Source organism: Pseudophryne corroboree, chromosome 2 (genome assembly GCF_028390025.1).
Source record: "Pseudophryne corroboree isolate aPseCor3 chromosome 2, aPseCor3.hap2, whole genome shotgun sequence".
NCBI lineage: Eukaryota > Metazoa > Chordata > Amphibia > Anura > Myobatrachidae > Pseudophryne > Pseudophryne corroboree.
This window is the reverse complement of record NC_086445.1, coordinates 872,629,783-872,918,140: the sequence shown is the minus strand read 5'-3', so window position 1 is coordinate 872,918,140 and position 288,358 is coordinate 872,629,783. Positions and strand designations below refer to the sequence as shown.

Here is a 288,358-nt window from a genome sequence, read left to right as displayed (position 1 = left end):
ATGGTCATCCCAGAGGGGAAGTCGTAAGCCCACTTGTACTACTTCCAGTAAGCAATTGACTGTCCAACAGTCCTTTGCGAGGAAGATGAAATATCACAGCAGTCATCCTGCTGCAAAGCGGATAACTGAGGCCTTGACAACTATGTTGGTGTTAGACGTGCGTCCGGTATCCGCCGTTAGTTCACAGGGAACTAGACAATTTATTGAGGCAGTGTGCCCCCGTTACCAAATACCATCTAGGTTCCACTTCTCTAGGCAGGCGATACCGAGAATGTACACGGACGTCAGAAAAAGACTCACCAGTGTCCTAAAAAATGCAGTTGTACCCAATGTCCACTTAACCACGGACATGTGGACAAGTGGAGCAGGGCAGGGTCAGGACTATATGACTGTGACAGCCCACTGGGTAGATGTATGGACTCCCGCCGCAAGAACAGCAGCGGCGGCACCAGTAGCAGCATCTCGCAAACGCCAACTCTTTCCTAGGCAGGCTACGCTTTGTATCACCGCTTTCCAGAATACGCACACAGCTGAAAACCTCTTACGGCAACTGAGGAAGATCATCGCGGAATGGCTTACCCCAATTGGACTCTCCTGTGGATTTGTGGCATCGGACAACGCCAGCAATATTGTGTGTGCATTAAATATGGGCAAATTCCAGCACGTCCCATGTTTTGCACATACCTTGAATTTGGTGGTGCAGAATTTTTTAAAAAACGACAGGGGCGTGCAAGAGATGCTGTCGGTGGCCAGAAGAATTGCGGGACACTTTCGGCGTACAGGCACCACGTACAGAAGACTGGAGCACCACCAAAAACTACTGAACCTGCCCTTCCATCATCTGAAGCAAGAAGTGGTAACGAGGTGGAATTCAACCCTCTATATGCTTCAGAGGTTGGAGGAGCAGCAAAAGGCCATTCAAGCCTATACAATTGAGCACGATATAGGAGGTGGAATGCACCTGTCTCAAGTGCAGTGGAGAATGATTTCAACGTTGTGCAAGGTTCTGATGCCCTTTGAACTTGCCACACGTGATGTCAGTTCAGACACTGCCAGCCTGAGTCAGGTCATTCCCCTCATCAGGCTTTTGCAGAAGAAGCTGGAGACATTGAAGGAGGAGCTAACACGGAGCGATTCCGCTAGGCATGTGGGACTTGTGGATGGAGCCCTTAATTCGCTTAACAAGGATTCACGGGTGGTCAATCTGTTGAAATCAGAGCACTACATTTTGGCCACCGTGCTCGATCCTAGATTTAAAACCTACCTTGGATCTCTCTTTCCGGCAGACACAAGTCTGCTGGGGTTGAAAGACCTGCTGGTGAGAAAATTGTCAAGTCAAGCGGAACGCGACCTGTCAACATCTCCTCCTTCACATTCTCCCGCAACTGGGGGTGCGAGGAAAAGGCTCAGAATTCCGAGCCCACCCGCTGGCGGTGATGCAGGGCAGTCTGGAGCGACTGCTGATGCTGACATCTGGTCCGGACTGAAGGACCTGACAACGATTACGGACATGTCGTCTACTGTCACTGCATATGATTCTCTCAACATTGAAAGAATGGTGGAGGATTATATGAGTGACCGCATCCAAGTAGGCACGTCACACAGTCCGTACTTATACTGGCAGGAAAAAGAGGCAATTTGGAGGCCCTTGCACAAACTGGCTTTATTCTACCTAAGTTGCCCTCCCACAAGTGTGTACTCCGAAAGAGTGTTTAGTGCCGCCGCTCACCTTGTCAGCAATCGGCGTACGAGGTTACATCCAGAAAATGTGGAGAAGATGATGTTCATTAAAATGAATTATAATCAATTCCTCCGTGGAGACATTGACCAGCAGCAATTGCCTCCACAAAGTACACAGGGAGCTGAGATGGTGGATTCCAGTGGGGACGAATTGATAATCTGTGAGGAGGGGGATGTACACGGTGATATATCGGAGGATGATGATGAGGTGGACATCTTGCCTCTGTAGAGCCAGTTTGTGCAAGGAGAGATTAATTGCTTCTTTTTTGGGGGGGGTCCAAACCAACCCGTCATATCAGTCACAGTCGTGTGGCAGACCCTGTCACTGAAATGATGGGTTGGTTAAAGTGTGCATGTCCTGTTTATACAACATAAGGGTGGGTGGGAGGGCCCAAGGACAATTCCATCTTGCACCTCTTTTTTCTTTTATTTTTCTTTGCGTCATGTGCTGTTTGGGGAGGGTTTTTTGGAAGGGCCATCCTGCGTGACACTGCAGTGCCACTCCTAGATGGGCCCGGTGTTTGTGTCGGCCACTAGGGTCGCTTATCTTACCCACACAGTCAGCTACCTCATTGCGCCTCTTTTTTTCTTTGCGTCATGTGCTGTTTGGGGAGGGTTTTTTGGAAGGGACATCCTGCGTGACACTGCAGTGCCACTCCTAGATGGGCCCGGTGTTTGTGTCGGCCACTAGGGTCGCTTATCTTACTCACACAGTCAGCTACCTCATTGCGCCTCTTTTTTTCTTTGCGTCATGTGCTGTTTGGGGAGGGTTTTTTGGAAGGGCCATCCTGCGTGACACTGCAGTGCCACTCCTAGATGGGCCCGGTGTTTGTGACGGCCACTAGGGTCGCTTATCTTACTCACACAGTCAGCTACCTCATTGCGCCTCTTTTTTTCTTTGCGTCATGTGCTGTTTGGGGAGGGTTTTTTGGAAGGGCCATCCTGCGTGACACTGCAGTGCCACTCCTAGATGGGCCCGGTGTTTGTGTCGGCCACTAGGGTCGCTTATCTTACTCACACAGTCAGCTATCTCATTGCGCCTCTTTTTTTCTTTGCGTCATGTGCTGTTTGGGGAGGGTTTTTTGGAAGGGCCATCCTGCGTGACACTGCAGTGCCACTCCTAGATGGGCCCGGTGTTTGTGTCGGCCACTAGGGTCGCTTATCTTACTCACACAGTCAGCTACCTCATTGCGCCTCTTTTTTTCTTTGCGTCATGTGCTGTTTGGGGAGGGTTTTTTGGAAGGGACATCCTGCGTGACACTGCAGTGCCACTCCTAGATGGGCCCGGTGTTTGTGTCGGCCACTAGGGTCGCTTATCTTACTCACACAGTCAGCTACCTCATTGCGCCTCTTTTTTTCTTTGCGTCATGTGCTGTTTGGGGAGGGTTTTTTGGAAGGGACATCCTGCGTGACACTGCAGTGCCACTCCTAGATGGGCCTGGTGTTTGTGTCGGCCACTAGGGTCGCTTATCTTACTCACACAGTCAGCTACCTCATTGCGCCTCTTTTTTTCTTTGCGTCATGTGCTGTTTGGGGAGGGTTTTTTGGAAGGGACATCCTGCGTGACACTGCAGTGCCACTCCTAGATGGGCCCGGTGTTTGTGTCGGCCACTAGGGTCGCTTATCTTACTCACACAGTCAGCTACCTCATTGCGCCTCTTTTTTTCTTTGCGTCATGTGCTGTTTGGGGAGGGTTTTTTGGAAGGGCCATCCTGCGTGACACTGCAGTGCCACTCCTAGATGGGCCCGGTGTTTGTGTCGGCCACTAGGGTCGCTTATCTTACTCACACAGTCAGCTACCTCATTGCGCCTCTTTTTTTCTTTGCGTCATGTGCTGTTTGGGGAGGGTTTTTTGGAAGGGACATCCTGCGTGACACTGCAGTGCCACTCCTAGATGGGCCCGGTGTTTGTGTCGGCCACTAGGGTCGCTTATCTTACTCACACAGCGACCTCGGTGCAAATTTTAGGACTAAAAATAATATTGTGAGGTGTGAGGTATTCAGAATAGACTGAAAATGAGTGTAAATTATGGTTTTTGAGGTTAATAATACTTTGGGATCAAAATGACCCCCAAATTCTATGATTTAAGCTGTTTTTTAGGGTTTCTTGAAAAAAACACCCGAATCCAAAACACACCCGAATCCGACAAAAAAAAATCGGTGAGGTTTTGCCAAAACGCGGTCGAACCCAAAACACGGCCGCGGAACCGAACCCAAAACCAAAACACAAAACCCGAAAAATTTCCGGCGCTCATCTCTAGTAAATACCCTCGGTGCCGTGGAGAGTCCAAACGGCAGCGTCTGGAATTGGTAATGGCAATCCTGTACCACAAATCTGAGGTACTCCTGGTGAGGATGGTAAATGGGGACATGCAGGTAAGCATCCTTGATGTCCAGGGATACCATGTAATCGCCCTCGTCCAGGCTTGCAATAACCGCCCTGAGCGATTCCATCTTGAACTTGAATTTTTTTATGTATGTGTTCAAGGATTTCAAATTTAAAATGGGTCTCACCGAACCGTCCGGTTTCGGCACCACAATAGTGTGGAATAGTAACCCCGGCCTTGTTGAAGTAGGGGTACCCTGATTATCACCTGCTGGGAATACAGCTTGTGAATCGCTGCTAGCACTGCCTCCCTGTCTGAGGGAGCAATCGGCAAGGCAGATTTTAGGAACCGGTGGGGTGGAGCCGCCTCGAATTCCAGCTTGTATCCCTGAGATACTATTTGAAGGATCCAGGGATCCACCTGTGAGTGAGCCCACTGATCGCTGAAATTCATGAGGCGGGCCCCCACCGTACCTGGCTCCGCCTGTGGAGCCCCACCGTCATGCGGCGGACTTGGAAGAGGAAGCTGGGGAGGACTTTTGTTCCTGGGAACCTGCTGTTTGCTGCAGCCTTTTTCCCCTACCTCTGCCTCTAGACAGAAAAGACCCTCCTTTTCCCCGCTTGTTTTTCTGGGTCCGAAAGGACTGAACCTGATAAAATGGCGCCTTCTTAGGCTGTGAGGGGACATGGGGTAAAAATGCTGACTTCCCAGACGTTGCTGTGGAAACTAGGTCGGAGAGACCATCCCCAAATAATTCCTCCCCTTTATAAGGCAAAACTTCCATGTGCCTTTTGGAATCTGCATCTCCAGTCCACTGGCGAGTCCATAAGCATCTCCTAGCAGAGATGGATAATGCACTTACTTTAGATGCCAGCCGGCAGATTTCCCTCTGTGCATCTCTCATGTATAAGACTGAGTCTTTGATATGGTCAATTGTTAGCAGAATCGTGTCTCTGTCTAATGTGTCAATATTTTCTGACAGTTTATCTGACCACGCAGCGGCAGCACTGCACATCCATGCTGACGCAATAGCTGGTCTAAGTATAATGCCTGAGTGTGTATATACAGACTTCAGGATCGCCTCCTGCTTTCTATCAGCAGGTTCCTTAAGGGCGGCCGTATCCTGGGACGGTAGTGCCACCTTTTTAGACAAACGTGTGAGCGCTTTATCCACCCTAGGGGGTGTTTCCCAACGTAACCTATCCTCTGGCGGGAAAGGGAACGCCATTAGTATCTTCTTAGGAATTACCAATTTCTTATCAGGGGAAGCCCACGCTTCTTCACACACTTCATTTAATTCATCTGACGGGGGAAAAACTACAGGTAGTTTTTTCTCCCCAAACATAATACCCTTTTTTGTGGTACCTGGATGTAAATCAGAAATATTTAACACCTCTTTCATTGCCTCAATCATGCAGTGAATGGCCTTAACGGGCATTAAATTTGACTCATCGTCGTCGACACTGGTGTCAGTATCCGTGTCGACATCTACTTGTGCCATCTGAGATAGCGGGCGTTTCAGAGCCCCTGATGACTTTTGAGACACCTGGACAGGCACGAGCTGAAGACTCGGCTGTCCCACAGTCGGCATGTCGTCAAATTTTTTATGTAAGGAGTCTATACGTGCACTCATTTCCTGCCATAAACTCATCCACTCAGGTGTCTGCCCCCCAGGGGGTGACATCCCTGCTAAAGGCATCTGCTCCCCCTCCACGTCATTATCCTCCTCAAACATGTCGACACAGCCGTACCGACACACTCCACACACACAGGGAATGCTCAAACAGAGGACAGGACCCACAAAAAGCCCTTTGGGGGGACAGAGTAAGAGTATGCCAGCACACACCAGAGCGCTATATATATACAGGGACTAACTGAGTTATGTCCCTAATAGCTGCTTTTCAATAAAATATATATACTGCCAAATTTAATGCCCCCCCTCTCTTTTCCCTCTTACTGGTACTGTAGATTGCAGGGAAGAGCCAGGGAGCTTCCTTCCAGCAGGAGCTGTGAGGGAAAAATGGCGCCAGTGTGCTGAGGAGATAGGCTCCGCCCCTTTTTCGCGGCCTATTCTCCCGCTTTTTATGGAATTCTGGCAGGGGTATTTACCTCATATATAGCCCCTGGGGCTATATATTGAGGTATTTTAGCCAGCCAAGGTGTTTTTATTGCTGCCTCAGGGCGCCCCCCCCCCCCCCCCCCCCCAGCGCCCTGCACCCTCAGTGACCGGAGTGTGAAGTGTGTGAGAGGAGCAATGGCGCACAGCTGCAGTGCTGTGCGCTACCTTGGTGAAGACAGAGTCTTCATGCCGCCGATTTTCCGGACCATCTTCTTGCTTCTGGCTCTGTAAGGGGGACGGCGGCGCGGCTCCGGGACCGAACATCAAGGCTGGGCCTGCGGTCGATCCCTCTGGAGCTAATGGTGTCCAGTAGCCTAAGAAGCCCAATCCGGCTGCAAGCAGGCGAGTTCGCTTCTTCTCCCCTTAGTCCCTCGCTGCAGTGAGCCTGTTGCCAGCAGGTCTCACTGAAAATAAAAAAATCTAAGACTATTACTTTCTAAGAGCTCAGGAGAGCCCCTAGTGTGCATCCAACCTCGGCCGGGCACGAAATCTAACTGAGGCTTGGAGGAGGGTCATTGTGGGAGGAGCCAGTGCACACCAGGTAGTCTAAGATCTTTCTAGAGTGCCCAGCCTCCTTCGGAGCCCGCTATTCCCCATGGTCCTTACGGAGTTCCCAGCATCCACTAGGACGTCAGAGAAAAAGGTGTGAGCTCAACAAAGGGAGTATTTCCACCGTCTGGATCACTGACTAATGGCTATATATATATATATATATATATATATATGTATATATAGATAGATATAGATATATATATATATATATATATATAGATAGATATATATATATAGATATATATATATATATATATATATATATATATATATGGGACACTGACGCACTTAGCCCCTCAGGGTACAGAATACTGTGATAGCAATATCTGGCATAAATATGTATGAGTATAGATATAACAATGCACAGTAGATACTGTATGTATATCACAGAATAATTGTCCTAAATATTCAGATAACAGTACACTTGTTCTTAACTAACACTGTCTAAAATGACATGTAGAATAGTTAACTGCCTGTAAATGCACAGCGCTGATGAGGCAGGCGGCTTTACAGAGGAGACAGAGATCAGATTAGCTATGTGAAGATGGCACCAAAATCTCTGTCAGGGAGTAAGGGAGAGTGAAATGCAGCTCCAGGGCTGGAACACCAGCAGTAGATGGCGCCCGGAGCTGGGGGAGGGGCTACAGGTAAGCGCCTTATCCCCTATGCTGGTTCTCACCACCGGGTACTGTGGAGCCTATATAAAACGGATTTTAGTAAATCCGACCTGTGCTCCCTTGCCCTGGTGGATATAGTGGGGTCCCTGTGCAGTACAGTGTCCACACCAGTGGCGCGGTCCATCTCCTGGGACTGTGATTAACCGGCGGGTCCCACCTGGGGGACCCTCTTACCTTCTTCCATGATGTGCAGCCACGCGATCCTGGAGAGCATCAGCGGTGGTGTGCCTGATGACTGGTGCCCCTTCGTTGCAAGCATAGGTGTGCGCATGGGGGGTGCCTGGTGCGCACAGGCACCCCCTAATGTCTGGCACCCCAATCTCACATGCCTGATGCAGCGATCGCCGAGCAGGCTGATTACTGTCCCCTCTGCGCTGCACCCTGTCAGGATTGCATTACTGACCGGAAGCCTGGGTTAATCAAGGGTGCCACTGCCACCGGCTTTCAAACTCCCGGCTCCACCTCCATGTACAAAAACAGCGTGATGTGACGTGATTACGTCATGCTGCTCGCACGCCAACCCGTCACATGCCCACCTCTCTCCTTCTATGCTATGCCAACGCCAGCCACTGATGAGGATCAGCATGCAGCCAGGGTTCCTCTTAGGAAGACAAATTCAATACTGGCAGTTGGTCGGCAGCAACATTGACATGTCACTCATTTTTCCAGCAGCAGCAGTACTAGTCTGCGACTGTCAGTGTCAGTGAGTGACTGACTTGTAAGTAAGCTGCTGCAACTTGCAGGGGATAGAGAAAGGGGGGGGGGGCAGACCAGGCTGAGGAGGAGCAGTGTAATTGCAGCGAATGCCATCAGGGGTGTTTGTTTGGTGCACACCACAACATCTGACAATGCATCTGCTTTATTAGGATTGGTACAAGGGTGGATATTTTATATTGCGTTGACCGTCAACAGATGGTGCTAGACACGCCCCTCCAACGGTGCACCCCCTAATAAAATGTGCTGCGCACGCCTATGGCTGCAAGTACCCGGGAACCTGGCCGCGGGAGTATGCAGCGCTGCTGGGGAGGTGTTGGTGCCGCAGAATTTCAGACTGACATAAATAGTGTTGCGGACCTTGAAATCTTCTTAAAAAGCTCTTTTCAGAGTTGCCTAGCGCAGCCCCGCGTTTAGTGACCTGCACTGCAGGCACCAACTTACAAACTGAGCTCCAGTGCCTGAAGGCGGGGTTATAGAGGAGGCGGTGCAATGAATCCTGGGAACAGTCAAATCTTTAGCCTGTTGGTGCCACAGATCAAGATCCAACACTACACCCCGATGTTATTCCCTGTGGAATACCAGTGTATCCCGCTGCAGAAATATATATATTTTTTAAGCGGTGTGATTGCGTCTCTATGTGGTCGCAGCACCAAGGTAATTACCGGGCATGGAATGAGGGCTGGAGCCTAGCTCCTATTGTCACGGGTTACCATGGCAGCGGCTACAGCAATCCACATTTCATGTGTCTGCCGCGTCACCGGAAGTGATGCAAATGTGGTGAACCGCAAGGCCCGGAAGTGATGTGTTGCGTGGAACGCAGATGACTTCCTGTTGGCTGTGCGTTGCCGTTCATTGATTGGTGAAGTCTCCAGTGCATGTGCAGTGCGCAGAGATACACGCTGGTGGGCGGCTGATAGCAGGCCAGCGCAGCTGTTTGAAATTTGTAAATAGATATATCTATGTTATTTAAGATGGTGCTACGTACTTTATCCTCAGATGGTTCTTGACAATGGAGGGTGACTGTGATGGGATTCAGGCGTCTTGAACGGTCATTTACTGACCGAGGTCGACGGACCAATAAGTGACTATTTTCATCTACTCTTATTTCTACAACATGATGAGTACTTTTTCTAGCATGAATTGCTATTATGGATGCTTGTGACTTTATTTTATGTTGTTGCTGAACCACCACATTTAGATACTTTTTTTTACAAAGTGCCCATTGTGGATGAAAATAAAATTTTAAATGTTTTTCTATAATTGCGAGTGCCCTTTTTCTACAGAGTTTTGATATATATATATATATGTATTTATCTAATATATATATATATATATATATATATATACACACACACACACACACACACACACACACACACACACACACACACACACTTAGCGTCAATATATACAATTGATAGATAAATCATTGCTTCCCAGGATTCACAGCAACTAAGAAGCCCTAAATTTGATTTATGCATCCTATAATGTTAATATAGTAGACTATCACACAATTGTTCACCTACTAGAGACAGAGATGAAGAATCACTTCACTGAAATCCTTATACAGGTTGAGTACCCCTTATCCAAAATGCTTGGGACCAGAAGTATTTTGGATATCGGATTTTTCTGTATTTTGGAATAATTGCATACCATAATGAGATATCATGGTGATGGGACCTAAGTCTAAGCACAGAATGCATTTATGTTTTATATACACCTTATACACACAGCCTGAAGGTCATTTTAGCCAATATTTTTTATAATTTTGTGCATTAAACAAAGTGTGTGTACATTCACACAATTAATTTATGTTTCATATACACCTTATACTCACAGTCTGAAGGTCATTTAATACAATATTTTTAATAACTTTGTGTATTAAACAAAATTTGTGTACATTGAGCCATCAGAAACAAAGGTTTCACTATCTCACTCTCACTCAAAAAATTCCGTATTTCGGAATATTCCGTATTTCGGAATATTTGGATATGGGATACTCAACCTGTATTTAATAAATATTATTTATTGGTCTTTGTTTCTACAAGAAAAAGTAACACAAAACCAATATTAGGCAGTAGATGGCAGCACTAATCTAACTAAGTATAACATTACACCTAATGTTTGCGCCATAAGTAGTATTTATATATATATATATATATATATATATATACATACACACACACACACACACACACACATATATAAAACTAATATGCCAGCACTCCTCTGCTTACAAAGTCTTACTGCATCCTGATTACCCAATCTGTCAGAAACGGGACCCGATAATAGTACATGAGAGGTGGCACTCTGGACGTCTTGTAGAAAGAAGATCAAACTCCCAAATTGAATATCAATGTTTCAACGCTTTTATTTATGCGTTTTCGCATATATATATATATATATATATATATATATATATATATATATATACACTAGTGATGAGCGGGTTCGGTTTCTCGGAAACCGAACCCCCCCGAACTTCACCCTTTTTAGACGGGTCCGAGCCATACTCGGATTCTCCTGTATGGCTCGGTTAACCCGAGCACGCCCGAACGTCATCATCCCGCTGTCGGATTCTCGCGAGATTCGGATTCTATATAAGCAGCCGCGCGTCGCCGCCATTTTCACTCGTGCATTGGAAATGTTAGGGAGAGGACGTGGCTGGCGTCCTCTCCGTTTATGTTGATGCATTGCAAATATTTTGTGCTTGCTTATTACTTAATTGTGGGGACTGGGGAGCAGCTGTATATAGGAGGAGTACAGTGCAGAGTTTTGCTGACAGTGACCACCAGTAATACGTTGTCTGCCTGAAAAACACTCCATATCTGCGCTCAGTGTGCTGCATATATCTGTGCTCACACTGCTTAATTGTGGGGACTGGGGAGCAGCTGTATTATGTAGCAGGAGTACAGTGCAGAGTTTTGCTGACAGTGACTACCAGTATACGTTGTCTGCCTGAAAAACACTCCATATCTGTGCTCAGTGTGCTGCTTTATTGTGGGGACTGGGGACCACCAGTATAATATTATAAAGGAGTACAGTGCAGAGTTTTGCTGACCAGTGACCACCAGTATATAATATATAGCATTACGGTACAGAAGGCCACTGCTGTACCTACCTCTGTGTCGTCATTAAGTATACTATCCATCTAGATTCTATACCTGTGGTGCATTTCAGTTGTGCAGTTTGCTGACACAGCGACCACCAGTATATATAGCAGTACGGTACGGAAGGCCACTGCTGTACTTACCTCTGTGTCGTCATTAAGTATACTATCCATCTACATTCTATACCTGTGGTGCATTTTAGTTTTGCAGTTTGCTGACACAGTGACCACCAGTATACTATATATAGCAGTACGGTACGGAAGGCCACTGCTGTACCTACCTCTGTGTCGTCATTAAGTATACTATCCATCTACATTCTATACCTGTGGTGCATTTTAGTTTTGCAGTTTGCTGACACAGTGACCACCAGTATACTATATATAGCAGTACGGTACGGAAGGCCACTGCTGTACCTACCTCTGTGTCGTCATTAAGTATACTATCCATCTACATTCTATACCTGTGGTGCATTTTAGTTTTGCAGTTTGCTGACACAGTGACCACCAGTATATAAAGCAGTACGGTACGGAAGGCCACTGCTGTACCTACCTCTGTGTCGTCATTAAGTATACTATCCATCTACATTCTATACCTGTGGTGCATTTTAGTTTTGCAGTTTGCTGACACAGTGACCACCAGTATATATAGCAGTACGGTACGGAAGGCCACTGCTGTACCTACCTCTGTGTCGTCATTAAGTATACTATCCATCTACATTCTATACCTGTGGTGCATTTTAGATTTGCAGTTTGCTGACACAGTGACCACCAGTATACTATATATAGCAGTACGGTACAGAAAGGCCACTGCTGTACCTACCTCTGTGTCGTCATTAAGTATACTATCCATCTACATTCTATACCTGTGGTGCATTTTAGTTTTGCAGTTTGCTGACACAGTGACCACCAGTATACTATATATAGCAGTACGGTACGGAAGGCCACTGCTGTACCTACCTCTGTGTCGTCATTAAGTATACTATCCATCTACATTCTATACCTGTGGTGCATTTTAGTTTTGCAGTTTGCTGACACAGTGACCACCAGTATACTATATATAGCAGTACGGTACGGAAGGCCACTGCTGTACCTACCTCTGTGTCGTCATTAAGTATACTATCCATCTTCATTCTATACCTGTGGTGCATTTTAGTTTTGCAGTTTGCTGACACAGTGACCACCAGTATACTATATATAGCAGTATGGTACGGAAGGCCACTGCTGTACTTACCTTTGTGTCGTCATTAAGTATACTATCCATCTACATTCTATACCAGTGGTGCATTTTAGTTTTGCAGTTTGCTGACACAGTGACCACCAGTATACTATATATAGCAGTACGGTACGGAAGGCCACTGCTGTACCTACCTCTGTGTCGTCATTAAGTATACTATCCATCTACATTCTATACCTGTGGTGCATTTTAGTTTTGCAGTTTGCTGACACAGTGACCACCAGTATACTATATATAGCAGTATGGTACGGAAGGCCACTGCTGTACCTACCTCTGTGTCGTCATTAAGTATACTATCCATCTACATTCTATACCTGTGGTGCATTTTAGTTTTGCAGTTTGCTGACACAGTGACCACCAGTATACTATATATAGCAGTACGGTACGGAAGGCCACTGCTCTACCTACCTCTGTGTCGTCAAGTATACTATCCATCTAGATTCTATACCTGTGGTGCATTTTAGTTTTGCAGTTTGATGACAGTGACCACCAGTATATATAGCAGTACGGTACGGAAGGCCACTGCTCTACCTACCTCTGTGTCGTCAAGTATACTATCCATCCATACCTGTGGTGCATTTCAGTTGTGCGCAGTATATATAGTAGTAGGCCATTGCTATTGATACTGGCATATAATTCCACACATTAAAAAATGGAGTACAAAAAATGTGGAGGTTAAAATAGGGAAAGATCAAGATCCACTTCCACCTCGTGCTGAAGCTGCTGCCACTAGTCATGGCCGAGACGATGAAATGCCATCAACGTCGTCTGCCAAGGCCGATGCCCAATGTCGTAGTAGAGAGCATGTAAAATCCAAAAAACAAAAGTTCAGTAAAATGACCCAAAAATCAAAATTGAAAGCATCTGATGAGAAGCGTAAACTTGCCAATATGCCATTTACGACACGGAGTGGCAAGGAACGGCTGAGGCCCTGGCCTATGTTCATGGCTAGTGGTTCAGCTTCACATGAGGATGGAAGCACTCATCCTCTCGCTAGAAAAAAGAAAAGACTTGCGGCAAAAGCACAGCAAAGAACTGTGCGTTCTTCGAAATCACAAATCCCCAAGGAGAGTCCAATTGTGTCGGTTGCGATGCCTGACCTTCCCAACACTGGACGGGAAGAGCTTGCGCCTTCCACCATTTGCACGCCCCCTGCAAGTGCTGGAAGGAGCACCCGCAGTCCAGTTCCTGATAGTCAAATTGAAGATGTCACTGTTGAAGTACACCAGGATGAGGATATGGGTGTTGCTGGCGCTGGGGAGGAAATTGACAAGGAGGATTCTGATGGTGAGGTGGTTTGTTTAAGTCAGGCACCCGGGGAGACACCTGTTGTCCGTGGGACGAATATGGCCATTGACATGCCTGGTCAAAATACAAAAAAAATCAGCTCTTCGATGTGGAATTATTTCAACACAAATGCGGACAACAGGTGTCAAGCCGTGTGTTGCATTTGTCAAGCTGTACTTAGTAGGGGTAAGGACGTTAACCACCTCGGAACATCCTCCCTTATACATCACCTGCAGCGCATTCATCATAAGTCAGTGACAAGTTCAAAAACTTTGGGTGACAGCGGAAGCAGTCCACTGACCACTAAATCCCTTCCTCTAGTAACCAAGCTCTTGCAAACCACACCACCAACTCCCTCAGTGTCAATTTCCTCCTTACCCAGGAAAGCCAATAGTCCTGCAGGCCATGTCACTGGCAAGTCTGATGAGTCCTCTCCTGCCTGGGATTCCTCCGATGCATCCTTGAGTGTAACGCCTACTGCTGCTGGCGCTGCTGTTGTAGCTGCTGGGAGTCGATCGTCATCCCAGAGGGGAAGTCGGAAGACCACTTATACTACTTCTAGTAAGCAATTGACTGTCCAACAGTCCTTTGCGAGGAAGATGAAATATCACAGCAGTCATCCTGCTGCAAAGCAGATAACTCAGGCCTTGGCAGCCTGGGCGGTGAGAAACGTGGTTCCGGTATCCACCGTTAATTCAGAGGCAACTAGAGACTTGATTGAGGTACTGTGTCCCCGGTACCAAATACCATCTAGGTTCCATTTCTCTAGGCAGGCGATACCGAAAATGTACACAGACCTCAGAAAAAGAGTCATCAGTGTCCTAAAAAATGCAGTTGTACCCAATGTCCACTTAACCACGGACATGTGGACAAGTGGAGCAGGGCAGACTCAGGACTATATGACTGTGACAGCCCACTGGGTAGATGTATTGCCTCCCGCAGCAAGAACAGCAGCGGTGGCACCAGTAGCAGCATCTCGCAAACGCCAACTCGTTCCTAGGCAGGCTACGCTTTGTATCACCGCTTTCCAGAAGAGGCACACAGCTGACAACCTCTTACGGAAACTGAGGAAGATCATCGCAGAATGGCTTACCCCAATTGGACTCTCCTGGGGATTTGTGACATCGGACAACGCCAGCAATATTGTGCGTGCATTATATCTGGGCAAATTCCAGCACGTCCCATGTTTTGCACATACATTGAATTTGGTGGTGCAGAATTATTTAAAAAACGACAGGGGCGTGCAAGAGATGCTGTCGGTGGCCCGAAGAATTGCGGGCCACTTTCGGCATTCAGCCACCGCGTACAGAAGACTGGAGCACCACCAAACAGTCCTGAACCTGCCCTGCCATCATCTGAAGCAAGAGGTGGTAACGAGGTGGAATTCAACCCTCTATATGCTTCAGAGGATGGAGGAGCAGCAAAAGGCCATTCAAGCCTATACATCTGCCCACGATATAGGCAAAGGAGGGGGAATGCACCTGACTCAAGCGCAGTGGAGAATGATTTCAACGTTGTGCAAGGTTCTGCAACCCTTTGAACTTGCCACACGTGAAGTCAGTTCAGACACTGCCAGCCTGAGTCAAGTCATTCCCCTCATCAGGCTTTTGCAGAAGAAGCCTGAGACATTGAAGGAGGAGCTAAAACAGAGCGATTCCGCTAGGCATGTGGGACTTGTGGATGGAGCCCTTAATTCGCTTAACCAGGATTCACGGGTGGTCAATCTGTTGAAATCAGAGCACTACATTTTGGCCACCGTGCTCGATCCTAGATTTAAAACCTGCGTTGGATCTCTCTTTCCGGCAGACTCAAGTCTGCAGAGGTTCAAAGACCTGCTGGTGAGAAAATTGTCAAGTCAAGCGGAACGTGACCCATCAACATCTCCTCCTTCACATTCTCCTGCAACTGGGGGAGCGAGGAAAAGGCTAAGAATTCCGAGCCCACCCGCTGGCGGTGATGCAGGGCAGTCTGGAGCGAGTGCTGACATCTGGTCCGGACTGAAGGACCTGCCAACGATTACTGACATGTCGTCTACTGTCACTGCATATGATTCTCTCACAATTGAAAGAATGGTGGAGGATTATATGAGTGACCGCATCCAAGTAGGCACGTCAGACAGTCCGTACGTATACTGGCAGGAAAAAGAGGCGATTTGGAGGCCCAAGCACAAACTGGCTTTATTCTACCTAAGTTGCCCTCCCTCCAGTGTGTACTCAGAAAGAGTGTTTAGTGCAGCCGCTCACCTTGTCAGCAATCGGCGTACGAGGTTACTTCCAGAAAATGTGGAGAAGATGATGTTCATCAAAATGAATTATAATCAATTGCTCCGTGGAGACATTCACCAGCAATTGCCTCCAGAAAGTACACAGGGATCTGAGATGGTGGATTCCAGTGAGGACGAATTAATAATCTGTGAGGAGGGGGATGTACACAGTGAAAGGGGTGAGGAATGGGAGGATGATGATGAGGAGGACATCTTGCCTCTGTAGAGCCAGTTTGTGCAAGGAGAGATTGATTGCTTCTTTTTTGGTGGGGGCCCAAACCAACCAGTCATTTCAGTCACAGTCGTGTGGCAGACCCTGTCACTGAAATGATGGGTTCGTTAAAGTGTGCATGTCCTGTTTATACAACATAAGGGTGGGTGGGAGGGCCCAAGGACAATTCCATCTTGCACCTCTTTTTTCTTTCATTTTTCTTTGCATCATGTGCTGTTTGGGGACAATTTTTTTGAAGTGCCATCATGTCTGACACTGCAGTGCCACTCCTAGATGGGCCAGGTGTTTGTGTCAGCCACTTGTGTCGCTTAGCTTAGTCACACAGCGACCTTGGTGTGCCTCTTTTTTTCTTTGCATCATGTGCTGTTTGGGGACAATTTTTTTGAAGTGCCATCCTGTCTGACACTGCAGTGCCACTCCTAGATGGGCCAGGTGTTTGTGTCAGCCACTTGTGTCGCTTAGCTTAGTCACACAGCGACCTTGGTGCGCCTCTTTTTTTCTTTGCATCATGTGCTGTTTGGGGAGTATTTTTTTGAAGTGCCATCCTGTCTGACACTGCAGTGCCACTCCTAGATGGGCCAGGTGTTTGTGTCGGCCACTTGTGTCGCTTATCTTAGTCACACAGCGACCTTGGTGCGCCTCTTTTTTTCTTTGCATCATGTGCTGTTTGGGGACTATTTTTTTGAAGTGCCATCCTGCCTGACACTGCAGTGCCACTCCTAGATGGGCCAGGTGTTTGTGTCGGCCACTTGTGTCGCTTAGCTTAGCCATCCAGCGACCTCGGTGCAAATTTTAGGACTAAAAATAATATTGTGAGGTGTGAGGTGTTCAGAATAGACTGGAAATGAGTGGAAATTATGGTTATTGAGGTTAATAATACTATGGGATCAAAATGACCCCCAAATTCTATGATTTAAGCTGTTTTTTTTAGGGTTTTTTGAAAAAAACACCCGAATCCAAAACACACCCGAATCCGACAAAAAAATTTCGGTGAGGTTTTGTCCGAATCCAAAACACGGCTGCGGAACCGAATCCAAAACCAAAACACAAAACCCGAAAAATGTCCGGTCCACATCACTAATATATACACACACATAGGCAACAGAAGATGCTACCTGTCATGTCCGCGCTGGCTCTGTAGAGCTGGAGTGTGCATACAGTAACCCGCAGTCTAGTGTCAGGTGTGCATGAAAAGTCCAAGGGGAAAACAGAAAATGGAGGAATAACAAAATAGTACTACTAAATAAAAGAAAACATCACCCACAGTGAGCTAGCACAGATGAAGAGGCATGAACACAATTATATTTATTTATTTATTTATTTAAGGGAAGAAACAGCAACTGAAGAAAACTGTGCACAGGGGAAAGGAAAGGTGGGGGGTAAACTTTAGGGGGAAAGCAGGATCAATGGAGCAAGAAATCGAATGGAAAGTGACTAAAAAGAAAACAGCAGTTGGATGTTATTATAATTTGCCCAAGGTTACCGGGTCCTAGTAAATGATGCACAGCTGTTTTTAATAGCAGTCATAAATTTATCTGCCATATGGTAATTATACCATAAATGGTTGAACACCTTGGCAACAAAAGATGGAGATTGAGAATCCCAATTATAGGAAGTGACTGAAGTTGTCTAGTGCAGTGGTTCCCAAACTGTTTTGAATCATGGCACCCTAGAGTATGAGAATTTTTTCACGGCACCCCTAGGCCAAAAGTTTCTTATTTAAATGATGTTTATGTGTCATCCTTAGTTTCTTTAGTGTGGTGCGGGACAATATTTGCTTCTGTTTGTCCTCATATTTTATAATTGGCAGCTAAAAGCACTGGTTTGTCCTATTACATTTGACCAAAAATAGTTTGAATTGGTCCTGGACTACCAATCCAAGGCACCCCTGCTAGTGTCCTGAGGAACCCCAGGGTACCCAGGCACACAGTTTGGGAACCACTGGTCTAGTGGATGAGTTTGGTTTGGCATTTGCTCATGCATGAAGGAAGAAGGGCCAACAAATAATATTTAGGAGATAAAACAAGGACAATCAAAAGATAAAAAGTGTATCAATTTCTCATGGCTGGCCAATAGTTCAGAGTTTAGAGCAGGGATTTTCAACCTTTTTTTACTCGCGGCACACTGAACAATATTTTACAATTTCCAAGGCACACCATCAGTTCCCCACAGAAAAAAAACAAAACACACACATTGGCGCTCACAGTAAAAAATAAAAAATTCACACATACATTGGCCTACACAGAAAAAAAAAAAACAATCACATTTCTCCCCACATAAATCCTATTGCTCCCCACATGAATTATTCACATTGTTCCCCCCATAAATCCATAAATTCTTATTCTCCCCACATAAATCCTATTGAAATCCTATTGTTCCCCACAGGAGAAATAAAATAACAAATATTATTATCAGCTGTCCTCCTCCCTGTCCCTCAGTGGCGGGGGTTGTTCATAGTGGAGTTCTGCAAATACTGAGCAGCGGGCGGTCAGGCAGGTGTGGATGTGGGTGGGAAGGAAAGCTGTGTATGCAGGCGGGAACTGGAAGATGTGTATGCAGGCGGGTGGGCTGGCTGGGTGGTGAGACGCAGCGGCTGTGACCTATGATATTACATCATTTTCAAGGCATAGGTCATGGCCGGAGCACGACTGATCCTCTAAGAAGAGCCCGGGCCAACAGTTCACTCTGAAGGTGCAGAAAGCTGCCCTGGCTCTACGGCACACCTTGCAACTGGTCGCGGCACACAAGTGTGCCACGGCACACTGGTTGAAAAAGCCTGCTTTAGAGCATGTACACCAGATATGTAAAATAAGTAGGTGCTTTTGTTTGCCCATATTTGCTTCAGATATATTAAGATGGAACAGAGAAAACATGAAAGGTTTCAATAATCAAAGTACAACTAATGGTGCCCACACACTTGTGAGATAATCGGAGCTAACCTTCAATGTCGACCGGATCTGTGAGAGAAATCGAAGGATTGCATGCACATTTTAGCTACCTTGCGATGCGATGCGCGGGCACGCCGGTCGAATCTCGCGTCTCAAGATAGTATGTGCTGCAGGTAATATTTATCGAACCGCAGTGCGATCGCATGTGTTTTTAAAAACACATGCAATATATCGCAATACAATGCACGATGGGCACCCGCCACGACGTGCCCATCACGTGATTACCATGCGATCTATCGCATGATCACATGGTAATCACTTTGGCAGTTCAGGTGCGATTTAATTGTACCTGAACTGCTGGTGCGATGGCACCATAAGGGAGAGAGGGGACAACCTAGCTGCTTACTTTTAAGCTAGTTACACACTAGACAATATGTTGCACGATCCCGCAGACTGGAGCGACATATCAGGTACATCATCTAGTGTGTGTGTACCCATGATATGCACGTGGTGTGCAAGCAGTTCCATCGCATTTCTCGCAGGATACTATGGACAGTATCTTCACTACTCATTGGCACCTGCATGTAGCTTGCAGGGTGCCTGGAATTGTACCCTACAGCCAGTCACACTACTGCAGCCTGTGGAGCTGCCTGGAGAGTCCCTAGGATTAGGACATCCTTTCTTGACATCTAAAACCCACTAGAGAGAAGAAATTTTGCATATGTACCAAATCAATATTTATTCAGATATTGTCTATGACAGTGTTTCCCAACTCCTGTCCTCAGGGAATCCTAACAGTGCATATTTTACACATCTTCTAGTTGGTGCACAGGTATGTACATTACTGGCTGACACATTTTAAAGGATCCACAGGTTGATTTAATTTTTTTTTTATACTTGTGATACTCAGGAGATCTGTAAAACATGCACTGTTTGGGGTCCCTGAAGACTGGAGTTGGGGTAATCTTTTACTGTTGGTGTTCCACACTGGGAAGAACAACCTTCAAAGCGGCCAGACACTACTCTTAAGGGGGGTATACAGGAGAGATGTGTGCTGAGCGATCTATCACAGACCACTCAGCACATATCTCTCCCCCCGCTCAGTACACAGCGCGATGTGTGCTGAGCGAGGGGGGGAGGGATGCTCACTTCACCCAGTGGTGAAGTGAGCGACCTAACTAGAATATGCCTGCATGAGAGGCTGCGCATCACTATCGCTATGGGGCATACACACGGAGAGATGTGTGCTTCATTTCTAAGCAGTCTAGTCACGTGTGTACCCCCCTTTAATCCCAGAAATAAGTTAAATGAATACACTTATCTGTAACAACATATCAGCAGGTCATTTCAAACAAGCGTTATAAGTTATAACACAAAGAAGGAATGTTCTGGAGGGTGCTAGTGAAGGCTTGGAGGGCCACCTATTTTCTCAGGGCAATCTGTTGCGAAGCATTTAAGTGGGAGAAAGCCATTTAACCAATTGGACAAAATGTTGTAAACATTTTTAAATCAATATTTAATAATAAGATAGGCTTACAGGGGCCGATCCAGAATAAAATGATGGGGTGCACCATGACAGAGGAAGGGGGGACTGTTTTGGACGCGCTTCTGGGAAAGTGGGTGCGGCCTTGCAACAAGGTCATGGCCTCAAATTGAATGCCGTATCCAAGGAGCCATGCCCTCGTTTTCATCACGGATCCTCACACACTCCCCTTGTGCCAGCCTCCTCACCCACTCCTCTCCACAGGCTCTGGTCTCCGAGTGACAGTCCAATCTTTCTCCTTCTGCCCCCTCTTCCCACACATAGCACTACTCAGCTCTTCACCTCAAGCTCAGACTACTTTTCTGAAGACAGGGAGAGACGGTAGGTGACACCAGGTAGAAGCAGTGGGTGACACTAAGGAATAGTTGACAGGGGGAGGCAGTCAGTGGGAGGCAGTGGGTGACGTAGAGGATAGGGTGGCCAATCCCAGGATCAGGATTGGCGAGATCCCGGTATTTGGGGCAAAAATCACCATGATTTGAATTCCAGGATTGCAGCTTCCAATCCTGGGATTTCATGAGTGAGCTGCGCATGTATGGTTTCATATTTCTGCTGGGCAGTGCTAAGCACCAGAGCACTCAGCTCAGATACTGACTGGCTGTGCAGCTGTGTGCAGCGCCGCGTGACCTCAGAGGCCGACATCGGTCCGCCCCTTCAGCCACACCCGTCAGCCATCTTAAGCAAGGGTGGACACTACAGATTGCCCTGCTCTTCACAGCCGCGGCATGGCTGAGCCTGTCACAAAAGAGGTCTCATCAGTATTGGCTGAAGTGGCGTATCTATAATGGGTGCAGTGTGTGCGTTTCACATGGGCCCCTGAGTCCAGAGGGGGCCCCCACCACACACGCTGCACCCATTTTTAAAATACCCATCCGGAGTCCCATGCCAATGTCAAAGTCAGAAAAATATCATGATGCACACTACCATATTTGCACCTCATGCGTGTCCCCGCTGCGCGTGCCCACGCTCTCCCGTGCGTACGCATACCCGCTGGTGCGTGCACCCGCAGGCGCACGGTATGCGCATTTACGGTAGAGTTTGTGTGCGTCTAGCGGGCGACTCGATCGTTACATATTTTTAACATATAATGTATTTTGTAGATTATGGTCCCTTTGATAGAATCTGAAAGTTTAGTTAACATAGCATGTTCATGGACAAAGAGATCCCTCTTTGTTTGATATGAAGGGTCAGACAAGGGTTATACAGTGGTGTTTAGTATCCATCGGAAGAGTATTTAATTATCAATATTCCGGTGTTGGTTTGAAGCGAATTAATCGCTCGTGCGAATAGTTATGGACATAAGAAGTTTATGTACTTTTACTATTATTTGCACTTACTTATCCATGCGGCGGGAAACCTAGTTTCCCACCCACCTGAGCAGTTGGAAATAGTCACAGCCCACCTGTATGAATCAACCTATGACCTTTTGTTTTAGTGCGAAGACGAATTCCTGTGTCCAATGAACAATAAGAATATAGGGACCATTGTACTGTATTGTGTGCAGTGTATATAATGGTCACCGTCCCCAGGCCGGTCAGTACTCTCTCTTCAACAGTTATCGCTGATAATTGGAGGACTGGATTCCGGTTGCGCCTGCGTGTGTTCCCCGTATGGTATGTTTCTCTGTTGCCACTTTGTTACCCTATGTTGTTAGCCATTCACACTTAGTCTATGTATTTGTAATGCGATCGTTCTCTATTGTGCATGTTACTGTCTAGATACTCTGTTAGAATTATATGTTAGTTTGTAGCGTATGACTTGTGAACTGTTTTCCCCTTTTTTAATTAACTTAAGACTCGTGATAGTAAAAGGTGTTGGACCCTTAACACGGTATTGTGTGTTCATTATATTGCAAGGGGTGATAGGAGCGTCTCAATCGCTCAAACAGCTTTAGTATTTATAAGGTTAAACAGTGTTATATCACTACAGTGTTTTAGTATAAGGTTTACAGAATAATAATATCCTCCCTGTGAGTTACATACAAGGTTTACTGATTGTTATCTGGTAAGCGTCTGCGCCGCTCGTGATCTCCTCGTGGTCTCGAGCGTCCGCTACGCTGTTAGCGTATCATTACGGTAGTCGCTCACCTATAGTGTGCCCGATACCAACAGCGTATTCTCGCGAGCGTTTGTGTCGCTCGAGCGGCACGCTCCCGATACAGCGTCCGCTACTCTAAGAGCGTACCCTTACGGTACCTCGTACGCCAATTGCTTACTGTGTCTCTTAACCTCTTAGAGTGTTTAATAAGGTAATCAAATCGACATTCTCAATTGAGGGCTCGTCCGTCCTCCACACATTCATCCGCACTAGCTAAAACAGACGTTATCTGTCAGCAAAGGGCGGGAACGCAGTATCCTTTCGTATCCGTATTGGTGGTGAGGGATACAGCAGTGCTGGCTAGATAAGCGTCTGTTTCGCTACGCTGTAGGAGTGCTGGGGTGGAATCCGGAACCGGAGGTAAGAACAATACGCTAGTATCTTTTAAAACGGTTTATTTCTGCTTTTGCATACGCACGCACGCACACATCTACATTGTTGCAGCTCACTTTCTTGTTGCCATTAGAAATTGATTATTAGATACGTGCTGAGGAATTTAGTGCTATTTAGCTAAAATTACAAAGGAAAATTGTTAAGGGTATAAGTGTAAAGGACACACACACAGCATAGCAAATACTGTGTGGTGTACGGTAAGCGATTTCTGTTGAATATTGTTAACACTGATAGAAACGTGTTGATTGTGTCGCTGTGGGAGTATCTGCACTTTGTGCATAAGGGTCTCGGACAACGTGCGAAAGCACGTACGTGACGCAAAGGCATACGCACGTGGCGTGTTTTACGCAACGGAACGTACGCATACGCCCATTGAGACTCAAATCACACAATAACCTTGTTTAGGGTGGGCGGTATAGTATAGCCACCTGATAAATAGCACACGGTTGTTCAGTTCAGTTTTTCAAAAAGTTTTAGCTAAAAGAAAACCTTTTTCTACTGCAAACCCAAGGATTGGACCCCTACCTGTATGAAAGGAATTTCTGTACAGAAAGATTAAAAGTGTATATGATTGAATAGGAGTGAGTGTGGAACTTAAGGTATTATTTTTTTGTGAACCCACAAATCGGGATCCCGTCGGAGACTACATCAGGTGAGTGGACACTTGGTGGCGTGGGACTGGCTTGCCCGCGTTAACATTGTATAAGGTAAAGGAGCAAGTAGTTTCCGCAGACAAAAGGACTGCGAGGTATTTAAGCGCAGCCCCGGGGGTTTTGCGTAGCACCCATATAGTCAAGGTAAAGCTCCGGCTGAAGGTTTCGCAGCCTAAACAACCGATTCCATTGGTCGTAAAGCGTATAAATATTTAGAAACAGACAAAATCAGCTGCGCAAAGTATCAGGGAAAGGACAGTACAATTTTAGGAGAACCGATGTATGTATATAAATTGATTTATTAATGAAAAAGCATAAAATAGCAGTAAAAGAGGACATAAAATTGTTGGATATAAAAAGGCACACCTTGACTAAGTTTATCCGTTTAAACAGACACCAAATTGTGTCGGTTCTCTATATGGAAGTCCACAAAAGGAAATAAAGTCCAGCTGTTTGTTGGAAAGCAATCCAATGAATGTTTACACCTGTACATAATTAACTAATTATCCTGCTTTAAAAGTGGATCCAGATTGAGGCTGGTATATTCCTTTGAGAAAGTCACGGGTCACGTGACGAAACTAGTTAGGCCACGCCTCCTGTCTGCACACCTGCCGAGGTATCCGATTTGAAAGCATTAGCGGGTTTGTTCTCCCCGCAAGCCGTCCTTCATCTCCACAGAGATCCCAGAATAGCCGCGGATCTGAATTCTCGAGCCGCCCGTATCAACATACGGCTCCCCGTCAGCCGGATAAACCAGCACACGGCATACACTTTACAGTGAATCCACGGCTCCCTCTCCCCTGCGGCATTCGCACAGTGGGCATTGCAGGACACATCGCCGAGGACGCTCGGCTTTGGACCAGCCCACCTAAGGAGAGGTAATTGAACAATAAATAACACTGGATCACTCCCCCAATTTATTATTATGGGATGTCTACTGCACTGATCATTCACTTCCAGTAATAACATTACGGCTATTACCATCAATTGCTTTCCAACAAACAGCTGGACTTTATTTCCTTTTGTGGACTTCCATATAGAGAACCGACACAATTTGGTGTCTGTTTAAACGGATAAACTTAGTCAAGGTGTGCCTTTTTATATCCAACAATTTTATGTCATCTTTTACTGCTATTTTATGCTTTTTCATTAATAAATCAATTTATATACATACATCGGTTCTCCTAAAATTGTACTGTCCTTTCCCTGATACTTTGCGCAGCTGATTTTGTCTGTTTCTATATTCTCCAACCAAACACCCACATAGTGTTTTTCAGCCGCGCATGTATCAGGATAATTTGATTATTAGCCTCCTGCAATTGAGGCGCTGTAGAAGCAGTCTTCTGTTTTTTCTCTTTTAGTATAAATATTTAGTTATTTATGCGCTGTGCGACTGGACCGCACGTAATTGTGTGCATTAGTTTGTTACCTTGATACCCATCAACAATTTACTGTGGGATCATAAACGCTATTTGTACATTCTAACGTGATTTGTGTAGGTTTTTGTTATTTTAAGGGAGTTTCGCTGTTCACTAAGCAAATCTCCAACAACCAATATTTGCTGGGGAGGGTAGCATACTCCCACACGCCTCAGTAAATAGAGGTTTCAAAAGATCCCACGGATTGGATAGGCCAATTGGGGCGCAGAGTGAGTGAAGGCACTAGTTAAACTTTCACCGTCGCCTTACCGCGGGCAAATTTGGTCTGTTTGTAAGAATTAGCTAAGACAGCAATAACTACAAATGATTGGGGCCAGTTGTTCAAAGAAGGGACGTCCAACAAGGGTTCACGTTGGTGGTTGCTGGCCCAAAGGGTCCGCACGGTATATAATGTGTGAAAAATACGGAACTCACACACAGGTATTATGCAACGAGTGGGAACGTATGACAGAGGATGATGGGGAACAGTTTCCCCGGGTAGGCAGTCTGAACCCTGAGGTATTGCAGAATCTAAGAAAAAGGATAGGTCTAATAAAATCTGCAAAGCAGAGGATTAGACATTATGATTGTTTACTGACATGGCAACAGGAAAGTGAAATACAACAGGAACTAGCTCAAAAAGCAAATTCCCATCCTGGTAGAAATCTAATAGCAATGGCACCACCACCATATATATCAGGGGACAAAGTGGCTGCAGAGAATGACATGCGGGTGTGCGATAAGGGTGCACTTAATCAATGTATTAATAATGACAAAATCAAGATAAAAGTAAATGCAAATGTTGATACTAACACTAACCCATGCAAGTTGTATCCTATGTTAAACTTCCCCCAGGAATACGACCAAAAAGATGAGCCCACTACGATTTCAGCTCTCTCTCTAGCGGCCACCATAAGCGATACTCCAGTAGGCACCGCCCAACCAGCAAGGGGGGCATCAAAAGCCCATAGCTCAGGGACAGGTGAGGCTGTGTCTACAGGTAAGTACGGCACTGTACAATATGCTGAAACTAGTGCACCTCACACTGAAGAATCAAACCAGAGTGAAGTAGTCCAGATTAACCCTGTTAGAGTAATAGCGGTCCCCAACGGTAAGACTGACACAAATGGAGCCACACCCATTAGAAATATTGCTATGCACTGTCCCTGGTCACGAGCTGAATTAAAAACAATTTTGTCTGAATTTCCTGATCCCAGGAAAGATTTAGCCGCATGCCAAAGGTTCATTAAGGACCTAGGAAATTCCACTGAACCAAACAACAAAGATTGGAGAACACTACTGCGGGCATGTCTGCCCTCTAGTATTGACCCTATCAAGTTTATAGCTGACTGTAAACTAGATCAGGAGGTTCCCCTTACGGATGCATATAATCAAGAAAATGTAACCAGAATCAATCTGCAGTTGGGAATATATTTCCCAGCTGTAGTAAAATGGAACAAAATATTCTCCATTAAACAAATGGAAAGGGAAACTGCCCCCGATTATTTCCACAGAGCATTAGAGGAAATGGCTAAATACACTGGGATCATGGACATTGAGGCAAATATACACCATAGAGAAGTAGCGGTGTCCGTACTGATGGACGGTTTAAAGGAGGTATTAAGGAGTAGGGTACAAACTACTCAACCTAACTGGAGAGGTATGTCGGTGGCCGCCTTAAGAGAGACTGCTGTTGGGCACGACAGGAATATTACAAGACACAGGGAGTCACAGAGTGATAAACTGATGGCAATAAGTATCCAGGCCCTAACAACAAGGCCGCCTCAGTCCAGATCACAGATCCCTGGTGGTAAGACCTATGTGGTAAAATGTTACAATTGTAACAGGGAAGGACATTTTGCACGTAACTGTACAAATAACTCACATAATGCACATAAAAACCCTAGACAACGACAGGACATACGAAATTGGGATCAGGGACCGCAGAGACGGGGTTATGAGCCACATGCAGGGGAAACAAGAAGGTATCCCCCAAAAAGAGACTGGCAAGTCTCTGATAATACCCATTCACCCCCTCCACAGGTGATAGCCGCAACTGCAATGCAGGGGGGTCACCATACCCAATAGGGGTGTGGCCACACCTGTAATCTGCAGCCAGTAAAATTGATTGCGAGTCTTGGGAGTGAACCCGAGGTCATAATCGATGTAGCTGGTAAATCTCTAAATTTCCTTGTAGATACGGGGGCGGCCAAGTCAGTGATAAATTCGACCGTGGGCATTAGAACCACTGGTAAAACAATTCCAGCCATGGGAGTGACAGGAGTAGTACGTCAATACCCTTTAAGCAAACCAACAGAGGTTACGATAGGGCCTCTGCATACCAAGCATTCTTTTCTGCTGGCTGCATCGGCTCCGACTAATCTCTTAGGGAGAGATTTACTGTGCAAAATGGGATGCGTCATATATTGTACTCCTGAAGGTGTGTTCTTGGACATACCCGAAAACCACGCTCAGGTAGCGCAAGATATGTTAGACTCCCCAACAAGATTAATGTCACACACTGTTGTTGCAAATAGGTGTCCGGCCAAGGTAGAAGAAATGATTTCCCAGATACCGGAGTCACTTTGGACCAAGGACGGACAAGACACTGGATTAATGGCAAATGTAGCCCCAGTAGTTGTGCTAGTAAAAGATGGTAGGATAGCTCCAAAAATCCCACAGTACCCTCTGAAGCCAGAGGTGGAGTTAGGAGTTTACCCTGTAATAGAGCGCTTGCTACAACAGGGCATTCTGGTAAGGACGTCCAGCACTGCCAATAGCCCCATTTTCCCTGTTAAAAAGAGTGGGGGGAGGGGTTACAGATTAGTGCAGGATCTAAGAGGGGTCAACAAAATAGTTGAGAGTCAGTTCCCCGTAGTGCCAAATCCAGCTGTCATCCTTATGCAGATCCCTCCTACTGCGAAATTTTTCACTGTTATTGACCTCTGCTCCGCTTTCTTTTCGGTACCCCTGCATCCTGACAGCCAATATTTATTTGCATTTACATACAGAGGAGTCCAATACACATGGACTCGATTACCACAAGGTTTCATAGACAGTCCAAGCATATTTTCCCAGGCTTTGCATGATTGTTTACAGTCTTTCCAACCAGAGAGTGGATCAGTATTGATACAGTATGTGGATGATTTACTACTGTGTTCAGATTCATTGGAAGCGTCCCTGAAGGATACGAAACAGCTCCTGTTTCATCTTTCAGACACAGGACACAAGGTTTCCAAAGACAAGTTGCAATTATGCCAAACTAAAGTAAAATATTTAGGACACTGTCTAACACAAGGACTGAGACACCTGACCGCTGATAGAATCCAAGCAATTAGAGACATGACTCTGCCACAGACCCAGCAACAGATCAGAACGTTTTTAGGAATGTGTGGGTATTGCCGTAACTGGATCCCAGGGTTTTCCATTCTAGCATTACCTTTGCAGGAGATGGTCTCATCAAACAAACCTGATCGGATTTCGCATACAGACGAATCCGAGATGGCATTTGAGAAACTCAAACAGTGCCTAACGCAGGCACCAGCATTAGGTATGCCAGACTATGGGAAACCCTTTGAGCTGTACGGAACAGAAAGTGCTGGTTGCGCGGCAGGCGTCCTAACCCAAAAGCACGGTGATGCCAGCAGGCCGGTAGCATACTACAGCGCTCTGCTAGATACGGTAGCGCGATCCCTCCCCACATGTTTGCGAAGCGTTGCTGCAATAGCATTGCTAGTAATGAAAAGCGAAGATGTAGTGCTAGGTCACAACCTCACAATTCATACACACATGCTTCTGCTATCTCACTAGGTCATACCCTCTTCTCACCTTCTCCTCTCCTCCCCTACCCAACCATAGAAATATTTACACATGACATATATTTTTCTCTTTTTGAAATGTTTTAGGAAGTGGCAGTTATTGGTGACTGCCAAAGGGTGGACTGTCAAAGTCAGAAAAATATCATGATGCACACTACCATATTTGCACCTCATGCGTGTCCCCGCTGCGCGTGCCCACGCTCTCCCGTGCGTACGCATACCCGCTGGTGCGTGCACCCGCAGGCGCACGGTATGCACATTTACGGTAGAGTTTGTGTGCGTCTAGCGGGCGACTCGATCGTTACATATTTTTAACATATAATGTATTTTGTAGATTATGGTCCCTTTGATAGAATCTGAAAGTTTAGTTAACATAGCATGTTCATGGACAAAGAGATCCCTCTTTGTTTGATACGAAGGGTCAGACAAGGGTTATACAGTGGTGTTTAGTATCCATCGGAAGAGTATTTAATTATCAATATTCCGGTGTTGGTTTGAAGCGAATTAATCGCTCGTGCGAATAGTTATGGACATAAGAAGTTTATGTACTTTTACTATTATTTGCACTTACTTATCCATGCGGCGGGAAACCTAGTTTCCCACCCACCTGAGCAGTTGGAAATAGTCACAGCCCACCTGTATGAATCAACCTATGACCTTTTGTTTTAGTGCGAAGACGAATTTTTGTGTCCAATGAACAATAAGAATATAGGGACCATTGTACTGTATTGTGTGCAGTGTATATAAGGGTCACCGTCCCCAGGCCGGCCAGTACTCTCTCTTCAACAGTTATCGCTGATAATTGGAGGACTGGATTCCGGTTGCGCCTGCGTGTGTTCCCCGTATGGTATGTTTCTCTGTTGCCACTTTGTTACCCTATGTTGTTAGCCATTCACACTTAGTCTATGTATTTGTAATGCGATCGTTCTCTATTGTGCATGTTACTGTCTAGATACTCTGTTAGAATTATATGTTAGTTTGTAGCGTATGACTTGTGAACTGTTTTCCCCTTTTTGAATTAACTTAAGACTCGTGATAGTAAAAGGTGTTGGACCCTTAACACGGTATTGTGTGTTCATTGTATTGCAAGGGGTGATAGGAGCGTCTCAATCGCTCAAACAGCTTTAGTATTTATAAGGTTAAACAGTGTTATATCACTACAGTGTTTTAGTATAAGGTTTACAGAATAAGAATATCCTCCCTGTGAGTTACATACAAGGTTTACTGATTGTTATCTGGTAAGCGTCTGCGCCGCTCGTGATCTCCTCGTGGTCTCGAGCGTCCGCTACGCTGTTAGCGTATCATTGCGGTAGTCGCTCACCTATAGTGTGCCCGATACCAACAGCGTATTCTCGCGAGCGTTTGTGTCGCTCGAGCGGCACGCTCCCGATACAGCGTCCGCTACGCTAAGAGCGTACCCTTACGGTACCTCGTACGCCAATTGCTTACTGTGTCTCTTAACCTCTTAGAGTGTTTAATAAGGTAATCAAATCGACATTCTCACCAAAATCAGCAGTGCTCTGGAATCACCCTGAAAATGGTGCAGCGGGCATTTTCATGGTGTTCTGTGCAGTAGAAAAACACTGGAAAAATGTCCAGTGCGCCATTTTCCCAGTGATCAGCGCCTGTGCAGTATAGTCCGAGCAGTTTACCGTTCCTCAGTCTAGTACTCAGACTCTCCAGCGCTGCCAGCAGAGAGGAGGTGGCCCGAACTGAGGAGGCAGCACACAGGCCTCCTCCTCTCTTAAAGCGCTCCTGGTGGGAGGTGTCAGAGGCACACATGGGATGGGTAGTTCAGAGGCACACGTGGGTAGGGGGTGTCAGAGGCACATATGGGTAGGGAATGTTAGAGGCACAGATGGTTAGGAGGTGACAGAGCACAGATGGGTAGGGGGTGTCAGAGGCACACATGGGTAATGGGGAGGTAAGAGGCACAAGTGGGTAATGGGTGGGTCAGAGGCACACATGGGTAATAGGGGCAGAGGCACACATAGAGAATGGGGGGATGAGAGGCACATAAGGGCAATGGGGGGATAGAGGCAAACAAGGGTAATGGGTAGGGGTCAGAGGCACACATGAATAATCGGGCATATACGTTATTTTTCCTGCATGCTGCATAATACAGTACAGCGTGCACTGAGGGATCTAATGCTGTTTGACCACCTATTCCTGACTGCAGTGCTGCTGGCTCGAGTGGGTGGTGGCCATTTTGCAGTTTCTAGCTGGCTGCTGAGGGTTCTGAGCAGCCAGCTAGATTCTGCAAATGGTAAAAGTTCTCTTAGTGCAAGCTGTGCTGCATTATAAAATAAAATGAAAGTTTTCCAAATTATAGCGCCTGTTGTCATAAGAATAAAGGCTGATCCTTTCAACATACCATTAATACAGTGGTACAGTAGGATGCCTGAAAATGTTGTCATACTTGGGTGGAGCACTGAATTGGGTATAATCATTCGCCAGATGATGCTAAATCCACTATATGTTGCAGAAAAAAACAATTTGTGTTCCCTAATGCACACTGAGTGAAAAATAATAATGCTACATAATAATCAGATAATACGGAGATCTTAGTTGCGTATATCTGCAGATATAGGGTTAAGCCCCCAGACCGATCGACAAGACTTCTCCATCACTGGGGGTCCCTAATACTAGGTATGGGTCCGGGGTGCAGGACCCCATCACGTCGGCACAGGTCGACTACCCCAGCTCAGCACACAGGTGAAAATTAATAAGGGTTAATAAGAAGCACAGAAGTGCCATGTAAGTGGTGTGATTAAAATAATACAAAAATATATACAAAGTGATAGGGAAAATCATAAATGTTAACAAAGTGTTAGGGTGTGCCGACCTGAAGCCGCCCAGCCATACCGACACAGGGGCCACCGCACCCCACACCCACCCCAAAAATAATTACACATATGTCTGGGTCTAAATTCCCAGTGTAAGGCCACATGATAATGGCTCCTACGGTATCTGAGATATTTACACTGGGAATTTAGACCCAGACATATGTGTAATTATTTATGGGGTGGGTGTTGGGTGCGGTGGCCCCTGTCGGTATGGCTGGGCGGCTTCAGGTCGGCACACCCTAACACTTTATTAACACTTATGATTTTCCCTATCACTTTGTATATATTTTTGTATCATTTTAATCACACCACTTACATAGCACTTCTGTGCTTCTTATTAACCCTTATTCATTTTCACCTGTGTGCTGACCTGGGGTAGCCGACCTGTGCCGACGTGATGGGGTCCTGCACCCCGGACCCATACCTAGTATTAGGGACCCCCAGTGATGGAGAAGCCTTGTCGATCGGCCTGGGGGCTTAACCCTATATCTGCATATATACGCAACTAAGATCTCTGTATTATCTGATTATTATGTAGTATTATTATTTTTCACTCAGTGTGCATTAGGGAACACAAATTGTTTTTTCTTCCACAGAATTACCCCTCCCTTTTAGCACCTGAGTGAAATTACAATCTGATTGAGCAGCTCACCATCATATGTGCATTCTACTATATGTTGCATAGATTATGTAATATTTGGTGAGAAGCTGTTACTTGATCATGTGATCATGTGTGTGGGAAAAATACGGTCTAGAAAATAAACAGAATTCTTATTCAGGTGACATAAACCCAGGAATACAATATTGTAAGGAGAGAGCGCCCTGCCATGTCTCTCCATCCGGGCACTGCCGTAGACTCATCCTCCGACCATGGGGGTCATTCCGAGTTGTTCGCTCGTTGCCGATTTTCGCTATATTGTGATTAGTCGCTTACTGCGCATGCGCAAGGTTCGCAGAGCGCATGCGCTTAGTTATTTTACACAAAAGTTAGGTATTTTACTCACGGCATAACGAGGATTTTTCATTGTTCTGGTGATCGTACTGTGATTGACAGGAAGTGGGTGTTTCTGGGCGGAAACTGGCCGTTTTCTGGGTGTGTGCGAAAAACGCTGGCGTTTGTGGGAAAAACGCGGGAGTGTCTGAAGAAACGGGGGAGTGTCTGGGCGAACGCTGGGTGTGTTTGTGACGTCAAACCAGGAACGAAACTGACTGAACTGATCGCAATGGCTGAGTAAGTCTCGAGCTACTCAGAAACTGCTAAGAAATTTCTATTCGCAATTCTGCTAATCTTTCGTTCGCAATTCTGCTATGCTAAGATACAGTCCCAGAGGGCGGCGGCTTAGGGTGTGCAATGCTGCTAAAAGCAGCTAGCGAGCGAACAACTCGGAATGAGGGCCCATGTGCGCTACAGCGTATGTGCGTTTTGTCCATGCGTCTCCAGCTCCATCCTCCATGTTAGTAGGACATGCCCCAGAGAGTCTCCAGTGATACATAAATAGGGACAGCGTTACGTAGGCCAGTGACCTCCAAATAGTTCCACCGCACCACCACTGCTATATCACTCAATGGGTGGTATTCAAATGATATATCATGCCCAATCTCTCTTAAGTGATCCCCGTTATCACGCATATAGTAATCAGGCTTAGCTGCGTAAAGGGTTGGGCGCCCTCGCTACCCCGGGGTAGCGAGCTGAAATGAGTATACCTAGAGATGTGCGGCGGGCACTTTTCATGTTTTGTGTTTTGGTTTTGGTTCCATCCTTGTGTTTTGGATCTGGATTGGTTTTGGTTTTGGATCTGGATGAGATTTGAAAAAAAAACATAAAAACAGCTAAAATTGCAGAATATGGGGGTAATTTTGATCCTACTGTATTATTAACCTCAATAACATTCATTTCCACTCATTTCCAGTCTGAACACCTCACAATATTGTTTTTAGGCCTAAGAGTTGCATCGAGGTAGCTGTATGACTAAGCTAAGCGACACAAGTGTGCGGCACAAACACCTGGCCCATCTAGGAGTGGCACTGCAGTTGCAGACAGGATGGCACTTAAAAAAACTAGGCCCCAAACAGCACATCATGCAAAGAAGTAAAAGAGGTGCAATGAGGTAGCTGTATGGCTAAGCTAAGCGGCACAAGTGTGCAGCCCAAACACCTGTCCCATCTAGGAGTGGCACTGCAGTTGCAGACAGGATGGCACTTAAAAAAATTAGGCCTCAAACAGCACATCATGCAAAGAAGTAAAAGAGGTGCAATGAGGTAGCTGTATGGCTAAGCTAAGCGGCACAAGTGTGCAGCCCAAACACCTGGCCCATCTAGGAGTAGCACTGCAGTTGCAGACAGGATGGCACTTAAAAAAATTAGGCACCAAACAGCACATCATGCAAAGAAGTAAAAGAGGTGCAATGAGGTAGCTGTATGGCTAAGCTAAGCGGCACAAGTGTGCAGCCCAAACACCTGGCCCATCTAGGAGTGGCACTGCAATTGTAGACAGGATGGCACTTAAAAAAATTAGGCATCAAACAGCACATCATGCAAAGAAGAAAAAGAGGTGCAATGAGGTAGCTGTATGACTAAGCTAAGCGACACAAGTGTGCGGCACAAACAACATTGGACGTGCTGGAATTTGCCCAGATGTAATACACGCACAATATTGGTGGCACAGGAGAGCGTACCCCTAAACCAAACACACACACGGCAAAGCCTGTAAAATTAATTTGGATAATAATAACCCCTTTATTTGGAGCTATTATAATAATATGTAGCACAAGCGAGCATACCCCTGCACCACACAGGGCAAACCCTGTAAAAATTATTTGTGATATAAGTAATGTATATAACCCTTTTATTTGGAGTAAATAATATACAGCACAGGACACCACCACTGGAGTTATGGCAGCACAAGACACCACCACTGGACTGATGCAGCACAAGACAGCACCACTGGACTGGACTTAAAAGGCAGCTCCCCTGGACTTATATGGCAGTACCCCTGGAGTTGTACGGCAGTGTCAGACAGGATGGCACTTTGAAAATCTAGTCCCCAAACAGCACATGATGCAAAGAAGAAAAAGAGGTGCAAGATGGAATTGTCCTTGGGCTCTCCCACCCACCCGTATGTTGTATAAACATGACATGCACACTTTAACAAACCAATTATTTCAGTGACAGGGTCTGCCACACGACTGTGGTTGAAATGATTGGTTTGTTTGGGCCCCCACCAAAAAAAGAAGCAATCAGTCTCTTCTTGCACAAACTGGCTCTACAGAGGCAAGATGTCGTCCTCATCCTCCGATTCCTCACCCCTTTCAGTGTGTATATCCTCCTCCTCACAGAGTATTAATTTGTCCTCACTGGAATCCACCATCACAGGTCTCTGTGTACTTTCTGGAGGCAATTGCTGGTAAAGGTCTTCCCAAAGGAATTTATAATTCATTTTGATGAACATCATCTTCTCCACATTTTGTGGAAGTATCCTCCTACACCGATCGCTGACAAGGTTACCAGCTGCACTAAACACTCTTTCGGAGTACACACTGGAGGGGGAGCAACTTAGGTAAAATAAAGCCAGTTTGTGCAAGGGCATCCAAACTGCCTCTTTTTCCTGCCAGTATAAGTACGGACTGTCTGACATGCCTACTTGGATGCAGTCACTCATATAATCCTCCACCATTCTTTTAATGGTGACAGAATCATATGCAGTGACAGTAGACATGCCAGTAATCGTTGGCAGGTCCTTCAGTCCGGGCCAGATGTCAGCACTCGCTGCTGACTGCCCTGCATCACTGCCAGCGGGTGGGCTAGGAAATCTTTTACTTTTCCTCGAAGCCCCAGTTGCGGGAGAAAATGAAGGAGGAGCTGTTGACGGGTCACGTTCCACTTGAGTTGACAATTTTCTCACCAGCAGGTCTTTGAACCTCTGCAGACTTGTGTCTGCCGGAAAGAGAGATACAACGTAGGCTTTAAACCTAGGATTGAGCACGGTGGCCAAAATGTAGTGCTCTGATTTCATCAGATTGACCACCCTTGAATCCTGGCAAAGCAAATGAAGGGCTCCATCCACAAGTCCCACATACTTTGTGGAATCGCTCCATCTTAGCTCCTCCTTCAATTTATCCAGCTGCTTCTGCAAAAGCCTGATGAGGGGAATGACCTGACTCAAGCTGGCAGTGTCTGAACTGACTTCACGTGTGGCAAATTCGAAGGGTTGGAAATCATTCTCCACTGTGCTTGAGTCGGGTGCATACCTTCTCATTTGCCTATATCATAGGTGGATGTATAGGCTTGAATGGCCTTTTGCTACTCCTCCATCCTCTAAAGCATATAGAGTGTTGAATTCCACCTCGTTACCATCCCTTGCTTCAGGTGATGGCAGGGCAGGTTCAGGAGTGTTTGCTGGCGCTCCAGTCTTCGGCACGCGGTGGCTGAATGACGAAAGTGGCCAGCAATTTTTTGGGCCACCGGCAGCATCTCCTGCACGCCCCTGTCATTTAAAAAAAAATTCTGTACCACCAAATTAATTGTATGTTCAAAACATGGGACGTGCTGGAATTTAGCCCGATGTAATGCACGCACAATATTGGTGGCGTTGTCCGATATCACAAATCCCCAGGAGAGTCTAATTGGGGTAAGCCATTGTGCAATGATGTCGCTGAGTTTCTGTAAGAGGTTGTCAGCGGTGTGCCTCTTACGGAAAGCGATGATACATAGTGTAGCCTGCCTAGGAACGAGTTGGCGTTTGCGAGATGCTGCTACTGGTGCCGCTGCTGTTGTTGCTGCGGGAGGCCATACATCTACCCAGTGGGCTGTCACAGTCATATAGTCCTTAGTCTGCCCTGTTCCACTTGTCCACAAGTCCATGGTTAAGGGGACAGTGGTTACAACTGCATTTTTTAGGACACTTAGGACACTTTTTCTGACGTCTCTGTACATTCTTGGTATCGCCTGCCTAGTGAAGTGGAACCTGGATGGGATTTGGTACCGGGGACACACTACCTCAAACAATTCTCTAAGTCCCACTGAACTAATGGTGGATACCGGATGCACGTCTAACACCAACATAACTGTCAAGGCCTCAGTTATCCGCTTTGCAAAAGGATGACTGCTGTCATATTTCATCTTCCTCACAGAGGACTGTTGGACAGTCAATTGCTTAGTTGAAGTAGTACAAGTGCTCTTCCGACTTCCCCTCTGGGAAGACGATCGACTCCCAGCAGCAACAGCAGAAGTACCACTCAAGGATCCTCTGGAGGAATCCCGGTTAGGAGAGGACTCCTCAGTCTTGCCATTGACATGGCCTGCAGGACTACTGACGTTCCTGACTGAGGAGGAAGTTGACGTTGAGGGAGTGGGATCCGGTCTGAAGATCAACAGTGTCTAGGTCGACAATGTTTAGGTCGACAACTATAGGTCGACACTCACTAGGTCAACAGGGTCAGAAGGTCGACATGTTCTAGGTCGACATGTCAAAAGGTCGACATGAGGTTTTTTTTTAAACGTTTTTTTTTACTTTTTCATACTTAATGATCCACATGGACTACGATTGGAACGGTAATCTGCCGAGCGAAGCGGTAGCGAAGCAAGGCACCTTGCCCGAAGCATGGCAAGTGAAATATTGTCGACCTAGACACTGTCGATCTAATGATCCACACCCCAGGGAGTTCGTGGTGCAGCTTGAAGGAGCTTGGGTACAAAAGAAAGAAGGGATTTAGGTGTCAGTGGACTGCTTACTCTCTTACCCAAAGTTTCACAACTTGACACTGACTTCTGATGAATGCGCTGCAGGTGACGTATAAGGGAGGATGTTCCTAGGTGGTTAACGTCCTTACCCCTACTTATTACAGATTGACAGAGGCAACACACGGCTCGACACCTGTTGTCCGGATTTGTGGAGAAATAATTCCACACCGAAGAGGTGGCTTTTTTGGAATTTTACCCAGGCATCACAATGGGCTTCTTCATCTCACGGACAACAGTTGTGTCCCCCGGTGCCTGATTTAAACAAACCACATCACCATCAGAATCCTCATCATCAACTTCCTCCTCAGCGCCAGCAACACCCATATCCTCATCCTGGTGTACTTCAACGGTGACATCTTCAATTTGAATAACAGAAACTGGACTGTGGGTGCTCCTTCCAGCACTTGAAGAGGGCGTGCAAATGGTGGAAGGATCCACCTCTTCCCGTAGTGGCAGCAGCTTCAGCACTAGCAGGAAGTGGTTCTTGATCTTTCTCTATTTTATCCTCCAAATTTTTGTTCTCCATTATTTTTCTGGAGTTATATAACAATATGCGGTACAGGAGAGCGTACCTCTACACCACACAGGACAAACCCTGTGAAAATTATTTGGATTAAATATTAATAACCCGTTTATTTGGAGTAAATAATATACAGCACAGGACAGCACCACTGAATTTATATGGCAACACCACTGGACTGGACTTATACGGCAGTACCACTGGATATATACAGCAGTATCACTGGAATTATACGCCAGTACCACTGGAATTATATGGCAGGATCACTGGAATTATACGCCAGTACCACTGGAATTATAAGCCAGTACCACTGGAATTATACGGCAGGATCACTGTACTTATATGGCAGTACCACTGGACATATACAGCAGGATCACTGGTACTATACGCCAGTACCACTAGAATTATACGGCAGGATCACTGGACTTATACACCAGTACCACTGGAATTATACGCCAGTCTCACTGGATTTATATGCCAGTACCACTGGAATTATACGGCAGGATCACTGGATTTATACGCCAGTACTACTGGAATTATATGGCAGGATAACTGGATTTATATGGCAGTACCACTGGAATTATACGCCAGTATCACTGGACTGGATTTATACACTAGTACCACTGGAATTATATGGCAGGATGACTGGACTTATACGGCAGTACCACTGGACTTATACGGCAGTACCACTGGACATATATGGCAGTATCACTGGACTGGATTTGTACGCCGGTACCACTGGAATTATATAGCAGGATCACTGGACTTGACTTATACAGGGCAACACAGCACCACTGGACTGGACTTATACAGCAGCACTAGACATATGGCAGCAGAGGACACAACCACTGTGACTGGACTGATGCAGCACAAGACACTAACACTGAACTGATGCAGGAAACCGAGGACGGAGACACGTCGTCTCTCTACACTCTCCAATGCTGGAGTGAAAATGACAGTGACGCGCGGCGATTTATATGGAATCCAAACCCTGCGAGAATCTGACAGCGGGATTATGACGTTTTGACTCGTTCTGGTTTCCGAGTCAGGCAGGAAACCCCGAGCCTGAATCGGGTCCGGGCTCGGGTGGTGACGTTAAGGCGGGTTCGATTCTCTGATAACCGAACCCGCTCATCTCTAATTATACCACACCCATCAGCAGAAACAGAATGGGTATGCAAGGGGGTGAAAATAATTGAATACTGCCCTATAGGTACAGAGTCAATGTGTATATGCCACTGCCACCACTGTATATACAGGCACAGGTGTGTGCTCCTACCTATCACATACAACCTGCACTCCCATATACATTTTTGGATCTGGTGTATACATCATATATACGGCGTTGTGTACCTGCTATGTATATCTGCCACATTAACATTGTGTCATCCCGGTTAATAATCCAAAGACCTTTACTCTACAATGTAGACCAGACATTCCCAGCCTCGATCTCCAAGGCACACTAGCAGTCCTGGTTTTAGTGATATCCATGCTTGAGCACAGGTGACTTAATTAGTACCTCAGTTATTTTGAGTTAATCTGTGCTGAAGCCTGGATATCACTAAAACCTGGACTGTTAGTGTGCCATGAGGACCGAGGCTGGGAATGCCTGATGTAGACTAACCTCCGTCATGCTCCACTGCCACCTATACCATCTATAAGGTATATAGATTATAGATGTAACATTATATGATCATTCATCGGCATATTATCAGTATACACAGATACATATTTATTATTTATTCAATGCTTTGTGTCTTGCGTTGAAAATACTTCTGCTACTATAGAAACAGGAGAGAAATCTCCACATGCATTATTTGTATGGGCAACAGCACTGCCAGCTTCACCTACATCTGCAGCATCAAGCTCTCTTTGTGTACATTAGAACAGTGTGTTCTAGACTGGCAGCCTGAGCTGAATTATTATGCTAAGTGTCTGTGACTGCTCAGGCCTGAAGTAGTTTCTTGAGAAATTTCAGCCCCATTTCACAATAGTGTGCTGATGTCAGTCACAATACATAGGGTATATAAGCAAAAGTTCTGCACAATAGGCTGTTAGTACCATTCAAAAAAGTTTCCTGAACATTAAAACATAACTTTTATTTATTTATTTTTTGTGAAAATGTATATTGAGAGAACAATAGACAATACTCAAGAGGTCTATCAACATGCCAACATAACACAGACAGGCACCAGTCACAAATGCTGAATTAAAATTACTTTTTAGCTGTAATGTCTATAGTTCAAAGTCAAATATAAATGGAGGTAAGCACTGTACAAGCAAATCAATATGCAGCTACAGGACACTATTGTACTTGTTTTGTGGTTGTGTCTATGTTCCCTTCATGATCAGGACCTGGAAGTGACATAACAAGAGGGCAGGAGAGTACTTCCGCCCTTACAGCACCTAAATGTTTTCTCTGTTCTCCGTTCATTTGAGGTTATTTTATTTTTTTCTATGCACTATTGGACGCTCGCCACGCTTCGGGCTCGGTGTCTCGCTCCCTTGTTTTGTGTGTATTGAGTGCTGCTTAAATTCTGTTGTACTAATTGTGATGAAATGGGGTAACTAGACAGAAGGTAACGGTCATGCAGTACCCTTTGTCTTAGAGCTCCTAGCTCAAGAATGTGCCAGTGATTATTTGAGTTCTTCAGGTTTATCCCAGTTGCTCCCTAAAAAATTGGAAAAATACTATGCGCTGCACACTGCAAAGAGGGGCGCCGCAAGCTGCAAACAAAGACAAAATCCCCCTCAGCAACTGATCTGGGCCCAGCCAGTCACATTCCCCTTCTATAAATTACTAGAAGCTACAGGCTGCCCGACTGTCGCAGACGCAGACCAGCTGCGGGAAAGCATCTGCCCAGTCCCTCAACATACCATTGGCCTCCTGACACGTTCCCATACCTCCCAACTGTCCCGATTTTTGCGGGACAGACCTGTTCTTTTGCATTCTCCCGCAGTGATGGGGGGGGGGGGACCGCAGGTCGCCACTGAGCCCTCAGCGTGGCGAGCGCAGGGAGCCCACTTGCCCGCCCCCCCTTCCCTCACCGGCATTCCGCTGCCGGGATACCGGCAGAGGTATGCTGACCAGCGATCACCTGACCACCGGTCACGCATTCCCAACCCGTGTTGAAGCACCTTTTTTTTATCAATTAACTAGTTCAACACTAGTTTATGGCAAACATAAATTAAGAGGGAAGTCCAAGAACAGCGCATTTTGTCCCTCGTGGGATGAGTCCTGGTGAGAGGTTGGATATAAAATAGTTGCAATTAGTAGTCAAACTATTACTTAACTGCAAAATATTAGATTTATGTGAAAAATGCATATCTTTTGCACAAAGCTTTTTCCACGCCTTATTTTACTCAGAGCCATGCTTGATGTACCTATTCTTAAGCTGGGTACACACTAGACCAGAGGTCCTCAAACGTGATCCTCAAGGCACCTCAACAGTCCAGGTTTTAAGTATCCATGCTTGGCCACAGGTGACTTAATTAGTACCTCAGTCAATTTGATTTAACCATCTGTGCTGAGCCATGTATATACTTAAAACCTGGACCGTGGGGTGCCTTGTGGACCCCATTTGAGAACCTCTGCCCTAACCCCTAACCCTTCCTCCACACCCTAACCCTCCTGTCCATAGCCTAAACCCAATATATGATATTCTGACACTGTTGTAATTTCACTTGTCAACATTCCATACCTCCCAACTTTTCAGCGTCAGCAAGAGGGACTCCTGCGCGGCGAAGCCGCGCCCACTGGGGGAAAGTGGTGTGGCTAAAGAAAGGGGGCATAGTGTCGGAGAAAGTGCGTGGCCTTGCGGCAGTGCCGCGATTGCGAGCCACAGCCCCCGTTTCTCGTTACTATGGGGGCATGGCCACTGCTCAGTGAGCTGCTGGCATGCCCCTTCTCCCGCTGTCTGCGTGAATAGACGCTGTGTGCGCAACGGGACTGTCCTGCGAAAATCAGGACAGTTTGGAGGTATGACATTCTGAGAATGTCAGCATGCTCTCTGTCAACATTTTAACGATGTTGACATCAATGTCGACATATAATGTTGTAATTGTAAATTTTTTTCTTTAGCATGAACTGCAGTTAGTTTCCTTTTTCCAGTCGTCTGAGTATCCATCCCAATTTCCACCGTCTGGTTTCAACTTTGGTTTTGCCTCTGATTGGATACTGTTACCTGCTTTACCCTCCTCCTTCCCAGGGGTGCAAGTGTGCGGGTACGGGTGGGTACGGCGTACCCTTAAGAATTTAGCCGTGGGTACGCCGTACCCACACTGACGGGCCGCCGCACCTCGCCGCTCCCTCCCTCCGCTGCTCACCGCCGCTTCCCGACATTCACCGCCGCTGATGTGAGGGGAGGAGAGCGCAGCCTGTGCCTCTCCTGCCCCTCAGTGTCTTCGTTTAATTCAGCGCCGCCCGTGAGCCAATCAGAGCTCGCGGACCGGCAGCCAAGGCTGCCGGACCGCGAGCTTTGATTGGCTCACGGATCGGCGCTGAATTGAACAGACACAGCCGCACCCGCCGCCCGCCGGACACTGAGGACGCCTCCCCTCACACACAAAACAGCAGCGGTGAGCAGGGGAGCGCATACCTGGCACTGGAGGCATGTATATCTGGCAATGGGGGCATGTATACCTGGCACTGGGGGCATATATATCTGGCAATGGGGGCATGTATACCTGGCACTGGGGGCATATCTGGCAAAGGGGGGACATGTGTATCTGGCACTGGGGGCATAACTGGCACTGGGGGCATATCTGGCACTGGGGGCATATCTGGCAAAGGGGGGACATGTGTATCTGGCACTGGGGGCATATCTGGCAATGGGGGCATGTATACCTAGCACTGAGGGCATCTCTGGCACTGGGGGCATATCTGGCAAAGGGGGGACATGTGTATCTGGCACTGGGGGCATATCTGGCAATGGGGGCATGTATACCTGGCACTGAGGGCATATCTGGCACTGGGGGCATATCTGGCAAAGGGGGGACATGTGTATCTGGCACTGGGGGGCATATCTGGCAATGGGGGCATGTATACCTGGCACTGGGGGCAAATCTGGCACTGGGGGCATATCTGGCAAAGGGGGGACATGTGTATCTGGCACTGGGGACATGTGGCACTGCGGGGACATATGTATCTGGCACTGGGGGCATATGTGGCACTGCGGAAATATGTGTATCTGGCACTAGGGGGCATGTATATCTAGCACTGGGGGCATATCTGGCAATGGGGGGGGACATGTGTATCTGGCACTGGGGGCATATTTGACACTGAGGGCATATCTGGCACTGGGGGCATATCTGGCAATGGGGGATATCTGGCACTGGAGGCATATCTGGCACTGGAGGCATATCTGGCACTGGGGGGGACATGTGTATCTGGCAATGGGGGATATCTGGCAATGGGGGATATCTGGCACTGGGGGCATATCTGGCACTGGGGGCATATCTGGCAATGGGGGGTGTCAAAGTCAGAAAAATATCACTATGCACACTGCCATATTTGCACCTCATACATGTCCGCTCTGCGCATGCGTACACTCTCCCGTGCGTGCGCATACACGCAGTCGCGTGCACCCGCAGGCGCACGGTATGTGCATTTACGGTAGAGTTTATGTGTTCGTAGCGTGCGACTCAATCGTTACATATTTTCACTTTATAATGTATTTTATAGATCATGGTCCCTTTGATAGATTCTGAAAGTTTAGTTAATGTAGCATGTTCAGGTACAGAGAAATCCCTCTTTGTTTGATACGAAGGGTCAGGCAGGAGTAATACAGTGGTGTTTAGTATCCATCGGAAGAATATTTAATTAGCAATATTCCGGTGTTGGTTTGAAGCGAATTAATCGCTCGTGCGAATAGTTATGGACATAAGAAGTTTATGTCCATTTACTATTATTTGCACTTACTTATCCATGCGGCGGGAAACCTAGTTTCCCACCCACCTGAGCAGTTGGAAATTGTCACAGCCCACCTGTATGAATCAACCTATGACCTTTTGTTATAATGCGAGGAGGAATTCCTGTGTCCAATGAACTATGAGATTGTAGGGACCATTGAATTGTATTGTGTGTGGGGCATAAATAGACAAGCCGATCACATCCAGCTCACTCTTCAACGGTTCTCATTGCTGATAATCGGGAGCTGGATGTCCAGAGGCGCATGCGATCGTTCCCCTTTGTGCGTAAGTTTTTCTCCGCAATCATATTGTCTTTCTTGTTATTGTGGGCCATATCTATCTCTCTCTCTCTTCTCTTTCTCTCTCGTTTCTCTTATATAGTTATTGTACTGATATTGTATTTCACGTGTAGTTTTCTGGTTAGGTAGTCTATGTTATATTGTAGCGTATGACTTGTACTGTATTATTCTTTTTGCAAGTATAACATATTCATAAGGCGTTAGACCCTAAGCCCGGTAGTTGTGTGTTCATTATAGTGTTAAGTATTCTCAGAGCGTCGGTGACGCTCGAACAGCTTTTAAGTTAATAAGGTTACATTGTGTTGCATCTACACCCTATCTCTACACTAAGGTTTTACTGCATATTACATTGTTTATGGTTTAGATATAAAGGTTTAACATTGTGAGCGTCTGCGCCGCTGGTGATCTCCTCGTGGTCCCGAGCGTCCGCTACGCTATAGCGAACCATTACGTTAGTCAGCAACCAATAGCGTGCCTGCCTGTGATCTCTTGGCCGTGAGCGAACGTGACGCTTGAGCGTCTCGACCACGGCTAAGCGATTGTTACGCAACGTGCGTACCCTTACGGTACTCCATACGTCAATAGCGTACAGTGTTCTTAGGCCTCTTAAAGGGTTTTAAATAAGATAAATTTTTAGCTTTATCAATTGGCGGCTCGTCCTGTCCTTCACATATCTCTGCTAGGTAATTTCAGCAGACATTATCCATCAGCAAAGGGCGGGAGATCATATTCTTCGCAGTGCTGACGGGATAAGCGTCTGCTTCGCTTAGTAAAGGGTGCTGAGGTAATCCGGAACCGGAGGTAAGAACAACACGCTAGTGTCTTTTAAAACTGTTTATTTTTCTTCTTGCGTACGCACGTACATATCTGCATTTCTTTTTCGTGTATTTTCATATATCACTCTCCTGTTTGCCATTTTTTAATTGATAAACGTGCTAAGAGAGATTTGTCGCTATTTCATAGTTAAAGTGTAAAAGTAATGCATTAAGGGATAAAGTGTAAAGCACACACGCAGCTCTACCTAAAGGTACAAGGAGAGATTGGTGTGGGGTTCAGTAGAGGATCGAGGATCATCTACATTGATAAACGTGTACATTGTGTTACGGTGGACATTGGCTTTGTGTACACGTGTCTCTAACAAAGGGCTGAGACTCGCGTATGCAAAGGCCGACGCACGCAGCGTAAATTACGCAACGGAGCATCTGGGTACGCCCACGTAACTCAAGTCACACGATAGTGTTGATTTTTAACAAGCGAAAAGGTGGCAACGCGATAAATAGCGCAACAGGCGATAAATAGCGCAATAGGCGATAAATAGCGCAAGTTTATTTTAGTATCCGAAATTTAAATTAACAGATCCTTCTCCAAATTTACAACACATCTGGTCTAAAGAAAATTTCTGCGCAGAAATAGAAATAGAAACAAAAGTGTATATGTGGTGAGTGAGTGTTTGTTTTTACAATTTTGGGGATTGAACCACAGAAATCATCGAGTTCTCGTGAAGGTACATACGTGTAAGTGACATACGTGGTGGCTAGGGAGGCATCTCTGGTTAAACATAAAATTTGAGCATTAGAGTGTAGCGGACCAGGAGGTATAGAGGTCAGACCAGGAGGTCATATAACAGACCAGGAGGTCTAGGTACAAAGAAGTCCGCTATAGAGACAAGGCACAACACCAAGAAGGGTTGGTGCAACACCCATATAGGCCATAAAGCTCAGGCTGAAGGAATTCGCAGCTGCTGAATGTCGATTCCACTGGTCGCTCCGTACATAAGATTAGTTGCTTATGTGCTGAACGACTGTACCGCACGTAATTGTGTGCATTAGTTAGTCTGACCAGTACCATTTGTGTACGAACCCGGTCATAAACACTATTTGTACATTCTAACGTGATTTGTGTAATTTTTTATTTTTTTCAAAAAGGGAAGTTCGCTGGTCACTCAGGAATTATCCGACAACCCCACCTTTACTGGAAAGGGTTAATGCTCTTCGGATCATACCTACATGTTCCAGTAAACTAAGGTTAATAGGGGCCCTGGGTCGAGTACGCCAGCACTATATCAGTGTGTGGGCATATTGGTCGGCGTGGGCGAGTGAGTGAGGTGCTCGGTAAACTTCACCGTCAACCTATCTTTGAATATTTTGGTTTTTTGTAAGGGTTCGCTGAACACCCTGATATAAAGGTCAGAGGTAGAGCAAGCAACACCTGCAAATTATGGGGGCCAGTTGTTCAGGAAGGGGGCGATCAACCTCAGTTCGGGTTGATTCTGTAAGCCGACCAGTCGGGTCGGCAAGGTATGTAATGTGTGAAAAATACGGAAGGCACACAGAAATTTTATGTGATGAATGGGAGAGAATGACGGTACACGACGGGGAGAAATTCCCAAGAGTAGGCAGCTTCAGCCCAGAAGTGTTGCAAAATTTAAGGAGAAGGATATGTCTCATTAAATCAACAAAGAGACGAATCCAACATTATGATTATTTGCAGCTATGGCAACAGGAGGGTGAAATACAGAGAGGATTGGCTCAGGCGGCGGGATCTAATCCTATCAGGAAACTGGTAGCCACGGCCCCGCCGCCACCATACATATCAGGAGAGAAATTGGTTGCGGAGAATGACGCATCAGGGGGTAACAAACAGGCACTTAGCAACTGTATAAATGTTAAGGATAATGTTAATAAGTTAACCCATGCAAGTATTAACCCGTGCAAGTTGTACCCTGTTTTGAACTTTCCCCAGGAGTGTGATCAAGAGGACGAATCGGCAACAATATCGGCGCTCTCTCTAGCAGCCACCATATCAGAAACAACAGTAGGCACGGCCCAACCCATAAGATTAGTAACAAAGCCCCCTAGCGGAGGGACAGGTGAGGTCGTATCAACGGGTAAGTACGGCACCATACACTATGCTGAAACTATTTCACCACAGACTGTAGAATCTACACAGAATGATGTTGTTAAACTTGCTCCCGTGAGGGTAATAGCAGTTCCAAATGGGAAAACGGACACTACAGGAGTCACTCCTATCAGGAACATTGCCATGTATAGCCCATTTTCCCGAATGGAATTAAGAACCATAGTGTCAGAATTCCCTGATCCTAGAAAAGACTTAGTTGCTAGCCAAAAATACATCAGAGACCTAGGGAACACTTTAGAGCCCAATAACAAAGACTGGCAGATATTGCTGAGGGCATGTTTACCCTCCAATGTCGACGCAGCTCAATTTTTAGCTGACTGTGGACTGGATAAGGATGTACCTCTTACAGATGTGTACAACAAAGACAATGTAAAAAGAATAAATTTACAGTTAAAGGAGTATTTCCCAGCTGTAGCCAAATGGAATAGAATTTTTTCCATTAAACAAAAAGAGACAGAAACAGCTGCTGATTATTTTCACCGGGCACTATTAGAAATGGCAAAGTACACTGGCATAGAGGACATTAGGACCAATGCAAACCATCAAGAGGTAGCAGTATCTGTGCTAATGGATGGTTTAAAAGAGGCATTAAAGACCAGGGTACAGACCACACAACCATGTTGGCGAGGTCTGTCGGTGGCTACTTTGAGAGAGGCTGCTATTGATCACGACCGGAATATCACCAGACACAGGGAGTCACAAGGTGATAAGTTAATGTCAGTAAGTATACAGGCCCTGACCACAAAACAGCCTGTGTTTATATCACCAAACCCTGTGGGTAAGTCAAATGTGGTAACATGTTATTTTTGTCATAAACAGGGACACATAGCACGAGACTGTAGAGCGAAAAATTCACAAAGATCATACCAACCCCCTAGACAACGACACGACACACGACATTGGGATCAGGGTCCGCAGAGACGGAGTTATGAGCCACATACAGGGGAAACAAAAAGATACCCCCCGAACAGAGACTGGCACGCCTCTGGTAGTTCCCAGCTAACTCCCTCACAAGTAGTTGCTGCCAGCGGGATTCAGGGAGGTCACCATACCCAATAGGGGTGTGGCCATACCTGTAATCTGCAGCCAGTAAAATTGATTGCAAATCTTGGAAGTGAACCCGAGATTGCAATAAATGTAGCTGGTAAATCATTAAACTTTCTCGTAGATACGGGGGCGGCCAAATCAGTGATAAATTCGACAGTGGGCATGAGAACCACTGGTAAGACAATTCCAACCATAGGAGTAACAGGAGTAGTCCAGCACTGCCCTGTTAGCAAACCAGCCGAGATTACAATAGGGCCTTTACATACCAAGCATTCCTTTTTGCTGGCTGCATCGGCACCGACTAATCTCCTGGGAAGAGATTTATTGTGTAAAATGGGGTGCGTCATTTATTGTACTCCTGAAGGTGTATTCTTGGACATACCTGAGAATCACGCTCAGGAAGTGCGAGACATGTTAGACTCCCCATCAAAATTAATGTCACATACCATTATGACAAATAGGACTCCATCCCAAGTAGAAGAAATGACATCCCAGATACCAGAGTCACTTTGGACTAAAGATGGACAGGACACTGGATTAATGGCAAACGTAGCTCCAGTAGTTGTACAAGTAAAAGATGGTAGGATAGCTCCAAAAATCCCACAGTACCCTCTGAAGCCAGAGGTGGAGTTAGGAGTGTATCCCGTAATAGAGCGCTTGCTACAACAGGGCATTCTGGTAAGAACGTCCAGCACTGCCAATAGTCCCATCTTCCCTGTGAAAAAGAGTGGGGGGAGGGGTTACCGGCTAGTGCAGGATCTAAGGGGGATTAACAAAATAGTTGAGAGTCAGTTCCCCGTAGGGCCAAATCCAGCTGTCATCCTTATGCAAATCCCTCCCACTGCGAAATTTTTCACTGTTATTGACTTCTGCTCCGCTTTCTTTTCGGTACCTCTGCACCCTGACAGCCAATACTTGTTTGCATTCACATACAGAGGAGTCCAATACACATGGACCCGATTACCACAAGGTTTCATAGACAGTCCAAGTATATTTTCCCAGGCTTTGCATGATTGTTTACAGTCTTTCCAACCAGAGAGTGGATCAGTATTAATACAGTACGTGGATGATCTACTACTGTGTTCTGATTCAGTGGAAGCATCCCTGAAGGATACGAAACAGCTTCTGTTTCATCTTTCAGACACAGGACACAAGGTTTCCAAAGACAAGTTGCAATTATGCCAAACTAAAGTAAAATATTTGGGACACTGTCTAACACAGGCATTCCCAACCACGGTCCTCAAGGCACACCAACAGTGCAGGTTTTAGTGATATCCAGGCTTCAGCACAGATGGTTAAATCAAAATAACTGAGGTACTAATTAAGTCACCTGTGTTCAAGCCTGGATATCACTAAAACCAGGACTGTTAGTGTGCCTTGAGGACCGTGGTTGGGAAACACTGGTCTAACACAAGGACTGAGACACCTGACCACTGATAGAATTCAAGCAATTAGAGACATGGCTCTGCCACAAACCCAGCAACAGATCAGAACATTTTTAGGAATGTGTGGGTATTGCCGTAACTGGATCCCAGGATTTTCCATTCTGGCGTTACCTTTGCAGGAGATGGTCTCCTCAAACAAACCTGATCGGATTTCGCATACAGACGAGTCCGAGATGGCATTTGAGAGACTTAAACAGTGCCTAACGCAGGCACCAGCATTAGGTATGCCAGACTATGGGAAACCCTTTGAGCTGTACGGAACAGAAAGTGCTGGTTGCGCGGCAGGCGTCTTAACCCAAAAGCACGGTGATGCCAGCAGGCCAGTAGCATACTATAGCGCTCAGCTAGATACGGTAGCGCGATCCCTCCCCACATGCTTGCGAAGCGTTGCTGCGATAGCATTGCTAGTAACGAAAAGCGAAGATGTAGTGCTAGGTCACAACCTCACAATTCATACACCACATGCAGTGTCAGCCTTGCTAAATTCTGCCCAAACCAGGCACGTCTCATCAGCGCGGTTTACAAGATGGGAATTGGCACTAATGGCCCTCGTAAACATCACCATAAGGAGATGCAGTGCATTAAATCCTGCAACATATCTCCCAGGTGTGCCTGGACAGGCACAAAGGGTGGAGGATGAGAGTGGTGGGGAAGGAGAATTTAATACAAAGGAGGACACACATGATTGTATGGAATATTTGACCCAAAATTTTACCGCAAGGCCTGACATCAGTGACAACCCACTGGAAGATGTAGAGCTCACGTTCTACACGGATGGTAGTTGTCATAGACAGTCAGACTCGGGAGACTTGTGTACTGGATACGCAGTCGTAGATGACCAAGGCACCATAGAAGCAGAACCGCTAGGCCCACCTCACTCAGCCCAGGTTGCTGAACTGGTCGCCCTAACCAGAGCATGTGAATTGGCTAAGGGCAAATCAGCCAATATCTACACCGACTCTAGATACGCATTCGGGGTAGTCCATGATTTCGGAGCCCTATGGCGCCTCAGAAATTTCATGACGGCAGCTGGTACACCGGTAGCGCATGCAGCTCACATCAAAAGGCTTCTAACAGCGATACAGGAACCCGACAGAGTGGCTGTTATCAAGTGTAAAGCACACACATATAGCCAGGACCCGGTATCACTTGGTAACAGCCGAGCAGACGAAGCTGCTAAGTTAGCAGCCGGTACCCCCAGACAGACAGACACCACACAACTGATGGTATTTAATACCATCAACACACAGAAGTTGTGTGAAATGCAAAATTTGTGTTCCACACAGGAAAAGGCAGTCTGGAAGGCAAAGGGATATGGCCAGGAGTCCTCAGGACTCTGGACGGATGGACATGGTAAACCGGTGGCCCCCAGAGAGTACCTTCCATGTTTAGCTGAGGCAGCTCACGGGCTGACTCATCTGGGCAAGGAAGGGATGTGCAAGTTGGTAAGAGCATATTGGTGCGCCCCAGGATTTTCCTCTCATGCAGGTAAGAGAGCAATGTCATGCCTTACCTGTTTGAGAAAGAACATCGGAAAGGCAATACCAACAGAACCATCTCATATCCCACCTGCAGGCGGTCCTTTTCAGGTAATACAGATTGACTTTATTCAATTACCCCCTTGTCGAAATTTGAAATATGTACTTGTTTGTATAGATGTGTTCTCAAATTGGGTCGAAGCATTTCCTGCGGCCACAAATACCGCTATGTTTACTGCTAAGAAAATTGTGCAGGAATTTGTATGTAGATATGGTCTCCCTAGAATTATCGAAAGTGATAGGGGTACCCATTTTACAGGTGATGTCTTTCAAGGAATGTGTAAGTTGATGGGAATTGATAGCAAGCTGCACACTCCATACCGTCCACAGGCGAGTGCGAAGGTGGAAAGAGTGAACAGCACTATTAAAAATAAACTGAGCAAAGTTATGGCAGAGACAGGATTGACATGGCCAGAAGCTTTACCCATTGTACTGTACAGCATCAGAACCACTCCCAGGTCCCCTCTTAATCTGTCTCCCTTTGAAATCTTGTTTGGTCGACAACCGCATGTTATGATTAACCCTCAGGATGATTTGAAGTGTAACAATGAAGTGACTGTAAAATACCTGATTAACATGAGTAAACAGTTAAGGAATCAAAATGATAATTTGAAGTTGGTGATTCCTGATTTACCAGATAGTAATTGTCATGACATTGAACCTGGGGATTATGTAATGATACGGAATTTTCTACGCTCAGGTTGCCTTATTGACAGATGGGAAGGACCATACCAAGTCTTATTGACTAGCACTACAGCATTGAAAGTTGCCGAGAGAGAGACTTGGGTTCATTCGTCCCATTGTAAGAAGGTTGCTGATCCAGAGAGGTCCCGGGATAAGGAACAGACGGTAGAGGAAGTTGTATCGCTGGAGTGTCTGTTCCAAGAGGACTGAGGCGGCACCTGAGCGTTGAAAATCACAAGATCAAAAGCAGTTGTCGATTCCCTGTTCCCTTTTATTGTTTTTCTCCACTTCCCATCCCCTCTCCCTCAAATTATTTTTCCCCCTTCTCATTCTTCTTCGTTTCCTCCTATAAGATGGACTTGCCTCAAGAGACTGTGATCCGGATTTTCCTGTTGACCATGATGTTGACCAGAGCAGTCTGTTCCGGCGAGAGTACCATGGAGGTCGAGAGAGGTTCTGGAATGGGTTCTGATGACAAAGATGGAGGCGTAGTTTTCCAAGAACAACTTAACCAACAAGCAAAGGCGAGTATCAGAAAACGATCCGATAGCATTGACAATAGAAGGAATTGTGAAGGATTGTTAGCTGAAGAAAACTGTATCTGTAGGCTCTGTGACAACGTAGTTGAGGATGGGTGCTTTAAGAAATGCCAATCCAGTTTTAATATCCACATGGACCGGCATCCATTGAGTGACTATCACTCCTTAGTGGGTAGTGTGTTAAATCAAACAGATTGTTGGGTATGCTCTCAAGTACCTCAAGGTCATAGCAAATCAGGACTAGTACCATTTCCTTTAACGATAGGGGAGGTACTTGAGCTAAAGGGTGGGAGACCGGTGGACAGGAGGTTTAATATCTCCAGTCCTCCTAGTTTGAAGCTCCACCAATATCATGTGGATAGATCCCTAATATGTTTTAACATTACCAATCCCCGAAAGCCGGGAAGTTGGGAAGTGTCATGGAGCAACCAAACCATGACCTTTTCATATAGAGCAGATAAAATGCCTACAGATACAGAGCTTATACGCCACATAGCCAGTAGAGAAAAATCTTTCCGATATAGGTATACCCTAGGAAGTAGGATTACGAGAGTTGGAGAGGTATCACCAGGATACTGCGCACATATCGTACAAACTGATACGTGTACTAGACAGATGGGAGAATTAGGGTTAGGAGATTTCACATGGAAGATGTGTAATATGGTTATGTCCTACTCCGTCCCATATGTTCTCCCCGATGATGCATATTTCATATGCGGGAGGAAGGCGTATAAGTGGCTTGCCCCAAACTCTGAAGGATTGTGTTATATTGGAAAAGTACTGCCTGAAGTAATGACTGTATCACATGCCAAAATGAAAGATATTCACCGTGTTGCCCAAGCTCCTTATACTCACACTCATTACGAGCACGTAGTTAAACGGCACCTGATAGAAAGAACAGAGCATCCGGCCTCTGACATGATCCATGAATCCACCGGGATTCAGTTTCTAATCGCGTTAGACATCACTCGCACCGCCAGAGGAGTGTTAAATTATAAATACATATCTGCGCTCGCAAATTTGTTAGATAATATCACAGAAATGTATGATGACACGTTTAGGTATACTGGAAGAGAACTTCAAGCTTATAAAACAGAACTGGTCCAGCATAGAATGGTTCTTAATTATCTCACAGCAGTGACAGGCGGATATTGTGTCACACTGGCAACGCAGTACGGCGTGAAATGCTGCACATATATAACGAATAGTACCGAGGACCCGGTCGAGGTCATAGACAAAAAGATGGACGATATTCTCCAACTGAAGTGGGAATTTCGCAGGAGACACAATCTCACTCTTGCTGCTGTGGGTAATGAGCTGACTGGTTGGGTGTCATGGTTGAACCCGCGAAATTGGTTCTCTGGTTTAGGAGAATGGGCTCAAGGAGTCATAATGGATGTTGGGAAGTTTCTTCTATGCATCTTAGGTGTTGTCATATCCATTGGCTTGATATTTAGATGCGGTCAGGCTTTAATGAAGTGCAAACGTCGTACCAGGGTAATGAGTCTAAGGAGTGAGGGAATTGTAATTCCAATGGATTTGATTTATGACCCAACGGTAGAAACAATGATGTGATGAAAATGCGATTATACGGTCCGTTTCTTTCACCTGTTTTTCTGGTTTTTCCAAGGTAAAAAGACCCACTTTTGACGAGGAATTTGATGATCCTGTATACAGACAACTGATGGATTAAAGAAGAAGTTTTGACAACCTTATACACAGATATTTGATGAACTATGCCATAGACCCCCAGTTTCCCTAGAAATTTTAAAATTACGCTAGCCCAACACTTTTGTAAGCCTATGGACATTGGCAAAGCTTTTTGCCCACACGCCTTTTGGCAAAAGCACAAAGAAGACTGCATTCAACAGACACCGAACAAGACTTCAACCGACAAATGTTCATTAACCTGACATAGAATACCACTGCATTTACCGTAATTATGTCTTTTCTTCATCTCTACAACCTTCAGGTAATTACACACATAGTCGATAGGGAATACAGGCACAGATATCAGCAATCACATATTCCCCCATTCATGTATCATCAACTAAAATGTGCTCCCCATTTTGTTGCAACCACAGCTGAAAAGAGCTCGGTAAAGTTTGACAGCCCATCCACAGACCCGTACCACGGGATAAGAAGGAATTCAAATGTATACTTCGCAATACCTCGAAGCTTGATGTACAACACGTACGGCACGATGATACATGACCCCCCAAACATGGATTCATACACACATGCTTCTACTATCCCACTAGGTCATACCCTTTTCCTACCTTCTCCTCTCCTCCCCTACCCAACCATGGAAATGTATTTACACTTGACATATATTTTTCTCTTTTTAAAATGTTTTAGGAAGTGGCAGTTATTGTTGACTGCCAAAGGGTGGACTGTCAAAGTCAGAAAAATATCACTATGCACACTGCCATATTTGCACCTCATACATGTCCGCTCTGCGCATGCGTACACTCTCCCGTGCGTGCGCATACACGCAGTCGCGTGCACCCGCAGGCGCACGGTATGTGCATTTACGGTAGAGTTTATGTGTTCGTAGCGTGCGACTCAATCGTTACATATTTTCACTTTATAATGTATTTTATAGATCATGGTCCCTTTGATAGATTCTGAAAGTTTAGTTAATGTAGCATGTTCAGGTACAGAGAAATATCTCTTTGTTTGATACGAAGGGTCAGACAGGAGTAATACAGTGGTGTTTAGTATCCATCGGAAGAATATTTAATTAGCAATATTCCGGTGTTGGTTTGAAGCGAATTAATCGCTTGTGCGAATAGTTATGGACATAAGAAGTTTATGTCCATTTACTATTATTTGCACTTACTTATCCATGCGGCGGGAAACCTAGTTTCCCACCCACCTGAGCAGTTGGAAATTGTCACAGCCCACCTGTATGAATCAACCTATGACCTTTTGTTATAATGCGAGGAGGAATTCCTGTGTCCAATGAACTATGAGATTGTAGGGACCATTGAATTGTATTGTGTGTGGGGCATAAATAGACAAGCCGATCACATCCAGCTCACTCTTCAACGGTTCTCATTGCTGATAATCGGGAGCTGGATGTCCAGAGGCGCATGCGATCGTTCCCCTTTGTGCGTAAGTTTTTCTCCGCAATCATATTGTCTTTCTTGTTATTGTGGGCCATATCTATCTCTCTCTCTCTCTCTCTCTTCTCTTTCTCTCTCGTTTCTCTTATATAGTTATTGTACTGATATTGTATTTCACGTGTAGTTTTCTGGTTAGGTAGTCTATGTTATATTGTAGCGTATGACTTGTACTGTATTATTCTTTTTGCAAGTATAACATATTCATAAGGCGTTAGACCCTAAGCCCGGTAGTTGTGTGTTCATTATAGTGTTAAGTATTCTCAGAGCGTCGGTGACGCTCGAACAGCTTTTAAGTTAATAAGGTTACATTGTGTTGCATCTACACCCTATCTCTACACTAAGGTTTTACTGCATATTACATTGTTTATGGTTTAGATATAAAGGTTTAACATTGTGAGCGTCTGCGCCGCTGGTGATCTCCTCGTGGTCCCGAGCATCCGCTACGCTATAGCGAACCATTACGTTAGTCAGCAGCCAATAGCGTGCCTGCCTGTGATCTCTTGGCCGTGAGCGAACGTGACGCTTGAGCTTCTCGACCACGGCTAAGCGATTGTTACGCAACGTGCGTACCCTTACGGTACTCCATACGTCAATAGCGTACAGTGTTCTTAGGCCTCTTAAAGGGTTTTAAATAAGATAAATTTTTAGCTTTATCAGGGGACATGTGTATCTGGCACTGGGGGCATATCTGACACTGAGGGCATATCTGGCACTGGGGGCATATCTGGCAATGGGGGATATCTGGCACTGGGGGCATATCTGGCACTGGGGGGACATGTGTATCTGGCACTGGGGGGGACATGTGTATCTGGCACTGGGGGGACATGTGTATCTGGCACTGGGGGCATATCTGGCACTGGGGGGACATGTGTATCTGGCACTGGGGGGACATGTGTATCTGGCACTGGGGGCATATCTGGCACTGGGGGGACATGTGTATCTGGCACTGAGGGCATTTCTGTATCTGGCACTGGGGGCATATCTGGCACTGGGGGGAAATGTGTATCTGGCACTGTGGGTGCATTTCTGTATCTGGCACTGGGGGGCAATGTATATCTGACAGTGGGGGCATTTTTGTATCTGGCACTGTGGGGCAATGTGTATCTGGCACTGTGGGGCAACGTGTATCTGGCACTGTGAAGCAATGTGTATCTGACACTCTGGGGGCATTTGTGTATCTGGCACAGTGAAGCAATGTATATCTGGCACTGTGGGGCAATGTATATCTGGAACTGTGAAGCAATGTGTATCTGGCACAGTGAGGCAATGTGTATCTGGCACTGTGGGGCAATGTATATCTGGCACTGTGGGGCAACTTGTATCTGGCACTATTGGGGTCACATGTGTATCTGCCCCTCCCCCCGTATGTGTATCACGCCCCCATTTTCATTGGCCACGCCCCATGTGGCATTTGGCCACACCCATTTTGTAGCGCGGGCGCCTTCGGCGTGCGCACACAGTACCCGTAAGACATTTTTTCTACTTACACCACTGCTCCTTCCATAATATCTGGTTAAAGATGCTACAGAAGTTCTCTGTCCTTGTGTCTTACATTTTAAAGTTAGCTGCGGAGAAATCAGTGATTTTTCCTGCGGTACCTAATTTCATGCTGCTTACTGGCATCTGTTTATCTATGGGGATGATAATAAGCTTAGCTGACTCGGCAGTAGGGATCACCAAAACCTGAGAGGCTTTGCAGGATCCCCTTCAGTTCAAATAATTAGCTGGATATCTGCATATCATTTCTTGGTTTGGCTGTCAGCATTAGGCTGCTGAAGAATAGAAACAATATTTGCGGAAGAGGGAATATTTTTTTCTTCTACTCAGAAAGCAGTTCTGGCATGATAAAGCGGTACAACACTATGGGCCTGATGCAGAGATGGACACTGGCCCTCATTCCGAGTTGTTCGCTCGCAAGGCGAATGTAGCAGAGTTACACACGCTAAGCCGCCGCCTACTGGGAGTGAATCTTAGCTTCTTAAAATTGCGACCGACGTACGCGCAATATTGCGATTACAAACGAGTTAGCAGTTTCAGAGTAGCTCCAGACTTACTCTGCCTGTGCGATCATTTCAGTGCTTGTCGTTCCTGGTTGACGTCACAAACACACCCAGCGTTCGCCCAGGCACTCCCACCGTTTCCCCGGCCACTCCTGCGTTTTTTCCGGAAACGGTAGCGTTTTCAGCCACACGCCCCTGAAACGCCGTGTATCCGCCCAGTAACACCCATTTCCTGTCAATCACATTACGATCGCCGGAGCGAAGAAAAAGCCGTGAGTAAAAATACTTTCTTCATAGTAAAGTTACTTGGCGCAGTCGCAGTGCGAACATTGCGCATGCGTACTAAGCGGATTTTCACTGCGATGCGATGAAAAATACCGAGCGAACAACTCGGAATGAGGGCCACTGTGCACATCATTGCGGCATCTTTGGATGTAGCTGTGATGAGGAACTAAGCTAACGAAGCAGGAAGCATCTGAGGGAAAAAGACACCTCCTCCAGTATCTATAATCCGAGTGCTGTGTGTGATAAAATGCAGCATCAGACCATCTGTGAGACCGACGGCTATCTGACTACCCCTGAGTTACTCAGATTGGCCCTTAGAGCTTTGTAGCCGAGGACAGGAAATCTGCGAGGCCCAGTTCCGCCCACACCCCCAAACAGCTGCTACCTGTCAATCAGGTTGTGGCTCAGGGGGCACTGCATGTGATGACATAGGATCCATTCTGCACATGTGCAGAGCGGGCCCTCTGCATGTGCAGCATGTGTACTGCACATGTGTTGGTGCCCCACCATCGGTGATGTACACAAACCATTGAGTTTGCGCACATCTCCGAATTAGGCACTATGTGCTCCATTTCATAATGATATTAATTACCAGTGGCATATTTTATTTAATATCGCAGTGATACTAATAAATATTAGTGATGTGCACCTGAAATTTTTCGGGTTTTGTGTTTTGGTTTTGGGTTCGGTTCCGTGGCCGTGTTTTGGGTTCGAACGCGTTTTGGCAAAACCTCACCGAATTTTTTTTGTCGGATTCGGGTGTGTTTTGGATTCAGTTGTTTTTTTCAAAAAACCCTAAAAAACAGCTTAAATCATAGAATTTGGGGGTCATTTTGATCCCATAGTATTATTAACCTCAATAACCATAATTTCCACTCATTTTCAGTCTATTCTGAACACCTCACACCTCACAATATTATTTTTAGTCCTAAAATTTGCACCGAGGTCGCTGGATGGCTAAGCTAAGCGACACAAGTGGCCGACACAAACACCTGGCCCATCTAGGAGTGGCACTGCAGTGTCAGGCAGGATGGCACTTCAAAAAAATAGTCCCCAAACAGCACATGACGCAAAGAAAAAAAGAGGCGCAATGAGGTAGCTGTGTGACGACTAAGCTAAGCGACCCTAGTGGCCGACACAAACACCTGGCCCATCTAGGAGTGGCATTGCAGTGTCAGACAGGATGGCACTTAAAAAAATAGTCCCCAAACAGCACATGATGCAAAGAAAAAAAGAGCTGCACCAAAGTCGTTGTGTGACTAAGCTAAGCGACCCAAGTGGCCGGCACAAACACCTGGCTCATCTAGGAGTGGCACTGCAGTGTCACGCAGGATGGCCCTTCCAAAAAATACTCCCCAAACACCACATGACGCAAAGAAAAAAAGAGGCGCAATGAGGTAGTTGTGTGACGACTAAGCTAAGCGACCCTAGTGGCCGACACAAACACCTGGCCCATCTAGGAGTGGCACTGCAGTGTCACGCAGGATGGCCCTTCCAAAAAATACTCCCCAAACAGCACATGACGCAAAGAAAAAAAGAGGCGCAATGAGGTAGCTGTGTGACGACTAAGCTAAGCGACCCTAGTGGCCGACACAAACACCTGGCCCATCTAGGAGTGGCACTGCAGTGTCAGACAGGATGGCACTTAAAAAAATAGTCCCCAAACAGCACATGATGCAAAGAAAAAAAGAGCTGCACCAAAGTCGTTGTGTGACTAAGCTAAGCGACCCAAGTGGCCGACACAAACACCTGGCCCATCTAGGAGTGGCACTGCAGTGTCACGCAGGATGGCCCTTCCAAAAAATACTCCCCAAACAGCACATGACGCAAAGAAAAAAAGAGGCGCAATGAGGTAGCTGTGTGACGACTAAGCTAAGCGACCCTAGTGGCCGACACAAACACCTGGCCCATCTAGGAGTGGCACTGCAGTGTCACGCAGGATGGCCCTTCCAAAAAATACTCCCCAAACAGCACATGACGCAAAGAAAAAAAGAGGCGCAATGAGGTAGCTGTGTGACGACTAAGCTAAGCGACCCTAGTGGCCGACACAAACACCTGGCCCATCTAGGAGTGGCACTGCAGTGTCAGACAGGATGGCACTTAAAAAAATACTCCCCAAACAGCACATGACGCAAAGAAAAATGAAAGAAAAAAGAGGTGCAAGATGGAATTGTCCTTGGGCCCTCCCACCCACCCTTATGTTGTAAAAAAAGGACATGCACACTTTAACGAACCCATCATTTCAGCGACAGGGTCTGCCACACGACTGTGACTGAAATGACTGGTTGGTTTGGGCCCCCACCAAAAAAGAAGCAATCAATCTCTCCTTGCACAAACTGGCTCTACAGAGGCAAGATGTCCACCTCATCATCATCGTCCGATTCATCACCCCTTTCACTGTGTACATGCCCCTCCTCACAGATTATTAATTCGTCCCCACTGGAATCAACCATCTCAGGTCCCCGTGTACTTTCTGGAGGCAATTGCTGCTGGTGAATGTCTCCATGGAGGAATTGATTATAATTCATTTTAATGAACATCATCTTCTCCACATTTTCTGGAAGTAACCTCGTACGCCGATTGCTGACAAGGTGAGCGGCGGCACTAAACACTCTTTCGGAGTACACACTGGAGGGAGGGCAACTTAGGTAGAATAAAGCCAGTTTGTGCAAGGGCCTCCAAATTGCCTCTTTTTCCTGCCAGTATACGTACGGACTGTCTGACGTGCCTACTTGGATGCGGTCACTCATATAATCCTCCACCATTCTTTCAATGGTGAGAGAATCATATGCAGTGACAGTAGACGACATGTCAGTAATCGTTGGCAGGTCCTTCAGTCCGGACCAGATGTCAGCATCAGCAGTCGCTCCAGACTGCCCTGCATCACCGCCAGCAGGTGGGCTCGGAATTCGTAGCCTTTTCCTCGCACCCCCAGTTGCGGGAGAATGTGAAGGAGGAGATGTTGACGGGTCGCGTTCCGCTTGACTTGACAATTTTCTCACCAGCAGTTCTTTGAACCTCTGCAGACTTGTGTCTGCCGGAAAGAGAGATCCAACGTAGGTTTTAAATCTAGGATCGAGCACGGTGGCCAAAATGTAGTGCTCTGATTTCAACAGATTGACCACCCGTGAATCCTGGTTAAGCGAATGAAGGGCTCCATCCACAAGTCCCACATGCCTAGCGGAATCGCTCTGTTTTAGCTCCTCCTTCAATGCCTCCAGCTTCTTCTGCAAAAGCCTGATGAGGGGAATGACCTGACTCAGGCTGGCAGTGTCTGAACTGACTTCACGTGTGGCAAGTTCAAAAGGTTGCAGAGCCTTGCACAACGTTGAAATCATTCTCCACTGCGCTTGAGACAGGTGCATTCCACCTCCTTTGCCTATATCGTGGCCAGATGTATAGGCTTGAATGGCCTTTTGCTGCTCCTCCATCCTCTGAAGCATATAGAGGGTTGAATTCCACCTCGTTACCACCTCTTGCTTCAGATGATGGCAGGGCAGGTTCAGGTGTTTTTGGTGGTGCTCCAGTCTTCTGTACACGGTGCCTGTACGCCGAAAGTGGCCCGCAATTCTTCTGGCCACCGACAGCATCTCTTGCACGCCCCTGTTGTTTTTTAAATAATTCTGCATCACCAAATTCAAGGTATGTGCAAAACATGGGACGTGCTGGAATTTGCCCAGATGTAATGCACACACAATATTGCTGGCGTTGTCCGATGCCACAAATCCCCAGGAGAGTCCAATTGGGGTAAGCCATTCTGCGATGATCTTCCTCAGTTGCCGTAAGAGGTTTTCAGCTGTGTGCGTATTCTGGAAAGCGGTGATACAAAGCGTAGCCTGCCTAGGAACGAGTTGGCGTTTGCGAGATGCTGCTACTGGTGCCGCCGCTGCTGTTCTTGCAGCGGGAGGCAATACATCTACCCAGTGGGCTGTCACAGTCATGTAGTCCTGAGTCTGCCCTGCTCCACTTGCCACATGTCCGTGGTTAAGTGGACATTGGGTACAACTGCATTTTTTAGGACACTGGTGAGTCTTTTTCAATTGTCTAGTTCCCTGTGAACTAACGGCGGATACTGGACGCACGTCTAATACCAACATAGTTGTCAAGGCCTCAGTTATCCGCTTTGCAACAGGATGACTGCTGTGATATTTCATCTTCCTCGCAAAGCACTGTTGGACAGTCAATTGCTTACTGGAAGTAGTACAAGTGGTCTTCCGACTTCCCCTCTGGGATGACGATCGACTCCCAGCAGCAACAACAGCAGCGCCAGCAGCAGTAGGCGTTACACTCAAGGATGCATCGGAGGAATCCCAGGCAGGAGAGGACTCGTCAGACTTGCCAGTGACATGGCCTGCAGGACTATTGGCTTTCCTGGGTAAGGAGGAAATTGACACTGAGGGAGTTGGTGGTGTGGTTTGCGCGAGCTTGGTTACAAGAGGAAGGGATTTACTGGTCAGTGGACTGCTTCCGCTGTCGCCCAAAGTTTTTGAACTTGTCACTGACTTATTATGAATGCGCTGCAGGTGACGTATAAGGGAGGATGTTCCGAGGTGGTTAACGTCCTTACCCCTACTTATTACAGCTTGACAAAGGCAACACACGGCTTGACACCAGTTGTCCGCATTTCTGTTGAAATAATTCCACACTGAAGAGCTGATTTTTTTTGTATTTTGACCAGGCATGTCAATGGCCATAGTCCTCCCACGGACAACAGGTGTCTCCCCGGGTGCCTGACTTAAACAAACCACCTCACCATCAGAATCCTCCTTGTCAATTTCCTCCCCAGCGCCAGCAACACCCATATCCTCATCCTGGTGTACTTCAACAGTGACATCTTCAATTTGACTATCAGGAACTGGACTGCGGGTGCTCCTTCCAGCACTTGCAGGGGGCGTGCAAATGGTGGAAGGCGCAAGCTCTTCCCGTCCAGTGTTGGGAAGGTCAGGCATCGCAACCGACACAATTGGACTCTCCTTTGGGATTTGTGATTTCGAAGAACGCACAGTTCTTTGCTGTGCTTTTGCCGCAAGTCTTTTCTTTTTTCTAGCAAGAGGATGAGTGCTTCCATCCTCATGTGAAGCTGAACCACTAGCCATGAACATAGGCCAGGGCCTCAGCCGTTCCTTGCCACTCCGTGTCGTAAATGGCATATTGGCAAGTTTACGCTTCTCCTCAGATGCTTTTAATTTTGATTTTTGGGTCATTTTTTTACTGATCTTTTGTGTTTTGGATTTTACATGCTCTGTACTATGACATTGGGCATCGGCCTTGGCAGACGACGTTGATGGCATTTCATCGCCTCGGCCATGACTAGTGGCAGCAGCTTCAGCACGAGGTGGAAGTGGATCTTGATCTTTCCCTATTTTTTTAACCTCCACATTTTTGTTCTCCATATTTTAATGCGCACAACTAAAAGCCACCACAGGTATACAATGTAGATGGATGGATAGTATAGTATTATATTACTTATGGAGGACGAGTGCACTGACGACACAGAGGTAGGTACAGCCGTGGCCTACCGTACTGCTTATATATATAATATACTGTATATAACGGACCTGGTGGACACTGTCAGCAGACTGCTAAACTAGTATGAAGAAAAAAAAACCCACCACAGGTAGGTATACAATACAATGTAGATGGATGGATAGTAAGTATAGTATTATATTACTTATGGACGACGAGTGCACTGACGACACAGAGGTAGGTACAGCCGTGGCCTACCGTACTGCTTATATATATAATATACTGTATATAACGGACCTGGTGGACACTGTCAGCAGACTGCTAAACTAGTATGAAGAAAAAAAAAACACCACAAGTAGGTATACAATAATGTAGATGGATGGATAGTAAGTATAGTATTATATTACTTATGGACGACGAGTGCACTGACGACACAGAGGTAGGTACAGCCGTGGCCTACCGTACTGCTTATATATATAATATACTGTATATAACGGACCTGGTGGACACTGTCAGCAGACTGCTAAACTAGTATGAAGAAAAAAAAACCACCACAGGTAGGTATACAATAATGTAGATGGATAGTAAGTATAGTATTATATTACTTATGGACGACGAGTGCACTGACGACACAGAGGTAGGTACAGCCGTGGCCTAACGTACTGCTTATATATATAATATACTGTATATAACGGACCTGGTGGACACTGTCAGCAGACTGCTAAACTAGTATGAAAAAAAAAAACCACCACAGGTAGGTATACAATAATGTAGATGGATGGATAGTAAGTATAGTATTATATTACTTATGGACGACGAGTGCACTGACGACACAGAGGTAGGTACAGCCGTGGCCTACCGTACTGCTTATATATATAATATATCATGCAGCAGTGCAGCACACTGAGCACAGATATGGTGGAGCGTTTTTTTTAAGGCAGAGAAACAAAGGATTAAACTAACTCACTGGTGGTAAACCCTGCACTGTACTCCCTAACAGCTGCTCCCCGTCCCCAATCCTCCCCACATAACTAAGTCACTCAGTTTACTCTGTTCTTTTCTAATATAACGGAGAGGACGCCAGCCACGTCCTCTCCCTATCAATCTCAATGCACGTGTGAAAATGGCGGTGACGCGCGGCTCCTTATATAGAATCCGAATCTCGCGAGAATCCGACAGCGGGATGATGACCTTCGGGCGCGCTCGGGTTAACCGAGCAAGGCGGGAGGATCCGAGTCGCTCGGACCCGTGTAAAAAAAAGGTGAAGTTCGGGCGGGTCGGATCCCGAGGATCCGAACCCGCTCATCACTAATAAATATACTGCTGGTATGCAACATAAGTGGCTGCTGACTAAGGGGCATGTGCAACCAGGATGACACTCAGCAGAGTCTGGAAGGACTTGTTAAAGCCATAAAAGCTTTTGCTGGGTCCCTATTACCAGCAATGGAGACACAGCATTAAGCAATGTGGACAGTGGTGCATTCACAAATAGCAGTAAGTCAAGCATACCGCTATTTGCTAAATACTGAGCGTCGGTCATAGCGCCTTGGGCAAGTTCTAAAGGGGTTTTGACTCATTCATGAATGGAGTCCTGTATCACTGCAGAAAATGATTTCAGAGAATTAGTAAGTTTTTAGTTTCCTTCTCTCTGGTTACCGCTACCTGCTGCTTTTCCTGTTTCCTGAGAAATGTCTGAGTAAGGCTTTTGTTGCATCCTAATAAAAGAGGTTTCCCGGAGTTTAACCTAGCTACAGATCAACCTTATTGGCCCATATAAATCACATCTGTGTTGGTAGCATGACCAGGACAGGCTAGACTTACTTCTTCTTGTCTAGTCTTCTTTACACTGAAAGAGGCTTCTCACTTTCAGCTCAATATCTATCTGCGCTCAGAGCCTGGCTGGGGAGCAGTGCCAGATTACCAAATGGGCAGAGCAGACACCAGCCTATTAGCCAATGGATCAAAATAATATTAATTTGATCCTGAAAGAAAAGTACAATCAAGCTTTCTTAAATTGTTTCTAAAAGATAGAAGAAAAAATTAAACAACTCAAAGAAACAAAGGGGGTAATTCCGAGTTGATCGCAGCAGGAACTTTGTTAGCAGTTGGGCAAAACCATGTGCACTGCAGGGGAGGCAGATATAACATGTGCAGAGAGAGATAGATTTGGGTGTGGTGTGTTCAATCTGCAATCTAAATTGCAGTGTAAAAATAAAGCAGCCAGTATTTACCCTGCACAGAAACAATATAACCCACCCAAATCTAACTCTCTCTGCACATGTTATATCTGCCCCACCTGCAGTGCACATGGTTTTGCCCAACTGCTAACAAAGTTCCTGCTGCGATCAGCTCAGAATTACCCACAAAAGCTTTACATTAAAGACTCTATAGAGAAAGTACTGTATTAATGTAATGTACCCATTAACAACTTAAAGTACATAAACCATAGATATCAGATTCACATTACAGTTTCCAGATTGTAGACTGTTGGTTAGTAAAATTAAAAACCTACTAGGAGATAAGTTTTGAGGGAGGCCCTGAGATTTCGACTGCCTAGGGGGTCTCCACAGGGTTTAATCCGGCACTGCTGGGGAGTATGATCCCGGTGGTTGAAATTTCAATGGTCCCGACAGATCCTGATGGTAAGTCCTGGAGTTAGAATAAGGGTTAGGCTGCAGGAGGGGTGGGTTGGGTTTAGTCTGCGAGAAGGGGTGGGTTAGAGTTATGGTTAGCATTAGGGTTAGGGCTAAAATACCCAACAGTATCCATCAGAATTTTAACGTCGGGATGCCCCTGTTGACATTCTGACTATCTAGTTTACGCTACTCTCCCATCAAAAGCCTATTTAACAAGTACAGTGGTGACACAAGCACTACCATCCTAGGAGGGTAGATCTATGAGAAATAATAAATGGGGTATAAATCTGTTCTATTCAAGGACAGTGAGGAGCTCTGCATGTTGTTGTACAATCAAATGTCTTATATAGTTCATACCTGACACATCAGGATGGCAATATTAGGGGATTGTTACTGTAATAAAAATGGTGTCTTTATTATTTCTTCTTCTATTGTGTTATTTTGGAATGAAAGTGCAACTTGAATCCCCAGTTCACCATCTTAGTGCACAGCACCTGTGACAACCATCAGAACCGGGTTGTGCATGCACAGAAAGGATCATGACTGCTGACAAAGTACCACTGCCAACCGTTGTCGCCAGGAAGCTGAGAATTTTTCTATCACTTAAATATGCAGCAACAGGCCTATTATTCTGCACTACTACAGAAAGGCAGTATTGGTGGAAGAGAAAGCCTCATTAGCTGTGTTTATCTGTTTACGATGCAATAAGCATGACAGTTTAAGGGGCCTATTTATCACCATCCGGCATCCAGGATGCGGATGACAGGTGATAAAATCACCCAAACTCTCCCTGCGATACTTGATTACATCGCAGGGATGTATCAATTATCGCATGCAGGAACAGAGCTTGCGGTCAAACTCTGTCCCTGCAAAGCCTCTTTGCAGCATCATCGGATGCAATGCCGCCTGGTCGACCATCCCCATCGCAACTACCCCCACGCGCCGCGGACACCCCCCCAGCAGGATAATATTACTCACCTGTCCACGCTGCTTCAGGAGGCTGATGGGCGCCGGGTCCTTCTCCTGCGCTGTGACCCCCGGTGCTGTAAAGTGTGCTGCCGTTTTGCAGCGTCACTTTACTGCACCGGGGTCACAGCAGAGCATATGGGGGACCCGGCGCCCGGCAGCACTCACTGGAGCAGTGGACACCGGCTCCCTGGACAGGCGAGTATGTTTTTTTGTTTTTTTTTACACTGTGATCAGCTTGTGTGTCCATCGGACACACATAGCTGATCACTCTGCCGGGTCCCCGCTCAGCTTTCTCTGACAGGGGCAGAGAAAGCTGGGCAAAACGGTGCACATCGCAGTGCTGCCCTGTGAACTCGCCAGCCTGAGGTGAGATTATCACAGGGCACACTGCGGTATTTTTTCATTTTTTTGTATATTTGGCCACATCACACTTCCCATTGTAAGTATAGGGAATGCGATATGGGTTACTAAACAAATGTGAATGAAAGGGTTTGGAGCAGTTTTTCATGAAAACTGCTCCAACTGTCCTTTAATACATTCAGGTGATACTAAAATAATGTGAAAAGGGTGTGAAAACACCCTTTTTCACATTATTTTAGTAAAAATAATGTTAATAAATAGGCCCCTAATTGTTTGCACTTTATCCTAATGTGGATATATGCATTTCTGATATATAAATGGCATTGCTCTGAATACCTGATCGCAGCGCAGCGAAAAATCCTAGCGTGCGATCAGGTCTGAATGACCCCCACAATCCTTTCCCAGTACTAAGTGTTTCCTTGTTGGACAGTGTGAGCCTCTTCTATATCTGCAGGATTGAAAGTTAACAAACTGTCTCTTATACCCCTTTCAGACACAAGACTCTGTAATTTGCCGTGTCTAGCAGCCGCCATATTCTCGAGTCTCAGCTCCGATACCCTGGTCAGGGACGCGGGACTTAAGGTGTGTTCACACGGAGCGATATGGCTCAGCAATGTTGACTATATAGTCAAAATCGCTAAGAAAGTTGGTGCATATCGCTCTGTGTGCACACAGCAAGCGATAACAAAGCGCGTCCCCGCCAGGTCGCTATCGCTATGAAAAATAGACTGTGCAGGCAAGTCAATTTAGACTGTCGCTGGAAAAGTGAAAACATCCGACTATTTAAATGAGTTAGTCAAAATCGCCCATAGCCAAAATTGCTGGTAGTAAAAATCCCCTACTGCCAGTTCAAGGTAAATCACTCAGTCAAAATCGCTCCGTGTATACAGACCTTTACTCCCAGGTTGTGTCCTTTCACACATGCAGAAATCCCGGGTTGATGCGCATTCACGTGCATAAACCTGGGATTTAATTACATGTCTGAAAAGGGGAGGGTTAATTACCATACTATCCCTGGCTGACTTCAAGTCTGAATTTCAGCTGGTTTTAATCAGTCACAGAATCTGTGGTAGTATAGTGCCAATCTTATGGAGACCTACACTAAAGAGCAGCATGTAATACCCCTTTCACACTGCACAAATAACCTGGTTTCGTACCGGTATATTGCCAGTTCGACATGGGTCGCTGTGCGGTGTGAAAGGGGCCATGGACGAATTCCTGGGTCGACCGACCCGGTAATTCAACCCGGGTTATAAGAAGGGTCATTCCCCGGTAATCACCGGGTCAGGGGCAGTGTAAATGGGTTACCCAGGTCGATGCAACCCGGAACCCATTCACATGGGAAGGACTCATTTCCAATTCCCAGGTGGGACCCGGCATTGTGATCTGAAAGCGGTATAAGTATAGTGCTAGTGCCAGCTTTTGAAGAGAATAGCCATGCTTGCTGGAGCTTGGGCCAAGAATCGTTGAGTAAATATATCACACATTTACTAATAGATGATTTTTGACAATATTTTTTTAAAAGGATGTCAAAAATCTGGGTCTACTACGATTTCCTGGCTGTCGGGATACCGGCGCCAGGATCCCAACCGCCAGAATGCTGGTAGTGAGGTGAGTGCAAAAGAGCCTCTTGCGGGCGTGCTGTGCTTGCTACGCTGCGGGCACGGTGGCATGCTATTTATTCTCCCTCCAGGGGTGTCGTGGACATCCCAAGAGGGAAAATAGTTGTCGGTATCCCGGCGGTCGGGATTCCGGGGCCGGTATGCTGAGCGCCGGGATCCAGATAGCCGGGATATCGAATGCGTCCCTCAAAAATATCTTATTAGTAATGCGTGATTGAGAAAGCGGGACCGTGTCACGCCCGCCCAAATAGGGTGTGTGGCCTATGTTAAGGAGCGTAGCCTTGTGGCAGAGCCGCATGGACAAGTCACGCCCCCTTTTACCGTCACTGAGGGGGCATGCCCAGCGCTCTGTGAGCTGCTGGCATGCCCACTCTCCCTCTGTCACCTGTCAATGTGCACAGCTAAGCAGAGCAGCAGTGACAGGAGCCTCCCAACTGCCTCCCCCCACTGCGGGACACTGCGGCCCGCGGGTGGGACAGTCCCAACAAAACGGGGGCATGTCCTGCGTAAATCATGACAGTTGGGAGGTATGTCTGAAACACAAAATCGATCAAAAAAAACGTCCAAAGATCGACCAAAAATCGATCAACATAGAACGAAATAGACTTTTAGTAAATATCCCCCTACTACTCTTTCAAACTAGTGGTCCCAAGCTGATGACTTGTATACAGTACTTTGCAATGATTGGGCACAGCTCTCTGCATGCATACAGCATACAGCATATAGAACAGCACCACAGCAGGGATTTTGGTACAGATATTCCCTTTCATCGCAACCTGATGTTTCTTTTATTTGACTTCTCACAGTAATGCTTGCAGTCTTAAACTACTCGTACACTGATAATTAGCTGGGTCACATGCATGGGCAAGGGCAATACAGACAACAGGCACCAGTATTTATCCAGGCTCCACAAGGAAAACATAGATGACTATAGTTTTAAAGAAATAGATATATTTGTCATATGTACTAGAGGAGTTATTCAGGTTTGTTAGCAAACCAAAAAAGTTTAAATCTCTCTAAACATGTTATATCTGCCCCACCTGCAGTGCAACATGCAATAATCTCCTATGCATGCTGGTGCAAGCTATTGTTTGCTGTTATCAGGCATTTTAGAATTCAGGTATAGCCTCCAATTGGATTAATACAGAAAGTCTGATGTACAGAAACATTTTAATCATACATTCATTTAAAATGGTTCCAGGGGTTATATTTACTAAAGGTCGATTTTGTTTGTTTTTGTTCGATCTTATATCGATGTTAAATCGATTTTAATCGATGTTGGGCTTCCAGGGTTAAAACACACATTTACTAACATTTAAAAATTAATAAATTAATAAAAAAGCATCTGCTAGTAAATGTATGTTTATAACAAAATCGACCTTTAGTAAATATACCCTCAGGAGGGACAGAATGCTCTGCTCCTGGACTTCCCTCTTAATGTATGATTGCCATCACCTGTGCTGAAACACCTTTCTTATCCCGTAAGCTGTTCAAAACAAGTGCCGGCAATCATAAATTAATAGAAAAGTCAATGCCATGCAGTGGAAGCGAACACGGTAGAATGTGTGCGTAGTGTCTGTGAAAACAGGAACAAATTAGCGATGCAACCTGAATAAGGTTCATAGGGCGGTATCCTATTAGCCCCGATGCCGCTTTGGATGATCAAAACAAGCAGAAATCGCAATGTATGACCGATGGTCATTATAGCGGTATCCAATTAGAGGCCGTTTTGATCATCCGAAATTGGACCCGCAATCGCATGAAAACACATGGAATCAGGAATAAGTCCCCGATTCTACGTGTTTTCCTGGCTCCGGCAGCTACTTATTACGGATTATTCTTCGGGTGCATGAAGGACAGGATGGGTCTCGCCTGGTACCACTCAGCCTGCCCTGCAGCAAGCAACGGTGCACCACCCACTGCTGCTGGTCTGTGAGATAGGACCTATCAGTGAACGCTGATTCTGCATGCTGCAGACGGCTGAATCTAGTCTGACCCTGACTTACCGGCCATTGTCACACAGCATAGCTGGAGCCCTGCCAATTCACTGCGGGATCCAATCCCTGTAGATCGGCTGAGAGCGCTATCTACATGTAGTGTTCACTCTAGGTCAGTGATGGCTAACCTTGACACTCCAGCTGTTGTTGAACTACACATCCCAGCATGCCCTACTACAGTTTTGCTATTTGGCCTTGCTAAAACTGATGCAGGGCATACTGGGATGTGTAGTTCAACAACAGCTGGAGTGTCAAAGTTAGCCATCACTGCTCTAGGTGCAGGGTGCTGATCAGTGAGGACATATCTAAATTTTGAAGTGCAAAAACCTGTAGATACATCACTTATGTCCTCCAAAATTTAAATATGCCCTTGTAACTTATCAATGCCCTTCACCTTGTCCTAGAGCAGGCATGTCAAACTCGTGGCCCTTCAGCTGTTGTGAAACTACAAGTCACAGCATGCTTTGCCAGCATACCTTCCACTGATTAGCTGGTAAAGCATTCTGGGACTTGTAGTTTCACAACAGCTGGATGACCATGAGTTTGACATGCCTGTCCTAGAGCATACCTCCCAACATGTCCCTCTACAGGAGGATATTTTCTCTTAATTTATGATGTTTTGTACAGGTTAATGGATAAGAAACATGTTTCAGCAGGTGATGGCATTCATAAATCAAGAGGGAAGTCCAGGAGCAGAGCATTCTATCCGTCCTGGAGAGGGTCATGTTGTGATGTATGCCTAGAGCATACTTGCCTACTTGACCCTCTCCATGAGGGAGAAAATGCTCTGTTCCTGGACTTTCCTGTAAATGTATGATTGCCATCACCTGTGATGAGCTAGTTAATTGATGAGAAAGGTGTTTCACCACAGGTGATGGCAATCATACATTACCAGGAAAGTCCAGGAACAGAGCATTTTCTCCCTAATGGAGAGGGTTAGGTAGGCAAGTATGGCCTAGAGCACAGGTTCTCAAACTCGGTCCTCAGGACCCCACACAGTGCATGTTTTGCAGTTCTCCTCACAGAATCGCAAGTGAAATAATGAGCTCCACCTGTGGACCTTTTAAAATGTGTCAGTGAGTAATTAATACACCTGTGCACTTGCTGGGTGACCTGCAAAACATGCACTGTGTGGGGTCCTGAGGACCGAGTTTGAGAACCACTGGCCTAGAGTGAACACTATACATAATTCTTTAATACCCTTTCAGACAGAAATGTCTGAAAATCATGGCTTTTACCCAGCATTTCAGTGCCGGGTCGTTTTGCCGGTCCCTGTATGACCCCCCTTTCACACAGACAGGCAAATTACCGGGTCAAGAATTTCTACCAGGTAATTTGCAGATCAGCCTGGGTATTTTGTCTGTGTTAAAGGGTCAACCCAGGTCGAAATTCCCGGGTTTCCAACCCTGATAAAGTCCTGGGTTGAAGTCCCTGGAATTTCAACCCGGGTTGACCCTTTCACACAGAAAAAGGTCCTGTGTTCTTTTTGGCAAATTACCAGTGAATTTGCATTTCTGTGTGCAAGGGGTATTAGTCGTATATATACACACATACCATATTTGTTTTCCTTCTTCTTTTCTTTTTTTTTTTTTTTGGGGGGGGGGGGGGTTGTAATTAGCATTTACAATGCTTATTTTGATAAAAATGTATCTTATACAGTTTGTACTATAACACAATGTGTGACTTTTTGCGACGATTTTGAGATATGGTAATCAATATAAATAGGTTTGCCATAATATTCCTATAATCCAGAACACTTGATTTAAACAAGTTCTGTGGCTTATTAAAAGCAGATGAAAAGCAGACTTGATTTTAGTCAGCCACAGAACCTGTGTAAATCAAAGGTATCCCAGATTAAAAGGGATATTATGGCAAGCCTAACTATAAAGCATAGGTTTTTAAACTCGGTACTCAGCAGTGACGTGCGGTGGGGCAGATGAGGCAGAGCGTTTCCTGTCATACTAGCGTTTGCACCAGAGATTTGACTGTATAAAGCAGGGGTGGGGAACCTCCAGCCCACGGGCTATATAAGGCCTGCAAAGCCATTTGTTCTGGCTCACCTGCTTGTGTGTCAGCGAGACACGCCGCCGCTCAGTCCGGCAGCGGCGTGTCTCAGCTGTCAGGGCAGGGAGGAGAGCTATGTCCGGCAGCGGGTAGGATCTCAAACTAGCCGCTGGTTCGTGAGCCAATCAGACCTCACGGACTGGCAGCCAATCAGGAGCCGCCGGTCCGCGAGCTCCGATTGGCTCACGAACCGGCGGCTGGTTTGAGATCCTACATGCCGCCGCCTGACCTAGCCTCGTTCTCCTCCATGCCCTGACCCCCTGACAGCAGAGACACGCCGACGCCGGACGGAGCAGCAGCAGCGGTGAGCAGCACAATGGGGTGGGGGGGGGCACTGTGGGGGCATTTGTGGATCTGGCATTGTGGGGCATTTGTATATCTGGTACTGTGGGGGCATTTGTAGATCTGGCACCGTGGGGGCATTTATAGATCTGGCACAGTGGGGGCATTTGTAGATCTGGCACTGTGGGGGCATTTGTGTATCTGGCACTGTGGGGGCATTTGTGTATCTGGATTGCACTGGCATATGTATATCTGGCACTGCACTATTGGGGGTATATGTGTATCTGGCACTGCACTATAGGGGGCATATGTGTATTACATCCTATTTTAATTGGCCACACACATTTTTTGGCGCGTGCACTCAGTACCACTAAGGGACATAACCACTGGGGGGCAGGGTAATTTTTAAGTTAATTATTTTTGTATGGCCCCCGAAGGATTTTATAAATATCCAAATGGCCCTTTGGTAGAAAAAAAGTTTCCCCACCCCTGGTATAAAGTATAAGAAAAATATAAAGAATATGTTTGAAATGTCTTCTTTGTATTATTCTAATCATTTTTATAGTCAAATCTCTGGAGTAAAAAGTCTATGGCGCCTTTATTTTCTGCACATCTCTGATCAAAACTCACCAAATTTCCATGAGTTTATTCTTCTGTACCTGTGTATAATGTCCAGATGTACCCTTTTGCTCATATATTGTGTGTAAATCTGGCTCTGATGCTAGCCAGTGCCTCCTGAGACATTTAGCTTACCACTCGTCCCTGGTACTCAGGTACCCAAACTAGTGATGAGCGGATTCGGTTTTACTCGGTTCTCAAAACGGCATCTTATTGGCTATCCAAAACACGTGACATCCGTGAGCCAATAAGATGCCGTTTTGAGAACCGAGTAAAACCGAGTAAAACCGAATCCGCTCATCACTAACCCAAACATATCATGTTTTTCGGGACTCCTTACAGAATAGCTAGTGAAATACTTAGCTCCACCTGTGGATCTTTTAAAATGTGTCAGTGAGTAATGAGTACACCTGTCCACCTGCTAGGTGACATGGACAATGTTAGCTGTTGAGGGCCGAGAACCACTGCTGGTTTGAGAACCACTGCTGTCAAATATTTGCATAGTGTATTTTTAGCACTTTAGTTGTCATTTTTTTTTATGTTACTATTAATGGTTTTTTTTGTAAATACAGAATTTTTAGTAACTAATTCAGCCCTTTAATAGAATATTTTTATGTGTATTCTAGGACAGTAAAGAAAACACTGATCTAAGATTAGTACAATTATAAACCAGCAGACGAATGGTAAAATACCATTCACAGCCTGTGTCATTTTCCGTCTATATTTGCTGACAATGTAGCCAGCTCAGAGACATGTGATTTCCCAGGAAGTGTGTGGAATCAGCTTTGATGAACTCACAGGCTACTGTAAACATGGCCCTGCAGTGTAGAAAGTGCAGCCTTGGAAGAGATAATGCTGACGTTGCCATTAGTGGAACATGCCAAGTTATAAAAGGGTTGGGAAGGAGAGATTTCAAGAGCAATGTTTAACCATATGCAAACAGTTACACAGTGACAAAAATATATTTTTTTAAAAAGTACATAAATCTGCACTGTATCCAATATATATTTTACAATGAAAACATGTTTTTAAGACTTCGGTTTTATTATAATAAAAATATATAGAAGAACTGTTGATTGGCTGTGTATAAAATTCAAATCGGAAGGGGGTCCAACTGCCAGTGAATCCTTGCCAGCAATGTTTGGCAGTGTTTGAGGTGGCAGTTGGTGTAGCTTACCTATTTGAAGTTTGGACTGCGCTGCATCCCATACCCCCCAACTGTCCTGATTTTTGCGGGACAGTCCAGTTTTTTTTGGTTCCGCGGTCCTCAGGACCCCACACAGTTCATGTTTTGCAGGTCACCTGTAGATTTTTGAAATGTGGCAGTTGGTGATACACAGTGCAGCTGCCGGGTGACATGGAAAACGTGAACCGTGTGGGGTCCTGAGGACCGAGTTTGAGAACCACTGCACTATGTACCCAGCGATATTGTGTGCAGTAGGGCCTGGAAGACTGGCGGCTAACTGTGTAGATTGGAGATAGTCTCCATATTTCTCCACATTTAATATTAAATATATATAAAAAAAGAAATGGTAAACATGGACACACCCTATATAAGTATACTAAAATGTAACCAAGGGATGCACCATGGAAAAAGCACTATAACAGCCAGCTCACAATGGCCATACAGGGGGAGATGTACTTGGAGAGTGATAAAATGTGGAAAGTTAAAGTACAGTACCAACCAATTGACTCCTAACTACCATGTAAAGATAGGTACACACTATACAATTATCTGTCAGATAATCTGCCAGATCTGGCTGGTTGGAATGAAAATTTGGTAATGGATGAGAGCAAATGACAATTGACCATTTGCTCCTAAACACTGGAAAACAAACAAAACCTGACGTGCATACAATTTAGTTAAATACAAAATTAACCAACTTGGATGAACGACTGTTTATATCCGTTTTCCAATGTTTGGGAGCAAATAGTCGATTGTCATTTGCTCTCATCCATTACCAAATTTTCATTCCAACCAGCCAGATCTGGCAGATTGTGTGCCAGATAATTGTATAGTGTGTACCTAGCATTACAGTCTGTGTTTGAAAAATGAGAGTTAGGAGCCGATTGGTTGGTAGTTTAACTCTTCGCTCTTTATCACACTCCAAGACTTAAGGTAGGTACACACTATACAATTATCTGGCAGATAATCTGCCAGATCTAGCTGCTTGGAATGAAAATCTGGTAACGGATGAGAGTAAATTACAATCTATCATTTGTTCCCAAACACTGCAAAACTGTCAAAAACAGTCGTTCATCCAAGTTGGTTAAATTTGTGTTTAACCAATTTGTATGAACAACAGGTTTTGTTAGTTTTCCAGTGTTTGGGAACAAATGATAGATTGTAATTTGCTCTCATCCATTACCAGATTTTCATTCCAACCAGCTAGATTTTGCAGATTATCTGCCAGATAATTGTATAGTGTGTGCCTAACTTTTGAACTTCTTCCCATAGTCTGTGGATTAGAAATTTGTTCAAAATTGTCCGTTTGGATTAAGAGGCAGTTTCCAAAAAGGGCACAAACCCATAAAGCAATCAAGCTTTTAGACAGCTATGTTAATTTATCACCAGTTCCGTAAGGATGAATAAAGGGCTCCCTTTAGCGATGAAATTTACAAGCAGCTTGAATTGGTCCTCACCAGATACAATTTCACATGCTGGAACTCCAGGAAACGGCAAGAAGTGACAAAACGTGATGGCAATTTAGTCCACAGAAGTCCTTTGATAAAGCAATGTGGGGGTTACAGCAAAACGTGTCAGTAGTCTGCACTAGTGGCTGAACGTATCACAGTGACTTCTGTGTACTGAAGTGTTAAGGTTTGAAAATTGTAAATTTGAAAAAGTGTACAACAAAATTAGTGCTGAGATTTAGCAAACCAAAGATTAAGGTTGGATTCAAGCTAAAATAATGTTACAAACTATCTTCACTCTGTGTTTCATACTATAGTTATTTTGTGGTTTAGTTTAAAATTGCAATCTCCTGTCTTGTTCTAAAAATGCACATTGGGGGTAATTCCAAGTTGATCGCAGCAGGATTTTTGATAGCAATTGGGCAAAACCATGTGCACTGCAGGGGAGGCAGATATAACATGTGCAGAAAGAGATAGATTTGGGTGGTTTATTTTATTTCTGTGCAGGGTAAATACTGGCTGCTTTATTTTTACACTGCAAATTAGTTTGCAGATTGAACACACCCCACCCAAATCTAACTCTCTCTGCACATGTTATATCTGCCTCCCCTGTAGTGCACATGGTTTTGCCCAATTGCCAACAAAAATCCTGCTGCGATCAACTTGGAATTACCCCCATTGGCTGAAGCAGAATACCATAAAGTTACTTAAAGAGAATTCTAAAAATGTGGGTTATAATGTGAAATGATATGACTTTACATGTCTTTGTACTCACAATTAAGTATTTGCAATTGCATGTATAATTTTATTTGGGAGCAAATTGTTCTGTTTCCTATTAACTCAATAAGAGGTTCTTTATGTATTTTTATTTCATGAAAATACTTTTCATGGTGTCTGCTTTTTTTTTTTTACGTGTTGTTTACAGATGGACTCCAGATTCCAGCAGGCCATTATAACTGGGTATGACATAATTTACAGTGGCGTGCGGTGAGGTCAGTGGCTGGTGAGGCATTGCAGCGATAATGTCCACCGAATCCCGCCGATGACCCCTACCGCCACTGAGACAATGCCCGCTACTGCCCCTGAGCCAATGCCCGCTACCCCCGCCTACGCCAATGGCTTACAAACTAGCCCACCATCAACTGCCCCGGCCCTCCACCACTAATTCGCATCTCAGTCTGATGTCGCCTCCACCGCCAGTTTCCGCAGCCTGCCTGCTCATCAACCTTGTGATGAGCAGGCGGCTAATATAATGTAAATTTTTATAGAAAAAAAATAAATAGTGTTTGGTACTGGGAAGGGAGTGGAAGGAGGACATGAATGCAATTTTGTTGTCCAGGGCTTCCACTAACTTAATAGCACTGTGGGTGTGGAACTATTAAGTTAATGGTAGTTCTGGACAACAAAATAGCCAGCAGTGGGTGACAGGAAGAGGGTGACGCCAGACAGAGGGTGACAGCTGTGGGTGACAGGGAGAGTATGACAGGAAGAGCATGATGCCAAGGAGAGGGTGACAGGAAGAGTGTGATGCCAGAGAGAGGGTGACAGCAGTGGATGATGCCGGGGAGGGAGAGGGTGATGGGGAGGGTGACACCATGGAGAGGGTGGCAGCAGTGGGTGACAGGGAGTGACACCAGGGAGAGGGTGACAGGAAGAGCATGACATCAGGGAGAGGGTGACAGGAAGAGCATGATGCCAGAGAGAGGGTGACAGCAGTGGGTGATGCCAGGGAAAGGGTGACAGGGAGAGGGTGACGCTAAGGAGAGGGCAACATTAGTTAGTGACAGGGAGAGGGTGATTCCAGGGAAAGGTTAACAACAGTAGCAGTGGGTGAGCGTGTAAAAGAGAGAAGGAAAGGGTGATGGAACAGTCAGTGAATGAAAATTATATTGCTATTTACTTACATGGACCTGGGCCTAGAACTGCAGCCTGGCTCCTCTTTTGGTGTTAACTCCAGGGATCGCCAGTGGCGAGCAGCTTGAAAAGGAATCCGTCAACGGAGAAAGAGTGAGAGAAGAGTGGACGAGCGGGTGATCGTGGCCCCTCTCTCCCCCACCCCGCCCTTCTGCCCAGAGTGCACTCAGTCACAGCAGCAGCTAGTGATTGTAGTTACTAGTGGCGCGAGACTGGTGGGTGCAAGGAACGGGACTGGGGGCTCTCTGGCTGCACCGCGCGCAGGGAACTTTCTCTGCATACATTTCCCTGTCTGGCGCTGCTCCCTTCTACCTGCCACTGTGTCAGGCAGGTCCAGTGTAAAGTTTCTCAACATCCTAGGCAAAACTTCTGCCTACTTCGCCTTCCCCCCCGTCACGGGAAAGGGGAGACGGGTGAGTTATGAGTCACAGTGTGTGAGGGTTAGATATACGGCATCAGGGGAAGCAGGAGAGAGAGTGAGACAAAGAGGGTTTCAGGGAGAGAGAGAAAGAGGGGGGAGAAGGGGGGAGAGAGAGAGAGAGAGAGAGAGAGAGAGAGAGAGAGAGAGAGGGGAGAATGAGTGAGAGAGACAGACTGTATCAGGGAGAAAAAGAGAAGAGTGAGATAGTGAAAGAGGGTGTCAGGGAGAGAGAGAGGGGGGTGGGATGGAGAGTGAAAGAGAGAGAGGGGAGAGAAGGAAGAGGGAGAGAGACGTAGAGACAGGGAGAGAGACAGGGAAAGGGAGATAGAGACAGAGAGGGGAAGAGAGACGAGGGAGGGAGAGAGAGAGAGAAATAGATGAGAGAGAGAGAGAGAGAGACAAAGGAGATAGACGAGGGAGAGACAGAAGGAGAGAGAGACAGGCGGAGAGAGATAGAGACAAGGGAGAAGGAGAGAGAGAGAAGAGGGAGAGGAAGACGGGGAGTGACAGACGGAGAGAGAGACAGACAGGGAGAAAGAAGCGAGGAAGAGGGAGACAGGGACACGGAGAGAGATGTGGAAGAGAGAGAGACGAGTGAGAGACAGGCGGAGGGAGAGAGACGGAGAGAGATGCCGAGACAGGGAGAGCGAGAGAGACAGGGACACATAAACAGGGAAAGGGAGAGACAGGGAGACAGCGAGAGAGACAAGGGAAAGAGAGAGACATGGAGAGAAACAGGGACAGAGAGAGAGATGGGGAGAGAGAGAAGCGAAGGAGAGGGAGAGAGACAGGGACACAGACAGGGAAAGGGAGGGAGAGAGAGAGAGGGGGAGAGAGACAGGGAGACAGAGAGAGAGAGAGAGAGAGAGAGAGAGAGAGAGAGAGAGAGACAGGGAGAGAGGCAGGGACACAGACAGGGAAAGGGAGAGAAAGAGAGAGAGGGGGAGAGACAGAGAGAAAGAAAAACAAACAGAGACAGAGACGTAGAGAGAGATGTGGGAGAGAGACAGGGAGAGGGAGAGACAAATGAGGAGAGAGAAGTGAGGGAGATACGGGAGAGAGACAGGGAGAGGGAGACAGGGAGAATGAAAGAGATGCAGAGAGAGGGAGACAGGGACACGGAGAGAGACAGGGAGAGAGAGACGTGGGGGGAGAAACAGGGAGAGACAGATGGAGAGAGAGACAAGTGAGGGAGATACGGGAGAGGGAGACAGGGAGTGTGAGAGATGCAGGGAGAGGGAGACAGGGACACAGGGAGAGAGAGACAGGCATAGAGAGACAGAGTGAGAGAGAGGGACAGAGGGAGAGAGACGGAGAGAGAGACGTTGGAATGAAACGGAGAGACAGATGGGGAGAGAGAAGTGAGGGAGACATGGGAGAGAGACAGGGAGAGGGACACAGGGAGAGTGAGAGAGACGCAGAGAGAGGGAGACAGAAACACAGGGTGAGTGGGAGAGAGAGATGAGGGAGAGAGAGACATGGAGAAAGAGAGAGAGAAAGAGGAAACAGCACAGGGTGACGTACACTGAAACTTTTGCTGCTCTGGGACACTGGGTGATGAAGACGGCACCGGGAGTGCCACACACTGGCGCTCCTCCTTGTGTGGCTGGGCTGCTGTGGTCTCACTCCTAGAGTTTCCTGGCAGAGAGGAGACTCCTGGTGCCCCCTACACAATAGCCGCAAACTTTCTCCACACTTACCCTCCTTGCCCGTGATGCTCGCTGGGAGATGCGGTGCGGCACTTCTTCTGGCCTTGCTGTAGCCCTCTCTCAGTCAGGGCGGCTGGTCGTGGGGGCGGCTCCTCCCTGTGTCCCCGGTCTCTGCTCTTTCCGCTATTGTTCCCAGCGTATTCCGCAGTACTCTCCGCTCTCAGGCAGCCCCTGAATGGCAGTGAGAGTGAGTCCTTTTATGTGTCCCTGCTCGAAAGGGGGTCTTTTAGTGACCCCTTTTCCCTATTGAGTCTCTAGGTCACAGAGGGGGAGCGCCCCATTGATGCTGATCGGCGCTCCGCCTCTGCTCGTGGATCTTCCAAGAAGGGCAGGGATGAGAGACTGTGGAGGAGCCAGATGCCCCCTTCAGGGCTGGAGCCCGGCGGCAACAGACTCCGTTGCCTCCGGGAGTTCCGCCCCTGATGGGTAGAGATAGAGGAAGAGAGAGAGAGGGGTGAAATAGAGGGGAGCAAGAGAGAGAGAGGGGAGAGCGAGGGGAGAGATAGAGAGGGAGGAGGAATGGGGGAGAGATGAAGAGAGAGGGGGAGAGACAGAGAGGGAGGAGGGATTTGGAGAGATAGAGGGGGGAGAGATAGAGATAGATGGGGGCGAGAGAGAGGGAGAGAGATAGAGAGGGAGGACGAATGTGGAGAGAGAGAGAGATAGAGAGGGAGGAGGGATGGGGAGAGATGAAGAGAGAGAGGGGGAGAGATAGAGAGGGAGGAGGGATGGGGAGAGACACACTACCTGTCCCAGGCTTGCTAGGCTTCAGCTCAGGTCTCTCATTGGGGGCGGGCACTTCCCGGCATTAGGCTCCGCCCCCTTCCCACCCACGAATCGCGGCAATGCATTCCTCTGCTGCCAGGTGCCGGCCAGGTACCACCGGCTCAGGGGCTCTTCACGCGTCTCCTGTTGGTGCCCCTGCTGCCCGGGATCCATCAGCACGATCATCATGCAGGGGGTTCCCGGTGCGAGACAGTGGCTGTTCAGTCTGCCCTCAGAAGTGAACAAGAGCGAAGGAACGGCAGGTACTGGGGAGTGGGGACGGTCACAGCCACATATACTGTCATTAATATTAACATAATAAACAGAAAACACCGCCCCGAATCCAGCACTACCCAATCACCTCCTCCACAGTGACAGGGGCGTGCTTTCAAATGGGCTGAAAGCACGCCCCTGTCAAAAAGGCACTTATACTAGTGCCGCTTTCAGGGCTTTTTGTTAATGGGATTTTATTCCCCGCTTCTTGGCCCCGCCCCCCGCTTCCGGCCCTTCTACTCTGTCAGCGGGAGGCACCGAGAGCGGTGCCTCCGAAACACTTAAAATGGATTTTTGCAAAGCTAAAAATGATTAAAATAATAAAAATATACTTATGACACAAAATCTGTGTCATAAGTATCTTTTTTGTATTATTTTAATCAGTGGTTCTCAAACTCGGTCCTCAGGACCCCACACAGTGCATGCTTTGCAGGTAACCCAGCAAGTGCACAGGTGTATTAATTACTCACTGACACATTTTAAAAGGTCCACAGGAGGAGCTAATTATTTCACTTGTGATCTGTGAGGAGACCTGCAAAACATGCACTGTGTGGGGTCCTGAGGACCGAGTTTGAGAACCTGTGATTTTAATCATTAATGGCAGGGGAGGCACTGCCTCCCCTGACTGCACGTCCCTGATAATTTATTAGGACCTGTAGCTTGTCAGAACAAAACCCACTTTATTTTTGCAGGCCTGATTTCCCAAGGGAATACATCCCAGTGCTTACTGTGTAGGGCTGGTTTGTTACTATGGCAGAGGGACCCAAAGATGCTGACATTTGCGGAGTAGCAAATGTTTATACCAGCTGATACAAAATATGCTAGATTATTAAAATAAGATAAAGTGGTGGAGAGGCAGTGGTGCATGTACGGAATGTAGCCAATATCTTGGTGCTCACCATCCCGACGATAAGAATTCCAGCAGCGGAATCCTGATGGTGAAAATCCGATGCATCTAGACGTTGAGTATTAGGCTTAGGCTCTGGGGGAGGGCTAGGGTTAGGCTGCAGGAGGGGATAGTTAGGGTTACACTACCGAAGGGGACGGTTAGAGTTAGGATGTGGGAGCGGTAGGTTAGGGTTACAATACTCACCAAAATCCATGTATTTTGACCATTGGGATTCTGACTGTCAGGATGGTGAGTGCCAGGATACTGTGCCCAACCCATATGTATGATGGCTGCACCCTTATACTTATTCCGGCTGCGCACTCATCTTTGCAGCAATCATAAAGATAGCACCTTCCTGATCACCTTAAAGATGACCACACACAGCTTGGGCACGTACGGGGGATGGGGGCACCACAAATTTGAAGCTTCCTCCAGCCATACTTGCCTACTCTCCAGCAAGTTGTGGGAGAATCATAATTTTTTGGGTAGTCCCCCACACCCATGGAAGAATGGCCAGATCTCCAGCATCCCACTCACTTCCTAGTAAAGCGGGCAGGATGAGGAGATTATGCCTGGTATGTGTGGCTCCGTGTAGAGTGGGTGGGGCTAAATGATGCAAATCATGTAATTTAGCCCCACTGCCTGCCCATGGACCTGCAAAATGTGGTATTTTGACGCAACAGGGTCGGAGCCTAGTGATGTGATAGCCAGGCCTGGTCCCCCAAAGTGGTCCACAGAGTTTTCTCTCTGGGCTTCTCCCACAGAGGAGAAATTAATAGTAGGTAAGTATGCCGCCAGCACAGGTATGGAGGGGGCCTGCTGCACAAGGGCCCCCTCATCTCATGATAGGCTCCTGTGGAGAGGGATGTGCACAACTAGTCTCATGATATGGTGTATTTGGTTATAAATGTGAAGGTCATTATAGCATCTACTGACTTAGGGGTCTATTTATTAAAATTATTTTTACTAAAATAATGTGAAAAGGGTGTGAAAATATCCTTTTTAACATTATTTTAGTATCACCTGAATGTATTAAAGGGCATTTGGAGCAGTTTTCATGAAAAACTGCTCCAACCCCTTTAATTCACTTTTTTTTTAGTAACCCACGTCGCATTCGCCATACTTATAATGGGAAGTGTGATGTGGCCCAATTTACTAAAAAAAAAAAATGTGAAAAAATACCGCAGTGTGCCCTGTGATAATCTCGCCAGCTCAGGCTGGTGAGTTCACAGGGCAGCACTGCGATGTGCACCGTTTTGCCCAGCTTTCTCTGCCCCTGGCAGAGAAAGCTGAGTGGGGACCTGGCAGAGTGATCAGCTATGTGTGTCCGATGGACACACAAGCTGATCACAGTGTAAAAAAATAAATAAATACATAAATAAAATAAAAAACATACTCACCTGTCCAGGGAGCCGGTGTTCGCTGCTCCGGTGAGCGCTGCTGGGCGCCGGGTCCCCTATATGCTGCAAAGTGACCCCGGTGTAGTAAAGTGACGCTGCAAAGCGGCAGCGCACTTTACAGCACCGGGGGTCACCGCAGCGCACAGGATCCGGCGCCGGGCAGCCCAACAGGAACAGCACGGACCAGCTCCCTGGACTGGTGAGTATACTGATCTTCTGGGAGGGGGGGTCCGTGGCGCGCGGGAATAGTCGTGACGGGGGGAGGGGGGTCGACCGGGTGGCGGCGGTAGCGGAGATGTCGGCGGGGGTGGCACAAGCGCAGCAGGTCATCGGGGTATTTTTTCCGAAAAATACACCGATGATGCTGCGGAGTGTCATCATAGGGACAGAGCTTGACCGCAAGCTTTGTCCCTGCACGTGATAATTGATACATCCCTGCGATGTAGTCAATTATCGCAGTGCGAGTTGGGGCAATTCTATCACCTTGAATAAAAGGATATACAAATGACAGTAATTGCGCAATAGAAAACTCTAGGCCGCCTTGTTACCACACATGAAAGGACAAACACATGAAATCCCTGAAATTCACACGTGACAAAAAGATATGTGTGGCATACATTGGCGCTCAGAGTTTAAAGATGCATCCCTAAAATGAATAGGGATATATTAATCCACAAATTTATATGGACCAAATGGTTTAATCCCATAAAATACAATTTTATTTAATAAAACCAAAAACAATGACTGACATTAGACATAAATGTATAAAGTGCAATCAGTGACTTAGCAGCAGAGGTAGGTGAAAGTGACCGTGCAAATGGAGAAACACAAGATCTCTCACCATGTGATGGAGCTGCGGTGGGCTAGTTTATAATAAAGCTGTATGGTCCTAGGCTGAAAATAGCCCAGCACCACCGCAGTGAGTTTGTTTCAGCATGTAAGTCCTTCCACTGGTGTCACTGCTCCTCGTCTATTGAAGTCCTCTGTCCAAAAAACAACGCGTTTCGGTCACTCTCCTGTGACCTTTTTCAAGTATTGGATAGAGGAGTCTAACATGGATCCATATTTATACCCATTCAACTGATTATACTATCTGGAACATGTGGTTGTACTCATCCGCATCATTACGAGTGCGCCAGCCCGAAAATGATGCGCTATGCGTTCCAGTCGCGTGGGAAGTGACGTTCTCCGTATTCCTATAGCGCCGGAAGTGACGTACTCCGTCTTTCCCCTCCTTCTGATTCCGGAGGTGACGTCCCATGCGTTTCAGCAACGGGCGGAAATCAACCTTGCGTTCCATTGCGTCGCCGGGGTTCATTGTAAACATAACACTTTTAAACATAAAACTCGGCTTGGTCTCAAACGGCATTTAAGATGGTCCTTTTCAGAAATAGACACAGCCATCCTCCAAAAAGTCACCTTATTCAAAGACCATAACGGAATATGTAGATGGAATATTTCAATAGAGGCCATCTCCGCCATCTTGGTTAAGGGAAACAGATTTCTTCTTTATTCTTCAAGCAATACTCCTTCCTGACTGGGGATTATTTTCTTTCCAAAAATATTTTACATTTTGTCGGAAGAAAGGGACCCCATCTGACCAAACTAAGTGGTACTTAGTATTCCCACTAGTCCATCCCTATTACCCGATAAGGGTCCCCCTTTCCTTTGGAAATGTGAAGTAGATTTTCCCACAGGAGATATGTTCATACATGCAGTTTCCATATTGTTGTATATGAAAGAAAATAGAAAACAGTTTTAAAACAAACATATAAGTATTAAAAGTACATCATTAATCTAAAAACCATTTCAATTCAAAATCAACATTATGACCGTTTGGTCTCAAGGTATTTAAGTCAAATATCCAGCGCATCTCGCTCTGTGCAAGGCGTTTATCACGATCCCTATTCTTCCAGTTGGATTTAACTTGCTGTATCCCCAGATATCTCACAATATGACCCTCACATTTTTTATGTACTTTATTAAAATGTTCCGAAAATGGGTGACTATCCAAACCCTTGCGGATATTGTAAACGTGTTCCGCCATTCTAGTTTTAAGCGGCAATTCTATCACCTGTCATCCGCATCCTGGATGCGGATGGCGATAAATAGGCCCCTAAATGGTAGATTTATAAAAAAAAAGGTTCTACAAATGAAAAGTAGTGGTGTTGCCCCTAGCAACTAATCAGATGCTACTTATTTATCTATTGCATTCTAGAAAATGATACACAGAATCTGCTATGGGTAACATATCCACTTGCCTATTTTAGAAGCTTTAGTAAATAAATATATCCCTAAATGAGCAACCCTGTAATGCAATTTTGCCAGCCACATGATCTAACAGTATCTGATTAGTATCTCTCTCTAAACACAAATATGTTTTTATTATAATGAACGCTCCAGCTTTTATAATATTTGCCCATTTGTAGACCGATCTTCAAAGAGAAATCTGCGATATTACATTATCAAGAGAATTTGTACATTTTACCACTATCAAAGTGCAATTCCTGGCTCAATTCTCATTTCCACCAAAAAAAGACAGGTTTTAGGGTCAAATAAATATTTAAAGTTGTTATTGAAGCAGATTACTGGAATAAACTAAGTGTGAGAATGGACCTATCAGCACGATCATGGAAAACTATTTTCTTATATTTTTTCTCTTTATGGAACCCAAATAAAATAAAAGCAACAGTATATGTATCAACAAGGGCAAATCCTTTACTTACTGGGTAAACAGCATAGTGCAAGCTACTTTTGTGTGTGTGTGTGTGTGTGTGTGTGTGGGGGGGGGGGGGGGTCAGAAGCTGATTGGCTGTTACCTTATCTTATCTGATTGGCTGTTACTGTTATCTTATCTTTCCTCTTTATCTGCCAATTTTAGTTCACCGTTACCCTTTGTTCTTTTCACTTACAACAGTCTCCTCTTGCTTGCTCACGCTTTGCATACCTTACCACATTCTTGTGTATGAAATTGGGTCCCTGAAATGGGGACAGAGCCTCGTGGGAAGGGTGCACGGCCTGGTGGTTCACCCCCTGTTCCATCACTATGGGGGCGTACCCCGTACTCTCTGAGATGTTGGGCTACCCCACAGTTCTCCCTACACCGTGAAAAGACACCGGGCGCATGGCAGCGGTGACAGCAATTCCCACAACAGCTTCCCTCGCAGGACATTGCAGCCTGCGGGAGGGGCGGCGGAACAGTTTCATAAAAACGTGACTGTACCGCTGAAAGCAGGACAGTTGGTAGGTTTGCACTTTGTGATCTATTTATCATAGGCAAAATAAAACCCCAAAAAACTAAATCCACCAATAAAAAAATATATTTTTACTGGAGATAGGTATTTACACGATTTAAAAAAGAATGTATGAGGTGCTGGTGTTGCTATAAATCAAACAACTTAAGCCCAGTTTTAAACATTAAAAGTATTTAACTTTACTCATAAGACATAGATAATACATGTTAGTACATTAAAGCAGAATTAAAAAAACACAGGATACTCAAAATTGTATGTAAATAAAATACCTAGTGCCGTCAGACTACGATACAGCCACAGTTCCTGATCAGTAGCATGAGAGAAAGATAAATTAGTCCTCTGAAAATATGGAAAATTTGACAATTCTAGAAGAATGATGTGATAGCAGCTGATTAGTGTCCTTAAGCCAATCGGCTTGTTCTAGTGTAAGCAGTGTTTCCACTTACCTCAAAACAGGGAAAATTACCCTTATCGGAACAACAATTGGTTATAAAAACAGGTAAAACACATTTTGTACAGATTTCTTTTTGTTGTTGTTATGGCCGCTGACTCCTGCTTGACTCACGGGGGTCAGTGTTACACCGCATCACCACCTGACTAAGTGCATGAATATAAAAGTCCAGCCCTGCTTTTCTCACCGCCACTAATCACAGAGAGACTGAAAGGAGGAGGTGACTGATCAGCGCTGCGAGCCTTAGCAGACTGGAGTGGAGAAGAAGAGTGACCACTTACAGACTAGAGTCAGTGACCACATACCAGACTGAGAGACTCACGCTAGGTACACACTGTCCGGGTTTTTTTTTAATCAGGACAACAAACAGGGTGATTTTTCGGCAAATTGTAAGCCCCAATATCTGTGCTACACATTAAGCAATTTTTTTAATAGAAGCTTCATTCTTCCCCCCCACCCCGCTGCCGGGTCGCCCGTCGACCATTTCGGCCACCTCGGCGGCCAATTGTTAATGTGTAGGGCCCTTTACTGTTGGAGCCTGGAGTCCAATTAAAGTCAGTGCACTGCACTTACATACTGTCTGCATCAGAGCCGGCCCTAACCAATATGATGACCTAGGCAAGATTTTGGCTGGTGCCCCCTAGCACCACAGCTGGTTCCGCCTCTGACCTTGCACCTCTTTCCCAGCACCATCACCCCTCACCCATAGCAGTCCTTATTTTGGTGTTTGTACCCCCAATATTTTAAAAAGGAACAGTTCGCACATTTGGCGCACAGTCCAAAAAGGGGTGTGATTTTGCTGGCAAGGGGCATGGCCACACAATAGTAACCCCAATTCCAATTACGCCACACAGTACTGCAACTTTATTCACATTTGTTCATGTGATTCATAATTCATATTACATCCCACAGTAGTATCACTTTACCTTATAAATGTTACTCCTCACAGTAGAGCCCCTTATTCACATTACATCACACTGAATTTCTCCATATTCACACTACACCACACCCTATTGCTCTTTATTCACATTAGACGACACAGTAGTGCCCTTTCTATACGCAATGTCACATAGTAGAGCACCTTATACACATAATGCCACACATTAGTAATGCATTTATACACATAAATCCACAGAGTAATGCCCGTTACACATATGAGATACATTATTAATGTCCTTATAAACATAATGAACGTTATGGTAAGAACTTACCGTTGATAACGTGATTTCTCTTATGTCCACAGGTATCCACAGGATAACATTGGGATATTGTCGAGCGACAGCGAAAATGGCACCAACACGGTCACGAGCTTTCTGGCCTCCCAGGATGCATTGGGGCCTCCACTATATAGTCCCGCCCACTGATTCAGTCAGATCAGTTCTTTCCACAGCGATTATAGGCAGGAACATTAGGTAGAGACCTGTACAGGCGATAAGAACACACATGCACACCCTTCCATACAAGAAGGAAGAGGTTTTTAGTGTTTGTCTAGATCCTCAAATCAGATGCGTCCGGGTGGGATCCCTGTGGACATAAGAGAAATCACGTTATCAACGGTAAGTTCTTACCATAACGTTCATTTCTCTGGCTGGGTCCACAGGATTATCCACAGGATAACATTGGGATTCCCAAAGCCATTTTAGTGGTGGGGACGCTCCTGATTGCACAGAAGGACCTTTCGCCCGAAGTCTGCGTCATGAGAGGCAAAAGTATCCAAGGCATAATGTCTGATGAATGTGTTTATGGAAGACCATGTGGCTGCCTTACATATCTGTTCTGCTGATGCACCCTGTTGTGCTGCCCAAGAAGGACCTACCTTACGTGTAGAGTGTGCAGAGACATTAGCCGGAATAGGGAGATCTGCATGAGAATAAGCTTCAGATATTACCATTCGGAGCCATCTCGCAGCGTCTGTTTACTAGCAGGCCAACCTCTCCTATGGAATCCGTAGAGGATGAAGAGGGAATCTGTTTTCCTGATGGCACTAGTACGATCTATGTAGATTTTTAAAGACCGGACCACGTCCAGTGACGCTTCTCCCGCAGATAGTCCCGATACCTGAAAAGCTGGGACTACAATCTCTTCATTCAGGTGAAACTTTGACACCACCTTTGGAAGATAACTAGATCTCGTTCTGAGAACTGCTCTGTCTGGAAAAAAACTTAGGAAAGGAGACTTACATGATAATGCTCCTAAATCTGACACTATTCTGGCTGACACCATTGCCAGTAAAAAAAGAACTTTAACCGTTAACCACTTAAGATCTGCTCTCTCAAGTGGTTCAAACAAAGGACCCTGGAGAAATTTAAGAACTAAATTCAAATCCCAGGGAGCTGCAGGAGGAACAAATGGAGGTTGAATATGTACTACTCCTTGGAAAAAAGTACGTACATCCTGTAGGTCAGCAATCTTCTGCTGAAACCATACAGTCAACGCTGAGACTTGCACCCTCAAGGAAGCAACCTTCAACCCCTTATCCAATCCTGCCTGCAGAAAATCCAAAATTCTAGCTACTTTAAAGGCTCTTGGATTGTAATTTTTTCCAGAACACCAATGAATATAGGCTTGCCATATTCTATGATATACACGGGCCGAAGAAGGCTTTCTTGCTCTAAGCATGGTTTGGATTACTTGCTTTGAAAATCCTTTAGCCTCTAAGATAGAGGTTTCAACAGCCACGCCGTCAAAGACAGGCGATCCAGATGACTGTGACAACAAGGACCCTGCATTAACAGATCTGAACGTTGAGGGAGCCAGTATCGGTGCTTCCACGGACATTCTCCACAGATCTGTGTACCAATGCCTTCTTGGCCAAGCTGGAGCTATTAGAATGATTGCTCCTTTTGCCTGTTTTATCTTTCTCACTACTCTGGGTAACAGAGATATTGGAGGGAACAGATATGCCAGCTGAAACCTCCATTCTACTGACAGTGCGTCTACCAGGACTGCTCCTGGGTCCCTTGTTCTTGATCCGTACCTCGGAACTTTGTTGTTTAGACGAGACGCCATAAGGTCTATCTCCGGTAGATCCCATCTGTTCACCAGTGTTTGAAACACTTCTGGGTGTAGTGCCCATTTGGTTTCCTGAATGGTGTGCCGACTGAGAAAATCCGCTTCCCAATTTAGTACACCCGGGACAAATACTGCTGACAATGCTGGGAGATGGAGTTCTGCCCACTTTAGAATGGGAGTTACTTCCTCCATCAGACTCTTGCTGTGAGTCCCTCCTTGATGATTTAGGTATGCTACCGCCGTCGCATTGTCTGAGCGGATCTGGACTGGTCTTCCTTGTAGATTGTCCTTTGCCTGAACTAGGGCCAAGTAAATGGCTCTTATTTCTAACAGATTTATCGGCAGGCGACTTTCCCTTGCGGTCCATTTTCCCTGGAACCATAGGCTTCCGAGTACCGCCCCCCAACCTTGCAGGCTGGCATCTGTCGTCAGGACTTGCCACTCCTTTATCCAAAAGGGTCTCCCCTTGTTTAAATGGTCTGTCTGTAGCCACCATGCTAGAGACCTTTTTACATTTACTGGAATCTTTATCATCTGCTTCTTTATTGTTTGATGATTTCCGTTCCATTTTGTCAAAATGAGATGCTGCAATGGTCTGGAGTGGAATTGCGCATATTCCACCATGTCGAACGTTGATACCATCAGACCCAACAGCCGCATTGCTGCATGGACTGACATTGTCTGGGCTTGCAACGCTTCCTGAGCCATGACCTGCACCTTGACTATTTTCTTCTCTGGTAAGAGAACTCTCTGTAGGTCTGAATCCAATATGGCTCCCAAATGAACCATCCGCTGTGATGGATTCAGGGACGACTTCTCCCAATTTATGAGCCACCCGTGTCTCTGTAAACAAACTATCGTCTGTTGGAGATGGCTCAACAGTAAATCTTGCGACTGTGCTAAGATTAATAGGTCGTCTAGGTATGGGAATATCCTTATCCCTTGTTTGCGCAGACAAGCTGCCATAACCACCATGATCTTGGTAAACACCCTGGGTGCTGTAGCTAGCCCGAAGGGCAGAGCTTGGAACTGGAAGTGTTCCTTGAGGATGGCAAACCTGAGGTAACACTGATGTGATAGTGCTATAGGCACATGTAGGTAAGCATCCCGCACATCCAGAGATACCATATAGTCTCCCGGTTCCATAGCCAACATTATGGAGCGTAACGTCTCCATGTGGAACTTCGGGATCCATATGTAATTGTTCAACATCTTCAGATTTAGAATTGGTCGATATGACCCATTTGGTTTCTGGATTAGAAACAGATTGGAGTAATACCCCTGTCCCTTTTGTGATGGAGGTACTGGGACAATCACACCTGACTGCAGTAATTTTTGGACTGCTTCTTGCAGGGCATTGGCCTTCGACTCTATACGAGACGGGCTGGTGCAAAAAAATCTTTGAGGAGGCTGCCTCCTGAATGGGAACCCATACCCCTGAGATACTACCTTCTGCACCCAGGCATCTGTTGTTGACTGTTGCCATGTGTGTGTAAATTGCAGGAGTCGGCCCCCAACCCTGGAATCCTCCAGGCGGAGGCCCGTCTCTTCAGGCTGAGGGTTTCTGTTCAGGTTTGGAAGCTGGCTTTTTGCTAGCCCACTGCTTCCTACCCCTTTTAAACTGGGGTTGTTTAGGCTCCTCTTTACCTTTCGCTTTGCTTTGCCAGCGAAATGAGCGAAATTTTAAACCCTTGGACTTAGGGTTGTAGGTAGCCGGAAATCTGACCTTCTTCGATTCAGCCTCTGACTCTAGGATATCCGATAAAGGTTTTCCAAATAATATATTACCCATGAAAGGCAATGCTTCCAATTCCTTCTTGGACTCCGCATCTGCCTTCCAGGTCCGTAGCCAGACTGCTCTGCGAGCGACTACTGCCAGGGCTGAAGCTTTAGAAGCAACAGTGCCTACATCAATGGCTGCTTCTTCTAAATACTGGGCAGATTGTCTTAAACGGCAAAGACGATCCTCTTGCTCCCTAGTAGGAGAGGGGATGTCATTCTCTAGTTCCTCTATCCATTCGCCCATTGCCTTTGCTACCCAGGCCGAAGCCATAGCAGGTCTTACCACTGCACCCACAAGAGAAAAAATATTTTTCAATAGGCTCTCTACCCTCCTGTCTGTGACATCATTCAAAGAGGTAGATGACAGTGGCAAAGCAGATTTGTGCACGAGTCGCAGAACATGTGCATCTACTTTTGGAGGAACTTCTCTCTTCGAACAATCTCCAGCAGGAAATGGATAATAAGAATCCCATCTCCTAGGAATCTTATACTTTTTACCAGGCGCTGCCCAAGACTCATCCATCATTTCCGTCAACTCCTCTGACGCTGGAAATTCAGCTTTCACTGACTTTGTTCGTTTGAATACAGGTGCTTTTGCTTTTAACGCTGTCTTGGCTGGTTCTTCCAGAGAAAGCACAGCCTTTACTGCATTAATGAGTTCAGCTACATCATCTGAACTAAAGCTCTGCGACTGATCATCATACGGAGTTGAATCTATTGTTTCCACATCATCATCCGATGTATCCTCTTGTGTAGTCTGCCATACAGACGTTTCTGTCTTAGTCTTACCTACCCCTTGGTTGCTTGTAGAGGCTACTGGAACCAAACCATAGGAAGGGAGCTGCATGTATGGGTTCATAGTGTAACCTAACCCCTGAGGTGGTGCTACTGGAGCTAACCTGTCCGCTATTGAAGACAGAGTCTTTGCGAACATATTCCATGGTGGCTCTACTGGAGGTTGAACTAACTCCTGTTTTTTACTTCGCAGAAAAGCGAAACAGTTTGCACACAAACCCTCATAAGTGACCAATTGAATCATATCAATTACCCCTGACTTACAAGATAAGCATGTTAGGGCTGTAGGAGTGCTTGACAAATTCTCCTCATCACTTTTGCCGCTCACAGACATTTTTTCTGATATTGACTACACAATTTTGTGACTGAACCACACCCTATAATCAGTATATAGAGGTGAAATCAATCTGACCACAGTGCACCTGATTTGAGGGTCAGAACAGGACTGACATTACACAGAAAAGTCAGCACACATACTAGCAGTCAGTCACATGTTAAAGCATTAGACATTGTCATATGAGAATACAACCTCCATAATAACTTATACATAAGTAGGAAATTTGTACTTCTGTTTAACTGGTTCTTTTTCAACATAACATGCAGAAAACACAGTAATATACAGGTCTCATATGCAATAGGTACTAAAAATTAACAGTGCACACTAAGAAGTAGAAGGAATTTTTAGTACTGTATACCCTGCCTCCAGGGAGCGGGATACAGGGAGACTCACCACACTTCCATATCCAAGCAAAGACGCTCGAAAGACGCTGAGTGGATTCAGACGCTACTGGTGTACACTGCCGCTCTTGGTAACTGATAACGGACACGGACGCTCACCAACGGACACGGACGCTGAGCGACTCCACGTGTATGCAGACACTAAAGGCCTGCGACTCGGTCTGGGCGGGTTTATATCCAGTGTACACAACCGCAGCGTCTAAGCTGCGACCGAGTACCCTCGTGGTAGTGTCTGAGCCGGAAGTGAGGTTATTCAGTTCATGAAACGAGAGACCCGCGGGAACTGGCTATGAACTCGGAGGAGGGACGGCCAGGAGAGCGTCTGAAACCCCCTGTTGACTTAAACTCCCAGGATCGCGGCCTCACCTAGTCCTGGCGCCTATGATCCCCGGAGCGTAGCGCTGTCACACTCGAGATGTTCGGCGCATCAACACGCTGTTTGTAGTGTCCACCAAATCAGCGTAGCTGTGTCCTGACCCCTCTAGTAAGAGGAAGTCCATATACTCACTGTCTCCCCATGCTCCGGCCACAGCCTGGTAACGTCTGCTGGACCTGCTAGAACATCCGACACAGACGCCCGTCGAGACAGCACTGTACCGCGAAGGTAAGCGTTGTTGCGACCCGGTGGGGAGTTGTTGGAGCGACTCTTTCTAATACACGTTTAAGACGCTGTTAAGAGAAGTCGCTCAAACAAAAACAGTAAGTCTATAAAAATAAAGTAATGAAAACTTGAGGCTGCTTTCACAGCAGCCCTGTGACCATGCGGCTTCCTGCCGCACCAAGCAAAAAACTGATCTGACTGAATCAGTGGGCGGGACTATATAGTGGAGGCCCCAATGCATCCTGGGAGGCCAGAAAGCTCGTGACCGTGTTGGTGCCATTTTCGCTGTCGCTCGACAATATCCCAATGTTATCCTGTGGATAATCCTGTGGACCCAGCCAGAGAAATGCGCCTTACACATTATACCAACCTTTATTAATGCCCTTTTACACATAATGTTCCTTACACATATGCCGCACATTATTAATGCCCTTATACACATAATGACACACATAGTGCCCCCAACACATTTGCTGCACATTATTAGTGCATTTTTACACACATAATGCTCCTTACGCATATTCCGAACACTACTGCACAACCAACCCACTCACATGCACACAGCACTCACACTGCCACTAACACTGTGACCTCTGCCTCTGCTTGGATACAGATGTGTCCTCATAAATCTTGCATCGATGCGAACGTCGGGCACCTTTTTTTTTAAATGAAAATGCATCTTATTTGCATTGCTATGTGGCTACGATGCACAAGCCACTTCTGCCGATTAAAATGATATGCATCATGCCTATATACTGTGTGAGACTGTGGCTGTATCTGCATATAAAATGCTACACACAGAATATAGGCATGCCATATATCATTTTAATCAGCAGAAGCTGCTGATGCCCCTAGGCATATCAAATGCCCTAGGCAATTGCCTAGTTTGCCTATGGCCGGCTCTGGTCTGCATTGTTTGCATACAGGCAGCATGGATAGTGTTATGGTTAGCATTACTGCCTCACAGCACTGAGGTCATATATTCAGTTCCCATCATGCCCTAACTGTGTGGAGTTGTATTCTCTCTCCATGCTTGTGTGGGTTTCCTCCTGCAATCCAAAAATACACTGGTAGATAAATGCTCCCAACAAAATTAACCCTAGTGTAAATGTGTGTGTGTACATGTGGTAGGGAATATAGATTATAACCTCCACTGGAGCAGGGACTGATGTGAAAGACCAAATATTATCTGTAAAGCGCTGCGGAATATGTGTGCGCTATATAAATAACTGGTAATAATAATAAATAATGCCAGGAGGAGGAAAGGACCTGAGGAGCATCCACCACTGTGTCACTATAATGTGAGTGAGCAACATAATGACATTGGTCATACATCCCAACCGCTTTTGGGCACTGACCCACTGTACTACCTGATGGCAGCAGTGTCCTGCAGTGAGGACGGGTGGGAGGTATCAGAAGGACGCCTTCTCACTCACTGCTCTGCTATCAGAGCAAGTGGAGAATAGATGCCATACACATGTGCACAGCGTCTATCACTGCAGCTCCTAGAAAACTGGGTATGCACACACCATGACGAAAACAGGGAAGAGTGGCACACGGGCATGGCATTTAACACAAGGTCATGACCCTTACCGCAACAGAACACATTATTTTTAATTACCATTCTGAAATCAAATGTCACCTCACAAACCTCTTTTCCACCGAGGTCCCGGGTCTGAACCCATGATTTGGAACACCGCTGCTCTGACCCAGATTATTCCCAGGTAGGAGCCATTTACACTGCACTCAGGTGCAGTAGTTGCTAAGAGTGTCAGCTGCAGTGAGACTCCGACTCCGCTCCTGTGACATCCGCCCCCGGATAGTGTCATCACTGCAGGAAGCAGCCAGCAACATCACAGTCCTCCCCATGCTGTAAACTGGAGCCAGGTCGGATGACCCGGGTTACCCGTTAACACTACCACAATCCGTGTCCTTCCCGGGACCAACCCTGCAAGCTAGCTGGGTTGGATTCCTGGGTCACTCGACCTGGCTTAACCCTTTTCCACTGAGCCGCGACCTGGATTATCATGGTAATAACAGCAGTGGAAAAGGGGTAATAGTCTTACCAAACTATCCCTTTAAACTGGGACACTTATTAATTACACAGGTTCTGTGGCTGACTGACTTCAAGCCTGCATTTCACCTGGTTTTAATCAGTCACAGAACCAGTGTAATTCATGACTGAGGTACTAATTAAGCCACTTGTGCTTAAGTATGGTTATTCTGAAAACCTGGACTGTTAGTGTCCCTTGAGAACTGTGATTGGTAATCCCTGCACTAATGTAATCTGTGCTGAAGCATAGCTTAAGCTGTGCTTAAGCATGTATATCTCTAAAACCTGGACTGTTCAGGTTTTAGAGATATACATGCTTAAGCACAGCTTTAATTAATACCTCTGTCAGTTTAATTATATACCATCCGTGCACAAGCATGGATTTCCTTAAATCATGGAATGTTATGTTAGGGTACCTTGATGTTTGAGAATCACTTCTCTAGGATACTATGACATACCTCCCAACATGATCCTCTCCAGGAGGGACAGAATGCTCTGCTCCTGGACTTTACTCTTAATGTACGAATGCCATCACCTGTGGTGAAACACCTTTCTTATCCATTTACCTGTTCAAAACAGGTGCCGGCAATCATACATTAACAGGAAAGTCCAGAAGCAGAGCATTGTGTCCCTCCTGGAGAGGGTCATGTTTGGGGGTATGCTATGGGGTAAATGTATTATACCCCATACCTCCCAACATGACCCTCTCCAGGAGGGACACAATGCTCTGCTCCTGGACTTTACTCACAATGCATGATTGCCGGCATCTGTTTTGAACAGGTTAATGGAGAAGAAAGGTGTTTCACCAACAGGTGGTGGCAATCATAAATTAAGATGGAAGTCCAGGAGCAGAGCATTGTGTCCCTCCTGGAGAGGGTCATGTTTGGGGGTATGTACCCTTATGTATTGTGCGGGTATATCACTTCCTGCTTCACCTCACTACCAAGTCGAAACAGGAACACTGACCAATGTACTACCATCTCATCTGCCGGAGCGAGGGAGTGAAACCTTCCCTTTCCAGTGATCCTTGCTAGAGCACACAGAGCATCAGTCTAGTGTTGATGCGCTGTGTCCCACCTACTAGGAGCGAGATCTTGAGATCTCCTGTCCAGCCCAAAGTGGCAGCAGCCACAGCCAGAGCTGTTTGTGCTGTGGTGAATGGACAACAACACCTTAAGCTGTCAAAATCGATAGCTGCAGGTGTCGTAATGGTCGGTGCCAATGACCATTCACATATTGCCCTGCACATTAGCACGCTATCTTCAAAGATAGTAGCGCCGCAATCATACATGAGGGGGAAGCAGTATCAGTGCACATAACGAGCGCTCATACCGCTTCTCCCCCACAACGGAGGATCATACATCTACCCCTATATTATACCACTTTGACACTGCACAAATGGGATCAGTACGAAATCCCGCCGGACGGGATCCCGGCGGTCGGTATCCTGACCGGCACAATCCCGACAGGGGGGGAGGGGGGCGAACGCAAACGCAGTCCCTAGCGGGCTCGCTGTGCTCGCCACTCTGCGGGCACACTCATTTATTCTCCCTCTACGGGTGTCGTGGACACCCTCAGAGGGAGAATATGTCGGGATTGTGCCGGTCGGGATTCCGACCGTCGGGATTCCGTCCGGCGGGATCTTGACCTCATCCCTGCCCAAATAACCTGGCATCACCTCGGTATATTGTCAGGTTAACAGGGGTCGCTGTGCAGTGTGAAAATGTCACTCCAGAAATCCCGGGTCACTTGACCCGGTAATTCAACCCAGGTTATAAGAACGGTTATTCCCGGGTCAGGCGCAGTGTGAACGGGTTACCCGGGCAGATGCAACCCTGTACCCGTTCACTGCATAGGGAGAGGCGGTGTGGAGATGATGTCATCTCCCAGCGCCGCCACCGCACCCAGCCCCGATGCCGTCTCCGCCCACGGATGGCAACCCGACCCATATTGCTGGGTCTGGATGGTGGTGTGTAGGGTCCAATGCCGTGTCCCACCTGGGAAGGACCCATTTCCAATTCCCTGAAACCGGGTTCAGTGATACATTATGTCTTGCTGTGGATTACTTTAACATTTAATTACTGTTTGGTATTATGTAAAAAACAAAGTATATAAAATTCCTATATAAAGCAACGTTAAATTGTTATCATATGCCTGTAACAGTAAACTGTTAAAGTTGTATTTTCAAGTACTTAAACACTTTTATGCTAACACGATTTAGTTTACCATGCATACAGATGATAAACCAGGTTACAGTATTGGACAGTGATAAATTACTGCCAGAGTCTGCTTATGTGTTATCCTGGAGAATATGCATGCTTTGCAATTGCAAGTGTATCAACATATAAAAGTCAGTTGTTTACCAAAATCTGTATTTGATTACAAATTCAGGGATTTTAAGAGGGTCGGTCTGTAATCTAGTCTATACGGCCATTTAGCACAGCTGAGGAAATAAGGGAGGGGGTGGAGACTGGAGACGAAAGGGGAAGGGAATGGAGAGAGGAGGGGTGGAGTAGTTGAACAGTGCATGCAGCAGCAGGAATCTAGTCACTCTAGCTTTTTTTTTTTTTTTTTTGCAGACTGCACAAACAAAGAAAATCATACAGGGACTTTCATTGTGTAAGCTCTGCCATTAACGCTGGCTCCTAAAGCACCTAGTACAGTGTTTTACCCAGAAGGAATGTTTCAATTTTGACCAGAAATAATCAGGTCTCACCAGGGAATTCCAAGATTTCAAAGTGGAAAGACTGAGTGTAAGAGGCACATCATCTGCACACTCCCAGCTAGAGGGGCACTGTGCTCTGCATCCAGCACAGGGGGAGCCCAGACGCCTTCAATGGAGGAGCAGCCTGGCCAGCAGCACCAGCTCCACTCGTCGTCCTCGCACAGCACTTACTACTACTATACACCGAGTCTGCAGCATGGAGCAGAGGGCAGCGCAAAATTTCACCCAAAGCCGTTAAAACATGACCACAAACACGCCCTACAGCAGCAGGAAACACACCAGAAGAAAACAGGTCCGGTTCAGGGTGAGGGGGAGGAGGGGATCAACAGGGGTAAAGGGGAGGGGGAGCTGGGAGCCTATATTTGTGATTTAGGGGAGAGTGTGGCCTGTAGTATGGGCTTACTGTGTTGGTGTGATAGATGGCAGGGTGGGCACTGGTCCTGTGCCATTACTTGGTAACGCATGAGGGTGATGATGTATGTCAGGGTACCCAATACAGATATTTAAGTTTTTAGACTTCTGTATGTGTGCGCGTATAAGGCTGGGATGCAGTGTTGCCATTTATACTTCCAACGTTCTATTCATTCTGCAACTGCCCAGTGCAGAGGTATTCAACATGCGGCCCCTAGCTGCTGTGGAACTACATATCCTAGCATGCATTGCCACAGTTTTAGCATGCCCTAACTAACAAGGCATGCTGGGATGTGTAGTTCAACAGCAGTTTGGGAGGGGGCCTGCACGTTGTTGAATAACCCTTGTCTAGGGGATTCCTGGTAACAGCAATAGATTATTTTTTCCCCTCCATTTGCAATATGCAGTGTGTTCCCTAGATCTTACTATGTATGCCGTTTGTTATCATGCAGTGTGTGTCCTATATGTTCCCTGACCATGTAGTGTGTGTCCTATTTGTTACTTGTATCCCAATAATGCTGATCATGAATACAAGACTGATCATGGTCCTATAAGGCTGGGTTTGTAGAAGGGAACATGAACATTTTGGCAGATGCTTATGTGTGATAACTTCTGTGTGGGTACTTTGGTTTACAGCCCCCCGAATGACGGCTGACTACGGATACATATACATGTATATCCCTTGTATGGTGCTGGGTAGCTTGCTCTAGAGCCAGGCTGCTTGCTGCAGGGGGTTAACTGAATTCTCCAAGCCGGCTACGTAAATTCTCCTCCCCTCCAGTCAGCTGCTCGGTGTGGCCTAGTCTCAGGATCTGGAGCCGGGGACTCGCTTGCAAACGTTAACCGGGTCTAGATTTCGAGAGGGCTGCATGCGGCGCAACTTACCCCCATATAGCTCAGCTATAACTTGACCACGGTCAGCGTGTGTGATACACTCACAGGCTAGGCAGCTGCTTGTTAACATGTCACAGTAACTCCCTTTGATGAATATTCTAGAATAATCTGGCACCATGGGCCCTTTTCGTTCTCATTATATAACATGCCTTGGCTGGTTTTAATTTCAGACCAAACATAAACTTTACAGGCAGTAAATAAATGAATAACATTTTATTCTTTAATAATATATTGGTTTTAAATGTGCTTTTGTGATGTGTTTTAATATCACAAGGAGTAATATAGATAAAAGGGAAGTAAATACAAGTACATTGGCAGACATAAAAGAAGAGGACGTAATCAGCCCCTGCCCCCAAGAATTGAAATCTTTATGGGAAAACAAGCAGTAGGTGACAGTCTAGTACAAATATCAACCTGGACCGTGGGGTCAAAGTGTGGAGCAGAGGTGAAAGGTTTGTTTGGATTGCTTTGCTCTGCAAGACTTGATGAAGGGGAGTTTTGAAAGAAGGATTTTACAGAAGGTATGAAAAGTTTGAGAAATCTTAGGAGGGGAGGCGCAAAAATAAGAATTTACTTACCGATAATTCTATTTCTCGTAGTCCGTAGTGGATGCTGGGGACTCCGTAAGGACCATGGGGAATAGCGGCTCCGCAGGAGACTGGGCACAAAAGTAAAGCTTTAGAACTACCTGGTGTGCACTGGCTCCTCCCCCTATGACCCTCCTCCAAGCCTCAGTTAGGATACTGTGCCCGGACGAGCGTACACAATAAGGAAGGATTTTGAATCCCGGGTAAGACTCATACCAGCCACACCAATCACACCATATAACTTGTGATCTAAACCCAGTTAACAGCATGATAACAGAGGAGCCTCTAGAAAAGATGGCTCACTACAGCAATAACCCGATTTTTTGGTAACAATAACTATGTACCAGTATTGCAGACAATCCGCACTTGGGATGGGCGCCCAGCATCCACTACGGACTACGAGAAATAGAATTATCGGTAAGTAAATTCTTATTTTCTCTGACGTCCTAGTGGATGCTGGGGACTCCGTAAGGACCATGGGGATTATACCAAAGCTCCCAAACGGGCGGGAGAGTGCGGATGACTCTGCAGCACCAAATGAGAGAACTCCAGGTCCTCCTCAGCCAGGGTATCAATTTTGTAGAATTTTACAAACGTATTTGCTCCTGACCAAGTAGCTGCTCGGCAAAGTTGTAAAGCCGAGACCCCTCGGGCAGCCGCCCAAAATGAGCCCACCTTCCTTGTGGAATGGGCTTTTACAGATTTTGGCTGTGGCAGGCCTGCCACAGAATGTGCAAGCTGAATTGTACTACAAATCCAACGAGCAATAGTCTGCTTAGAAGCAGGAGCACCCAGCTTGTTGGGTGCATACAGAATAAACAACGAGTCAGATTTTCTGACTCCAGCCGTCCTGGAAACCTATATTTCCAGGGCCCTGACAACGTCTAGCAACTTGGAGTCCTCCAAGTCCCTAGTAGCCGCAGGCACCACAATAGGTTGATTCAGGTGAAACGCTGAAAACCACCTTAGGGAGAAACTGAGGACAAGTCCTCAATTCCGCCCTGTCCGAATGGAAAATCAGATGAGGGCTTTTACAGGATAAAGACGCCAATTCTGACACGCACCTGGCCCAGGCCAGGGCCAACAGCATGACCACTTTCCATGTGAGATATTTTAACTCCACATATTTAAGTGGTTCAAACCAATGTGACTTTTGGAACCCAAAAACTACATTTAGATCCCAAGGTGCCACTGGAGGCACAAAAGGAGGCTGTATATACAGTACCCCTTTCACAAACGTCTGAACTTCAGGGACTGAAGCTAGTTCTTTTTGGAAGAAAATTGACAGGGCCGAAATTTGAACCTTAATGGACCCCCATTTCAGGCCCATAGACACTCCTGTTTGCAGGAAATGTAGGAATCGACCTAGTTGAAAATTCCTCCGTCGGGGCCTTACTGGCCTCGCACCACGCAACATATTTTCGCCAAATGCGGTGATAATTTTTTGCGGTTATATCTTTCCTGGCTTTGATCAGGATAGGAATGACTTCATCCGGAATGCCTTTCTCCTTCAGGATCCGGCGTTCAACCGCCATGCCGTCAAACGCAGCCGCGGTAAGTCTTGGAACAGACAGGGTCCTTGCTGGAGCAGGTCCCTTCTTAGAGGTAGAGGCCACGGATCCTCCGTGAGCATCTCTTGAAGTTCCGGTTACCAAGTCCTTCTTGGCCAATCCGGAGCCACGAATATAGTGCTTACTCCTCTCCATCTTATAATTCTCAGTACCTTGGGTATGAGAGGCAGAGGAGGGAACACATACACTGACTGGTACACCCACTGTGTTACCAGAGCGTCTACAGCTATTGCCTGAGGGTCCCTTGACCTGGCGCAATACTTGTCGAGTTTTATAAACATGTGGAAGACTTCTGGGTGAAGTCCCCACTCTCCCGGGTGGGGGTCGTGTCTGCTGAGGAAGTCTGCTTCCCAGTTGTCCACTCCCGGAATGAATACTGCTGACAGTGCTATCACATGATTTTCCGCCCAGCGAAGAATCCTTGCAGCTTCTGCCTTGCCCTCCTGCTTCTTGTGTCACCCTATCTGTTTACATGGGTGACTGCCGTGATGTTGTCCGAATGGATCAACTCCGGGTGACCTTGAAGCAGAGGTCTTGCTGAGCTTAGAGCATTGTAAATGGCCCTTAGCTTCAGGATATTTATGTGAAGTGATGTCTCCAGGCTTGACCATAAGCTCTGGAAATTCCTTCCCTGTGTGACTGCTCCCCAGCCTCGCAGGCTGGCATCCGTGGTCACCAGGACCCAGTCCTGAATGTCGAATCTGCGGCCCTCTAGAAGATGAGCACTCTGCAACCACCACAGGAGAGACACCCTTGTGCTTGGTGACAGGGTTATCCGCTGATGCATCTGAAGATGCGACCCGGACCATTTGTACAGCAGGTCCCACTGGAAAGTTCTTGCGTGGAATCTGCCGAATGGGATTGCTTCGTAGGAAGCCACCATTTTTCCCAGAACCCTTTCATTGATGTACTGAGACTTGGCTCGGTTATAGGAGGTTCCCGACTAGCTCGGATAACTCCCTGACTTTCTTTTCCGGTAGAAACACCTTTTACTGGACTGTGTCCAGGATCATCCCTAGGAACAGAAGACGAGTCGTCGGAATCAGCTGCGATTTTGGAATATTGAGAATCCAATCGTGCTGCAGCAACACTACCTGAGATAGTGCTACACCGACCTCCAACTGTTCCCTGGATCTTACCCTTATCAGGGAATCGTCCAAGTAAGGGATAACTAAAATTCCCTTCCTTCGAAAGAGTATCATCATTTCGGCCATTACCTTGGTAAAGACCCGGGGTGCCGTGGACCATCCATACGGCAGCGTCTGAAACTGATAGTGACAGTTCTGTACCACAAACCTGAGGTACCCTTGGTGAGAAGGGTAAATTGGGACATGAAGGTAAGCATCCTTGATGTCCCGAGACATCATGTAGTTCCCTTCTTCCAGGTTCGCAATCACTGCTCTGAGTGACTCAATCTTGAATTTGAACCTCTGTATGTAAGTGTTCAAAGATTTTAGATTTAGAATCGGTCTCACCGAGCCGTCCGGCTTCGGTACCACAACAGTGTGGAATAATACCCCGTTCCCTGTTGCAGGAGGGGTACCTTGATTATCACCTGCTGGGAATACAGCTTGTGAATGGCTTCCAAAACTGCCTCCCTGTCAGAGGGAGACATCGGTAAAGCCGACTTTAGGAAACGGCGAGGGGGAGACGTCTCGAATTCCAATTTGTACCCCTGAGATATCACCTGAAGGATCCAGGGGTCTAATTGCGAGTGAGCCCACTGCGCGCTGAAATTCATTGAGACGGGCCCCCACCGTGCCTGATTCTGCTTGTAAAGCCCCAGCGTCATACTAAGGGCTTGGCAGAGGCGGGAGAGGGCTTCTGTTCCTGGGAACTGGCTGATTTCTGCAGCCTTTTTCCTCTCCCTCTGTCACGGGGCAGAAATGAGGAACCTTTTGCCCGCTTGCCCACGAAGGGACTGCGCCTGATAATACGGCGTCTTCTTATGTTGAGAGGCGACCTGGGGTACAAACGTGGATTTCCCAGCTGTTGCCGTGGCCACCAGGTCTGAAAGACCGACCCCAAATAACTCCTCCCCTTAATAAGGCAATACTTCCAAATGCCGTTTGGAATCCGCATCACCTGACCACTGTCGTGTCCATAACCCTCTACTGGCAGAAATGGACAACGCACTTAGACTTGATGCCAGTCGGCAAATATTCCGCTGTGCATCACGCATATATAGAAATGCATCTTTTAAATGCTCTATAGGCAATAATATACTGTCCCTATCTAGGGTATCAATATTTTCAGTCAGGGAATCCGACCACGCCAACCCAGCACTGCACATCCAGGCTGAGGCGATTGCTGGTCGCAGTATAACACCAGTATGTGTGTAAATACATTTTAGGATACCCTCCTGCTTTCTATCAGCAGGATCCTTAAGGGCGGCCATCTCAGGAGAGGGTAGAGCCCTTGTTCTTACAAGCGTGTGAGCGCTTTATCCACCCTAGGGGGTGTTTCCCAACGCACCCTAACCTCTGGCGGGAAAGGATATAATGCCAATAACATTTTAGAAATTATCAGTTGTTATCGGGGGAAACCCACGCATCATCACACACCTCATTTAATTTCTCAGATTCAGGAAAACTACAGGTAGTTTTTCCTCACCGAACATAATACCCCTTTTTGGTGGTACTCGTATTATCAGAAATGTGTAAAACATTTTTCATTGCCTCAATCATGTAACGTGTGGCCCTACTGGAAGTCACATTTGTCTCTTCACCGTCGACACTGGAGTCAGTATCCGTGTCGGCGTCTATATCTGCCATCTGAGGTAACGGGCGCTATAGAGCCCCTGACGGCCTATGAGACGTCTGGACAGGCACAAGCTGAGTAGCCGGCTGTCTCATGTCAACCACTGTCTTTTATACAGAGCTGACACTGTCACGTAATTCCTTCCAACAGTTCATCCACTCAGGTGTCGACCCCCTAGGGGGTGACATCACTATTACAGGCAATCTGCTCCGTCTCCACATCATTTTTCTCCTCATACATGTCGACACAAACGTACCGACACACAGCACACACACAGGGAATGCTCTGATAGAGGACAGGACCCCACTAGCCCTTTGGGGAGACAGAGGGAGAGTTTGCCAGCACACACCAGAGCGCTATATATATACAGGGATAACCTTATATAAGTGTTTTTCCCCTTATAGCTGCTGTATTTTTAATACTGCACGTAATTAGTGCCCCCCTCTCTTTTTTTAACCCTTTCTGTAGTGTAGTGACTGCAGGGGAGAGCCAGGGAGCTTCCCTCCAACGGAGCTGTGAGGTAAAATGGCGCCAGTGTGCTGAGGAGATAGGCTCCGCCCCCTTCTCGGCGGCCTTATCTCCCGTTTTTCTGTGTATTCTGGCAGGGGTTAAATTCATCCATATAGCCCAGGAGCTATATGTGATGCATTTTTTTGCCATCCAAGGTGTTTTTATTGCGTCTCAGTGCGCCCCCCCCCCCAGCGCCCTGCACCCTCAGTGACCGGAGTGTGAAGTGTGCTGAGAGCAATGGCGCACAGCTGCAGTGCTGTGCGCTACCTTGTTGAAGACAGGACGTCTTCTGCCGCCGATTTTCCGGACCTCTTCTGTCTTCTGGCTCTGTAAGGGGGCCGGCGGCGCGGCTCTGGGACCTATCCATGGCTGGGCCTGTGATCGGTCCCTCTGGAGCTAATGTCCAGTAGCCTAAGAAGCCCAATCCACTCTGCACGCAGGTGAGTTCGCTTCTTCTCCCCTTAGTCCCTCGATGCAGTGAGCCTGTTGCCAGCAGGTCTCACTGAACATAAAAAACCTAAAACTAAACTTTTCACTAAGCAGCTCAGGAGAGCCACCTAGTGTGCACCCTTCTCGTTCGGGCACAAAAATCTAACTGCGGCTTGGAGGAGGGTCATAGGGGGAGGAGCCAGTGCACACCAGGTAGTTCTAAAGCTTTACTTTTGTGCCCAGTCTTCTGCGGAGCCGCTATTCCCCATGGTCCTTACGGAGTCCCCAGCATCCACTAGGACGTCAGAGAAATGACTATTAATATTGTGATAAAGCCATATTAAGGGTATAAAGAACACCAGCACTGGAAAGGATGTACTGAACAAGCAATTTAAGTATACAACTGGACACCATTGTAATATTGGGTAGTTGGCCTAATATGTGTGGACTCAAATTGATGAAATACAGATTGCACTATTATTAGGTTGTAAAGTAGGTGATATGGTATGCAGTCGGCATACTGCTCGTCGGGATCAGGGCTGTTACGATACTGACGCCGGGATCCTGACTGGGGCATCATACTGGCGAGATAGGTAATTCCCCGTCTATGGGACACCCATATAGGGAGAATAGAACCTGTGGCGAGCCCACAAGGTGCTTAGTTGCGCTTGACCCCCCCCCCCCCCGACATTCCACTGATCGGGATGCTGTCTGTATACTGACATTCGGCATGCAGGGCAGCGGTATGTGAATGGCCCTAGTAGTGTAATAATTGCGGCCAAGTCTCTGAAAGTGGAATTTATTTTTTTCGAATTATTTGCTGCATTTTTATTACTGGGGTCATTTAACATAAACGTGATCTTCGCCGACACACAGTAAGTAGACCCCATGCCTTTCTCAAGTAATGGTCTGTTTACCAAGGTCTGAACAGCTTGTCTTTTTCAGGGCTGACATCCCAGTTGCTAACACCACCTTTATATAGTGGAAAGGAGTTTTGCCTTATGCGTATGCAGCAAACTTTTGTCCAGGCATGCGCTGTAATGCAAGGCAGGGTATGTCATGAAGTGCTGTCTCGGCTGCAGAGAAAAACTTCACTGGTGTTGAAAGTGCTTTGCTGTGACAGTTCTTCCAGAGGCGTTGTACCAGATAGCAAATGCTGCTAAATAGCTCAGGAAAAGCTGGAGTTATTTATTCATAGAACAAAAGCCTAATAAATAGACTCCTAAGGGGTCTATGTACTAAGGCTTGGAGAGAGATAAAGTACCAACCAACCAACCAACCAACCAACCAACCAACCAGCTCCTAACTCATTTTTACAAACCCAGCCTGTAACATGGCAGTTAGAAGCTGATTGTCTGGTACTTTATCTCTTTCCAAGGCTTAGTATATGTCGATATTTAAAATTTAGATAAATCATAGTGTTGGCAACCAAAGTGTCAACCGTTACAATAAAATGATAGAGCAATACCTGACTCCTCTGAGCCGACAGTTTAGACGCAGCAGTGTAGGAGGAGTGCAGTAGTTACATATGGGATCCAAACTCCCTTCCCAATCAATCACTAGCCGCAGACCTGTGAGCATGGGCTGGTATTAGAAAAATTATATAAAATCCAATAACCAACACTGGGCTGAACCAGCTGGGGGGTGTGTGTGTGTGTGTGTGTGTGTGTGTGTGTGTGTGTGTGTGTGTGTGTGTGTGTGTGTGTGTGTGTGTGTGTGTGTGTAATGCTACAGAAGGGGGAGGTATGGCGAGGGGTCCCACTGGCATAACTTTAACCAGCCCCATACTGGTCAACAGAGGACTAGAATCCCTTTGAAAAGTCAGGACCCAAAAAATAAAATGGGGCCGTTTCTTCCAATGAACAACCAGCTTTGAGCTGAAAGCCAAGGGCTATTCCCTGCACCTGTGGTGGCAGTGGGTGTGGGGTTAATGATTAGCTAAATATTATTGTTCTTTACAGGTGGCCTACAAATCCCAAGAAAGCCTGCCCCAGCATGATGGCACTTGTAGAACCACAAGTGCTAGCATGCCTGTATATTAGTTTGGAGAAGAGAAGGAAAAGGGGAGACATGATAGAAACTTTCAAATATACCAAGGGTTTTAACAAAGTTTGGGAGGGAAACATTCTTCAAAGGAAGATAAGTATTAGAACTCGAGGACATACACTGAAACTGGAGGGAGGCAGGTTCAGGGGAAATTTAAGGAAAAATTACTTCACAGAAAGGGTAGTGGATAAATGGAATAGCCTCCCATCAGAGGTGGTAGAGGCTACAGGGGGGTACACACGGAGAGATCCGTGCTTAAAATCTAAGCAATCTTGCTAGATTGCTTAGATTTTAAGCGCGGATCTGCCATGTGTATGCCCTCCAGCGATAGCGATGCGCGGCCCCGCGCATCGCTATCGCCGATGCTAGATTGAGCCTGCATGCAGGCTCAATCTAGCGGGTCGCTCACTTCACCGTTGTGTGAAGTGAGCGGCCCCCCGTCGGCTTTCCCCCTCGCTCAGCACATCGCGCTGTGCTGAGCGGGGTGAGAGATGTGTGCTGAGCGGTCTGTGTTAAGATCGTTCAGCACACATCTTTCCCGTGAGTACCCCCCTTAAGACTGTAGAGCAATTTAAACATGCTTGCTTGGGATAGGCATATGAATATCCTTACAAAGAATTAAGGTTCAAAAAGGGTTGAGATAACCTAAAGCATAAAAGGGGCAGACTAGATGGGCCAAGTGGTTCTTATCTGCCGTTAGATTCTATGGGGGAAATTCAAATGTTTGAAAAGTTGGTTGGGTGTCTGTTTTTTCCTATTAGATAGAAAAAAAAAAAAACCCAACTGATTTTTCAAACATTTGAATTCCCCCCAATGTGTCTACATTAAAGTCCCGCTGGCACCTGTAATCCACTTGTATATAAAAAATAAAAATAAAAAAAATGAAACAAGACCGTAAACACACCAAATGCTGTAGTCCTTTATTAAATAATCACTCTCCCACACATCCCTTGTTCATCACTTTAATACTCACTGAATCCATGGATCAGATCATCTTCGTTCCATGTAGCATAAGTGAGTCTTTGCAAAACAAGACAAGAAACACCATAAACTGTACCCTTGCAGAGTCCGTCGCTAATGTGGGTCATTCCCAGTCGCTCCAGATAAATAAATGGGGAAGCACTGATTGGCTGAGAGCACCGCTTCCCCATTTATCTCTATGGAGATTGACTTACAGTGACCTGTGTGATGCTGTGGTGCGGCCCGTCACAGGGACTGTTTGTCAGTTATTTAGCCAAGATCCTCGGATGCTACATGGACCAACGAGGACCTGATTCCTATATATTTGTGAGCATTAACCACTTAACTAATATTTTTTCCAAAAACTGCTCAGAAATTGTAGATTATTTTGCTTAGTTAATGATTGAATTAGGTGAACCACTTAACTGACTATTTTCTTTCCACCAAAAACCACTTCCAAACTGTCGGGGGTTTTATGAGTGAATTAGGTGAGGAACATGAATTTAACCTTATCCAAAATAATTTTAGTTTAAAAAAAATTATATATATATATATATATATATATATATATATATATATATATATATATATATATATATATTATAATATATATATATATATACACACACACAACAAATGGGACCCCGGCACTCCGGACTGACGCAAATCCTGCTCCGGTGCCTTCCCTTCAGGGCTGAAAGCCTCTGAGCAGCATATGGTATCTTGTATAGGGCGGCACTCAAAGACTTGGTCAAAAGATGTAGATGAAAAAAACCCCGCAGGGCAAACTTCCTCAGACTGAGGAAGGGGCCAGTCCCCGAAACGTTACATTAAAGTTTGCCCTGCTGGGTTTTTTTAATCTACATCTTTTGACCAAGTCTTTGAGTGCCGCCCTATACAAGATACTATATATATATATATATATATATATATATATATATATATATATATATATATGAACAAACCGCGCCAATATGCGATTGCCAGTCAGCACTAGTAGTTAGACCAATACGATAATAGGTAAAATAATAAAATAAGTAATTATATACCTATACAATCTCCCTTGGAGGACACTCCCTTTACTATAACAGGGCGTCTGCTACACCTTAAAAAATAAGAATTGGTAAGGTGCTTTATAGGTAATGTAGATAGGAAGGTGGATAAGGTGTTTCTAAGCGACCAATGGTGTCACATAAAATTGGGGAGACAAATTACATATGTTTCTTACTGGTGTGTTTTTGTAATAAATTGTAAACATATGTAATTTTGGTCTCCCCAATTTTATGTGACACCATTGGTCGCTGAGAAACACCTTATCCACCTTTATATATATATATATATATATATATATATATATATATATATATATATATATATATATATATATATATATATATATATAATTATAGACATTTTTAAATTTTCTCGAACATTGGTCGGGAAGATCGGTAACATTGCGATGTTACTTTTTACCCCCAAGACAGCTGCCAGGTACACAGGGGTCTGGGGGTGGCTTGAGGGGTTTTACACTTTGGTGGGGGGTCCTGCCATGCTGACCGATCAGCATAGATCCGCAGGATGGCAACACTGAGGGAAGGGTACAGGGAGGCAGATCTGAGAGCGGCAGCGGGGGGAACTTTCCCATCCCTGACGCTGCTAACACTGTTCTGACTAGTTGCATCCTCTGGGTCAGATAAAACACTTGCTGGTGTGGTCGCATCTGATGCGACCATGCCAGGCTAGTGGTTAAGAACATTTATTTAAAGTATATCCAATACAATTGTATTTAAAAAAAATATATATATTTTTACATACCTCAATGGTCGGAACAGTGACCATCCATGGTCAGAACATCGGAACTTATTTTTTTTGGTGTCTGCCGACCTGGGGTCTACAATGAAGGTGAGGGGCTGTCTTTTCACATTTTCCCAGTGGCTGCTAATTTCAAGCGCTGGGTGGGGAGTGCTGCCGGGCTGACTCATTAGGTGCTGGCTGCAGGCACTGGGGGGAGGGAACCAGGGGAACCGGAGGTGCTTGTGAGAGTGGCAACAGTAGGAAGATTCACAGGGAGCTTTCTGACAGGTTGCATCTGATGCCACCATGCCAGGCAAGTGGTTAAAGTGGAGAACAAAGGATGAATGGTTAAGTCTTTTTTTTTTTTAAATAAAACACTACAACATTTAAGGTGCATACACACTTGTCGAGAAAATGAGCAACGTTGCTCGCTTTCTCGGCCAGCGTGTATGCCTCTGCCGACAAGCAATGTACGGCCCCTCTGGTCTCGCTGTCGGCCGTGCAGGCAGCTCAATTTGGACTGATGTCCGTCCTGGGAGGGGAAACACTAGGCGATGTCGCTCAAAGAGCACGTCCGCATCCTGTCTTTATTTAAATATTTCTCTGACGTCCTAGTGGATGCTGGGGACTCCGAAAGGACCATGGGGAATAGCGGCTCCGCAGGAGACTGGGCACAAAAGTAAAAGCTTTAAGACTACCTGGTGTGCACTGGCTCCTCCCCCCATGACCCTCCTCCAAGCCTCAGTTAGATTTTTGTGCCCGAACGAGAAGGGTGCATACTAAGGGGCTCTCCTGAGCTGCTTAGAGTAAAAGTTTAAAGTAGGTTTTTTATTTTCAGTGAGACCTGCTGGCAACAGGCTCACTGCACCGAGGGACTAAGGGGAGAAGAAGCGAACTCACCTGCGTGCAGAGTGGATTGGGCTTCTTAGGCTACTGGACATTAGCTCCAGAGGGACGATCACAGGCCCAGCCATGGATGGGTCCCAGAGCCGCGCCGCCGGCCCCCTTACAGAGCCAGAAGACTGAAGAGGTCCGGAAAATCGGCGGCAGAAGACGTCCTGTCTTCAATAAGGTAGCGCACAGCACCGCAGCTGTGCGCCATTGCTCTCAGCACACTTCACACTCCGGTCACTGAGGGTGCAGGGCGCTGGGGGGGGGGCGCCCTGAGACGCAATAAAAACACCTAATATGGCAAAAAATACATCACATATAGCTCCTGGGCTATATGGATGCATTTAACCCCTGCCAATTTTTCCTTAAAAAAGCGGGAGAAAGGCTCCGCCCCCTTCTCGGCGGCCTATCTCCTCAGCACACTGGCGCCATTTTTTCCTCACAGCTCCGTTGGAGGGAAGCTCCCTGACTCTCCCCTGCAGTCCTGCACTACAGAAACAGGGTAAAACAAGAGAGGGGGGGCACTAATTTTGCAGATAAATCTATACAGCAGCTATATAAGGGAAAAACACTTATATAAGGTTATCCCTATATATATATATAGCGCTCTGGTGTGTGCTGGCAAACTCTCCCTCTGTCTACCCAAAGGGCTAGTGGGGTCCTGTCCTCTATCAGAGCATTCCCTGTGTGTGTGCTGTGTGTCGGTACGTTGTGTCGACATGTATGAGGAGGAAAATGGTATGGAGGCGGAGCAATTGCCTGTATTAGTGATGTCACCCCCTAGGGAGTCGACACCTGACTGGATGGTCTTATGGAAGGAATTACGTGATAGTGTCAGCACTTTACAAAAGACTGTTGACGACATGAGACAGCCGGCAAATCAGTTAATACCTGTACAGGCGTCTCAAACACCGTCAGGGGCTCTAAAGCGCCCGTTACCTCAGGTGGTCGACACAGACCCAGACACGGACACTGACTCCAGTGTCGACGGTGAGGAAACAAACGTATTTTCTCTATCGTCCTAAGTGGATGCTGGGGTTCCTGAAAGGACCATGGGGAATAGCGGCTCCGCAGGAGACAGGGCACAAAAAAGTAAAGCTTTACTAGGTCAGGTGGTGTGCACTGGCTCCTCCCCCTATGACCCTCCTCCAGACTCCAGTTAGATTTTGTGCCCGAACGAGAAGGGTGCAATCTAGGTGGCTCTCCTAAAGAGCTGCTTAGAGAAAGTTTAGTTTAGGTTTTTTTTTTTCTTTACAGTGAGTCCTGCTGGCAACAGGATCACTGCAACGTGGGACTTAGGGGGAAAGTAGTAAACTCACCTGCATGCAGAGTGGATTTGCTGCTTGGCTACTGGACACCATTAGCTCCAGAGGGATCGAACACAGGCCCAGCCGTGGAGTCCGGTCCCGGAGCCGCGCCGCCGACCCCCTTGCAGATGCTGAAGCGTGAAGAGGTCCGGAAACCGGCGGCTGAAGACTCCTCAGTCTTCATAAGGTAGCGCACAGCACTGCAGCTGTGCGCCATTTTCCTCTCAGCACACTTCACTGGGCAGTCACTGAGGGTGCAGAGCGCTGGGGGGGGGCGCTCTGAGAGGCAAATATAAACCTTATACAAGGCTAAAAATACCTCACATATAGCCCATAGGGGCTATATGGAGATATTTAACCCCTGCCTGACTGGAAAAATAGCGGGAGAAGAACCCGCCGAAAAAGGGGCGGGGCCTATCTCCTCAGCACACGGCGCCATTTTCTGTCACAGCTCCGCTGGTCAGAACGGCTCCCAGGTCTCTCCCCTGCACTGCACTACAGAAACAGGGTAAAACAGAGAGGGGGGGCACATTAATGGCTATATATATATATATTAAAGCAGCTATAAGGGAGCACTTAATATAAGGATATCCCTTGTATATATAGCGCTTTGTGGTGTGTGCTGGCAGACTCTCCCTCTGTCTCCCCAAAAGGGCTAGTGGGTCCTGTCTTCATTAGAGCATTCCCTGTGAGTTTGCGGTGTGTGTCGGTACGTGGTGTCGACATGTATGAGGACGATATTGGTGTGGAGGCGGAGCAATTGCCAAATATGCAGATGTCACCCCCCAGGGGGTCGACACCAGAATGGATGCCTTTATTTGTGGAATTACGTGATGGTTTATCTTCCCTTAAACAGTCAGTTGAGGACATGAGGCGGCCGGACAATCAATTAATGCCTGTCCAGGCGCCTCAAACACCGTCAGGGGCTGTAAAACGCCCTTTGCCTCAGTCGGTCGACACAGACCCAGACACGGGCACTGATTCCAGTGACGACGGTAGAAATTCAAACGTATTTTCCAGTAGGGCCACACGTTATATGATTTTGGCAATGAAGGAGACGTTACATTTAGCTGATACTACAGATACCGTAAAACAGGGTATTATGTATGGTGTGAAAAAACTACAAACAGTTTTTCCTGAATCAGAAGAATTAAATGACGTGTGTGATGAAGCGTGGGTTGCTCCTGATAAAAAGTTGATAATTTCAAAAAAGTTATTGGCATTATACCCTTTCCCGCCAGAGGTTAGGGCGCGCTGGGAAACACCCCCTAAGGTGGACAAGGCGCTCACACGCTTATCCAAACAAGTGGCGTTACCCTCTCCTGAGACGGCCGCACTTAAGGATCCATCAGATAGAAAGATGGAAGTTATTCAAAAGAATATATACACACATGCAGGTGTTATACTACGACCAGCTATAGCAACTGCCTGGATGTGCAGTGCTGGAGTAGTTTGGTCAGAATCCCTGATTGAAAATATTGATACCCTAGATAGGGACAATGTTTTACTGTCGTTAGAACAAATAAAGGATGCATTTATCTATATGCGCGATGCACAGAGGGATATTTGCACACTGGCATCTCGGGTGAGTGCTATGTCCATTTCAGCCAGAAGAGCCTTATGGACACGACAGTGGACAGGCGATGCGGATTCAAAACGTCACATGGAGGTTTTGCCGTATAAAGGGGAGGAGTTATTTGGAGTTGGTCTATCAGACTTGGTGGCCACGGCTACTGCCGGGAAATCCACTTTTTTACCTCAAGTCACTCCCCAACAGAGAAAGGCACCGACCTTTCAACCGCAGCCTTTTCGCTCCTACAAAAATAAGAGAGCAAAGGGCTTGTCGTACCTGCCACGAGGCAGAGGAAGAGGGAAGAGACACCAACAGGCAGCTCCTTCCCAGGAACAGAAGCCCTCCCCGGCTCCTGCAAAAACCTCAGCATGACGCTGGGGCCTCTCAAGCGGACTCGGGGACAGTGGGGGGCCGTCTCAAAAATTACAGCGCGCAGTGGGCTCACTCGCAGGTAGACCCCTGGATCCTGCAGATAATATCTCAGGGGTACAGGTTGGAATTAGAGACGGATCCTCCTCATCGTTTCCTGAAGTCTGCCTTACCAACCGTCTCTTCCGAAAGGGAGAGGGTGTTGGAAGCCATTCACAAGCTGTACGCTCAGCAGGTGATAGTCAAAGTACCCCTATTACAACAAGGAAAGGGGTATTATTCCACTCTATTTGTGGTACCGAAGCCGGATGGCTCGGTAAGGCCTATTCTAAATCTGAAGTCCTTGAACCTCTACATAAAAAAGTTCAAGTTCAAGATGGAGTCACTCAGAGCAGTGATAGCGAACCTGGAAGAAGGGGACTTTATGGTATCCTTGGACATCAAGGATGCGTATCTACACGTTCCGATTTACCCCGCACACCAGGGGTACCTCAGGTTCATTGTTCAAAACTGTCACTATCAGTTTCAGACGCTGCCGTTCGGATTGTCCACGGCGCCTCGGGTCTTTACCAAGGTAATGGCCGAGATGATGATTCTTCTTCGAAGAAAAGGCGTATTAGTTATCCCATACTTGGACGATCTCCTAATAAGGGCAAGGTCCAGAGAACAGCTGGAGACAGCTTTAGCACTATCTCAAGAGGTGCTAAGACAACACGGGTGGATTCTGAATATTCCAAAATCCCATTTAATCCCGACAACTCGTCTGCTGTTCCTAGGAATGATTCTGGACACGGTTTAGAAAAAGGTTTTCCTTCCAGAGGAAAAAGCCAAGGAGTTATCCGATCTGGTCAGGAACCTCCTAAAACCAGGAAAAGTGTCAGTACATCAATGCACAAGAGTCCTGGGAAAAATGGTGGCTTCTTACGAAGCAATTCCATTCGGCAGATTACATGCAAAAATATTCCAAAGGGATCTGTTGGACAAATGGTCAGGGTCGCATCTGCAGATGCACCTGCGAATAACCCTGTCACCAAAGACAAGGGTGTCACTTCTGTGGTGGTTGCAGAAGGCTCACCTATTAGAAGGCCGCAGATTCGGCATTCAGGATTGGATCCTGGTGACCACGGACGCCAGCCTGAGAGGCTGGGGAGCAGTCACACAAGGAAGAAACTTCCAGGGAGTATGGACGAGTCTGGAAAAGTCTCTTCACATAAACATTCTGGAACTAAGAGCAATCTACAATGCTCTAAGCCAGGCGGAACTTCTCCTGCAAGGAAAGCCGGTGTTGATTCAGTCGGACAACATCACGGCGGTCGCCCATGTAAACAGGCAGGGCGGCACAAGAAGCAGGAGTGCAATGGCAGAAGCTGCCAAGATTCTTCGCTGGGCGGAGAATCACGTGATAGCACTGTCAGCAGTGTTCATCCCGGGCGTGGACAACTGGGAAGCAGACTTCCTCAGCAGACACGATCTTCATCCGGGAGAGTGGGGTCTACATCCAGAAGTCTTCAACATGTTAATAGACCGTTGGGAAAGACCAATTGTAGACATGATGGCGTCTCGCCTCAACAAGAAACTGGACAAATATTGCGCCAGGTCAAGAGATCCACAGGCAATAGCTGTGGACGCACTGGTAACTCCTTGGGTGTACCAGTCAGTGTATGTGTTTCCTCCTCTGCCGCTCATACCAAAGGTATTGAAGATCATACGGCAAAGAAGAGTAAGAACAATACTAGTGGTTCCGGATTGGCCGAGAAGGACTTGGTATCCGGAACTTCAAGAGATGCTCACGGACGAACCGTGGCCTCTACCTCTGAGAAGGGACCTGCTACAGCAGGGTCCCTGTCTTTTTCAAGACTTACCGCGGCTGCGTTTGACGGCATGGCGGTTGAACGCCAGATCCTAAAAGGGAAAGGCATTCCAGAAGAAGTCATTCCTACCTTGATTAAGGCACGGAAGGAAGTCACCGTGAAACATTATCACCGCATTTGGCGAAAATATGTAGCGTGGTGCGAGGATCGGAGGGTTCCGACGGAGGAATTCCAACTGGGTCGTTTCCTACATTTCCTGCAATCAGGATTATCTATGGGTCTCAAATTGGGATCCATTAAGGTTCAAATTTCGGCCCTGTCAATATTCTTCCAAAAAGAATTGGCCTCTGTCCCTGAGGTCCAGACTTTTGTCAAGGGAGTACTGCATATACAGCCTCCTGTGGTGCCTCCGGTGGCACCGTGGGATCTAAATGTAGTTTTAGATTTCCTCAAATCCCATTGGTTTGAACCATTGAAAAAGGTGGATTTGAAATATCTCACATTGAAAGTGACTATGTTACTAGCCCTGGCCTCTGCCAGGAGAGTATCTGAATTGGCGGCTTTATCTTATAAAAGTCCTTATCTAATCTTCCATTCGGATAGGGCAGAACTGCGGACTCGTCCGCATTTTCTCCCTAAAGTGGTATCAGCATTTCATCTGAACCAACCTATTGTGGTGCCTGCGGCCACTAGCGACTTGGAGGACTCCAAGTTGTTGGACGTTGTCAGAGCCTTAAAAATATACATTGCAAGGACGGCTGGAGTCAGAAAATCTGACTCGCTGTTTATATTGTATGCACCCAACAAGTTGGGCGCACCTGCTTCTAAGCAGTCGATTGCTCGTTGGATTTGTAACACAATTCAACTTGCACATTCTGTGGCAGGCCTGCCACAGCCTAAAACTGTAAAAGCCCACTCCACAAGGAAGGTGGGCTCATCTTGGGCGGCTGCCCGAGGGGTCTCGGCATTACAACTCTGCCGAGCAGCTACGTGGTCGGGGGAGAACACGTTTGTAAAATTTTACAAATTTGATACCCTGGCAAAGGAGGACCTGGAGTTCTCTCATTCGGTGCTGCAGAGTCATCCGCACTCTCCCGCCCGTTTGGGAGCTTTGGTATAATCCCCATGGTCCTTTCAGGAACCCCAGCATCCACTTAGGACGATAGAGAAAATAAGAATTTACTTACCGATAATTCTATTTCTCGGAGTCCGTAGTGGATGCTGGGCGCCCATCCCAAGTGCGGATTATCTGCAATACTTGTACATAGTTATTGTTAACTAATTCGGGTTATTGTTAAGGAGCCATCTTTAAGAGGCCCTTTCTGTTGTCATACTGTTAACTGGGTTTAGATCACAAGTTGTACGGTGTGATTGGTGTGGCTGGTATGAGTCTTACCCGGGATTCAAAATGCCTCCCTTATTGTGTATGCTCGTCCGGGCACAGTACCTAACTGGAGTCTGGAGGAGGGTCATAGGGGGAGGAGCCAGTGCACACCACCTGACCTAGTAAAGCTTTACTTTTTTGTGCCCTGTCTCCTGCGGAGCCGCTATTCCCCATGGTCCTTTCAGGAACCCCAGCATCCACTACGGACTCCGAGAAATAGAATTATCGGTAAGTAAATTCTTATTTTCCAGTAGGGCCACACGTTACATGATCACGGCAATGAAGGAGGTTTTGAACATTTCTGATACTACAAGTACCACAAAAAAGGGTATTCTGTGGGGTGTGAAAAAACTACCCGTAGTTTTTCCTGAATCAGATGAATTAAATGAGGTGTGTGATGAAGCGTGGGTTTCCCCCGATAAAAAACTGCTAATTTCTAAAAAATTATTGGCATTATACCCTTTCCCGCCAGAGGTTAGGGCGCGTTGGGAAACACCCCCTAGGGTAGATAAGGCGCTCACACGCTTATCAAAACAAGTGGCGTTACCGTCTCCTGATACGGCCGCCCTCAAGGAACCAGCTGATAGGAAGCTGGAAAATATCCTAAAAAGTATATACACACATACTGGTATTATACTGCGACCAGCAATCGCCTCAGCCTGGATGTGCAGTGCTGGGGTGGCTTGGTCAGATTCCCTGACTGAAAATATTGATACCCTGGACAGGGACAATATATTATTGACCATAGAGCATTTAAAGGATGCATTTCTATATATGAGAGATGCACAGAGGGATATTTGCACTCTGGCATCAAGAGTAAGTGCGCTGTCCATTTCTGCCAGAAGAGGGTTATGGACGCGACAGTGGTCAGGTGATGCGGATTCCAAACGGCATATGGAAGTATTGCCGTATATAGGGGAGGAGTTATTTGGGGTCGGTCTATCGGACCTGGTGGCCACGGCAACGACTGGGAAATCCACCTTTTTACCCCAGGTCACCTCTCAGCAGAAAAAGACACCGTCTTTTCAGGCTCAGTCCTTTCGTCCCCATAAGGGCAAGCGGGCAAAAGGCCACTCGTATCTGCCCCGGGGCAGAGGAAGGGGAAAAAGACTGCAGCAGACAGCCTCTTCCCAGGAACAGAAGCCCTCCCCCGCTTCTGCCAAGTCCTCAGCATGACGCTGGGGCCTTACAAGCGGACTCAGGCACGGTGGGGGCCCGTCTCAAGAATTTCAGCGCGCAGTGGGCTCACTCGCAAGTGGACCCCTGGATCCTGCAGGTAGTATCTCAGGGGTACAAATTGGAATTCGAGACGTCTCCCCCTCGCCGGTTCCTGAAGTCTGCCTTACCAACGTCTCCCCCCGACAGGGAGGCGGTATTGGAAGCCATTCACAAGCTGTATTCCCAGCAGGTGATAATCAAGGTACCCCTCCTACAACAGGGAAAGGGGTATTATTCCACGCTGTTTGTGGTACCGAAGCCGGACGGCTCGGTGAGACCTATTTTAAATCTGAAATCCTTGAACACTTACATACAAAGGTTCAAATTCAAGATGGAATCACTCAGAGCAGTGATAGCGAACCTGGAAGAAGGGGACTATATGGTGTCTCTGGACATCAAGGATGCTTACCTCCATGTCCCAATTTGCCCTTCTCACCAAGGGTACCTCAGGTTTGTGGTACAGAACTGTCACTATCAGTTTCAGACGCTGCCGTTTGGATTGTCCACGGCACCCCGGGTCTTTACCAAGGTAATGGCCGAAATGATGATTCTTCTTCGAAGAAAAGGTGTCTTAATTATCCCTTACTTGGACGATCTCCTGATAAGGGCAAGGTCCAGAGAACAGTTAGAGGTCGGAGTAGCACTATCTCAAGTAGTACTACGACAGCACGGATGGATTCTAAATATTCCAAAATCGCAGCTGATTCCGACGACACGTCTGCTGTTCCTAGGGATGATTCTGGACACAGTACAGAAAAAGGTGTTTCTCCCGGAGGAGAAAGCCAGGGAGTTATCCGACCTAGTCAGGAACCTCCTAAAACCAGGCCAAGTGTCAGTGCATCAATGCACAAGGGTCCTGGGAAAAATGGTGGCTTCTTACGAAGCGATTCCATTGGGCAGATTCCACGCAAGAACTTTTCAGTGGGATCTGCTGGACAAATGGTCCGGATCGCATCTTCAAATGCATCAGCGGATAACCCTGTCTCCAAGGACAAGGGTGTCTCTCCTGTGGTGGTTGCAGAGTGCTCATCTTCTAGAGGGCCGCAGATTCGGCATTCAGGACTGGGTCCTGGTGACCGCGGATGCCAGCCTGAGAGGCTGGGGAGCAGTCACACAGGGAAGAAATTTCCAGGGCTTGTGGTCGAGCATGGAAACGTCACTTCACATAAATATCCTGGAACTAAGGGCCATTTACAATGCCCTAAGTCAGGCAAGGCCTCTGCTTCAGGGTCAGCCGGTGCTGATCCAGTCGGACAACATCACGGCAGTCGCCCACGTAAACAGACAGGGCGGCACAAGAAGCAGGAGGGCAATGACGGAAGTTGCAAGGATTCTTCGCTGGGCGGAAAATCATGTGATAGCACTGTCAGCAGTGTTCATTCCGGGAGTGGACAACTGGGAAGCAGACTTCCTCAGCAGACACGATCTCCACCCGGGGGAGTGGGGACTTCACCCAGAAGTCTTCCACATGATTGTGAACCGTTGGGAAAAACCAAAGGTAGACATGATGGCGTCCCGCCTCAACAAAAAACTGGACAGATATTGCGCCAGGTCAAGGGACCCTCAGGCAATAGCTGTGGACGCTCTGGTAACACCGTGGGTGTACCAGTCAGTGTATGTGTTCCCTCCTCTGCCTCTCATACCCAAGGTACTGAGAATCATAAGAAGGAGAGGAGTAAGGACTATACTCGTGGCTCCGGATTGGCCAAGAAGGACTTGGTACCCGGAACTTCAAGAGATGCTCACGGAAGACCCGTGGCCTCTACCTCTAAGAAAGGACCTGCTCCAGCAGGGACCATGTCTGTTCCAAGACTTACCGCGGCTGCGTTTGACGGCATGGCGGTTGAACGCCGGATCCTGAAGGAAAAAGGCATTCCGGATGAAGTCATCCCTACCCTGATCAAAGCCAGGAAGGATGTAACTGTGCAACATTATCACCGTATTTGGCGTAAATATGTTGCGTGGTGTGAGGCCAGGAAGGCCCCTACAGAGGAATTTCAACTGGGTCGTTTCCTGCATTTCCTGCAAACAGGACTGTCTATGGGCCTAAAATTAGGGTCCATTAAGGTTCAAATTTCGGCCCTGTCAATATTCTTCCAAAAAGAACTAGCTTCAGTCCCTGAAGTTCAGACGTTTGTCAAGGGGGTACTGCATATACAGCCTCCTTTTGTGCCTCCAGTGGCACCTTGGGATCTCAATGTAGTTTTGGGGTTCCTAAAATCACATTGGTTTGAACCACTCACCACTGTGGACTTAAAATATCTCACATGGAAAGTGGTAATGCTGTTAGCCCTGGCCTCAGCCAGGCGTGTCTCAGAATTGGCGGCTTTATCCTATAAAAGCCCTTACCTAATTTTTCATACGGACAGGGCAGAATTGAGGACTCGTCCTCAATTTCTCCCTAAGGTGGTTTCAGCATTTCACTTAAACCAGCCTATTGTGGTGCCTGCGGCTACTAGGGACTTGGAGGATTCCAAGTTGCTGGACGTAGTCAGGGCCCTGAAAATATATGTTTCCAGGACGGCTGGAGTCAGAAAATCTGACTCGCTGTTTATCCTGTATGCACCCAACAAGCTGGGTGCTCCTGCTTCTAAGCAGACTATTGCTCGTTGGATTTGTAGTACAATTCAGCTTGCACATTCTGTGGCAGGCCTGCCACAGCCAAAATCTGTAAAAGCCCATTCCACACGGAAAGTGGGCTCATCTTGGGCGGCTGCCTGAGGGGTCTCGGCTTTACAACTTTGCCGAGCAGCTACTTGGTCAGGGGCAAACACGTTTGCTAAATTCTACAAATTTGATACCCTGGCTGAGGAGGACCTGGAGTTCTCTCATTCGGTGCTGCAGAGTCATCCGCACTCTCCCGCCCGTTTGGGAGCTTTGGTATAATCCCCATGGTCCTTTCGGAGTCCCCAGCATCCACTAGGACGTCAGAGAAAATAAGAATTTACTTACCGATAATTCTATTTCTCATAGTCCGTAGTGGATGCTGGGTGCCCATCCCAAGTGCGGATTGTCTGCAATACTTGTACATAGTTATTGTTACAAAAAAATTGGGTTATTATTGTTGTGAGCCATCTTTTCAGAGGCTCCTCTGTTATCATGCTGTTAACTGGGTTCAGATCACAAGTTGTACGGTGTGATTGGTGTGGCTGGTATGAGTCTTACCCGGGATTCAAAATCCTTCCTTATTGTGTACGCTCGTCCGGGCACAGTATCCTAACTGATGCCAGCAGGTCTCACTGAAAATAAAAAACCTACTTTAAACTTTTACTCTAAGCAGCTCAGGAGAGCCCCTTAGTATGCACCCTTCTCGTTCGGGCACAAAAATCTAACTGAGGCTTGGAGGAGGGTCATGGGGGGAGGAGCCAGTGCACACCAGGTAGTCTTAAAGCTTTTACTTTTGTGCCCAGTCTCCTGCGGAGCCGCTATTCCCCATGGTCCTTTCGGAGTCCCCAGCATCCACTACGGACTATGAGAAATAGAATTATCGGTAAGTAAATTCTTATTTTTTTTTTTCTGAGGGATTCCAGCCCTGACATATGTATTGGTAGATGCTCAATTAGCTTAGTGATATCATTCAGGTGCTCGAAAGGGAGGGGTATTTCTAAGCAAGAAAAAAAGGCATTTGTTTCCCCCAGCACCCTGAATGATAACCGTAAACAGATATTAATTCCACATAATAATAGAATTCAGAGATCTTCGTTACACATATTTGCGCAAATGTGTGAATAAGCCCCAAAGCCGCATCAAGGCATCTCTGTATATTTGGGGTCCCTAGCGCTATATCTAGGTGCAGGGTGTGGCACCCCAAAACACCAGCATAAGCCAGAAAGCCCAGCGTAGCATACCAGTGAAAAAACTATAGTGTTAATAAATTAGTATTTAGGAAGCCGAAGCTATAGAGAAAGTGATACAAAAATGAAATGCAATTAAAATAGAGAATTAGGGGTATATGCAATTAGCGGCAATTTTTCGGCCGTTTTTTAATTCGACACAATTCGACTAATTTCGGCAAGTGGGTGCCGAAATTGACCATATTCAATAAAAAACGGATTCGACAGTCAAGCTGACGAAAAACGGCCGATTTGACGGATTTTGTACCGATTTTTAAAAAACGGGAAAAAACCCGAAATTTTTTTTTGTGGGGTCCCCCCTCCAAAGCATAACCAGCCTCGGGCTCTTCGAGCTGGTCCTTGTTCTAAAAATCCGGGGGAAAAATGGACCGGGGATCCCCCGTATTTTTAAAACCAGCACCGGGCTCTGCGCCTGGTGCTGGTGCAAAAAATACGGGGGACAAAAAGAGTAGGGGTCCCCCGTATTTTTTACACCAGCATCGGGCTCCACTAGCTGGACAGATAATGCCACAGCCGGGGGTCACTTTTATACAGCGCCCTGCGGCCGTGGCATTAAATATCCAACTAGTCATCCCTGGCCGGGGTACCCTGGGAAAGTGGGGACCCCTTCAATCAAGGGGTCCCCCCCCAGCCACCCAAGGGCCAGGGGTGAAGCCCGAGGCTGTTCCCCCCCCCCCCCCCCCCCCCATTCAAGGGCTGCGGATGGGGGGCTGATAGCCTTGAGAAAATGACAAGAATATTGTTTTTTCCTGTAGTACTAAAAGTCCCAGCAAGCCTCCCCCGCAAGCTGGTACTTGGAGAACCACAAGTACCAGCATGCAGGAGAAAAATGGGCCCGCTGGTACCGGTAGTACTACTGGAAAAAAAAATACCCAAATAAAAACAGGAGACACACACCTTGAGAGTAAAAATAAGAATTTACTTACCGATAATTCTATTTCTCGTAGTCCGTAGTGGATGCTGGGGACTCCGTCAGGACCATGGGGAATAGCGGCTCCGCAGGAGACAGGGCACAAAAATAAAGCTTTAGGATTAGGTGGTGTGTACTGGCTCCTCCCCCTATGACCCTCCTCCAAGCCTCAGTTAGGATACTGTGCCCGGACGAGCGTACACAATAAGGAAAGATATTGAATCCCGGGTAAGACTCATACCAGCCACACCAATCACACCGTATAACTTGTGATCTGAACCCAGTTAACAGTATGACAAACGTAGGAGCCTCTGAACAGACGGCTCACAACAATAACAACCCGAATTTGTTTGTAACAATAACTATGTACAAGTATTGCAGACAATCCGCACTTGGGATGGGCGCCCAGCATCCACTACGGACTACGAGAAATAGAATTATCGGTAAGTAAATTCTTATTTTCTCTAACGTCCTAAGTGGATGCTGGGGACTCCGTCAGGACCATGGGGATTATACCAAAGCTCCCAAACGGGCGGGAGAGTGCGGATGACTCTGCAGCACCGAATGAGAGAACTCAAGGTCCTCCTCAGCCAGGGTATCAAATTTGTAGAATTTTGCAAACGTGTTTGCCCCTGACCAAGTAGCAGCTCGGCAGAGTTGTAATGCCGAGACCCCCCCGGGCAGCCGCCCAGGATGAGCCCACTTTCCTTGTGGAATGGGCCTTGACAGATTTAGGTTGTGGCAAGCCTGCCACAGAATGTGCAAGTTGAATTGTGCTACAAATCCAACGAGCAATCGTCTGCTTAGAAGCAGGAGCACCCATCTTGTTGGGTGCATACAATATAAACAGTGAGTCAGACTTTCTGACTCCCGCCGTTCTTGAAATATATATTTTCAATGCCCGGACCACGTCCAACAACTTGGAATCCTCCAAATCGTTAGTAGCCGCAGGCACCACAATAGGCTGGTTCAGGTGAAACGCTGACACCACCTTAGGCAGAAAATGAGGACGCGTCCGCAGTTCTGCCCTGTCCGTATGGAAAATCAGATATGGGCTCTTATATGACAAAGCCGCCAATTCTGATACTCTCCTGGCTGAAGCCAGGGCCAGTAGCATGGTTACTTTCCATGTAAGATACTTCAACTCCACCGATTTGAGCGGCTCAAACCAATGGGATTTGAGAAAATACAAGACTACATTAAGATCCCACGGTGCCACTGGGGGCACAACCGGGGGCTGTATATGTAGTACTCCTTTTACAAAAGTCTGGACTTCAGGAACTGAAGCCAATTCTTTCTTGAAGAAAATCGACAGGGCCGAAATTTGAACCTTAATGGACCCCAATTTGAGGCCCATAGACAATCCTGTTTGCAGGAAATGTAGGAATCGACCCAGTTGAAATTCCTCCGTGGGGGCCTTCCTGGCCTCACACCACGCAACATATTTCCTCCAAATGCGGTGATAATGTTGTGCAGTCACCTCCTTCCTGGCTTTTACCAGTGTAGGAATGACCTCTTCCGGAATGCCTTTTTCCCTTACAATTCGGCGTTCAACCGCCATGCCGTCAAACGCAGCCGCGGTAAGTCTTGGAATAGACACGGTCCCTGCTGAAGCAGGTCCCGTCTTAGAGGTAGAGGCCACGGATCCTCCGTGAGCATCTCTTGAAGTTCCGGGTACCAAGTTCTTCTTGGCCAATCCGGAGCCACTAGTATCGTTCTTACTCCCTTTTGCCGTATAATTCTCAGTACTTTTGGTATGAGAGGCAGAGGAGGGAACACATACACTGACTGGAACACCCACGGTGTTACCAGAGCGTCCACAGCTATTGCCTGAGGGTCTCTTGACCTGGCGCAATACCTGTCCAGTTTTTTGTTGAGGCGGGACGCCATCATATCCACCATTGGTTTTTCCCAACGGTTCACAATCATGTGGAAGACTTCTGGATGAAGTCCCCACTCTCCCGGGTGTAGATCGTGTCTGCTGAGGAAGTCTGCTTCCCAGTTGTCCACTCCCGGAATGAATACTGCTGACAGTGCTATCACATGATCTTCCGCCCAGCGAAGAATCCTTGCAGCTTCTGCCATTGCTGTCCTGCTTCTTGTGCCGCCCTGTCTGTTTACGTGGGCGACTGCCGTGATGTTGTCCGACTGGATCAACACCGGCTGACCCTGAAGCAGGGGTTTTGCCAGACTTAGAGCATTGTAAATCGCTCTTAGCTCCAGTATATTTATGTGAAGAGACATCTCCAGGCTTGACCATACTCCCTGGAAGTTTCTTCCCTGTGTGACCGCTCCCCAGCCTCTCAGACTGGCATCCGTGGTCACCAGGACCCAGTCCTGTATGCCGAATCTGCGGCCCTCTAACAGATGAGCACTCTGCAACCACCACAGAAGAGAGACCCTTGTCCGTGGCGATAAGGTTATCCGCTGATGCATCTGCAGATGTGATCCGGACCATTTGTCCAGCAGATCCCACTGAAAAGTTCGTGCGTGGAATCTGCCCAATGGAATCGCTTCGTAAGAAGCCACCATCTTTCCCAGGACTCTTGTGCATTGATGCACAGACACTTTCCCTGGTTTTAGGAGGTTCCTGACAAGTTCGGATAACTCCCTGGCTTTCTCCTCCGGAAGAAACACCTTTTTCTGAACCGTGTCCAGAATCATTCCCAGGAACAGCAGACGTGTCGTCGGGGTCAACTGAGATTTTGGAAAATTCAGAATCCACCCGTGTTGTTGCAGCACTAGTCGGGTTAGTGCTTCTCCGTCCTCCAGCTGTTCTCTGGACCTTGCCCTTATCAGGAGATCGTCCAAGTAAGGGATAATTAATACGCCTCTTCTTCGCAGAAGAATCATCATTTCGGCCATTACCTTGGTAAAGACCCGAGGTGCCGTGGACAATCCAAACGGCAGCGTCTGAAACTGATAATGACAGTTTTGCACCACGAACCTGAGGTACCCTTGATGTGAAGGGCAAATTGGGACATGCAGGTAAGCATCCTTTATGTCCAGGGACACCATAAAGTCCCCTTCTTCCAGATTCGCTATCACTGCTCTGAGTGACTCCATCTTGAACTTGAATTTTTGTATGTACAGGTTCAAAGATTTCAGATTTAGAATAGGTCTTACCGAGCCGTCCGGCTTCGGTACCACAAATAGCGTGGAGTAATACCCCTTTCCCTGTTGTAGGAGGGGTACCTTGACTATCACCTGCTGAGAAAACAGCTTGTGAATGGCTTCCAATACCGTCGCCCTGTCTGAGGGAGACGTTGGCAAAGCAGACTTTAGGAACCTGCGAGGGGGAGACTTCTCGAATTCCAACCTGTAACCCTGAGATACTACCTGCAGGATCCAGGGGTCCACCTGTGAGCAAGCCCACTGTGCGCTGAAATTCTTGAGTCGACCCCCCACCGCTCCTGAGTCCGCTTGTAAGGCCCCAGCGTCATGCTGAGGGCTTTGCAGAACCCTGAGAGGGCTTCTGTTCCTGGGCAGGGGCTGCTTGCTGCCCTCTCTTACCCCTTCCTCTGCCCCGAGGCAGATATGACTGTCCTTTTGTCCGCTTGTTCTTATAGGACCGAAAGGACTGCGGCTGAAAAGACGGTGTCTTTTTCTGTTGGGAGGGGGTCTGAGGTAAAAAGGTGGATTTTCCGGCAGTTGCCGTGGCCACCAGATCCGATAGACCGACGCCAAATAATTCCTCCCCTTTATATGGCAATACTTCCATATGTCGTTTGGAATCCGCATCACCTGACCACTGTCGCGTCCATAAACTCCTTCTGGCAGATATGGACATCGCATTTACTCTCGATGCCAGAGTGCAAATATCTCTCTGAGCATCTCGCATATAAAGGAAAGCATCCTTTAATTGCTCTATAGTCAATAAAATACTGTCCCTATCCAGGGTATCAATATTTTCAGTCAGGGAATCCAACCAGACGGACCCCAGCACTGCACATCCAGGCTGAGGCGATGGCTGGTCGCAGTATAACACCAGTATGTGTGTATATACTTTTTAGGGTAGTTTCCAGTCTCCTATCAGCTGGATCCCTGAGGGCGGCCGTATCAGGAGACGGTAACGCCACTTGTTTTGATAAGCGTGTGAGCGCCTTATCCACCCTAGGGGGTGTTTCCCAGCGCGCCCTAACCTCTGTCGGGAAAGGGTATAATGCTAATAACTTTTTTGAAATTAGCACTTTTCTATCTGGGTTAACCCACGCTTCATCACATACATCATTTAATTCCTCTGATTCAGGAAAAACTACAGGTAGTTTTTTCACCCCCCACATAATACCCCTTTTTGTGGTACTTGCAGTATCGGAGATATGCAAAGCCTCCTTCATTGCCGTGATCATATAACGTGTGGCCCTACTTGAAAATACGTTTGTTTCATCACCGTCGACACTAGATTCAGTGTCTGGGTCTGTGTCGACCGACTGAGGTAAAGGGTGCTTTACAGCCCCTGACGGTGTCTGAGACGCCTGGGCAGGTACTAACTGGTTTGCCGGCCGTCTCATGTCGTCAACTGATTTTTGTAATGTGCTGACATTATCACGTAATTCCATAAACAAAGCCATCCATTCCGGTGTCGACTCCCTGGGGGGTGACATCACCATTATCGGCAATTGCGCTGCCTCCACACCAACATCGTCCTCATACATGTCGACACACACGTACCGACACACAGCAGACACACAGGGAATGCTCTTATCGAAGACAGGACCCCACTAGCCCTTTGGGGAGACAGAGGGAGAGTTTGCCAGCACACACCCAAGCGCTATAATATATATGGGAACAACCTTATATAAGTGTTGTTCCTTATAGCAGCTTAAATATATCAAAATATCGCCAAAAAATGCCCCCCCTCTCTGTTTTACCCTGTTTCTGTAGTGCAGGGGAGAGTCCTGGGAGCCTTCCTCACAGCGGAGCTGAGCAGGAAAATGGCGCTGTGTGCTGAGGAGAATAAGCCCCGCCCCCTATTTCGGCGGGCTTTTCTCCCGGAGTTTTAGATATCTGGCATGGGTTAAATACATACATATAGCCTCAATGGCTATATGTGATGTATTCTTTTGCCATAAAGGTATTAAATATTGCTGCCCAGGGCGCCCCCAGCAGCGCCCTGCACCCTCCGTGACCGCTTGGTGTGAAGTGTGTGACAACAATGGCGCACAGCTGCAGTGCTGTGCGCTACCTTCATGAAGACTGAAGAGCCTTCTGCCGCCTGTTTCCGGACCTTCAATCTTCAGCATCTGTAAGGGGGGTCGGCGGCGCGGCTCCGGGACGAACCCCAGGGTGAGACTTGTGTTCCGACTCCCTCTGGAGCTAATGGTGTCCAGTAGCCTAAGAATCCAATCCATCCTGCACGCAAGTGAGTTGAAATTCTCTCCCCTAAGTCCCTCGATGCAGTGAGCCTGTTGCCAGCAGGACTCACTGAAAATAAAAAACCTAAAATTTTTTTCTAAGCAGCTCTTTAGGAGAGCCACCTAGATTGCACCCTGCTCGGACGGGCACAAAAACCTAACTGAGGCTTGGAGGAGGGTCATAGGGGGAGGAGCCAGTACACACCACCTAATCCTAAAGCTTTATTTTTGTGCCCTGTCTCCTGCGGAGCCGCTATTCCCCATGGTCCTGACGGAGTCCCCAGCATCCACTTAGGACGTTAGAGAAACTTTATTTCACACCTGCCGACACACACATACTTACCTATGTTGACCCGCCGACTGCCACGTCTCCTGATCCGACGATCCGGGGTACCTGTGAATAAAATTATACTCGCCTCAATCCAGTGTCCAGATATAAATCCTCGTACTTGGCAAAAAAAATAAACGAACACCCGGACCAGCGGACTGAAAGGGGTCCCATGTTTACACATGGGACCCCTTTCCCCGAATGCAGAGACTCCCCCCCCCCCCCCCCCCCCCCCCCGTGACCTTTATGCAGTGGATATATAGTTGTTTCCATATGAGATCAGTGACGGATAAGATTTCTGTGCTGTTGCTGCATGATGTAGGTTAGTCACCTATTGGGTTTTTATTATTATTTTTTATCATCACAATAAGTTTTAGAATACTTGCAGAGCATTTGACTTGATGGCATTATAATTAGCAAAAAGAAATGAAACCTATTATACCTATAATAATTCTTTTTAATTTGCCAGATGAAAGAATTATCTTATACATGTTATTGCCGATAGGCCTACTTTTGGATTTATCAGCCATTAATGCTACTATTTTTATACAAAGCAGATGTTCTACTTACAGGCAGATTGGTTCTCTTTAAAATATGAGCCACCTGTTATATTAATGCAACTATTCCAGAAGTCATTTATAGTCTGTGTCTGACTTTGCCATCTACATATTAATAGTCTTTATGGCCACTGCTTTCTCCTTTACAAGCATCCTAGATGGGCTGCGTTCTGCACACTATTGGGGATGCCCAGATTTAAACAGGGAGAGCAACAAGTTTTACCGTCTGAAGTCTGTGCGTAGGAGCTCATTCAGAGCTGATGCGGCCCACAGCGCAGTTTGCCTGCTTCGGCAAACTGCGCATGCACAGCGGCCACATCGCACCTGCGTGGCCTTACACCCTGTGGCCGCATTCCGCGTGATGGGAGCGTTTTCGGGTCAGCTGCGTGATGACACACGCAGCTGCTCCAATAAAAAAAATTAAATAAATGATGACGGACTGACAGTGCAGCCAGGCTGCACTGCCAGGGGTTCAACCTTAATTCGATGCGTCTGTAGAGTGTATAAGAGATGCAGATCTTCCGTAGAGCGGAGGGATCCAGATGGGAGATATTTTGAGATAAGCATATATGATATAGGGTCCCTTATCCTATAGGGTCCGTTTTGGGAGTTCCAAGTTCCAATATTGGTGTAATTAATAGCTAAGAACGTAGTACTTTTCATAAAAACTAAGGGGGGAATTCAAATGTTATCGCACCCCCGATCTCCCGTCTAAAGTGACGGGAGATTGCGGGCCGATATTCAAATGGCCTCACTTATCGTGCTGATCGACTAGTAATGGGTATGATCATGAAAAGTCTCCCAGGTGTAGCGAGCTGAAATGAACTTGTCATGCCCGTTGGCAGCAAGATTAGAATAGCTGCCGGTGGGTGTGATCGCAATCGGGAGGTGGGGGAACATTTGAATCCGGCCCTAAAGGTACATTTAAAGTAACGTAATCTTTTTTTCTCCTTACTCCCAGCAGAAAGACACATTTTAATTGTTCATGTTGTCCAGTTTTAAACCTAAGTGGCAGATTTAACAACGTGATATTCTTGTTATCACACGTTACTAGTCTTGATGCTCCAACCAATCAGCTTCTAGCTGTCATTTTTCAAACACAGCCTGTAACATTACAGGAGCTGATTGGTTGGAAGCACCGTTTAAGACTTGTAATGAGTGAAAACAAGAATATTACTCATTGTGAAATCTACCCCATAAGAGCTAGTTTGGCATTCATGGAGGCCGATTCAATAGTTGGTCTCCGCGGCCGTCATTTGATGGCGCCCAATGGAGCAATTCAGTTGTTGCTCCATTCGAGCGGGCATGCGGCCGGGGAGACTCACTTCAGCTTGCAGTTTTCTGAGGTGCGAGCTAAAATGTGCGTTAATGCCGTGATTTGGGAGCACTATAATCTGTACTTTAGACAGGTGTAGCTGCTTTGCGCACAACCCGGTACTAACAGGTGCGCATATGGAGCATGTGCGCCCAACGATGGCAACAGTTGAATAGCCCCGGTGGGCGCCCAAAATACAATTGAATTGGCCTTTTAGTCTGTCCAAAACCACCTTACTGTTTCTGCCCCTCATACATTAGCCAATAAGAGGTGCTTGCCTTGAAGTCTTCAGTCAATATGTAGATGTGAGAAAGTCGCCATTGGGATCCCAACACAGTTAAAATGTTACTTAAAGTCGAGATGAGCGGGTTTGGATTTACTCTGTTCTTTTGCCAAACTAGCACAAGTTCGGATTTAATCCGGATTCATCTTATTGGCTATCCAAAACACGTGAGAGCTTATAGCCAATAAGATGCTGTTTTTTAGATCTGAGTAAATCCGAACATGCTCATCTCTAATTTAAAGCAGTTTTAACCACGTGGGCATTATAACTCCTAAATTGGCATGTACTGCTGTGTCATGAGCAAAGATATGACAATCGCCCATTTCACAACTTGCACAGTTTATGCCGATCAGTGATTGATCCCACGTAACTAATGTATTCTGAGATCCATATAACTGAAGATAAGGCGTATCTCAAAGGAGACTGCTTAATTTACATATGCAAGTCCTTACTCTATTGCACTTTTATGCTAAGACCCCTGATCTGCCTCAGCAAGTGCAACCTTTCCGGAATGCGCCAATTTGATATCTCTCATGCAAATGCTTTCAAGTGCAGCATTAAATCAGGCCTTAATCTAGCAAAACATACAAGACTGTGGTCCAAGAGATTTTTCCCCCTCCTCTTTAGGAGGCCATTATTTATGTATTTGTAGTCTGATAATAATGTTGTTGAACCCCTCTCCCCCATGAGCTACCATTCATGTAAAAGGGAATTTAATGTTCCTTCAATATGTTCGGTCTAAAAATAAGAATTTACTTACCGATAATTCTATTTCTCGTAGTCCGTAGTGGATGCTGGGGACTCCGTAAGGACCATGGGGGATAGCGGCTCCGCAGGAGACTGGGCACAAAAGTAAAGCTTTAGAACTACCTGGTGTGCACTGGCTCCTCCCCCTATGACCCTCCTCCAAGCCTCAGTTAGGATACTGTGCCCGGACGAGCGTACACAATAAGGAAGGATTTTGAATCCCGGGTAAGACTCATACCAGCCACACCAATCACACCGTATAACTTGTGATCTAAACCCAGTTAACAGCATGATAACAGAGGAGCCTCTAGAAAAGATGCCTCACTACAGCAATAACCCGATTTTTGGTAACAATAACTATGTACCAGTATTGCAGACAATCCGCACTTGGGATGGGCGCCCAGCATCCACTACGGACTACGAGAAATAGAATTATCGGTAAGTAAATTCTTATTTTCTCTGACGTCCTAGTGGATGCTGGGGACTCCGTAAGGACCATGGGGATTATACCAAAGCTCCCAAACGGGCGGGAGAGTGCGGATGACTCTGCAGCACCAAATGAGAGAACTCCAGGTCCTCCTCAGCCAGGGTATCAAATTTGTAGAATTTTACAAACGTATTTGCTCCTGACCAAGTAGCTGCTCTGCAAAGTTGTAAAGCCGAGACCTCTCGGGCAGCCGCCCAAGATGAGCCCACCTTCCTTGTGGAGTGGGCATTTACAGATTTTTGGCTGTGGCAGGCCTGCCACCGAATGTGCAAGCTGAATTGTGCTACAAATCCAACGAGCAATAGTCTGCTTAGAAGCAGGAGCACCCAGCTTGTTGGGTGCATACAGGATAAACAGCGAGTCAGATTTTCTGACTCCAGCCGTCCTGGAAACATATATTTTCAGGGCCCTGACAACGTCTAGCAACTTGGAGTCCTCCAAGTCCCTAGTAGCCGCAGGCACCACAATAGGTTGATTCAGGTGAAACGCTGAAACCACCTTAGGGAGAAACTGAGGACGAGTCCTCAATTCCGCCCTGTCCGAATGGAAAATCAGATAAGGGCTTTTACAGGATAAAGCCGCCAATTCTGACACGCGCCTGGCCCAGGCCAGGGCCAACAGCATGACCACTTTCCATGTGAGATATTTTAACGCCACAGATTTAAGTGGTTCAAACCAATGTGACTTTTGGAACCCAAAAACTACATTGAGATCCCAAGGTGCCACTGGAGGCACAAAAGGAGGCTGTATATGCAGTACCCCTTTTACGAACGTCTGAACTTCAGGGACTGAAGCTAGTTCTTTTTGGAAGAAAATTGACAGGGCCGAAATTTGAACCTTAATGGACCCCAATTTCAGGCCCATAGACACTCCTGTTTGCAGGAAATGTAGGAATCGACCCAGTTGAATTTTCTCCGTCGGGCCTTACTGGCCTCGCAACACGCAACATATTTTCGCCAAATGCGGTGATAATGTTTTTCGGTTACATCCTTCCTGGCTTTGATCAGGATAGGGATGCCTTTTTCCTTCAGGATCCGGCGTTCAACCGCCATGCCGTCAAACGCAGCCGCGGTAAGTCTTGGAACAGACAGGGTCCTTGCTGGAGCAGGTCCCTTCTTAGAGGTAGAGGCCACGGATCCTCCGTGAGCATCTCTTGAAGTTCCGGTTACCAAGTCCTTCTTGGCCAATCCGGAGCCACGAATATAGTGCTTACTCCTCTCCATCTTATAATTCTCAGTACCTTGGGTATGAGAGGCAGAGGAGGGAACACATACACTGACTGGTACACCCACGGTGTTACCAGAGCGTCTACAGCTATTGTCTGAGGGTCCCTTGACCTGGCGCAATACCTGTCGAGTTTTTCCCAACGGTTTATAATCATGTGGAAGACTTCTGGGTGAAGTCCCCACTCTCCCGGGTGGAGGTCGTGTCTGCTGAGGAAGTCTGCTTCCCAGTTGTCCACTCCCGGAATGAATACTGCTGACAGTGCTATCACATGATTTTCCGCCCAGCGAAGAATCCTTGCAGCTTCTGCCATTGCCCTCCTGCTTCTTGTGCCACCCTGTCTGTTTACGTGGGTGACTGCCGTGATGTTGTCCGACTGGATCAACACCGGCTGACCTTGAAGCAGAGGTCTTGCTAAGCTTAGAGCATTGTAAATGGCCCTTAGCTTCAGGATATTTATGTGAAGTGATGTCTCCAGGCTTGACCATAAGCCCTGGAAATTCCTTCCCTGTGTGACTGCTCCCCAGCCTTGCAGGCTTGCATCCGTGGTCACCAGGACCCAGTCCTGAATGCCGAATCTGCGGCCCTCTAGAAGATGAGCACTCTGCAACCACCACAGGAGAGACACCCTTGTCCTTGGTGACAGGGTTATCCGCTGATGCATCTGAAGATGCGACCCGGACCCTTTGTCCAGCAGGTCCCACTGGAAAGTTCTTGCGTGGAAACTGCCGAATGGGATTGCTTCGTAGGAAGCCACCATTTTTCCCAGAACCCTTTCATTGATGTACTGAGACTTAGCTCGGTTATAGGAGGTTCCCGACTAGCTCGGATAACTCCCTGACTTTCTCCTCCGGGAGAAACACCTTTTTCTAGACTGTGTCCAGGATCATCACCTAGGAACAGAAGACGAGTCGTCGGAATCAGCTGCGATTTTGGAATATTGAGAATCCAATCGTGCTGCCGCAACACTACCTGAGAGAGTGCTACACCGACCTCCAACTGTTCCCTGGATCTTGCCCTTATCAGGGAATCGTCCAAGTAAGGGATAACTAAAATTCCCTTTCTTCGAAGGAGTATCATCATTTCGGCCATTACCTTGGTAAAGACCCGGGGTGCCGTGGACCATCCATACGGCAGCGTCTGAACTGATAGTGACAGTTCTGTACCACAAACCTGAGGTACCCTTGGTGAGAATGGTAAATTGGGACATGAAGGTAAGCATCCTTGATGTCCCGAGACATCATGTAGTCCCCTTCTTCCAGGTTCGCAATCACTGCTCTGAGTGACTCAATCTTGAATTTGAACCTCCGTATGTAAGTGTTCAAGATTTTAGATTTAGAATCTGTCTCACCGAGCCGTCCGGCTTCGGTACCACAACAGTGTGGAATAATACCCCGTTCCCTGTTGCAGGAGGGGTACCTTGATTATCACCTGCTGGGAATACAGCTTGTGAATGGCTTCCAAAACTGCCTCCCTGTCAGAGGGAGACATCGGTAAAGCCGACTTTAGGAAACGGCGAGGGGGAGACGTCTCGAATTCCAATTTGTACCCCTGAGATATCCCTTGAAGGATCCAGGGGTCTACTTGCGAGTGAGCCCACTGCGCGCTGAAATTCATTGAGACGGGCCCCCACCGTGCCTGATTCTGCTTGTAAAGCCCCAGCGTCATACTGAGGGCTTGGCAGAGGCGGGAGAGGGCTTCTGTTCCTGGGAACTGGCTGATTTCTGCAGCCTTTTTCCTCTCCCTCTGTCACGGGGCAGAAATGAGGAACCTTTTGCCCGCTTGCCCACGAAAAGACTGCGCCTGATAATACGGCGTCTTCTTATGTTGAGAGGCGACCTGGGGTACAAACGTGGATTTCCCAGCTGTTGCCGTGGCCACCAGGTCTGAAAGACCGACCCCAAATAACTCCTCCCTTTAATAAGGCAATACTTCCAAATGCCGTTTGGAATCCGCATCACCTGACCACTGACGTGTCCATAACCCTCTACTGGCAGAAATGGACAACGCACTTAGACTTGATGCCAGTCGGCAAATATTCCGCTGTGCATCACGCATATATAGAAATGCATCTTTTAAATGTTCTATAGGCAATAATATACTGTCCCTATCTAGGGTATCAATATTTTCAGTCAGGGAATCCGACCACACCAACCCAGCACTGCACATCCAGGCTGAGGCGATTGCTGGTCGCAGTATAACACCAGTATGTGTGTAAATACATTTTAGGAAACCCTCCTGCTTTCTATTAGCAGGATCCTTAAGGGCGGCCATCTCAGGAGAGGGTAGAGCCCTTGTTCTTACAAGCGTGTGAGCGCTTTATCCACCCTAGGGGATGTTTCCCAACGCACCCTAGCCTCTGGCGGGAAAGGATATAATGCCAATAACATTTTAGAAATTATCAGTTGTTATCGGGGGAAACCCACGCATCATCACACACCTCATTTAATTTCTCAGATTCAGGAAAACTACAGGTAGTTTTTCCTTACCGAACATAATACCCCTTTTTGGTGGTACTCGTATTATCAGAAATGTGTAAAACATTTTTCATTGCCTCAATCATGTAACGTGTGGCCCTACTGGAAGTCACATTTGTCTCTTCACCGTCGACACTGGAGTCAGTATCCGTGTCGGCGTCTATATCTGCCATCTGAGGTAACGGGCGCTTTAGAGCCCCTGACGGCCTATGAGACGTCTGGACAGGCACAAGCTGAGTAGCCGGCTGTCTCATGTCAACCACTGTGTTTTATACAGAGCTGACACTGTCACGTAATTCCTTCCAACAGTTCATCCACTCAGGTGTCGACCCCCTAGGGGGTGACATCACTATTACAGGCAATCTGCTCCGTCTCCACATCATTTTTCTCCTCATACATGTCGACACAAACGTACCGACACACAGCACACACACCAGAGCGCTATATATATATATATATATATATATATATATATATATATATATACACACACACACACACACACACACACACACACACACACACACACACACACACACACGGATAACCTTATATAAGTGTTTTTCCCCTTATAGCTGCTGTATTTTTAATACTGCGCGTAATTAGTGCCCCCCTCTCTTTTTTTAGCCCTTTCTGTAGTGTAGTGACTGCAGGGGAGAGCCAGGGAGCTTCCCTCCAACGGAGCTGTGAGGGAAAATGGCGCTAGTGTGCTGAGGAGATAGGCTCCGCCCCCTTCTCGGCGGCCTTATCTCCCGTTTTTCTGTGAATTCTGGCAGGGGTTAAATTCATCCATATAGCCCAGGAGCTATATGTGATGCATTTTTTGCCATCCAAGGTGTTTTTATTGCGTCTCAGGGCGCCCCCCCCCAGCGCCCTGCACCCTCAGTGACCGGAGTGTGAAGTGTGCTGAGAGCAATGGCGCACAGCTGCAGTGCTGTGCGCTACCTTGTTGAAGACAGGACGTCTTATGCCGCCGATTTTCCGGACCTCTTCTGTCTTCTGGCTCTGTAAGGGGGCCGGCGGCGCGGCTCTGGGACCTATCCATGGCTGGGCCTGTGATCGGTCCCTCTGGAGCTAATGTCCAGTAGCCTAAGAAGCCCAATCCACTCTGCACGCAGGTGAGTTCGCTTCTTCTCCCCTTAGTCCCTCGATGCAGTGAGCCTGTTGCCAGCAGGTCTCACTGAACATAAAAAACCTAAAACTAAACTTTTCACTAAGCAGCTCAGGAGAGCCACCTAGTCTGCACCCTTCTCGTTCGGGCACAAAAATCTAACTGAGGCTTGGAGGAGGGTCATAGGGGGAGGAGCCAGTGCACACCAGGTAGTTCTAAAGCTTTACTTTTGTGCCCAGTCTCCTGCGGAGCCGCTATCCCCCATGGTCCTTACGGAGTCCCCAGCATCCACTAGGACGTCAGAGAAAAGCTCATAAGGCAAAATACCTAGTTCCAGTTAAAACACCTTCATAATAAAACATTTACCCTTTGAGACCCATATGGGAACTTAGGACTCGTCCGCAGTTCCTACCTAAGTTTGTGTCGGCTTTCCATATCAACCAACATATTGTGGTGCCAGTGGCTACTGACTCCTCAGTTACTTCAAAGACCTTGGATGTGGTGAGGACTTTGAAGATCTACGTGAAGAGGACGGCTCGTCATAGGAAAAGTGACTCTCTGTTTGTCCTCTATGATCCCAAGAAAATTGGATGTCCTGCTTCTAAGCAGTCGATTTCGCGCTGGATCAGGTTCACTATCCAGCATGCCTATTCCACGGCAGGATTGCCGTGTCTGAAATCTGTAAAGGCCCACTCTACTCGTAAAGTGGGCTCTTCCTGGGCGGCTGCCTGGGGTGTCTCGGCGGTACAACTCTGCCGAGCAGCTACTTGGTCTGGGTCGAACACGTTTGCGAAGTTTTACAAGTTTGATACTCTGGGCTCTGATGACCTCAAGTTTGGTCAAGCAGTGTTGCAGGAGCCTCCGCGCTCTCCCATCCGTACTGGGAGCTTTGGTACATCCCCATGGTACTAATATGGACCCCAGCATGCTCTAGGACGTAAGAGAAAATAGGGTTTTGGTTACCTACCGGTAAATCCTTTTCTCGTAGTCCGTAGAGGATGCTGGGCGCCCGCCCAGCGCTGCGTTTTCCTGCTTTGGTTTTATAGTTCAGTTCTACCTGGTTCCTAGGTAAGTTCTGTGTTATTTACGGTTTTCAGCTGTTGCTGAGTGTTTCCAGCATGTTGGCCGGATTTGCATGTTGTGTGAGCTGGTATGAATCTCGCCACTATCTGTGTAATTCCTTCTCTCGAAGTTTGTCGTCTCCTCGGGCACAGTTTCTAGACTGAGTCTGGTAGGAAGGGCATAGAGGGAGGAGCCAGCCCACACTATTAAACGCTTAAAGTGTCAATGGCTCCTGGTGGACCCGTCTATACCCCATGGTACTAATATGGACCCCAGCATCCTCTACGGACTACGAGAAAAGGATTTACCGGTAGGTAACCAAAATCCTATTATTATTTTTAAGGGGGGGGGGGGGGTTGTGAATATAATTGTGGTCTTCCAATAGCTGTATGGATACTTGTGTTTAAAATAGCTGTTCTCACAACTTGAAGTAGCTGTTTCAGTTTTGTTCTTATGTACACAATTTATTTGTTTGCCATTTACCATAAGAAAGAAATATTTGTTGGCTTTTTTTTTTTATATATTCTTTATTTTGGTTTTACAGAAAAAATTAGGACATTTTCAAGAGTACAAGAAGTCGTACAGTGTAGAAATACATGGGTTAAAGTAACTGTAAAATATAAAACATCCAACATCTACACACTAAACAAGACAGGGGTTAGAGGGGGGAATGGGAATAGAAACAGGGGGGGAAATGGGCAAGCTAATCAGTCTTTATTAAATATTAGCGCGGGTTCCACGTAGCGAAGTGTGATACACAGATAAACGGCATCATGTTGAGTCTAGTGGGATCTGGTCTTTGTAGGTAGAGGTAGACTTAAACTCTATCCAAGAGAACCACGTGGCAACATAATCGGCACGTGAGTCAAGGACAGAGTGAAAAATATCCTCCATCGATCTATAGAATTCTATCCGCTGAAACCATTCCCATATTTGAGGGGGGGGGCTCGGGACTTCCAATGGACTGGCACTACAGCTCTCGCTGCGTTATTGAGATGTTTGAGAAGGGAATGTTTATATTTTGCCAGTGGGATTGTAGTGTGGGAGAGCAACCAGAAGTCGATTCCAGTAGGCGCCTGAAACCCCAGGATCTTGGAGGATATTTGAATTATTTGGTTCCAAAAGGTGGTGATCAGGGGACAGTCCCACCATATATGAAGAAGGGAGCCACATTCTTTCCCACACCTCCAGCACAAGGGGGATACTGAGGGATAAAACTTATGAAGAAGGGAAGGGCAGCGATACCACCTGGTAAGAAGTTTATACTGTGTTTCAATAACTTCTAAGCTAGTAGAACAACGGGACATAGCTTCACAGTGCTTCTGCCAGTTGATGTGTATACCTCTAGGTATGAGATCTGCATCCCATTTCGCGCAGAAAGCCGGGTTACCGGTGTAGCGACCATGCAGTAATATCTTATAGATACCTGATATAACATGTGAGGGTTCAGAGGATTGGGTGCACATTGCTTCAAAAGGGGTAAGACTACCAGTCAGTGTAGTAGCTGTCCTATGAGATAAAATAAAATGGCGAGTTTGGAGATAGAACCAGAAGTCAGTCGCAGGAATATCAATTTCCTCTCTAATGTCATTGAAAGCTTTAATCTTCCCTCCAGAGAGCAAATGTGTTATTCTAGTCAAACCTGCCCTGTTCCACCTAGTGGGCACCCCCCCACCCATGCCTGGTCCAAACAGTGGGTTGTCAAGGAGTGGGAGAAGCAGAGAAGTTGATGAGGAAAGACCCATTTTGAATCTCAGTGTTCTCCATAGAGCCAAGGTAGGCCCAACCGTCAGGTGTGAAGAGCGGCCAATGGATCCAAGCCAGGGTACTGCCTGTAGATGCAAACCTGAAGAGCGTTTCTCCAAGTCAACCCACCGCTTAGAGCCGTGACCAATCCAGGACCCTATTCAAAATTGTAGCCTGATAGTATGCCGTAATCATGGGCAGCTGCTGGCCCCCTTGAGATTTCCTTAAGAATAGGTAGCAGTGTTTAAACCTGGGTTTTCTGCCGTTCCAAACAAAGTGACTGATTGCTTTGTGCGCATTTGCCAAAAACTGATGGGGGAGCTTTAAGGGAATAGTTTGGAAAAGATAAAGTAGTCGTGGTAAGATATTCATTTTTACAATGTTCATACGGCCTAGCCAGGAGAACTTCTGTTGGAGCCACTGTGACATTTCCTTACGCAGTTTTTGCAATAAAGGAATATGGTTCAGAGTGACAGTGGTCGAGAGGGAGGAGGGGATCAGAATACCTAGGTATTTAATATGTGAGGGGTGCCAGGCAAATGGGAATGATGTTTTTAGAGACGAGACTAAGTCTGTGGCGAGAGAGATACTAAGAGCCGTTGATTTAGCATAATTAATCTTGAAATTGGATAATGCTCCAAAGTGTGTAAATTCCTTCATAAGTCCAGACAGGGAAACAGCAGGGTTTGTAACTATCGCTAAAAGGTCGTCCGCAAATAATGCAAGTTTATGTTCGTTTCCGCCCACCCTCAGGCCAGTGATATCCGGATTTTGTCTAATTGCTCTTGACAGAGCTTCCATACAGATAACATATATCAATGGTGACAGCGGGCATCCCTGTCTAGTCCCATTAGAGATGACTATCGGGTCAGATAGTATTCCGTTTACCCGCACTTGTGCTGAGGGTGTTCGATATAGCGCCAATATTTTTTGCAGGAACACCTCTCCCAGGCCCAACCGACGCAGCGCGACCTCCATAAAGACCCAGTCAATGCGGTCAAAGGCTTTCTCAGCGTCTATGGAGAGAAGCATCATGGGGACCTTAGCGGTGTTCGCATGGGCAATCAAGTCAATCACTCGTATGGTGTTGTCCCTCGCTTCTCTACCACGTACGAAACCAACCTGATCCGGGTGCACTACTGTTGGAAGCAGCTGACACAGGCGATTCGCCAAGAGCTTAGCATATAATTTAAGGTCAACGTTAAGGAGGGAGATTGGCCTGTAATTAGATGGTAATGAAGGATCTTTTCCGTCTTTAGGGATGACCGTGACATGGGCCTCCAGGGACTGGTTTGAGAAGGGGATCTGTGGAGAGACCGCGTTACATGCCCGGAGCAGGAGGGGGAGAAGTTTATCTTGGAATGCTTTGTAATAGGATATGGGAAAGCCGTCAGGACCTGGGCTCTTTCCAGACGGGGAGGATTTCAGAGCGGACAGCAATTCGTCGGATGTAAAAGGGATGTCAAGGGCCTCAATTATAGCAGGGGAGAGGGACGGGAATTTAATCTCCTCTAGATAATCCTCTATTGCCTTCCCATGTACCGACTGCTCACACTGGGAGCGCTGAGAGGTCAGATTATAGAGTTTCGTATAGTACGTATGGAAAATCTCAGCCATCTTGTCGTCAGAAGCATGGGGGACACCAGAGGAGTCCTTAATCTCTCTGATATAAGTCAGGGATCTTTGGGCACGAAGGGCGCGGGCAAGAAGTTTCCCAGGTTTATTACCCCATCTGTGGAACTTGTGTCGACAGCAGCGAAATGCCCTACGAGTGCCTTCGTCTAGCAAGCCATTAAGAGAAGATCGAGCGTCTTGCAATTCTGCTAACACGTCTGAAGTTAGCGTGGATTTATGAATGGATTCCAGCCGTTTAATTTTAGTAAGTAGGGCTTCTCGACATTCGTTTTTTTGTTTTTTAAGGAGGGAGCCCAGTTGGATACACTTGCCCCTAATCACACATTTATGGGCTTCCCACAGCGTCACTGGGGAGACTTCATTAGTCATGTTAAGAGCTATATAGTCCTCAATGGCACTGTCCAGTTGGGCTCGGCAGTCTGGGTCTCAAAGGAAATGCTCGTTGAAGCGCCAGCGCCATTGACGTGGGGGGGGGACAGCGCAAGGACAGGGTAACAGTTATTGGGGCATGGTCAGATCCGACTATTTGACCTATTGTGGCATCTACTAGAAAATCGAGGGAGTTATGGTCAATAAAGATATAGTCAATACGGGTATAGGAATTATGTGGGTGGGAATAAAACGTGTAGTCTCTATCTTTGGGGTGGAGCAGGCGCCAGGTGTCCATTAACTGAAAATCATGCAAAATTGACTTGAAGCGTCTAACATCAGTCTTAGAGGATCTAAGTGCTCCAGTTGAAGTATCTAGAAGAGGCTCCAATGCCCAATTAAGATCGCCTCCTATCACTAATACCCCTGTCAAAGATTGTTCTATCAACTCCAAGGCCTCCCTCATAAAGCGAATCTGACCCTGATTAGGAAGATAAAGGTTAACAAATGTAAAAATTTGTTCAGCAATGGTAGCCTTCACCATCAGGCCCCTCCCATCTCCAATAGGGATTTCTAACACATCATGTAATCTAATATGTTTGGCAAACAGGATTGCAACTCCCTTGGCCTTAGCCCCAGAGAAATCATTATAATATCCCTGCGGGAAATGACGAGAGTGTAGCTTCGGAGAGGCTCCTTTTTTAAAGTGCGTCTCCTGAAGGAACACCACGTCCGCTTTGTCGGTGTGTAGAGAGTGTAGGAGCCGGGACCTCTTTTCAGGGATATTGAGGCCTTTCACATTAAACGATACCAGCTTTAAGGTAGCCATATTGGTCTGATGGTCGTGGGTACCAGCATTGCTGGTTCGCTGTGATACCCATGCAGTCTTACGAAAAGAGCAGCCGCCCAGAACACCTTATCTAAATAAGGGGAGGGGGGTAGGAAAACACAAGAGGGAGGGAGGGAGGGGGGTAACAGAGACTTAAAGAGATAAAGACAACTGCTGCTGTCAATGCAACAGCAATACTCTGCATCATTAGTCATGGGAAACCAGAAAAGGCCCATGATCTACGAATGTATAGCAGAGCAAGGGGGGGGGTCTGGGGGGAACCGGGACACACCATCATAGGTAGCATTGTGATATAAACAGTACTGTTCAATGCTAATCAGTGGATATAATAGTTCTAGTAAGGGAAAGACTAGATCGGTAAATTGTAAGAACCCAGTAGGGCAGTAGGTCTATGGGGGTAAGACAACGAAACAGGAATCGGTAGTCCAGTATAAAAATGGTAACCTAGAAACCAGGAAACAAACACATAAGCCAGGGTATTATAATGTGGTAGGGGGTATCAATACGTAGGCATCTATGAGTGGTAATCGCGTGTTTGAGTAACCGTCAGAGTAGACTATTCAACCTGTATCGAAAGAACAGCGTAAAAGAGAAAACAATATATCACTATTCAATAAACATATCTACTAGTCACGCGTCTTTATGGATCTTAGCCGGAACTCTTGTCCTGTCATCTCATGTCATCTGTGGTATTCGCAGCATCAGGCACAGGTGGGGGCTCTCCGGATGTGTCATTCCGCCGACGCCTCCGAGTATTACGGACTTTTTGCCATCGCTCCCTTTGGGGTGGAGGAGCCAGTGAAAGTTCAAACGGGTCTAGCCAATTAGGGAGGGTCGGGGCCGGGATATTTAGAGCTAAGCAGAAGTCCTTGACGCCATCATACTCCTGCAGAACATAAAGGGAACCTTTATAGGTCACTTGGATAGATATTGGGAAACCCCAGCGGAATTTGATGTTACGGCTTTTAAGTTCATCTGTGATGGGGCGAAGTATACGCCTCTGCTGTAAGGTAGACCACGAGATGTCCGGGAAGATTTGTATCCTCTGGCCCTGAAAAATAATGTCCGGTGCTCGTCTAGCTGCTCTGAGGATCTCCTCTTTCTCTTGAAAGTAGTGGAGTCTGCAGATAACGTCTCGGGGTCGTTCCGTCGGCGCTCCTCTAGGACGTAAAGCCCGATGTGCTCTGTCAAACACTATCTGGTATTCCGAGTCCATCTCCAAAAGTTCATTGAATATTTTGGTTAGGGTAGACTCAAGGTTTTGGGGTGCTACGTCCTCAGACAAACCTCGTATTCTTAGGTTATTCCGGCGACCTCTGTTATCTACGTCATCGAGTCGTCGACCCATGGCTACCAGAGAAGACGACTGCCGAGAGATAAGATCGTGAAGGTCTGAAATTTTTGTATCCGTCTTCTCAGCGCAATCTTCCAGTGTTGCTACTCTATCTGCGACTTGCGTGATGTCTGACTGCAAGGATGAGAGACGGGTCTGGATAGAATCCTGTATTCGTTGTTCCATGGATTGAAGGTCCTGCTGTAGGTCCTGCCGGGTGGGCAGGGACCGCAATGTGGAGAGAATCGTAGATAAGTCTGAGGATTCCACCACGGGAGAAGATGGCAGAGGGAGAGCAGATTTCTCCCCAGCCGTCTTGTCTGCCATAACTCTGGAGGGCAAGGAGGACGAGGAAGGAGTGGTGGAAGTAGGAACAGGTGTCGGCGGTCGAAATAGCGTCTGAAAGGCCTTGGTTCGGGATGAGTTGGCTAAGGCAGATGACCTTTTTTTGGTAGACCGTCTGCCCGGCATGAGGCACGATGCTAGGCGTGATCGGAGGAGGTTATCGTCGAGCTGGGCATCCACGTACAGGTGCGGGTGTCATTACGCGCGTTCCCCCCAGCGTGGCTTGATCAGATCATTGTAGTTTAAAGTCCAGGTACCATAGAGCGAAGGGTTAAGTATCGTAGTTGGAGAGTGTCGGCATATCGTTCATCCATCTTGATGCGTTCCTAGCCTCTCTGCCAAAAAAGTGAGGTAGTATAAGAGAATCTGGGGAAAGGGGTGCAGTTTCAAGATTCGCCACAAGAGGGAGCTCCAATCCCAGCAGCAGTATAGAGAGGTGAGGCTGACTGCCTGCTTCTCAGCTAGTAAGAGTGCTGGGCAGTTTTTAATATGCAGATACAGGGGGGCCCATAAGACTGGGGTGTTGTCCCAAGATATAATTAGTCTCCTGACTATTTTGGTTTGCAGCAGGGTATTATAGATGCAGCCCAGGACGTATAGGGGGCTGAGTGGGCATGCAGCCCATAGCTAATATGGCGGCGTCGGCTTCACTTATGGGGCCTCCGGGACTGTGTTTTCTAATGTGTCCCTGGAGTGGCCCGTAGCATTGGTGGCAGTGTAAGATATTCCCCAAGCAGCCAGGACCAGGAGGCTGAGCGGGCGGCTGTGTCCAGCGCACCTACGCTCGCGGTCGCGCCAGTTCCTGTGCTCCGCCGTCACCCGGCGCCGATCCCCAGGGCCCCGTTCCAGGCCGCACAGCGGGGCAGAGGGTCCCCCGTCGGGCTCGTCAGGCAGAGGACGTGCCACGGAGGTAAGGCAGGGACGGGGGAGCACTCAGGCGTATCGCTCTGTGCGGGAGGGAGGATGGGGGACACTGACCCGGTATAGTAATGGCCGCCAGGCCTCCGTCAGCTCTGTCCCGAGCGGTGAGTCCTCCACGCCGTGCAGAGGCGAGCAGCCAGCAGCAGGGAGGTTTCTTCTGGCCGCGGTCAGCGGCGGCGTGTATAAGGGAGCTCCGGGGGGAGTCAGCAGCCCGAACTGTGGGTCCCGGTGTCACGTCTGGAATGAGAGGGAAATTGAGGTCCCGGCTTCTGTGTTCCCCGCAGGCCGCAACCCGCAGGAGCAGTGAAAACTGCTCCCCGATTCCGCGGCACCCCAGGGGGGGACAGCAGGGGGGACAGCAGGGGCAAAGCAAGTACTGGGGCAGTTGGAAGAGGGCAGGAAAGGAATATATATGTAATATATAGTTGTTGGTCCCAGGAGCACTCTCAGAGCACAACTGTCTCCTTCAGCAGCCAAGCCACGCCCCATTTGTTGGCTTTTTAATGTGTAATGTGAGGGTCTTTAGGGAAATTGTAAACCTAAGCCTGGTTACAAGTAAATTGTAATGTGCCTTGCAAAATGTGGCCATTTTTATGTTTGATAGTTAGGGTGGGGGTTGCGTTTTGCTCTGATCAAAGGGTGCCAAAAAAGAGGAACATTTCAAAGTAAAAAACGTTAACACCTCATTCTGAAGATATGTAACACAGTATGGGGTTACTTGAGGTTCTGGTAATCAGCTTTTTTTATTCTGGCTTCAGGCTGATGGGAAAGTAATTTCCTATCTTCTTCCTTTTGTGATATGACTAGGAAAGTGCTGTTTTTTGCTATGCTCTTCCTGATTATTGTAGTTTGTCTTGCAGTGTATTATATCTGGTCAATCTGATGACATAAGCCAGTTGGTTTACTAGGTCTACATTTCTTGCTGTGATTGGGCGGAAGGAACTCTATTTACTGGTAATCTTAGAGAGCCTATCACAGCTGAGACACAACATGAATGAATCTGTTAGACTACAGGCTGTTTAAGGCCTAAGAAGGGTCTCCACCAACCCATTTCGTTATGGCGCCTATCTCCTTGGGAGCCATGCCCTGTGTAAATCAGAATAGTTGTCCTTCCCAAAGCGCATGCGTCACGCTTAGTTCAGAGGAGAAGGCTTGGTGTACCTAGCAGGAGAAAGCTCTGTAATGAGCTCTCTGCTCTAACTGCCAGCACAGACATCCTGGTATGATGTGTGCCATTCCCGGCATTCTAGAGTGCCAAACTTAATTTGCTTGGAAGAGAAAAGGAGATTTATGGTAAGAACTTACCTTTGTTAAATCTCTTTCTGCGAGGTACACTGGGTTCCACAGGGATAACATTGGGGTGTAGAGTTGGATCTTGATCCGAGGCACCAACAGGCTAAAAGCTTTGACTGTTCCCAGGATGCTTAGCGCCGCCTCCTCTATATCCCCGCCTCCAGGCACTGGAGCTGACTTTTGTTAACCAGTCCAATGCAGTAGCAGGTAAGAGAGACTACAACAGTTAATAGCCACATACACTACATTCTCACGACAGGAGAAGGTACCAGCGGCTAATGCCATACAAACCCAAAGAAGCTAAGTGCGTCAGGGTGGGCGCCCTGTGGAACCCAGTGTACCTCGCATAAAGAGATTTAACAAAGGTAAGTTCTTACCATAAATCTCCTTTTCTGCAGCGGGGTACACTGGGGTTCCACAGGGATAACATTGGGGATGTCCTAAAGCAGTTCCTCATGGGAGGGGATGCACTGTAGCGGGCACAAGAACCCAGCGTCCAAAGGAGGCATCCTGGGAGGCGGAAGTATCAAAGGCATAAAACCTTATGAACGTGTTCACTGAGGATCAGCCGCCTTGCACAATTGTTCAAGGGTCGCACCATGGCGGGCCGCCCAAGAAGGTCCAACAGACCGAGTAGAATGGACTTTGATGGTAGCAGGAGCTGGAAGGCCAGACTGTACGTAAGCATGTGCAATCACCATTCTAATCCATCTGGCCAAGGTCTGCTTATTAGCAGGCCAGCCACGTTTGTGAAAACCAAAAAGGACAAAGAGGTAATCAGATCTCCTAAGAGAAGCTGTTCTCTTCACATTAATATGGAGAGCCCGTACCACGTCCAAAGACCGCTCTTTGGAGGACAAACCTGGAGAGGTAAATGCCGGAACCACAATCTCCTGGTTAAGGTGGAAAGACGACACCAACTTAGGCAAATAACCAGGGCGAGTTCTAAGAACCGACCGGTCACGGTGAAAAATCAAAGGGTGACCGACAGGACAAGGCACCCAATTCTGAAACCCGTCTAGCAGAGGCAATAGCCAGCAAGAACAAGACCTTAAGAGTAAGCCACTTATGGTCCACAGACTCAAGAGGTTCAAACAGAGACTCTTGTAAGGCGTCCAGAACAACCGACAAATCCCAAGGAGCCACAGGCGGGACATAGGGAGGTTGAATCCGTAAAACACCCTGAGTGAATGTATGAACATCAGGCAGAGTCGCAATTTTTCTCTGAAACCATATTGACAAGGCAGAAATATGAACCTTGAGGGAGGCCAGACTAAGGACTAAGTCCAGGCCCTGTTGCAGGAAAGCCAAAAGTTTGGCAGTAGTGAACTTGTATGCGTCATAATGGCGAAGTAAGAATTCCAGACCCTATGATAAATCCGAGCAGACACCGGTTTACGGGCCTTTAACATAGTTTGAATATCCGCCTCAGAAAATCCTTTGGCCCTCAGTATGGAAGCTTCAAGAGCCACGCTGTCAAAGCCAGCCGGGCTAAATCCTGGTAGACACAAGGGCCCTGAACGAGGAGGTCTGGGCGTTGCAGAAGTAGAAGAGAACGCTCTATCGAGAGAACCAATGCTGTCTGGGCCACGCTGGAGCGATTAGAAGTAGTATTCCTCCTTCTTGCTTGAACTTCCTTATCACCCTGGGCAGAAGTGACACCGGAGGGAACACGTACTGCAGCCAAAAAGTTCCATGGAATTGCCAGTGCATCCACGAACTCTGCTTGAGGATCCCTTGTCCTTGCTCCGAAGACCGGAACCTTGTGATTGTGTTGAGACGCCATTAGGTCTACATCTGGTAGGCCCCACTTGTCCACTAGGAGTTGAAAGACTTTCGGATGAAGACTCCACTCTCTGGCGTGTACGTCCTGACGACTGAGGTAGTCCGCTTCCCAGTTGAGGACTCCCGGAATGAACACTGCCGATATGGCCATCAGATGGCGTTCCACCCAACGAAGGATTTTTGATACTTCCATCATTGCCATGCAGCTTTGAGTGTCGCATTGATGATTTATGTACACCACCGTGGTGGCATTGTCTGACTGTACTTGAACAGGCCTGTTCTGTACCGGAGGCAGGGCTAGAGTCAACGCATGGAACACTGCCCGCAATTCTAGAATGTTTATCGGGAGGAGAGATTCCTCCCTGGTCCATCGACCCTGATGAGTGTTGCTCCAACAACGCGCCCCAGCCCCGCAGACTGGCATCCATCGTCAGAAGGACCCAGTTGGAGATACAGAAGGGACGACCCCTGCTCCATTGTTGGTCCTGCAGCCACCAGCTCAGTGACAGGCGGCCCTCCGGAGTCAAGGAGACCATGTGAGTCCTGATCTGGTGAGGCAGGCCATCCCACTCGGAGAGTATCAACTTCTGCAGAGGGCGGGAATGAAATTGAGCATACTCCACCATGTCGAAAGCCGACACCATGAGGCCTAGTACTTGCATCGCCGAGTGTATCGACACACGTGGGCGAGAGAGGAAGCATCTTATCTTGTCCTGAAGTTTCAGGACCTTCTCCGGAGACAAAAACAACCGCTGATTGAGGGTGTCCAATAGTGCTCCCAGGTGCACCATACTCTGAGCAGGGACCAGGGAAGATTTCTTCCAGTTGATGAGCCACCCGTGGGCTTGCAGGAATTGGACCGTCTGTTCCAGATGACAGAGGAGAACCTCTGGAAAGTTTGCCAGGATCAACAAGTCGTCCAGATATGGCAGGATCCTGACACCCTGACGGCGGCGTAGAGCCGTCATGACCGCCATGACCTTGGTGAAAATTCTTGGAGCCGTGGTCAGACCAAAAGATAAGGCCTGGAATTTAAAATGGAGGTTGCCAATAGCAAACCGCAGGTATTGCTGATGCGACACTGCAATAGGTATATGCAGGTAAGCATCCTGTATGTCCAGGGGTATCATATAGTCCTTGGGCTCCAAAGCCAGAACAATAGAGCGAAGAGTTTCCATACGGAATTTGGAAACTTTCACAAACTTGTTCAAAGACTTGAGGTTGAGAATGGGCCGGGAAGAACCATTCGCTTTGGTACTAGGAACATCGTTGAACAGTACCCCCTGCCTCTCTGAGGCACCGACACTATCACTCCCTTGTCCAGGAGGGATTGCACCACCAGATGGAGAGTTTTTGCTTTCACCGGATCCGTAGGGACGTTTGTCAAGCAAAACTGTCGAGGGGGACGTTTCTTGAAAGAGATGGCGTATCCGTGAGCGACTACTTCCCTTATCCAGGCGTCCGAAGTGGTCTGTCACCATACCTGAGCAAACCGTAGAAGTCGGCCTCCCACCCTGGAATCCCCCAGAGGGAGGCCCGCCCCATCATGCGGCAGGCTTGTCTGTTTTGGAAGCAGGCTGACGGGAAGCCCAGGCACGTTTAGGTTTGGGCTTAGTGCGTTTGGAAGTGCAAGCCTGTTTCGGGTACACCTGACCCTTTGCTTTACCTGGAGGTCGAAATGAACGAAAGGAAGTACTCTTAGCCTTCGTGGGGCCGAAGGTGTAGTATTAGGTAGACATGCAGTCTTAGCCGATGGTAAGTCAGCAACAATCTTATTGAGGTCTTCCCCAAAAAGTATGTTTCCCTTAAAAGGGATCACCTCCAAGGTCTTTTTAGAGTCCAGATCTACAGACCAGGACCGCAACCAGAGGATCCGGCGAGCCAGAATATACGTAGTAGACGCTTTGGCCGCCAGGATACTTGCATCAGATGCCGCCTCCTGAATATAATGAGAGGCAGTAATAATGTATGAAAGACGCTGTCTAGCATTATCAGGAAAATTAGACGGCAGGTCCGCTTCAACTTCCTGAACCCAGGCCTCAATAACTTTAGCAGCCCAAGAGGCTGCAATAGTAGGCCTGTGCACAGCTCCAGCAAGAGTGTAAATAGACTTCAAGCAACCCTCCACATGCTTATCCGTCGATTCCTTCAGAGAGGTGACGTAGTGACAGGCAGAGCAGAGGACACCACCAGACGTGCGACTTGTGAGTCCACCGGCGGCGGTGTTTCCCAATTTTTACTTAACTCTGCAGCGAGGGGATAACGAGCTAGCATCATTTTAGACAGGGAGAATTTCTTTCCTGGAGACTCCCAGGATTCCTGACGTATGTCAACTAAGTGGCCAGAGTGGGGGAAAAATAATTTATTAACCTTCTGACGCTTGAACTTATCTGGATTCTTAGAGGTAGCTGGAGGTTCTTCGTAATCATCAATTTGAAGAATCAGCCTGATAGCCTCCAAGAGGTCAGGAACATCCACTTGTGTCATAGATTCCCCATCAGAAGCATCTGCATCAGTGTCTGAGGGGTCAGTATATGCACCATCTTCATCAGATGAAGTATTTGAAACGTGTGGATTGTGAGGAAGTAATAGGCCGCTTAGATGACCTCTTGGACTTAGGCAGGCGAGGGTTAGGATTTTGCTTAGCCAAAGACTGATTTAATTGCTGTAACTGAAAGGACAGAGTATCTGTCCATGGCGGATTAACTGCAGGGACAATATGTAGCTGTAATGGCACAGGAGGTCCCATAGGGGGCGCAAGTCTAGTTACCAGCGTAGTCAGTAAATTAGAAAATGTAGCCCACGGCAGGTCATAATTCGCCCCCGTTGCTGTAGACTGACTGAAGGGTTTAAAATCCCCAGTACCTGAACCCTCAGCTGCAATATTCTCCTCAGAGACATCCATGGCAGTATGTTGCCGAATCAGCCATAGAATTATTACCCTGTTTAGCTGACATTATATGAAAGCGTAACCGTAGGGCAAAATAGTACAATATGAGCAGACAAAGTACCTGGCAGAAATCCCCCTGTATAGTGTGACTGCAAGCAGAGCACACACGGAGGATTTAAGAGGTATATGTTGACTGTAATACACAGAGAAAAATACCACAAGAGTATATCCTGTGAGACACTATATTATATGAGAACCCTGATGCACTTAGCCGCCTTCAAGGTACAGAATATAGAGATAGCAGTATATGTGAGATACACGGAATGGAAATCACACAGCAGCTACTGGCACACACACAGTCACATGTACAATGCAGAAATTATTACAAACAACAATAAAACTGCACTGGACTAGCAATACAGGTTGAGTATCCCATATCCAAATATTCCGAAATACGGAATATTCCGAAATACGGACTTTTTTCAGTGAGAGTGAGATAGTGAAACCTTTGTTTTTTGATGGCTCAATGTACACAAATTTTGTTTAATACACAAAGTTATTAAAAATATTATATTGAATGACCTTCAGGCTGTGTGTATAAGGTGTATATGAAACATAAATGAATTGTGTGAATGTACACACACTTTGTTTAATGCACAAAGTTATAAAAAATATTGGCTAAAATTACCTTCAGGCTGTGTGTATAAGGTGTATATGAAACATAAATGCATTCTGTGCTTAGATTTAGGTCCCATCACCATGATATCTCATTATGGTATGCAATTATTCCGAAATACGGAAAAATCCGATATCCAAAATACCTCTGGTCCCAAGTATTTTGGATAAGGGATACTCAACCTGTATTAAGTAACTGCACTACAAAGTAATGCTATGGGGGGAATTCAGATGTTTGAAAAGTCGGTTGGGTGTCTGTTTTTTTCCTGTCTATTAGATAGGAAAAAACAGACACCCAACTGAATTTTCAAGAATTTAATATCCCCCATTATATGTATATAGATATAACAATGCACAGTAAAGACTGGATGTATATCTAGTGTTCACTCTAGGCTGTTTTAGCAGGGCGCCGCGCCCTGCCCGTTTTTTAGCAGGCAAAACCCGCCCTGCCCCTTTTGCGGTGCCCTGCTAGAACAGCCGCCCGCTTCCTGCCCTCCCGGCGTGTATAGATGCCGTGCGCATGCGCGCGGCATCCATTCACGCATTGGGAGAGGGCTGGGGGAAGCCCAGCACCGACGGAGGTGCTGGGCACGCCCCCAACAGTGACGTTGCTGGCCACAGACGCTCTCTATAGTAGCGTCTGTGGGCCGCCCCGCCCCTAAAATGACGTATGCATGGTCACGCCCCCTAATTTGCGTGGCCGCACCCCCGTTTCGGGGGCACGGCTTCGACGCGCGCACATGTGCCCCCGGAGTCCGGCGCCCTGCCCCTTTTCACTCCTAGAGTGAACACTATATATCCCAGGGTATTTGTACTAAATAGCCCTGAATGCATGCACTTGTTCTTAACTAACACTGTCTAAAAGACATGTAGAATACTTAAGTGTCCTGTAAATGCTCAGCGCTGATGATGCAGGCGGCTTTACAGAGGAAACAGTGCCCAGCAGTCCCAAAGTCAGCTCAGCATGTGTGTAATGGCGCCCAACCGCTGACAGGGAGTGAGGGAGACAGAGAGATGCAGCTCCAGGGCGGGAACATTAGCAGTAAATGGCGCCTGGGGCTGTGGGAGGGTCTACAGGTCAGAGCCTTATCCCCTTGCTGGACTTCACCACCTGGTACTGCGGGTCTTAGAAAAACGGATTATGAGGTCATCTGACCTGTGCCCTTGCCCTGGTGGTCTAGTGGTGTCCCTGTACGGCCACAGTGTCCACGCCAGCGCGTGCGGTCCGTCTCCTAAAGACTGCGCCGGATCGCGATTTCCAGCGGGTCCTGCCTGGGGGACCCTCTTACCTCCTCCCTTGATGCGGCCACGCGATCCCGGAGCGAAGCGGCAACTGTGTGTGCTCTAGTGGAAACCGGAGCCCTCCGCTGTAAGTACCTGGCAACCAGGGCACGGGAGTATACAGCGCCGCTGGGGGAGGTGAGGGAGCTGCAACATATGTCAGAATGACATATAGCACTTGTAAGTGCCTATGCTGTGGTCCTTGAAGTTTTCTGTCTTCTGAAAAGCTCTTTTCAGGGCTGCCCAGCGCAACCCTCCCTGTTAGCTGCCTGCACTGCAGGCACCAACTTACAAACTGAGCTCCAGTGCCTGGAGGCGGGAATATAGAGGAGGCGGCGCTAAGCAGCCTGGGAACAGTCAAAGCTTTTAGCCTGTTGGTGCCTCGGATCAAGATCCAACTCTACACCCTGATGTTATCCCTGTGGAACCCCAGTGTACCCCGCTGAAGAAAGCACAAATTTTACACCACTTGGTTTACCTGGGAAAGCGACTACAATGGGTTGGAATATATTACTCATTCTTGCTGTGACTGCCGCCCTATTGTGTGCAGTAGTGATCTGCACCAGTGAAATGCCAGAGGTAGAACAGAGAACTGCTCCATATTACTAAACATATGGAGATTACTTCCTAGCTGTTCCCCTGGGTGGGAGAAGCAGGGGCGTGAGCATTGGCGCCCGGAGCAAGTGCATGTTAACATCACCCCACAACCCCAGAACTGCATGGGCCATGTTGAAGTGAATGTAATGGTAGTAGCACAGGATAACAGAGCATGTTCACACCCAATTAGTGTGTGTACCTACCTAACGAACCTTATGTTGGCAGTACGCAAATAGACGGTTAGCCAATAAATTTCAGTGCAGTGTCCAGTGCTCTGTGCAGGGACTCAACACACTGCATACAAAGGTTTTTTCCCCAGTACTGCAGCTCCACACATTTGGATGCCTTACAGTAAGACCTATACCCAGCACTTTACTATTACAGCACTGCAGCCCAGGACTGAATTTTCCTGGTGCTGCAAGGTGAAGCACAAAATACAGTTCACTGGAAGAGACTGGACACCCATCCTGCACCCATCTATATGTTTATTCCAAAATTCTGGAGCTCAAAATTGAAGTGCCCAACTTGGTGAGCACTACTATTGTGGGGGAGATTTAATTAGTTGTGAATGCTACGATAACGGGTCTCGGCAGCTTCTGATTGGTGGCCAGCAGGACTCCTACTGCTACAGCGGATGAGGTAAGGCAGGGGCGGCCAGACTTTTGGAGTCGGTGATCTACTGTGAAAGCTAAAAAGCTTTTGTGATCTACCTAGGAGGAATAATAGTGCGCCCCGAAAAAGTGGGCGTGTTATAACAAAAAGTGGGCGTGTTATAACAAAAAGTGGGCGTGTTATAACAAAAAGTGGGCGTGTTATAACTAAAAAAAAGGGACGTAGCCTTGCTGCACAGAGTGTAATGACTGCCTCACACGAAATAACACATTGGCCCCCACAGGTAAAAACCTCAAACACATATGCCCCCACAGTGCCAGATACACATGCCCCCACAGTGCCATGTGCCCACAGTGCCAGATATGCCCCCACAGTGCCAGATACAGATATGCCCCCACAGTGCCATGTGCCCACAGTGCCAGATATGCCCTCACAGTGCCATGTGCCCACACTGCCAGATATGCCCCCACAGTGCCATGTGCCCACAGTGCCAGATATGCCCCCACAGTGCCAGATACAGATATGCCCCCACAGTGCCATGTGCCCACAGTGCCAGATATGCCCCCACAGCGCCAGATTACAGATATGCCCCCACAGTGCCAGATATGCCCCCACAGTGCCAGATATGCCCCCACAGTGCCAGATATGCCCCCACAGTGCCAGATATGCCCCCACAGTGCCATGTGCCCGCAGAGCCAGATACGCCCCACAGTGCCACATATGACCCCACAGTGCCAGATATGGCCCACATTGCCAGATATGCCCCCACTGAGCCATGTGCCCACAATGCCAGATATGCCCCCATAGAAGAGCTCACCGTTGCTGTGTGGAGAGCGCAGCACGCGCTTCTCCTGCCTGCCGCCCTGCTTCTCAGTCTAATCTCCGGCGGTGACTGCAGCGTGTATAGCTCAAATCAGGCGCCGGTCCGCGAGCTCTCATTGGCTAACGAACCGGCACCTGATTTGAGCTATACACTCGGCCGTCACTGCTGCAGACCAGACTGAGGAGGCAGAGCGGCAGGCAGGAGAGGCGCGGCTTTGGGCGGCGGATCGCGATCGACTGGTCGCATGTCCGCGATCGACCAGTCGATCGCGATCGACTGTTTGGCCACCCCTGAGGTAAGGTGTACAGATAGTAGTGCAACAAAGAGGGTGGTGATGGGCACAGGAGAAAGGTGGGTAGTGTGAAATAAGCAGTTGAGTGGAGGTCACAAGTGTAAATGGAAACATACAGACACACACAAGAGCCTTACTTAGGGGTTGATGGGGGGGGGGGGTAAACTGACAGTACCTAAACGGTGACTAGTTGGAAACAAGGAGTCTCCCTGACAGCACCCCCTATCTCTTCAGATGCCCGAAGCACATGCTACACCCCCGGGTAGAAGGCGTGGCTTTGGATATCCTGTTCTTACTAGAGATGAGCGGATTCGGTTTTACTCGGTTTTACTCGGTTCTCAAAACCGAATCTTATTGGCTATCCAAAACACGTGACAACCGTGAGCCAATAAGATTCGGTTTTGAGAACCGAGTAAAACCGAGTAAAACCGAATCCGCTCATCTCTAGTTCTTACACCATACTGTAACCAATGAAATATGCATTCCTGACGCAATAAATTAAGGAATGAATGCAATTAAAAATGCAATTTTCATGAAAAACACTCAAACTCCCCCTCCTCGTACACTAACTTATGTGTGTAACATTGTGATAAGCAATCACAGCTTCCACACTTGTGTAATATGGACTCTAGTTCAACCTGTATTGTAAATTCTATGTCATGGTCTATATTTTCTGTGTGTGTGGTATGCTAGGTCGACAAGGTCTCTAGGTCGACATGGTGTAAGTCAAAAGGTTGACATGAGGTTTGTTTTTTTTTGGTGTATTTTTCAACGTACAGTGACGGGAACCCCCAAGTAGTGCACCGGGCCATGCTTCGGGCATGGTGCCTCGCTGCGCTCGGCACAGGTTACTATTCCCAATTGTAGTCTGCATGGATCATTAAGTATGAAAAAGGTCAGAACAGAAAATAATTGTGAAAAACTCAAGTCCACCTTTTGACCTGTCGACCTAGTTACTGTCGACCTAGAGACCGGATCCCATTTTCTGTAGCCATAGTAAATACTGTTACAATATATCATTTTCAGCATGCATGTGCTAAAGTCTCTTGTGATTTAGAATGGTGGTTTATGCTTTGTTGGACTTCTTCCATCTGTTAAAAAATATTGCTAAATAAATGGAATGCTTAGTAAAACAAGAAGCTCATATCAGATGATGCTTATTATGGAGTATCCTCATATCGGGTCATCATTTTATAAACTCAAGTACCCACTGGCATTGCGTTTTGTTAAAATGGAAGCAAAACATGTTGAAATCACTTTTGCTACCAGGGTTTGGAGCTCACTTTATGCTTTTTATTCTGCTTACCGCTGTGTAAGTGCATTTGTAGAATGTCATTTTCTATATATTACTATTACATGTATGAGTGAGTATAGTGACATTAGAGACCTTGATACTGACTGGAACGCAAGTGAACTGTAATTACTCACATATAGGGGTCGATTAAATTCAGTAACAGTTGAATAGCGCCGGGAATTAGTTCCTGACGCTATTCAATTCAGCTAAAGTCGGAGAATGCCTGTTCTCGCGGACTTAACAGGTAGTTTTGTCGGGAGAACAAGCATTTTCCGACTTAACTACCCGCAGTGATGCTGATTCCCAACAGAAACAGCCTCGCGCCGGCCGCGCGGCAGCTCTTTTGTTGGTTTTCTTCTCTCGCCCCCCGGGGGCTGAGAGAAGAATTCCCGGCAATTGAGGGTAACTAGTCGCTGTATTGGATAGCGCCGGGAGCTAATTCCCGGCGCTATTCAACTGTTGCTGAATTGAATCGACCCCATTGTGTATAAGGAAATAAATGTGCTGCCGGTATAGTGACAGGATGGAGACCAGCGGGATAACATATCCAACCCATTTTCAAAGACCACCAAATACACAAGTGATTGGCACTTTTGTTTTAAATATATATATACAACCTACATGGCTCCACTGTGTTCATGTGCAAAAAGCATAAATTACTGTTTATACTGTGGTACATTATTTTGCTTACAGATCTAAGTTTCTCTTTTGAATGGAGTGTAGAAATATTAAGAAATATTTGTGTTTTACCATGTATAGCATGTCTTTAGGGACTATAATATAGAGATTAATTCAGAATTTCCGATTTTTTTTTTTTTTTTTTTTTTTTTTAATGTGGTCAGCTTGTTCTGAAAAAACTCAGATTTGCTGTTGAATGATGACAATTATACCTTTTATTGTCTGAGTTAATTCTGTTTGCTTGGTCTGTGAGTGCTTTAATGTGGCATATATTAATTTACAGTTTCGGGATCTATATTCTTGAACCTGTCGTGCATTAAGTATGCAAATGGTCTTCGCTGACTGTTTATGCAGTGGGAAATAGGAGATATGTCACACCTGCTAGACTACTTGATCCCTAGAGACCAATTTTCCCAGGGGAGCTATTTACTAATTTAGTTTTCTGTTTAGCGAAAAGCATCTGACGCCTCACACTGTCAAAAATCAGATAACTATGTTTAGCGATTTGTATACCCATAAATCCAACTGTCACCTCCTACATTGTCATGTATTAACAGTGGTGCAAGTAGAACAAATGTCTTAGTGGTACTGTGTGTGCATGGCCAATAAAAAATAAGGGCGCGTCACCCCGTTATGGAACAATTACGCCTCCTCAGTCGTAAATGGAGATGCGCTTGAAATGTCTACGACTTAACATTGCACCTATTTGCGTACTCTTGTTCCCAGAGTATGGGCAATGGTGTTCCCAGAGTATGGGCAATGCTAGAGATCTGTATGCAGTTACAGCACTAAGGGGCATATTTTATCTTTATTCACAAATTTGTTCTGAGCCGCGATGTGTAAAAAGAAAAGTGAAGTATAATAAGAATTTACTTACCGATAATTCTATTTCTCGGAGTCCGTAGTGGATGCTGGGGTTCCTGAAAGGACCATGGGGGAATAGCGGCTCCGCAGGAGACAGGGCACAAAAGTAAAGCTTTCCGATCAGGTGGTGTGCACTGGCTCCTCCCCCTATGACCCTCCTCCAAGCCAGTTAGGTACTGTGCCCGGACGAGCGTACACAATAAGGGAGGAATTTTGAATCCCGGGTAAGACTCATACCAGCCACACCAATCACACCGTACAACTTGTGATCAAACCCAGTTAACAGTATGATAACAGAGGAGCCTCTGAAAGATGGCTTCCTAAACAATAACCCGAATTAGTTAACAATAACTATGTACAATTATTGCAGATAATCCGCACTTGGGATGGGCGCCCAGCATCCACTACGGACTCCGAGAAATAGAATTATCGGTAAGTAAATTCTTATTTTCTCTATCGTCCTAGTGGATGCTGGGGTTCCTGAAAGGACCATGGGGATTATACCAAAGCTCCCAAACGGGCGGGAGAGTGCGGATGACTCTGCAGCACCGAATGAGAGAACTCCAGGTCCTCCTTAGCCAGAGTATCAAATTTGTAAAATTTTACAAACGTGTTCTCCCCTGACCACGTAGCTGCTCGGCAAAGTTGTAATGCCGAGACCCCTCGGGCAGCCGCCCAAGATGAGCCCACCTTCCTTGTGGAGTGGGCCTTTACAGATTTAGGCTGTGGCAGGCCTGCCACAGAATGTGCAAGTTGGATTGTGCTACAGATCCAACGAGCAATCGTCTGCTTAGACGCAGGAGCACCCATCTTGTTGGGTGCATACAATATAAACGAGTCAGATTTTCTGACTCCAGCTGTCCTTGCAATATATATTTTTAATGCTCTGACAACGTCCAGTAACTTGGAGTCCTCCAAGTCACTTGTAGCCGCAGGCACTACAATAGGCTGGTTCAGATGAAATGCTGACACCACCTTAGGGAGAAAATGCGGACGAGTCCGCAGTTCTGCCCTGTCCGAATGGAAAATCAGATATGGGCTTTTGTAAGATAAAGCTGCCAGTTCTGACACTCTCCTGGCCGAAGCCAGGGCTAGTAACATGGTCACTTTCCATGTGAGATATTTTAAATCCACCTTTTTTAGTGGTTCAAACCAATGAGATTTTAGAAATTCCAAAACCACATTGAGATCCCACGGTGCCACTGGAGGCACCACAGGAGACTGTATATGCAGCACTCCCTTAACAAAAGTCTGGACTTCAGGAACTGAAGCCAATTCTTTTTGAAAGAAAATCGACAGGGCCGAAATTTGAACCTTAATAGATCCCAATTTGAGACCCATAGACAATCCTGATTGCAGGAAATGTAGGAATCGACCCAGTTGAAATTCCTCCGTCGGAGCACTCCGATCCTCGCACCACGCAACATATCTTCGCCAAATGCGGTGATAGTGTTGCACGGTTACTTCCTTCCTTGCTTTAATCAAAGTAGGAATGACTTCTTCCGGCATGCCTTTTTCCTTTAGGATCCGGCGTTCAACCGCCATGCCGTCAAACGCAGCCGCGGTAAGTCTTGAAACAGACAGGGACCCTGCTGAAGCAAGTCCCTCCTTAGAGGTAGAGGCCACGGATCTTCCGTGATCATCTCTTGAAGTTCCGGGTACCAAGTCCTTCTTGGCCAATCCGGAACCACTAGTATCGTTCTTACGCCTCTTTGCCGTATAATTCTCAATACTTTTGGTATGAGAGGCAGAGGAGGAAACACATACACCGACTGGTACACCCAAGGCGTTACCAGCGCGTCCACAGCTATTGCCTGCGGATCTCTTGACCTGGCGCAATACCTGTCCAGTTTTTTGTTGAGGCGAGACGCCATCATGTCCACCATTGGTCTTTCCCAACGGGTTACCAGCATGTGGAAGACTTCCGGATGAAGTCCCCACTCTCCCGGGTGAAGGTCGTGTCTGCTGAGGAAGTCTGCTTCCCAGTTGTCCACTCCCGGGATGAACACTGCTGACAGTGCTATCGCATGATTCTCTGCCCAGCGAAGAATCCTTGCAGCTTCTGCCATTGCACTCCTGCTTCTTGTGCCGCCCTGTCTGTTTACATGGGCGACTGCCGTGATGTTGTCCGACTGGATCAACACCGGTTTTCCTTGAAGCAGAGGTTCTGCCTGGCTTAGAGCATTGTAGATTGCTCTTAGTTCCAGAATGTTTATGTGAAGAGACGTTTCCAGGCTCGTCCACACTCCCTGGAAGTTTCTTCCTTGTGTGACTGCTCCCCAGCCTCTCAGGCTGGCGTCCGTGGTCACCAGGATCCAATCCTGTATGCCGAATCTGCGGCCCTCCAATAGATGAGCACTCTGCAACCACCACAGAAGAGATACCCTTGTCCTTGGAGACAGGGTTATCCGCTGGTGCATCTGAAGATGCGACCCTGACCATTTGTCTAACAGATCCCTCTGGAAAATTCGTGCATGGAATCTGCCGAATGGAATTGCTTCGTAAGAAGCCACCATTTTTCCCAGGACTCTTGTGCATTGATGTACAGACACCTTTCCTGGTTTTAGGAGGTTCCTGACAAGCTCGGACAACTCCTTGGCTTTTTCCTCCGGGAGAAAAACCTTTTTCTGAACCGTGTCCAGAATCATCCCTAGGAACAGTAGACGAGTTGTCGGCATTAACTGGGATTTTGGAATATTCAGAATCCAGCCGTGCTGTTTTAGCACTTCTTGAGACAGTGCTAATCCCCTCTCTAGCTGTTCTCTGGACCTTGCCCTTATTAGGAGATCGTCCAAGTATGGGATAATTAATACGCCTTTTCTTCGAAGAAGAATCATCATCTCGGCCATTACCTTTGTAAAGACCCGAGGTGCCGTGGACAATCCGAACGGCAGCGTCTGAAACTGATAGTGACAGTTTTGTACAACGAACCTGAGGTACCCCTGGTGTGAGGGGTAAATTGGAACGTGGAGGTACGCATCCTTGATGTCCAAGGACACCATAAAGTCCCCTTCTTCCAGGTTCGCTATCACTGCTCTGAGTGACTCCATTTTGAACTTGAACTTCTTTATGTACAGGTTCAAGGACTTCAGATTTAGAATAGGTCTTACCGAGCCGTCCGGCTTCGGTACCACAAATAGAGTGGAATAATACCCCTTTCCCTGTTGTAGAAGAGGTACCTTGACTATCACCTGCTGAGAGTACAGCTTGTGAATGGCTTCCAAAACCGTCTCCCTTTCGGAGGGGGACGTTGGTAAAGCAGACTTCAGGAAACGGCGAGGCGGATCTGTCTCTAGTTCCAACCTGTACCCCTGAGATATCTGCAGGATCCAGGGATCTACCTGCGAGTGAGCCCACTGCGCGCTGAAATTCTTGAGACGACCGCCCACCGCCCCCGAGTCCGCTTGAGAAGCCCCAGCGTCATGCTGAGGCTTTTGTAGAAGCGGGGGAGGGCTTCTGTTCCTGGGAAGGAGCTGCCTGTTGGTGTCTCTTCCCCCTTCCTCTGCCTCGTGGCAGATATGAATATCCCTTTGCTCTCTTGTTTTTAAAGGAACGAAAGGGCTGCGGTTGAAAAGTCGGTGTCTTTTTCTGTTGGGGAGTAGCTTGAGGTAAAAAGGTGGATTTCCCGGCTGTAGCCGTGGCCACCAAATCTGATAGACCGACTCCAAATAACTCCTCCCCTTTATACGGCAAAACTTCCATATGCCGTTTTGAGTCCGCATCGCCTGACCACTGTCGCGTCCATAAACTTCTTCTGGCCGAAATGGACATAGCACTTACCCGTGATGCCAGTGTGCAGATATCCCTCTGTGCATCACGCATATAAAGAAATGCATCCTTTATTTGCTCTAAAGACAGTAAAACATTGTCCCTATCCAGGGTATCAATATTTTCAATCAGGGACTCTGACCAAACTACTCCAGCACTGCACATCCAGGCTGACGCTATAGCTGGTCGTAGTATAACACCTGTATGTGTGTATATACTTTTTTGGATATGTTCCATCCTCCTATCTGTTGGATCTTTAAGTGCGGCCGTCTCAGGAGAGGGTAACGCCACTTGTTTAGATAAGCGTGTGAGCGCCTTATCCACCCTAGGAGGTGTTTCCCAGCGCGCCCTAACCTCTGACGGGAAAGGGTATAAAGCTAATAACTTCTTTGAAATTAGCATCTTTTTATCGGGGGCAACCCACGCTTCATCACATACATCATTTAGTTCTTCTGATTCAGGAAAAACTATAGGTAGTTTTTTCACACCCCACATAATACCCTGTTTAGTGGTACCTGTAGTATCAGCTAAATGTAACGCCTCCTTCATTGCCAAAATCATATAACGTGTGGCCCTACTGGAAAATACGGTTGATTCGTCACCGTCGCCACTGGAATCAGTGCCTGTGTCTGGGTCTGTGTCGACCGACTGAGGCAAAGGGCGTTTTACAGCCCCTGACGGTGTTTGAGGCGCCTGGACAGGCACTAACTGATTGTCCGGCCGTCTCATGTCGTCAAACGACTGCTTTAGCGTGTTGACACTATCCCGTAATTCCATAAATAAAGGCATCCATTCTGGTGTCGACCCCCTAGGAGGTGACATCCCCATATTTGGCAATTGCTCCGCCTCCACACCAATATCGTCCTCATACATGTCGACACACACGTACCGACACACAGCAGACACACAGGGAATGCTCTTAACGAAGACAGGACCCCACTAGCCCTTTGGGGAGACAGAGGGAGAGTTTGCCAGCACACACCAAAAGCGCTATATATGACAGGGATAGCCTTATAATAAGTGCTCCCTGTATAGCTGCTTTTATAATATAATTTTTGCCACTATTTTGCCCCCCCTCTCTTGTTTTACCCTGTTTCTGTAGTGCAGTGCAGGGGAGAGACCTGGGAGCCGTCCTGACCAGCGGAGCTGTGTAAGGAAAATGGCGCTGTGTGCTGAGGAGATAGGCCCCGCCCCTTTTCCGGCGGGCTCGTCTCCCGCTCTTTAGTGTATTCTGGCAGGGGTTAAATATCTCCATATAGCCCCGGAGGCTATATGTGAGGTATTTTTTAGCCAAATAGGTTTTCATTTGCCTCCCAGGGCGCTCCCCTCCCAGCGCCCTGCACCCTCAGTGACTGCCGTGTGAAGTGTGCTGAGAGGAAAATGGCGCACAGCTGCAGTGCTGTGCGCTACCTTTAGAAGACTGAGGAGTCTTCTGCCGCCGATTCTGGACCTCTTCATGTTTCAGCATCTGCAAGGGGGCCGGCGGCGAGGCTCCGGTGACCATCCAGGCTGTACCTGTGATCGTCCCTCTGGAGCTGATGTCCAGTAGCCAAGAAGCCAATCCATCCTGCACGCAGGTGAGTTCACTTCTTCTCCCCTAAGTCCCTCGTTGCAGTGATCCTGTTGCCAGCAGGACTCACTGTAAAATAAAAAACCTAAGCTAAACTTTCTCTAAGCAGCTCTTTAGGAGAGCCACCTAGATTGCACCCTTCTCGGCCGGGCACAAAAATCTAACTGGCTTGGAGGAGGGTCATAGGGGGAGGAGCCAGTGCACACCACCTGATCGGAAAGCTTTACTTTTGTGCCCTGTCTCCTGCGGAGCCGCTATTCCCCCATGGTCCTTTCAGGAACCCCAGCATCCACTAGGACGATAGAGAAAAACTGTTTGCTTATGTTATGATTTTACTGTATGGGTTGAGACCCAGCGGGGCTACTGTGCATGCATGGACAGACATTACCTTTGAGTCTCTCTCCTAAAAAATATAGCAGAAATAGAGCGCAGAATGCCATGTAACATGGGGTTAGGTTGTCAGGGTCAAGGTCTTTGGGGCTTGCTTAATTTCATATTTTAGCAGCCTCTGTAGGAACTTATGGGGGAGGCTTGTGGAAATGAAAATAAGAGGCTCATCTGCACGAGGCTGAAGTTAGCTTCTTATTCGGCCAGCTTCTTATTCACTTCTTATTCAAGCTCCAGCTTCTTATTCACTTCTTATTCGAACTCCAGCTTCTTATTCAGATCATTCAGTTTCGCAAGGGTTAATAAGTCTTCTGTCACAAATTTGACACCTGAAATCAACAGAGTAGGGTCCCTTGCATGTGACCCACTTGTATTTTGCCTGGCCCAACACTGTTTTGGGCATGAAATACACTGGCAAAGTGGGCACACACACCATATTTTGCCATTTTGAATAAGTAGCTGTAGTTTTGCAAGGGTTAACTAGTCTTGGGCCACAAATTTGACACCTGAAATCAACAGAGAGTGGTCACTTGCATGTGACCCACTTGTATTTTGCCTGGCCCAACGCTGTTTTGGGCATGAAATACACTGGCAAAGTGGGCACACACACCATATTTTACCATTTTGAATAAGTAGCTGTAGTTTTGCAAGGGTTAACCAGTCTTGGGCCACAAATCTGACAGCTGAAATCAACAGAGGGTGGTCACTTACATGTGACGCAGTTGTATTTTGCTTGGCCCAACGCTGTTTTGGGCATGAAATACACTGGCAAAGTGGGCACACACACCATATTTTGCCATTTTGAATAAGTAGCTGTAGTTTAGCAAGGGTTAACTAGTCTTGGGCCACAAATTTGACCCCCATAAACAACAGAGGGTGGTCACTTACATATGACGCAGTTGTATTTTGCCTGGCCCAACGCTGTTTTGAGCATGAAATATACTGGCAAAGTGGGCACACACCATATTTTACCATTTTGAATAAGTAGCTGTAGTTTTGCAAGGGTTAATTAGTCTTGGGCCACAAATTTGACACCTGAAATCAACAAAGCGTAGTCACTTACATATGACCCACTTGTATTTTGCTTGGCCCAACGCTGTTTTGGGCATGAAATACACTGGCATAGTGGGCACACACACCATATTTTCCATTTTGAATAAGTAGCTGTAGTTTTGCAAGGGTTAACCAGTCTTGGGCCACAAATTTGACACCTGAAATCAACAGAGGGTGGTCAGTTACATATGACGCACTTGTATTTTGTTTGGCCCAACACTGTTTTGGGCATGAAATACACTGGCAAAGTGGGCACACACACCATATTTTGCCATTTTCAATAAGTAGCTGTAGTTTTGCAAGGGTTAACTAGTCTTGGGCCACAAATTTGACACCTGAAATCAACAAAGGGTGGTCAGTTACATATGACCCACTTGTATTTTGCTTGGCCCAACGCTGTTTTGGGCATGAAATACACTGGCAAAGTGGGCACACACACCATGATTTGCTATTTTGAATAAGTAGCTGTAGTTTTGCAAGGGTTAACCAGTCTTGGGCCACAAATTTGACACCTGAAATCAACAGAGGGTGGTCACTTACATATGACCCACTTGTATTTTGCTTGGCCCAACACTGTTTTTGGCATGAAATACACTGGCAAAGTGGGCACAGACACCATTTTATAAATTGCCATTTTGAATAAGTAGCTGTAGTTTTGCAAGGGTTAACTAGTCTTGGGCCACAAATTTGACCCCTGAAATCAACAGAGGGTGGTCACTTACATATGACCCACTTGTATTTTGCTTGGCCCAACGCTGTTTTTGGCATGAAATACACTGGCAAAGTGGGCACAAACACCATTTTATAAATTGCCATTTTGAATAAGTAGCTGTAGTTTTGCAAGGGTTAACTAGTCTTGGGCCACAAATTTGACCCCTGAAATCAACAGAGAGTGGTCACTTGCATGTGACCCACTTGTATTTTGCCTGGCCCAATGCTGTTTTGGGCATGAAATACACTGGCAAAGTGGGCACACACACCATGTTTTGCTATTTTGAATAAGTAGCTGTAGTTTTGCAAGGGTTAACTAGTCTTGGGCCACAAATTTGACCCCTGAAATCAACAGAGAGTGTTCACTTGCATGTGACCCACTTGTATTTTGCCTGGCCCAACGCTGTTTTGGGCATGAAATACACTGGCATAGTGGGCGCACACACCATATTTTCCATTTTGAATAAGTAGCTGTAGTTTTGCAAGGGTTAATCAGTCTTGGGCCACAAATTTGACACCTGAAATCAACAGAGGGTGGTCAGTTACATATGACCCACTTGTATTTTGCTTGGCCCAATGCGGTTTTGGGCATGAAATACACTGGCAAAGTGGGCACAAACACCATTTTATAAATTGCCATTTTGAATAAGTAGCTGTAGTTTTGCAAGGGTTAATTAGTCTTGGGCCACAAATTTGACCCCTGAAATCAACAGAGAGTGGTCACTTGCATGTGACCCACTTGTATTTTGCCTGGCCCAACGCTGTTTTGGGCATGAAATACACTGGCATAGTGGGCACACACACCATATTTTCCATTTTGAATAAGTAGCTGTAGTTTTGCAAGGGTTAACCAGTCTTGGGCCACAAATTTGACACCTGAAATCAACAGAGGGTGGTCAGTTACATATGACCCACTTGTATTTTGTTTGGCCCAACACTGTTTTGGGCATGAAATACACTGGCAAAGCGGGCACACACACCCTATTTTCCATTTTGAATAAGTAGCTGTAGTTTTGCAAGGGTTAACCAGTCTTGGGCCACAAATTTGACCCCTGAAATCAACAGAGAGTGGTCACTTGCATGTGACCCACTTGTATTTTGCCTGGCCCAACGCTGTTTTGGGCATGAAATACACTGGCATAGTGGGCACACACACCATATTTTCCATTTTGAATAAGTAGCTGTAGTTTTGCAAGGGTTAACCAGTCTTGGGCCACAAATTTGACACCTGAAATCAACAGAGGGTGGTCAGTTACATATGACCCACTTGTATTTTGCTTGGCCCAATGCGGTTTTGGGCATGAAATACACTGGCAAAGTGGGCACAAACACCATTTTATAAATTGCCATTTTGAATAAGTAGCTGTAGTTTTGCAAGGGTTAATTAGTCTTGGGCCACAAATTTGACCCCTGAAATCAACAGAGAGTGGTCACTTGCATGTGACCCACTTGTATTTTGCCTGGCCCAACGCTGTTTTGGGCATGAAATACACTGGCATAGTGGGCACACACACCATATTTTCCATTTTGAATAAGTAGCTGTAGTTTTGCAAGGGTTAACCAGTCTTGGGCCACAAATTTGACACCTGAAATCAACAGAGGGTGGTCACTTACATATGACCCACTTGTATTTTGCTTGGCCCAATGCGGTTTTGGGCATGAAATACACTGGCAAAGTGGGCACAAACACCATTTTATAAATTGCCATTTTGAATAAGTAGCTGTAGTTTTGCAAGGGTTAATTAGTCTTGGGCCACAAATTTGACCCCTGAAATCAACAGAGAGTGGTCACTTGCATGTGACCCACTTGTATTTTGCCTGGCCCAACGCTGTTTTGGGCATGAAATACACTGGCATAGTGGGCACACACACCATATTTTCCATTTTGAATAAGTAGCTGTAGTTTTGCAAGGGTTAACCAGTCTTGGGCCACAAATTTGACACCTGAAATCAACAGAGGGTGGTCAGTTACATATGACCCACTTGTATTTTGTTTGGCCCAACACTGTTTTGGGCATGAAATACACTGGCAAAGCGGGCACACACACCCTATTTTCCATTTTGAATAAGTAGCTGTAGTTTTGCAAGGGTTAACCAGTCTTGGGCCACAAATTTGACCCCTGAAATCAACAGAGAGTGGTCACTTGCATGTGACCCACTTGTATTTTGCCTGGCCCAACGCTGTTTTGGGCATGAAATACACTGGCATAGTGGGCACACACACCATATTTTCCATTTTGAATAAGTAGCTGTAGTTTTGCAAGGGTTAACCAGTCTTGGGCCACAAATTTGACACCTGAAATCAACAGAGGGTGGTCAGTTACATATGACCCACTTGTATTTTGCTTGGCCCAATGCGGTTTTGGGCATGAAATACACTGGCAAAGTGGGCACAAACACCATTTTATAAATTGCCATTTTGAATAAGTAGCTGTAGTTTTGCAAGGGTTAATTAGTCTTGGGCCACAAATTTGACCCCTGAAATCAACAGAGAGTGGTCACTTGCATGTGACCCACTTGTATTTTGCCTGGCCCAACGCTGTTTTGGGCATGAAATACACTGGCATAGTGGGCACACACACCATATTTTCCATTTTGAATAAGTAGCTGTAGTTTTGCAAGGGTTAACCAGTCTTGGGCCACAAATTTGACACCTGAAATCAACAGAGGGTGGTCAGTTACATATGACCCACTTGTATTTTGCTTGGCCCAATGCGGTTTTGGGCATGAAGTACACTGGCAAAGTGGGCACAAACACCATTTTATAAATTGCCATTTTGAATAAGTAGCTGTAGTTTTGCAAGGGTTAATTAGTCTTGGGCCACAAATTTGACACCTGAAATCAACAAAGCATAGTCACTTACATATGACCCACTTGTATTTTGCTTGGCCCAACGCTGTTTTGGGCATGAAATACACTGGCAAAGTGTGCCCACACACCATATTTTACCATTTTGAATAAGTAGCTATAGTTTTGCAAGAGTTAACTAGTCTTGGGACACAATTGTGAGACCTGCAATCAACAGAATGTGGTCACTTACATATCACCCACTTGTATTCTGCTTGGCCCAACATTGATTTGTGAATGAATTACGCTGGGAAAGTAGGCACAACCACCATATTATGATTTACCATTTTGAATATGTAGCTGTAGTTTTGCAAGGGTTAACTAGTCTTGGGCGACATATTTGATACCAGAAATCAAGGGTTAGATTAGCTCCTTATCGCACAGGGGAGTCATAGAGAGTCTATGTTGCGTTAAAGTTGTCTGAAGTCAGCTCTTATCCTTGCTTGAAGGAAGCTATACTCAGCAGGATTGGGGTGACGGGTCCCAGCAAAGCCCAAGAATATTATGAGTTGCAGCTGAACCCATCTGAGCCTCCAGTGGTCAAACTGGCATAATTGGCCAAACTGAGTAAAACCTGGTTACAGATAAAAACTCTTCTCAGTGGGTAGTGGAAGTGATGGCTCTAGACCAGGCTATACGGGTATCAGACCGTGGTGTAAAACACTGGGCCTTTGCAGGCTGACCCCAGACAATTGAGGAGCTAGCAGTGGTGATTGAGAGGTACCTGACCCTGGGAAATTTTAATAAAGCCAAGCAAGGGTTACAGCCAGTACATAAGCCCAATACCCAGATCCCCATTGTTAAACCAAACAGCCCGTCTCCAGTCATATGTTTTGAGTGCAGAGAGCCCAGTCATGCACAGCGGTACTTCCTAAAGCAGGGTGAGCTAGTGGATTGCAGCTCAGGGAAAACAGTACAACCTGTATTCAGTATGGCGCCTGGAATTATTTCCCCAGCTGAAACTACCATTTCATCTGATGGTACAGATTGAAGGCTGGGATATCTGGGCCTTGGTTGATACTGGCAATGAATTATCTATCATCTCTGCTAACCTGGTTCTTCCCGGGTCTGGCCAGGTTGTGCTTCTGGTAAAGATGCTATGTATACTTGGTGACATAGAAGAATGCCCATTGGTGCACCTGCCGGTGGTGATTAAAGTAAGACCAGTAAAAATGGTAGTCACAGTAGCTTCCAAACCTCTTTATCCACTAATCCTGGGCCAGGACTTCCCACTGTTGCAGGAGTTTGTTACCTGGCATGACATTGGCAGACAGACAAAGGTTAAGCTGTCGCAGGGGCCAAGATCTACTGGAAGCCAAGGTTGTATGACTGTAAACCCCTCTCTTGCCAGTGAGATTGAGACACATTAGTCCCCCATTTGCGAAAGAGTGTCTTTGCAGGACTTTAGGCGAGATCAACATAACGATGGCAACTTGTCTAATACTTTTTAAAATGTGGTAGTGGTAAATGGTAAGGTAAACTCTGCTTTACCACCTGAAGGTGTACCTTACTTTATGTGAAAAACATTTTTTTTTTACCTTGTAACTTATTTGCAAGGTAAAAGGGTAGACCAGTTGCTGATTCCCCGAAAACACGAGCAGCTGGTACTGAGGGCGGCTCACATGCATTTATGGGGTGGCCATTTAGGGGAGAGGAAAACTCTCCAGCTATGTTTCTCCTGGCCAGGCATTCATGCTGCAGTAAAAGAATATTGTCAGGAATGCCCAGTGTACTAAAAGAATGCACCCCAGACAGAATTTAGGGCGACCTTGGTTTTCCTGACTATAATTTCCATGCCTATTCAGCCAATTTTTATAGATCTGATAGGGCCAGTAGAAAAATCGGATCATGGGCATCAGTATATATTGGTGACGGTGGACTACTCCACCGGGTACCCGGAGGCCATACCACTATGTAACATGAAATCTAGCACTATTGTCCAGGAGTTCTTGATGCTGTATACCCGTCTAGGAATACCAATAGAGGTCCTGACCGACTAAGGTACCCCTTTTGTGTCTAAATTAATGAAATACCTGTGTCGCCTGTTAAAGGTGGATAGAATTACCATTTCGGTTTACCACCCGCAGACAGACGGCTTGGTTGAATGCTTTAACAGAACCCTTATGCAGATGATGAAAAGGGCAGTGTCACAGGAGAAGCGAGATTAGGACCTACTCTTACCTTAGCTAATGTTGGCAGTTTGAGAGGTACCCCAAGCCTCTTTTTTTATTATTATTATTATTATTATTATTATTATTATTATCCTTTATTTATATAGAGACTTTATATAGAGACTGTATGGGGTTTAGACCCTTCAAACTCCTCTATGGTAGACAACGCAGAGGGATACTAGATCTATTAAAAGATGGGTGGGAGCAGCAATTGTCCCAAGGGGATGCGGTTAAGATCCCGCCGGACGGAATCCCGGCGGTTGAAATACTGACGCCGGAACCCCGACCGGCACAATCCCGACATATTCTGCCTCCGTGGGTGTCCACGACACCCATAGAGGGAGAATATAAAAGTGTGCTGAGCATAGCAAAGCACCGTGCCTGCAGCGTGGCGAGCAAAGCGAGCCCACAATGGGCTGCGTTCTGCTCGCCACCCCTGTCGGGATTGTGTGGTCGAAATTCCGGCGTCAGTATTTCGACCGCCGGGATCCCATCCTGCGGGATTTAGTACTGATCCCGTCCCAAGAGCCTAACATCGTTCAGTTTGTGTCCCAATTATATGGCTGTCTAAGGCAAATTGCGCCACTTCTGACCAAGCATATGGCAAGAGCTCAACAGGATCAAAAACGCAGTCATGGCGTTACTGCTGTCAACCGGACTCTCAATAGGGGCAACAAGGTACTGATACTTGTGTCTAGGTACGGCAGGAAGGTAGAAGGAAAGAGGTAAAAGTCTACCATGTGAATTTGTTGAAGCCTTGGAAAGTGCCAGTCATCCCTCTTTAGTGGCCATGAAAACCCCAGTATGTCAGGTGCCTACTGAAGTAACTGAGTCCTAGCCAGAAACAAGAAGTGGTAAACTTAGTAGCACAGTACCAGGTTGTGTTCTCTGCCCTCCTGGGGAAAACTCAAATCATACAGCATGACAATGTTACTCCACCCAGGGGGGTGATAAAACAAAGGCAATATTGTATATCTGAGGCCCAACAGGCAGCAGTAAAACGGGAACTGGAAGTGATGCGGCGCTTGGGGGTCACAGAGTAGTCAAACAGTGAATGGAATAATCCCATTTTTTTTTAGAGCCCAAGCTTTTTGGAGCTTTGAGATTCTGTAATGACTTCAGAAAGTTAAATAAAGTTCCTCGGTTTGATTCCTATCCTATGCCCCGGGTTTATGAACTTAGCAATAAGCCTGTATCTAACTACGCTAGATTTACTGAAGGGGTACTGGCAAATTCCTCTGATGGAAGCTGCCAAAGCAACAACAGCCTTCTCTACCACAGTGGGTTTGCTCCAGTCGCACCTTCCAAAGGTGGATGCAGTGTTACAGTCTCTACAGGCACAAGGGTTCACAGCTAACCTGGAGAAGTGTGCCATCATATCTGTGGAGGCAAAGTATCTGGGGTATATTGTATGCCAAGGGTAAGTTAAACCTCAACCTGGCAAGGTGGAAGCAGTCTTCACATGGCCTAAGCTAAAATGTATGTCGCAACTCAGGATATTCTTTGGTCTGGTGGGCTATTATCGTAGGTTCAGGGGTGGAACTTGCAGCGGTGCAACCGGCAGGGCCCCTCCACGATGAAGGGGCCCACAGCCGGAGGCACTACAATGAGTGAGACTGACTCATTACATGCCACCTGCCGGCGCGCTGCAAGCCGCCGCTTCCCCTTAACAGAATGAGGCTGAGCTGCAGTCTGGCCAGAGGGGGAGGAGGATGCAGTGGAGGAGTCTGGAGAAGGAGAAGGGGCCATCTTCCCCTCTCATTCACGGGCAGCCCAGCTGTTTCTTTTTGCTACCGGAGCCGGAGCATCACGTGACCATGCGGCTAAACTGTAGAGTTAGTGCAGCAGCATTCCTTGTAAAGGCGGTAAGGCAGCTGTGTGTTTATTTATTTTTATTTTATTATACATTTTTCTAATTGTACATTTCATCCTGCAAACTCAGAATCGCGGACCCCGAAGAGGCGGAGCCTACATTGAGGGGGCGGAGATTGGGAGGTGGTGGTCTCTCTGCAAATAGTAATGGTGACTGTGCAGTGACATATAACATACAGCACAGCATAGAGTGACCCCACTAAGGCAGCCAGGCACAGGGTCATGTGTTGTCACCCAGGGTGCATGTGCTGCTGCTGGCTGCATGATGCATAGTGTGGACATCTGTCTCCATGGGCCTTGTGTATCCTTGTACAAAGGAATTGTCCCATTTTTATACAGTGAGAAGTCTTCTGAGTTTTTGTGGGAGTTGGATACAATTGGCCGACAGTTATCATATTGATATTCATTATGTCGACATAAAGAACTGTCAACAAACAGTCCCTTGTGATATAGCAGTTTCGTACTTTATACCGGTGACAGCAGTGCCTTTTTCAGGATCACATTGCATTGGCGATGTCTCAGCAGTGTTCTGGTGAGTATTTTCCCCACTATCCCTAATCCCTAAACCTTTCCCTAGTAGCTAACCTTAACCTTTACCCCTCCCCACAGCCTAACCCTAGCCACCACCCCAGTGCCTCACCCCTCCCCCCCAGCAGCCTAACCCTAAAACTTTACCGTAGTGCCTACTATATTGGCGTTATGTGTAAAAGAAGCTCTACTGTGTGGCGTAATGTGTATAAGGAGCTCTACTGTGTGGCTTAACCTGTATAAGGGGTATTACTGTGTGGTGTAACGTCTATAAGAAGCACCACTGTGTGGCGTAACGTGTATAAGGAGCACTATTGTGTGGCGTAAAGTGTATAAGGACCATTAAAGTGTGTTGTAACGTGTATAAGGAGCTCTACTGTGTTGCGTAACATGTATAAGGAACAGTACTGGGTGGAGTAACGTGTATCAGGAGCACTACTGTGTGGTATAACGTATATTAAGATACTACTGTGTGGTATAACGTATATTAAGATACTACTGTGTGGCGTAACATGTATAAGAGGCACTACTGTGTGTTGTAATGTGTATAAGAACTACTGTGTGGCGTAACGTGTAGAAGGAGCTCTACTATGTGGCGTAATGCGTATAAGAAGCAGTACTGTGTGGCATAACGTGTTTCAGGAGCACTACTGTGTGGCGTAACGTGTAGAAGGAGCTCTACTATGTGGCGTAATGCGTATAAGAAGCAATACTGTGTGGCATAACGTGTTTCAGGAGCAGTACTGTGTAGCGTAATGTATATAAGGAGTACTACTGTTCAGTGTAATGTAATGTAAATCAGTGTAATGTAATGAGGTTGCACTACTGTGTGGCATAATTTGAATTGGTGGTACTATTGTGTGCCCACACCCCTTTTCAATGAGACCATGCCCTATTTTTTGACACACGTTTTGGATCTTGGGCGGGCTGGGGCAACGCATTTTGTTGCACCTCGGCCCACCATGGTCTTGTTCCGCCACTGCGTAGGTGCATGCGCGAATTTGCCACAGGGCAGCATCATTCACTGAATGTCTGAGGAAACAGTCCCCAGACAAGATCTAATCACAGATGTGCTAAATGTAGCACATCTACAATCATGTACTCTGACATGCGGGTGGATGCCCAGCACAGGGCTGGTCCGCCCTGCATGACTGGCCCTAGCCCCCCCCCATCCCCCTCGCACAGGTACAAAACCATTGCACGGTGTCGATGATTTTGTACCTGATGAGTAACTCCCTGCAAACGAAGCTCCTGCACGCTGGCAGTCCGCTACTCGCCACATCCCGGGTCGCAGAGTCTGTGTGTAACACCACGCAGCTGCCTCGGGCCACCCCCCAACGGTCCAGACAGGCCTCCGTTGTCCGGACCGTGGTTCTAAAGCCGGTGGCATGCCCCTTCCCACCACATGACCGCCTCTGCCTGTCAATCAGGCAGAGGCGATCGAAGCCCTGAGATGCTGATAGAATCTCACTGGGCTCCCGGATTGCGCACTCCACAAAGTAATTCAGACTGCGATCGCTGCTGCTGCAGTGTTGCAGTCTGAATTACCCCCTAGGCCCGCAGACACTACATTGCAGAATTTAAGAAAAGCTTTATGCGCAGAGACTGTATTGATAGGCTCCTGATTCCAGGTGTCAAATTTGTGGCCCAAGACTAGTTAACCCTTGCAAAACTACAGCTACTTATTCAAAATGGCAAAATATGGTGTGTGTGCCCACTTTGCCAGTGTATTTCATGCCCAAAACAGCATTGGGCCAGGCAAAATACAAGTGGGTCACATGCAAGTGACCACTCTCTGTTGATTTCAGGGGTAAAATGTGTGGCCCAAGACTGGTTAACCCTTGCAAAACTACAGCTACTTATTCAAAATAGCAATTTATAAAATGGTGTTTATGCCCACTTTGCCAGTGTATTTCATGCCCAAAACAGCATTGGGCCAAGCAAAATACAAGTGGGTGATATGTAAGTGACCACCCTCTGTTGATTTCAGGGGTAAAATTTGTGGCCCAAGACTAGTTAACCCTTGCAAAACTACAGCTACTTATTCAAAATGGCAAAATATGGTGTGTGTGCCCATTTTGCCAGTGTATTTCATGCCCAAAACAGCGTTGGGCCAAACAAAATACAAGTGGGTGATATGTAAGTGACCACCCTCTGCTGATTTCAGGGGTCAAATGTGTGGCCCAAGACTAGTTAACCCTTGCAAAACTACAGCTACTTATTCAAAATGGCAAAATATGGTGTGTGTGCCCATTTTGCCAGTGTATTTCATGCCCAAAACAGCGTTGGGCCAAACAAAATACAAGTGGGTGATATGTAAGTGACCACCCTCTGCTGATTTCAGGGGTCAAATTTGTGGCCCAAGACTAGTTAACCCTTGCAAAACTACAGCTACTTATTCAAAATGGCAAAATATGGTGTGTGTGCCCACTTTGCCAGTGTATTTCATGCCCAAAACAGCATTGGGCCAGGCAAAATACAAGTGGGTCACATGCAAGTGACCACTCTCTGTTGATTTCAGGGGTAAAATTTGTGGCCCAAGACTAGTTAACCCTTGCAAAACTACAGCTACTTATTCAAAATGGCAAAATATGCTGTGTGTGCCCACTTTGCCAGTGTATTTCATGCCCAAAACAGCGTTGGGCCAAACAAAATACAAGTGGGTGATATGTAAGTGACCACCCTCTGCTGATTTCAGGGGTCAAATTTGTGGCCCAAGACTAGTTAACCCTTGCAAAACTACAGCTACTTATTCAAAATGGCAAAATATGGTGTGTGTGCCCACTTTGCCAGTGTATTTTATGCCCAAAACAGCATTGGGCCAGGCAAAATACAAGTGGGTCACATGCAAGTGACCACTCTCTGTTGATTTCAGGGGTAAAATGTGTGGCCCAAGACTAGTTAACCCTTGCAAAACTACAGCTACTTATTCAAAATAGCAATTTATAAAATGGTGTTTATGCCCACTTTGCCAGTGTATTTCATGCCCAAAACAGCATTGGGCCAAGCAAAATACAAGTGGGTGATATGTAAGTGACCACCCTCTGTTGATTTCAGGGGTAAAATTTGTGGCCCAAGACTAGTTAACCCTTGCAAAACTACAGCTACTTATTCAAAATGGCAAAATATGGTGTGTGTGCCCATTTTGCCAGTGTATTTCATGCCCAAAACAGCGTTGGGCCAAACAAAATACAAGTGGGTGATATGTAAGTGACCACCCTCTGCTGATTTCAGGGGTCAAATTTGTGGCCCAAGACTAGTTAACCCTTGCAAAACTACAGCTACTTATTCAAAATGGCAAAATATGCTGTGTGTGCCCACTTTGCCAGTGTATTTCATGCCCAAAACAGCGTTGGGCCAAACAAAATACAAGTGGGTGATATGTAAGTGACCACCCTCTGCTGATTTCAGGGGTCAAATTTGTGGCCCAAGACTAGTTAACCCTTGCAAAACTACAGCTACTTATTCAAAATGGCAAAATATGGTGTGTGTGCCCACTTTGCCAGTGTATTTCATGCCCAAAACAGCATTGGGCCAGGCAAAATACAAGTGGGTCACATGCAAGTGACCACTCTCTGTTGATTTCAGGGGTAAAATTTGTGGCCCAAGACTAATTAACCCTTGCAAAACTACAGCTACTTATTCAAAATAGCAATTTATAAAATGGTGTTTATGCCCACTTTGCCAGTGTATTTCATGCCCAAAACAGCATTGGGCCAAGCAAAATACAAGTGGGTGATATGTAAGTGACCACCCTCTGTTGATTTCAGGGGTCAAATTTGTGGCCCAAGACTAGTTAACCCTTGCAAAACTACAGCTACTTATTCAAAATGGCAAAATATGGTGTGTGTGCCCATTTTGCCAGTGTATTTCATGCCCAAAACAGCGTTGGGCCAAACAAAATACAAGTGGGTGATATGTAAGTGACCACCCTCTGCTGATTTCAGGGGTCAAATTTGTGGCCCAAGACTAGTTAACCCTTGCAAAACTACAGCTACTTATTCAAAATGGCAAAATATGGTGTGTGTGCCCACTTTGCCAGTGTATTTCATGCCCAAAACAGCATTGGGCCAGGCAAAATACAAGTGGGTCACATGCAAGTGACCACTCTCTGTTGATTTCAGGGGTAAAATTTGTGGCCCAAGACTAGTTAACCCTTGCAAAACTACAGCTACTTATTCAAAATGGCAAAATATGCTGTGTGTGCCCACTTTGCCAGTGTATTTCATGCCCAAAACAGCGTTGGGCCAAACAAAATACAAGTGGGTGATATGTAAGTGACCACCCTCTGCTGATTTCAGGGGTCAAATTTGTGGCCCAAGACTAGTTAACCCTTGCAAAACTACAGCTACTTATTCAAAATGGCAAAATATGGTGTGTGTGCCCACTTTGCCAGTGTATTTTATGCCCAAAACAGCATTGGGCCAGGCAAAATACAAGTGGGTCACATGCAAGTGACCACTCTCTGTTGATTTCAGGGGTAAAATGTGTGGCCCAAGACTAGTTAACCCTTGCAAAACTACAGCTACTTATTCAAAATAGCAATTTATAAAATGGTGTTTATGCCCACTTTGCCAGTGTATTTCATGCCCAAAACAGCATTGGGCCAAGCAAAATACAAGTGGGTGATATGTAAGTGACCACCCTCTGTTGATTTCAGGGGTAAAATTTGTGGCCCAAGACTAGTTAACCCTTGCAAAACTACAGCTACTTATTCAAAATGGCAAAATATGGTGTGTGTGCCCATTTTGCCAGTGTATTTCATGCCCAAAACAGCGTTGGGCCAAACAAAATACAAGTGGGTGATATGTAAGTGACCACCCTCTGCTGATTTCAGGGGTCAAATTTGTGGCCCAAGACTAGTTAACCCTTGCAAAACTACAGCTACTTATTCAAAATGGCAAAATATGCTGTGTGTGCCCACTTTGCCAGTGTATTTCATGCCCAAAACAGCGTTGGGCCAAACAAAATACAAGTGGGTGATATGTAAGTGACCACCCTCTGCTGATTTCAGGGGTCAAATTTGTGGCCCAAGACTAGTTAACCCTTGCAAAACTACAGCTACTTATTCAAAATGGCAAAATATGGTGTGTGTGCCCACTTTGCCAGTGTATTTCATGCCCAAAACAGCATTGGGCCAGGCAAAATACAAGTGGGTCACATGCAAGTGACCACTCTCTGTTGATTTCAGGGGTAAAATTTGTGGCCCAAGACTAGTTAACCCTTGCAAAACTACAGCTACTTATTCAAAATGGCAAAATATGGTGTGTGTGCCCACTTTGCCAGTGTATTGTATGCCCAAAACAGCGTTGGGCCAAGCAAAATACAAGTGGGTCATATGTAAGTGACCACCCTCTGTTGATTTCAGGGGTAAAATTTGTGGCCCAAGACTAGTTAACCCTTGCAAAACTACAGCTACTTATTCAAAATGGCAATTTATAAAATGGTGTCTGTGCCCACTTTGCCAGTGTATTTCATGCCCAAAACAGCGTTGGGCCAAGCAAAATACAAGTGGGTCATATGTAAGTGACCACCCTCTGTTGATTTCAGGGGTAAAATTTGTGGCCCAAGACTAGTTAACCCTTGCAAAACTACAGCTACTTATTCAAAATAGCAATTTATAAAATGGTGTTTATGCCCACTTTGCCAGTGTATTTCATGCCCAAAACAGCATTGGGCCAGGCAAAATACAAGTGGGTGATATGTAAGTGACCACCCTCTGTTGATTTCAGGGGTAAAATTTGTGGCCCAAGACTAGTTAACCCTTGCAAAACTACAGCTACTTATTCAAAATGGCAAAATATGCTGTGTGTGCCCACTTTGCCAGTGTATTTCATGCCCAAAACAGCGTTGGGCCAAACAAAATACAAGTGGGTGATATGTAAGTGACCACCCTCTGTTGATTTCAGGGGTAAAATTTGTGGCCCAAGACTAGTTAACCCTTGCAAAACTACAGCTACTTATTCAAAATGGCAAAATATGGTGTGTGCCCATTTTGCCAGTGTATTTCATGCCCAAAACAGCGTTGGGCCAAACAAAATACAAGTGGGTGATATGTAAGTGACCACCCTCTGCTGATTTCAGGGGTCAAATTTGTGGCCCAAGACTAGTTAACCCTTGCAAAACTACAGCTACTTATTCAAAATGGCAAAATATGGTGTGTGTGCCCACTTTGCCAGTGTATTTCATGCCCAAAACAGCATTGGGCCAGGCAAAATACAAGTGGGTCACATGCAAGTGACCACTCTCTGTTGATTTCAGGGGTAAAATTTGTGGCCCAAGACTAGTTAACCCTTGCAAAACTACAGCTACTTATTCAAAATGGCAAAATATGCTGTGTGTGCCCACTTTGCCAGTGTATTTCATGCCCAAAACAGCGTTGGGCCAAACAAAATACAAGTGGGTGATATGTAAGTGACCACCCTCTGCTGATTTCAGGGGTCAAATTTGTGGCCCAAGACTAGTTAACCCTTGCAAAACTACAGCTACTTATTCAAAATGGCAAAATATGGTGTGTGTGCCCACTTTGCCAGTGTATTTTATGCCCAAAACAGCATTGGGCCAGGCAAAATACAAGTGGGTCACATGCAAGTGACCACTCTCTGTTGATTTCAGGGGTAAAATGTGTGGCCCAAGACTAGTTAACCCTTGCAAAACTACAGCTACTTATTCAAAATAGCAATTTATAAAATGGTGTTTATGCCCACTTTGCCAGTGTATTTCATGCCCAAAACAGCATTGGGCCAAGCAAAATACAAGTGGGTGATATGTAAGTGACCACCCTCTGTTGATTTCAGGGGTAAAATTTGTGGCCCAAGACTAGTTAACCCTTGCAAAACTACAGCTACTTATTCAAAATGGCAAAATATGGTGTGTGTGCCCATTTTGCCAGTGTATTTCATGCCCAAAACAGCGTTGGGCCAAACAAAATACAAGTGGGTGATATGTAAGTGACCACCCTCTGCTGATTTCAGGGGTCAAATTTGTGGCCCAAGACTAGTTAACCCTTGCAAAACTACAGCTACTTATTCAAAATGGCAAAATATGCTGTGTGTGCCCACTTTGCCAGTGTATTTCATGCCCAAAACAGCGTTGGGCCAAACAAAATACAAGTGGGTGATATGTAAGTGACCACCCTCTGCTGATTTCAGGGGTCAAATTTGTGGCCCAAGACTAGTTAACCCTTGCAAAACTACAGCTACTTATTCAAAATGGCAAAATATGGTGTGTGTGCCCACTTTGCCAGTGTATTTCATGCCCAAAACAGCATTGGGCCAGGCAAAATACAAGTGGGTCACATGCAAGTGACCACTCTCTGTTGATTTCAGGGGTAAAATTTGTGGCCCAAGACTAGTTAACCCTTGCAAAACTACAGCTACTTATTCAAAATGGCAAAATATGGTGTGTGTGCCCACTTTGCCAGTGTATTGTATGCCCAAAACAGCGTTGGGCCAAGCAAAATACAAGTGGGTCATATGTAAGTGACCACCCTCTGTTGATTTCAGGGGTAAAATTTGTGGCCCAAGACTAGTTAACCCTTGCAAAACTACAGCTACTTATTCAAAATGGCAATTTATAAAATGGTGTCTGTGCCCACTTTGCCAGTGTATTTCATGCCCAAAACAGCGTTGGGCCAAGCAAAATACAAGTGGGTCATATGTAAGTGACCACCCTCTGTTGATTTCAGGGGTAAAATTTGTGGCCCAAGACTAGTTAACCCTTGCAAAACTACAGCTACTTATTCAAAATAGCAATTTATAAAATGGTGTTTATGCCCACTTTGCCAGTGTATTTCATGCCCAAAACAGCATTGGGCCAGGCAAAATACAAGTGGGTGATATGTAAGTGACCACCCTCTGTTGATTTCAGGGGTAAAATTTGTGGCCCAAGACTAGTTAACCCTTGCAAAACTACAGCTACTTATTCAAAATGGCAAAATATGCTGTGTGTGCCCACTTTGCCAGTGTATTTCATGCCCAAAACAGCGTTGGGCCAAACAAAATACAAGTGGGTGATATGTAAGTGACCACCCTCTGCTGATTTCAGGGGTCAAATTTGTGGCCCAAGACTAGTTAACCCTTGCAAAACTACAGCTACTTATTCAAAATGGCAAAATATGGTGTGTGTGCCCACTTTGCCAGTGTATTTCATGCCCAAAACAGCATTGGGCCAGGCAAAATACAAGTGGGTCACATGCAAGTGACCACTCTCTGTTGATTTCAGGGGTAAAATGTGTGGCCCAAGACTAGTTAACCCTTGCAAAACTACAGCTACTTATTCAAAATAGCAATTTATAAAATGGTGTTTATGCCCACTTTGCCAGTGTATTTCATGCCCAAAACAGCATTGGGCCAAGCAAAATACAAGTGGGTGATATGTAAGTGACCACCCTCTGTTGATTTCAGGGGTAAAATTTGTGGCCCAAGACTAGTTAACCCTTGCAAAACTACAGCTACTTATTCAAAATGGCAAAATATGGTGTGTGTGCCCATTTTGCCAGTGTATTTCATGCCCAAAACAGCGTTGGGCCAAACAAAATACAAGTGGGTGATATGTAAGTGACCACCCTCTGCTGATTTCAGGGGTCAAATTTGTGGCCCAAGACTAGTTAACCCTTGCAAAACTACAGCTACTTATTCAAAATGGCAAAATATGCTGTGTGTGCCCACTTTGCCAGTGTATTTCATGCCCAAAACAGCGTTGGGCCAAACAAAATACAAGTGGGTGATATGTAAGTGACCACCCTCTGCTGATTTCAGGGGTCAAATTTGTGGCCCAAGACTAGTTAACCCTTGCAAAACTACAGCTACTTATTCAAAATGGCAAAATATGGTGTGTGTGCCCACTTTGCCAGTGTATTTCATGCCCAAAACAGCATTGGGCCAGGCAAAATACAAGTGGGTCACATGCAAGTGACCACTCTCTGTTGATTTCAGGGGTAAAATTTGTGGCCCAAGACTAGTTAACCCTTGCAAAACTACAGCTACTTATTCAAAATGGCAAAATATGGTGTGTGTGCCCACTTTGCCAGTGTATTGTATGCCCAAAACAGCGTTGGGCCAAGCAAAATACAAGTGGGTCATATGTAAGTGACCACCCTCTGTTGATTTCAGGGGTAAAATTTGTGGCCCAAGACTAGTTAACCCTTGCAAAACTACAGCTACTTATTCAAAATGGCAATTTATAAAATGGTGTCTGTGCCCACTTTGCCAGTGTATTTCATGCCCAAAACAGCGTTGGGCCAAGCAAAATACAAGTGGGTCATATGTAAGTGACCACCCTCTGTTGATTTCAGTTGTCAAATTTGTGGCCCAAGACTGGTTAACCCTTGCAAAACTACAGCTACTTATTCAAAATAGCAAATCATGGTGTGTGTGCCCACTTTGCCAGTGTATTTCATGCCCAAAACAGCGTTGAGCCAGGAAAAATACAAGTGGATCACATGCAAGTGACCACCCTCTGTTGTTTTTGCGGGGCAAATGTGTGGCCCAAGACTGGTTAACCCTTGCAAAACTACAGCTACTTATTCAAAATGGTAAAATATGGTGTGTGTGCCCACTTTGCCAGTGTACTGTATTTCATGCCCAAAACAGCGTTGGGCCAAGCAAAATACAACTGCGTCATATGTAAGTGACCACCCTCTGTTGATTTCAGGTGTCAGATTTGTGGCCCAAGACTGGTTAACCCTTGCAAAACTACAGCTACTTATTCAAAATGGTAAAATATGGTGTGTGTGCCCACTTTGCCAGTGTATTTCATGCCCAAAACAGCGTTGGGCCAGGCAAAATACAACTGCGTCATATGTAAGTGACCACCCTCTGTTGTTTTTGGGGGTCAAATTTGTGGCCCAAGACTAGTTAACCCTTGCTAAACTACAGCTACTTATTCAAAATGGCAAAATATGGTGTGTGTGCCCACTTTGCCAGTGTATTTCATGCCCAAAACAGCGTTGGGCCAAGCAAAATACAACTGCGTCATATGTAAGTGACCACCCTCTGTTGATTTCAGGTGTCAGATTTGTGGCCCAAGACTGGTTAACCCTTGAAAAACTACAGCTACTTATTCAAAATGGTAAAATATGGTGTGTGTGCCCACTTTGCCAGTGTATTTCATGCCCAAAACAGCGTTGGGCCAAGCAAAATACAACTGCGTCATATGTAAGTGACCACCCTCTGTTGTTTTTGGGGGTCAAATTTGTGGCCCAAGACTAGTTAACCCTTGCTAAACTACAGCTACTTATTCAAAATGGCAAAATATGGTGTGTGCCCACTTTGCCAGTATATTTCATGCTCAAAACAGCGTTGGGCCAGGCAAAATACAACTGCGTCATATATAAGTGACCACCCTCTGTTGTTTTTGGGGGTCAAATTTGTGGCCCAAGACTAGTTAACCCTTGCAAAACTACAGCTACTTATTCAAAATGGCAAAATATGGTGTGTGTGCCCACTTTGCCAGTGTATTTCATGCCCAAAACAGCATTGGGCCAGGCAAAATACAAGTGGGTCACATGCAAGTGACCACTCTCTGTTGATTTCAGGGGTAAAATGTGTGGCCCAAGACTAGTTAACCCTTGCAAAACTACAGCTACTTATTCAAAATAGCAATTTATAAAATGGTGTTTATGCCCACTTTGCCAGTGTATTTCATGCCCAAAACAGCATTGGGCCAAGCAAAATACAAGTGGGTGATATGTAAGTGACCACCCTCTGTTGATTTCAGGGGTAAAATTTGTGGCCCAAGACTAGTTAACCCTTGCAAAACTACAGCTACTTATTCAAAATGGCAAAATATGGTGTGTGTGCCCATTTTGCCAGTGTATTTCATGCCCAAAACAGCGTTGGGCCAAACAAAATACAAGTGGGTGATATGTAAGTGACCACCCTCTGCTGATTTCAGGGGTCAAATTTGTGGCCCAAGACTAGTTAACCCTTGCAAAACTACAGCTACTTATTCAAAATGGCAAAATATGCTGTGTGTGCCCACTTTGCCAGTGTATTTCATGCCCAAAACAGCGTTGGGCCAAACAAAATACAAGTGGGTGATATGTAAGTGACCACCCTCTGCTGATTTCAGGGGTCAAATTTGTGGCCCAAGACTAGTTAACCCTTGCAAAACTACAGCTACTTATTCAAAATGGCAAAATATGGTGTGTGTGCCCACTTTGCCAGTGTATTTCATGCCCAAAACAGCATTGGGCCAGGCAAAATACAAGTGGGTCACATGCAAGTGACCACTCTCTGTTGATTTCAGGGGTAAAATTTGTGGCCCAAGACTAGTTAACCCTTGCAAAACTACAGCTACTTATTCAAAATGGCAAAATATGCTGTGTGTGCCCACTTTGCCAGTGTATTTCATGCCCAAAACAGCGTTGGGCCAAACAAAATACAAGTGGGTGATATGTAAGTGACCACCCTCTGCTGATTTCAGGGGTCAAATTTGTGGCCCAAGACTAGTTAACCCTTGCAAAACTACAGCTACTTATTCAAAATGGCAAAATATGGTGTGTGTGCCCACTTTGCCAGTGTATTTTATGCCCAAAACAGCATTGGGCCAGGCAAAATACAAGTGGGTCACATGCAAGTGACCACTCTCTGTTGATTTCAGGGGTAAAATGTGTGGCCCAAGACTAGTTAACCCTTGCAAAACTACAGCTACTTATTCAAAATAGCAATTTATAAAATGGTGTTTATGCCCACTTTGCCAGTGTATTTCATGCCCAAAACAGCATTGGGCCAAGCAAAATACAAGTGGGTGATATGTAAGTGACCACCCTCTGTTGATTTCAGGGGTAAAATTTGTGGCCCAAGACTAGTTAACCCTTGCAAAACTACAGCTACTTATTCAAAATGGCAAAATATGGTGTGTGTGCCCATTTTGCCAGTGTATTTCATGCCCAAAACAGCGTTGGGCCAAACAAAATACAAGTGGGTGATATGTAAGTGACCACCCTCTGCTGATTTCAGGGGTCAAATTTGTGGCCCAAGACTAGTTAACCCTTGCAAAACTACAGCTACTTATTCAAAATGGCAAAATATGCTGTGTGTGCCCACTTTGCCAGTGTATTTCATGCCCAAAACAGCGTTGGGCCAAACAAAATACAAGTGGGTGATATGTAAGTGACCACCCTCTGCTGATTTCAGGGGTCAAATTTGTGGCCCAAGACTAGTTAACCCTTGCAAAACTACAGCTACTTATTCAAAATGGCAAAATATGGTGTGTGTGCCCACTTTGCCAGTGTATTTCATGCCCAAAACAGCATTGGGCCAGGCAAAATACAAGTGGGTCACATGCAAGTGACCACTCTCTGTTGATTTCAGGGGTAAAATTTGTGGCCCAAGACTAGTTAACCCTTGCAAAACTACAGCTACTTATTCAAAATGGCAAAATATGGTGTGTGTGCCCACTTTGCCAGTGTATTGTATGCCCAAAACAGCGTTGGGCCAAGCAAAATACAAGTGGGTCATATGTAAGTGACCACCCTCTGTTGATTTCAGGGGTAAAATTTGTGGCCCAAGACTAGTTAACCCTTGCAAAACTACAGCTACTTATTCAAAATGGCAATTTATAAAATGGTGTCTGTGCCCACTTTGCCAGTGTATTTCATGCCCAAAACAGCGTTGGGCCAAGCAAAATACAAGTGGGTCATATGTAAGTGACCACCCTCTGTTGATTTCAGGGGTAAAATTTGTGGCCCAAGACTAGTTAACCCTTGCAAAACTACAGCTACTTATTCAAAATAGCAATTTATAAAATGGTGTTTATGCCCACTTTGCCAGTGTATTTCATGCCCAAAACAGCATTGGGCCAGGCAAAATACAAGTGGGTGATATGTAAGTGACCACCCTCTGTTGATTTCAGGGGTAAAATTTGTGGCCCAAGACTAGTTAACCCTTGCAAAACTACAGCTACTTATTCAAAATGGCAAAATATGCTGTGTGCCCACTTTGCCAGTGTATTTCATGCCCAAAACAGCGTTGGGCCAAACAAAATACAAGTGGGTGATATGTAAGTGACCACCCTCTGCTGATTTCAGGGGTCAAATTTGTGGCCCAAGACTAGTTAACCCTTGCAAAACTACAGCTACTTATTCAAAATGGCAAAATATGGTGTGTGTGCCCACTTTGCCAGTTTATTTCATGCCCAAAACAGCATTGGGCCAGGCAAAATACAAGTGGGTCACATGCAAGTGACCACTCTCTGTTGATTTCAGGGGTAAAATGTGTGGCCCAAGACTAGTTAACCCTTGCAAAACTACAGCTACTTATTCAAAATAGCAATTTATAAAATGGTGTTTATGCCCACTTTGCCAGTGTATTTCATGCCCAAAACAGCATTGGGCCAAGCAAAATACAAGTGGGTGATATGTAAGTGACCACCCTCTGTTGATTTCAGGGGTAAAATTTGTGGCCCAAGACTAGTTAACCCTTGCAAAACTACAGCTACTTATTCAAAATGGCAAAATATGGTGTTTATGCCCACTTTGCCAGTGTATTTCATGCCCAAAACAGCATTGGGCCAAGCAAAATACAAGTGGGTGATATGTAAGTGACCACCCTCTGTTGATTTCAGGGGTAAAATTTGTGGCCCAAGACTAGTTAACCCTTGCAAAACTACAGCTACTTATTCAAAATGGCAAAATATGGTGTGTGTGCCCATTTTGCCAGTGTATTTCATGCCCAAAACAGCGTTGGGCCAAACAAAATACAAGTGGGTGATATGTAAGTGACCACCCTCTGCTGATTTCAGGGGTCAAATTTGTGGCCCAAGACTAGTTAACCCTTGCAAAACTACAGCTACTTATTCAAAATGGCAAAATATGCTGTGTGTGCCCACTTTGCCAGTGTATTTCATGCCCAAAACAGCGTTGGGCCAAACAAAATACAAGTGGGTGATATGTAAGTGACCACCCTCTGCTGATTTCAGGGGTCAAATTTGTGGCCCAAGACTAGTTAACCCTTGCAAAACTACAGCTACTTATTCAAAATGGCAAAATATGGTGTGTGTGCCCACTTTGCCAGTGTATTTCATGCCCAAAACAGCATTGGGCCAGGCAAAATACAAGTGGGTCACATGCAAGTGACCACTCTCTGTTGATTTCAGGGGTAAAATTTGTGGCCCAAGACTAGTTAACCCTTGCAAAACTACAGCTACTTATTCAAAATGGCAAAATATGGTGTGTGTGCCCACTTTGCCAGTGTATTGTATGCCCAAAACAGCGTTGGGCCAAGCAAAATACAAGTGGGTCATATGTAAGTGACCACCCTCTGTTGATTTCAGGGGTAAAATTTGTGGCCCAAGACTAGTTAACCCTTGCAAAACTACAGCTACTTATTCAAAATGGCAATTTATAAAATGGTGTCTGTGCCCACTTTGCCAGTGTATTTCATGCCCAAAACAGCGTTGGGCCAAGCAAAATACAAGTGGGTCATATGTAAGTGACCACCCTCTGTTGATTTCAGTTGTCAAATTTGTGGCCCAAGACTGGTTAACCCTTGCAAAACTACAGCTACTTATTCAAAATAGCAAATCATGGTGTGTGTGCCCACTTTGCCAGTGTATTTCATGCCCAAAACAGCGTTGAGCCAGGAAAAATACAAGTGGATCACATGCAAGTGACCACCCTCTGTTGTTTTTGCGGGGCAAATGTGTGGCCCAAGACTGGTTAACCCTTGCAAAACTACAGCTACTTATTCAAAATGGTAAAATATGGTGTGTGTGCCCACTTTGCCAGTGTACTGTATTTCATGCCCAAAACAGCGTTGGGCCAAGCAAAATACAACTGCGTCATATGTAAGTGACCACCCTCTGTTGATTTCAGGTGTCAGATTTGTGGCCCAAGACTGGTTAACCCTTGCAAAACTACAGCTACTTATTCAAAATGGTAAAATATGGTGTGTGTGCCCACTTTGCCAGTGTATTTCATGCCCAAAACAGCGTTGGGCCAGGCAAAATACAACTGCGTCATATGTAAGTGACCACCCTCTGTTGTTTTTGGGGGTCAAATTTGTGGCCCAAGACTAGTTAACCCTTGCTAAACTACAGCTACTTATTCAAAATGGCAAAATATGGTGTGTGTGCCCACTTTGCCAGTGTATTTCATGCCCAAAACAGCGTTGGGCCAAGCAAAATACAACTGCGTCATATGTAAGTGACCACCCTCTGTTGATTTCAGGTGTCAGATTTGTGGCCCAAGACTGGTTAACCCTTGAAAAACTACAGCTACTTATTCAAAATGGTAAAATATGGTGTGTGTGCCCACTTTGCCAGTGTATTTCATGCCCAAAACAGCGTTGGGCCAAGCAAAATACAACTGCGTCATATGTAAGTGACCACCCTCTGTTGTTTTTGGGGGTCAAATTTGTGGCCCAAGACTAGTTAACCCTTGCTAAACTACAGCTACTTATTCAAAATGGCAAAATATGGTGTGTGCCCACTTTGCCAGTATATTTCATGCTCAAAACAGCGTTGGGCCAGGCAAAATACAACTGCGTCATATATAAGTGACCACCCTCTGTTGTTTTTGGGGGTCAAATTTGTGGCCCAAGACTAGTTAACCCTTGCTAAACTACAGCTACTTATTCAAAATGGCAAAATATGGTGTGTGTGCCCACTTTGCCAGTATATTTCATGCCCAAAACAGCGTTGGGCCAAGCAAAATACAACTGCGTCACATGTAAGTGACCACCCTCTGTTGATTTCAGGTGTCAGATTTGTGGCCCAAGACTGGTTAATCCTTGCAAAACTACAGCTACTTATTCAAAATGGTAAAATATGGTGTGTGTGCCCACTTTGCCAGTGTATTTCATGCCCAAAACAGCGTTGGGCCAAGCAAAATACAAGTGGGTCATATGTAAGTGACCACCCTCTGTTGATTTCAGGTGTCAAATTTGTGGCCCAAGACTGGTTAACCTTTGCAAACCTACAGCTACTTATTCAAAATGGTAAAATATGGTGTGTGTGCCCACTTTGCCAGTGTATTTCGTGGCCAAAACAGCGTTGGGCCAGGCAAAATACAACTGCGTCATATGTAAGTGACCACCCTCTGTTGTTTTTGGGGGTCAAATTTGTGGCCCAAGACTAGTTAACCCTTGCTAAACTACAGCTACTTATTCAAAATGGCAAAATATGGTGTGTGTGCCCGCTTTGCCAGTGTATTTCATGCCCAAAACAGCGTTGGGCAAAGCAAAATACAACTGCGTCATATGTAAGTGACCACCCTCTGTTGTTTTTGGGGGTCAAATTTGTGGCCCAAGACTAGTTAACCCTTGCTAAACTACAGCTACTTATTCAAAATGGCAAAATATGGTGTGTGTGCCCACTTTGCCAGTGTATTTCATGCCCAAAACAGCGTTGGGCCAAGCAAAATACAAGTGGGTCATATGTAACTGATCACCCTTTGTTGATTTCAGGTGTCAAATTTGTGGCCCAAGACTAGTTAACCCTTGCAAAACTACAGCTACTTATTGAAAATGGCAAAATATGGTGTGTGTGCCCACTTTGCCAGTGTATTTCATGCCCAAAACAGCGTTGGGCCAAGCAAAATACAACTGCGTCATATGTAAGTGACCACCCTCTGTTGTTTTTGGGGGTCAAATTTGTGGCCCAAGACTAGTTAACCCTTGCTAAACTACAGCTACTTATTCAAAATGGCAAAATATGGTGTGTACCCACTTTGCCAGTATATTTCATGCTCAAAACAGCGTTGGGCCAGGCAAAATACAACTGCGTCATATATAAGTGACCACCCTCTGTTGTTTTTGGGGGTCAAATTTGTGGCCCAAGACTAGTTAACCCTTGCTAAACTACAGCTACTTATTCAAAATGGCAAAATATGGTGTGTGCCCACTTTGCCAGTGTATTTCATGCCCGAAACAGCGTTGGGCCAAACAAAATACAAGTGGGTGATATGTAAGTGACCACCCTCTGCTGATTTCAGGGGTCAAATTTGTGGCCCAAGACTAGTTAACCCTTGCAAAACTACAGCTGCTTATTCAAAATGGCAAAATATGGTGTGTGTGCCCACTTTGCCAGTGTATTGTATGCCCAAAACAGCGTTGGGCCAAGCAAAATACAAGTGGGTCATATGTAAGTGACCACCCTCTGTTGATTTCAGGGGTCAAATTTGTGGCCCAAGACTAGTTAACCCTTGCAAAACTACAGCTACTTATTCAAAATGGCAATTTATAAAATGGTGTCTGTGCCCACTTTGCCAGTGTATTTCATGCCCAAAACAGCGTTGGGCCAAGCAAAATACAAGTGGGTCATATGTAAGTGACCACCCTCTGTTGATTTCAGTTGTCAAATTTGTGGCCCAAGACTGGTTAACCCTTGCAAAACTACAGCTACTTATTCAAAATAGCAAATCATGGTGTGTGTGCCCACTTTGCCAGTGTATTTCATGCCCAAAACAGCGTTGAGCCAGGAAAAATACAAGTGGGTCACATGCAAGTGACCACCCTCTGTTGTTTTTGCGGGTCAAATGTGTGGCCCAAGACTGGTTAACCCTTGCAAAACTACAGCTACTTATTCAAAATGGTAAGATATGGTGTGTGTGCCCACTTTGCCAGTGTACTGTATTTCATGCCCAAAACAGCGTTGGGCCAAGCAAAATACAACTGCGTCATATGTAAGTGACCACCCTCTGTTGATTTCAGGTGTCAGATTTGTGGCCCAAGACTGGTTAACCCTTGCAAAACTACAGCTACTTATTCAAAATGGTAAAATATGGTGTGTGTGCCCACTTTGCCAGTGTATTTCATGCCCAAAACAGCGTTGGGCCAGGCAAAATACAACTGCGTCATATGTAAGTGACCACCCTCTGTTGTTTTTGGGGGTCAAATTTGTGGCCCAAGACTAGTTAACCCTTGCTAAACTACAGCTACTTATTCAAAATGGCAAAATATGGTGTGTGTGCCCATTTTGCCAGTGTATTTCATGCCCAAAACAGCGTTGGGCCAAGCAAAATACAACTGCGTCATATGTAAGTGACCACCCTCTGTTGATTTCAGGTGTCAGATTTGTGGCCCAAGACTGGTTAACCCTTGAAAAACTACAGCTACTTATTCAAAATGGTAAAATATGGTGTGTGTGCCCACTTTGCCAGTGTATTTCATGCCCAAAACAGCGTTGGGCCAAGCAAAATACAACTGCGTCATATGTAAGTGACCACCCTCTGTTGTTTTTGGGGGTCAAATTTGTGGCCCAAGACTAGTTAACCCTTGCTAAACTACAGCTACTTATTCAAAATGGCAAAATATGGTGTGTGCCCACTTTGCCAGTATATTTCATGCTCAAAACAGCGTTGGGCCAGGCAAATTACAACTGCGTCATATATAAGTGACCACCCTCTGTTGTTTTTGGGGGTCAAATTTGTGGCCGAAGACTAGTTAACCCTTGCTAAACTACAGCTACTTATTCAAAATGGCAAAATATGGTGTGTGTGCCCACTTTGACAGTATATTTCATGCCCAAAACAGCATTGGGCCAAGCAAAATACAACTGCGTCACATGTAAGTGACCACCCTCTGTTGATTTCAGGTGTCAGATTTGTGGCCCAAGACTGGTTAACCCTTGCAAAACTACAGCTACTTATTCAAAATGGTAAAATATGGTGTGTGTGCCCACTTTGCCAGTGTATTTCATGCCCAAAACAGCGTTGGGCCAGGCAAAATACAAGTGGGTCACATGCAAGTGACCACTCTCTGTTGATTTCAGGTGTCAAATTTGTGGCCCAAGACTAGTTAACCCTTGCAAAACTACAGCTACTTATTCAAAATGGCAAAATATGGTGTGTGTGCCCACTTTGCCAGTGTATTTCATGCCCAAAACAGTGTTGGGCCAGGCAAAATACAAGTGGGTCACATGCAAGGGACACTACTCTGTTGATTTCAGGTGTCAAATTTGTGACAGAAGACTCATTAACCCTTGCGAAACTGAATGATCTGAATAAGAAGCTGGAGTTCGAATAAGAAGTGAATAAGAAGCTGGAGCTTGAATAAGAAGTGAATAAGAAGCTGGCCGAATAAGAAGCTAACTTCAGCCTCGTCTCATCTGCCCTGGTCTGCTGCAGTCTCCCCATTAACATTCATGGGGTACTGTACTGTGTATTTGGCGGAAACCTGGTTTCAAAGGATTTCTCACAAAATAGTGTTCTACTGAATGTACCCCTGACTCCTTCACACTCCCCTTCAGGGAGGATGCAGGGAAACCTCACTGCTATGTGTTCTCCAGTCATCGGTCCTGTCCCCACTGCTTGACGCCTCTTTTTCTGATGGCAGCTTCCCTTCCAATGACCTATTTCCCTGTGTGCCACGTTCTCCCCGCTGCTGCAGCACGAGTGCGGTGACGGGGCGGCCGCCTGCTGTTTGTCGTGACACACGGTACAGTAAGATAATAATGATGTGGCAGCAGCACTGAGTGCCAGGCCGGTACACGTGTGGTGTGTGCACCCGCCGGGCGGTACGATCTGTTCCACGCCAGCAATGACCATTTGAGCGGTGGGGTAGGACACGTTACTCTGCGCCTGCGCAGTGGGTGACGCCTGGTGTCAGCAGCATGTCGCTGTGAGCTGCGCAGGCGCTTGGTGTTCTCGCGGTGTTAGCAGCAAATTCTGGTGACGCGAGAGTCCCCGGCTCACGATCCCGCAGGCTGCTGAGTGGTGACTCGGCCCTGGGACTGGAGGGGGGAGCCGGTGTCCTGCAGATCCCGGAGCGCGGCGGTAGCGATGTGACGCGCCCCACGCAGGCACCGGGCCCGTGACCGCGCTCCCACTGCTCGTGCCAAGCATGACTTGCTTCATTCGTCCGAGAGCCCCTGCCCTCCTCTCACCCGCCCCTCTGCTGCTCGGACCCGGGACCCTGCAGTCAAGGTGACCGATGGGGATTGCAGAAGGGATCAGGTAGAGAAGCGCCCTGCAGCCAATGTGGAAGTGCTCATTCCCAGCGCCCGGCTGCCTATCAGGGCTGACCCGTTGGGTGTGATCATAATGCCCCTCTATGTACCCTCAACTTGTGAGAGGGTGTATCTCTGCTGCTGCTGATCATAGTGCCCCTTTATATACCCCGGCTTGTAAGTGGATGTTCCCTTAAGCTTCTTATTATAGTGCCCCTCCCAATTCCCCCCCAGCTTGTGAGGGTGTCCCTTAGCTACATCTGATCATAGTTCCCCATATACCACAGCATGTGAGAGGGTGTCCCCCAGCTGCTGTAGACCATAGTACTCCTGTATATAACCTAGCTGGTGAGACTGCCCCCAGCTTGTGAGAGTGTGTCCCCCCTACTGCCACTGATCCTTGTGTCCCTCTCTATATACCCTAGCTTGTGAGGCGATGCCCTTCTATATGCCCAACTTGCGAGAGGGTGTCCCCCAGCTGCTGCTGATCACACCCCTGTATGTACCCCAGCTTAGCATGTTATAGCAAGGGTGAGATACTTATACAGTGAAATATTTACATTGTAAAATGCATTTATTAATCAGTAGTAACCCAGTGTCAGCATGTTGTATGTTCTCCTCCCAACCTGACCATAATTTAACTTTCCCTTCTTTCCTCCTATTCAAACTCATTTCCCATTTGAATTGCTAGATTGTAAAAAAAAAAAAAAAAACTTATCTGAAAAAGATACTGTATTTTTCTTTCTCCTATTGGGTGTATGACAGGAGCAGTATGGTTTGTCCTGGGTGTTCTGGATTTAGGTGCTACATTACCATTGTGGTGCCTTATATGTAAAAGATGATTTATACTATTCAATACAGCCAACACAGTGGTGTACAGACATTTAATTGTATTTTTGTTTCTTTATTACATACCTGTAAATAGGTCATGGGTTTCTTTAATAAAAGATTTAAAGTGAAATGCTACTGCATCACCTAAATTGAATTGACTCCATAGGGCTTCATGGTATGTATAGTAAATTGTATTAGACCCCTTTCCTTCCATTTTCTATCACTGTATGTTTCAAGGGTAGTTTAAAACTTTTTTTTTTACTGTATTTGTTTCCCATTACGATATATACAATTGACATTACTGAGCTTAATTATGTAATTAATTATTATTTCTTCTTACATAGGACATGGAGAGCTAAATGGTACTACAGGAGACCGCCACGTCCCTGCAAAGATCCAGGGCTCTGACAAATCTGCAAACCAAACTGCATCTCGGGCTGCTAACGGCAGCCAGCAAGCCACTGCTGACATCGGTGCGAATGCTAAGCACCTAGCCAAGGCGATTCATTTTGGGAAAGCAAGCAACAAAACTAAAGCCTTGCTCCATAAAAACAGTATGGACAAAAAGAATGAAAAGTCTTATGAAAGCAAACCTAAAGATATCATATGCACAGACAAGGTAGAGATTGGTCCCTTTCACAATGGTTCACTTTCCAACAGCTCTGGATTTATCACTAATGGCTATGTGAGCAAAGGTGCAGAGAATGATGGCAGTGGCTCTGAGAGCGGCTATGCCACTCCTAAGAAAAGGAAAGCTAAGTGCACCATTGCCAAGGCTGACGAGAATTCCAGTTTTCTGATTGGCAAAATGTCAGACTCTGATATTAAACTGGATTCTGAAAACTTTAAGCCAGATTTGCTTGCAGACCAGAAAGGGGGAGCTCGTGTGGACAATGGTAAAGCAACTTGGAAATGTGAGTCTTCATCCACAGGTGTCAGTCGGATTAAAGCAAACTCTGGAGAGCTACAGAGGAAAAACTCTGATGCCAAACTAGTCACAGGGAAAAAGTTTGATGACCGGCCCAAAGGCAAATCTTTATCAGTTACCACTTCTAAAGAGGACTCCTGGACATTGTTTAAACCACCTCCTGTTTTCCCAGTCGACAACAGTAGTGCAAAAATAGTTCCTAAAATAAGTTATGCAAGCAAAGTTAAAGAAAACCTCAACAAAGCAGCCCAGAACAACTCTGCTTCTCTATCTTCCCTTTCTTTCTCACCTCAAGTTGGGGAAACTACAAACTGTGTCTCCCAGGTTCCCATGTCTGCCATGAAGTCTGTATCTACAGTTAACTTTGCCAATGGGCCCCTTTTAGTAGGACCTGATGGCGGTTTTATGGCTGCTGCTAGTATTGTTTCACACACACTGCCTGGAGGAGCAGAGCCTTTGCCCACAGAATCCTTTTCTGCCTCTGCAAACTCTTCTGAACAAATGAAATCTGGCCTTTTTACCTATCCTTCTAATATGCAAAATGCCCTGCCGGATGCGATGCAGGGAGAAGCATCTGGATTATCTGCTCAGCATAGCTTGGGAGAAATTTTTCAGAATCAGTGGGGCTTATCTTTTATAAATGAACCTAGCGCTGGCCCTGAGGCTGGAACAGATAAGCCAGATATTGGGCAAATGGTCTGGGAGCCCCCAGCCCCACCACTTTCACAGGGTGCTGAAATTGTTGCCTCAGGAAATGAGCGCCCAGTTTTCCCCAAAGCATACGAGTTGGACAAACGGACTAGCCCTCAAGTTGCAGATGGTTCCATGCTGAGAGTAGCTCATGGGTCTGGGGGAGATGGGACTGCGTTATCCTTAGGGCCACAGCATTTAGGGGAGTTGCAAAAGCTGGAAGCTTCTAGCCAGGGTTCATTAGTGTTTCAGTCCAAGGTCTATGAAATAGAATTAACTCTTCAGACCTCCCTGAAAAACACTTTACAGACTTCCGCCAAAGATAAGAGGTACCAAGGAGATCTTGATTGCAAAGATATCTGGGGTTCTTTTGACCTGAGGGCTGCTATTATGTATCACACTAAAGGTAAAGATTTCATTGGCATGTGTTGGGCTTTGTGTAATTACTGAAATTGGAGCACTCAGTGTATTTTATCTGTGTTTGATGTATCTGAACACATATGACAGTTATTATTTTTTCACACAGGTAAAAAATGTTAGTCACTATCTTCCTGAATGTAATTATTCCGGTATTATTGTCAATGTTTAATAATTTCTCCCCAGTTCATCACAAACTGCAAATTTAATATATCTCTGTATCAAGCCAATATCCAAAAGGCTGTTGATCTGGATCAAAAAACTTAAGTGACAAAGCATAGTCTGACAGTTACTGTTCAGTCCAGAATGCTTTTATTTCACGCCTGTGTTATGGATATATTAATACGCAGTAATGGGTTTACTTGCCCTTTTTAATATTTTTTTAGTATTAAACATGAGGTGAGTAAATCTTGTTAAGAACAAAGTATTTGCAAAGTTCTATTTATTTAATATAATGACTTAAACCGGCTTACACACTAGAGCGGCCAATCGTTCCGATGGTTAGGCGGAAATTCCCTTCGCCCTAGACCAGTGAAGATTGGTAGTACTCATATGAAGGAAGGAATGACCTATCATTTTGCCATTCATTTACTCTGCAGTGGGCTCACTAGGGATATCTTCTGTTGGCCCTGCAGCAGGGCCGATCTTAAGATGTTGCTAACGACCTGCAGGGGCACGCAATTATGCATGCACGATGTAGACTATTTGTGGTTACAAAACGGCATATTGTCCCGACATCGTGTAGGTGTGGACCCGGCTTTAATGCTACATTATTTCTCTGACGTCCTAGTGGATGCTGGGGACTCCGTAAGGACCATGGGGATAGCGGCTCCGCAGGAGACTGGGCACAGCTAAGAAAGATTTAGGACTACCTGGTGTGCACTGGCTCCTCCCACTATGACCCTCCTCCAGACCTCAGTTAGAATCCTGTGCCCGGCTGAGCTGGACGCACACTAGGGGCTCTCCTGAGCTCCTAGAGAGAGAGTATATTTTATGTTTTTTATTTTACAGTGAGATCTGCTGGCAACAGACTCACTGCAGTGAGGGACTAAGGGGAGAAGAAGCGAACCTACCTAACTGGTGGTAGCTTGGGCTTCTTAGGCTACTGGACACCATTAGCTCCAGAGGGATCGACCGAATGGAACCGGCCATTGATGTTCGGTCCCAGAGCCGCGCCGCCGGCCCCCTTACAGAGCCAGAAGCAAGAAGAGTCCGGAAAATCGGCGGCAGAAGACATCAGTCTTCACCAAGGTAGCGCACAGCACTGCAGCTGTGTGCCATTGCTCCTCATACACACTTCACACTCCGGTCACTGAGGGTGCAGGGCGCTGGGGGGGGGGGGCGCCCTGAGCAGCAATAAAAACACCTTGGCTGGCAAATATATCACAATATATAGCCCCAGAGGCTATATATGTGATAAATACCCCTGCCAGAATCCATTAAAAAGCGGGAGAAAAGTCAGCCGAAAAAGGGGCGGAGCTATCTCCCTCAGCACACTGGCACCATTTCTCCCTCACAGCTCCGCTGGAAGGAAGCTACCTGGCTCTCCCCTGCAGTCTACACTACAGAAAGGGTAAAAAAGAGAGGGGGGGCACTAAATTTAGGCGCAATATACATATAGCAGCTATAAGGGGATATAATTTAGTTAATCCCTGTATTATATAGCGCTCTGGTGTGTGCTGGCATACTCTCTCTCTGTCTCCCCAAAGGGCTTTGTGGGGTCCTGTCTTCTGTCAGAGCATTCCCTGTGTGTGTGCGGTGTGTCGGTACGGCTGTGTCGACATGTTTGATGAGGAGGCTTATGTGGAGGAGGAGCAGGTGCCTATAAATGTGTTGTCACCCCCTGCGGGGCAGACACCTGAGTGGATGGACTTGTGGAAGGAATTACGCGAAAGTGTCGACTCCTTACATAAAAAATTTGACGACATGCCGAATGCGGGGCAGCCGGCTTCTCAGCCCGTGCCTGCCCAGACGTCTCAAAGGCCATCAGGGGCTATAAAACCCCCGCTACCTCAGATGGCAGACACAGATGTCGACACGGATACTGATACCAGTGTCGACGACGAAGAGACTAATGTAATGTCCAATAGGGCCACTCGTTACATGATTGAGGAAATGAAAAATGTTTTACACATTTCTGATGTGACCCCAGGTACCACAAAAAAGGGTATTATGTTTGGGGAGAAAAAACTACCAGTAGTTTTTCCCCCTTCTGAAGAATTAAATGAGGTGTGTGAAGTAGCGTGGGCTTCCCCCGATAAAAAATTGGTAATTTCTAAAAAGTTACTAATGGCGTACCCTTTCCCGCCAGAGGATAGGTCACGTTGGGAAACACCCCCTAGGGTGGATAAAGCGCTTACACGCTTATCAAAAAAGGTGGCACTACCGTCTCCGGATACGGCCGCCCTAAAGGAACCTGCTGATAGAAAGCAGGAGGCTCTCCTGAAGGCTATATATACGCACACTGGTATTATACTGAGATCAGCTATTGCTTCAACATGGATGTGCAGTGCTGCAGCTGCGTGGTCAGATTCCCTGTCAGAAAACATTGACACCCTAGACAGGGACACTATATTGCTAAACGTAGAGTATATTAAAGACGCTGTCTTCTACATAAGAGATGCACAGAGGGATATTTGCTGGCTGGCATCTAAAATAAGTGCACTGTCCATTTCTGCCAGGAGAGGGTTATGGACCCGGCAGTGGACAGGTGATGCAGATTCTAAAAGGCACATGGAAGTTTTGCCTTATAAGGGTGAGGAGTTGTTCGGGGATGGTCTTTCGGACCTAGTGTCCACAGCAACGGCTGGGAAGTCAGCATTTTTACCACATGTCCCCTCACAACCAAAGAAAGCACCGTATTATCAGGTACAGTCCTTTCGTCCCCAAAAGAGCAGGCGGGGTAGAGGCGCGTCCTTTCTGCCCAGAGGCAGAGGTAGGGGAAAAAAGCTGCAGCATACAGCCACTTCCCAGGAACAAAAGTCCTCCCCCGCTTCCTCTGCTAAGTCCGCCGCATGACGCTGGGGCTCAACAGGCGGTGCCAGGTACGGTGGGGGCCCGTCTCAAAAACTTCAGCAATCAGTGGGCTTGCTCACAAGTAGATCCCTGGATCCTTCAAGTGGTATCTCAGGGGTACAGGCTGGAATTCGAGACATCCCCCCCCCCACCCCCCGCCGTTTCCTCAAATCTGCCTTACCAACGACTCCCTCAGAAAGGGAGGCTGTGTTAGAGGCAATTCACAAGCTGTATTCCCAGCAGGTGATAGTCAAGGTGCCCCTACTTTAACAAGGACGGGGTTACTATTCCACAATGTTTGTGGTACCGAAACCGGACGGTTCAGTGAGACCCATTTTAAATTTGAAATCCTTGAACACATATATAAGAAAATTCAAGTTCAAGATGGAATCGCTCAGGGCGGTTATTGCAAGCCTGGAAGAGGGGGATTACATGGTATCTCTGGACATCAAGGATGCTTACCTGCATGTCCCCATTTACCATCCTCACCAGGAGTACCTCAGATTTGTGGTACAGGATTGTCCTTACCAATTCCAGACGTTGCCGTTCGGCCTGTCCACGGCACCGAGGGTATTTACCAAGGTAATGGCCGAAATGATGATACTCCTTCGAAAAAAGGGAGTTTTAATTATCCCATACTTGGACGATCTCCTGATAAAGGCGAGATCCAGAGAGCAGTTGTTGGTCGGAGTAGCACTATCTCAGGAGGTGCTACACCAGCACGGTTGGATTCTAAATATTCCAAAGTCACAGCTGGTTCCTGCGACACGTCTACTGTTCCTGGGGATGATTCTGGACACAGTCCAGAAAAAAGTGTTTCTCCCAGAGGAGAAAGCCAAGGAGCTGTCGTCTCTAGTCAGAGGCCTCCTGAAACCAAAACAGGTGTCGGTGCATCACTGCACGCGAGTCCTGGGAAAGATGGTAGCTTCCTACGAAGCAATTCCATTCTGCAGGATCCATGCCAGAACCTTTCAGTGGGACCTGTTGGACCAATGGTCCGGATCGCATCTTCAAATGCATCGGTTGATAACCCTGTCTCCAAGGACCAGGGTGTCTCTGCTGTGGTGGCTGCAGAGTGCTCATCTCAAAGAGGGCCACAGATTCGGCATACAGGACTGGGTCCTGGTGACCACGGATGCCAGCCTTCGAGGCTGGGGGGCAGTCACACTGGGGAAAAAACTTCCAAGGACTTTGGTCAAGTCAGGAGACTTCCCTACACATAAATGTTCTGGAACTGAGGGCCATTTACAATGCCCTAAGTCAGGCAAAGCCCCTGCTTCAAAACCAGGCGGTTCTGATCCAGTGAGACAACATCACGGCAGTCGCCCATGTAAACCGACAGGGCGGCACAAGAAGCAGGACGGCGATGGCAGAAGCCACAAGGATTCTTCGATGGGCGGAAAATCATGTGTTAGCACTGTCAGCAGTGTTCATTCCGGGAGTGGACAACTGGGAAGCAGACTTCCTCAGCAGGCACGACCTCCACCCGGGAGAGTGGGGACTTCATCCAGAAGTCTTCCAACTGATTGTAAACCGTTGGGAAAGGCCCCAGGTGGACATGATGGCGTCCCGATTAAACAAAAAGCTAGAAAAATATTGCGCCAGGTCAAGAGACCCTCAGGCAATAGCTGTGGACGCTCTAGTGACACCGTGGGTGTACCGGTCGGTTTGTGTTCCCCCCTCTTCCTCTCATACCCAAGGTACTGAGGATAATAAGGAAAAGAGGAGTAAGAACTATACTCATTGTTCCGGATTGGCCAAGAAGGTCTTGGTACCCGGAACTCCAAGAATTAATCTCAGAGGACCCATGGCCTCTGCCGCTCAGACAGGACCTGCTGCTGCAGGGGCCCTGTCTGTTCCAAGACTTACCGCGGCTGCGTTTGACGGCATGGCGGTTGAACACCGGATCCTAAAAGAGAAGGGTATTCCGGAGGAAATCATTCCTACCCTCATTAAAGCTAGAAAAGATGTAACCGTACAACATTATCACCGCATATGGCGAAAATATGTTGCGTGGTGTGAGGCCAAGAAGGCCCCAACGGAGGAATTTCAGCTGGGTCGATTTCTGCACTTCCTACAGTCAGGGGTGACTATGGGCCTAAAACTGGGTTCCATTAAAGTCCAGATTTCGGCTCTGTCGATTTTCTTCCAAAAAGAACTGGCTTCACTGCCTGAAGTTCAGACATTTGTCAAGGGAGTGCTGCATATTCAGCCTCCTTTTGTGCCTCCAGTGGCACCGTGGGACCTCAACGTGGTGTTGGGTTTCCTAAAGTCACATTGGTTTGAGCCACTTAAAACCGTGGATTTAAAATATCTCACGTGGAAAGTGGCCATGCTTTTGGCCTTGGCTTCGGCTAGGCGTGTGTCAGAATTGGCGGCTTTGTCATATAAAAGCCCCTATTTGATTTTCCATATGGATAGGGCAGAATTGAGGACTCCAGTTTCTTCCTAAGGTGGTATCAGCTTTTCACTTGAACCAACCTATCGTGGTGCCTGCGGCTACTAGGGACTTGGAGGACTCCAAGTTACTGGACGTAGTCAGGGCCTTGAAAATGTATGTTTCCAGGACGGCTGGAGTCAGGAAAACTGACTCGCTATTTATCCTGTATGCACCCAAAAAACTAGGTGCACCTGCTTCTAAGCAGACTATTGCTCGCTGGATTTGTAGCACAATTCAGCTTGCGCGTTCTGCGGCTGGCCTGCCGCAGCCTAAATCGGTAAAAGCCCATTCCACGAGGAAGGTGGGCTCTTCTTGGGCGGCTGCCCGAGGGGTCTCGGCTTTACAACTTTGCCGAGCTGCTACTTGGTCAGGGGCAAACACGTTTGCAAAATTCTACAAATTTGATACCCTGGCTGAGGAGGACCTTGAGTTCTCTCATTCGGTGCTGCAGAGTCATCCGCACTCTCCCGCCCGTTTGGGAGCTTTGGTATAATCCCCATGGTCCTTACGGAGTCCCCAGCATCCACTAGGACGTCAGAGAAAATAAGATTTTACTCACCACCGGTAAATCTATTTCTCGTAGTCCGTAGTGGATGCTGGGCGCCCGTCCCAAGTGCGGACTGTCTGCAATACTTGTATATAGTTTTCTCTAACGTCCTAGTGGATGCTGGGGACTCCGTCAGGACCATGGGGAATAGCGGCTCCGCAGGAGACAGGGCACAAAAGCAAGCTTTTAGGATCACATGGTGTGTACTGGCTCCTCCCCCTATGACCCTCCTCCAAGCCTCAGTTAGGTTTTTGTGCCCGTCCGAGAAGGGTGCAATCTAGGTGGCTCTCTTAAAGAGTTGCTTAGAAAAAGTTTTTAGGTTCTTTATTTTCAGTGAGTCCTGCTGGCAACAGGCTCACTGCATCGAGGGACTTAGGGGAGAGAATTTCAACTCACCTGCGTGCAGGATGGATTGGATTCTTAGGCTACTGGACACCATTAGCTTCAGAGGGAGTCGGAACACAGGTCTCGCCCTGGGGTTCGTCCCGGAGCCGCGCCGCCGACCCCCTTGCAGATGCTGAAGATTGAAGAGGTCCGGAACCAGGCGGCAGAAGACTTTTCAGTCTTCCTCAGGTAGCGCACAGCACTGCAGCTGTGCGCCATTGTCTGTCAGCACACTTCCCACAGCGATCACGGAGGGTGCAGGGCGCGGGGGGGGGCGCCCTGGCAGCAATGTAGAATACCTGTATGGCGAAAAATACATCACATATAGCCCTTGAGGCTATATGGATGTATTTAACCCCTGCCAGACTTCACAATCTCCGGAGAAGAAGCCCGCCGAAAAGGGGGCGGGGCCTATTCTCCTCAGCACACAGCGCCATTTTCCCTCACAGAAAGGCTGAGGGGAAGGCTCCCAGGCTCTCCCCTGCACTGCACTACAGAAACAGGGTTAAAACAGAGAGGGGGGGCACTGATTTGGTGATATACATATATATATTAAATGCTATATGGGAGGAACACTTATATAAGGGTTGTCCCTGTATAATTATAGCATTTTGGTGTGTGCTGGCAAACTCTCCCTCTGTCTCCCCAAAGGGCTAGTGGGTCCTGTCCTCTATCAGAGCATTCCCTATGTGTGTGCTGTATGTCGGTACGTGTGTGTCGACATGTATGAGGAAAATGTTGGTGAGGAGGCGGAGCAAATTGCCTGTAATGGTGATGTCACTCTCTAGGGAGTCGACACCGGAATGGATGGCTTACTTATGGAATTACGTGATAATGTCAACACGCTGCAAGTGGGTTGACGACATGAGACGGCCGGCGAACAAATTAGTACCGGTCCAGGCGTCTCAGACACCGTCAGGGGCTTGTAAAAACGCCCATTTACCTCAGTCGGTCGACATAGACCCAGACACGGACACTGATTTCAGTGTCGACGGTGAAGAAACAAACGTATTTTCCTTTAGGGCCACACGTTAAGGGCAATGAAGGAGGTGTTACATATTTCTGATACTCCAAGTGCAACAAAGAAGGGTATTATGTGTGAGGTGAAAAAACTACCTGTAGTTTTTCCTGAATCAGATAAATTAAATGAAGTGTGTGATGATGCGTGGGTTTCCCCCGATAGAAAATTATTGGCGGTATACCCTTTCCCGCCAGAAGTTAAGGCGCATTGGGAAACACCCCTCAGGGTGGATAAGGCGCTCACATGCTTATCAGAAAAATATCCTAAAAAGTATACACACACATGCTGGTGTTATACTGTGACCAGCGATCGCCTCAGCCTGGATGTGCAGAGCTGAGGTGGCTTGGTCGGATTCCCTGACTAAAAATATTGATACCCTTGACAGGGACAGTATTTTATTGACTATAGAGCATTTAAAGGATGCATTTCTATATATACGAGATGCGCAGAGGGATATTTGCACTCTGGCATCAAGAGTAAATGCGATGTCCATATCTGCAAGAAGATGTTTATGGTCACGACAGTGGTCAGGGGATGCAGATTCCAAACGGCACAAAGATGTATTGCCGTATAAAAGGGGAGGAGTTATTTGGGGTCGGTCCATGGGACCTGGTGGCCACGGCAACTGCTGGAAGATCCACCGTTTTTTACCCTAAGTCACATCTCTGCAGAAAAAGACACCGTCTTTTCAGCCTCAGTCTTTTCGTCCCTATAAGATATCTGCCCAGGGATAGAGGAAAGGGAAGAAGACTGCAGCAGGCAGTCCATTCCCAGTAACAGAAGCCCTCCACCGCTTCTACTAAGTTCTCAGCATGACGCTGGGACCGTACAGGACCCCTGGATCCTACAAGTAGTATCAAAGGGGCACAGATTGGAATGTCGAGGCGTTTCCCCCCTCGCAGGTTCCTGTAGTCTGCTGTACCAATGTCCCCCTCCGACAGGGAGGCAGTATTGAAAACAATTCACAAGCTGTATTCCCAGCAGGTGATAATAAAATTACCCCTCCTACAACAAGGAAAGGGGTATTGTTCCACACTATAGGGTGGTACTGAAGCCAGAAGGCTAGGTGAGACCGATTCTAAATCTGAAAAATTTGAACACTTACAAGGGTTCAAATCCAGATGGAGTCACTCAGAGCAGTGATAGCGAACTGGGAACAAGGGGACTATATGGTGTCCCGGGACATCAGGGATGCTTACCTCCATGTCCCAAAATTTGCTTTTCTCACCAAGGGTACCTCAGGTTCGTGGTACAGAACTGTCACTATCAGTTTCAGACGATGCCGTTGGAGTGTCCAAGGCACCCCGGGTCTTTACCAAGGTAATGACCGAAATGAGGATTCGTCTTCAAAGAAAATGGACGACCTCCTGATAAGAACAAGGTCCAGAGAACAGTTGGAGGTCGGAGTAGCACTATCTCAAGTAGTTCTACGACAGCACGGGTGGATTCTAAATATTCCAAAACCGCAGTTGTTCCGACGACACGTCTGCTGGTCCTAGGGATGATTCTGGACACAGTCCAGGAAAAGGGTGTTTCTCCCAGAGGAGAAAGCCAGGGAGTTATCCGAGCTAATCGGGATCCTCCTAAAACCAGGAAAAGTGTCAGTGCATCATTGCACAAGAGTCCTGGTAAAAAAATGGTGGCTTATTACGAAGCGCTTCCATTCGGCAGATTTCACGCAAGAACTCTTCAGTGGGATCTGCTGGACAAATGGTCCGGATCGCATCTTCAGATGCATCAGCGGATAACCCTATATCCAAGGACAAGGGTGTCTCTCCTGTGGTGATTACAGAGTGCTCATCTTCTAGAGGGCCGCAGATTCGGCATTCAGGATTGGATGCTGGTAACCACGGAGGCCAGCCTGAGAGGCTGGGGAGCAGTCACACAGGGAAAAAATTTCCAGGGAGTGTGATCAAGTCTGGAGAATTCTCTCCACATAAATATACTGGAGCTAAGAGCAAATTTGTAATGCTATAAGCTTAGCAAGGCCTCTGCTTCAAGGTCAGCCGGTATTGATCCAGTGGGATAACATCACGGCAGTCGCCCACGTAAACAGATAGGGCGGCACAAGAAGCAGGAGGGCAGTGGTCAAAACTGCAAGGATTTTTCGCTAGACGGGAAATCATGTGATAGCACTGTCAGCAGTGTTCATTCCGGGAGTGGACGACTGGGAAGCAGACTTCCTCAGCAGGCACGACCTCCACCCGGGAGAGTGGGAACTTCATCGGGAAGTTTTCCGCATGATTGTGAACCGTTGGGAAAGACCAAAGGTGGAAATGATGGCGTCCCGCCCGAACAAAAAACGGGACAGGTATTGCGCCAGGTCACGAGACCTTCAGGCGATAGCTGTGGACGTCCTGGTAACACCGTGGGTGTAACAGTCGGTGGATGTGTTCCCTCTTCTGCTTCTCATAACCAAGGTATTGAGAATTATAAGACGTAGAGGAGTAAGAACTATACTCGTGGCTCCGGATTGGCCAAGAGGGACTTGGTACCCGGAACTTCAAGAGATGCTCACAGAGGACTAATGGCCTCGGGAGCTAAGATGGGATTTGCTTTCAGCAAGAACCATGTCTGTTCCAAGAGGAACCGTGGCATCTGCCTCTAAGAAAGGACCTGCTCCAGCAGGGACCTTGTCTGTTCCAAGACTTACCGCGACTGCGTTTGACGGCATGGCGGTTGAACACCGGATCCTAAGGGAAAAGGCATTCCGGAAGAGGTCATACCTACCCTGGTCAAAGCCAGGAAGGAGGTGACCGCACAACGTTATCACCACATGTGGTGAAAATATGTTGCGTGGGTGAGGCCAGGAAGGCCCCACGAAAAAATTTCAACTAGGTCGATTTCTGCACTTCCTGAAAACAGGAGTGTCTATGAGCCTCAAATTAGGGGTCCATTAAGGTTCAAGTTTCGGCCCTGTAGATTTTCTTCCAGAAAAAATTGGCTTCAATTCCTGAAGTCCAGACGTTTGTCAAGGGAGTATTGCATATACAGCCCCTTGTGTGCCTCCAGTGGCACCGTGGGATCTCAACGTAGTGTTGGGATTCCTCAAATCATATTGGTTTGAACCGATCAAATCTGTGGATTTGAAATATCTCACATGGAAAGGGACCATGTTGTGGCCCTGGCCTCGGCCAGGCGATTGTCAGAATTGGGGGCTTTGTCTTAAAAAAAAAAGCTCATATTTGTTTTTCCATTCGGACAGGGCAGAACTGCGGACTCGTCCCCAGTTTCTTCCTAAGGTGGTGTCAGCGTTTCGCCTGAAACAACATATTGTGGTGCCTGCGGCTACTAGGGACTTGGAGGACTCCAAGTTGCTAGACGTTGTTGGGGCCCTAAAAATATATATATATATATATATATATATATATATATATATATATATATATATATATATATATATATATATATATATTTCCAGGACGGCTGGAGTCAGAAAGTCTGACTTGCTGTTTATATTGTATGCACCCCAAAAGATGGGTGCTCCTGCTTCTAAGCAGACTATTGCTCGTTGGATTTGTAGTACAATTCAGCTTGCACAGTCTGTGGCAGGCCTGCCACAGCCAAAATCTGTCAATGCCCATTCCACAAGGAAGGTGGGCTCATCTTGGGCGGATGCCCGAGGGGGTCTCGGCTTTAAAATTTTGCCGAGCAGCTACGTGGTCAGGGGGGAACACGTTTGTAAAATTCTACAAATTTGATACCCTGGCTGAGGAGGACCTGGAGTTCTCTCATTCGGTGCTGCAGAGTCACCCGCACTCTCCCGCCCGTTTGGGAGCTTTGGTATAATCCCTATGGTCCTGACGGAGTCCCCAGCATCCACTAGGACGTTAGAGAAAATAAGATTTTACTTACCGATAAATCTATTTCTCGTAGTCCGTAGTGGATGCTGGGCGCCCATCCCAAGTGCGGATTGTCTGCATTACTTGTACATAGTTATTGTTACAAAAATCGGGTTATTATTGTTGTGAGCCATCTTTTTTAGAGGCTACTTCATTGTTATCATACTATTAACTGGGTTCAGATCACAAGTTGTACGGTGTGATTGGTGTGGCTGGTTTGGGTCTTACCCGGGATTCAAGATCCTTCCTTATTGTGTACGCTCGTCCGGGCACAGTACCTAACTGAGGCTTGGAGGAGGGTCATAGGGGGAGGAGCCAGTACACACCATGTGATCCTAAAAGCTTGCTTTTGTGCCCTGTCTCCTGCGGAGCCGCTATTCCCCATGGTCCTGACGGAGTCCCCAGCATCCACTACGGACTACGAGAAATAGATTTATCGGTAAGTAAAATCTTATTATCGTTAACTAAAAGGGTTATTGTTGAGCCATCTGTTGAGAGGCTCTGTTATGTTCATACTGTTAACTGGGTATCATATCACGAGTTATACGGTGTGATTGGTGTGGCTGGTATGAGTCTTACCCGGGATTCAAAATCCTTCTTTATTGTGTCAGCTCTTCCGGGCACAGTATCCTAACTGAGGTCTGGAGGAGGGTCATAGTGGGAGGAGCCAGTGCACACCAGGTAGTCCTAAATCTTTCTTAGCTGTGCTCAGTCTCCTGCGGAGCCGCTATCCCCATGGTCCTTACGGAGTCCCCAGCATCCACTACGGACTACGAGAAATAGATTTACCGGTGAGTAAAATCTTATTTTGTCTATTGTTTTAGAAAAACCAAAAATGAAAATATCTTACTAAAATTAAACTGTAAAAGTGACATCTAGTAAAGTTTGAAAAAAAAAAAGGCATTTTATTTCCCCCAGCACCCTGAATGATAACAGTAACCAGATTTAAATCCCACACAATATTAGAATTCAGAGATCTGTTACATATATTTGCGCAAATGTATGAATAAGCCCCAAAGCAGCATCAAGGCCTCTCTGTATATTTGTGGTCCCTAGCGCTATATCTAGGTGCAGGGTGTGGCACCCCCCAAAAAAACAGCATAAGCCAGAAAGCCCAGGGCAGCATACCAGTGAAAGGCCTTGACGCGGCTTTGGGGCTTATTCATACATTTGCGCAAATACATGTAACAGAGATCTCTGAATTCTAATATTGTGTGGTTTTAAAATCTGGTTACTGTTATCATTCAGGGTGCTGGGGGAAACAAAATGCCTTTTTTTTTTTCTTGCTTCGAAATACCCCTCCCTTTCAAGCACATGAATGATATCACTAAGCTAATTGACCATCTGCCACTATAGATGTCTGTTGTGAGAGGCAGAGAGGTTCCTGCATTAGGAGGAGGTGTAGGACCTGACATGCCATATGGAGCATTATGGGGTTGCTCCAAGGTAGGTAGCTCTTAGCTTAGATATATTTAAGTAAGGAGCCATTATCATGTGGCTCCTTGCTAGTTAATCATAGACCCAGATTGGGGTAATGGAGGTGTGGGGTGTGGTGCCCCTGGACTGGCTGAGCTGGATGGCTTTAGTGTGATATACCTTTACATTCTATTATCACTTATTAATTTCTTTAACACTATTTCTCTATTTTAATTACATCTCATTTTTGTATCACTTTCTTTATAGCTTCGGCTTCCTAACACTAATTTATTAACACTATAGTTTTTTCACTGGTATGCTGCCCTGGGCTTTCTGGCTTATGCTAATTTTTTTGGGTGCGACACCCTGCACCTAGATATAGCGCTAGGGACTCCAAATATACAGAGAGGCCTTGACGCGGCTTATTCATACATTTGCGCAAATATATGTAACCGAGATACCTGAATTCTAATATTGTGTGGGATTTAAATTTGGTTACGGTTATTCAGGGTTCTAGGAGAAACAAAATGCCTTTTTATTTTTTTATTTTTCTTGCTTAGAAATACCCCTCCCTTTCAAGCACCTGAATGATATCACTAAGCTAATTGAGCATCTGCCACTATATATATCTAGTAAAGTTTATCACAGATTTGTTCCTGGTCGAATCATAGGAGATGGTGTTTATCCTCGCTAAGGGTCATTAACATGGCCTGTAAAACCTAAATTATATTTTGTGTCTTAGCTTGTCTTGTACATAAATGCAAAAAATGGAGATGAAAGAAGACTTTTTTTTTTTTTTTCTGGGGCACTCTTGCGGTATAAGTACATTTTAAAACTTTTATGTATGGACTCACAGGTAGACAAACAGAACACTTTTGTACAGAGTTGAAATAGTTTCAGTAATGTTCAAAACTTTGATTTCAAGCAATGAAAATACTGGTAAATATAAGTTTTCTCTGACGTCCTAGTGGATGCTGGGAACTCCGTAAGGACCATGGGGAATAGCGGGTCCGCAGGAGACTGGGCACAAAAGTAAAGCTTTAGGACTACCTGGTGTGCACTGGCTCCTCCCCCCTATGACCCTCCTCCAAGCCTCAGTTAGATTTTTGTGCCCGGCCGAGAAGGGTGCACACTAGGGGCTCTCCTGAGCTTCTTAGTGAAAGTTTAGTTTTAGGTTTTTTATTTTCAGTGAGACCTGCTGGCAACAGGCTCACTGCATCGAGGGACTAAGGGGAGAAGAAGCGAACCTGCCTGCTTGCAGCCAGCTTGGGCTTCTTAGGCTACTGGACAGCATTAGCTCCAGAGGGACCGAACACAGGCCCAGCCTCGGAGCTCGGTCCCAGAGCCGCGCCGTCGGCCCCCTTACAGAGCCAGAAGCAAGAAGAGGTCCGGAAAAATCGGCGGCAGAAGACATCAGTCTTCAACAAGGTAGCGCACAGCACTGCAGCTGTGCGCCATTGTTACTCAGGCACACTTCACACTTCGGTCACTGAGGGTGCAGGGCGCTAGGGGGGGGCGCCCTGAGCAGCAATGTAAACACCTTGGCTGGCAAAAATACACCACATATAACCCCCAGGGCTATATGGATGTATTTTAACCCCTGCCAGAACTCACCAAAAAGCGGGAGAAAAGGCCGCCGAGAAGGGGGCGGAGCCTATCTCCTCAGCACACGGGCGCCATTTTCCATCACAGCTCCGCTGGAAGGACGTCTCCCTGACTCTCCCCTGCAGTCCTGCACTACAGAAAAGGGTAAAAAAGAGAGGGGGGCACTAATTTGGCGCAGTTTCTAATAATAACAGCAGCTATAAGGGAAAAGCACATTTTATAGTGGTATTCCTGTGTATATATATATATATATAATATATATATAGCGCTCTGGTGTGTGCTGGCATACTCTCCCTCTGTCTCCCCAAAGGGCTAGTGGGTCCTGTCCTCTATCAGAGCATTCCCTGTGTGTGTGCGCTGTGTGTCGGTACGTTTGTGTCGACATGTATGAGGAGGAAACTGATGTGGAGGCGGAGCAATTGCCTGTAATGGTGATGTCACCCCCTAGGGCAGTGGTTTCCAAACTTTTTTGAATCACGGCGCCCTAGAGTATCAGAATTTTTTTCACAGCACCCCTAGGCCAAAAATTTCTTATTGAGAAATTTAGAAAGAAATATTAAATTAAGTAGATTGCGTTTATATGTCATCCTTGGGCTCAATTGTGTGGTGAGGTACAAGATTTGCTTGTTTGTCCCCATATTTTATGACTGACGGCTACTAGCACTAGTTTTGCCTATTATATTGACAATAAATAATTTTAATTGGTCCTGGACCACCAATCCAAGGCACCCCTGCAAGTGTTGCGAGGCACCCCAGGGAGCCACGGCACACAGTTTGGGAACCACTGCCCTAGGGGGTCGACACCTGAGTGGAGCTTATGGAAGGAATTAGACAGTGTCAGCTCTTTACAAAAGACAGCTGATGACATGAGACAGCCGGCTACTCAACTTGGGCCTGTCGGGGCGTCTCAAAGGCCATCAGGGGCTCTAAAGCGCCCGTTACCTCAGATGGCAAATACAGATGCCGACACGGATACTGACTCCAGTGTCGACGGTGAAGAGACGAATGTGACTTCCAGTAGGGCCACATGTTACATGATTGAGGCAATGAAAGATGTTTTACACATTTCTGATATTACAAGTACCACTAAAAAGGGTATTATGTTTGGTGAGAAAAAACTACCCGTAGTTTTTCCTGAATCTGATGAATTAAATGAAGTGTGTGATGAAGCGTGGGTTTCCCCCGATAAAAAACTGATAATTCCTGAAAAGTTATTGGCATCATACCCTTTCCCGCCAGAGGTTAGGGCACGTTGGGAAACACCCCCTAGGGTGGATAAAGCGCTCACACGCTTGTCAAAACAGGTGGCACTACCGTCTCCTGATACGGCCGCCCTTAAGGAACCTGCTGACAGAAAGCAGGAGAATATCCTAAAATGTATATACACACATACTGGTGTTATACTGCGACCAGCAATCGCCTCAGCCTGGATGTGCAGTGCTGGGGTGGCTTGGTCGGATTCCCTGACTGAAAATATTTATACCCTGGATAGGGACAGTATATTACTGACTATATTGCATTTAAAAGATGCATTTTTATATATGCGTGATGCACAGAGGGATATTTGCCGACTGGCATCAAAAGTAAGTGCGCTGTCCATTTCTGCCAGAAGAGGGTTATGGACGAGGCAGTGGTCAGGTGATGCGGTTTCCAAAAGGCATATGGAAGTATTGCCTTATAAAGGGGAGGAGTTATTTGGGGTAGGTCTATCAGACCTGGTGGCCACGGCAACGGCTGGGAAATCCACATTTTTACCCCAGGTAGCCTCTCAACATAAGAAGACGCCGTATTATCAGGCGCAGTCCTTTCGGCCCCATAAGGGCAAGCGGGCAAAAGGTTCCTCATTTCTGCCCCGTGGCAGAGGAAGAGGAAAAAGGCTGCAGCAGACAGCCAGTTCCCAGGAACAGAAGCCCTCTCCCGCTTCTGCCAAGTCCTCAGCATGACGCTGGGGCTTTACAAGCGGACTCAGGCACGGTGGGGGCCCGTCTCAAGAATTTCAGAGCGCAGTGGGCTCACTCACAAGTGACCCCGGGATCCTTCAGGTGGTATCTCAGGGGTACAAATTGGAATTCGAGACGTCTCCCCCTCGCCGTTTCCTAAAGTCTGCTTTACCGACGTCTCCCTCCGACAGGGAGGCGGTATTGGAAGCCATTCACAAGCTGTATTCTCAGCAGGTGATAATCAAGGTACCCCTCCTGCAACAGGGAAAGGGGTATTATTCCACGCTGTTGGTGATACCGAAGCCGGACGGCTCGGTGAGACCTATTGTAAATCTAAAATCTTTGAACACTTACATACAGAGGTTCAAATTCAAGATGGAGTCACTCAGAGCAGTGATCGCGAACCTGGAAGAAGGGGATTATATGGTGTCTCTGGACATCAAGGATGCTTACCTCCATGTCCCAATTTACCCTTCTCATCAAGGGTACCTCAGGTTTGTGGTACAGAACTGCCACTATCAGTCTCCTGATAAGGGCGAGATCCAGGGAACAGTTGGTAGTCGGGTTAGCACTATCGCAAGTAGTGCTGCGGCAGCACGGTTGGATTCTCAATATCCCAAAATCGCAGCTGATCCCGACGACACGTCTTCTATTCCTAGGGATGATCCTGGACATAGTCCAGAAAAAGGTGTTTCTCCCGGAGGAGAAAGCCGGGGAGTTATCTGAGCTAGTCAGAAACCTCCTAACACCAGGCCAAGTCTCAGTGCATCAATGCACAAGGGTCCTGGGAAAAATGGTGGCTTCCTACGAAGCAATCCCATTTGGCAGATTCCACGCAAGAACATTCCAGTGGGATCTGCGGGACAAATGGTCCGGATCGCATCTTCAGATGCATCAGCGGATAGCCCTGTCCCCAGGGACAAGGGTGTCTCTCCTGTGGTGGTTGCAGAGTGCTCATCTTCTAGAGGGCCGCAGATTCGGCATTCAGGACTGGGTCCTGGTGACCGCGGATGCCAGCCTGCGAGGCTGGGGAGCAGTCACACAGGGAAGAAAATTCCAGGGCTTGAGGTCAAGCCTGGAGACATCACTTCACATAAATATTCTGGAGTTAAGGGCCATTTACAATGCTCTAAGCCAAGCAAGACCTCTGCTTCAAGGTCAGCCGGTGCTGTTCCAGTCGGACAACATCACGGCAGTCGCCCACGTAAACAGACAGGGCGGCACAAGAAGCAGGAGGGCAATGGCAGAAGCTGCAAGGATTCTTCGCTGGGCGGAAAATCATGTGATAGCACTGTCAGCAGTGTTCATTCCGGGAGTGGACACGACCTCCACCCGGGAGAGTGGGGACTTCATCCAGAAGTCTTCCACATGATTGTGAACCGTTGGGAAAAACCAATGGTGGACATGATGGCGTTCCGCCTCAACAAAAAACTGGACAGGTATTGCGCCAGGTCAAGGGACCCTCGGGCAATAGCTGTGGACGCTCTGGTAACACCGTGGGTGTACCAGTCGGTGTATGTGTTCCCTCCTCTGCCTCATACCCAAGGTACTGAGAATTATAAGACGGAGAGGAGTAAGAACTATACTCGTGGCTCCGGGTTGGGCCAAGAAGGACTGGTACCCGGAACTTCAAGAGATGCTCACAGAGGACCCGTGGCCTCTGCCTCTAAGAAGGGACCTGCTCCAGCAAGGACCCTGTCTGTTTCAAGACTTACCGCGGCTGCGTTTGACGGCATGGCGGTTGAACGCCGGATCCTAAAAAAAAAAAAAAAAGGCATTCCGGAGGAAGTCATCCCTACACTGATCAAAGCCAGGAGGGATGTGACCGCAAAACATTATCACCGCATTTGGCGAAAATATGTTGCGTGGTGCGAGGCCAGGAAGGCCCCAACGGAGGAATTTCAACTGGGTCGATTCCTGCATTTCCTGCAAACAGGAGTGTCTATGGGCCTCAAATTGGGGTCCATTAAGGTTCAAATTTCGGCCCTGTCGATTTTCTTCCAGAAAGATCTGGCTTCAGTTACTGAAGTCCAGACATTTGTCAAGGGAGTGCTGCATATACAGCCTCCTTTTGTGCCTCCAGTGGCACCTTGGGATCTCAATGTAGTTTTGGGGTTCCTCAAATCGCATTGGTTTGAACCACTTAAATCTGTGGATTTAAAACATCTCACATGGAAAGTGGTCATGCTGTTGGCCCTGGCTTCAGCCAGGCGCGTGTCAGAATTGACGGCTTTGTCCTGTAAAAGCCCTTATCTGATTTTCCATTCGGACAGGGCGGAATTGAGGACTCGTCCTCAGTTTCTCCCTAAGGTGGTGTCAGCGTTTCACCTGAACCAGCCTATTGTGGTGCCTGCGGCTACTAGGGACTTGGAGGACTCTAAGTTGCTGGACGTTGTCAGGGCCCGGAAAATATGTTTCCAGGACGGCTGGAGTCAGAAAATCTGACTCGCTGTTTATCCTGTATGCACCCAACAAGCTGGGTGCTCCTGCTTCTAAGCAGACTATTGCTCGTTGGATTTGTAGTACAATTCAGCTTGCACATTCTGTGGCAGGCCTGCCACAGCCAAAATCTGTGAAAGCCCATTCCACAAGGAAGGTGGGCTCATCTTGGGCGGCTGCCCGAGGGGTCTCGGCTTTACAACTTTGCCGAGCAGCTACTTGGTCAGGGGCAAACACGTTTGCTAAATTCTACAAATTTGATACCCTGGCTGAGGAGGACCTTGAGTTCTCTCATTCGGTGCTGCAGAGTCATCCGCACTCTCCCGCCCGTTTGGGAGCTTTGGTATAATCCCCATGGTCCTTACGGAGTTCCCAGCATCCACTAGGACGTCAGAGAAAATAAGAATTTACTTACCGATAATTCTATTTCTCGTAGTCCGTAGTGGATGCTGGGCGCCCATCCCAAGTGCGGATTGTCTGCAATACTTGTACATAGTTATTGTTACAAAAATCGGGTTATTATTGTTGTGAGCCATCTTTTCAGAGGCTCCTCTGTTATCATGCTGTTAACTGGGTTCAGATCACAGGTTGTACGGTGTGGCTGGTATGAGTCTTACCCGGGATTCAAAATCCTTCCTTATTGTGTACGCTCGTCCGGGCACAGTATCCTAACTGAGGCTTGGAGGAAGGTCATAGGGGGAGGAGCCAGTGCACACCAGGTAGTCCTAAAGCTTTACTTTTGTGCCCAGTCTCCTGCGGAGCCGCTATTCCCCATGGTCCTTACGGAGTTCCCAGCATCCACTACGGACTACGAGAAATAGAATTATCGGTAAGTAAATTCTTATTTTAGTTCTGTGTCACCAATGGGGTTCTGTGTCCTCAACGGAAACCCCCCCCCACTAATTGCTCAAAGTTGTCACAATTTAGCATCTCAAAAAGTAATTTTATCCAAAGCCATCTAACATATATCTCAATCAGAAAAACAACAATTGCGCAGAATTGTAAGTTACTGAGTCTCAAACAAATCCGGATAGCATCCAGTATGTTCTTCAGACATTTTCAGACATAAGCTTATTTGATTGTTGTATTCTGTATCAAAAGGGAGGAAATGAAAAAGTGAGAAATATAGCTACTTATGTTCAGTTTATCAGGTTTCTACATTTGCAGGTTGTATCATGTGATATTGAACCCGCAATGAGAGGCCCTGTGGGAGATACACATACATGAGATAAGATGCGGCAGATGTTTGTAGGTGGATGTGCCTTAGTAAGATAAGTGTATTTATAGTAGTGATGAGCGGATTCGGTTTTACTCGGTTTTACTCGGTTCTCAAAACGGCATCTTATTGGCTCACGGATGTCACGTGTTTTGGATAGCCAATAAGATGCCGTTTTGAGAACCGAGTAAAACCGAACCTCGCTCATCACTAATTTATAGCTGAGCAATCTAACACTTCACAAAGTGTTTTTAATTGTGGTAATACTTAGAACTAGGGTGGCCAATCCCGGGCCATTTTTTCAATCCCGGGAATTGGGATTGAAAAATATTAAATCCCGGATTTCCCAGGATACCCAGGGTTGGTTGCATTTCAATGTGTCCAACCCCCTCTGCCCTGCCTAGGCCAGATAACTCACAGCAATCTAGCCAGGAGGGAGAGTGGGACACTTCCTACGGTGTGGTCCGACAGCTTGGCGGGCAGCTGCACAGCGTGACCTCTGACTTCACGTCATGCTGCGCAGGGCAGCCGTAGCCAGGGGAGGTAAGCAGAGGGAGCCAGGCAGCGTCTGAGCATCCTGAGGACGCTCAACACTACCCGACATATCCAAAAATAGGTTGGTGGCCAATCCTGAAATCCCCGGGATTGAATTCCGGCCAATTTTAGGCCGGGATCCTGCCGATATTGATCCCGGGATTGGCCATCCTACTTAGAACAGATGTGTACCAGTGTATACAATATGATGGTTGCAGTTTCATAAAATTGCCCTAGGTAAAATATTTTGCAGGACAACCTATACTTTACAGAGCATAAATGCACAAACGCAAAGTAGTATCTTATCCACATGTATGTCGGGGTATAGGAAGGTAAAGAGTTTCCCAGGGAATTACCATGTGCTTCTGCTTTTGACCATCATATTAAATAACACTGAATGGTCAATGAGAGAGTACAGTAGTCAACTATGAGAACATAAGAGACAGTTTCTGCTGTCAGTTGCCAAGGACAAACTTCATGTTCTATGTTTGTTCGTCTACCTTTGAGTCCATACATAAAAGTTAGGTTTTCACTGTATTTATACCGCAAGAGTGCCCCATAAAAAAGTTTTTTTTATCTCCATTTTTTTGCTTGTTCAGTCATAACTTCAGGAGCACCACTGGCCCTGTTCTCTATGGTCCAAGTTTTTGGACAAGATAATTTAACACCAATACCAGTGTGTCTCATTGAATATTATATTTCTGTTATTATACCAGTTATTAAATTGTGAATCTCACCAACTAACTGGGTGAGTAAACCAGTGTGCCCACCTACAACCCCCTTTGTTTCTTTTTTGTACACTAATGCACCTGAAAAAATTAGAACTTGGACAAGATGCTGGTTTGGATTGGAGTAAATGACCATGGACTATTTGCTCCCAAACGTTGGAAAACATACTAGAACGTTTTTTCAGACAAATGGGTTAAAGTGCAGGCAATGTCAAAAACAGGTACCGAATGCGTGATGACATCATTGTTTGCTCTGGTCACCAGGACGCACTTTGGTTTTGATCCCATTTTGCTGTGGTGTATGATATTCACTAATATCTGCTACAAGCCGTATGACCATATCCAAGCTGGAAACCTGTGTGGGTTTAGCTATATTATTAAAGTGAACATTTATCAAATCAATATTGGAGAAACTATGATCACAGCCGTGTTTAGCTCTGAATTTGTTTTTGATGTGATCAGCAAATACTTCTGAAAAAGGAATATTAATACTTAGCTAAAGCGGTTTTTCTAATATTAAATTAACCTTTTCATTGGATCAGTTTGTTATAAAGGCCATTTTGTTGATGTTCAGTTTGGTACTGTTCTTAATTTGACATTTGCTTACAGAACTTCAAGTTGTCTTTATTTATGTAGACGCCTCTGTGCTTTTAATTCTTTTATTAAGGATTACTTTTGCACAGCTGTTTTCGCTTTTGTCCTAGAGGATACTGGGGTCCACATTAGTACCATGGGGTATAAACGGGTTCCCTAGGAGCCATGGGCACTTTAATAACTTGATAGTGTGGGCTGGCTCCTCCCTCTATGCCCCTCCTACCATACTCAGTTTAGTAAATGTGCTCGGAGGAGCCGGTCACGCTTAGGGAAGCTCCTGAAGAGTTTTCTAAATTTATTTTGCGGTTTGTTGTTTTCAGACAGCGCTGTTTGGCAACAGCCTGTCTGCTTCGTGGGACTTAGGGGGGGAGGAATGGCCCAACCTCCTCCAGGGTTAATGGTGATGTCATACGCAGCCGCTGCGGTCCGGGGAGCGACGAGTAGCTCCTGGCCAGCATGCTAAAGCTGCGCTGGTCGGGAGCTACTCTTGAAGTGCAAAGGCATTACCGCTGTGCGATGCCCTTGCACTTCTGCAGGGGGTATGGGGGGCGGCACTGACATGCGGGGCGGACTAGCCCTGTGCTGGGCGTCCCCCCGCATGTCAGTGTGAATGATCATAGCTGTGCTAAATTAGCACAGCTACGATTATCTTGGAATGAGGGCCTAGATTCCTTATCGGGGGGGGGGGGGGGGGGGGAATGATAATTTTACTACTACAACATATACTGGATTCTGCTAACTTTATGGTGGAGGCCATAAAGTAAATTGGTTTACTCAATGCACGCACCACTGCCATGGCAGTGTCAGCATGCAGGGGTTTGTGGCTACGCCAGTGGACTGCGGACGCGGATTCCAGGAAAGGCGTGGAAAGCCTACCTTTTCACAGGTGAAGCCCTTTTTGGAGATGAACTGGATACGTGGATATCCAAGGCTATGGCGGGTAAGTCTACATACCTTCCTTCCGCAGCTCCCCCGGCTAGAAAATCCTACACTGCTCAAACTCTGCAGTCCTTTCGGACAGCGAAATTTAAAAACAAAGCCAAAGGTTCTTCTACGGCATTTAAAGGCAATAGAGGTAAACCCAGTTCCAGGCCCTGCCATTTGGCCTCTCTACGGCACCGAAGGTGTTCACCAAGGTAATGGCAGAGATGATGTTTCTGCTCCGCAAGCAGGTAGTGAACATAATACCATACCTTGAAGATCTGCTGAGAAAAGCACCATCCAGGGAGAGGTTGTTAGGCAACATTGCCCTCTCAACCCGTCTGCTCCAGGATCACGGGTGGATTCTGAACCTACCAAGATCTCATCTAGAACCAACACGGAGGCTTCCATTCCTGGGGATGATACTGGATACGGAGGCACATAAGGTGTTCCTTCCATTGGAAAAGGCATTGGTGATCCAGTCAATGGTGCGGGATGTTCTAAGACAATCCCGGATATTGGTGCATCTATGCATTCGCCTTCTGGGGAAGATGGTGGCAGCTTATGAGGTGCTGCAGTACGGAAGGTTTCACGCAAGGCCCTTCCAGCTGGATCTGTTGGACAAATGGTCCGGATCGCATCTTCACATGCACCAGAGGATCAGTCTGTCACCAAAAGCAACGATTTCTGTTCTGTGGTGGCTTCAGACTTCTCACCAGACCGAAGGCAGGAGGTTCCGGATTCATAATTGGATTCTGCTGACCACAGATGCAAGCCCCAGAGGTTAGGGAGCAGTCACCCAGGGGGAACAGTTCCAAGGAAGATGGTCAAGTCAGGAAGCCATTCTTCCGATCAACATTCTGGAACTAAGGGCCATATACAACACCATTCTGCAGGCATTGCATCTTCTTCAAGATCAAGCCATTCTGATTCAGTCTGACAATTTGACGACAATAACGTACATAGGGCGGAACGAAGAGCAGAGCAGCAATGTCAGAGGTAACAAGGATTCTCCTCTGGGCAGAAAGGCACGCTGTGGCGTTGTCCGCGATCTTCATTCCGGGAGTAGACAACTGGGAAGCAGACTTCCTCAGCAGACACGACCTTCACTCAGGAGAGTGGGGCCTTCATCCGGAGGTGTTCGGGTGCTTGACACGTCGGTGGGGAATTCCACAAATCAACATGATGGCCTCTCGTCTCAACAAGAAGCTCAAGCTGTATTATTCCAGGTCGAGGCGGTGGACGCTCTGGTGACTCCATGGGTCTACCAGATGGTGTACGTGTTTCCACCACTCCCATTGATCCCAAAGATTCTCAAAAGAATAAAAAGGGAAAAAGTTCAAGCAATTCTCATTGCTCCGGACTGGTCAAAAAGGGCCTGGTATGTGGATCTACTGGAGATGCTCCTAGAGCACAGGTTCTCAAACTCGGTCCTCAGGACCCCACACAGTGCATGTTTTGCAGGTCTCCTCACAGAATCACAAGTGAAATAATTAGCTCCACCTGTGGACCTTTTCAAATGGGTCATCAAATGGGTCAGTGAGTAATTAATACACCTGTGCACTTGCTGGGTTACCTGCAAAACATGCACTGTGTGGGGTCCTGAGGACCGAGTTTGAGAACCTCTGTCCTAGAGGACCCGTGGCCTCTACCTCTTCGCGAGGACCTTCTCCAACAGCCGCCGTTCGTCTATCAAGACTTACCACGGCTACCTTTGACTGCATGGAGGTTGAGCGTCAAATTGTAGCCTGAAAAGGGATCCCGGATAGGGTTATTCCAACCCTGATACAAGCCACAAAGGGGGTAACGTCTAAACATTCCCACCATATTTGGAAAAAATACGACTCTTGGTGGGAGAATAGGAAATTTCCTGCTGTGGAATTTCAACTGGGACGTTTTCTCCTTTTTCTGCAGTCAGGTGTGAATGTGAGCCTACGTTTGGGCTCCATAAAAGTCCAGATTTCAGCCTTTATTCATTTTCTTCCAGAAACAATTGGCTTCTCTCCCTGAGGTTGACATTTTTGAAGGGGGTTCTGCACATCCAAATGCCCTTTGTCCCTCCTACTGCACTTTGGGATCTCAACGTGGTGTTGCAGTTCCTGCAATCAGAATTGTTTTAGCCTTTACAGGACGTAGACGCCAAGTTTCTTACGTGGAAGGCCTTGGCTTCTGCAAGACGTTTGTCAGAGCTGGGGGCGTTGTTGTTTCACAAAAGCCCCTATTTGATTTTTCATAAAGATAGGGCTGAACTCAGAACTCGTCAGCAATTTCTTCCAAAGGTGGTGTCTGCGTTTTATATCAACCAATCTATTGTGGTTCCGGTGGTTACCGACACCTCTGCTACTTCAAAGTCCTTGGATGTGGTGAGGGCTTTGAAAATCTATGTGAAGTGGACAGCTCGTCACAGAAAATATGACTCGCTGTTTGTTCTCTATGATCCCAATAAAATTGGCTGTCCTTCTTCTTCAAAGCAGACAATTGCACGCTGGATCAGGCTTACTATCCAGCATGCTTATTCCACTGCAGGTTTGCCCTGTCCAAAATCTGTACAGGCCCACTTTGTGTTTTGTTTTTTTTATTTCTTTTTTAAGCTACTCTCTGCCAAGGTATCTTTATCTCCACTGTAATATGGGTAGCACGGCTTTACAGCTCTGCCGAGCAACTACTTGGTCAGGTTCGAACACGTTTGCTAAGTTCTACAAGTTCGATACTTTGGCCTATGAGGACCTTCAGTTTGGTCAATCAGTTCTGCAGGAACCTCAGCACTCTCCCACCCGGTTTGGGAGCTTTGGTACATCCCCATGGTACTAATGTGGACCCCAGTATCCTCTAGGACGTAACAGAAAATAGGATTTTAATTACCTACCAGTAAATCCTTTTCTCGTAGTCCGTTGAGGATGCTGGGCGCCCGCCCAGTGCTTCTTTTCTCCACTGTTACTTGGTTAAGTATTGTTGGTTCAGCGGTTGCTGTTCCTGGTTTAAAGTTTGGTTAGCTTGGCTTTCCTCTTGTTTGTGTGTGCTGGTTCGGAATCTCACCACTATCCTTTTATATCCTTCTCTCAAAGGGGTCGATTCAATTCGGCAACAGTTGAATAGCGCCGGGAATTAGCTCCCGTCGCTATTCAATTCAGCTCCAGTTAAGTCGGCGATGGCCCGTTCTCGCCGACTTAACAGGTAGTTTTGTCGGGAGAACGGGCATTCTCCGACTTAACTACCCGCGGCGATGCTGATTCCCGACAGAATCAGCCTCGCGCCGGCCGTGCGGCAGCTCTTTTGTCTGGTTTCTTCTCTCATCCCCCGGGGATGAGACAAGAATTCCCGACAATTGAGGGTCAGTCGTCGCTGTATTGAATAGCGCCGGGAGCAAACTCCCGACGCTATTCAACTGTTGCCGAATTGAATCGACCCCAATGTATGTCCGTCTCCTCGGGCACAGTTTCCTAGACTGAGTCTGGTAGGAGGGGCATAGAGGGAGGAGCCAGCCCACACTATCACGTTCTTAAAGTGCCCATCGCTCCTAGTGGACCCGTCTATACCCCATGGTACTAATGTGGACCCCAGTATCCTCTACGGACTACGAGAAAAGGATTTACCGGTAGGTAATTTAAAGTCCTATTTTCTCCAACATTACATCTGCAAAGTTCAGAACGCAATTAAGAGCTGAAAGCCTTTTTACCTTGCTTCTGATAAGTAATTTGAGTTTACCTCGATCACCTATGTAGTTTTGATCTGTTGGTTTACTGTGACTTAGAAGCTTAGTGGAATCGGTTTACTAGGGAGGTGGAAGTGTGTAGACGACAGTAAGGAAAGTAATCTTAAGGGCCCTACACACTTTGCGATCCGCCGCCGAGCTGCCCGACGGCGAATACGGGCGACCCGGCGGTGGGGGGGGGGGGGGGAGTGAAGTTTCTTCACTCCCCTCGTCACCCGGCTCCATAGCAGTGCAGGCATGCACAAGCGACGGAGCACCAACGATGAACGAGCGTGGGGCTGCGCATCATTTATCGCTGGTGCCTCCACACTGAAAGATATGAACGGTATCTCGTTCATTAATGAACGAGATCGTTCATATCTTTCAGTAATATCGCCCAGTATGTAGGGCCTATTACTCTGAGCTGTGTCTTTCTTAATACAGAGTGTTTGTGATGCACTTTGCGCAGTACACAATTACTATTTGCTAAATGCAACAGTATCAACAGTCTTAAATAAAATATTTTGGGGAATTCCGTTATCCCCCACTCAGCTGCCACTAGATAGTGCCCAATGGAGCAGTTCATTTGTTGCTCTGTTCGGTTGTGAAGGAGGGGGGAAGGGAGCAACCACACAAGTTTCAGCTTGCAGCCTCCTGAGATATTGAATTGAAGAGGTCCGCTGGGTGCCCATAAAGCAATTATGTGTCCTGTGCAAAATCAAATATTTTGGGCACCATGTTGGTCAGTACTTAACTTTATATAAATCACCGTTTCCAAACACATTTTGTAGTGAAGACTTTTATGGTATGTTTTAGATCATTTGAAGGAATACAAGTCACAGCGTGACAATGTAGTTCCAGGGTGATGTGCACGGAGCTATTTAGTTGGTCACACAGTAAACCTGTGACAAGCAAAGTCTGCTCAAACCCTCAGGAGGAATCTGATTTGGCTAGTGCCTCAGAGCTAGTTGCGGTGTTAGTACTTGCACTAACAGCATCGCGCCCGGCAGGAAATGACGTTCAACGTGACTAAGGTCTGGGTGTTAGTTGCCGTAAATAGCTTCTCCTGACTTGCCAAGCGCGATGTTGTCAATTGAATAAATCTGTCTCCTAACCAGATAGATACAGTTCTGTGCTGGTGATTGATTCCCCCCACCCCACCCATTGTCTTGCTGAAATATGAACTATGCACTTTTCTGGTTCTGTTTGTTCACTGATTGCTTCCTTAGCTTTCAGGACTTGTTGATATTTAGTTTAATTCACCTGGTCTCCCCTGTCCTCTGCCATGTTTTACCTTGCTTTGGGGATTGGAAGAGGAGGAAGTCAGAGGGCTACCCTTTGCAGCCGCTTACATGCAGCTCCATGTGGGCAGGAGTAGCCTGCTGTGCCAGTTGTCATAAGCATTAGTCACCAATGGGGGTACATTTACATCTGTCACCAGACAACAAAGCAAGGTAACAGTGGCAGAGAGGTGAGGGCTGCTCTCCAGTGTAGCTTCTTGTGCCAGTGATGACCTCAGTTAGAATAACAGCACAAAATAGTCTTCCCTCCACATTGACGGAACTGTAAATAGAGTTGTATGACATCTGTTATGTCTCTAATCCCCTTAAACTCTCTTGTACTGCTAACTTTGATTTTAGAGATCCCTAAGCTTTTCATATGTTAAAGTAACACTGCTTAAGAGTTTTTCCTATTTTGCCACATTAATAGGTCATGATACTCTTAATAGACTCTAAACTCCACATCTGCATAGGAGTCTTGCTGTGTTGCATCAGTCTATTTGCACGTGTCTATGAAGTCATTACGACCTGCTATTTTGTTTTTATTATCTTTTGGAAAACTAGTATTGTGCGCTGATGTCATTAAAACATGGCCAAGGAAAGAGAGAATATATGCAGGAAAGGAAAGGTGGTGCTCAGACTTTTGCATAATGCTGTGAATGTGCAGTTACATTGATGATTTGTTTGGCATAGGTGGAATTTTTATCCAATATTGGAGGTAATTCCAAGTTGATCGCAGCAGGAAATTTTTTAGCAGTTGGGCAAAACCATGTGCACTGCAGGGGAGGCAGATATAACATGTGCAGAGAGAGTTAGATTTGGGTGGGTTATTTTGTTTCTGTGCAGGGTAAATACTGGCTGCTTTATTTTTACACTGCAATTTAGATTGCAGATTGAACACACCACACCCAAATCTCTCTCTGCACATGTTTTTATCTGCCCCCCCTGCAGTGCACATGGTTTTGCCCAACTACTAAAAAATTTCCTGCTGCGATCAACTTTGAATTACTGCCATTGTTAGATTGAATTAAATGAGACCAATTCATTTGCTTGTCTCTCTTGCCACTGGAGCAATTCAGTTGTTTCTCCGTTTGGGTGCACAAACCTGTATTTTAGACAGGTTTAGCTGCTTTGCGCAGCTAAACCTGGTACTAATGCACTCCCACCGGGGGCAGCAGTTGAATAGCTCTGGTGGGCGCTGACAAAACAACTGAATCAGCACCTTTGTTTTATAGTTGTACAGCTAAAGTCTAATACCCCTCTCACACAGCAAAACCGGGTCCAACCTAGGTCACTGAAGTCATGTCACAGCGGCTTGAAATCCATTCACACCACAGGCTGGACACGGGATATTGCTGGGGCTACCCTCTGCCAGCGCTTGGAGATGACATCTCCATTTGCCGGGAATGCGGTTCTGTGCAGTGAACAGGGCAGGTTACCCTTCACACTGCCCTGTAACCCTGGTCCTCATAATCACTGGATCCATGTTAACCCTTTCACACCGAGCTGTGACCCGTCTTAACCTGGCAATAACCCGGGTTTATGCAGTGGTGTGAAAGGGGTATTACTCTTCGACATTGCACTTTCGCTGAAATGTTCTATCAGGTCAAAAAAACTTCATACACATTTTGATGCATTTGACAATTGTCAGATTTACGAGGGTTATTGTGTGCCACAATTGTGTAATACAGAAATGTAGTAGTTCTGTTCAAAAACACAAAATAATTTGTTACTAACTTAAGCTGGCTGTACACCTAAAGATTGATTGTCAAATCTGGCTGATTGGAACGAAAATCTGGTAATGTATGGGAGCAAATGACCACACACAGTAGAAATGAGGGGAACTTGTAATAACCCTGTCGAGTCTATTCTAGTTTAAAATGCAAAAGAAAGGCCTCTTCATTTTCCCCTGTGTGGTATTGTGTGTTTTTTATTTCTCTTTTAAGCTACTCTCTGCCAAGGTATCTTTATCTCCACTGTAATATGGGTAGCACAGCTGAGACAGCTGTACATCTAAGCTTGCGTTGCTGTAGGCCACTGACCAAGGGGTCTACGCATTGTTTTAAAGATTTAAAGCCTTCACCACAGCCACAGTTTTTTAAATTAATAAAACATTTATTTGGAAATAATCATTTTGGGGGTCGATTCAGTTTATTTCCTCCTTGGCTGTCACTAGTGAGATCCCAACTGAGCAATTTAATTGTTGCTCTGTAAGGGCGTGCATGTTGCATGGGAACACTTTTCTGAGCGCAGACTCCTGAAGTGGTTTGAGAAGAAATGTGCAAAAAGTCTGTTGTTTGAGCTTTCAAATGCTATATGCGGCTAAACCCGTCTCTTTGCGACAAGAAGAATAATTGCTGTATTGGGTGCCCATTAATTATAGCGGCACCTAAAACAATTGAATTGATTTCCGAGAGCACAGTATTTCAATGACAGATAATGAATGCTAAGTTGGATTTGCAGCTTGATACATGGTTCTTTTGGGGTAAAATGTTTGGCGCAAATGCTAAGAACGTACTTCCTGTGCGGCTTCTGTCCTGATAATGCAGTGCACTTACATCTTCTTCTCTTGTTTCTTTTCTTAACAGAAATGGAATCTATTTTGAACTTGCAAAAACAAGGTAAGCACCAAATGGAGAAAAAGTCAAACCACATCAATTATTTATTTTTTACCAGTTATTTATATAGGGGGTAATTCCAAGTTGATTGCAGCAGGATTTTTGATAGCAATTGGGCAAAACCATGTGCACTGCAGGGGAGGCAGATATAACATGTGCAGAGAGAGTTAGATTTGGGTATGGTTATTTTATTTCTGTGCAGGGTAAATACTGGCTGCTTTATTTTTACACTGCAAATTAGATTGCAGATTGAACACACCACACCCAAATCTAACTCTCTCTGCACATGTTATATCTGCCTCCCCTGCAGTGCACATGGTTTTGCCCAATTGCTAACAAAAATCCTGCTGCGATCAACTTGGAATTACCCCCATAGTGCACACATTCCACAGTGCTTTACAGAGAATATTTGGCCATTCGCATCAGTCCCTGCCCCAGTGGAGCTTAGTCTATATTCCCTACCACACACACAAACATTCATGCTAGGGTTAATTTTGTTGGGAGCCAGTTAACCTACCAGTATATTTTTGGATTGTGGGAGGAAACTGGAGTACCCAGAGGAAACCTACGCAAGTACGGGGAGAAAATACTGTACAAACTCCACACAGTGCCATGGCGGGAACCCATGAACTCAGTGCTGCGAGGCAGTAATGCTAACCATTACATCATCCGTACTGGCATCCGTAGGCTACTATGGGGTCAATTCAATTTGCCGACAGTTGAATAGCGCCGAGAATTAGCTCCCGCCGCTATTCAATTCTGCTCAAGTTAAGCCGGCGACTTAACAGGTTGATAGGTCGGGAGAACGGGCATTCTCCGACTTAACTGTCTGACGCGATGCTGATTCCCGACAGAATCAGCCTCGTGCCGGCCGCGCACCAGCACTTATGTCGGATTTCTGCTCACACCCCCTGGGGGTGAGGGAAGAAATCCCGACAATTAAGTGTGACATGGCGCTGTATTGAATAGCGCCGAGAGCTAATTCAGCTGTCAGCATATTGACCCTTATGTCTACACAAAGTATTCTGATGTATGCCCTTCCTGTTCGTATGTTCATCAATTTGTATCTGTTGCCTAATCACAATGGAGACTGTCTCTGTTCACTTGGAGCCAAATAAAGATTTAGGCTGCTGAACGACTGCTTCAGTGAGCCAATGAGGAAGGCTCAGTCCTGCCACTCAGTCGTTCGCCAAAGGAGGTCATTTTGCCTTTTTTAATAATTGTGTTCCTTTTATTTCTTGTTAAATTAATGATTTTAGATGTTTAAAATGTGATTGGATTTAAAGTAAGTCATCAAAATCTAGTGTTCCTGCTTGTGTAACATTAAACGTGCTGTAATTTTATATTTGTAATTTATTTTTTACATTTTATTCATAGATTATTCATAGATTCATAAATTCATAGATTATAAAAAAAAATTCTGTCCTCCAAAAAGTAGAACTGTCAAACTTAGGGCCTGATTCAAAGAGAGATGCAAGTGCTATTTTTTTGGGCCTTGCAACTGCTGATATCAATGGCCATGGCACACCTGCGTTTTTCCACTCCTTGTTAACACCTCCAAACTGTCACTTCCTGTCAATCACTTTGGAGGAAATCCTCATTGCGCGCAGGACCACAACGGCACCTTGACGCATGCGCAATGCGGTTGTGGCACATGCGCAGCCTGCTGATAATAACTTGGGTGCGTGGAACATCAGTTTAGCATCCATCTCTGAATAAGCATAAAGATAGTTATTGAATATTTTCAACAGCGTAAAATTATTGTTTTGCTTTATTTGTTTTTCAGATCCCAATAGGATAATCACTTATAATGAAGCCATGGACAACCCTGACCTCTGAGACTGCTGCCAGGGGCATTGCTGGCTCTTCTTTTCATTGATGCATGAGAGACATTATCTGGCTGTCATGCCCCTTTAAAAATAAATCTTGCATAAAGCAGCGGGGAGGGAGGGGAACAAGAACAGGAGTAGAATTGAATCAATGGATATATAATTATATAAATATATACATACAAATATATATATATATATTTTGTTTAGATAACTATGTATAGAAAATTCTATCCATATAGAAATATATATATTATAGTTATTTAAACAAATTAAAAAGTGACAATGTTATTCAAACAACTTTGATCTAATCAGGAAACAAAACCTTATTTCCCAGTTTAAAACAAAAGAAAACATCCAGCCCTGGTACAAACATTTATTATAATTTTTTTTTTTTTTTATTTCCCCCGCAGTGGGATGTTTTTTCTTTTCTCATCTTCAAACAAGACTGAAGTGCTTAAAGTTGACAAGTAGCTAACATGGGCATACATGCTCTTGTTATCAAGATAAGTGGAACAGTTAACACACTATCCGAGTCACGGTGAAAAAAGATTTTAGTGTACTTATTTGTCAAGAAGAGGACAGCACATATTTAGGGGGAATGCAGATGGCCCCAACTTTTATTCCTCATCTTGTTTGTATCTATCAATGGCTTTTACATATGACACGTAATCCCGCTAATAACAATGGACACATTTTTATGTTAAAAAAAAATGTTTATGTATAATTTTTTTTTTTTTTTTTTCTAATTGCTCCTTTTTCAGTTTTATTCTGGAACTTAGAAAGGAAAAACAAAGCAAAAAAAAAACGCAAGCTGTCTTAAACAAAATTTTCTCTATTTTTGGAACTAGAGACAGATGCACTTTTACGATTCTGGAAATAATTCGGACAAGCAGGTGTCTTAATTTTTGATCATTGGAATTTGTCCCGTCAAATATTAGAAAATATACTTTAAAAGTAAAGAACAAACGATGAAAAAAGAAGAAAAAAAAACTAAAAATAGCATACGCAAAATAAAGTTATCTATTTAGGCATTTAATATATTTAAAAGTTATATAAAATCTGTAAAATCTGTTTCCTGTTGGTCATTGTATGAAAGCTGAATGAGATCTCTGGACTCTGGCTGCTTCATCTCACTGTGTGTTGCTAATACCTGTCTTTTTATTTCATTTTTTTTCTACTTTTAACCTGTGTTTCTATGTTTATGTATTATCAACTGATTGCAAATGGACATCCTGTTTTAAACCACCGTGGCTCTGACAGGGGTTAAATATATATATTAGTTGTTGTATTTTTTTTTTTTCTTGTTTCATTTTTTTCTTTGTTTTTTGAACTGTATGCATCTAATGTCTTTATGAATTCTTTGATAATTTGGCCTTGCCCTCTCTGTAAGAGGGACATTACTGGAAGCAGGACTTTAGCAATAAAGGTATTGACCCTTTCCTTAAGAGAGCGGCCTACAATGCATTGGTTACTCCTAGAAGAGGTGTTGAAGCCTGTGTGTAAGTTTGGAGCCGCCCCCTTCATTTCTCTGTAACTGTTGCTTTTACATCAAGCGATGTTCTCCATGCTTGTTTGCTATGTTACCTATATCACCCATACAGGGCTCCGCAAATATAAAAAAGTACTGAGCTTGTATGCAGGCAATAGTTGTGAGAGTGCCTCTGCAACTGAAATACAAAATGTTCTTTGGAATTGAATGGTGCTATATAAATATAAAATATATTGTTTATATGAAAATGTTGAAGGGATGAATCTCTTGGTTGTCGGAGGTTCCCTCAATACCCACCCCCAATTCTAGCTTTTACCCATTTGCTGCTCACAGTGATGGTGGTTAACTACAAGGCAGCTTATGGTGTGTGTGTGTGTGTGTGTGTGTGTGTGTGTGTGTGTGTGTGTGTGTGTGTGTGTGTGTGTCTCGTTGGAAAACATTTCAGTAGAGAGGACGCTTATTTAATTAATTACAGCTGTCTTTAGGATTTTTTAAGTAATACATATCACCAAATTCTGGCTTGGAATTATTTATTTTACCACAAGAACATGCACAATGTGTTTATTATTTGATAACCATACTGTACCTGTGCTTAGTATTTTTGTTTTTTTGTATTTGCTTTTTATTGTGCCTCAATGTAGAATTAATGGGAGCTTAGGGGTAGACTTACTAAAGCTGCTAAAATAGACAAGTGGGGGTGTTGCCTATAGCAACGAATCAGATTGTGTCTATCCTTTTCTATGCAATCAAGAAGTGATGGCAAAAATCTGATTGGTTGGTATAAGCCACAGGTTCTCAAACTCTGTCCTCAGGACCCCGCACAGTGCATGTTTTGCAGGTAACCGAGGAGGTGCACAGGTGTATTAATTACTCACTGGCACATTGTAAAAGGTTCACAGGTGGAGCTAATTATTTCACTTGGGATTCTGTGAGGAGACCTGCAAAACATGCACTGTGTGGGGTCCTGAGGACCGAGTTTGAGAACCTATGGTATAAGCAATACGTCTAATTTTCATTTTTAGAAGCTTTTGTAAATCTACTCCTTAAAGAGAGAGTAAGTGGAGACGTTGCCCAAACTAACCAATTGGATTCTACCTGTCATTCCAATGGCTATGCTACATACATCTTCCCCTTAGGGTTAGGTTACTAAAACTTCTGATGTGGAAAAGTGCAGGTTTTGCACATACAGTAGCAATCAAACAGAATCTAGCTATCCTTTATCTAGACTAGACTAGATAGATGATGGCTATGATGAAAACCTCCACTTTTCCCTCTTCAGCAGTTAGATCTACACTTGAACATATGCACTGAGCCTAAAGCTTGGTGACCACTTACAACAATCCACACACCAGGCAGCCTTTGGGGGAAAGCCTTGAAAGGTGATAAAATGGAGAGAGATAAAGTACCAGCCAATCAGCTCCTAGCTGTCATGTTACAGGCTGTGTTTGAAAAATGACAGGTGTTGGTTGGTACTTTCTCTCTCCACTTTAGAAATCACCAAGGCTTCGTACATCTGCCCAATTTATGAGCAATGTAGGTTGTTTAAAGATGTAATATATGGCTTCTTGCTGAATTTATTTTTTGTCGTTTAACATAGCAAAACATTTTTTGTGCTAAAATACATAAACAGTCTGGAAAAGACAGAGGTTATTATTGTTGGTCAATCTAGAAAACCGCTAAATCACTAAACCTAAAAAACTGGTTGATCTGACCTAAAAATTCTGAAGACTTCCAGATCTTTGACACGTTAAAAATTAGAGATGTGCATGCTCTGATTTACTCTGTTCGTAATGCCAGAATTAATGCGAGTTTGGATTTTTCCAGATTTTTTTTATTGGCTATCCAAAACACTTGACATCCGAGAGCCAAAAAGATGCCGTTTTGAGATCCGGATATATCCAAACCGGCACATCTCTAGTTAAAATTGTATTTGTTTGCTATGCTGCATCAGAATACAGGCTACTGTTCTACATTTTTAGCCACATGAGGCAAAACGAGGCCCTTTGTTGGGTCTTTTAGTAGAATGAAAGACTAGCGGTTCCCAAACCTTGCGGATATAAGCAATCTGCTGATTGGTTGCTATGATTTTAATGCAAATATTGTAACTTGTACAATGATAGTAAATGAGCCTTAAGGGGGGAATTCATTTGTTTTCATTTCCCCCTTAATGTCTGAAGTACCTGAGGGAGAGGTCAAGAAAGATAAAAAGAAGAAAAAAAAAAACCCTCACAGTTGGAGGTCAAATCTTGCTGACAAGATCCTGACACCATACAAAAATAGATTAAAAAAAAATAAAAATCAGTAATTCTGAGCATACACATTACAATTACCTGACCAATCTGCCCCATATCAGCAGATCAGCCAGATAATTGTAGCGTGTATGTCCAGCATTACTGGATCCGGTATCATCGATCAGTCGGACATGCCGGATTGTCCAGCACGTGCCTCTGATTCGATAGTGAAAGTGTCTGTCTGGCCGCATCAGGCAGTGTATGCCATGCCGCGGCTGACCGACAGACATTTTCCCTGGTCCTTCCCATGGGTATGCCTGTGATAACTGCAGTGTCAAATAAAATACCTGTTGATCTGGCAGGCATTTTACCTGCCTGTGTATGACACTTTACTTTTACAAGACAACTTGTATTCATTTAGTGGTCTTTTTAAAGGGTCAGAAACACAAAAATTAGTTTGGCTGATCTTTTTAATTTTAACTTTTCCAAATCATGGACAGCTATCTTGTTAGATACTTGTTTATCTATTGTCGCCCATCTGGATCTGTCCAGAGTCTTATTTCATGGTAAATTTTAAAAGCTTATTTTTTGTTTTTCTTCTTATGGACTTTTTAATGCAGGAAATGTTTTATTGTTTGTGTAGTTTACAACTCTATATTAAATTACACTGCTGAATGTGAGGGCTGTGACCTCAGTCTTTTTTTTTACATTTTTTTTATTTTGTTTCCTTCCGAATTGAACATGTACGTCACTCTGCTATACATACTGTGCAGTATTATGTTCTCATTTCATTTGCTTGTTAATAAAACATTTCTCTGCAGTGGGATCAAGATCATTTTCCATACTGCTGCTGTAAAAAAACAAAAAAAACTTTTTTTTAACAATACTGTATTTATATTTATTTTTCTTTTCCCCTTCGCTGAATTGTGCCTCCGAATTATGAGGTCAGGAGAACTTTTTCTATATAGAGGTGACTGTATCATACCACACTTGGATGGGTGAAGCTTTGCTTGTAATTGGTTGAAGTATAGTAATATTGCCTCATTAAGAATTTTACAACTGCCTAAATCAGAGAAATCCTGGTTTAGATTATTTTAGGCATTTTGACTTGCCGCTTTGAAAGGTAAATCTGGTAAGGAAAATCATTGCCTGTGTTTGCGCATGTGACTGGCCTTGCTCACAACTTACAGGTGTTGTGTAGCCGTCTCTACATTACTGCAATGTGCTTTATAGTAGTACAGCAGTGTTATATTGCACCTTTTACATTGAGGAAGCTATTGGCTACATTCGCCACACATAGGAAGTCAGGTAACTACTTGATGAGTATAATTTTGTAAACCTGTATATTATAGACGGTGAAAGAATTTTTCAGGGAAACACTTAGAACAACTCATTATTTGCCACCAAGTGTTGTGTTCACGTATTTTACATAAGTACATGCTGAAGGTGATCCTTTACCTGATTTTCTAGTTTCTTTTCCACATATCAGTAGACCATGTGATTTTCATGAGAGTTTTGGAAATACATCAAAGAAAAATTAGATATCTGGTTTAACTTTGGTTGAACTTCACTGTTCTAGATGTGGAGTGCTGAGCCTACAAACCAGAGTAGCTGGGTCAATGGCTATATAACATCCACTTGTATTTTACTGGCATTCTGCCTTCATAAATGTTGTGTACCTGATTGTCCTAGTAGGGCAGTGGATATTCTCCCCTTCTCTGGTAATGTTTGGGCTTTCTTGCTTCTGTTTTTGTTTTTCACCTGTGAGAAGATTATTGTAAATGAATAAAATTGACCGGAGTGCTTTATTGTTGCAACGGGGAAAAAGCCGTTTAGGCAAGGTGAAGGCTACTTCTATATTTGCCACTTAGTGGAAGCCCGGCAACAAGAATTCTAGGGATTTGTCTACTACTGGTTCTAATAAACAGTATCCGGTCTCTAGGTCGACATACATTAGGTCGACCACTATTGGTCGACAGGGTTTCTAGGTCGACATGACAAAAGGGCAACATGAGTTTTTCACAATTTTAAAAAAAAACTTTCATACTTTTCGATCCACGTGTACTATACTTGTGAACGGTAACCTGTGCCGAGCGCAGCTGTTGCAGAGTGATGCACCTTGCCCAAAGCGGGGATATGCGAGGGGGCACGGTGCACTAATTGGGGTTCCTGGTCACTCTACGAAGAAAATGACACCAACATTTTTTTTAAAACCTCACGTCGGCCTTTTGACATGTCGACCTATTTTGGGTGTCGACTTAGTCATGGTCGACCTAAGCGTGGACGACCCTATGTACCACACCCCATGTCAACGTATAGGAAAAAAACATTCCTTGTGTCTTCGAGAGAGATGTGCCCACCCAAAAATATTTTTTGTGTATGTATCCCAAAGAACTTGGTAGCATCCCTCTTAACATGCTAGTGTTGGAGAAACAAAAATAGGGAGACCTATGCACTTTCAACCACTGCTGTCCCTTTGTCTTCCTGTCAAAGCTGGTGATGGCCGCTACTAAATGTCATGGCATCTCTTGAGAGTACACACTCGCCCTACGAGAGTCCAGCTTACATCCATTCTATCCCTAGCTGACTGCAAAATTTGCACTTTTCTTTCTTTGTCCTGTCCTAATGTAATAGCATTGGTACACCTGCTTTGGTGGCACTTTCTGTACCATAGAGTTCATACAATGTTACTCATTGCACCAGATTACAAGCAAGTAATAAGGATACACTCGGAGACATCTTGTTGACCTTCCGTACCCAACCCGGCCTTGTCTGTTAATGGAAATGTAATGCCAAACAATAGTTGGGTTTTTTTATCTTTAAAAATGTTATGCCACCTGTAACCTTTCAATGCTTGGAACCTGTTTCTGCATGATGTAGCTGCTGCATCAAAACTTATGTACAATTCAAAATAACTTCTTGTAGAGAGCTCTGTACGCGTGCCATGGTTTTGTGATGTGTAGCCTGTCTTCTCTTGTGATGGGAGACTATAGGTTTAATCACTCAGGCTATTAGATCAACACTTCTAGCTGTTGCTGGGGCTAAAATGTCTAGAGCTGGACATACACTATACAATTATCTGGCAGATCATCTACCAGATCTGGCTGGTTGGAATGAAAATCTAGTTATTTATGAGAGCAAATGACAATCGACCATTTCTCCAAAACACTGAAAAACTGACAAAACCTGTTGCTCAGACAAATTGGTTAAATTGCGGATTTAACCAATTTGTATGAACAACAGGTTTTTTTTTTTTTGGTCGATTGTCATTTGCTCTCATCCATTACCAGATTTTCATTCTAACCAACCAGATCTGGCAGATACACTATACAATTATTTGGCAGATTATCTGCCAGATCTGGCTGGTTAGAATGAAAATCTGGTAATGGATGAGAGCAAATGACAATCGACCATTTGCTCCCATACAATAAAAAACAAACAGACAAACTGTTTATACAAATTTGGTTAAATCCGCAATTTAACCAATTTGTCTGAGCAACAGGTTTTGTCAGTTTTTCAGTGTTTTGGAGCAAATGGTCGATTGTCATTTACTCTCATCCATTACCAGATTTTCATTCTAACCAGCCATATCGGGGAGATAATCTGCCAAATAATTGTATAGTGTATCTCCATCTTTGCTATACAATAGCTAACGACACTGGAACTGGTTTGAAAGTACCTTGGCAGTACCATATTACAGTCTGATGATTGGTGTAACTGATAAACAATCCATATTATTTCTATACTATGAGTCTGCATCTTAATTAAGATTCCATAGGTGTCCTTGCTGATCTGGGATGAAATAAGTGAATCAAATATAATAAGCCTATAATATCTGTGTGTTTGGTGTACTTAAATTCCCTAAATTTAAAAGTGTATGCTGCAATATAGTTATAAACATTTTACTAATTTGTAAAGCGTTACACAGAGCACAATATAGCGGGAAGTGGTGGAATGATACAGCAGCATTTTAGTGTAGAACCATAAAATACTGTCAATTAAATTTCATTTACCATTTTACTGTAGTAAAAAATACATTTATTAGATTTTGCCGCAGTAGGGCAATTCCCGCTACTTCTGAAGTATTTTGTTTTATACGAAGAAGCTGCTAAAGTGGTTTTGTTATCCTTTTTAAAGTGCCATTACATAAAGTAGTAATTAAGAGAACTCAAGTTTCTGTGTCATTTTTCTTTATCTGTAATATTGCTGTATTTTGAATTAAGGTTTTACATTGTATTATGCTACTTTTGTGATTGATCAGAGTTGATATGCTAAAGTTGGATGATTTACTACATGTGAATGATGTCACAATATTTCCCAGGACCAAAGTGAGTTTGATCGTGCAATTCTCTCACACTCTTAAGCTGGCCATACACTAGACCAGAGTTTCCTAAATGCTGCAAATCCAGGTTTTAAGGATATCCATGCTTGAGCAGAGTTTACTTAGTACTTCAGTCAATTTGATTTAACCACCTTACTCGAGCATGGTTATCCTTAAAACCTGAATTGTATTGGTGGAGTTTGGGAAACTGCACTACACAAATTTTCATCCAGCTAGTTGGATACTACCAAACCCTGGAAAATGGACCAAAACTGACATTCACACAAGTTATTTTAATCAAACAGATTTAATTAATCAGTGCACAAGCATACACTAAATCTGAAATGTTTGAGAAATTGGTGTCCTACCCAATCCAACAGTGAATCAGATTTTTATACAAGTGCAAGGTCAATGGTAACTGGATAGAAATAGGAACAACATACTAAAAACACCAAGCTTATATTGAAAGTGTCCTTTACTGGTACGCATATCCTTTTGATAGGGAGGTACATTCGTTTCTGAACAGTTTTACATACGTAATCCAATTTAAGGACACCCTTATGAAGACTCATATTGCAGTAGGGCTTGTTTTTTTGCATTGCCTAAAACGTCTCAATATTTTCCACTGGCATTCCGTATTACAAAGACTCCGGCAAAGTGGGAACTTTTGCCTTTACAGCCATTTTCTGCAGCGTGGTACACTGGTACTCCACAGGGAATACATTGGGGTGTATAGTTGGATCTTGATCCGAGGCACCAACAGGTTAAAGCTTTGACTGTTCGCAGGATGCCTTGCACCACCTCCTCTATATCCCCGCCTCCAGGCACTGGAGCTCAGTTTGTAAGTTGGTGCCTGCACTGCAGGCACCTAACAGGGAGGGCTGCTCTAAGCAGCCCTAAAAAGAGCTTTTCTGCGAAGAAAGAAGACTTCAAGGGCCGCAGCACAGGCACCAGTTGGTATATCGTGCTGCGGCTACCTCACCTTCCCCAGCGGCGCTGTATACTCCCGTGCCCTGGTTGCCGGGTACTTACAGTGGAGGCGCTCCGGTTTCGTCAGGCAAACATACCGCCGCTGCTCTCCTGGAACACGTGGCCTCACATCTATGGAGAAGGTAAGAGGGTCCCCCAGGCAGGACTCTCCAAAATCTCAATCTGGACGCGGTCTCCGGAGACGGGCCACCCCGCTGGCGTGGACACTGTGGCCTTGCAGGGACCCCACTATATCCACCAGGGCAAGGAGCACAGGTCAGATTTACTCAAATCCGTTTGTTATAGGCTCCATAGTACCCGGTGGTGAAGTCCAGCAGAGGGGATAAGGCTCTGACCTGTAGCCCCTCCCCCAGCCCCAGTCACCATCTACAGCAGATGTTCCCGCTCTGGAGCTGAATCTCTCCCTCACTCCCTGTCAGCGTTTGGGCGTCAAAACACACAGCTGCGCTGATTCTGGGACTGCTGGGCACAGTCTCCTCTAAAGCCGCCTGCCTCATCAGCGCTGTGCATTTACAGGACACTGAAGTATTCTACATGTTGTTTAGACACTTAGTTAAGAAAAAGTGCATGACTATATGAATAATTAGTACAAGTATTCTGTGATATACATAGTGTTTACTGTGCATTGTTATATCTGTACACATAGCTCTGTAGTATTATCAATGCAGTTTTATTGTTTGTAATAATTTCTGCATTATACATGTGACATGTGTGCTAATAGCTGCTGTGTGTTTTCCATTCCGAGTATCTCGGCCATATTGCCATCCCTATATTCTGTACCCTAAGGGGGGCTAAGTACGTCAGGGTCATATATATAAAAAAAAATGTCACCCTATACCGCTTAAATCCCCTGTTTGTGTTCTGCGTTTGCAGTCCCCTTACATAGGGTTTTTTTCCTCTGGTATTGTGTCTGTCTGGCTATATTGTACTACTACGCCCTAAGGCTACGTTTCCTCATAATGTCTGCTACACAGGGCGGGAATTCCGTGGACTCCCCTGCCCCATGCTTTGCTGACGTTTTACCTGAGGAAATTATTTCAGTTGAGGGTCCAGGTACTGGGTGTTCTGCACCCCCTAGTCAGCCTTCAGCACCGGTGGCACACAACCCACCTTGGGCTGCTTTTTCTAGTATGCTGACTACACTGGTAACAAGACTTATGCCTCCCCTGTGGGACCTCCTGTGCCATTACAGCCGCATATTGTCCCTGTAGTTAAGCCGCCAGGGGCGGATACTCTGTTAAAGCAATTAAATCAGTCCTTGGTTAGACAAACACCTAACCCTCGCCCTCCTAGGACCAAAGGGTCATCCAAGCGGGCAATTTCTTCCTCACAATCCACTCCTGGTTTGGATACTTCATCCGATAAAGATGGGAAATATACTGATCCATCAGACACTGATGCAGCTGCTTCTGATGAGGAATCTTTAACACAGGTTTATGTACCTGACCTAGTGGAGGCTATCACACTGATTCTTCAGATTGATGACCCTCCAGATACGTCTGAGAAACCTGATAAGTCAAACGTCAGAAGGTTACTAAATTAGTTTTATCACATTCTGAACATTTAGTTGACATACGTCAGGAATCCTGGGAGTCTCCAGGAAAGAAATTCTCCCTGTCTAAGTAGATGCTAGCTCGCTATCCCCTCGCTGCAGAGTTAAGTAAATATTGGGAAACACCGCCGCTGGTGCACTCGCATTTTGCACGTCTTGTGGTGTCTTCTACTCTGCCTGCCACTACTGTCACCTCTCTGAAAGACTGACGGATAAGTGTGTGGAGGGTTGCTTGAAGTCTATTTACAGTCTTGCGGGTGCTGTACATAGATCTACTATAGCGGCTTCTTGGGCTGTAGAAGCTATTGAAGCCTGAGTTCAAGCAGTTGAAGTGGAGCTACCTCTGGATTTTTCTGATAATGCCAGACCGTGTCTTTCATGTATTACCACAGCCTCTCTTTACATTCAGGAGGCGGCCTCTGATGCTGGTGTGCTGGCAGCCAAAGCGTCTACTACGTCCATTCTGGCTCGCCGGATTCTGTGGTTGCGGTCCTGGTCTGTGGATCTGGACTCTAGAAAGACCTTGGAGGTGGTCCCTTTAAAGGGAAACATCCTTTTTGGGGAAGATCTGAACAAGCTTGTTGCTGACTTACAGATGTATCCACCGTTACAACATGATTTATTAGCATAAACCCTTCAGCTATTGTTCTCAACTGCAATACAATACAGCGAATAATACAGCAGGGGATTAAGTCATTACAGCAGGGGATTAAGTCTGACTGGCCAGTCACAGTTAATCCTATTAACCGTCAAGATAAATGTGGATACATCTGTAGTGTCTGCTAACACTGCATGTCTGCCGAGTACTAATCCTTCAGCTCCGAAGGTTGAGTACCACCTTCCGTTCCTTTCGATCTCCAAGTAAACCAAAGGGTCAGACGTACCCAAAACAGGCTCGCACTTCCAAAACCTCTAAGACCAAACCTAAACGTTCCTCCCATGGTGGGAGTCTGACCTCTGTGGTTCGTCCAGGTATGGTTATGCCTGGGTGAGGGAAGTCGTCACTCACGGGATACGTCATCTCTTTCAAGAAACGTCCCCCTCGCCAGCTTTGCTCGACAAATATCCCTTCGGATCCATTGAAAGCAAAAACTCTACTTTTGGTGGCATAATCCCTCCTGGTCACAGGAGTGATAGTGCTGGTGCTTCTGACTCAGAGAGGCGGGGGTACCATTCATTGCTGTTCCTAGTTCCGGAACCGAATGGATCCTCCTGGTCCATTCTCAACCTCAAGTCTTTGAACACATTTGTGAAGGTATCCAAATTCCGTATGGAAACTCTTCACTCTATTGTTCTGGCCTTGGAGCCCAAGGACTATATAGTATCCCTGGACATACAGGATACTTACCTATTGCCGTATCGCATCTGCAGTATCTGCGGTTTGCTGTTGGCAACCTACATTATCAATTCCAAGCCTTGTCCTTTGGACTGCCTACAGCTCCTCGGATCCGCACCAAGGTCATGGCAGTCATGGCGGCCATTCTCCATCGGCAAGATATCAGGATCCTGCCGTATCTGGACGACTTGATGATCCTGGCGTACTCCTCAGAGGTTCTCATCCGTCATCTGGAACGAATGGTACAATTCCTACAAGCACACGGGTGGCTCATCAATTAGAAAAAGTCCTCACTGGTCCCTGCTCAGAGCATGGTGCACCTGGGGGCATTACACTACCAACGGCTGTTCTTGTCTTCAGAGAAGGTCCTGAAACTTCAGGACAGGATAAGATGCTTCCTGTCTCGCCCAAGAGTATCGATACATTTGGCGATGCAAGTACTAGGCCTCATGGTGTTGGCTTTCGACATGGTAGAGTACGCTCAATTTCACTCTCGTCCTCTGCAGAAGCTAATTCTTGCCAAGTGGGACGGCCTGTCTCACCGAATCAGATCTCACATGATCTTCTTAACTCCGGAAGTTCGTCTGTCAATGAGTTGGTGGCTACAGGACCAACAATTGAGCAGGAGTCGTCCCTTCTGGATCTCCAACTGGGTCCTTCTAATGACTGATGCCAGTCGGCGGGGTTGGGTCGCGGTGTTGGAGCAACACACTCTTCAGGGTCGGTGGACCAGGGAGGAATCTCTCCTCCCGATAAATTATTCTGGAGTTGCGGGCAGTGTTCAATGCTTTGACACTGGCCCTGTCTCTGGTACAGAAAAGGCCTGTGCAAGTACAGTTGGACAACGCCACCACGGTGGCGTACATAAATCATCAAGGCGGCACTCGAAGCCACATGGCAATGTTGGAAGTGTCAAAGAAACTTCGATGGGTGGAACGCCATCTGCCAGCCATATTGGCAGTGTTCATTCCGGGGGTCCTCAACTGGGTATCGGACTTACTCAGTCGTCAGGACGTACACGCCGGAGAGTGGAGCCTTAATCCAGAAGTCTTTCAACTCTTAGTGGACAAGAGGGGCCTACCAGATGTAGACCTGATGGCATCTTGACACAATCACAAGGTTCCGGTCTTCGGAGCAAGAACAAGGGATCCTCAAGCAGCGTTCGTGGACGCACTGGCAATTCGTAAACCGGCTTCGGCTCGGATTTATGATAGTCTGGAATTCTTACTTCACCTGGTGTGCGGCTAAGAATTTTGATGTATTTAAGTTCAGTACTGCTAAACTTTTGGCGTTTCTGCAACTGGGCCAGTCCTTCGTCTGACCTCCCTCAAGGTTCATATTTCAGCGAAATTGCGACGCTGCCTGACGTTCATACCTTCACTCAGGGTGTTTTACGAATTCAACCTCCCTATGTTCCTCCTCTGTCTCCTTGGGATTTGTCGGTTGTTTTGATTGCCCTACAAGAGTCTCCGTTTGAACCTCTTGACTCTGTGGACCTTAAATGGAGTACACTTAAGGTCTTGTTTTTACTGGCTATTGCCTCTGCTAGAAGGGTTTCAGACTTTGGTGCCTTATCCCGTCGGTCTCCCTTTCTGATTTTTCACTGTGACCGTGCAGTTCTTAGAACTCTCCCTGGTTATCTACCTAAGGTGGTGTCCGCTTTCCACCTTAACCAAGAGATTGTGTTTTCGGCCTTTATCTCTCCTGATTTGTCCTCCAAACAGCGGTCTTTGGATGTGGTACGGGCTCTCTTTATCTATGTGAAGAGAACCGACTCCCTTAGGAGATCTTATTCTCTTTTGTTGTTTTTGGTTTTCATAAACGTGGTTTGCCTGCGAATTAGCAGACTTTGGCCAGATGGATTACATTGGTGATTGCACAAGTTATCAAGGCCCATTCTACTCAGTCTGTTGGACCTTCTTGGGCGGCCTGCTGTGGGGCGTCCCTAGAACAATTGTGCAAGGCGGCTAGGTGGTCCTCCGTGAACACGTTCATTAGGTTCTATGCCTTTGATACTTCTGCCTCCCAGGATGTTTCCTTTTGGATGCCGGGTTCTTGTGCTCGCTACAGTGCGTCCCCTCCCATGAGAAACTGCTTTAGGACATCCCAATGTTATTCCCTGTGGAATACCAGTGTACGCCGCTGCAGAAAAGGAGATTTATGGTAAGAACTTACCTTTAACTCTCTGCGAGGTACACTGGATTCCACAGTGCGCCCACCCTGGCTTCTTTGGGTTTGTATGGCATTAGCCGCTGGTACCTTCTCCTGTCGTGAGTATGTGGTTCGCTGTGGCTACTAACATCTCTTTTCCTGCCACTACATCGGACTGGTTAACAAAACAGCTCCAGTTCCTGGATGCGGGGATATAGAGGAGGCGGTGCAAGGCATCCTGGGAACAGTCAAAGCTTTAGCCTGTTCGTGCCTCGGATCAAGATCCAACTCTACACCCTGATGTTATTCCCAGTGGAATCCAGTCGCAGAAAGAGATTTAACTAAAGTTCTTACCATAATTTTCCTTATTGCTCCAGGTACCTCTGTAAACCTTTTGATTATTTTGTATAAGAGTATGATTTTGCAATGCTAAAAACCCATGTAGTCATAAAGGGACTCTTAATGATAGAGACCATTGAACTTGAATATGCATAATAGTCACAGAGCTCAATCTTAAAATTATGCAAACTATTTCAGGATGTATTTTAAACTAGAAAAAATAAGTAAAGGCGCACAAAAATATGAGGTTTCCGACTGCTGTTTTGATGCAAATTGTTAATTTATTACTAATTATATTTAAAATCTTAAAAAGCACACAATAAAACAAAGGTAATTACCATAAGACCAATACACATTAATTGGGTTAATACCACATGTATTAGTAATAGCTCCACACAGACTGATGCTTTTGTTAGTGAATGGCTCCTTCTAAAGATGACTTAATGCATGCACCCATCTAATTAAGAACAGAAATGTATGGATCTCCTTCAGCTGATACGATCCAATTCCCAACACATATGTAAACAGAATATGATTAGTTTTAGTCCCAAGCATTAGCTGTTAGTTGTGCAAAAGATAAATCACAAGGATGAAGACTTGATTGCATGCACTTATATAATTCAGGGAAATTGCAAGATAGTTCTCCTTCAGCTGATTAGTTTGATTTCATGCACACATGTAAACACAGTATTAACTCCAAGCCGGCTGAATACTGATTTATGTAAAGATAATCACAAAGATTAAATGTGAACACACGCCGCTCAAGAGATAGGTGCTGTCTGTTGTAATGGTATAGTTTATACTTAACCCACTGGTAGTATCAGGAGCGCTCCCATATTGTGTGAACCCGTATGTCGTCCTATTAGTTCCTCCTGCCTGGTCCCCAATCACCGGGGTCCTGATGTCAGATGCAGGGGATGGGGGGCTTTGTAGCTGTATCCACGGGTACGTATAACGGCGGCGGCTGTGGGAGTGTGGAGACGCCTGTATGTGCCGCATCTTCCGGATTTTGAGTTCCACTTGCGGTTCACCTGATAAGAGTCAGCTGACTCGTTTCTCCGCCCACAAAGATGGCGGTTTCATCAGAGGATGATAGGCTCATCACCATGGTCTCTTTATCCCCTCAAAGGGCTCCCAATTGGATAATTCGTGTTAACTCTTAATCTCCCTTAATTAGGATGCTTTCCCATTCTGTTCGTGTTGTTTTATAACCACAGTATATAGTTAATAAATGAATCATTAGCTTATTAATATGTCCTTACTCACATTTACACAGTACAAAACAATTATATTATATTATTGAGGTGCCTGTCTGCTATTCAATTCAAAGGAAGAGATAATATACTCCAACAATCATTAAATACTAAATAAACAAACAAAAACAAATATGTACAAGTATATGCATATTCAAACAAACACACATACACATGTACCTTAAAAACATTAAAACATTATTTCTAAATGCAAATATAACAGGACTATTTTTAATGATCTAAAGTGTTAACAGAAGCCAGTAACAGCACATATAGGCCACAAAGAGAGACAAGCTACTTTTTCGTATAAGTGTTCATTGTGTTAATAAATTACTTTGATGTGTGGTCTTCCTATCCCAGCGCAGGCATTCTATCCTAGATTTAGGGGTAAATTCAATTGAAGTCGAAAGCTGCCATCTGTCGAAAAGATGGAAGTTTTCAACTTTTTTAGGTCTGAAGGGGTTCCGACTTATTCAATATAACCCCAAATTTTTTGAAATGTTGATGAATTCGACTTGTCGAAAAGCACGTAGATCGTCTGAATAGCTGCCGATCCACGTGCTTGTGTCGAAAACGTGAGCGGCAGCTGTGATGCAGGGAGGGACAGCAGGGAGAGGCAGAGAGATGGGGGGGGGGGGGGCGCGGGCAGACGGGGGAGAGCAGCGCTACAGCAGCGGCTATATAGCCGCTGCTCTCCCCGTCTCCCCTCCCGCATCTCAATTCGACTTTTTTAAAAGTCGAATTGAGATGTCATTGAATAGCCCAGGTCTGATCCATTCCGACAAATAAATGTCGGAATGGATCCGACTTCAATTGAATATACTCCTTAGACTCTTATGGTTTTCCTCTTAAACAATTTACATGTTTAACTTGCAGTTCTAACAGTAATAAAATTAGTCTATAAAGTTTTATTCTGTGTAAATTAAATTGACATTTGATCATTGTTAAATGCATTTATTATAGATTACAATTCCATATTTTATCAGAAACCATATTCCATATTAGATGGTTTATTCCTGGGTGTCAAACTTTGAAGGAACACCATAGATCAAATTTGATCAATTATTCTCCAGTGTTTAGAATATTACACAATTTGCATTATAGATACAGTATATCATGCATTCTTTGCCCAGGTTAGAGAGTTCTTTACTTTTTTTAATGCCGCCTAATGTTTCAAAGTTTACCCATGATGGCTGTATATCCATATGCGTACTAAGAGTTAATGGTTCTCTACTCCGCTGACAGGACACTGAGCTCCTGAGGGTGATGATCGCAAGCCCACGAGGCGACCGCTCACTCCCGCAGCATGGCCGCCACCCCCTAACAGAGCCAGAAGATAGAAGAGTGGTGAGTATAGCGCCGGCGTCCCGGTTAGCGGGTATGGTGGCACAAGGGTTGGAGCGCAGCTCTGACAGGCTGCGCTCCTAGAAGGTTCAGCAACATGCTACATGTAGGCGCTTGAGGGGCGTCCTGGGCCAGTCCATAACCTTACACTGGTCACGCTAGTTAACAGGGGCTAATCCCGCTGTTAATATTTCAGAATCCTCAGGCCAGTATAAAGAATTAGTGAAGGATCCGTGCGCCATTACAGGGGGTGGGGCTTCCTCTCGGAGCCAATCCAGCACTCTCCAGCGCCATTTTCTCCCTGCAGATCATTTAGACAGGAAGCTGACAGGGAGTGCTGCCCTCCACATCACTCCAACAGTACTCTACGGTACCAGGGTGTTTTAGGCAGGGGGGAGTGTTACATCAGGAGTAACTACCCTATTAAGTATAGTTAGTAAGCGCTGGGCTTTCATCATAACAACTGCCTACAGGGGCGCAGTGTGGCTGGCTCCTTATACTCTGACTCTCTGAAGGTACTCTGGGGGAAACTGTATCTGACATTTCTCTGACGTCCTAGTGGATGCTGGGAACTCCGTAAGGACCATGGGGAATAGCGGGCTCCGAAGGAGGCTGGGCACTCTAGAAAGATTTATGACTACCTGGTGTGCACTGGCTCCTCCCACTATGACCCTCCTCCATGCCTCAGTTAGATCTTGTGCCCGGCCGAGGTTGGATGCACACTAGGGGCTCTCCTGAGCCCTTAGAAAGAAAGTATAGATTTAGGTTTTTTATTTTCAGTGAGACCTGCTGGCAACAGGCTCACTGCAGCGAGGGACTAAGGGGAGAAGAAGCGAACTCGCCTGCTTGCAGCCGGATTGGGCTTCTTAGGCTACTGGACACCATTAGCTCCAGAGGGATCGACCGCAGGCCCAGTCCTTGGTGTTCGGTCCCGGAGCCGCGGCGCCGTCCCCCTTACAGAGCCAGAAGCAAGAAGAGGTCCGGAAAAATGGCGGCAGAAGACATCAGTCTTCACCAAGGTAGCGCACAGCACTGCAGCTGTGCGCCATTGCTCCTCATACACTTCACACTCCGGTCACTGAGGGTGCAGGGCGCTTGGGGGGGGGCGCCCTGAGCAGCAATAAAAACACCTTGGCTGGCAAAAATACCACAATATATAGCCCCAGAGGCTATATATGTGGTAAATACCCCTGCCAGAATCCAGAAAAAAGCGGGAGAAAGCTCCGCCCCTTTTCCGCGGCCTAATCTCCCTCAGACACACTGGCGCCATTTTCTCTTCACAGTGCAACTGGAAGAAAGCTCCCCAGGCTCTCCCCTGTAGTTTTCAGGCTCAAAGGGTAAAAAAGAGAGGGGGGGGGCACTAAATTTAGGCGCAATATTGTATATACAAGCAGCTATGGGGGAAAATTCACTCAGTTATAGTGTTAATCCCCTCATATAGCGCTCTGGTGTGTGCTGGCATACTCTGTCTCCCCAAAGGGCTTTGTGGGTCCTGTCCTCAGTCAGAGCATTCCCTGTGTGTGTGCGGTGTGTCGGTACAGCTGTGTCGACATGTTTGAGGAGGAGGCTTATATAGTGACGGAGCAGATGCCGATAAATTGATGTCGCCCCCTGTGGGGCCGACACCAGAGTGGATGGTTAGGTAAAAGGTATTAACCGACAGTGTCAACTCCTTACATAAAAGGGTGGATGACGTAACAGCTGTGGGACAGCCGGCTTCTCAGCCCGTGCCTGCCCAGGCGTCTCAAAGGCCATCAGGGGCTCAAAAACGCCCGCTCATTCAGATGGCAGACACAGATGTCGACACGGAGTCTGACTCCAGTGTCGACAAGGTTGAGACATATACACAATCCACTAGGAACATCCGTGACTTGATCCCGGCAATAAAAATAATGTGTTACACATTTCTGACATTAACCTCTAAAAATGGGGTTTTTATGTTTGGGGATTAAAAGCAGGCAGTGTTTTGTTCCCCCATCAGATGAATGAATGAAGTGTGTGAAAAGCGTGGGTTCCCCCTGATAAGAAACTGGTAATTTCTAAAAAGTTACTGATGGCGTACCTTTTCCCGCCAGAGGATAAGTTACGCTGGGAGATATCCCCTAGGGTGGATAAGGCGCTCACACGGTTGTCAAAATAGGTGGCACTGCCGTTTTAGGAACGGACACTTTGAAGGTACCTGTTGATAAAAAGCAGGAGGCTATCCTGAAGTCTGTATTTACACACTCAGGTACTAGACTGAAACCTGCAGAGCGTGCTGCTGCAGCGTGGTCGGTGACCCTGTCAAACATACTAGTTTGCTAACATGAGAACATATTAAAGACGTCGTCTTATATATGAGGGATGCACAGAGGGATATTTTGCCGGCTGGCATCCAAAATGAATGTAATGTCCATTCTGTCAGGAGGGTATTAGAGACCTGTCACTGGACAGGTGATGCTGACCTTAAAAGGCGCATAGAGATTCTGCCTTATAAGGGTAAGGAATTATTTGGGGATGGTCTCTGGGACCTCGTATCCGCAGCAACAGCTGGGAAGAAATATTTTTACCTCAGTTTTCCTCACAGACTAAGAAAGCACTGTATTATCAGGTACAGTCCTTTCGGCTTCAGAAAAGCAAGCGGGTCAAAGGCGCTTCCTTTCTGTACAAAGACAAGGGAAGAGGGAAAAAGCTGCACCAGTCAGCCTGTTCCCAGAATCATAATTCTTCTCTCGCTTCCTCTGAGTCCACAGCATGACGCGGGGGCTCCACAGGTGTAGCCAGGTACGGTGGGAGGCCGTCTCAAAAGTTTCAGCGATCAGTGGGCTCGCTCACAGGTGGATCCCTGTTTCATTCAAGTAGTATTTCAGGGGTACAAGCTGGAATTCGAGATGTCTTCCCCCCGCCGTTTCCTCAAATATGCCTTGCCGACAACTCCCTCAGGCAGGGAGGCTGTGCTAGAGGCAATTAATAAGCTGTATTCCCAGCAGGTAATACTTAAGGTGCCCCTACTTCAACAAGGACGGGGTTACTATTCCACACGGTGGGGGTACCGAAACCGCATGGTTCGGTGTGACCCTTCTTTATATATAAAATCCTTGAACACATGCATAAAAAATTCAAGTTCAAGATGGAATCGCTCAGGGCGGTTATTGCAAGCCTGGACGAGGGGGATTACATGGTATCCCGGGACATCAAGGATGCTTACCTGCATGTCCCTATTTACTATCCTCGTCAGGATTACCTCAGATTTGTGGTACAGGATTACCATTACCAAGTCCAGACTCTGCCGTTTGGACTGTACATGGCACCGAGGGTGTTACCAAGGTAATGGCCGGAATGATGATACTCCTTCGAAAAAGGGGAGTTTTAAATATCCCGTACTTGGACAATCTCCTTATAAGGGCGAGGTCCAAGGAGCAGTTGCTAGTCGGGGTAGCACTATTTTGGAAAGTGCTACAACAGCACGGTTGGATTCTAAACAGTCCAGAGTCACAGCTGGTTCCTACGACACGTCTACTGTTCCTGGGGATGGTTCTGGACACAGACCAGAAATAAGTGTTTCTCCCGGTGGAGAAAGCCAAGGAGCTGTCATCTCTAGTCAGAGACCTCCTGAAGCCAAAACAGTTATCGGTGCATCATTGCACGCGAGTCCTGGGAAAAATGTTAGCTTCCTACGAAGCAATCCCATTCGGCAGGTTCCATGCAAGAACTTTTCAGGGGGACCTGTTGGACAAGTGGTCCGGGTCGCATCTTCAGATGCATTAGGCTGATAACCCTGTCTCCAAGGACCAGGGTATCTCTACTGTAGTGGCTGCAGAGTGCCCATCTTCAAGAGGGCCGCAGGTTCGACATACAGGACTAGGTCCTAGTGACCTTGGATGCCAGCCTTTGAGGCTGGGGGGCAGTCACACAGGGAAGAAACTTCCAGGGACTTTGGTCAAGTCAGGTGACTTCCCTACATAAATATTCTGGAACAGAGGGCCATTTACAATGCCCTGAGTCAGGCAAGGCCTCTGCTTCAAAACCAGCCGGTCCTGATCCAATCAGGCAACATCACGGCAGTCGCCCATGTAAACCAACAGGGCGGCACAGGAAGCAGGATGGCGATGGCAGAAGCCACAAGGATTCTCCGATGGGCGGAAAATCATGTGTTAGCACTGTCAGCAGTGTTCATTCCCGGAGTGGACAACTGGGAAGCAGATCTTCTCAGCAGACACGACTTCCACCCGAGAGTGTGGGGACTTCATCCAGAAGTCTTCCAAAGAATTGTACACCATTGGGAAAGGCCACAGGTGGACATGAAGGCGTCCCGCCTCAACAAAAAGCTATAAAAGATATTGCGCCAGGTCAAGGGACCTTCAGGCGATAGCTGTGGACGCTCTGGTAACACCGTGGGTGTACCAGTCGTTTTATGTGTTCCCCCCTCTGCCTCTCATACCAAAGGTACTGAGAATAATAAGAAGGCGAGGAGTAAGAACGATACCGTGGTTCCGGATTGGCCAAGAAGAGCCTGGTACCCAGAACTTCAAGAAAATGTATCAGGACCCATGGCCTCTGCCGCTCAGACAGGACCTGCTGCAGCAGGGGCCCTGTCTGTTCCAAGACTTACCGCGGCTACGTTTTGATGGCATGGCGGTTGAACGCCGGATCCTAAAGGAAAAGGGCATTCCGGAGGAAGTCATTCCTACGCTGATTCAAGCCAGGAAAGATGTAACTGCAAGACATTATCACCGCATATGGCGGAAATATGTTGCTTGGTGTGAGGCCAAAAAAGGCCCCAACAGAGGAATTTCAACTAGGTCGATTTCTGCATTTCCTTCAAGCAGGAGTGTCTATGGGCCTAAAATTAGGCTCCATTAAGATACAGATCTCGGCTCTGTCGATTTTCTTCCAGAAAGCCTTAGCTTCAGTACCTGAAGTTCAGACATTGTAAAAGGAGTGCTGCATATTCAGCCCCGGTTGTGCCTCCAGTGGCACCTTGGGATCTCAACGTGGTGTTGAGTTTCTTAAAATCACATTGGTTTGAACCACTAAAAACCGTGGATCTAAAATATCTCACGTTGAAAGTGGTCATGTTATTGGCCTTGGTTTCGGCCAGGCGTGTATCAGAATTGGCGGCTTTGTCATATAAAAGTCCTTATCTGATTTTCCATATGGATAGGGCAGAATTGAGGACTCGTCCCCAGTTTCTCCCTAAGGTGGTATCAGCTTTTCACTTGAACCAACCTATTGTGGTGCCTGCGGCTACTAGGGACTTGGAGGATTCCAAGTTACTGGACGTAGTCAGGGCCTTGAAAAATTATGTTTCCAGGACGGCTAGAGTCAGAAAAATTGACTCGCTATTTATCCTGTATGCACCCAACAGGCTGGGTGCTCCTGCTTCTAAGCAGACTATCGCTCGCTGGATCTGTGACACGATTCAGCAGGCGCATTCTGCGGCTGGACTGCCGCATCTTAAATCGGTGAAAGCCCATTCCACAGGGAAGGTGGGCTCATCTTGGGCGGCTGCCCGAGGGGTCTCGGCTTTACAACTTTGCCGAGCTGTTACTTGGTCAGGGGCAAACACGTTTGCAAAATTCTACAAAATTGATACCCTGGCTGAGGAGGACCTGGAGTTCTCTCATTCGGTGCTGCAGAGTCACCCGCACTCTCCCGCCCGTTTGGGAGCTTTGGTATAATCCCCATGGTCCTTACGGAGTTCCCAGCATCCACTAGGACGTCAGAGAAAATAAGATTTTACTCACCGGTAAATCTATTTCTCGTAGTCCGTAGTGGATGCTGGGCGCCCATCCCAAGTGCGGATTGTCTGCAATACTTGTATATAGTTATTGCCTAACTAAAGGGTTATTGTTGAGCCATCTGTTGAGAGGCTCAGTTATATTCATACTGTTAACTGGGTATAGTATCACGAGTTATACGGTGTGATTGGTGTGGCTGGTATGAGTCTTGCCCGGGATTCAAAATCCTTCCTTATTATGTCAGCTCGTCCGGGCACAGTGTCCTAACTGAGGCTTGGAGGAGGGTCATAGTGGGAGGAGCCAGTGCACACCAGGTAGTCATAAATCTTTCTAGAGTGCCCAGCCTCCTTCGGAGCCCGCTATTCCCCATGGTCATTATGGAGTTCCCAGCATCCACTACGGACTACGAGAAATAGATTTACCGGTAAGTAAAATCTTATTTTTCCTGTGTGTGTGTATAGCCCACATTACCATGTCTACGGACTTTGTGTCCTGCACTGCAGAGTGTTTATCTTCTCCTGAGGAGTCTATTCCATGTACTCAGGACTGCAATATGCTTTCTCTGCAATCAATAACCAGTACCATCGGTATCCTTTCTTTCTCCAGTGGTCAGTAACATTGTGTATTCCCTTATATTGGCTTTGTCAGTGGTTTACACTACAACTGTGTCTGCTATTGTGTGCTCATTATATTAGGACTTCATCAGTGGTTCACACTGCATCTCATATCTTGCCATCGATTTTACATCTGCTTCTGCATTTACCGTGTTCCTGTGCCAATGTTACTGCATTATCTGTGATACCGATCATTTGAGTCTAATACCATCTGCCGCTATCTGTACCATCTTGCGTGCTGAATAAAAGACTTGTTTTATTTTATATTTCTCATACCTCCTAGAGGATGCTGGGGACACTTCAAGAACCATGGGGTATAGACGGGATCCGCAGGAAACATGGGCACTTTAAGACTTTAAAAGGGGTGTGAACTGGCTCCTCCCTCTATGCCCCTCCTCCAGACTCCAGTTTAGAATCTGTGCCCAGTGAGACTGGATGCACACTGAGGAGCTCTCCTGAGTTTCTCTGAAAAAAGACTTTTGTTAGGTTTATTATTTTCAGGGAGACCTGCTGGCAACAGGCTCCCTGCTTCGTGGGACTGAGGGGAGAGATGCAGACCTACTTCTGTGAGTTTTAAGGCTCTGCTTCTTTAGCTACAGGACACCATTAGCTCCTGAGGGTCTGAACGCTAGGTACACCTAGATGCTCGTTTCCAGAGCCCGCCGTCACCCCCTTGCAGAGCCAGAAGACAGGTGAGTAGAAGATCGGAAGACTTCAGTGACGGCTTTGGGGTACCGCACAGCGACCGCGCTGTGTGCCATGCTCCCACACACAGCGGCACTACAGGGTGGGGGGGGAGGTTTTCAATGCTGCCCTGTGCAGCATTGAAAACCTCATATAAGACTGGCTAAGTGGTTTTTAAGTGCCAAGGCACTAAATCCAAACCCCGCCAGTATAAATATTCTAAAAAATAGCGGGGCTGAAGCGCGCCATTAAGGGGGCGGGGCTTAGCCCTCAGCTCTTATCAGCGCCATTTTCTCTTGACAGAGCTGCAGAGACGCTGGTCCTTCCTCTACACTGCTGTATCAAGTAATAGGGTGCAAAGCAGGGGGGGCACAGTTATTTTGGTGCTATATATGTGTTTATAAAAGCGCTAACAGGTCTACGGCTACCGCGGGTAAGTCATAATTTTTTACTTTGTTTCTGCACAACAAAAGAAGACGCACCACTATCAGATACAGTCCTTTCGGCCCAATAAATACAAAAAAGGACGAGGGTCTTCATTCCTTGCTTCAAGAGGAATGGAAAAAAGGTCACCGGCTGTGGCAGGTTCCCAGGAGCAGAAGTCCTCTCCGGCTTCTGCCAAATCCACCGCATGTCGCTGGGACTCCTCTGCGGGAGTCCGCACCGGTGGGGGCACGTCTCCAACTCTTCAGTCAGTTCTGGGTTCGTTCGGCCCTAGACCCATGGGTGTTAGAAATAGTGTCCCAAGGGTACAAACTGGAGTTTCAAGACGTTTCCCCTCGGCGATTTTTCAAATCAGCCTTACCAGCGTCTCCTCCGAACAGGGAGGTAGTATGCAATGCGATACAAAAGCTGTGTCAAAATCAAGTCATAGTCAAGATGCCCCCGTCACACCAGGGAAGAAGGTTTTTATTCGAGCCTCTTCATGGTCCCGAAGTCGGACGGCTCGGTCAGACCAATTCTGAGCCTAAAATCCCTCAATTTCTATCTGAGAAAATTCAAATTCAAGATGGAATCTCTCCAAGCAGTGATCTCCAGTCTGGAGGAAGGGGATTTTGTGGTGTCGGTCGACATAAAGGATGCCTACTTACACGTCCCCATATATCCTCCGCATCAGGCTTACCTGAGGTTTGCTATTCAGGCTTGTCATTACCAATTTCAGATGTTGCCGTTTGGTCTATCCATGGCTTTGAGGGTTTTCACCAAAGTTATGGGGAAAATGATGGTTCTCCTGCGCAAGCAAGGAGTCACAATTATCCCATACTTGGACGATGTCCTGATAAAGGTGAGATCCAGGGACCGATTACTGCAGAGCATTACGATTTCCCTGACAGTTCTGCAACAACATGGTTGGCTCCTGAACTTGCCAAAGTCACAGTTGAGTCAGACGAAACGACTATCGTTTTTGGGAATGATTCTGGACACAGAATTAGAGTTTTTCTTCCAGAAGAGAAGGCTCTGGAAATTCAGAGTCTGGTCAAACAAATTCTGAAGCCAGCGAGAGTCTCGATCCATCAATGCACTCGATTGCTGGGGAAGATGGTGGCGGCCTACGAGGCCATTCCATTTGGCAGATTCCATGCCAGAGTTTTTCAGTGGGATCTGTTGGACAAAAGGTCCGGGTCCCATCTGCACATGCACCGACAGATAATCCTGTCGTCCAAGACCAGAATCTCACTCCTGTGGTGGCTGCACAGCTCTCACCTCCTAGAGGGACGCAGGTTCGGGATCCAGGACTGGATCCTGGGGACCACGGATGCGAGCCTCCGAGGCTGGGGTGCAGTCGCACAGGGGGGGTAAATTTCCAGGAAAAATGGTCAAGCCAGGAAGCTTGTCTACACATAAACATTCTGGAATTAAGGGCCATTTACAACTGCATTCTACAAGCAGAACATCTTCGCGATCTGCCCGTCTTGATTCAGTTGGACAACATAGAAGTGGCGTACATAAACCGCCAGGGCGGAACGAAGAGCAGAGCGGTGATGGCAGAAGCCACAAAAGTTTTCCGCTGGGCGGAAAGGCATGTAAGCGCTCTGTCAGCGGTCTTCATTCCAGGTGTGGACAACTGGGAAGCAGACTTCCTCAGCAGACACGATCTCCATCCAGGAGAGTTGGGTCTGCATCAAGAGGTCTTTGCAGAAGTGACAAGTCATTGGGGAATTCCTCAAATAGACATGATGGCGTCTCGTCTCAACAAGACACTTCCGAGATATTGTTCCAGGTCAAGGGATCCTCAAGCAATAACGGTGGACGCCCTTGTGACACCGTGGGTGTTTTTAGTTGGTATATGTGTTCCCTCCGATTCCATTCATTCCAAAAGTGATAAAGATCATAAGAAGAACAAGGGTTCATGCAATCCTCATTGTTCCAGACTGGCCAAGGAGGGCCTGCTATCCAGATCTTCGGGAATTGCTCATAGGAGATCCCTGGCCTCTTCCTCTACGAGAGGATCCGTTACAGCAGGGGCCGTGCGTGTACCAAGACTTACCGCGGTTTCGTTTGATGGCTTGGATGTTGAACGCTGGATCCTAGCCCGAAAGGGTATTCCCAGTGAAGTCATTCCCACACTTCTTCAGGCTAGAAAAGAAGTAACGGCGAAACATTATCACCGTATTTGGAGAAAATATGTGTCTTGGTGTGAATCCAAGAAGGCTCCTACGGAAGAATTTCAGCTGGGCCGTTTTCTCCATTTTCTGCAAGCAGGTGTGGATGCGGGCCTAAAGTTAGGCTCAGTTAAAGTACAAATTTCGGCCTTATCAATTTTCTTTTAAAAAATAATTGGCCTCCCTTCCGGAAGTTCAGACTTTCGTGAAAGGCGTGCTACACATCCAGCCTCCCTTTGTGCCCCCGGTGGCACCATGGGATCTTAACGTGGTGTTGCAGTTCCTGCAATCTCATTGGTTTGAACCTTTACGTGAGGTAGAGTTGAAATTCGTCACTTGGAAAGTGATCATGCTGTTGGCCTTGGCCTCTGCGAGGCGGGTGTCACAAGAGCCCCTATTTGATCTTCAATGAAGATAGAGCGGAGTTGAGAACTCGTCAGCAATTTCTGCCAAAAGTGGTGTCATTGTTTCACATGAACCAACCTATTGTGTTGCCAGTGGCTACTGACGCCTTAGCGGAATCGAAGTCTCTAGATGTGGTCAGAGCTTTGAAAAATTTATGTAGCCAGAACGGCTCAGATTAAGAAAACGGAGGCTCTGTTTGTCCTGTATGATCCCAACAAGATTGGGGCTCCTGCTTCCAAGCAGAATATTGCACGCTGGATCTGTAATACGATTCAGCAAGCTCATTCTACGGCTGGATTGCTGTTACCGAAATCGGTGAAGGCCCATTCTACTAGAAAGGTGGGCTCATCCTTGGCGGCTGCCCGAGGGGTCTCGGCTTTGCAACTTTGCAGAGCGGCTACTTGGTTGGGTTCAAACACCTTTGCGAAGTTCTACAAGTTTGATACCCTGGCTGATGAGGACCTCATGTTTGGTCAATCGGTGCTGCAGAGTCATCCGCACTCTCCCGCTTGTGTTAGAGCTTTGTTATCAACCCCATGGTTCTTGCAGTGTCCCCAGCATCCTCTAGGACGTATGAGAAAATAGGATTTTAATACCTACCGGTAAATCCTTTTCTCTGACGTCCTAGTGGATGCTGGGGACTCCGTAAGGACCATGGGGAATGGCGGGCTCCGCAGGAGACTGGGCACTCTAAAGAAAGATTTAGTACTATCTGGTGTGCACTGGCTCCTCCCTCTATGCCCCTCCTCCAGACCTCAGTTAGAATCTGTGCCCGGACAGAGCTGGGTGCTTTTAGTGAGCTCTCCTGAGCTTGCTAATCAGAAAGTATTTTAGTTAGGTTTTTTATTTTCAGAGAGCTTCTGCTGGCAACAGACTCTCTGCTATGAGGGACTGAGGGGAGAGAAGCAAACCTACTAACTGCGGATAGGTTGCGCTTCTTAGGCTACTGGACACCATTAGCTCCAGAGGGATCGAACACAGGACCTGACCTTGTCGTCCGTTCCCGGAGCCGCGCCGCCGTCCCCCTCGCAGAGCCAGAAGACAGAAGCCGGCAGAAGCGGAGAAGACATCGAAATCGGCGGCAGAAGACTCCTGTCTTCACGTGAGGTAGCGCACAGCACTGCAGCTGTGCGCCATTGCGCCCACACTAACCCACACACTCCGGTCACTGTTGGGTGCAGGGCGCAGGGGGGGGCGCCCTGGGCAGCAATCATTACCTCCTGGCGAATGCTGCATATAAACAGTGGCACACTGTTATATGTATGAGCCCCCGCCATTTATTTTACAAGAAATCGCGGGACAGAAGCCTGCCGCTGAGGGGGCGGGGCCTTCTTCCTCAGCACTCACCAGCGCCATTTTCCTGCCACAGCTCCACTGAGAGGAAGCTCCCCAGGCTCTCCCCTGCAGAATCACGGTAGAGGGGTAAAAAAGAGAGGGGGGGGGGGCAGATAAATTTAGGCGCATTAATCATAATACAGCAGCTACTGGGTAAACACTAAGTTACTGTGTAATCCCTGGGTTATATAGCGCTGGGGTGTGTGCTGGCAAACTCTCTCTCTGTCTCTCCAAAAGGCCTTTTGGGGGGTCCTGTCCTCATTTAGACCTTCCCCTGTGTGTGTGGTGTGTCGGTACGCGTGTGTCGACATGTTTGATGAAGAGGGCTATGTGGAGGCAGAGCAAGTGCAGTTGACTGACGTGTCGCCGCCGACGGTGCCGACACCTGATTGGATGGATATGTGGAAGGTGTTAAATGATAATGTAAACTCCTTACATAAAAGGTTGGATAAAGCTGATACCTCGGGTCAGTCAGGGTCTCAACCCATGCCTGATCCTACAGCGCAGAGGCCCTCAGGGTCTCAAAAGCGCCCACTATCCAAAATGGTTGACACAGATGTCGACACGGATTCTGACCAGTGTCGACGACGATGATGCAAAATTGCAACCAAAAATGACAAAAGCTATACGTTACATGATTTAGGCAATGAAGGATGTTTTACACATATCAGAAGTGAACCCTGTCCCTGACCAGAGGGTTTATATGTATGGGGAGAAAAAGCAAGAGGTGACTTTTCCCCCTTCACATGAGTTAAATGAGTTATGTGAAACAGCGTGGGATTCCCCAGATAAGAAAGTCCTGATTTCCAAAAGGTTACTTATGGCGTACCCTTTCCCGCCTGAGGACAGGGTGCACTGGGAATCCTCCCCTAGGGTAGATAAAGCTCTCACACGCTTATCTAAGAAGGTGGCCCTGCCACCCTAAAGGATCCTGCAGATAGAAAGCAGGAAAGTATCCTGAAATCTGTTTATACACATTCAGGGACTCTACTGAGGCCGGCAATTGCGTCGGCGTGGATGTGTAGTGCTGTAGCAGCGTGGACAGATAATCTGTCTGAGGAAATGGATACCTTAGACAGGGATACTATTATGCTGACCCTGGGGCATATAAAAGACACACTGTCCTATATATGAGGGATGCCCAGAGGGACATTTGCCTACTGGGCTCTAGAATTAATGCAATGTCAATTTCTGCCAGGAGGGTCCTGTGGACTCGGCAGTGGACAGGTGATGCCGACTCCAAAAAACACATGGAGGTGTTACCTTACAAGGGTGAGGAATTGTTTGGGGACGGTCTCTCGGACCTGGTTTCCACAGCTACTGCTGGGAAGTCAAACTTTTTGCCATATATTCCCCCACAACCGAAGAAAGCACCGTATTACCAAATGCAGTCCTTTTGCGCACAAAGAAGCAAGAAAGTCAGAGGTGCTTCCTTTCTTGCTAGAGGCAGGGGCAGAGGAAAAAAGCTGCACCTTACAGCTAGTTCCCAGGAACAGAAGTCCTCCCCGGCTTCCACTAAATCCACCGCATGACGCTGGGGCTCCACGGGTAGAGCCAGGAGCGGTGGGGGCGTGTCTCCGACATTTCGGCCACCAGTGGGTTCGCTCACAGGTGGATCCCTGGGCTATACAGATTGTGTCTCAGGGATACAAGCTGGAATTCGAGGTGATGCCCCCTCACCGTTACCTCAAATCGGCCCTGCCAGCTTCCCCCATAGAAAGGGAAGTAGTGGTAGCGGCGATTCACAAGCTATTTCTCCAGCAGGTGGTGGTAAAGGTTCCCCTTCCTCAACAGGAGAAGGGATACTATTCCACAATGTTTGTGGTACCGAAACCGGACGGTTCGGTCAGACCTATATTAAATTTAAAGTCCCTGAACATTTATCTGAAAAGATTCAAGTTCAAAATGGAATCGCTCACAGCGGTCATTGCAAGCCTGGAAGAGGGGGATTTTATGGTGTCTCGACATCAAGGATGCTTACTTGCATGTCCCCATTTATCCGCCTCATCAGGAGTACCTCAGATTTGTGGTACAGGACTGTCATTACCAATTCCAGACGTTGCCGTTTGGTCTGTCCACGGCACCGAGAATATTTACCAAGGTAATGGCAGAAATGATGGTGATCCTGAGAAAGCAAGGAGTCACCGTTATCCCATACTTGGACGATCTCCTCATAAAGGCGAGGTCGAGGGAGCAGTTGCAGATCAGCGTAGCGCACTCACAGGAAGTGTTGCAACAGCATGGCTGGATTCTGAATATCCCAAAGTCGCAGCTGATTCCTACGACGCGTCTGCCCTTTTTGGGCATGATTCTGGACACAGACCAGAAGAAGGTGTTTCTCCCGACGGAGAAGGCTCAAGAGCTTGTGACTCTAGTCAGAGACCTCTTAAAACCAAAACAGGTGTCGGTGCATCACTACATGTGAGTCCTGGGAAAGATGGTGGCATCGTACAAAGCCATTCCCTTCGGCAGGTTCCATGCGAGGATCTTTCAATGGGATCTGTTGGACAAATGGTCCGGGTCACATCTTTAGATGCATCGGCTGATCACCCTGTCCCCCAGGGCCAGGGTGTCTCTTCTGTGGTGGCTACAAAGTGCTCACCTTCTCGAGGGCCGCAGATTCGGCATACAGGACTGGGTCCTGGTGACCATGGATGCGAGCCTCCGAGGGTGGGGGGCAGTCACTCAGGGAAGAAACTTCCAAGGGTTGTGGTCAAGTCAGGAAAATTGTCTGCACATAAATATCCTGGAACTAAGGGCCATATTCAACGCCCTGAGTCAAGCGGAGCCCCTGCTTCGCAACCAACCGGTGCTGATTCAGTCAGACAACATCACCGCGGTGGCTCATGTAAACCGCCAGGGCGGTACAAGAAGCAGAGTCGCGATGACTGAAGCCACCAGGATTCTACGGTGGGCGGTGAATCACGTACAAGCACTGTCAGCAGTGTTCATTCCGGGGGTGGACAACTGGGAAGCAGACTTCCTCAGCAGGCACGACCTCCACCCGGGAGAGTGGGGACTTCATCAAGAAGTCTTCATTCAGATTACAGATCGATGGGAACTGCCACAGGTAGACATGATGGCGTCCCGTCTCAACAAAAAGCTGCAACGGTATTGCGCCAGGTCAAGAGACCCTCATGCGATAGCTGTGGACGCCCTGGTAACACCGTGGGTGTTCCAGTCGGTCTATGTGTTCCCTCCTCTTCCTCTCATACCCAAGGTACTGAGAATCGTAAGAAGAAGAGGAGTGAGAACAATACTCATTGTTCCGGATTGGCCAAGACGACCTTGGTACCCGGAATTGCAAGAAATGCTCACAGAGGACCCATGGCCTCTGCCTCTCAGACAGGACCTGTTGCAACAGGGGCCCTGCCTGTTCCAAGACTTACCGCGGCTGCGTTTGACGGCATGGCGGTTGAACGCCGGATCCTAGCGGAAAAAGGCATCACGGAGGAAGTTATTCCTACGCTGATAAAGGCTAGGAAGGACGTGACAGCAAAGCATTATCACCGCATATGGCGAAAATATGTTGCTTGGTGTGAGGCCAAGAAGGCCCCTACAGAGGAATTCCAACTGGGCAGATTTCTGCACTTTCTACAGTCTGGAATGACTATGGGCCTGAAGTTGGGAACCATAAAGGTCCAGATTTCGGCCCTATCCATTTTCTTTCAGAAGGAACTGGCGTCTCTTCCTGAAGTTCAGACGTTTTTTAAGGGAGTGGTGCATATTCAGCCCCCTTTTGTGCCACCTGTGGCACCTTGGGATCTCAACGTGGTGTTGGGTTTCCTAAAATCCCACTGGTTTGAACCACTTAAGACCGTGGAGCTAAAGTATCTCACGTGGAAGGTGGTCATGCTATTGGCATTAGCTTCGGCTAGGCGTGTGTCAGAATTGGCGGCTTTGTCATGTAAAAGCCCCTATCTGGTTTTTCATATGGACAGGGCGGAATTGCGGACTCGTCCCCAATTTCTGCCAAAGGTGGTGTCATCTTTTCATTTGAACCAACCTATTGTAGTGCCTGCGGCTACTCGTGACTTGGAGGATTCCAGGTTACTAGATGTAGTCAGGGCTTTGAAGATTTATGTAGCCCGAACGGCTGGAGTCCGGAAAACTGACTCGCTGTTTATCCTATATGCCCCCAACAAGTTGGGTGCTCCTGCTTCAAAGCAAACCGTTGCCCGTTGGATCTGTAACACGATTCAGCAGGCTCATTCTGCGGCTGGATTGCCGCATCCAAAATCGGTGAAAGCCCATTCCACAAGGAAGGTGGGCTCTTCTTGGGCGGCTGCCCGAGGGGTCTCGGCATTACAGCTTTGCCGAGCTGCTACTTGGTCGGGTTCAAACACATTTGCAAAATTCTATAAGTTTGATACCCTGGCTGAGGAGGACCTGGTGTTTGCCCATTCGGTGCTGCAGAGTCATCCGCACTCTCCCGCCCGTTTGGGAGCTTTGGTATAATCCCCATGGTCCTTACGGAGTCCCCAGCATCCACTAGGACGTCAGAGAAAATAAGATTTTACTTACCGGTAAATCTATTTCTCGTAGTCCGTAGTGGATGCTGGGCGCCCATCCCAAGTGCGGACTTTCTGCAATACGTGTACATAGTTATTGCTTAATAATGGGTTATGTTATGTTGGCATCCATGGTTGATGCCCTGTTGTTGTTCATACTGTTGACTTGATAAGTGGATCACAAGTTTTACCGTGTGATTGGTGTGGCTGGTATGAGTCTTACCCGAGATTCCAAAATCCTTTCCTTATAATGTCTGCTCTTCCGGGCACAGTTTCCTTAACTGAGGTCTGGAGGAGGGGCATAGAGGGAGGAGCCAGTGCACACCAGATAGTACTAAATCTTTCTTTAGAGTGCCCAGTCTCCTGCGGAGCCCGCTATTCCCCATGGTCCTTACGGAGTCCCCAGCATCCACTACGGACTACGAGAAATAGATTTACCGGTAAGTAAAATCTTATTTTCTCTTAGTCCGTAGAGGATGCTGGGCACCCATCCCAGTGCGTACTGTTTCTGCAGTTATTAGTTATGGTTACACACATGTTGTGTTACGTTTATGGTCAGCATGTTGCTGATGTTGTTCATGCCGTTGACTTGCGTTATTGTATGCCATGTTGTACGGCGTGCTTGAGGTGTGAGCTGGTATGTATCTCACCTTAGTTTAATAATAAATCCTTTTCCTCGAAATGTCCGTCTCCCTGGGCACAGTTCCTATAACTGGAGTCTGGAGGAGGGGCATAGAGGGAGGAGACAGTTCACACCCCTTTGAAAGTCTTAAAGTGCCCATGTCTCCTGCGGATCCTGTCTACACCCCATGGTTCTTGAAGTGTCCCCAGCATCCTCTACGGACTAAGAGAAAAGGATTTACCGGTAGGTATTAAAATCCTATTTTTCCTATTTTCTGGGCAAGCCTTTGGGCCTACGCTCAAGTTTACCATATCCTGGTTATGTATAAGAACTTTATCAAAGCTCCCAGATTCACATTCCAGTCAGCACCTCCGCCTGAGATCCCCACTGGTCAGTCATACCTCAGGCGAGACAGCACCTTATGGTCATTGCTATACACACACGTTCTTTAGAATCCTTTGGGTGCGGGGAACACCCCAGCAGTGCCCCTTTAGTGACTTTGCCAGGTGCGCAGAGAAGTACATATTTACCCATATCTGCAGCTTAACAGAGAATATTTGAGCATTCACACCAGTCCCTGCCCCAGTGGATCTTACAATCTATATTCCATACTTTATGCACACACATTAGGGCAGAGGTTCTCGAAAGTGGTTCTCAAGGCACCCCAACGGGCCAGGTTTAAGTTTATCCATGGTTGGCCACAGGTAACTTAATAAGCACCTCAGTCATTTGATTTAACCATCTGTACTGAGCCAAGGACCAAGTTTTTAAGAATCTCTCCACTAGGGTTCATTTTTGTCAGGAGCCAATGAACACAACCAGTATATTATTGGTTTGTTGGAGGAAACCCATGCAAGCACATTATTGTTAATAATGTTTAATTTTTAAAGGCATTGTCCACTTTTTTGCTCGCTGTGTTCCCAAGAAACATGTTGATCTCCTCAAACATGATGTGTAGCTTTGGAGACTCCTGAATGATCAGGTGAGGTCAGCGTCACTGGACATCTAGACCACTCCCAACAACTTTTTAATTAAACCCCCGGAATAAAAATGGGAAAGGTGGTCATATTTATAGGATTTTAAGAATATGTTGAAACTTACACTGCGGTTAGGCTTTTACTGAAAATGTTTTTGTTTTTTCAAAACCATATGGCTAGTACAAAATAAGCAAATGTTGAAATTCATCAATGTTGATGTCCTGTCCAGTGGTAAAATCTAAAGAATGGATGTTAAACTGTGTTTCAAATACCCACTTATATTGAAACATTAGGTTTGGGTAGACTTGGCCTTCAACATTTAGGGCCAGTATGTAATGGTGTCCAAGGTAGCAAAAAGTGTCTTTCCACATTTGTGATCTAACCACATATCTTGTTATTTAACCGCCGTCATAGGAAAAAATATGCCTGATTATGGTTCAAGAAAATGACTTACTTCTGTTCGAAGTAATATTTTCCAGATTTGCAAATGCTGTGCAGGTTGTTTTTTCCCATTTGGTGAAAATGAAATTTACTGTATTAATGTATTCTCCTGCAGGGTCCACAGGTTATCCACAGGATAACAATGGGATATGATGGAGCGTCAGCAGATTGGCACCAATCGATCAAAGCATTATGGCCTCCCAGGATGCAAAGGGCCCATCCATATATCCCCGCCCACTGGCTCAGGCAAATCAGTTTTTTGTTTGGTGCTGCAGGAGCCGGACCATGGTCAGAAGGCTGCTGCTTTTTAGCAGCCTAAGCTTTCTGATTTTATTTTTATAGTCTTACTATTTTTTTGAGTTATCTTTCTAAACAGTGTTTATACGCATATTAGAAAGAGTCGCATCAACAACTCTCCGCCGGGTCGCGACAACGCTTACCCACGAGTACAGTGCCGTTTTGGCGGGCGTCTCTGTGTCGGATATACTAGCAGGTCCATCAGACGTTACCAGGCTGTGGCCGGAGCACGGGGAGAAGGTAAGGCATCGGTTCCGCTTAGCTAGATGGAATACGGACACAGCCACACTGTTTTGGGAGGAGACTACCAAACAGTAGTTGACGCACCACCACCGCGGGTGCTCCAGCGCTAGGCCTTAGGGATCATAGACTCCCTAAGGTTGATGTCAGCTGGGGGAGTCAGACGCTCTCCTGGTCGTCCCTCCCCCCGGTTCATGACCAGTTTCCGCCGAGTCTCCCGCCATGAACTGTTTCCATGCTTCCGTCTCAGATGCTACCATGAGGAGACCCGGTCGCAGCATAGGTGGCTGTGTGACTGGTGCGTCCGAGTTCACTGAGCGTTTGTGTTCACTATAGGTTAATGGAGCGGCAGTGTTCACTAGTAGCGTCTGGATCCACTCAGCGTTCGCTAATGTATTGATCAATCCTGGAAGCGGGGTGAGTCTTCCTGTATCCCACTCTACTGAGTATGGGTTATACAGCACTAATATCTACCCGTTTTGAGTACAAATAGTTAGATAAGGGCCTATTGCATATGAGTCTGTATACATTTACTGTTTCTCTCATATTGCGTCTGAATACGCTAGATCAGTTTAAACAAGATCGTTAATTTTTTCTCCTACATACTTAAAAGATATGTTTGCAGTTGATGATATGCTCATATTGCTAATTATGCTAATGTATAACATGTGACTGACTGCTAGTGTGATTGCTGACTTTATTATATTTATGTTTGTCTTGCAAAAAATGTATTATCCTCTCAGGATCTGGTTCAGGATGGTTTGTGTACAAATTGCTTTAGTTTTCAGCAAACTACAAGGCAGATCCTGGTACAATGTCAGGTACAAATGGATCCACCTTGGGCCATGTTTGCACAGACCTTATCCAGTATAGCTGAATGGATAATTCCTACCCCATATGTACCGGGAATAGGTTACACTATTAACCCTTACATGCAGCTCCCTACCTACGGTATATCATTTCCACTAGCACCTTCTCAAAAGAAACAGGTGGATAAACCGAGGGTAAGTAAATCTTCACCTGCACAGGCTACACGAGGCAGAGGAAGATTCATCGGAAGATGAAAGCTCTGATAATGCTACTTCGGCATACGAAGAGGAGGAGGAAGGTCTCAGCTCAGTTGATATAGCTGAGTTAATTAGAGCTATGAAAGCCATTCTTTCCTTAGAGGATATAGCAGAGCCTGTGTTAAAAACCAAGGCACCTGTGTTTAAACGTCCCAAAACAGTTAAGACCGAGTTTCCAGGGTCAGATCAACTGATGGAAATCATGGAAGAGTCTTGGGCAATGCCCACTAAGAGGTTTAGAATTCCAAAGAAATGGGATTCCAATTATCCTCTTCCAGCTGGGGATTGTTTAAAAAGGGAGGTGGCTCCTAAAGTATATACGCACGTGATTCGGTTAGTGCGAAAATCTATTTCTCTTACGTCCTAGAGGATGCTGGGGACTCCATAAGGACCATGGGGTATAGACGGGCTCCGCAGGAGATAGGCCACCTAAAAAGAATTTTGACTATGGGTGTGCACTGGCTCCTCCCTCTATGCCCCTCCTCCAGACCTCAGTTAGATCTTGTGCCCAGAGGAGAATGGGTGCACTGCAGAGAGCTCTCCAGAGTTTTCTGTTGAAAAAGAATTTTGTTAGGTTTTTTATTTTCAGGGAGTCCTCTTGGCAACAGGCTCCCTGCATCGTGGGACCGAGGAGAGAGAAGCAGAGCTGGCTTGTCAAGTTGGGCACTGCTTCTAAGGCTACTTGACACCATTAGCTCCAGAGGGAGTCGGAACACAGGTCTCACCTGGGGTTCGTCCCGGAGCCGCGTCGCCATCCTCCTCACAGATGCCGAAGACAGAAGCCGGATGAGAAGGCAGAAGACATCAGATCTTCATGAGGTAAGGCGCGCAGCGGCAAGCTGCACGCCATTGCTCCCAGTCACACACACAGAGCAGCACTGAAGGGCGCAGGGGGGGGGGGCGCCCTGGGCAGCAATATTCCTCACTTTTGGGCAAATTCAGATAGATTAGGCTGCGGAGGCAGTAAATCTAAGATCCCCCGCCATTTTAATAGAAAAGTCACTGGGACCGAAGCCCGCCATCGGGTGGGCGGGGCTTGATCCTCAGCGCTAACTAGCGCCATTTTCTCCACAGAAGCTGCATGCATGAACGCTGGCTCCCTGGTCTCTCCCCTGCTGAACTTCACAGGCTGGAAAAAAGAGGAGGGGGGCACATTAGCGACGCAGTGAGTGGGAATTGGTATATTATATATAAAAAAGCGCTATCTGGTCATATTTTTTCCAGTGTTTTTAAGCGCTGGTGTGTGCTGGCATACTCTCTCTCTCTCTCTCCTAAGGGCCTGGTTGGGGTTTTGTCCCCTTATAGGTTAATCCCTGTGTGTGTGTGGGGTGTCGGTACGTGTGTGTCGACATGTCTGAGGCGGAAGGCTTCTCCAAGGAGGAGGTGGAGCAAATGAGTGGTGTGTCCCCGTCGGTTGTGCCGACTCCGGATTGGATGGACATGTGGCATATGTTGAATGCAAGTGTGGCATCTTTACATAAAAGGCTTGATAAGGCTGAATTAGGGGGGACATCAGGGGGTCAATCCTCGGATTGGACCGACTCACAGGGCCCGGTAGGGGTCTCAAAAGCATCCCTTAACACAAGACACTACTACCGACACGGATTCTGACTCCAGTGTCGACTACGATGAAGTAAAATTGCACCCTAGGGTGACTAAAACTATTCAGTGTATGATTGTGGCAATAAGGGATGTGTTACATATTGAGGATGAACCCTCGGTCCCCGACACAAGGGTACACATGTTTAAGGAAAAAGACCGCAGATCCCCAAAAGAATTTATATGGCATACCCCTTCCCTAAGCAGGACAGGGAGATTTGGGAATCATCCCCCACTGTGGACAAGGCCCTGACGCGCTTGTCCAAGAAAGTGGCGCTACCGTCTCCTGACACAGCGGCCCTTAGGGACTCTGCAGATCGCAGGCAAGAAACTACCGTAAAAGTGTATTTATTCTCATACGGGTGCTGTGCTAAGACCGACAATTGCGTCGGCATGGGTGTGTAGCGCAATTGCAGCTTGGACAGATGAGCTGACAGATCACTTTGATAATATGGATAAGGATACTATATTCTTAACTCTAGCCCACATAAAAGACGCAGTCTTATTTATGAGGGATGCTCAAAGGGACATTGGATTGCTAGCTTCTAGGGCCAATGCCATGTCTATCTCAGCGAGAAGATCCTTATGGACTCGCCAATGGACGGGTGATGCGGATTCCAAAAAACATATGGAAGTACTACCCTATAAGGGTGATGTATTGTTTAGGGATGGGCTGACGGACCTGGTTTCCACAGCTACAGCAGGTAAATCAAATTTTTTACCATATATTCCCCAACAGCAAAAGAAAGTAACACCCTATCAGATGCAGTCCTTTCGGTCGCACAAGTCCAGAAGAGGTCGGGGATCCTCTTTCCTCGCCAGAGGTAAGGGCAGAGGCAAAAGAGCACCTGCTTCGGCAGGTGCCCAGGAACAAAAGTCCTCCCCGGCTGCTCCAAAACCCACAGCATGACGCTGGGGCTCCCCTGAGGGAGCCCGCACCGGTGGGAGCACGCCTTTGACTTTTCAGTCAGGCCTGGGTCAGTTCAGACCTGAATCCCTGGGTGTTGGAAATAGTTTCCCAGGATTACAAATTGGAATTCGAGGAGGTGCCCCCGTACAAATTTTATCAAATCGGCCCTACCAGCTTCCACATCGGAAAGGGATATAGTGTTAGCTGCAATTCAAACGCTGTGTATACAGCAAGTGATAATCAAGGTTCCCCTGCACCAGCAGGGAAGAGGTTACTACTCAACCCTATTTGTGGTCCCGAAACCGGACGGTCCTATTTTGAATCTGAAATCCCTAAACCTGTACGTAAAAAGATTCAAATTCAAAATGGAATCACTCAGAGCGATAATAGCCAACATGGAGGAGGGGGAGTTTATGGTGTCTCTGGACATAAAGGATGCGTACCTTCATGTCCCCATTTATGCCCCCCATCAGGAATACCTGAGATTCGCTGTACAGGATTGTCTTTACCAATTTCAGACGTTGCCGTTTGGACTTTCCACGCCCCGAGGATTTTCACCAAGATAATGGCGGAAATGATGGTGGTCCTGCGCAAGCATGGAGTCAAAATTATCCCATACTTGGACGATCTCCTGATAAAAGCGAGATCAAGGGAGAAATTGCTGAGCAGTGTGGCGCTCTCTCTCTCTCTCCAACACGGTTGGATTCTAAATCTACCGAAGTCACAGTTGATTCCGACAACTCGACTACCGTTCCTAGGTATGATACTGGATACGGAACAAATGAAGGTCTTCCTCCCAATAGAGAGAGCCCAGGACATCCAGAATATGGTAAGAGACCTGCTAAAACCGAAAAGGGTGTCAGTTCACCAATGCACACGAGTTCTGGGAAAAATGGTGGCGGCCTACGAGGCCATTCCCTTCGGAAGGTTCCATGCAAGGACTTTTCAATGGGACCTTCTGGACAAGTGGTCTGGGTCCCATCTGCACTTACATCGGAAAATAACTCTGATTCGGAATTCAGGATTGGATCCTGGTTACCACGGACGCGAGCCTCCGAGGATGGGGAGCGGTCACACAGGGAAAAAAATTTCAGGGTTTTTGGTCAGACCAGGAGTCCTGTCTACACATCAATGTGTTGGAACTCAGGGCCATTTACAACGGCCTTCGACAAGCGGAGAGTCTTCTTCGAAACCTACCGGTTCTGATTCAATCAGACAATGTCACAGCAGTGGCTCATGTGAACCGCCAAGGCGGGACAAGAAGCAGAGTCGCGATGGCGGAAGCCACAAGGATTCTTCGCTGGGCGGAAAATCATGTAAGCGCTCTGTCGGCTGTCTTCATTCCGGGAGTAGACAACTGGGAAGCAGACTTCCTCAGCAGACACGATCTCCATCCAGGAGAGTGGGGTCTTCATCAAGAAGTCTTTGCAGACATAACACGTCTTTGGGGAACTCCTCAAATAGACATGATGGCGTCACGCCTCAACAAAAAGCTTCGGTGGTACTGTGCCAGGTCTCGGGGACCCTCAGGCAGTGGCAGTAGATGCTCTGATAACACCGTGGCTGTTCAAATCGGTCTACGTGTTTCCTCCTCTTCCTCTCATCACAAAAGTGTTGAGGATCATAAGGCAAAGAAACGTACAGACAATACTCGTTGTCCCAGACTGGCCTCGAAGGGCCTGGTACTCAGATCTACAAGAGATGCTCACAGGAGATCCCTGGCCTCTTCCTCTGAGGGAAGACCTGTTGCAACAGGGGCCCTGTGTATTTCAAGACTTACCGCGGCTACGTTTGACGGCATGGCGGTTGAACGCCGAATCCTAGCGAAAAAGGGGATTCCGGAAGAGGTCATCCCTACTACTCATCCCTACTAAAGGCTAGGAAGGAGGTGACGGTTAAGCATTATCACCGTATCTGGCGAAAGTATGTGTCTTGGTGTGAGACCAAGAATGCACCTACGGAAGATTTTCATCTGGGTCGTTTTCTCCACTTCCTACAGACAGGAGTGGATATGGGCCTGAAATTAGGCTCTGTTAAGGTACAGATTTCGGCCCTCTCGATTTTCTTTCAGAAGGAATTGGCTTCTCTTCCAGAAGTCCAGACGTTTGTAAAGGGAGTGCTGCATATCCAGCCTCCTTTTGTGCCTCCAGTGGCACCATGGAACCTGAACGTGGTGTTGCAGTTCCTAAAATCACACTGGTTTGAACCGCTTAACAAGGTTGAGTTGAAATTTCTTACCTGGAAGGTGGTCATGCTGTTGGCCTTGGCATTAGCAAGGCGAGTGTCTGAATTGGCGGCTTTGTCACACAAGAGCCCCTACTTGATTTTTCATGTGGATCGAGCTGAATTGAGGATACGTCCGCAATTTTTGCCTAAAGTGGTTTCTTTGTTCCATATGAATCAACCTATTGTGGTGCCTGTGGCTACAAGTGACCTGGAGGATTCCAGATCCCTGGATGTAGTCAGGGCCTTAAAGATTTATGTAGCCAGAACGGCTAAAATTAGGAAAACAGAGGCTCTGTTTGTCCTGTATGCTGCTAATAAGATTGGCGCACCTGCTTCGAAGCAGACTATTGCTCGCTGGATCTGTAATACGATTCAGCAGGCTCATTCTACGGCTGGATTGCCGGTACCAAATTTGGTTAAAGCCCATTCCACTAGGAAGGTGGGCTCTTCTTGGGCGGCTGCCCGAGGCGTCTCGGCATTACAGCTTTGCCGAGCGGTGACTTGGTCGGGGTTAAACACTTTTGCTAAATTCTACAAGTTTGATACCCTGGCTGATGAGGACCTAGCGTTTGCTCAGTCGGTGCTGGAGAGTCATACGCACTCTCCCGCCCGATTGGATGCTTTGGTATAACCTCCATGGTCCTTACGGAGTCCCCAGCATCCTCTAGGATGTAAGAGAAAATAAGATTTTAAACCTACCGGTAAATCTATTTCTCCTAGTCCGTAGAGGATGCTGGGCGCCCGTCCCAGTGCGGAAACTCTGCAAGACTTGTATATAGTTGTTGCTTACATAAGGGTTATGTTACAGTTGGAATAGGTCTTGGACTGTTACTGTCGTTTGTTCATACTGTTAACTGGTTATGTATGTTCCAGGTTACATGGTATGATTGGTGTGGGCTGGTATGAATCTTGTCCTTGGATTGCTAAATCCTGCCTTGTATTGTCCATCTCCTCCTGGCACAGTTCTCTAACTGAGGTCTAGAGGAGGGGCATAGAGGGAGGAGCCAGTGCACACCCATAGTCAAAGTTCTTTTTAGGTGCCCTATCTCCTGCGGAGCCCGTCTATACCCCATGGTCCTTACGGAGTCCCCAGCATCCTCTACGGACTAGGAGAAATAGATTTACCAGTAGGTTTAAAATCTTATTTTTACCTTTGCCTTCAACATCATTAAATGATGTTACGGATAGGAGAGTGGATGGGTTTTTAAAAAACATTTTTTCCCAGTCTGGGGCAGTCGTAAGGCCAGCCATGGCTTCAGCTTGGATGGCAAAGGCAGTGGCTGCCTGGGCTGAGACACATTGAAGGAGGATTTTCCAGTATCCTCTAGAGAGCAAAAATCCCATGTAGCACACATAAAACAGGCTGCAATTTTCTTGGAAGAAGCAGCATGCATTAGATATGGGTACTCAGGGCCGGTGCTAGGGTGTTTGGCGCCCTCCTGCAAAAAAATGAATTTGCGCCCTTCCTCACATACATCTAATAGGGACAGATGCGTGCCGAAGGCACGCACCGAAAATTTAGGGGTGTGGCTTCATGGGAAGGGGCGTGACTACAGAATATTATATTATCTGTCCCCAGTCCTGGCACCTGTGCTACCACATTACCTGTAACCAGCCCTGGCGCTTGTGCCACCTGATTATTTGTCCCCACTGTCACCCCATATTTTGTCCCCACTGTCACCCCATAATTTGTCCCCAGTGTTACCTCATTATCTGTCCCCTGTGTTACCTCATAATCTGTCCTCTGTGTCATTCCATAATCTGTCCCAAGACTCAGCCCCTTATCAGCCCCCTGTGTCACCGCATGATTAGCCTGAGGCACCCTGTAAATGATGCAGCCCTGGGACGCCGTGCCTGTGTTCCCCAGCAGTTGCACCCCGGCTGTGAGTGCCGCAGGCCCCACCCCCATCTGCCGGATTGTTAGGGTCTGGTTGACAGCGCAACCTGTCCTCAAGCAAGGCTCCACCAGCAGAATGGAGAGCGGCTCCCCCTCCCTGCCTCCTTACCACTGCACTGCATGTCATGAAGCTGCCCTCACGCAAGGCTCCAGAGGCAGGGAGGGGAGCCGCTCTCCATTCTGCCGGCGCCGCTGCCTGTCACACAGAGTGATAGGTGCAGCGGCAAAAGGCAGCACCATCGCACATCAGCAAGGTCTGTAGAGCAGGGAGAGTGCCTATCCAGCACGGCGCTTCCCTGCATTGCAGACCTTGCTGACCGGGTAGCGCCGGCCCTGGTACTACCCCTGCCCCCCTTCCACGCATATTACACTGTAGCTGTTACCCTGAACCACACTCCCCACACCCTACATTGCCACTACCCCGCATCCCCCTCCCCTCACACACGAAACTCCCACCGCTACCCTGCACCCCACAGACTACATCACTGCTAGCCTGTATCCCCCTCCCCGCACACATTAATATGAACCCCCTCCCCATTACAATGACAGCTCTCCTTCAGCACACATTAATAGGACACCCCCTCCCTTCCCAGCACACATTAGTATGACCCCTTTCCCCAGCAAACATTAATGACCCCCATCCCCAAGCACAGAGTAATAGGGCACCCCTCCCCCTCCCACATTAATAGGACCCCCTCCCCAAGCTCAGATTAATAGGACACCGTCCCCCTCCCTAGAACACATTAATAGGACCCCCCTCTCCAAGCACACATTAATAGGACACCTCTCCCCCTCCCACAGTAATAGGACCCCCCATCCCCAAGCACAGGTTAATAGGACACCCTCCCACCCCCAAGCACAGATTAATTGAACACCCCTCCCCAGCACACAGTAATAGGACCCCCCCTCCCCAAGCACAGGTTAATTGGACACCCCCCCTCCCCAGCACACAGTAATAGGACACCCCATCCCCCCTCCCCAGCACACAGTAATAGGACACCCCTCCCCCCCCCCCAGCACACAGTAATAGGACACCCCACCCCCCCCTTCCTAAGCACAGGTTAATAGGACACCCCCCTCCCCAGCACTCAGTAATAGGACACCCCCCCTTCCTAAGCACAGGTTAATAGTACACCCATCCACCCTTCCCCAGCACACAGTAATAGGACACCACCCTCCCCCTTCCTAAGCACAGGTTAATAGAACACCCCTCCCACTCCCAAGCACACATAAATAGGACAGTTTCTCCCCCCTTTGTTTATCTGCAGCAGCACTAACCTGAGCCTTGGCTCCTCGTGTGGCTGGCTGCTAGTGCTGCTTCTCTTCTCATGGCTGCTTGCTCCTCCCCTACACACGGGTCAGTGTGTATCACGTCTTCCTGTGTAGTGGTTGCACTGCCCAGACTAAATTCCACCACTGACAGACAGGGAGTTGAGAGAGGTGGGCGGTGCTGAAGACTGTGCTGTGTCTTCAGTCACAGACGGGAGGGAAGAGAAGTGGGCAACACAAGTGCAGTGGGGAGGAGCAAGCAGGAAGGGGGGAGGGCCTGAACGCAGGAGGAGATTAAGGGCCTCTGTGTACGGCTGGCAGCCTGGCGGCGCCGCAGCCAGATACAATACTACAGTGTGACAGGCGCTGCGCGTCAGCATGGTTGCGGAGCAGGAACAGCGCCTCTCTACCCCAGCGCCTCCCTGCTTTGCAGACCTTGCTGAGCGGGTAGCGCCGGCCCTGTGGGTACTATTGCCTCCAGGGCTTCAGCTTCAGCAATAGCTGCTCGCAGAGCAGTTTGGTTACGTACATGGAAAGCTGATCCAGAGTCCAAGAAGGTTTTGGAATCTTTGCCTTTTTCTGTAAATATTCTCTTTGGTAAAGAATTGACGGATATCTTGAAGTCAGAAGCAGACTCCAAAAAGGTAAAGTTTCCTTCCACATTCAAATACACACCTAAAGTTCCGATTTTTCGGCCCTTTCGGTCTCAAGGAAAGGGTAAGGGAAAAAGTGATCGCAAGCCCCAATACAACAAGTCTGGTAAGACTAAAAAACATTGGGCTACCAGAGGGCTGGCTTCCAAATCAGAGGATAAGCCATCAGCCTGATGGTTGGTCTACGTGTAGGGGGCCGACTTCTTCAGTTTGCACAGATTTGGCAACAGTCTACAACAGATGCCTGGGTGCAGGAAGCGGTCTCTCTAGGTTATGCTTTTCCCTTCAAGAAGCATCCTCCTCAAAGGTTTTTCTGTACCAGCTCGTCTCGAGGCGAAGGCCAGGGCTTTGCAAGAAGCAGTTCAGAAATTGCTTCAGTCAGGAGTAATTATTCCAGTTCCCCCTGCACAACGAGGACATGGTTTTTACTCCAACCTATTTTTGGTTCAGAAGCCAAATGGATCATTTCGGCCCATTCTCAATCTCATAATGCTGAACAAATACATTTTGGTACCTCGGTTTCAGATGGAGACATTACGTTCCATAATCTTGGCGATGGAGCCAGGAGATTATATGGTATCTCTGGATATACAGGATTCTTACCTACATGTTCATATAGCTCTGTCCCATCAGTGTTATCTCAGGTTCGCTATCCTCCAACAGCATTTTCAGTTCCAGGCCCTACCCTTTGGGTTAGCCACAGCCCCCAGAGTATTTACCAAGATTATGGTGGTTATGGCAGCATATCTCCGCCAGCAGGGAATAAGAATTTTCCCATATCTCGACTATCTTTTAATCCTGGCACAGTCACAGGCGTTGCTCTTATGTCATCTCTAACAGACAATAACTTGTCTGCAGAGACATGGGTGGCTCATAAATTGGGCAAAATCAATCACAGCAGGGGGCTGTACTGGATTCAGGTCTGCAGAGAGTAATTTTACCTCGGAACAAGATATTCAAGGTACAGTCAAGGATTCAAGACTTGCTACACAGTCAAATGATCTCCATTCACGCAGCAATGCGAGTGATGGGGTTGATGGTGCTAACATTCGACATGGTGGAGTATGCACAATTCCACTCGAGGCCTCTGCAGCATCTGATTCTTGCCAGATGGAATGGATTACATCAGACAATAAAGAAACAGACTATGGTACTTTCGGTAAAAGTAACAAGGTCATTAGCCTGGTGGCTACAGACATCCCATCTGGACAAGGGGAGACCCTTTTGGATATCCGATTGGGAGATTCTAACAACAGATGCCAGTCTCCAGGGCTGGGGAGCAGTGTCTGGAAGATTGTGCCTCCAGGGACTATGGACCAAAGAAGAAAGCAGCCTGCCAATAAATGTGTTGGAACTTCGAGCCATATGCACGGCACTGATTCAGGCAAAGGATATTCTTCAAAGAAAACCAGTCCAGATTCGCTCGGACAATGCGACGGCAGTAGCGTACCTCAACCAACAGGGAGGAACTCACAGCCAAAAAGCAATGAAGGAGGTAAGTCACATACTAAAGTGGGCAGAACTTCATCATCCAGCCTTGTCCGCAGTATTCATTCCGGGAGTCCTAAACTGGGAAGAAGACTTTCTCAGTTTACCCACCATTCAAGCAAGCAAATGGGCTCTACACCCGGAGGTCTTCCAGACTCTCTAGTAGACAAATGGGGGTTGCCAGAGAGAGATCTCATGGCGTCCCGTCTGAACAACAAAGTGTCTCTCAGCCGCCAGACCTCACGGCAGTGTCCACCCGGCTCCAGCAAGCATGACCTCACTTGCTGAAGCCGGGTGGACGCTGCCGTGAGCAGCGCGGCTGTGAGACATCCTGCTGCAGCACTGTGCTATAGCGCTGCTCTCCCCTGTCTGCCCGCAGCTCTCCCCCTCTCCTCCTCTAAGGTTCCTCATCTCAGTCCGACATTTTTTTTATGTCATAGTCTATGACAAAGTTCTGGTCTCTGCTTTAGTTCTTTTCTAAAACGGAAGTGCTAGGTACAGGAAGACTCGATGCGTACCATACTCACATAGAGTCGTGATATGTCCCTCGTATAAAGGTATCTTTGATTTCTTAGTTCTTTTTTCTTTTTTCTCCCACTTCTCCGAGGTAGAAAGTTCTTATCCTCGCGGTTGGAGAAAGGAAAAAATGGGACAGAGGAGCAACTGATAGTGTAATAAGTTCGTGAAGGCAGGAGATCACTGGATAAAAATAAGTGATGGAGTATATTCAACGTGGCTCTAGGGGTTAGTAATCCCGAATTTTGATCCTTTCTACAGGTGATTGTGCAGGAGTGGAGGTGCTCAGAATGGATGGTGATTTAACGCGTACCGTACTCACGTTAAGTCAGGGTCGGTCTTGCATGTAAAGGTATCTTTGATCCTTCGTTATTCGTCCTTCTTCTTTCTTCCTCTTGTCACAGAGATAGCGCTGGATCGATGTTTTATTCTCGGCGGTGAGGAAAAAAGAGAACGGCTGATAGTGTAGTACGTACGTAACAACACGTAGTCATATAACTGTTAGAATGAGGAGTGACCTTTATGCTAAACTGATAACTTGGTGCGTACCATACTCACATCCATACAAGGAAGGAAAAAGTGCATAAAGGTATCTTTCCCTTGGACTGGTATTTTTATAAATCCAGTTATATCACTTAGAGTCACTCACACTTAAACGAGACAGATGATACATGAGAAATGGGCGTACCCAACTCACACTCAAAAGTGTTGAGACCTGTATATAAAGGTATCTTTGGGATGGTCCTAGATGTCCCGGGTCCCCAATTCCACTCCTCTCGTGAGTGGCGGTGTACATGTGGGGAGGAAAGCCCAGTGTCAATAATTCAGAAATGAAGTATTAACATATGTGAGTATGGTACGCATCGAGTCTTCCTGTACCTAGCACTTCCGTTTTGGAAAAGAACTGAAGCAGAGACCAGAACTTTGTCATAGACTGATTGAGAACTTACATTACGCCATTACTGTTTATTGTTGTTGGATTAGCGCAGAAGGGATTCCTCATTTTCCTGTGCATTATTGTTCCAGGGTGATTGAGTGATCACCCGTGGGTTTCCCCACTGCAGCTCTCTGAGGCGCAGCAGTCCTCTATCGTCCCTTTTTTTAGATTATTTTATGTCAGACTGAGATGGTTGGAAACGGGGCCAAATTCGACAGTACCTCAAAAGTACGTGAATCGGCAGCTATACCGCTGATTCACGTACTATTCGACAAGTCGAATTCCCCGATATGTCGAATAAAAATAGCGGGGACTGAATAGGTTGAATCACGATTCGATCTTAAAAGTCAAAAACTGGCGTCTTTTCGACAGACGGCAGCTTTTGACCCTAATTGAATATACCCCACAGGGGTATATTTAATTAAGGTCGAAACTGCCGTCTTGTCGAAAAGACGGCAGTTTTTGACTTTTTCAGGTCGGAAAGGGGTTCCGACCTATTCATTCCCCAGCTTTTTTATTCGGCAAGTCTGGGAATTTGACTTGTCAAATAGTACGTGAATCGGCGGTATAGCTGAGGATTCACGTACCTCTGAGGGAAACGAGGCCAAATTCGACAGGTTTTCGTCCCGTTTCCGACCATCTCAGTTCGACTTTAAAAAAAGTCGAACTGAGATGAAGGACCTGAGAGGTGGAGAGCCGCGGGCAGACGGGGGACAGCAGCGCTACAGCACAGCGCTGCAGGAGGATGTGGCACAGCTGCTGCTCATGGCAGCGTCCACCTGGCTCCAGCAAGTGAGGTCCTGCTTGCTGGAGCCGGGTGGACGCTGCCGTGAGGTCTGATGGCTGTGCCACATCCTTGCTGTCCCCCGTCTCCCCCCTCTCCGGTCCCTCATCTCAATTCGACTTTTGTAAAGTTGAATTGAGATGGGCATTGAATAGCCCTAGTCTTATCCATTCCGACAAATGCATGTTGGAATGGATCTGACCTCAATTAACTATACCCCATAGAGGTATATTTATTAAGTATGCTTGTTATTCTGGCTTTAGGATTTAAAAGTGCAATAATAAATTAAATGCAAAATCAGGAGTGGTTTTGTTTTTTTTGCTTAATATTAGTGCCCTTTTAAAACCCAAGGACAAAACCGCCAACAAATGTATAGTAATATAGCCCCCATCTATTTTTTTTCCATTCCCTGAAATCTATAAATCCAGGCTATGAAGTACTTACAGATGTAGCAATGGTCATCTTTGCTGCGATGCTGTATGGATTCCCTGGTTGTGACTATATGCAGCTGGCGATTGCTCCATTAATTCCATTAGGAATGAATGGACAGGTAGGTCGCTGCATCGCAGCAAAGATGAGCATGGCTACATCTGTATTTGTGAGTGCCAAATTGATCTTCAGAATCCCCCCCCCCCCCCCAAAAAAAAAAAAAAAAAGCTATGAAATGTACTAAAATAGCAAGTATTCTCCCACCGCCGTGGCTGTTCTAGGCAGTAGTGAGTTTGGATTACTTTTAACTTTGATTGCTTAGTTGTTGAGTTACTTATCCATTTGCATTCCAAAAATAGACCTGTAAGAGGTACTCAGTATGATTATGATTATGACTCTGGACCATTCAACCACCTTTATTTTCTTCACTTTAAATACATTGGGGTAGATTTACTAATGAGCAGTTTCTCAGAGCTGTAACTTTATTACCATTTATTTCTATTACCATTTTAGAGGTGTCGGTCAAAGCTGCTGATGATCAGCAGCTTTGACAACTTGCACCCTTAGTAAATCTACCCCCTTGAGTGTTGCTCTTGCAGTATGTGCTTTAAATGATTGATCAGTTGAAACATATAAAAGGGGGTCTTTAAAAGTGGTGTGGCTTGAAGGATAGACAGTTCATAGATAGTCAATAAGTCGACGCATGTTTGTTTATTTTTGGGGGGATTACCGTCCTCTGCCACAGCTTAACCCTAACCACCCCCCAATACCTAACCCTAAACCTAACCCCTAACAATCATGAAAAAAAGTCAAACATATCGACATTTTGACCTTTAGACCATGTTGACCTAAGTCCAGGTCAACCATCTAACCAGTCTACCTTTTGACCCTGTCGACCATCTATTGTTGACCTATTCACTGTCTACAACCTCTGCCATCCGGACACCTTTTAAAAGTGCTCTTTGTTATGTAAATGTTGCCCTACTCAGGTGGAAGATGCTCTTTATCATCGATATGAAGCATTAAAAGACAAAAAGCTGTATCTTGTTAGGCAGAAGGAGACTAAGAAGGTAATCAGATGGGCAAAGGCACAAGCTGAAGAGAAAATGACATAGTCAGTGGGTAAAGCAGGCAAAACTTGTTTAGGTATATAAGCGATAGGAGGAAAACAAAAGGTGGAATAATAAGATTAAAAACAGGGAGTGGGAGTCTTGTTGAGGGAGACAATGTAATAGCAAATAAAATTTATTTTTACTCAGTATTCACTACTGAAAGACAGGGGAAGGGGGCCACAGTTAAGTTGTAGGCATATTTATAAAAATTATGTAGAAACAAGTACATTTACAGAGAAGGGCCTAAACGAACTCTCAAAACTGAAAGAAGTTAAATCAGTGAAACCAGATGGGATACATCCAAAGACCATTGTAGTAAATGGAGTGCATTCACAGGAGGGAAATGTTACCCGTGGAAGTACCCCAGGAATCTATACTTGGACCAGTGCTTTTTTAATATCTTTATTGGTGACATTACAAATGGTATTGAAGGGAAAGTATGCCTTTTTGCAGATGACACAAAAGTATACAACAGGGTAGACACACCAGGAGGGGTAAAACAAACGACTGATGATCTAGGTAAACTAGGAAAAAAAGTTCAAAAAGAGTGGCAATTACAGTATAATACCAAAAAATGCTAAATCATGTACTTGGGTCTCATAAATCCAAAGGCTAAATATAGAGTGGCACTTTACTGGAAACTACTGAGGAAAGTGATCTAGGAGTCACTATTTCAGGTGACTTAAAGGCAAGGTAAGCAATGTAGCAAAGCAATGTGGAAGGCTAGTCAGATGATTGCATAGGGAGAGGAATCAGCAGCAGAATGAAAAAAGTAATAATGCCACTGTATAAGTCATTGGTATGGCTTCATCTAGAATACTGTGTTCAGTTCTGGAGGCCATATCTTCAAAAGTATATTTATGCATTAGAGACTATACAAAGAAGGACAACTAAAATGGTGCATGTTCTACATCACAAAACATAACTCGAAAGAGTAAAAGATCTTAACATGTTTAGTTTAGAGCAGAGAAGGGGAAGTAGGGGACATGATAGGAACTTTCAAATATATCAAGGGTTTTAACAAGGTACAGGTGGGAGAGATTTTTCAAAGGAAGCAAAGTAATGGAAGACGAGGAAGTGCACTGAAATTGGATGGAAATAGATTCAGGAGGAACATGAGGAAAAATTACTTCACAGAAAGGGTAATGGACAAGTGCAATAGCCTCCCATCAGAGGTGGTAGAGGCTAAGACAGTAGAGCTACTTAAACATGCATGGGATAGACATAATGTTGAATGTGCTGTCTGCATTTCTATTCTGTCTAATTGCTGTAGCAGAACACCTGTTGGGAGATGCCTTGTTACCTTAAGGGCCATACACATATAAAGATACGCCGCCGAGCTGCCTGAAGGCGGATACGGGCGACCTGGCGGCGGGGGGGGGGGGCTGGGTAGTGACGGGGAGAGTGAAGTTTCTTCATTCCACCCGGCTCCATTGAAGTGCAGGCAAATATGGATGAGATCGTCCATATTGGCCTGCATGTACAGCTGACTGGGCACCAGCGATGAACGAGCGCAGGCTCGCGCATCGTTCATCGCTGGTGACTCCACACTCAAAGATATGAACGTTAACTCGTTCAATAATGAACGAGATCGTTCATATCTTTGAGGAATATCGTCCAGTGTGTAGGGCCTATTACTCCAGCATGTGGTTTCTTGTTAAAGACAGGAGCCTGGTGGATGTGCAGCAGCACAGTTGCACTGAGTTAGTAATTAAAGGGGGCTTGTCTGTACTGAACCTGGTCATTGGTTAGTACTCCCTTTTATATCCCATTCTGCCCTGTTAGTCATAGATCCTGTTTGCTGCGAAAGCCTTTTGCTCTCTGTTTTATATTTTTGTCCTTTGAGATCCTGTGCTAAAAAGTGTCCTTGCCAGACCTGTTCCTCTCTGTCTTGGCTTTGCCAGCAGTGGGGATTTCTCCACACCATACTTGTTCTTCTTTTCTGTAACTTGGTCTTTCTGTTGTTATCCAGTATAATTTCATTTACATACAGCTGCTTTACACATACCGTCACCTATGTATCTATTTCCACAGTGCCATTCCTCTACAGTCTCTCTCTGGCCTTTATATCTGTGTACATTGTAATAGTCCTATTAGTCTGTTCTCTGAACAATTCCTTGTCTCAGTCTTCTCTACTCCTTTGAGTTGGTACTGCGATTGTCAGGAGTAACATCCACTGTCCTGGAGCATTCTGTGTTGTTTGTAAGTATGTTCTGCTTTCCCTGTCTGTATTCTATTATCATGCATTTCTGTTGTTGCCAGTAGCAACCACTGTGAGTTCAGAGCATTCCTTGTCATTTATGTACTAGGATATGTGTCTTATCCATTCCACTGTGTGTTATACTCCTGCTATTCACCAGTACCTGCCCATAGATACTACAGTCCAGTCTTGTCTTATCCAGTCCTGATGCCACTGTGTGTTATACTGCTGCTATTTACCAGTACCTGCCAGTCCAGTTTTGTCTAGTGCTTGTCTAGTGTGTGCCCATTTGTCCAGCTTTAACCCACTCTGAGCCAGGTGGGTATCTACTCCAGCATATTCGGGGGAGAGACATTTTTCTACTGAAGCTTTACCCAGGAACGGAAATCTCCAGCCCCTGGGAGAAGGGGCTTTAGGAAATTCAAGGATGGGGATTCTTGGGCGAACTGCTTAAGGGGGGTACTCACGGGAGAGATGTGTGCTGAGCGATCTTAACACAGACCGCTCAGCACACATCTCTCACCCCGCTCAGCACAGCGCGATGTGCTGAGCGAGGGGGAAAGCCGACGGGAGGCCGCTCACTTCACACAACGGTGAAGTGAGCGACCCGCTAGATTGAGCCTGCATGCAGGCTCAATCTAGCATCGGGGATAGCGATGCGCGGGCCGCGCATCGCTATCGCAGGAGGGCATACACACGGCAGATCCGCGCTTAAAATCTAAGCAATCTAGCAAGATTGCTTAGATTTTAAGCACGGATCTCTCCGTGTGTACCCCCCTTTACTCTCAAATTGAGAAAACAAACAAACAGTAACTGGAAAATAAAGCCACACAGTGCTGAATGTCATAGGATGTTGACCTTGGTGTGATTTCGTGGCACTCCTAGTTTGCAGCTGCATGGGCAGTTTACCCAGCATTTAAAGAGGCTATCCTCCATATCCAACCTTCTACAACAGATTTATTTTTATATTGAAAGCACTTTCTATATCCCAAAAGTGCACAAAGTCCTAGTACAGATGGTAAACATGATCTCAGCCAAAATAAGTTTAAAGTGGTTACTTTAAAAGACTAAGGGGGACAAGTGCAGCTGCTCTGTACAATTGTATAGTATGCAAATTAGAAATGTTAAGTCAATGCTGATTGGTTGCCGTGGGCAACTTCAACACTGTCTCACTTCTCCACTTTTATCACTGCTTAGTACATGTCCCCCTAAGGGGGATATCCAATTAGCCCTGGAAATTTACCGGTGCTAGTTCCCCGCACCCCCTGTAGAGTAAGTGAGTCTCCAGCATCCCATCTGCTTGCTAGTAAAATGGGTAGAAAGGAGAGATTAACTGGAATCCCTGTGATTTATAGAGGAGGTGGGTTAATTTACAGGCATCATTTTAGCTCTGCCTCTTTGTCACGGCCCCACAAATCACTGCGTGAATGCTGGCAACTCTCAATACTTGCGAATATCCACTAGCAGAAACAGCTGTGTATTGATGCTATTGTTGCACAGAAGTCTGGGCCATGGGAGAGCTGTGAGCATATAACTATACCTCTGAGTTGCGTGCACAGCATCGGGACACCTGTTTCTGACGGCTCTCTCGCACCCAGCATAACGCAGATGAAATTACTGATAGTAAAATACTACACACCCAGCAGCACTCCCATAACACAGATCGCTGTGCAACAACAGCATTACCACTCAGTTGCTTCTGCGCCTGTGCACTTTGCTAAAACTCACTACAGCCATAGAACGTGCTGCGTCCGACTCGGGGTCTCCAGCTGTGAGCACACTTTGGGGTTATGGCCCTTATTCATAGGGCCATATAAAGTGACCACAGTCAGGGTGACTGTGGTCACTTTATATGCCCCTATGAATAAGGGCCATATAAGCATGTTTGGAAATAGTTGTGGAGATCTTACCCCAGTAAAGCAGCTTCTGAGACCAGTCATCGCCATTATCAGCAGAGATTTGCACCAGCCCTATCCAGTGTGCAAGACATCTGATGACAGCTGTGGATGTCAGTGGGTGGAGCGGGTGCCTGCTTGAAGCCGTAAGGATCTTCACATTAGCTCTATGGATACTCCCATTAACATAAGGTAGTAAATCTGATTTCCGCGGCCTTTCCACAAAACCATCCACTTTGCATCCTACTAAGAATCGGCTTCCTAAGTATGACAACAGCTGGAGAGACAGAACAGTGGCGGCTCCAGGTGTGGGACTGCAGAATGGTCCAAAATTGAAACGCTGCCAAGCATCACCAGCTGGGATTCACAGGCATTTGGTATGGCTCAACTATTTGATTTTTGGACTGCGCTGCAGCCCCACCACTGCCACTGGATGGAACACTCTCTAATACTGTCTGTACTTCCCTGCAGTTGACACAAATAAGTACATTTTATTTTTAGCATAACTTTAAATGTAACGTTCTTAGCACTTTTATGCCCAGATTTATCAAGCCTTGGAGAGTGATAGATTGCATGGTGATAAAGTACTAAACAATCAGCTCCTAATTGTTCAAACACTGCCTGTGACATAGCCTTAATCCGGCTCTGTCCTAACTGCTACGGGGGACCCGTGACACTTTTAACAGTGTGGCAGGTAGACACAACTACGCACGCACTAAACATACATGCATATATGCACAAACACATAAATACACATCACACAGAGCTAAAAATTACAATTTAACAGCAGCATGATAAATCTAATAATAATAATTAAAAAAAATATACAGCCAGCTTACTGCAACACAGGAAAGAAGAGCGAGAGTGCGTTCCTCCATGCACCCTCTGCTGGCTCCACAGTTCCTAACTGCGGCCTGCGAGCCCAGCCAATGACTGAGCCGCAGGCTGCTACTCTGAACACCATTGGACAGCTGAGCCATCCTGTATTCTGTACTTCTATGCGGTGCCGCGGCTGTTAGGTTGCCAGGGCAACCTACAAGGGAGACGTCAGGAAAAGTGGGCCCGGGGTACTTACCCCTAGGGCCCCCCCTTAATCCTCTGAGTTAGGAGCTGCTTGGTTGGTGCTTTATCATAGTGCAATTTATCACTCTCCAAGGCTTGATGAATCTGGGAATTAGTTTTATATATACTTCGTACAGGCAGCAATAGATGACATTCCACCTTCTGCATTTTATTTGCCTAGGAATGATCAAGGAAGGGGAAATGAGAAGGCATGTTTTTTTTTCATTACCATAATGAAACAGGGTTAATATTTCAAAGTATCCTAAATCTTTCCATTGTTTTCATGTTTTAACTGTGCCATTGACATCCGGTGTATTTTCCCTCTCATTGTCCCAACAGCGAGTTATGAGGGTCATCAGACCCCTGGAGAAAAGACCTGAAAATTGCCTAGAAATCAGTTCACATTTGTTGATAATAGAATTTCTGCAGCGGAGTACACTGGTATTTCACAGGGAATGGGGTGTAGAGTTGGATCTTGATCCGAGGCACCAACAGGCTAAAACTTTGACTGTTCCCAGGATACACTGCACCGCCTCCTCTATAGCCCCGTCTCCAGGCACCGGAGCTCAGTTTGTAAGTTGGTGCCTGCATTGCCGGTCAACTAACAGGGGGGCTGCACTAGGCAGCCCTGAAAAGAGCTTTTTTGGAAGACTTCAAGGGCTGCAGCACTTTCTATGTCATCCTGATATGCTGTGCTGCGGCTCCATCACCTCCCTCAGCAGCGCTGCATACTCCCGCGGCCTGGTTCCCGGGTACTTGCAGCGGAGACGCACCGTTTTTTAAGCACACCGCCGCTGCCGCTCTCCTGGATCGTGTGGCTGTACATCAGGGAGGAGGTAAGAGGGTCCCACAGGTGGGACCCACCGGTAAATCGCAGTCCAGTCGCGGTCTAAGGAAATGGACCACAACGCTGGCGTGGACATTGTGGCCGTGCAGGGACCCCACTATTTCCACCAGGGCATGGGAACATAGGTCGGATACCTATATACCCATTTTAATAAGACTCCATAGTACCAGGTGTTGAGGACCAGCATAGGCGATAAGGCGCTTGACCTGTAGCCCCTCCCCCAGCTCCAGGCACTATATACTGCTGGTTTCCCGCTCTCCCTCACTCCCTGACTGAGACGCTGGGCGCCATTTTCTAAAATAGATACGACTGGTCTCCGGGACTGTAGGGCAAGGTCTCCTTTGTAAACCCGCCTGTACACCAGTGCCGTGGTTTTACAAACACTTAAGTATTCTACATGCAGGGCCGGACTGGCCATCTGGCACTTCTGGCAGATGCCAGAAGGGCCGATGGCCACGTGGGCCGGTCCAGCGGTCACTGAGACGCGCTGCCGCTCAGTCCGGCGGCAGCGCGTCTCAGCTGTCAGGCTTGGAGAGCTGTGAGGGACAGGGGTGAGAACGCCGGGCGCCCGCCAGCACGGCTGTGTCTGGCGCGGCGCGTATAGCGGACTTCAAAGCAGCCGCCGGTTCGTGAGCCAATCAGAGCTCGCGGACCGGTAGCCAATCAGAAGCCGCCGGTCCGCGAGCTCTGATTGGCTCACGAACCGGCGGCTGGTTTGAACGCTATACGCTGCCGCGCCAGACACAGCCGTGCTGGCGACCGCCCGGCGTTCTCACCCCCGTCCCTCACAGCCCGGAGGAGGAGGAGCAGCAACAGCAGCAGTGGTAAGCAGCTGCAGCACTGGCTGCTGTGGGGGCAATTGTATACCTGGCACTGTGGGGGGCAATTGGCTGGCACTGTGGGGCAATTGTATACCTGGCACTGTGGGGGCAATTGGCTGGCACTGTGGGGGCATTTGTATACCTGGCACTGTGGGGGCAATTGTTTACCTGGGAATGTGGGGGCATCTGTATACATAGCACTGTGGGGGCATCTGTATACCCGGCACTGTGGGGGCATTTGTATACCTTGCACTGTGGGGGCATTTGTATACCTGGCACTGTGGGGTCATCTGTATACCTGGCACTGTGGGGGCATCTGTATACCTGGCACTGTGGGGGCATTTGTATACCTGCCACTGTGGCGGCATTTGTATACCTGGCACTGTGGGGGCATTTGTATACATGGCACTGTGGGGGCATTTGTATACCTGGCACTGTGGGGGGCATTTGTGGATCTGGCACTGTGTGGGCATTTGTGTACCTGGCACTGTGGGGGCAATTGTTTACCTGGCACTGTGGGGGCAATTGTTTACCTGGCACTGTGGGGGCATCTGTATACATGGCACTGTGGGGGCATTTGTATACCTGGCACTGTGGGGGCATTTGTATACCTGGCACTGCACTATCGGGGGCATATAATGTAAATTTCGGCTCATACCGGGTGCTGTAATGTGAATTTTGTCTCATACTGTGTGGTATAATGTGAAAGGGGCAGCAGTACTAGATAGTATAAGGGGTCCTACTATTGTGGTGCATAATGCGTATAAGGGGTGTATGGTGTGGTAAATTAAACTGAAGACCACACCCCCTTTTGAGTGTCCACGCCCCCTTTGAGTGGCCACGCCCCCTTTTCCGGAGCGCGCGCGCCGAAGGCGCACGCTTAATTACAAACCTCACATTTCCATACCCCCACTTAAAAATTTCCACTTCAACCACTGGTTGTGTATATTTTAATAGAGAATGATGTACGCCTGTATGTTGTTAGATTATTAATTATATTTGTAAGAACATAGACTAATAAGTGGGAGGAGTCAGGAATAGTAAGGGGAGGAGTCAGAGGTGGGCCTGTGTGCTTCAAAAATGCCATGGCCTATTTTTAGTCCCAGTCCGGCCCTGTCTACATGTCACTATTACGACAGCGTTAGTTAAGAACAAGTGTACCTGTGCCAGAATATATTGTATGAGTATTCTGATATATACATCCGGTCTCAGACCGCGCATTGTTATATAATAATCCAATGCAATTTTATTGTCATGAAAATAATTATCTGCATTGCAAACGTGACTGTGTGTGCCTGCATCTGCTATGTAATTCACTCTGGTGTATTCCATATATATATATATCACTGTATACGGTACCCTAGGGGACTAGGTGTGTCTGGGTCAATATATAGTGCGTCACAGTATTTACCTATAATGTGTATTGTACTGTGTACTCAGTCACATAATACCAGATTTATTCGCAGGTGTTGTGTACTGGGTACTCAGTCACATGCTAACGGATTTATTTGCAGGTATTGTACTCTGGCTTCATCGTACTAAGCCACTCTCTGTTGCATTTG

General features: G+C 46.5%; 1 protein-coding gene across 1 annotated transcript; it reads left to right on the top strand.

Annotated features, from left to right (window-relative positions):
- Positions 1-99,163: 99,163 nt before the first annotated feature.
- On the top strand, positions 99,164-231,076 carry NUFIP2 (nuclear FMR1 interacting protein 2). Its single transcript, XM_063955937.1, has 4 exons — positions 99,164-99,687; positions 195,876-197,555; positions 227,768-227,800; positions 229,584-231,076. The coding sequence occupies exons 1-4, from the start codon at positions 99,507-99,509 to the stop codon at positions 229,634-229,636; spliced, it is 1,947 nt and encodes a 648-aa protein (XP_063812007.1). The 5' UTR covers positions 99,164-99,506; the 3' UTR covers positions 229,637-231,076.
- The last annotated feature ends 57,282 nt before the right edge of the window (positions 231,077-288,358 follow it).

Coding starts and splice junctions, on each gene's coding strand:
- NUFIP2 (XM_063955937.1), top strand. CDS start 99,507: ATGGAGGAGCAGCCTGGCCAGCAGCACCAGCTCCACTCGTCGTCCTCG. Junction 99,688..195,875: donor AACACACCAGAAGAAAACAG/GTCCGGTTCAGG, acceptor CTTCTTACATAG/GACATGGAGAGCTAAATGGT. Junction 197,556..227,767: donor TATTATGTATCACACTAAAG/GTAAAGATTTCA, acceptor TTTTCTTAACAG/AAATGGAATCTATTTTGAAC.